Source organism: Lepidochelys olivacea, assembly GCF_965140295.1.
Source record: "Lepidochelys olivacea isolate rLepOli2 genome assembly, chromosome: 10".
Lineage (NCBI taxonomy): Eukaryota > Metazoa > Chordata > Testudines > Cheloniidae > Lepidochelys > Lepidochelys olivacea.
In genome coordinates, this window is record NC_140420.1 from 9952624 (window position 1) to 10240981 (window position 288358).

At 47.1% G+C, this 288358-nt stretch overlaps 5 protein-coding genes across 12 annotated transcripts in view; 3 read left to right on the plus strand and 2 right to left on the minus strand.

Annotated features, from left to right (window-relative positions):
* The first annotated feature begins 5508 nt into the window (after nt 1–5508).
* MMD2 (monocyte to macrophage differentiation associated 2) lies at nt 5509–56717 on the plus strand. Of its 3 annotated transcripts, none has more exons than XM_084641100.1 (7): nt 5509–6126; nt 38879–38960; nt 44069–44229; nt 46623–46697; nt 47906–48007; nt 50651–50720; nt 51168–56717. In XM_084641100.1, the coding sequence occupies exons 1-7, from the start codon at nt 6080–6082 to the stop codon at nt 51369–51371; spliced, it is 741 nt and encodes a 246-aa protein (XP_084497226.1). In that variant the 5' UTR covers nt 5509–6079; the 3' UTR covers nt 51372–56717. The 3 variants fall into 3 exon arrangements, 2 of the variants coding, with proteins under 2 accessions (XP_084497226.1, XP_084497227.1); XM_084641101.1 differs by lacking the exon at nt 5509–6126 and adding an exon at nt 7741–7896; XR_014713300.1 differs by lacking the exons at nt 38879–38960; nt 44069–44229; nt 46623–46697; ... (1 more) ...; nt 50651–50720; nt 51168–56717 and adding an exon at nt 32813–33398.
* An 8019-nt stretch (nt 56718–64736) lies between these two features.
* On the plus strand, nt 64737–136997 carry RADIL (Rap associating with DIL domain). 3 transcript variants are annotated; one of them, XM_084642255.1, is made up of 17 exons: nt 64737–64868; nt 70586–70697; nt 75386–75595; nt 77999–78604; nt 94645–94961; nt 97416–98093; nt 99820–99857; nt 103906–104066; nt 112512–112624; nt 114898–115135; nt 120174–120334; nt 121433–121574; nt 122931–123121; nt 126955–127378; nt 129933–130072; nt 131743–131882; nt 133229–136997. In XM_084642255.1, exons 4-17 carry the CDS (start codon nt 78055–78057, stop codon nt 133335–133337), a joined length of 3402 nt encoding a protein of 1133 aa, XP_084498381.1. In that variant the 5' UTR covers nt 64737–64868; nt 70586–70697; nt 75386–75595; nt 77999–78054; the 3' UTR covers nt 133338–136997. The 3 variants fall into 3 exon arrangements, with proteins under 3 accessions (XP_084498381.1, XP_084498380.1, XP_084498382.1); XM_084642254.1 differs by lacking the exon at nt 75386–75595; XM_084642256.1 differs by lacking the exons at nt 70586–70697; nt 75386–75595 and having other exon boundaries at nt 64761–64868.
* Nucleotides 136998–137686: 689 nt separating this feature from the next.
* Nucleotides 137687–157062, minus strand: AP5Z1 (adaptor related protein complex 5 subunit zeta 1). 4 transcript variants are annotated; one of them, XM_084642262.1, is made up of 17 exons: nt 156852–157062; nt 154140–154277; nt 153081–153267; nt 150346–150490; nt 148881–148993; nt 148117–148285; nt 146597–146737; nt 145908–145945; nt 145683–145824; nt 144983–145161; nt 142613–142755; nt 141057–141206; nt 140587–140698; nt 139947–140044; nt 139253–139385; nt 138858–139072; nt 137687–138151 (listed from the first exon to the last, which is right to left on the minus strand). In XM_084642262.1, exons 1-17 carry the CDS (start codon nt 156920–156922, stop codon nt 137881–137883), a joined length of 2445 nt encoding a protein of 814 aa, XP_084498388.1. In that variant the 5' UTR covers nt 156923–157062; the 3' UTR covers nt 137687–137880. The 4 variants fall into 4 exon arrangements, with proteins under 4 accessions (XP_084498388.1, XP_084498387.1, XP_084498389.1 ...); XM_084642261.1 differs by having other exon boundaries at nt 145662–145824; XM_084642263.1 differs by lacking the exon at nt 156852–157062 and adding an exon at nt 156071–156273 and having other exon boundaries at nt 145662–145824.
* A 744-nt stretch (nt 157063–157806) lies between these two features.
* On the minus strand, nt 157807–235797 carry FOXK1 (forkhead box K1). Its single transcript, XM_084642265.1, has 9 exons — nt 235394–235797; nt 196793–196990; nt 182955–183111; nt 181768–181914; nt 179649–179842; nt 177885–178051; nt 176976–177251; nt 173917–174141; nt 157807–169941 (listed from the first exon to the last, which is right to left on the minus strand). The coding sequence occupies exons 1-9, from the start codon at nt 235780–235782 to the stop codon at nt 169724–169726; spliced, it is 1971 nt and encodes a 656-aa protein (XP_084498391.1). The 5' UTR covers nt 235783–235797; the 3' UTR covers nt 157807–169723.
* A 48524-nt stretch (nt 235798–284321) lies between these two features.
* LOC311527117 (cytochrome P450 3A9-like) overlaps nt 284322–288358 on the plus strand; it is a 16823-nt gene continuing 12786 nt past the window's right edge. The window contains exons 1-2 of the mRNA XM_084640760.1: nt 284322–284470; nt 287923–288016. Coding sequence (XP_084496886.1) covers nt 284400–284470; nt 287923–288016 — 165 coding nt within the window. The 5' untranslated portion in view covers nt 284322–284399. The remainder of the gene's footprint in view (nt 284471–287922; nt 288017–288358) is intronic.

Sequence of the window (288358 nt, forward strand, 5' to 3'; positions counted from 1 at the left end):
TGTACGGAGCTCAGTGGTTTGAGCATTGGCCTGCTAAACCCAGGGTTGTGAGTTCAATCCTTGAGGGGGCCATTTAGGGATCTGGGGCAAAAATTGGGGATTGGTCCTGCTTTGAGCGGGGGGTTGGACTAGATGACCTCCTGAGGTCCCTTCCAACCCTGATATTCTATGATTCTGTATGTGTGATTGATTTGAAAGTTTATATACAGCAGGTGTCTTTGCAGTTCTGCTTTATACCACAGGAGGTCACTCAGTCATAGCAGATTGGACAGCAAGTGAGAAGGCGGGTGAGGTAATATCTTTTATTGGACCGACTTCTGTTGGCGAGAGAGAGACGCTTTCAAGCAAGTTTCAGAGTAGCAGCTGTGTTAGTCTGTATTCGCAAAAAGAACAGGAGTCCTTGTGGCACCTTAGAGACTAACAAAATAGTCTCTAAGGTGCCACAAGGACTCCTTTTCTTTTTTCAAGCGAGTGGCAGTCTGCAACATGCGGTGCTTTGAATCCTCACACTTAATGATTCGCGGTGTTCAAACGCATGATCAGATCGCTGCGGGGTGTAGGCAGGCATATGCTATGTATGCCAGATAGTATAATAATTTCTCAAGGTCAGAGTTACTCATGACAACTGACAGATTTTTTTCTAGCTGGGCTTCTGTTAACATTACTACAGATCTGTGTCTAACTGTGTATGCATTGTTATTATCATTATTTAGTGTATGTGTTACACTGGCACCCAGGGGCTCCAGTCATGGCTGGAACTCTGTTGTGCTGGGTGCTGTACAAACATAAAATAAAAGGCAGTACCTGCCCCATCTAAATATAGTTACCGGTGGTCCTATTGTGAGTAATGGCATGCCTGCCTGGGGAATTATGGGTATGCTACAGGTGAGATAATGGCCATGGATGGTCAGTGAGGACACAGATTTCAATTTACTAGCAATCCCCCTAACTACACGCAAGAATTACAGCCTAGACGAGTCAGGCACAAGCTTTTTCAATTCTCAAATTTAAAAAAAAGTCTGGTGGAGCAGGCTGGAAAAATCACAATTGAAAACAAAGAGTGAGATTTACACTTCAGTGATAGTTGTCAGGAAAGCAAATGTCCAGGACCACACATTTTCAGGTGCACCAATACTAGGGCCAGAAATAGCCACAGACATGCAGATGACCCAGGACCATAAACACTCAAGAGCGCAGATGCACAGGACCACAAATAGCTTGTTTTCAGGTTCATCAATGCCCAAGATCACAGATACCCATCTCCCCCTTTGCACTGGCAGAGTGGCTGAGAGCAGTGGAGATGGATTTGCTCACATTCCATAGCTGGTCACAATTTAGGACTAAGGAGCCAGGGGGATGGGATGGGGTTCAGGGGACTGTTCCTCACTGTAGCTCACATTCCCTCTCGTGGTCCAAGTTTGTTAGCATTCCGAACACTTCTGGACATGCACCTTTTTTCCAAACCTGTGATGGATGGTTCTAAACTGCAGCACAGTCTCTTCCTCCTTGCTTTGCTGATTTATAAATTGATGGTGATTCTCTGCAACATCCAGAAGCCAGCAGTTATTGAAATTAGATGCCATCATGATAGGCACACGTTCGAAACAAGGAAAGGTTAAAAAAACTGGACATGTTCTTCTTGAGAGAAGATGAATGAGAGGGGGAAGATAGTCTTCAAATATGTTAAGGGCTCTTAGAAAGAGGATGGGGATCAATTGTACCCCATGTCTACTGAAGGTAGGACAAGAAGTAATGGGCTTAATCTGCAACAAGGAAGATTCAGGTTAGATGTTAGGGAACACTTTTTAACTCTAAAGGTAGTTTAGTTCTGGAAGAGGCTTCCAAGAGAGGTGGTGGAATCCCTGTCCCTGGAGGTTTTTATCAACAGGCTGGACAAATACCTGTCAGGGATGGTCTAGATTCAGTCAATCCTGCCTCAGCACAGGGGGCTGGACTGGAGAACTTCTCAAGGTCCCTTTCAGCCCTACATTTCTTTGATTAGATGATTCTATGAAATAAAAGAGAGAGACCACCTTGTTCCTTCCGCTTGTGTGTTATACCCCTTCCCCCACCCTGTATCTGTCTTGTCTGCTTCTAATCTAAACAGGGCATGGACCTTCTCTTTGTTCTATACCTGTAGAGGGCTAGCACAATGAGGCCTGGTCCAGGACTAGGGCTCTTAGGCACTACGGTAATACAAATAATAATAGATGTAACTAAATAAACACCTAGGGGCACAATTCTCCTGTCCTGGGATATTAGTAACTTTCCATAACTTTTAGTGGAAGTTACTCATATCTCAGGGGAAGTGAGACCCAGGCTCTAGAGCACAAATACTCTGGGGAAGGTATCTGAACATGGGGCGGGGGAAGGTGGGTCCATGTGGGCTGGTCTGCCCAGCTCATTTGATTGCTTGGCTGGGATGTGGGGGAATTTCTCCATTTCCAGCCCTTGAGATGATATTCAGTTCAATGCAATTATCTATCCACCAAGAGTCAGATGAAGCTGTAGCTCTGGAGTTATTCTGCAACATGATTTGTGAGATTTTAGTTGCTATAACAACTGAATTAATGCCTCAAAAATAGGAACTTATTTTTCCTTCAATTTGCCTTTTGCCCTCAGAACCCAGTCTATTTTGGTCCTGACAGTTCATTTCAGGTGTCCCTTGCCAATGAATTCTGCAGCCCTACATGCTGCTCCACATGGGGATGGGCTCCCACAGGGACTGCACTTTCAGTTCATTAAGCATTACTTGTCGACTTTTTTCCTTCTCCAAAAATGCCTGTATTATGTCTAATGAAAGGTAAAGGAGCAAATAGACATCACTACAGAGCCCTGGCAAACGCTTCTCCACAGTCATGAAGGCTGGAGAAGCAATTTGAAATAAATCTCTAAGTGTGAGCAGCAGGTGTCTAGGAGCAGTTCTCAGAAATTATCTGAATGCGAGTGTCAGTTTTGGATCTGGGGCCTGGGTCCTGTGGTGCTGACTGCTCATGGTAGGAGAAGTAGATCAGAGAGATGCTATGGCTTTACTCCTTTTCCTTGCCCTCTGACCTGTTTCATCTAAGGGCAAGCTGTAATAAATTTGTCCACTCCATCCCCTTTGGGCTGTGCAGGATACGGCTCCAAATGTAACAAACTGATAACATTTGAGGTATACCCAGGAGTGCTTTGGGCACTATATCAGAGAGTCCTCAGGAAGCCACGCCACTGAGTCAAATTTTAAAAAGTCCCAAACAAGCAAAGAAATGTTGTGCAGAATCACCTGTGTATCCCTTTGCTTTCTTTTTCTTGATCACTGGCTGTTGCCCATTGGTTCATGCTGCCCCAATCCTTGACCAATAGGGAAATACATTCTGGTACAGAAATGAACTCCCCCATGGAAACTGTCCTTCTCACATAACTGGATTCTCAAGAAACCTGGCTCTCCTGGCTACACTTCCTGACTGATTGCAGCCAAGGTTCCTGTTGTGATTCAAACAACTGAGATGAGTTTGAATTTTAGTTGGAGGGAGCGAGGTGGCACGGGGAGTCATTGGAAGCCAAGGTTTAAATCTTCCTGATGTCAACAGTTAAATCAATTTGAAAGTCTTAGCATAGGACTTAGCACTTAACCTAGTACTGCATCACAAAATCACATAGGATTATCATTAGCAGACTTCTAAGAGAAGTTTAGGAATAGAATATCAGGGAATGCTGCACATCAGGACTAAAGCTATGTCTCTACATGGAAGGTAGGGGTGCAATTCCCAGCTTGCATAGACTCGTGCTAGTTCCTATCAAGGTGGTGCGCTAAAATTTGTAGTATAACCACAGAAGCACGGGCTAACTACCCTGAGTATGTACCCACACAGTCCATGCTAGGAGGCTGTACCACTTTAATGATACCATTTTCAAACCAATGTCGTTACAGCAATGCAAAAGCTGTGTGTGGACAAGTCCTTCTATCATTTTAAAACTGGTCATATCCATTTAGATGCTACCTCTACATTTTCAGATGCAAGCTAAACCGATATAAGCCAGGTTTCAATCAGTTTAAGAATGTCCATGCACAAAGCTGCACTGGTTTAACTAGACTGGTTTAAAATCACACCTTATGCTAAGCTTCCTTTTTTTGGCCAAATATTACAAGATGGCCTGGTCTACACACAGAATTGCACCACTTTAACTAAAACTGCTCTACAGATGGATTCAGTTAAACTACTTACATCAAGTTTACATGCAACTGGTTTATATCAACTTGCATTCATACGTAAGAGCAGGGAGCTGGTGCCAAATTCTGCTTTGGGGACATCCGTGTACATGGGGGAACGCCACTGGAGGCAATGGAGTTAGACAGGTATAAAATAGGTACAAGAGGAGAATCTAACCCATTAACTGTTTTCCTGGAACTTCCCTCTGGCATCGGAGCAAAACCAGATCATGTTTCTCCTGACTGGGAGGGTGAGCGCCTTTAAGACCCTGTGCGCCTGCAAAAAGGACCTCTTTTGTTGAATGAAAACACACAGGGCTACTCCCCCTCTAACTCTGCTCAGCCTGGCTCCTTCTGTTTGTGGCATTTTTCAGCATCTAAGTTTTTTAGGGGACGGGGGAAGGTAAGAGACATAGATAAGGAGAGGGCTGTTGGAACCCCATGGAACCTTTAGGGAGGAGGCTGCCCTATGTCAGAACAAACTTCCTTCTTTTTTCCCCTGTAACTGTGCAGGAAGGGAGCAGAGCGAGTGGCGTGCATTTGTGTGGAAGGCAAATCTCCAGTGCATTCAGCGCAAGCACATCCATTAATGCACATTATGTGGACTAGTTAGGGGGGAGGGGCAGAGATCCAGAGTGGGGGCAGGCACAGAGGGAAGGGAGAGGCCTTGCATGAAAGGCAAAGAAAGGGAGAGTGATGGAGGCAGAGGGAGAGGGACAGGAGCTGGGCTTCCCAGCTCCCCGGCAGCACCATTCTGTGCAGAGCCCTGCGTAGCTAACTGTTGCACTGCTTCATCCCCCTGCTCCCACGTGCTGTTTAAAAAAGGTGCATTTAGATTGAAAGGGGAGAAACATCCCTCCACCCCTCAAGGAGAGCAGCACCCCCTAGAAGTGCAGCTCCAGATGTCTCCAGTGCCTCCTGGTGCCCTCCAGGATGCCAGGGCGGAAAGGCACCATCTCACCAGCATCCCAGCTTGAGACAGCTTGGTCCTGGGGGAAGCATGAGCCCTGTGCAGAAAAGAGTCACCTCGCCAAAACACCTGCAAAGGCGAGGAAGGCCATGCCCTCGCTGGGAGCAAGCGAAGCCGATGAAGGGCTCTAGGTCTGGGGAAGCACTGAGTGATTCTGCCCATCAACAGCTGCTCACACCCACTTTCCCCCCCGCACTCTGTCTGTCTCTGTCCATCTGTCTGCAGCTCCACCCTTGGCATGCTTTAATTACATTTTAAATTCAAATCTGCAGCTATTTGATCCGCTGGGTGTATTTATAGCTCCGCTCAAGCTGGCTGTGTGGATAAGGCAGGTTGGGCAGGTTGCTGTGACATGTGGGGCAGGATGGGATTGCTCACTCGCTTTCCTTCTTTTCCTCCTCCTCATCGGATTATTTTGCAGCAGGACCCACGTACCCTCCCTCCGTCCCTCACACACACACACACTGGCGCTCTCTTAGGTTGCTTTTGTTTTTATTGTATTATTCTCTTGCGCAACAGGGGGCGGGAGAAACTAAGGGTGGCCTTGATTTTTCTCTTTAGCATTTTAAACACACACAGAGTGTTTGGGTGGGGGAGAGAGAGAGAGAGAGAGAGAGAGAGCTGATCCTTGGTCCTGTGAGTTGCTACCTCTACATGCCTGAGCTAGCAGACAAAGCAAGCACGGATGAAGTTGGTACGGTTACCCCGGGGCATGCCATTTCCTCCTTGGGTCAGAGGAATCACAGAGACTCCCCTGCCCCCTGTCCGCTACTGAGCTGAAAATCTGCCTCTGGGATTTAACCTGCTGCTCCTGAATTTCCTCCGCTCCTGCCTGTCTCACTCTGCTTCTTCCTCTCACCTTCCCCCGCTCTTCAACACCCCCTGGACCAGAGCTGGATTCTGATGGAACTGCCAAGATGTTCATGTCCAGAATCCTGGATTTTCAGAAGACAAGATATGCCAGGTAAAGCCAAGTGGTTGTGTTCTAATTCCTGTAGCTGAACCATTTTGCATTGTGTTTTGAAACCCTCCAGGATCCCTCCCAACCTCTGCCCTTCCCTATAGGAAGCAGGGAGTGAATTCCAGGGTGGTACTTGCAGGACAGAGTGAATTAAGCTGACAGTGGGCCTTGAAAGATGCGGCGCTCCTCAGAGCATAGGGCACCTGCAGGGCTGACACCCTTCCTTTGTTTTCCTGGTATAACAAAAATCCTTTGCACTTTCATAGCACCTCTGCAGACCTGAATGAATTCAGGCTCACAACATCCCAGGGAGGTAAGTATTACTAATCCCATTTCATTAATGGAAAAACTCAGGTAAATGTGGCCCCTGATTTTGGGGTGTTTCAATATTTGGGTGTTCTTCTTGGAACACTTTGACCCAGGGTCATCCTTTGGAGTTGTGGGTGCTCAGCACCAAGGAGCAATCAGCTCCCCACAAGTGGTGGTAACTTGTTTTAATGGCTCAGGTGTGTTGGGATACATTACAGTGGCACCTGTTTAAGAGGATACCTGATGAATGGACAGTCCTGGTCAAGGGATGCATATTCTGTGCATCCAACCACAATACAATGAAACTCAGGGCATCACGCATGTTCAAGAAAGATGAATTCAGACTGGACTAGGTGCAGAGAAGGGGTACTAGGATGTTCAGGAGACTAGAGAGCCTATCTTTCAAGAGGAGACAAAGAATTTGGCTTGTTGAGCCTTGCAAAACGAAGGCTTGTTCTCTCAGAATACATTCAGGAGGAAAACACCAGGCAGGGAGAAAAGCTATTTAAGTTAAAGGACAATGTTGGCATAAGAACAAATGGGTACAAACTGGCCACGAATACACCAAGATTGGAAATGAGCAGGTTTCTAACCATCAGAGTGAGATCCTTGTACAGCCTTCCACTAGGAGTGGTGAGAGCAAGGAACCTAACTACTTTTAAGGTGGAGCAGGATATTTTTTTGAACAGGACAATATGATGGGGATGCCTGTGCTAGCAGCGGATGGGACGCAGTGACTCAGGAGATCCCTTCCAGGCCCATGTCCTACATTCCTATGTAAACTGCAACAGAAAATTATTGTCATGCATCTTAGACAGAGGAAATGCAATGTACACCTGAATTGTGCATTCTAGGCCTGAAGGTAGGCTTAGTGAGTCAAATGGAAAGTATAATACTTTATACAGTATCATCTGTAGCCAGACATAACGTAATGTTGCAGTGAAAAGGCTCTATGAAACGGTGTTTGAAAACAGAATTTCTGTAGTGAATTCAGTGCTGGGGAAAGGCGTGAAACAGATGGTAGCCCATTAAGCTGAATGCTTTATGCACAGGACAGGGACACTACAGGCAAGAGCAGCACAAGGTGCCCTGCACACAGCTCCTTAGTCTGTGTGTCTTAGCCCTGACCTGGACGAAGCACCTGAGAGTACAGTTCAGTCTCTGTATCTCTTCAGTCCTTAGCCTCTCTCCCAGCTGCTAATGCCAATTCCTGTGGTGGGGGTGGTTTCTGTGAGGTGGAGAAAAAGCTGCTGAGTTGACAAATTCCAAATGGTTATCAGATTTCTATTGAAAAGCGGCTTTCCTAGTCCGTTTGTCTTAGGAACCGAGTTTGAAGCGGATATACACAAATCCTGAACGAAGACTCTCTTCTCATCCTTCAGATGCCTATTTAAATACCATGTGTTCCCACTGACGGCCCTTCTGCAATTGTACTGTTCTCCCTATTTACGTGTGGGAAAATGGGTGAGTTACAGGGCGATTGTGGGTAATGCTTTGTAACCTTGTCCAGTACAGATCCTATTTTAATAACCAAGAGAATACAGAAGGTTTTTTTTACAAAGTGCAATAGGAAAGTGATCAGATCAATTAATTGATGTAAATTTTCTGGACACAGAACCAAAGTAATATTTCGGAAGCCACTGGAGCAAGCCCTCTTTAGAAAGTCCCTCTGTCCAGTTAGAGAAACTGATCTGCTAGATGTAACTGAATGCATTTTTTGTGCAACAAGTGTTGCATGTTGAATAGGTTGCTAAGAGCCCATTGTTAGGACTGGAATAGTGGGGGATGTGAGAAGAATGCGGCTTGCTCACTGAAAATAGGTGCAAGGCTCCTCTCTGTCTTCTCTTTGTCTTCTCTGGGAAACAGAGACTGGATTTAGGAGCTGAGGAATCAGCCCAAATGAGCAGCATTGTACTTTTTTGCATGTTAAGATGAAGCTTCTCCCACATATAACCTAAGGACCGAGCGTTTGTTTTTCAAAGTCTTTTAGCTGAAGTCTTTTGATAGTTCTTCATGGAGCACAAATGATTAAAATATATCACAGTGACTAGCTGAGTACTAGAACTGGGCAGTGCCGTGCTGAGCAGGAGACCTGAGTTTGATTGCCCGGCTTGGCAAGATCTGGAAGGGCTGGGGACCAAAAAAGGAAAGCCTTGTACTTCAGAGATTTCAGGGTAGTGACCGCGCTCAGTATATATTGACTGGTGTTGAAAGGGATTTCTTCAGCCATCGCTCCTTGGCTGGGAGTTGGAATCTGAGTTGGGGGATTTATGGAGAAGGGGGTTTAAAGTGCAAAAAGGGCCAAATTATACCTCACCACCATGTGTATCTCAGTGGGAGGAGAGTGACCTCATGGAGTTTCCTTGAATTTCCCCCACAGGGTGATCATGGAGGAAGCAAGAGATGCAGCTTCCCAGTCCCAGGAAAGGGAACTGCTCCTTCCTCAGAGGGCCAGCCCCTCTGCAGCTCCTTTCTCCCCCTCCCCCGCCTTGCAGCATGGCTCCGGTTGGTGCTATTCTGCCCTAGGACTGGCTACCCACGTGTGCAGACATGGAGGCTGAGTTACTAGTGCTTCAAGCAGCTACCCATTGTTCATGGGAGAAAGATGCCATGGAGAGCATCTGCTCCCTTGTACATCTTGTTCCTTCTGCTGCATGGTTTGGGGGATGGGAAGCGCATGCTAAGGAATCCGGATCCACTGGGTTCTGCTGCCTTGTCCTTGTATAAGCAACGGGCAGGATGGGACCCAAAGAGTGACTGGTGGGGATCCTTTGAACACCCTTGCTCTGCCAGACCCACACATTATAAAGGAGATCATATCTTCCCACACACATGTAGTTCATAAGCTTCAGCTGCCATATCAAGATAACAGGGGAAATGCCATGTTTTCCTTTTCCACCATCAACAGGTATACACAGTTTCAGGCTGTGCACCAGAGAGGAGCATTATGAAACAGAGAGGGAAGTTTCCCAAGAACCTGAGAGTGAAGCCATCAGGGAGATGCACTTGCTGTGCATTTGAATTGGAAGTAGAATCTCCATCTACAGCTTAGCAGAGATGAAGCCCAAGGAGGAATGGAGTCAGATGTCCATGACCTAGAAAGTGACACCAGGCTGGTTCCCTTTGTTGGGCCCTTGGACTTCTTCCCCATAATCTTTTCTGCACCAGGCATGACAGGTGTGGTGCCAGGCTTCTCCGGCAGCTTTCCCTGTTCACCAGCCAAATGCCTTGGCTGTAAGCAGCCAGAGCCTGACACCTTGTGTGATTAGATGGGAGCTGGGTTTGAAGCATGGTTAAGATAAACCATGCGCAGCTGGATGGGAAGCATCTTGTAGTGGCACATGGAAGCTCAGCACAGGGAATTACCCTTAACGGCCAGATTCTGCCACCCGTAAAGGATTGGAAAACAAGTCTTATAGTGAAAAACTCGAGCAGCTCAATCTGTTTGGCTTAACAAAGAGAGGTTAAGGGGTGACCTGGTCACAGTCTATAAGTATCTACACGGAGAACAGAAATTTGATAATGGGCTCTTCAATCTAGCAGACAAAGATCCAATGGCTGGAAGCTAAAGCTGGATACATTTAGACTAGAAATAAGGTGCCATTTTTTTTAACCGTGAGGGTAATTAACAGTTGGAACAGTTTAGCAAGGGGTATGGTGGATTTTCCATCACTGGTCGTTTTAAACTCCAGATTACATTTTTTTTTTTAAAAGATATGCTTTAGTTCAAACTGGAATTAATTCCGGGAAGTCTGATAGCCTCTGTTGATGATCACAGTGGTCCCTTCAGACTTGATAATCTATTAATCTTATTCCATATGCAAACCCATTGATTGCAAAAGGACCATTCCTGAAGTAAGACACCACTTACTCAGCACAAGTAACGGGGGCAGAATTGGGTACTATGGTAGGGAGAAGAAGCCAAGAGTACCAGTCACAAGGTCTGTGCCAGGACCAGTACACATGGGAGTGATGGGCAACTCAGTGGCATATCTGACTCAGGAAGGTGGGCATGTATTTTAGAAATAGGTGCAGATATAGCCTGGCCTCTCAGAAAGGCATCAGATGCATCTTGATACAACTTGGAGGAGGGTGGGAAACTTTCACTCTTGTGGAGTTGATTGGCCCCGGAAAATAGCATAAATTCTTGATCTCATAAGAAGAATTTGGAACGGATTCTTTTTTGGTTTCTTTTTTTTTTTTCTGATTCAAGAGAACCAAGGAAGGAAGAGATTAATGTCAACTGGTCATCAATAAGTGCCCTGGAAAAATAGCCAATTGAAAGAACTTAAGCAATGAGAATTATATGAAAGAAAGCGATCAATGTGGGTGTGTTTTATGAACTGTCGGATAAGGCAGGAGAATGTTCCCTGCTCGGGGGCCAAGAATGTTGCCCAAGATTCATCCAGGGTTGGCTCACTTCTAAATGTTAAATGACTTCAGAAAGAGAGGGAGAAAGAAATTGAAGAAAGTATGTATCAGCAGTGAAGAAGAAACTGAATTTGATTCCATTCCATGAGCAAGAAAGCCCTTTATTCTCTGGTAGTGTATTCAGCTAGATCATTTGTATAAACAGGCCCCTTAGATAGTGTCTTCTGCTTTATTCAAATTTTCCACAAGAGCTTCCCTTTGGCACTAGCATGTCAGGCCCCCGGACAATCTGACTAGAGGGCTCCCAAGGAAGGCTGAGTACTGTAGATTGAAAATGGCTCTCACAATATAATGGAAAACCAGCTTCAGTTTGAGACACTGCTCGTGGCCCTGTGTGTGTGAAAGAGAAAGAGAGAGAGAGGGAATGGGGGCCGCAAAAGCATCTCAACTGTAAAAACTTCCCCTCTGTCATTTGTAACTTGGTGCTGCTCTGTAGTGCGTAACATCCGTCTTTGAGAACAATCAGCTTCTGCACAAGGGGCCTAATTCAGCCATGACGTAAATGTCAGTGTCAGTTACACCTTAGGTGAAAGCAGATCAGATTCCAACTGCTTTATCTTACCACCTCCACTGAGCTGCTTTTTTCTGCTACGACCCCAGTCTGACACCTCGACATATCAATTACACTTGTTTTGCACACCTGCTGAATGGCAAATAAGTGCAAGTTACACTTCTTTGCCACTGGCACTTGTTTCCCCAACTCACTTACACTCAATGTGTAATTTACCCCTCCAGCCACATCACTTCTGCACTTGACCCAGAGGCTCCCATGGATATTGCACCTACTTCTTACACTGAGTTTGAGTGAGGTCCAAAGCCTTTGTTATTATTTATGAATGTTGTTGCCGATTTTCAGTAAAATATGGATTCTTTTTACATAGCTGGGCCAAGGACAAGTCCTGGCTCCCCTCCCTTTGGGCACACAAAAGCACTTTCTTTCCTTTGATAATCAAGAAACAGAATGTAAAGGAAACACGATAAAAAGCAACTTGAGTGCGGACTCTTTCAACAGATCTAGAGCACGGGTACGTAGGGGGAAGTGCATGCTGCGGATGGGCAGAATCATAGTAATTACCTGACACAGGTTCAAGATTTAATTTATTCAGGTAAAAGGCCCCAGATTTTATTCCGTTTGTCTGTTCTTGCCCTGGGCAGGTAAGCACAGAATAACAATGAAAACAAAAGATGCAATGAAAGATGCCAATTAAATTTCCCAACAAGGAAACTATATTTGGAAGCAGGGGTGCTGGAACAATATGTATAGTGGGAGTGCTGAGAGCCGTTGAACCAAACTGTAAACCCTCTATATAATGGAAACCACTTCAAGCCAGGGGGTGCGGCAGCACCCCTAGTTCCAGCACCAATGTTTGGAGATGAATCCTTTATATATTTAAGGGCCAAAATCTGCCCCCAGATATCCACTGATCCATTGACTTCACTAGGAATTGTGTAAAATGTATCCAAGCACGGAACTTGAACGTAGTTGGAATCTGCTTCCTAGCCAGTAAATGCACAGATCCAAGTACAGTGCACAATGACAAAGAGGTACAGAGATGGGTCAGAGACGTACATGGATTCCATACAATAGGACGAAAAGAGAAAGGATGGTTCAGGCAGCACATGGGTAAATTTCTCCTTTAGATTGCTTTGTTCAAATCCAGCCCAGCTTGGTGATGACTGAAAGTCCTTATCATCCAGTGAAATGAGTTTCATGGGTTTCTGGCTCATTCCTGCTGGGTAGGTGCACACATCACAAACATCACCGTTGTAATTGTCATCATGTAACATCAGGATGGGATGTGGAGAATGAGTTATCCTCAGCTCTCCAGAAGTAATCCCTCTAGGTCAGTGGTGAGGTACCTTGGGAGCTCTCTTTGGGTATCTTGCATTACCACTGCCCAAGTGTAATGGAGGCCCTCAACCTTAGAGCACCCCCTGGAGGCCCAGTGCAGCACCACCATTGTGTCTCAGCCAGTTTCTCTGAGGGAGGATTTTAGTAAGTCCATGGAGGCTTGTCTATTGAACAGCACTCCAGCAGGGGTCTAGTTTTATTCAATCTGAAAAGCCAGAGCCTCACACACATGGAACTGCTCCCCAGCATCTCTAGCTGAAGGAAGGCGGGGGGGCTGAGTCAACCCTTATCATGTCCAAGTGAGGCCTTCATGACCCGGAACCCTTTTCTAGAATCAAGGGCCTCTTGTCATTAACTGGGGGAGGGTCTTTCCTCCAGGGTCCAGGTCCCCATGGAGGTCAAACCTCAGGACAGAATATAATTCCTCTTTTTCCAGGACTTCTGCTGTTGCCTGGTGAAGTATTTCATGGGAGCCAGGTTTCTCTGAGATGCAGCATTCATCGTCCCTTCCTTTCAGAAACTCTCCCACCAGGAGCATTCTTTCTTTGTTTCCTTTGCCTGTGGGCCCCGCTCACCAGATTCCCCTGAGAAGCCTTCTCCGTATGTTCTGGGGACTGTTCCTCTTCCCAGCAGCCTCTGTTTCTCTAGTGTAGGCCTCCCTGTGCAAAGCTTCCATTTATCTTGCCTAGGTGCGTCTCTGCCTAATTACCTGCCTCCCAGCAGCTCAAAGAGTGAGCACATTGAGTGTAAGTGAGTAGGTAAAACTGAGCTGCCTCATTCCTCCTTGTGGAGCCAGTCAGAGGTAGGCTGGGTCCCTGGCCCGCTCAGAGGGCCAGCTATTCTCAGGCTCGATGGTATGTCTGATCTAGGAAAAATAGAGGCTATCAGTTCCCAGCATATCTATACCACACCTTTCACCAACACTAAAAGAAGAGACCCAAAACCCCCATAATTAGCACAGTAAGACCAGAAATGATGCGGAAATGAAGTATGAGGTTAAGCGAGATCCAAAACATGGAGAGAACAGTGCTGCTTGTCCTACATTTGGAGTACCTTTCTTTGTCGATCCGTGGTGGAACAACTGCTCTGCAATCAGTCATTCATTTTGCTTGAACTGCAGGGGGTCTGGAAAGTTTTGCCCCAGGCTGCCTAGCAAATAAATCTTGATATGTCTGAGTATGTGAGGTTGGCTTACACCTGCTCAGACATGCCCTCCGAGGGACCACAGGTGCCTTGCACAGTTGTTTTCTTTTTTCCCCCTTAACCCATGTTGGACAAAACTATGGCAGTGAAATGCTTTAAAAATTGATGTGGTCCATCGCACCGAGTACAGAGCTGCTCAAAAGATTAATGACATCACAGATAAGTGCTTATTTGAGCCAGGCTTGTGTCCCCGCCTTCCCTTCCCAGGGCGAGATTCTGCCTCTATGTGGACCCTAAGCAATCCCACTGAAATCAATGGGGCTACTTGCAGAGTAAGGTGCTGTAAGAGGCTGGGCTGTTCCTTTAAGGACATGCGACCAGGGAGCCAAACAGCCCTGTTGCATTAGCAGATCCAGGTGGGAAAGGATCAGATGATCCCTACAAAGGGCTCAGAGTGAGAGGGCTCAGCTGGAGGAAAGCTGCAGGAGGGATGATGGCTCCTGGAACTGGTCCTGGAGCAGAGAGCGATATAGAGTGCAAGGCCTCTGGGCCCCTGCAGCCTGGGTTGGGGACAGGGGTAGCTTTGTTTTGTGTTATTTTGTGAGCTTTCCTTTGAATTAATAAACCATGTCCCCAGGGAAGGCCTCAAAGAGACTTGGATGTGGCATTAGCTCATCCTGGGCTGCGGAGACAGGCTGGCACCCAGCAGCCTCTAGGCAGTAGTTTGTGTGAGTGGCAGAAGTGTGAAATGGCCCATAGCAACAAACCCCTGATGAAAGCAGAGAGCAGTCTGGTCTCACTGAGTAAGCAGCTCTAGCAGAGTTCATTTGTGCCTCAATTTTGGCGCAAGAGCAAACAAAGTATCATCTTAATATACAATGCATCCTCTCTGGGGAGTATGTCCTGTCCTGGCAGGGGGATGGACTCAAGCCTCCAACAGGTCCCTTCTGTCTCTAGCAGCAGTCTTGGCCCCATTGGTGCTGTACAGTCCCCATGTAACTACCCTGCACTGACTGATAAAATGCACAAGAAATTACAAAACTGTTGACCAATGGGGGATGTCCATGAGTGCACAAGACAGAACTTTCCCAGGAGTCACTAGACTATGAAACTGAGCCCTGAAAGAGAGAAGAATGCACGCAGGCCTCACTGCTCTTACAGCTAAATGTAAAACTTGTTTTCCTGACTTGGCATGTACCCATGGTACAACACTTTCAATAATTTCAACACACACACACAAGGAAACAAACTAAAATCCATGAACTAAATACTTCTACAGACAGGAAAGAGAGAAAGGGTGTTATTTTTGTTTGGAATTTTGCAAGGTGTTCAGCTACAACAGTAAAAGGGGTGTCATACAAGGACCTAGATGGCTAGATAACAAGGCGATCAGAGTCTGAGTGACCACAGGGAACGTGATACAACAAACAAATGGTGCAACTCAGAGTTTGTGTTTCACCAGAGCGAAGTGGAACTTGAAGCTTAAAATTTTCACGTTCTGTTCAAAATCTAGACCCTGCTATTTCTGAATGTGACACAATGTGAGTCCCCCTGATAAAGAAATTGGCATACTCCTCATCAGTTTGCAGAAGTTAATTAGCAGAGATAGGCCAGAACCACACCTCAGATCCAAGCATCCAAATGTCAGGAAAGCTTGGATCCAGATCTACATCCAGCTCCAAAATTCGCTGCTCAGGATCATCTCTGGAAATTAAAGGATTTTATGCTTGGACTGACAGAAAGGATCAGATGGAGAAATGAGATTTAAATAATTATCTTCATTCTTGACTGGCTACACGGCACTGCCCATCTTTAATAAAGAATGTTAGCTGAGAAAACGTAATATTAGAGATGGTCAAACGGTTACCAACAACATGCATTAAAAGCACAGCTAGTGAGTAGTTTGCAAACCAGTCGCGATCTTCAAATGTTTTTGTTGTTCATAAATATTCACTGAATAATCTGGATAGCTTATTATTATTTATATTGCAGTAGCATCTAGAAACCCCAGCTGAGATCAGGGCCCCATTGCCCAAGAAGCTATGCATATGTATAAGGAGAGGCAGTCTCTACTCAAAAAACTTATTATTTGTACTAGAGAGTAGAAGTGACTTGCCCAAGGTTGGATGGTATATCAGCAGCAGCGCTGGGACTAGAACCAAGGTTACCTGACTGCTAGGCCAAGGCCTTACGACCACACTGCTTCCCACAAAGTGTTTGTCTCAACTATACACCAAAGCAGCCTGGAGCATCTGACAGCTCAAGAGAATGGCATGTACTTATTCAGGGGCTTTGAAATAGGTGCCGTGCCCGGGGATGCTTTGCAGAGTTTTGTGGATCCGTTAACAGCCTGGACCGAGAGTGTTAAACAGGGCAAGATGTCTGTTATACCCTTTATTGAGGTGATGGGCCAGATTCTCTGGTCCAGAAGGGCTGTGCTCTCTGGATAAACATAACAGTGAGTAGCAGCGGCGTATTAACGCCTAGGCCGACAAGGCCTAGGCCTAGGATGGCAAATTTGCAGGGGTGGCAAATTTATAATAGCAGCCAGAGGCTGCTTCCCCCGGCGCTGATTCGCGCCCTCTGCCCCCGGCCCCGCCCCAACTCCACCCCTTCCCTGCCCCCTCCGTGCCCCTATTGATCCCCTTCCCCAAATCCCCACCCCGGCCCTGCCTCCTCTCCTGAGCGTGCCGCGTTACCCCCTCTTCCCCCCTCCTTCGCGAAGCTGTTTCGCGCACAAGCACTGGGAGGGAGCGGGGAAAAGCAGGACCCGGCGGCGCGCTCAGGGGAGGAGGCGGAGCAGAGGTGGGCTGGGGTGGGGGGCAATTATTTCAGGGCCTAGGGGCGGCAAAATCTTCAGTCCACCACTGGTGAGTAGAGGTATGTTCGGACCATCTTTGTAGTCCCTATATCCTGTGGCTAGCTCAGACTAGTCCCTGATATGAGAGCAGTGCAAAGACTGTTTTAACTTATTGCCAGTACCCCAGGACTCCAAGGAGTCAATCCAGCAGCCATTGTTGGTGTACAGGGGTGCTCCAGCCATATCCTGTCATGTCCTTCATGCCAGAAACTCCATTAGGCTGGCACTTTGCCATGTAGGGATTCTCTTCGCATTAGCGTAGCCAGCTCAGAGGGCTGCCAGAGAGGCACATACTAAACAGAGTAATGGTCAGTATTTCTCACAGAAATAATATGACCTTCATTTCTAGTATCCGGGCACATAGTATTGTATCTGCTCCCTGACTGGTTGGCCGAAATATTTTAAACACGCAAATATCAACTAATACATGTTGGGGGCATTCTTGCTAAAATTTGCAAAACACTTGGGATTTGCAAGCATTTTTGCAAATCAGCCCCCGTTTGTCAGAAAGCCCACAAACAGCGACGGAAATGAGCAGCAATTTAATCTCCAAACATGTTCAGTCATCCATGGCTTTAAAAAATGATTTGCTATTATCCCAGTATCAGGAACGGCCATGTAAGAGTTTGAGTTACCACAGAAATAAATGTGATAAAATGTGCTGGAAAAAATATATATCTACAGATATGGCGGGGATCTTCAAAGGCACGTTACTTGGCAGATAGGTATTAGCTCTTGTACTTTAGAGGGTGTAGGCGCCGACTCCGTGTGTGATCCGGGGCTGGAGCACCCACGGGGAAAAATTAGTGGGTGCTCAGCACCCACCGGCACCAGTCAAAAGCGTGTCTCTCTCACCAACAGAAGCTGGTCCAATAAAAGGTATTACCACACCCACCCTTTTTCTGTAATGTGAATAGCCTCCCTCCAAAACTGGCAGAGGTGCTCGGAGGAGGGGGCAGAGAGGAGCAAGCAGTGGGCAGGCAGGGGAAAGGGCAGAGAGGGGGTGGGGCCTCAGGAGGGGGCAGAGTGGATTTGGGGCCTCGGGCGGGCACCCACCGGCAAAACCCACTCACTAAATCCCAGCCTTCTATATATGGATTTGGATGTGTGTACATTGTATGCGTAGGATTGCCAACTTTCTAGTCGCACAAAACCGAACACCCTACCCCCGCTCCTTCCCTGAAGGGGCTCCCCCCCCACGCTCACTATATTCCCCCTCCCTTGGTGGCTTGCTCTACCCCACCCTCACTTACTTTTACTGGGCTGGGGCAGAGGGCTGGGGTGCGGGAGGGGGTGAGGCCTCTTACTAGGAGTGCGAGCTCCAGGGTGGGGCTAGAAATGGGGGGTTCACGGTGTGGGAGGGGGCTCCAGGCTGGGGTAGGGACTTGGGGTGTGGAAGGGGGTGAGGGCTCCTGCTAGGGGTGGGGCTGGGAATGAGGGATTTGGGGCGCAGGAGGGGGCTCCAAGCTGGGGGGTGGGGCCAAGGGATTTGGAGTGCAGGAGGGGGCTGCTGGTTGAGGCAGGGGGTTGGGGTGTGGGAGGGGGTGAGGGCTCTGGGCTGCAGGTGCTGGCTCTGGGGTGGGGCTGGGTATGAGGGGTTCAGGGTGTGTGTGGGGGCTCTGAGCTGGGGCATTTGGTTGGGGTGCAGGGTGGGTGAGGGCTCTGGGCTGGGGCTGGGATGAGGGGTTTGGGGTGAAAGAGGGGGCTCCAGGTTTGGGAGGGGCTCAGGGCTGGGGCAGGGGGTTGGGGCTCGGGGTTGGGCTGCGGGCTTACCTCGGGTGATTCCCGGTGACGGTGCAGCGGGGGTGGGGGGCGCTAAGGCAGGCTGCCTGCATCCCCCACATCCGAGGCTGGGAGCAGGGCTGTGTCTCCGAGGGGGGGGGGACACGGACAGGGGTAAGGGGGCCGAGGCCACAGCTGGGGGTGGGCGTGGGGTGAGGAGCGGTGCCCCGGGTAGGGGCCGGTAGCCAGGATCCCACGTGTGGGGCCAAGAGCAGAGCCCCAGCGGTGGGGCCAGCAGCCGTGGTCCCAGGAACAGATCCCCGGGAGCGAAGGCATGGTTGCAGGGTTGGGGCAAGAGCAGGGCCCCAGGGTCAGTGGCCAGGACCCGAGCCCCACTCCCCCCAGGTGAGGTGAGGGGTTGGGGAGCTGAGGGCCGGGAGCAGGGCATAGGTGGGGGAAGCACTCCCTGCACCCCTAATTCCCACACCTATTCTGGCACCGTGCTGTGTCCCCCCTGGAAGCAGCCAACAACCAGCAGGTCTGGGTCCTAGGCAGGGTGGGGGGCAGGGGGAGAAGGCTCCACGTGCCCCTCTCACCCGCAGAGTTGGGCCCCTCCCCCCCGCTCCCATTGGCCAGGAATTGGGAATGGGGAGCCAGTGCTCAGGGTGGGGGCAACGTGTGGAGCCCCATGGCCCCCCTACCTAGGACCCAGACCTGCTGGCCACTTTTGGGGCGCAGTGTGGCGCCAGCCAGGACAGGTAGGAACTAGCCTGCCTTAGCGCTGCAGCACTGCCGACCGGACTTTTAATGGTTGATCGGAGCCACCAGGATCCCTTTTCGACCGGGTGTTCTGGTCAAAACTCGGACACCTGGTCACCCTATGTATGTGATGCGTGTATATGTGTGTATGTATTGTTGCTCCCTGGGCCTGAGCAGTTAGCCGTTACTCAGGGCCTTGCAGGGTTGTTTCTGTTAGGGAGAAAAATCAGTAATGTGGGTCAGGTGTAGTCTTGGTTTATGATTTTGTTTATTTACAAAGAATGTACACAAAGTCCTATTTCCCTGCACACAGTCAAAACAAACAACAGCAGGCAGCTTCCTTACTCAGAAATCCCCTTGGGTGCCACTTCAGCAAGCTCTGTGCCCAAGAAGTTCTGTCTCTCTGCTTCCTTTCCTGGTCACACTCATGCCACTCCTCCTGGCTTTCTCTCTGACAGACATCACCTAAAACGAATCACTCCATTTAGTCTGAGTCACCATACGGCCTAGTCCTCGGGCAGTAGACCCCTGCTGTTTTTATTCTTGAACTGCGTCTGTTGAGCCTGAAAGAGTGTTTGTCTTTGGACCCAAGACTCACCATCCTGTTTCTTTGCATCTTTTTGCATTGATATACATTGTGTGTGTTATTGTGCTATTGTTGGAATCCCACTGTGCTAGGCTGTGTATAAACACATGAAAATACACGGCCCCAGCCCTGAAACATATGCCATCTAGGAAGACAGGTGATCTAGATAACGAGCCTTTTGTGTTTCCATTTTTCGGACTCACTCTGCTCCCTCCAGAATGTTGCCAGTCCCTTTTGTTACATTAAAACAGCACAGAGAGAGAATGCTTTGTTCTCTCACCCGCATCTTCCCAACACACACCCACTCTGCTCTTGTCCAGGATGCTTCCATCTGAAATGCATGCTGCAATCAGTCCAAAAGCTGAAAGTGGCAAGTTGGTAGCAGGTTGAATTCCACCGAGGAGAAACGGATTGTAAAACCAAGAGCAGATTTAGAGTCTTTTTTCCTCCCAGCATGGAGGGCAAAGGAGGACAGAAGTTGTATTTAAAGTGTAGGACACACAAGGCTGAACTTTCCGAACCTGAATTACCATATGTGCACGTAGGAGCTGGGAAAGGAGCCCACAGATGCAGAGAAGCGGGCGCTGAGTACAACACGTACAGATATGAAGGCATGTGTGGGTGTTTTTGCAGATGGCAGTACTAGATGGGGTTAGGATTATAGTTTCCATTTGTAAGTTTCAGTGGGAAAGCTTTCCCTGCAGCCTGGTAAGAAGGCAAACCAGGTATTTTAGAATTTTTATAGTACAGTCATTTGGTTTGGGCAAAACATGTTATTGTTACTGCAGAGCTTGGGATTTTGTTGCTGGGACTCCCACGTGTTGGCACAGGACCCATGGTCTTGATCATTGCTTAGGCGAGAGCTGGGGAAGAAGGGGTTGACTTGCTGTAAACAGGGGAGACTGGAAGGTCAGGAGGGGCAGACACGTAGGGTTGCCAACATATTTAAAAAATAAGGGACTGTTTTCTTAGCACCCCTGCCCCATCCTCCTCCCAATATTATCATCATCATCATCATCATCATTCTTATTAATAATAATACTAAACAGTACTCACCTACCCTACATACCCAGGGTGTTTCTTGCTGCTTTTTGCAGCACTCAGCAACTCCAAATCTTGTTGTACAGAGATGAAACAATAAGGGACGTCCCTTGTAATAAGGCCAGAGAGGGACTTCCTGGCACTGGTGATATCATCTGTCAGAGGCCATTGCTTTTCTATCTCTTGCTTCGTAATGAGACGCTGTCACTGAGCTGATCAGGGCTGGATTTATTTGCCAATTCCATGATGATTTCTGGAGTGAGTGTGATGGATGATTGTCAGAGAAGAGGCTAAAGAATAATCCTCTTTAGTGGTTTGGAAGAACCGACAGGGCTGCTGGGTGTTGGCCGGGGGAGGGGCAGTCAGTACCAGTTTGCTCTGTCTGAAAGATCAAGGAATGAAATTAAAGATGGGCCAAAATTGGAGAATCTGGATGTTCCCCACAAGTTTAAAGTGGTTGCCTTTGGGGTCCTTGCCAAACGGCAGCTCACCTGCTGCCCACTCATGTGATTTTTCCAAACCTCTCTTCCCCACCATGTTGTGGTGTTCAGTAATCACTCCCAGCCGAGGAGTCAGACAGAGGCTTGTTACTTTCAGTGTCTGAGTTCGAACTGATCACTGTTGCTTAACATGAGCCTCTGTGTAACATAACAACCGGTTGCAACTAGCTTTCGCCAGAGCCTTTTAAGGGTACAGTTCCCCACATACATGACAGATACCACAAAAATACATGGAGCAGCAATTCTCCTCCTACCCAGGCCCACAGCTGAGCACCTACACCAAAGTCATTGCTAGTGTGAAGGGCAGCAACGCCATTTAAATCACTGGAGTTACACCAGGGCTCAGATTGGCCCCAAAAGCATCATGCATTCATACAGAGAGACACCAGACACATTCAAAAGCCAGCATCCCAATACACAGAGGCACTGGTCAGCACTCGTGCATATGGGCAGATGGAGAGTACACCTGCTGACACCCATCTCTCCTTTTAGAGAGTGCTGGTGTTTTCTCACAGCCACCCCTGAGCTCAGTCTGGGGCTTGTCTACGCGACAGGTGCACTAGTTAGCAGGTTCACCCCCACCCCCCACCCCCCGCATGTAGTAGGGGCAGTACTTGACTATGTTCCCCCGCACAGGGCTAGAGCCTTGGACAGCACAAAGTTTTATCAAGGGCACCGTTAGGTCCTGTCCAAACTACAGAATGGTTGTAAATAGGTCAGGGGCCTGCTGTGCTGTAAGCAGATCCCCTGGCTTCATCTATTTGTAATGTAAATATGGCCTGGGACCATGCCCTCATCCCCCTGGGCTGGCTGAGTGTCTAAGCACTGCAATTATTCCTGTTTTAGCAAAGAGCTGAGAATTCCCAAGGGGTGGGTTTCCCCAACAACTCCTTCCATTTGACAGATGTTTGCATATCCACATCGTGTTTTTTCCAGTAGACTCCCCTATTTCAGTCTCCAGCAAGTGGTTACCTGTAGCTTTGTGTCATGGTGACTTTTTTTGATGTGAGAGCTACAAGGAATGTGGCCTACGGCGTAACCTATGGAAAGTGTGGGGGGGAGGGATGGCTCCAGGAGTCGTACTCGTCCTGCTACTGTTAACACCTGGCATGCAAGGGGTTAAGTGCTTGAGACAGGGAATTGGTAACTTGAGGGAAGGAGCTTCATCTTTGTATGTGATGGGCTTTCAGAGACCCATCATAAGGCCATTAGCTGAGGCCTGTCCATCAGGTTGGTGGTGTGGGATGTTCTTAGCACCTAGATCTCCATTCAGCCTGGGTGGGCACACTGTTTAACAAGACAGGCCTAAAAGTAGCTGCTAGTATGGGCCTATTTACCACATTTACCTATCATAGGTTAGGGGCTATGTAATTATATACCCCATGTATTCATTGGGAATGGAGACAAGGGATGTCTTGGTGCAACCTCTTTGACTTATTATTAATTACTAAACAGACATAGAGAGCACTGTATATGTCCATGGAACTTTAGGGAACAATGCAATGATCGGTCCCTGCTTCTAAGATGTGACAATCATGCTGATACTTTCCAGGGTTTTTGATTACCACTGGTGCAGCTTAATGCCTGACCACAAGGGGTCAGGATTTCTCAACAAGAAGCATTTGTCCTCCTGGCAAGTGCCCTGGTCTCATCTCTTGCCAAGAGATTTTTCTAGCCACCTGCAGCCTGGAAAACTGTGTGCGAGGGAGGTTTTATGAGCGCTTTGCGGGGGAGTGGCGGGGGGGGGTGGAGACTTGTTAACTCTCACATGGCTTCCCCACAGGTGTATAATGTGCACATCCCAAGCTTTATATCACACTAATCACCTCTTAGTAGAAATAATACCTAGCTGTCATATAACACTTTTCATCAGTAGACCTCAAAGCACGTTACAAAGAAGGTCAGCATCATTACCCTCCTTTTTATTTGGGGAAACGGAGGTACAGAAATGTGAAGTGACTTGGCCACGGTCACCCAGCAGGTCAGTGCAGAGCAGTCCCCTGAGTCCCTGTCCAGTGCTCTAGCCACTGAATCACACTCCCTCCCACTGTTTGCTCTTGCTCCTCCTCATGTGTATTTAAATGGAGGTTTTGTCAGCATAAATCTGAGAAGGACACACTATATGCAATTGGGGAAGCCACGTCTGAGTGGTGCAGCTCCTCCCACACAAGTGCATATAAACCTTTACCCCACATGCCATGATGTGTTCTATCTATGCCTCAGGGAGTGTGTGAAATCTCAGTGCTTCAGATCCATGAGCCTCAGATCATCCACCTGAGTCTTCAAGCTCCCAGATGCTCTCACACCCCACCTATCATCTAAAATCTGGTTTTAACCTGTTTTCCTCTCTACCCTGCACAAAGCGAGAGCTAGAAAGCAGCTCACAGGTCTGTATGATGCTCAGAGCATCCTCATTCTTGGATGACAGGGAGTAAAAACACACACACAGAGAGAGAGAGAGGGGATGAATATGGGAAACCAGCTCTGGATTTTCCTTTGATTCTGAGGGACAAGAGTTTCTTTGTGCTGGAGTCAAGAGTTGTGGGCATGGGATTTTTTGTAGCTTGCTCTCTGGGAAATGGGGCCAGGATCAGACAGGCCTGAAGGAGGGAAATGGGAAACCCTTTGGCAGCAGTTAACAACCTGTGCATATTAATTCTGGCAAAGGCTGCCATCCTCCCATTTAGGACTGACAGCTCCACAAAGCTCAGCTAACTGTCTGCCAGAAGCAGCCACTGGAGAGAAAAAGGGGCTGGAAGCCCTCTTGTTCAGTTGCCGATGGCTCTCGTCTGTAATGGGGTGCAGCACAGGAGGAAACAGATTCTTCATGGTGACCCTGCTAACTCCCTCGCCTGGGGCAATGAGTGCATTTCACACTGAGCTTCTTCCAGATCAGAGAATCATAGAATATCAGGGTTGGAAGGGACCTCAGGAGGTCATCTAGTCCAACCCCCTGCTCAAAGCAGTACCAATCCCCAATTTTTGCCCCAGATCCCTAAATGGCCCCCTCAAGGATTTAACTCACAACTCTGGGATTAGCAGGCCAATGTTCAAACCACTGAGCTATCCCTCCCCCCAAAAATGGGGCCTTTGAGCTCTTAGCACGTCTTGAGTAGCAAGGGGTGACCGCTGTCCCCAGGTGGGCTTGAAACACCATCCTTTCGGTTAGCAGCCGAATGCGCTGACCCATTGCGCCACAGAGACATGCTCCTGCTGGAGCCTGTGTGCAGGAAATTGTACTTACTTCTTCCTTGCAGGAACAGAAGCTACCGCAGGGAATAGTGTGGGAGCCCATCCCACGACTCCCCTCCCAGCCTTTCTCAGCAGTAGTCACTGGATGGGATAGTGTAGGAGCAGGTTTGATGGGGGAGCTCAGTTACTCCAGTCCCAGCTTCCCTTAGCTGCTGTGGGGCATCTTGAGGTAACTTTCTATTTTGCCTTCTTACAATTTCTCTGTCTAGTTCCTTTATGGGATGCCATCTAACAAGGTATGACTGGCAGATTGTTAGAAGCTGGCATCAGCACTGCTGTTTGGAGTGATCTGTGAGGGGAAGAGGGCTGAGTCACTGAGATGGAGGTGTATCCATCTCCTCATTCTACAGTCTTAGGGCAGAACGCATCCCCTCCCAAACACTCCATCTCCCCTAGAACAAATAACAGCAGTTCCTCCAATCTTCTCCCAAAGTTGGCCTCCATCATGGCAGCACGGGTGAGTAGCTGGCCTATTTCCTCACATGTGCAGCACCTAAAGGTGTCTAGTCTTTCCCTTTCTCTCATCTCCATTAGGTTGGGTGTCATGCTGTCCGATAAGTATATTATCTAGTGTTTTATTGAATGTTTTAAAGGGGTATTATCAGATTGTTCAAGCCCTTAAATGTATCTTTCATTCCTTTGTCTCCATCCAGGGATGGATGGAATCATGTGTCTATACTACAATAGGATGTAAAATTGCTACTGTATTTGGATTTTGTGTTTTTTAAATAGTGAAGTATTTTTTAAAAAATCCTCACATATTATAATTTGGGATGTGACCACTTGCATGAGGTCTAACATGGTCACCAGGTATGTCAGCACACTGCATTGCTAATGCTGCAGTTTGGGGTTTGTCTAGACATAGAAATTAATCCAGAATAAGGTAGCGTGTGATTTTTTTTAAAAGCAGATTAACTATTCCTGATTAACTCCATGTGTGGATGCTCTTGTTCTGGAATAAGAGTGCCTTGTTCCCATTTAATTTAATCCATTAAATTAATTTGGAATAAGGCACTCTTATTCCAGAATAAGAGCATGTATGCATGGAGCTAATCAGGAACAGCTATTCCAGAATAACTGCCTGTGTAGACAAGTCACTAGACTTGGCAGGGCTCATGTGAAGTGTCACTAGCCCAGAGCCAACGGAATAGGGAAAGTTAATCTGGGGACTTCAGTAGGTAGATACTGTCTCTTTAAACACCATGAAAATTGGTCAGTTATTTAATAATGTAAATATATTTTCTATTTCCCTGTGTGTTTGTGCAAGCTATTGTGACGAGTTGGACCCCTCGTTCAGGGTGCCTCTGGATGTGCTGGGGTCCCACTGAGCCCGCCTGTCCCACCAGGTTGGGTTTCCCTTACTCTGTGCTGCTGTGACAGGCTCTCAAGCCCTTTTCCAGCACACACACAAGTAGGGACACACCCAGCTGTAGAATCACACAGAGTCTGCGATCAGCTCTGTGTGGGAGGACTCAGCTAGGGGAATGGCCAGCACTTCTGTGCACGCACCCTCTGGAGTGTAAATCCAAAATTATATTGTCTTGCGTTGTATAGAAATCTATATAGTGCAAGCTCATGAAAGTCGCCCCTCTCCCTCAATGTGGAGGAAGATATGGACAGCTTAAGTGTAATTAGAATCTCCGGTGCCCTCTCCTAACGGGGCTGTCTGAAGACAGGTATTTCATCCAGACAGCAGCTCAGGTGTAAGGCTCTGATGGCTGTCCTTCCACTGGAATGGGCAGTGCTCCAACAGGGCAGCCCTGCAACAAATGTACTCTAGGAAATAGTAGAGGGAGGGTGTAGCGTGAAGCTCACAGAGATGATGGTAGAAATCCTGCTGGAGGCTCATTCAGCTCGTCAGACTCGAGGCAAGCTGTTGTGGGTGAGGCAGGGAGATAGGGTGGAATCAGTCTTAGATGATGGATTTTGGCCCATTTGGCAGCAGGGTCCATGAGGGAAAGCCTGGAGCAGGGAGAGCATTGAGACTGTAAGCTCTTCGGGGCAGGGATTGTCTCTCTGTTGTGTGCAGCGGCTAGTGCAGTACAGTCATGGTCTGTGATTGAGTTGCTAGGCACTACTGCAATGCAATGAATAATGATGGGATCAAAGGCAAGAGCCGGGAGATGGAGGAGACAGGATGCCGGGTGGCCATTGTTTCATTTTGTTTTCACCAGGGGGGCTAGACTGGAGGATAAAGCATGTGAATGTCTGCAGGCCCCGGCAATGGAAAGCCCAAGGGGGGAGGCTGCAGTGAGGCAGAGTATCAGCAACCTCCCCAGTTGCAGGACTCCAGGGCAGACCAAAACGTGGCTGGTGCTGACTAGGGTCCACCTGTGGTTATTGTGGCTGGGAGAAGCACCCAGCTATTACAGCCTCTCAACGTCCTCGAACAGCTGGGCTCCCATTTTGCCCCTGGTAGAAATTAAAGCTGTTCCCCCACAGGGAGTCATTCCACCACTCGCCCTCCTCTGGAGCACAGCAGGCCCAGCCATCGCAGGGGTGTGTGCATTGTCAGCAAGTGCCAAAGGCGTTGTGCACTTTGCAGGATCAAGCTCGCAGTACAAAGAGGAGCTGAGTCGGAGGATAGGGTTTGTGAGCAGTATGGAGCCTGAGGAGGACAAAGTACAGTCAGAACAGCCTATTCTCATTTGAACAGGCACATTTAGGTGCTGCATGCTCTGATCATCTAGACATCACTAATTGCACCTGGTTAGAAGGTGCTTTGCTTTGTCTGATCAATGCAACCAGCCCAGCTGCTGCTAGGAAGTCTGTTCAGAATGCCCCATGGAGCATGCACTGGAAGGCACTTGGGGAGTGGCTACTTGATTTGCTGCTGCAGAGCCCAGGAGACATCCTCTCTGTTCCTTGGGGCTTCTGGTAATGAAGCTGTAGGCATTGGTTTACATGGGGTCTGTAAGGAGAGAGAGGGACCATGACAACCCAGGAGAGAGAGGGACCATGACAGCGCATGGTTACTTTGAAACTGCAGTGAAACCAAAGCCGCCTTGGATTAGAGCGATGAATCCCCAGGGGTTGAAAGCTCAGGCTGTGGGCACTCCAATGTGTGTCAACATGTAGGCAAAGCAAACGGGAAATCAGTTACATGATCCAAACTCCAGCTTTGCAGCTCGCTAACTTTAAGCTGCAAAGAAACTCACTAGGGGGTCAGACTTTCAAAGGCACAATTTTGTGCCTGCTCAGCTCCCAAAGAGCTTTGAAAATCTGTCTGTCTCCACAATTCTCCTTTGAACACAACCTTGCAAAAGGGCTGTGGAAATACCAGCCCAGGCACAAAATCTATTGCCTCTCCTGTCCCAGGATGCTAATGGGGGGGTCTTATTTATATTGTAGGTTTGCCTGAGGCATTACAGACAAGTCATTGGCACAAAGCATTCAGTCTACAACATTCAAATTTAAAGGTACCACAGCGAGGGATGACAGTGAACAAAGGGAGTGAGAGGGGATGAGTGTGGCAAAATCTAATCGTACTCAAAAAAGGTTATCCCAGACAAATGAATATGTAGAATTTTATAAGGCTACATAAGCCCCCAATCAAATACAGGCCTACAAGATGGAGCACTCAGTGGTCAGATTCTTCTCTCAGTTACATTGGTATATGAGTCCAGAACAACTTGACTGACATTAATGGAGTTACTTTCCATTCCCATTGGTGGCCCTGAGAGCAGTGACAGGCAGTTTGACCAACTGGGAAGTTAGGTACCTGTGTTGTATTCTTTGTGGAGTTTTTGGACAGGTCTTAGTCAATAAATCTAAATCCCCATAGGGCCGTGGGCCTCTCCAGCCACATCAGCTGCTGCCCAGCTGCTATTGTTTTTTACTTATCAAATACTTTTGTGTTAAATTGGTGCTGGTGAAAGTGCTGGACTGGGAGCCCTAGAGACTGAATTCCTTGGCATGTCCACAGAACAAAGCACAGCACAGACAGCTCCATGACAACCTTCCCATCCCTGATTAAAGAAGCCACCTCTAGGCATGAGCAGACTTCCTCCAGCCCCGGCCTGTCCTGTGGCTATCAACAAGGGAGGTGGTTGGTGTTGCCTGTTCAAGTGGAATTGGACTGAGACTATCAGCTCAGCATCTAAAATCAACCTGAACACTTGGGCTAACAGCCCTGCATTTCTACATGAGGGGCTGGAGTGTGTTCAGCAGAGGCTCCATGCTTGGTCTGACTGAGCCCAAGGCTCCTGACTGCTTTGGAAGAGGTGGGTCGAGTTAGGAGGGGCTTCTTTTTAATTGGGGAGCCACGTTCCTCACCACTGCTTTGTAGGCTGGTTTGTAGATCTGGTTTTGCACAGACAGTGGCAAAAGGTGAGTTCTACATTTAAAATGAAAATAATTAAACTCCTTGGTCTCCCCCTCTATCCTCCCCCCGAAACTGCGCTCATCGGAGCGTGAGGACCATCAGTCACTACTGACGGGGAAAAATGATCTGAAATCTCTCTGCCTTCACATCAGAGCATGATGCTCACTTCAGCTATGTCTACACTTAACACAATACAGCAGCAAAGGTGCAGCGTGTCAGTGTAGACATGCACTACAGTGGTGGGAGGGATTCTGTCCCATTGCTGTGGTTAATCCACCTCCCCAGGAGGTGATAGCTAGGTTAATGGAAGAATTCTTCCGAGGACCTAGCACTGTCTACACCGGGGGTTAGGTTGGCATAGCATGTGATGGATTTTTCACACCCCTGAGAGACACAGCTATGCCAATGTAGGTTTTCAGTGTAGACCAGCCCCAGAGACCCCGCAGACCCAACCGCCTCTTGACAGGTGCATTACCTACGCCGATGGGAGAACCCCTTCTCTTGGTGTCGATAATGTCTATGCTGATGTGCTACAGAGGCGCAACTGAAGCGCTGCTGCTGAGCTGCTGTAGTGGTTTAAGTGTAGACAAACCCAAAGGGAGGAGGAAACAAAGACTTTGTCTACACTAGCACTTTTGTTGGCAAAACTTGTCAGTTGGGGTGTGGAAAAAAAACACACCCCGATCCACACAAGTTTCACTGACAGAAGTGCCGGTGTGGACAGCGGTATGTTGGCGGGAGATGCTCTCTCGCCGACATAGCTACCGATGCTCGTTGGGGCTGGTTTAATTATGCCAGCAGGAGAGCTCTCTCCCGCCTGCACAGAGCCGCTACATAGGAGACCTTAGCTGTGTCGCTGTAAGGAGCATAGTGTAGACACAGTCAAAGATGTGAAGGCAAGAAGGAAAAGAGAGAGAGAGAGAAGTAGAAGAGATGAAAGAGGGAAATAAATACATAAAACCACAGCCCTGGCTACCTCAGGGGAGGAAGGCGGCAAAATTAAGCCATTGGCCTATTGTGAAGTTACATCTGATCTCTTGGGAGCCACTCAGATAATACAGTGAGGGATGCTTTTATCAGAACCTAGATAGACTGATCAGAGCTGAATTTCCAACAAATCCCAGCTCCCACTCCCAGGCCCTTGAGCCATCCGGTCCCCTGGCCTAGCTCCACTGTGTGTGTGTGTGTGAGGATATCCTTACATGCTGGTATTCAGTTCTGCCATTCCTGGACATTTACTTCCCTGCCCAAGTTCAAAAGGCGCACTCCCCCGTCCCAAGGGCCTGTGGGAATCGGCGTGACACATGCCCCTGAGGTCAGCCTCGCTTTTATTATTAATAATAATAACGATCATCAGAGTCAGCATGGGCGAGAGACAAAGTGAGGTTTTGTTTTTTAAAAAAAATCTCCTCGTGCGTGTTTCCAAGGAAACTGTGACATCACCGAAGAACCCTGAATGTCTGGGCCATGCAGAAAGAAAGAAAGAAAGAAAGAAAGAAAGAAAGAAAGAAAGAAAGAAAGAAAGAAAGAAAGAAAGAAAGAAAGAAAAGCACCCAGATGGGGTTTCAGTGAGGCTCTGGACAGTTACCTAGCAACTGTACAGTAAAATAATGTCCTGTTGTTGGAGAGAGATTGTTACAGGATGTTGGGAAGGAATGCGAACAAAATCCGGGCTCAGGCAGGGAATTAACAGAGCCAAAGCTCTCTTTGTTTGCTGGGGCCTGGCTCGGGGGGGTTATTAAAGCCTATTAGTGAGACTAATAAACAGGGCCAGGGAAGTTGAGTAGTAAATGCACCCATGTGTGTCCCACAAGAGTAGCCCTGACTGAACAGAATAGGCCTAAGTCTCAGTGACAGGTTAGATCCAGGTTGGTCAGTTCAGCATTGGTTTATTTTTATACAAACCAGGTCTAACCATGGCAGTGAGCCAGCTGTGTTAGACCCTGGGATTTCTTGCCTGGGTGTGAAGGGTGTCGTCTTCCTCTGGGTTTGTTCAGCACCTAGGAACTAGAATCGTAGAATTATAGGGTTAGAAAAGACCGCTAGGGTCATCTAGTCTAACCCCCTGCCAAGAAGCGGGGGGCCTTTCAGTCCTACCATTGGGCAAATAGAGAATAATAACTGGACATGGGCCTGCACTGGGTGATGCAGAACTGAGCCATTCCAGGAGGCAAGCTCCCAGGCAAGCCAGGGGAACATGCCAGCTGCTACACCCCTTAGGCAGGTGCAGCATGCTCTCCTCTCTATGGCTGGCCCACTCTGCCAGGCAGTGGAGGGGGAAAGCATAGGCCATGGCTCCAGCTTCTTCCCACCCGAGAACACCTACAGGAGCACTGCTGGGGTCCTGCTATTGTACTCAAGTGAACGTGCAAGTGAGCACTTCGTGTGGCTGTGTGTTCCTATAGTGACTGGCCCCAGCAAAGATAAATCCTGCTACTAAAGCCTGGTCTATAGTACACGGTTATTTCGGAATTAGCTGAGTTACTTCGAAATAAAACTGATTCCATCCACATGACCAAACCAGTTTTTTCGATTTAAAGGGCTCTTTAATCCAATTTCTGTACTCCACCTTGGCAAATGAAGTAGCACTAAAATCGAGATCACAGTTCCGGGTTACAGGTACTGTGGATGCAATTCGACATTATTGGCATCCGGGAGCTATCCCAGAATGCTCCCTTATGACCACTCTGGACAACACTCTCAACTCCGATGCACTAGCCAGGTAGGCAGTAAAAGCCCCGGGAACTTTTGAATTTCCTGTTTGGTCACCATCAGCACAGGTGACCATCAGCACAGTCCACCATCACAGGCGACCATGCAGAGTCCACCATCACAAGAGACCACGCAGTCCCGGATTCGCAGACGAGCTCCAGCATGGTCTGAACGGGAGGTACTGGATCTCATCGCATGTTGGGGAGACGAATCTGTTATGGTAGAACTATGTTCCAAAAAAAGAAATGCAAATACATACGCTAAAGTCTCCAGGGCCATGACGGAAAGAGGCTACTCCAGGGACACAGAGCAGTGTCGTACAAAAATCAAGGAGCTCAGGCAAGCGTACCAAAAAGCCAGGGAGGCAAACGGGCGCTCTGGGTCACAGCCCCATACATGCCGCTTTTATCGTGAGCTGCATGCAATTATGGGGGGGTGATGCCACCACTACCCCACTACAGTCCATGAACACCTGCAAGGGGGGAGTAGAACGGAGCGAGGAGGATGAGTTTTTGGAGGACAAAGAGGAGGAGGAGGAGGAGGAGGACAGTGCACAGGTGGCAAGTGGGGAATCCGTTTCCCCCCCTAGCCAGGAACTATTCTTAACGCTGGAGCCAATAGCCTTCCCCCACTCCCAAGGCAGGCTCCTGGACCATGACCCTGGAGAAGGCACTTCTGGTGAGTGAGAGCTTGATTGGAGCCACACGGTAGGGGGTGGGGGGAAACCCAGCCGCGCAGGGCTGTTCGCGTTTAGTTTAAAGGGCTCATCCCTGCTCAGAATCTCATCGGAGCCACATGGTGTGGGGCGGGGGGAGAGGAGGGTGTTGTGTGAAGTGATCATCCCAGAGAGCCCACAGGCCCTCCTTTTATATGGCAAACCCACCAGGCATTGCTTGCTATGGGAAAGGGGGCCCAGCAGTTTGAAAGCATTGAAATGAATGTGGAAGAAGCAGAACCCCACCTGCCCCTAGGGCTTACCATGGCTGCCTGCAAGCTGAATTCTGTTGCCCAGCCGCATGTGGTGGCTTACTCACACCAAAGTGGCAGGCACTTCAGTATAAGAGGCAAAATGCGACCTTGTACAGAAAGAACATGTGCTGTGTACTATGAATTGCCTGTTTCACTGAGAAAGAGTGTCCCCTTTGTTCTCTAAAATGTATCTTTTAAAATACTACCCTCCCTTTTTCTCCTCCCTCAGGTGCAAATGTTTCAACGTGGCCCCTATCTACTCAGTCCCAGAGGCTGGTCCAGATTAAAAGGCAGAAAAAATGAACTCGGGATGACATGTTCGCCAAGCTCATGCAGTGCTCCCACACTGAATGCGTTGAGGCAAACAATTGCGGAGTCGCATAAAGCATTACATGAATATGAAGAGAGGAGGGACGCGTGCGATGAGAGCATGCAGGATGCTATGGTCAAGCTCATGGGGGAGCAAACTGACATGCTCCGCTGTATGGTGAATCTAATGCAGGAAAGGGAGCAAGACCACAGACTGCTGCTGCAGCCCCTGTATAACCACCCTCCTTCCTCCCAAAGTTCCATATCCTCTTCACCCAGATGCCCAAGGACATGGGCGGGAGGCTACGGGGACCCACACAGTCAACTCCAAAGGATTGCACAAGCAGCAGAAAGCTGGCATATCCGAAATTTTGATTTGGTTTCTGGACTTGTCCTTCCCTCCTCTTCCACCCCGCTAACCCAATACCTGCTCCCCCCACCATGTCTAGCTTTTTATTTCTCTCAATGTTTTGTGCAACAAATAATAAAGAATGGTTTTTAAACAATTGTGACTTTATTTCCTTTCATATATATAGGAGGCAGGTAACTTTAAGAGAAACAAACACAACTGTCACACCGTACCCTGGCCAGTCATGAAACTGGCTTTCAAAGCTTCTCTGATGGGCAGTGCGCCCTTCTGCGCTCTTCTAATTGCCCTGTTGTCTGACTGCAAAATTGGCAGCCAGGTGAGTTGCCTTAACCTCCCACCCTGCCATAAATGTCTCCCCCTTACTCTCACAGATATTGTGGAGCACACAACAAGCAGCAATTACAATTGGAATATTGGTTGTGCTGAGATCTAACCAAGTCAGTAAACTGCACCAGCGCGCTTTCAAATGTCCAAAAGCACACTCTGCCACCATTCTGCACTTGCTCACCCTATAGTTGAACTGCTCCTTACTACTGTCCAGGGTGCCTGCCTACGGCTTCATAAGCCATGGCATTAAGGAGTAAGCTGGGTCCCTGAGGATAACTATAGGCATTTCAACATTCCCAACAGTAATTTTCTGGTCTGGGAAGTAAGTCCCTTCCTGCAGCTGTTCAAACAGACCAGAGTTCCTGAAGATGCGAGCGTCATGCACCTTTCCCGTCCATCCCATGTTGATGTCGGTGAAACGTCCCTTGTGATCCACCAGTGCTTTCAGCACCATGGAAAAGTACCCCTTGCGGTTTATGTTCTGGCCGCCCACGTGTTCCAGGGCCAAGATAGAGATACACGTTCCATCTGTCGCCCCGCCGCAGTTAGGGAACCCCAGCGCATTAAAGCCATCCACAATGGTCTGCACATTTCCCAAAGTCACTACCCTTGATAGCAGCTGGTCAATGATTGTGTTGGCTACTTGCAGCACAGCAGCTCCCACAGTAGATTTGCCCACTCCAAACTGATTCCTGACTGACCGGTAGCTGTCGAGCGTTGCAAGCTTCCACAGGGCTATGGCCACTCGCTTCTCAACAGTGAGGGCTGCTCTCATTTTGGTGTCTTTGCGCTTCAGGGCAGGGGACAGAAAGTCACAAAGTTCCATGAAAGTGGCCCTACGCATACGAAAGTTTTGCAGCCACTGGGAATCATCCCATACCTGCAACACTATGCAGTCCCACCAGTCTGTGCTTGTTTCCCGGGCCCAGAATCAGCATTCCACGGCATGAACCTGGCCCAACACCACCATGATCTCCCAATTGCCACATGCCGTGTTTCTAGGAAGTCTGTGTCCATGTCCTCATCAGTATAGTAATCACGCTGCTGTCACTTCCTTGCCCGGTTTTGCAAGTACTGTACATACTACTGGATAATGTGCGAGGTATTTACAATGGTCAAAACTGCAGTGGAGTTCTGAGCGGGCTCCATGGCTATGATGCCTGCACAGGTCATCCTGGAAAAAGGGCATGAAACATAGGAGAGCAGAGTGGCAGTGGAAGAGGTGCTGTTTGGTTCACGATAGCCAAAAAAAGGCAGGAAATGGCTGTCTTCTGTAGCTTTCATGGAGGCGGGAGCCCTGGACAGACAACATGGAGAAGCTCGGAAGCGCAGCAGTAGTGGGAGAGCAGAGTTGGCGGTGGAAGCTGTGCTGCTCGGTTCACGATGGCCGAGCAGAGTTGGCAGCGGAAGCGTTCGATGAGGAAGAGAAAGAGTAGATACTAGAGATTACATAGGAAGACGAGAGGAAATGCGAGGTGGATTCATAGTAGCAGGAGAGCAGCGGTGCACCGTCTGCTGAAAGCAGTATGGCGTCTGCACACCAAGAGGGCGTGAAGTGATTGTCTGCCCTAGCTTTCATGAAGGGAGGAGCAACTGATGACACATACCAGAAACACTCGCGAGAATGTTTTTGCCCCATCATGCCCTGGGAGCTTAACCCAGAATTCCAATGGGTGGCGGGGACTGCAGGAACTGTGGGATAGCTACCCACAGTGCACCGCTCCGATATTCGATGCTAGCCTCGGTACTGTGGACCCACTCAGCCAAATTCACGCGCTTTAGTGGGGACACAGAAGACTGAATGTATAAAATTGCTTCCGAAAATTCAAATAGAATAATTTTGAAATAATTTCATACTGTAGACGTACCCTAAATGTCAGATTCCTTTGGCTCAAGTGGCATGGGCGGTTTTGAATGCTGAAGGTTCAGCTCCTGCTGATGACCATGATATCCCTACCATGTTACATCTCGGTGCTGTAAGATCCTAACGGATGCTGCCATGCAATGGAGCCATGCCTCAGTGCTGGAGGGTCTTTGCTGCTATGTTTCAGCACAGCATCCATGAGAGTCAGATCCCTGTGCATAGGATCCTGGGGAATGACACTGCCCTAGCAGAATACAAGGAACTCCCATTGGCTTCAGTAGGGCTTACTTGTACACAGCTAGGGAAGAATAGGTACCTTGGACGCTGTTCTGTAGGTCTCTGTGTGCTGACGTGTAATATACCAGAAATAACGTGGTCATGTCTCTTTGCTGGAGATTCCCAGATACACTGATCTGATATTGTAGAGATAATACAATTGTGTCTCACTGTCTAATAAGTGTTGCTGCAAAGGACAAACAGCTGTTTCTTCCTCAAAGAGCTCTTAAAACAGTGCTGTATTTGCAAGGGAAGAGTAGCCAGCTAGCTCGCCTAAACCCGACAGGATACTTTGCTCTAGATGTGCTTAGCGGGTCAAATTCCACACACAGTTTCACCTGTGCAGTCCCCATTGACCACGTGGGCAGTGACACAGGTATAACAGCACACGTTGACCCTTCTACATCTGGTTTTATGTGGACTATGGTCATTCTTAATAGGGCATTGCCCTGACATGGTGTAACATCCCAGGGTCATGCCATGGATGAAGGACACAACTGTAACACTAAAGCTGCATTTTAGACACCATTAGCAATTGAATACTTATTCTGAAGATGACAGTAACACCAAGTGCTCCACTCCTTAGCTCAATCCCTTTGATTAGGGCATATGGCCTTGATTATCCCATGCCCAAGTATGAACCCTACACTTTGTCCAACCTTCATTATCTTGGATATGTTTTTCACTATGGAGACACATCTAGTTTGTCTACTCTTGTACGTTGAAGTTCAGCATGATACACCTAGCAACTGACAAGCCCCGATGCTATTTCTTTATCGGGGTTTAGATCTGGTGAGGTAAATTGCTGTGTTTCTTCAACCATCGAGAGCAATTGGATACTTCAGATTAAGAGAGAGCAAATCAAAACTAAAGTGTCTGTGAGAGCATGGTTTGTGTTGTTCCTCTGCAGCACTTTGCACTGAGATGGGCTGCTTGTATCTTCAGGTGGGGGAATCCTTAGAAACATACAGAGGTAGAGCGCGGAAAACGAAGGCATATTAGTGCAATATCCCATCTAAATGAATAGAGAGGAATGCAAAGTGTGACATTTTCCCTCTTATTCAGGTATACACACACAGACATGCACCACAACACAAAATCAGAGGCACACAGCTGTGAAATGATGGTGTGAGGGCAAGCTAGGCCTTGGGACTCTTCCTCTCTTGGCCAAACATGGAGGAGGTCCAATGATGATTGGTTTCCCTCACCCCTTCTTTTGGCTGCCATCATTATGCCCCCCCAGCTGTCCTTTGTTTTCCAACCACATACCATAAAAGGGGTGTGCCACCCCCTGGAACAGGAAGCACTGGGAGCGGGCAGTGCAGTGGCTTCCCCATCTGCCTTTAGAGGAAAGGCGTCATGTAAAGTCTGACAACTCAAGGCAGAGTGTCAGTGGTGAGGCCAAATTTGCTTCTCCCACAGGTTCACCACCCTCCAGCACCGCCGGCATCAATGGAACTGCACTGGAATCGCTGAGAGAAGAATATGGCACATGCTGTTTAACTTTAGAGAGGCAGAATGGCCTATGTGTAGCACATGGGACTCAGGGGATCAGAGCTTAGTCTCTGTGGTTGATTTGCTGAGAGTCGTCTACCAAGTAACATCACTTCTCAGTGCCTCAGTTTCTCCAAGTGTAAAATGAAAATCATAACACCAAGCCTGCCTCATTGGAGTGCTGTCAGGCTTAACTGTTCCATGGTTACTTTTTAAGTGCTTTAGATCCTTGGATGGAAGGTGCTATAGACAGGAAAAGGACTGTTATTCCCTCTCACCAGTTCAGCTCCTCCTCCTCCTGCCAGTTTTCCCTATCACCATCTGTGCGTCAGTCCTTCCCCTCCCCTGAGCCGTGGTGAAAGTGCTGGGCAAAGCAGTGGTTTTGAGAAGTGGATCTATATCCTTGCTGTTAGGACCCTGTAACTCTATTTTTTGTGCCTGGCTGAGAGCACCCTGTGCCTACAGCGGAAAGCTGTGCAGTTCCAAGCGTGGCCTGTGAAAGGAGCTAGCACACAGAAATAGGCCCTGGCCCAGCGAATCCAAGTGGGCCTCGAAGATCCAGAACGCTGTCTTTCTTACGTGTGCAAGCAGTTTTCTCTCTCTCTTCCCCTGGCCTCCTCATTCCAACCCTGAGCTCAGACAGTTGGCAGTATTGCCCACATGTCCCCGTGGAGCCTTCCTTCCTAACAGAGCTGGGTGATGCCTCCTAAAATAACAAGTGCATCTTCTCAGTGGGTTGTGTGCGAATATTTGAGCTGTGCTCAGTTTCCCTAGGTGGCAAGATATCACTAGGGTAGGGGAAAGACAGCAGCTGTCACGGGGCCAGAGGCATTTTAGGGGACACCTCTTCTGATCTTCCCTCTTTAGGAACATTAGCACGTGCCATTTCTCTACATCTCAGTGTCAGCATCCCCTGGAGTGGCCCCTTGCTGGCTGAGTTTGAGTCTTGCATAGCAGCAGCCTGTTGGCCCAGGATCCTGCCATACGTGGCATCTCGTGGGCACATGTAGCTGTGGGAAGTGAGTGCAGCTCAGAGGTGGTCATCCAGCATAGGGAAAGTGTCTACCCAAGAAACTGCTTGCTTGACACACTAAAGAGTCCTAAACCAGCCATGGGAGGGAGTGCGCACTGCATCAGAGACCAAAACTCAGGGGAGATCTTGTAACTCTTGCTTCCCTGGCCAGTGGGGGCTGTTGGAAAGTGACCGCACAGGGTGAAAGGGTGCATGATGAATAGAAAGGTGAGTGCAGCAGTGTGTGTGAGCAGAGAAGGTGCAGCCATCAGCCCCGTCAGACACTGCTGGGACCAGACCAGTAGGCAACACTGAGTTTAGTTAGCCTGGCAGATGTACTTAGGGGCCACTGTGGGGTCAGAGGGTGGAGGAACATACACATCAGCTGCTCCCAGTGAGCTCTAGGCCTGTCCATGAATGCCGCTCTGCAGAACCCGTCACAAAGCTTCGGCGAAGCTAGAAGTGGAGCACCAACGCTTCCACCCCATGCTCCCAGAGCTGGGATTGGGTTGCCTGGAGGGCACCACACTCACCAGAACCCAATCCCAAGTGTAACTGATCCGACGTGATCAATACATGTATTGTGGCCCTGCCCCAGGACTCCGCCCTCTGACCCTGCTTCTTTCCCGGTTTCTCGTTCAAGGTTTATGAATCACAGGGTCCCGTCCAACCGGAGGTACCAGCCAACGGAGTATGAGCACGCAGCAAACTGTGCCACGCATGCCGTGAGTCGCCTTTGCGTTGCCTTGAGGGGTGGGGAGGCACGTCTGGCGGGAAGGCAGAGGTGTATGGCTCTCAGCTCCCGTTGTGTTCCCAGAATGGAAGGCAAAGCTGGGGCTTGCTCCACTCCCTGTTCCCTTACAAGTGGGTTCAGGAGCCATCACAGGTTGAATGTAAATTACATTTAGGGTTGCACCTTCTGACTGGCGCTCAAGGGCTGGGATGTGCTCAGCTACATCTGGAGCCTGCACACCCAGTCACTGCACGTGCACATGGCCAGGAGCTTGTTTGCAGGAGCTCGCCACGTCTCCTTTGGTCTCTGGTGGCTTTTAAGTAAGAGTCAGGGCTCATTGTAAGTGACTCTTACCTGACACAGATAATCTTGGGTGGCAGTTTGGGTGAAAGTGATCATGAAATGATCAATTTCCCCATTCTAAGGAGAAGAAGGAGCGAGAGCAGCAGCCTGAGGACAATGAAAGCAGACTTTAAAAAAATCAGACTTTAAGGCTGAGGTGTTTAATGCCTATTTTACTTCAGTTTTCACCAAAAAGGTTAATGGTGACCAGATACTCAATACAATTAATATTAACCAGGGGGAAGGAACTCAGGCCAATATAGGGAAAGAACAGGTTAAAGAATATTTAGATACGTTAGATGTATTCAAGTCGGCAGGGCCAGATTAAATTCCTCCTAAAAACTAAGGAACTAGCTGATGCAATCTCAGAATCATCAGCAATTATCTTCGAGAACTGATGGAGGATGGGTGAGCTCCCAGAGGGCTAGGGAAGGGGAAACATAGTATCTGTCTTTAAAAGGGGGAACAAAGAGGAACCTGGGAATCACAGAGCAGTCAGGATACTAGAACAAATGACTAAACAATCAATTTGTAAGCCCTTAGAGGATACTACGATTATAAGGAATAGCCAGCATAAATTTGTCAAGGATAAATCATGGCAAACCAACCTATTTTCCTTCTTTGACAGGGTTACTGGCCTAGTGGCTGTGGGAAACAGTAGACATGCTATATCTTGATTTTTGGTAAGGGTTTTGACACACGACAATCTCATAAGCAAACGAGGGAAATGCAATCTAGATGAATTTACTATAAGGTGGGTGGACAACTGGTTGAAAGACCACATTCAAAGAGTAGTTATCAATAAGGCTACAATTTAATCATGGGTATTTTTAGTAAAAATCATGGACAGGTCACGGACAAGAAACAAAAAATCACGGCCAATGACCTGTCCATGATTTATACCATAAATACCCCTGATTGAATCTTAGGGTGGAGATGCTGTGGGGGGGGGATCCTGCGGCATCAGTGGCAGGGGGGAAGCCCCGGGGGGCCAGCAGCTGCTTCGGCAGCCACCATAGGTTGAACCCTGGGGAACCAGTGGCTGCTCCAGCCACCACCAGAGCGGAGCCCTAAGGCCAGCCACTGCTCTGGCCCCCCCCAAGACCACTGATCAGGTGGTCCCTGGAGCGAGCCGCATTAGCCATTGCTCCGGCAGTCCCTGGAACCAGCTACCGGGGCCAGCAGAGCAGCAGCCGGTGCAGTTGCCTGCAGGGCTGCTCAAGCGGCTGGCTGCGGAGCTGTCCCCAGGGCTGCCTGAGCAGCTATCTCCGGGGCCAGCTGCTTGGGCAGCCCAGGGTTTAGCCACACTGGCTGCTGCAGAAGTCATGGAGGTCACAGCAAGTCACGGAATCTGTGACCTCTGTGACAAACACGGAGCCCTAGTTATCAATGGTTTGCTGTTGAACTTAAAGGGTGTATATAGGGGGGCCCTCAGGGGTCAGTCTAGGTCTGGTTCTCTTCAATATCTTCATTAATGACTTGGATAATGGAACAGAGAGCGTGCTTATAAAATTTGCAAGTGGCACCAAGCTAGGAGGGATAGCAAGCACTTTGGAAGACAAGATTAGAATTCAAAAGGACCTTGACAAATTGGAAAATTGGTCTGAATTCAATAAGATGAAATTCAATTAAGATTAGTGCAAAGTACCACACTTAGGAAGGAAAACTCACATTCACAGCCACAAAATGGGCAATAACTGGTTGCCAGATGGTAGATGGCTACATGGTAGTATGCTGCGGGGTTACAGTGGGTCACAAATTGAATATGAGTCAACATGGTGAGGCAGTTGCAAAAAAGGCTAATATCATTCTGGGGCATATGAACAGAAGCGTTGTACGTAAGACACAGGAGGAAACTGTCCTGCTCTGCTTGGCCTTGGTGAGGCCTCAGCTGGAGTACTGTGACCAGTTCTAGGCACCACACTTTAGGAAAGATGTGGACAAATTGGAGAGAGTCCAGAGGAGAGCAACAAAACCGATAAAAGGTTTAAAATCCTGACCTATTAGGAAAAGTAAAAAAAACAAAACAGGGCATTTAGTCTTGAGAAAAGAAGATTGAGGGGGGACCTGATAACGGTCAAATATGTTAAGGGCTGTTAGAAAGAGGACTGTGATCAGTTGTTTTCCTTGTCTACTGAAGAAGCAATGGGCTTAATCTGCAGGAAGGGAGATTTAGGTTAGATATTTGGAAAAACTTTCTAATCCTAAGGGTAGTTAAACTCTGGAATAGGCTTCCAAGGGAGGTTGTGGAATCCCCATTGTTGGAAGTTTTTAAGAGCAGGTTGGACATACACCTGTCAGGTATGGTCTAGATTTACTTGGTCCTTCCTCAGCGCAGGGATCTGGACTTGATGACTTCTTGAGGTCCCTTCCAGCCCTATGCTTCTAGGATTCTAAGATCTTGCAAGCAGTTTGAATGAGAGGACAGCAAGTAGGAGCTGTGGCTGCAGTGCTGACATCATGGGGATCTGAGACACTTTTATAACAGGGCTTTATACATCCCTGCATCCAGTGATCAAAGTAGATTGGAACAGGATGGGGAGCTCTAATCCCGCCAGCCAAGGAGGAGGGGAAGCTGTGGGGCAAACCCACTCTCCTGACCACCCCCTTGCTCTGACCCCTGCCTGCATCAAGGTGGGTTTTTATTTTTCTCCCCCACCCATTTTGCTTCATGTGGTGAAGTTATTTGGTTAGACAACCAAAGTGTTTTGCTAAGAACTGCTCACGCTGGACACCCCTACGGTCTCCGTGAAAATGGAACATTCCTTTTTCACAGCAGGAGATGGCCGTTGTGGCAAGATAAGAGGGCCTGGCATTGTTGGGGAATGGAAGGATCTGATTGGCTGAGAGTGAGGTAAGTAAGGCAATAACATGTGGCAGGGCGTGGCATGTAGCATGAGGCTATCTCACCTCCGGTGCATGGGGAGGCATGAGGCCTCGCGTCCCCAGCACCGGAGGGATGGGGTGTGACCTGATAAGCCACAGCCGGGAGGCTGAGTGTCTTTATTTTTCTACGCCTGGAAGTCTGTTTTTAAGCCACGCCTGCTTTATGGGCCCAATCCCACAGCCCCGAGTCAAGACAATCTCCAACTGGCTGCGGGAGAATTCTGGAGGTGCTAGGATCAGGCAGGGCTGGACTCAATTGCAGCATCTGATATGAGGAAGGTTTTTCGTCCTCGTGAAGAAGCCCTTCCCTTTTGGGAATGCTTCCCCACGACTTTGAAAACCCATTGCCTTTCGGAGATTAGAGCCTGACCCAAAGTCAGTTGAAGCCAATGGGAAGATTGGATTGGATCAGGGCCTTTGGATCAGGGCCTTTAATAAGGTGTAGAAAAGGGCCTACAGATGGCAGGTGGCATCAGAATAAGAAACCTAAAGACACCTGTTCCAGGTACACCTATGCACCTATTCTCTGGGGCTCTCTCAGGAGTTAAATGAAGGAGACAGAGCCTTGCTCTGGGCAGTTTCCATTCGAATGGCTGGCTTTGTGTTGTGTCTTACAGACGGTGCATTCGGTAGCAACTATCAGATGCTAAATATCAGGAAGAACTCCTTGAGATTGAGCTCTGTGGAGTCATCTCTCCAAGAGAAGTGGTGGGAGCTCCACTGCATGGGATTGTTAAAACTATACTGGGCGCAGTACCAGGCAATGTAAGGAACTGCCCTCCTTTGATGGGGAGATAGGGTGGGTGACCCGAGAAGCTTTCTCCAAATTTGAGTTCTGTGATTGAGTAGCAGAGTCAGGAGCTGAATCCATCCCTGCAACTTCTGGTCTTTAGCTGCTAGGCCATTCTCTGTCCCCTGGAGCAGTATGTGAACAGCTTAGGGAAGCTTTGGGCCCTAGGCAGGTATATCAATTGGTCTTGTTTTTCTGAAGCGTTGTGAGAAACCCTTTCTTAGTCAGCAGTTAGGCTCATGGATACCATCCAAGTGACTAAGCTATGGAGGACCAAACGGTGTGGTTATCATGTGACAACGCCATAGCTAGGAGCCAATCAGATTGCTTCATTTTTCCAACACCCCTTTTGAAAGCCCTAGACGACACCTTAGAAGCTCATGCATTTTGTATGGCCGTAGGTGACCTGGTGGTTGTGCTGTTCCTCACAGGGGCACTCGCTGAGGTATAGATTGTTCAGCAGTTTTGACTAAGCAAATTCTGTTATTTATCCCCCTTCCCAGATCCCCGGGGTAAATTGGGCAGGAAGCCTCTTTTCTTAGGTTTACAACAGGATCCTCTTCTTCCTGCTTGGTGGGAATGAGGAAAATGAAAAATAAAAGGAATGAAGGGAAATCTGTGATCTCGAAGCACGTCAGAGTAGAAAGAAGGGGCAGCGGGACCGGGCTGCCTCTGACATGTAATGCCCTAAGCCCCTTCTGCCCCCCCACTGGAAGGGGCTGTCTCTGATCTCTACCCCTCTGTGCCTCCTCTGTCCCGTATGGGGAGGGGGCTTCTTGCACAACTCTAACCTCAACAGTTTCCTGAACCCCACCCTTGGAGGGGGCTCTGCTCACAGTCTTCTCTGGCAGGGGTGTTGGGGACTGATCGTGGCAAGTGGGGTCTGAAATCATGTAAATAATACAGAGCAGTGCCTGTCCCAGCCTCTGTCCCTCAGCTGGGCTGGAAAGATTCATCCATAGATGAGGAACCATCTGAAAGGAAATCAGCGATAATAGTTATTCCATTGAATAGTTATTCTATAAAGGCCTTCTCTAAATGAATGAGCCAGAGACAGCCAATGGAGTTCTTCTCCCTTCCAGTTCTGGATCATCCCCAGCATCCTTGGCAGCTCCATCCTCTGCGTCCTCTCAGATGACCATTGGGAGACCATCTCAGCATGGATCTATGGGTTTGGCTTGTCTGGCCTCTTCACTGTCTCCACCATCTTTCACACCATCTCCTGGAAGAAGAGACACCTCAGGTAGCAAAGCCATTTGTCACTACAGGCCCTGTTCTCTGGGGGCAAATAGAGAAGGGTTGTGAAGGCAGAGATAGAAACAGCCAGTTGACTAGAACCACCATGGGCAGGACAAAGAGCTAAAAATGACACACACACCCTCAGTATTTTTCTCATCACTTTGTGTGGGCTTCTACTTCCCCATTAATCGCACCAGCACCTGTGCGCTCTCTCCTTCCCACACTCTCTTACTGAAGACACAGTCATTAGGGCTAGTTGAAAATGAGGTGTTAGTACCGTTATACAAGGCACTGGTGAGACCTCACCTGGAATACTGTGTGCAGTTCTGGTCTCCCATGTTTAAGAAGGATGAATTCAAACTGGAACAGATATAGAGAGGGGCTACTAGGATGATCTGAGGAATGAAAAACCTGTCTTATGAAAGGAGACTCAAGGAGCTTGGCTTGTTTAGCCTAACCAAAAGAAGGTTGAGGGGAGATATGATTGCTCTCTATAAATATATCAGAGGGATAAATACTGGAGAGGGAGAGGAATTATTTAAGCTCAGTACCAATGTGGACACAAGAACAAATGGATATAAACTGACCATCGGGAAGTTTAGACTTGAGATTAGATGAAGGTTTCTAACCATCAGAGGAGTGAAGTTCTGGAATAGCCTTCCAAGGGAAGCAGTGGGAGCAAAAGACCTATCTGGCTTCAAGATTAAACTTGATAAGTTTATGGAGGAGATGGTATGATGGGATAATATGATTTTGGCAATTAATTGATCTTTAACTATTCATGGTAAATAAGCCCAATGGCCTGTGGTGGGATGTTAGATGGGGTGGGATCTGAGTTACTACAGAGAATTCTTTCCTGGGTATCTGGCTGGTGAATCTTATCCACATGCTCAGGGTTCAGCTGATTGCCATATTTGGGGTCGGGAAGGAATTTTCCTCCAGGGCAGATTGGAAGAGGCCCTGGGGTTTTTTTGCCTTCCTCTGTAGCATGGGGCACAGGTCACTTGCTGGAGGATTCTCTGCACCTTGAAGTCTTTAAACCATGATTTGAAGACTTCAATAGCTCAGACACAGGTGAGAGGTTTATTGCAGGAGCTGGTGGGTGAGATTCTGTGGCCTGCATTGTGCAGGAGGTCAGACTAGATGATCATAATGGTCCCTTCTGACCTTAATATTTATGAATCTATGATCCTGTCAAACTGTTTATTGGCTCTGCTACCCCCTAGCTAGTATGGGTGCAAGCCACTGCCTTCTGCTGGACAATTGGGAAATTGGGTTTTCAACTAAATGAAATAGTTCACAAAAAGTGTCTTCTTTCTGTGGAAAATTTTGTTTTTTCATTGAAAAATCTGATGCCCCAAAACCGAAATATTTTGGCCAAAAATCAAAACATTTGAATTCAGAAATGCTGCTATGGTGCCTCATGAGAGCTGCAGATCTGTTGCCTGATGTCCCCATTCTCCTCTATGGGCTAAGCTCCCATGATGCACTGTGACTAGCAGTTCCCATGATGTACTGTCTCTCTCTCCAAGAGGAGACATCATGGTGCATCATGGGAGATGTAGTCTGACTGGGGAACCTGACCTGTAGAGAAGGATGAGAGCAAGAGGTAACCAAATTACAATCCCCATGTCGCATCTCAGCAGAATTTCTACATAAAAATATTTTGATTTTCAGACAAAATATTTCTATATTTGAATTTTTACTGAAAAAAATCACAATTTTCCACATTAAAAAAATCTTCCAAATCTTCCATATTCATTGTATGCTGGGGAAGGGATTAGACACTGAGATGATTCACGAACCTCTGGAGACCTAAGTTCTAGCCCAGTTTAGGACATCAGTTATAATAAATCCTTAGCTATTTGAGAGTTCTGTTTGCCACTGTTCTACACCATGTGGCCTCTCAGAAATAGCCCGATGTCAGATCCTCATCTTCCACAGGCCCCTACTTCTCAAGAACTGTTAGTGGTTAGCCACCTGGGGCCTCTGACACACAGCTGAGCAGTTCTGATTCTTTCCAGTAGAGGGCAGTGGCTCTCACACAGTAGCTACTTGATAGCAGAGTCAATTCAACCTGATCCCCTATGACCACTTAAAATATCCAGAGAACTGAGCTTGACTGGCAATCTCTGGTGACAGGAGACTCCTGCTAGCAGCAGAACAGGGGTACTGCAGGTCAGCATCAAGGTGCAGAGGGGCAGAAGAAGCTTTGCACAGCACCATATCTAGTGCCCGTCAGTGCTATCAAGTCTTTAAGAATCATTATATTCATCTCACTGATCAATACGTTGCATCTTAGCATTTATTTAGTTTCCCAAGTAAATCCATTTGCTCCCCACTGGCCGGGTCCGCATGCTGTAACTCCCTGCGTGTGTTTGTCTGTCCCCTCTCCAGAACAGTGGAGCACTGCCTGCACATGTTTGACCGGATGGTGATCTACTTCTTCATAGCAGCATCATATGCCCCCTGGTGAGTTCACTGTGTGATAGCTGGCTGGTCTCTATTGGGGTGGAAGAGAAGGAATCCAGAAAATAGTATCACACTTTACATCTAGATTAAACATTTTAAAAAACCATAAAAATCCATCTTGAAACAAAAGTCCCACTCCTGCATTTTAGCCCTGGCTACACTCTGTCCGAAGTCCATGGCTGTACGTGCTCAGTGCCTCTAAAAACCAGGCCACTGATTTAGGTGCCCAGGTTTGGACTGAGGGAGCTATATGGACACCCAGGTTTGAAAAGTCTAGCCCCTTTGCCTTGCCTGAGGCTGGACAGCAAGCATTTGGCCCAGCACTCGGGAATTCCTGGTGTCTCGGCATTGCCAACCCAAGAATCGTGAGTCAGGACCTGGAGAATCCTGAGATTTTAAAAAATAATAAATGTGAGGCCTTTTTATGGGTCTTTTGAGCCTTTAGGGTTCGTGGTTTTCAAGGTTTGTCCACAACCAGAGCGCCAGAAAGTTACTTATTTTTTAAATGAAAGCCGAGATTCTCACATAATCACGTGGCATCAGGAGCTGGGGCATTAAGAAGAACACAAAATGTTATAGATTCAGGAATAAAACCACAAGAGTTGGCAACAATGCTGGTCCCATGCGCTGTCTATTAGACCACGCTTTCCTAGGTCACAGCACTCTCCACCCACGGCTCACACAGTACCCATCAACCTTAGACTCACTCAGAACTCTGCCGCAGAAAGTCTGGGTACATTTGCTTCACACACTCACCTCTGGCACAAGAGGCGGGCCATCACAGTCTGATTTTACCCAGAATAAGGTGAGGAAAGCTGTTCCTTCAGCAGCACTAGTGATTATTCCGAAACAGGATATCATATTTATCCTTAAATAGTCTTTATTTGTAAGACAGGCTGGCAGAGCTCTGGCTTTGCTGGGTCTCTGCTGCCTTCTAGAATTTTAGAAATAGAAGAATGAGAGAGAGCTTCCTCACAGCAGTGCTGGGGTACCACCAATGTGAACTTCCTGTATGTTTCAATTTCCTTTCTTTTTTGGAGGCTTTCTCTCCTCCCAGCACCCCTGCATCCAACAGTGACTGCCTCTCAGCATAGATTTCAAACCTTCTGCTTCCCCTTGTGGCTCTGGGTTGGTTTCTCATGGCCAGCTGCTGTTCTCTGCGTCCTGATGGCTCTTTCACCTTTCGGTCTCTATGGGGTTTTTTTCAGGTTGAACCTACGGGAGTTGGGTCCCTGGGCCTCCCACATGCGCTGGATCATCTGGATCATGGCATCCGTCGGAACCATCTATGTTTTCTTCTTCCATGAGCGGTGAGCTTGTCTAGCCTCTGCCAGTCTGTCTGTCTGTCTGTTGTTCAAGAAGGCTGCACAGCCTCCCCTTCCTCCCCCTGCCCTGTTTTCAATGTGAGTGGGCAGCAAGGAGGGGGCAAGTATGCCCTAAAGCAGTCCCCTGAGCATTCCCTGAGCCACGGCCCCTCCCCACATTCCCCCTCGGGTGGTGAGTGTCTGCACCACCGGGCGCTCAGGCCAGTCACCAGATGCCATGGTTTGGCTTTCAATCAGCCATGGAACTTGATCAAGATGTGTGCTGCAGTTACACAATTCTTCCACTGGGTGGCAGCAGACAGCAAAAAGTGGCATGCTCCTTCCAAGCTCACAGCCGGAGGGAGTTCTTAGTAGAGCCAGGGCCCTTTTCTGTACCTGCAGAGCACCACACATAACCCTAGGCAGAGCGTCAGTGCCCTGGCCAGGCCCCCCAGCACGGTCAGCACAAATCGCCAGGAAGGGAACTGCTCTATTACACTTAGAATATTCCTGAGCCGTTGCATTGCTACGGGGCCTCCCTCCACCCATCCTGATGCACTCTGTAAACCAGTCGTTCTCAAACTTATTTGACCGGGCCCCCCTTGTTTGTGTCTGTAGTTATGTACGCCCTCCCCCCGGCACACACACAAATCCATAGACCGCCACCCAGCTCTGAAGGCAGAGCGGAGAGCAGTGGCTGCCTGCTGGGTGCCCAGCTCTGAAGGCTGCACCATGCCCGCAGCAGTGCAGAAGTAAGGGAGGTGATGTGAAAATGCATCCGATGAAGTGAGCTGTAGCTCACGAAAGCTTATGCTCAAATAAATTGGTTAGTCTCTAAGGTGCCACAAGTACTCCTTTTCTTTTTGCGGATACAGACTAACACGGCTGCTACTCTGAAACATGTGAAAAGTGATATTTGTCAATATCACTTATCACAGCAGACTTAGTGCCCCATTGCCACCCCAGGGCTGACAGCCGGAGCCCTGCCGCCTCCAGTGACAGTTTGGGGTGCGGGGGAGAAGGAGAGCCTGAGCCTGGGCCACCTACTGCTGAGGAATTGAGGCAGGGGAGAGGAGAGCCCAGGTGGCAGGGCTCCAGCTGTCAGCCCTGGGGTGATGGGGCTCTGGCTGTCCTCTTTATCTCTGCCTGCTGGGTATGCACGGCCCTTCTGCATGACCCCCAGCCACCCAGGGCTGACAGCCAGAGCTCTTAAAAAAACCCAACACCACACAGCTCATGCCGCCATTGACACATTCCTGAGCCTCCCTTGGGCAGCCTGCCCCATAGTTTGAGAACTGCTGCTATAAACCCACATGATCTTAGCCTGACAACCCTGTGTGAGGTAGATCTTCAACACCATGGTGCTGGAGGCTATGGAATGTCCTAAACCAGATACATCTGCATTTTGGATAGTGGTTTTGCAGAAAAGGTGACTGTGGCCCAGAAGAGTTAAGTAACCTGGTTCAGGTCATACAGGGAGTCAGTGGTAGGGACTGATTTAGCATCCGGGCTTCCTGGCTCCCAGACTTGTGTTTTAATTACAAGATCATTCTTCTTCCCTGTCACAGACAGAGCTCAGGCACTGGGCTCCTGGAGGCAGGGCTGGGCAATGCACAGCCTTCCCCTGAAATAACCGTTATCCAGCTAACCCCCCGGACCATTACCCAGTACCTGCCTGGCAAAAATGTACCCCATGGAATGTACTTTGCATATTCAACATTTTTATGATACATATGGTAAGATACAAGGCACTGATTCTTCACCCAACTTTAATGGGACTTGGCAGGAGTGCAGGGGTTTGCTCACACGGGATCAGTTCAGGCTCGGGGCCCTGCTTCGTGCGTTCTTTGGGGCAGGGACTGGGCCTTCTTCTGTGTTGTTCAGCTAGCACATAGTAGGCTGCACCATAACACAAAACCGGTGTATCTGAGCCCATAGAAATACATAGAAGCTGTCAGGATACTCCCACAAGTACGTACTCTGCACGCAGACAGACATCAACCCGGACACATTGGACTTGCTCAGACAGACGCACCTCTAACAATGGTCCCATGCATCCGCTTGGTTATCTGGGAGCTCTGAGGGGAAAAGCCCCTCCTTGGGGGACAAACAGTGAGCAACAGGTAATGGGGGCTCAGTCTCATTTAACCTGCCCTACCATCGTGACAGGGGCCTGGGATCCTCAAGCTCTCGGATCCAATTCCAACACTGCCTAGAAGGCGGTTCCAACAAGGGGAGAGGGAGGAACAGTACAGATGAGTGGGAAAGGGGAATACAGGACTGGTGAGGGGAAAAGGCGACGTGGGAAAATGCCAGTTCACCTTCACTAGAATGCTTACAGGGAGACATGCAGGGAACCCAGGCTTGTGAGCACGTTCCTTAGGGATTACCTCTCCAGATCCTGACCAGTTGTCCCCTCACCTGGCCTCCCCTGAGATCTGTCCTGGGTCTTGCTTGTCTGTTTGGATGGCCGGCGCTGTGGGGCGGGCTCTGGGTCTGTAAAACGCAGCGGACGTGTGCGGGGCGATAGAAATGATTCATTGCACTCCGGCCTCCTCCCCGGAGCAGGGAAGCTGGGGTTTTAAAGCATTCGATTAAGTGATTCCCTCGGTGCCCTGCTGCCACTGAGTCTGTCTTTCTCCGTCACAGGTACAAGTTGGTGGAGCTGGTGTGCTATGTTGTCATGGGAGTCTTCCCTGCCCTGGTGATCCTTTCGATGGTAAGTGACTTGGCCCAGGGCTCAATGCACTGCTCCCTGTCCTCTGAAGAGCCTGGGCCACAGCTGGAAGGATTTGTCTAGTGTGACTCCCTGCCGTTAAATGGTTGCTGTTTTACTGTACGTGGCGCCCACTTCTCAAACTTGCATGGTTCCATCAGGGCATTTGGACTCTCAAAGTGGCCCTTGGAACTAGGCTCCCTAATCTGGGCTCTGAGCTTAGGCTCCTTTTGGGTGGAACGGTCCCTTATAAAGGTGAAATACTGGGCCGAATCCCTGCTGGCTGAGGTGGGAGCGACACGCCAGTGGGTCTGTTTGCCCTCGCACTCCAATTCACTCCAGTTGCTGCCGCTGTTCCGTCTCAGCTGTGCCCGAAGGGGAGGGCACTGCAGTAGGGTCAGTGTGGCATCCCCACCGCTGACCCTCATCCCTCCTTGTGTTTGCGAACAGCCAAACCGAGATGGCCTCTTGGAGCTGGTGGCTGGTGGGCTTTTTTACTGCCTGGGCACGGTGTTCTTCAAGAGCGACGGGCGCATCCCCTTTGCCCATGCCATCTGGCACCTCTTCGTGGCAACCGGAGCGGGCATCCACTACTATGCCATTTGGCGGTACCTGTACTGGCCCGAAGTGCTGAAGGCAAAGACGTCCAGATAGGAGCCCCAAGGACATGGGACACGCCAATCGGCACTTGGGGGAAGATTTCCCAAGGAGCTTGGCTCTGTTTCCTGCCGGAAAGCCATTCCCAGGGCTTGGTCCCCTGATGGGAGGGAGTCTCTGGTGTCCGTATCCAGCCAGTCTCACGCAGACGGAAGAGCCCGAAAGGTTTATTTTAAACTGATTTTAACCTTGTATAGTGTTTGGTTGTTAGGCAAACGTTTCATAACAAAATGAACAGTTAATGGTGTTGTTGGCGGAGCGGACTGGCCCGACCGGGGCAATGGTCTTTGTGCTAAGGTTTTGTTCTCATGGTCCCAAACAACCTCGAAACCTGCAAAACCCTCGTCTGGATGAGAGCCCCAAACCAGCAGGTGCCCAGCCTCTGTACTTCTGGCTGCTGGACCCTCTGGCTGCTTTCAAGGGGAGAGGCTACCCTTAGATAGAAGCCGTTAGCTCCAGGAGGGACACTGGAGGCTGGTGACGCATGAAGGTGGACAGGAGGAATGGACACTTAACACCAGTGAACAGCACCAGGATTAGAGCATAACATACCGGGTTTGTTTCCCACTCTAACGAGCCTCCACTAGCAGATAGTTAAGGGGACAACTTCTTAAACAAGGCTCCTTGATTCTGCCCAGAAAGGAGAGCAGGCAGGAGATGTCAGACCTCACAAGAGTCAACCATGCCTGTCGTCTGATGGGGCTCTTTTTGAAGGTTTTTCCCCCTTAACAGGCTAGCTCCCTGATTCCTCTGCCCCCACTGTACAACTAATTTCGGGGAAAGCAGGCTCTTGTAGCAGCAGATGAGCAAGGTGAACCTGAGCTTGGTTTAACCAGGGGCAGTTAAGATCCCTGGCCCACAGCGTTCTGAAGGCAGAGAGTGGGGTTGGAAAAGAGGTTCTGGGTTTGGCCAGTCTGTAGCTGCAGGATAAAATCTTAGTGTGGGGTCTGATTGGGATCCCAAGTGTGGAGGTGGGACGCGAAGGGAGTTGGGGAGCCTGTCTCATCTTAGGATGAGTTACTACTGATAGGACCAAGTTCAACTCTGGCCCGGGGACCGACAGGCACTGGGGCTGAATTCCCTTTTTTAATACAGTTGCCAGTGTCGCAATCTGCCAGAGAAGGAGCAGAGCTGGCCATTCCTAGGTTTCTGTAGGGAGAGTTGTTTCCATTGATGTTTTAAATCTCGTCTCTGTAGAGTGGGGAGGTTTCACACCCTGTATCCCTGTGCACAGCTCTTTAGCTGTATCCAGAGGAAACCGCTCCCATTCTAGGGCTTTCATCACGCTTGTTTCCATGCAGAGATTTCGGTGCGTACGTCTATGCAGCACAAAGAGACCCATGCCAACAAGTCTCAGAGCCTGGGTCGACTGACTTGGGCTCACGCTGCGGGGCTAAACATAGCAGTGTGGACATTTAAGTGCGGGCTGGAGCCTGGGCTCTGAGACTCTCCTGCCTTGCGGGGTTTCAGAGCCCAGGCCTAGCTCAAGCATCTACACTGCTGTTCTTAGCCCTGCATCCCCAGCCCCCATCGGTTGACTCTGGCTCTGAGACTTGCTGCTGTGGGTTTTTTTGCTGTGTAGATGTACCCTTAGCGGATTCCAGCAGGACCCTCCGCTCCTTCTGTATCTTTAAGAAAGGCTCTGTATATGCCAAGGTGTCTATTCTTCTCTGCTCTCCTCCTGCTGCTGGGTGAGGATCCTTTCTATCGCCAAAGACCCTCTAGTTACTAAGGGGGTGTCAACATTTGCATGGTAGGCATGCCAGGACAGTGGGCTAAGCACCAGCAGTTTCTGTTTACTTCTACTAGGGTTGCAGGTGCTCAGCGCTTTGGAAAATCTGTGTTGTCCAAGGCTTTGGTATGCAGCAAATAGGGGTCTGGTGAAGGGGTAACCTGGGGGCAGGGGTCTTGAGGAATCAGTTCAGTGGAAACCCCAAATTCCAAGGGTGTCTCTTGGCTGGGGTAGGGATTTGGCCTCCATGCCCTGGGATTGAGTTTTTCCCCTAGTTCCCAGGCCTTAGTTACAGCAGGGAGATAGGAGGGAGTTTCACTAACAGAGCCAGGGCAGGCCTGGAACCCTGCACTTTCTCCCCAGGATTTGAGGTTTCTTTTAAGTGTTTAATCAGATCACTGAAAATTCCTGGCAGCCCCTGTCCCCAAATGCTGCTGAATGCTAATGTCTTAGTTTACGTAACAAAACAAACAAGCCATCGCCCCTGCTAGCTCAGAGTGACCCCCCCCCCCGGCTATGGAAGCCTCAGAGTGACCCCCCCACACCCCGGTTATGGAGATGGCTATTCCAGCAGCACATCTGCCCTCACCAGCGCTCTGCAATCCAAAGACCAGCTGAACTGATAAGCTTCCAGTTGGAGCCATCTCTTTTATCTGCTGGGTTTTCTGCAGGTGCAATACCTCAACTGGCCACACAGGGATGAGGGGGCAGCACTGAGTTGGGGCCCCAGGGCTTGAAACGGACACTGTCCAGGTTTGCTCGCAAAGGATGCGATCCATAAAAGCACTTTGTGATTGGAGGGCCCAGGGTCCACAAAGCCTTACATGTGACTGAAACTTGAATCCATTCCAGGACTCCCAGAGTCCCCGAGCACTAGAAAACCTTGCGCCGAGGCCAGTATTAAGCGTACAACTCTGTACATTCCTTATAGATGGGCGTTCAGACATTTCATACATGATGCACTGTGCTTGCCTCCCTGCCTTCAGCCCCAGCCGTGGTTCAAAAGCAAGATCCGCATTCAAAGCATTTGCCACTTGTGTGCCTTTGCCCGGCAGAGGGAAAAGGGTGAATCTGGATCGACCCCTCCATCTGGCTGGATCACGATTCACTCGATATCAGTTTTTTGCAAACTAGAAATGTCAACCTGCTAGAATAATCTAGAAAATGTGGATCAGGATTCAGGGGTTTTGTGCGTCCTCCATGTGCTGCATGCAGTCAGTAGGCTTACCCGGGGTTAGCTCCGTTCTCTTGATGGTTGTCAGCAGCCTAGATTTGTAGTTACTCTTAGGCAAACCTTTATCGCTCCAATACCCATGTGTGATGGACTCTTCCATTTAGCATGCAGTGGGTGTGTTGAGAGGGGAGATGGATCATGATGATGCTATCATTTTGGGTAGATTTATTGAATAGGGTTATACTAAAGAAGTTCCATGTCGGGGAACTCTGTTGCATTGTATGTCTAGAGCTCCACTCATTGCAATATCTTGGTGCTGGCCCCTTATAAAACACGCTCACAGTAGTGGGAATGGATGGCAGGGAGAGGGGTGGTCGGGAGGCATTTGTCAGCCAGGAATGAGGGGCCTACTGGGGCTAAGGATCTCCCTCAGGGAGAATGTTGATACTCTGCAGATGATCAGATGCCTTTGTATCTGCGCTGGGTTCAGATGAGCTTGCCAGATTCTTTACCCAGTTCTTTGAACCACCCTGAATGTGCAGAACGTACATTCTGTTTCCTTTCTCTCTGGTCAGTGTCTGCAGATTGCTGCCCTTTGTTCCATGTCCCAGCAGGATTCTGACCCCAAGTCATTAACCTGACTTTCAGCGGGTACAAAAGAATGATCATCAATGGGAGATATCAGAGCTTTTACGGTTCAAATGCCCTCAATCACTGTTATTCCCAGCAACTGTGTAGTGAGTTTTTGAGTGAACTGCCATCAACTTGGATTGGATTTTTTAATACAGGATCATTAGGAATTGAAAGCTGTTTTATTCCTGTATTCTATCTTCCTGAACTGTTATGGGTGAGTGAGATTATGGCCTTGATCTATACATGCAATATAAGGTAACTGAACATGTAAATATCTGACTGCAATTCCACCCTCATTATGGGACAGGTGAGTGGGTGGGCCTCTGCTTTATAAAATGGACATGATCTGTTTCCTTGATCTGTTGTTGGGAAGCTCTGGAGTGGAAATAATCTCTCAATCTAGAAAGAAAGGGTCAGGGTGAAAGTCATGCTCTGATTTTTAATTATTAATATTGAAGTTGGCATTGAGCTGGTGCTGCCTACAGATCTCAGACCCTCATTCCACAGCTCCCTACCTGCTGGCCTCACAGCTGAATTTCCAGAACCCCTAGCCCAGAGTCTGGAACCTGGGGCAGAGATTTCCATCTCTGGTCATTAACTCCTTGGGCAACTCTTTGCTGGTCCCTTCGGAAGAGAGACAGTGAGCCAAATTAATCGCTAATGCATCTCCATTGACTTGAGATACATACACCAGGGATGGGCTTGGCCCAGTGGCTCTATAACAGAGTTGAACATGATAGGCCTCTGATGTGAAGTGCACAGCCTTAGCCTCTGGGTTCAACCCTGCAGAGAGAGCACTCTGGATCTCTGTGGGTAAGTCTTCAGCGCGGCTGGGAGAGGCACCCTCTGCCCAGGTAGACTGACTTGTGCTAGCTCTGTTGACACTAAACATATCCGGGTGGAAGTTGCAGCACACTCAGTGGCTTGGGCTAGCCACCTGACTCTAAGCCTGCCTGACTCCTGAGCTGCAAGCATATTTTTAGCATGCGAGCTAGAACAGAGCTAGTGTGAGTCTGTCTACTCGGGCTGGGAAGCTCGCTCCTAGCTGCAGTGTAGACGTACCCTGTGGGTCTTGAGCTTGCAGATCAGTGACACTGATAACAGCTAAAACCTTCCTTCTCCAACCTAAAGGAGCAGCAGATCTCCTTCCTCAGTTCACCTGAGCTGCCAGCAGCTCAGAGTCCAACCCAGATCCCCATGAGCCGTCTCTGTCAGGCCTTTGCTGGAGACAGGCCTCCAATTGGGTCTGCTTGACTCAAGTGCCTCTGCATCCAAGCTGATCCTACTGCCAGTGCCAGGGTATTTTTCTCCACAGGAGATAAATTTGACACATTCAGAACAGAGGCACTGTTGTCTTGTAGTTACCAAAGGGACTGGGAGTCAGGACTCCTGGGGTCTACACACATCTCTGTCACTGACACACAGTATGACCTTGAGCAAGTCACTTAATCTCTTTATGCCTCAGTTTGTCCATCTGTAAAACTAGGATGATATTTACCTGATATGCAGGGTTGTTGGAAAGCACTGTGAGATCCTTGGATGCAGGCAATATAGACGTGCACTGTATGATTGTGTTATGGAAGAAGCATTGCAACTCAGCAAAGCTCAGAAAAATCAAATGTGACCCCTCTTCCAAAGGACGATGCAATCCTTATTGTTGCTGTGGGCCAAACTGGCGTGGAGAATTTGTATGCACACCCAGTAGAGGGTGCAAAACTGTCTTAAGCGCACAGTCACCCTATTTGCAAGTGCCAATTTGCATTTGCACAAGAAGGGGACCAACATGTGGCCTTGTGTATTAACACATCACTCTTTCCCCATAAGGGATATTGCCTGAAAGAATGCCTCCCTTTTTAGCCCTACCCCCAAATTCATAGGCAGACCCGGAAAGCTTCTGAACTGACTGATTTCCCTGCTAATCCCCCGGGTTAATTGGAACTGCAGCATCATTTGTTTGACAAGATTTGGGATGTTTTGTAGGAGTGCAGCCACTGTTCCCCATCTCACGCACTTTCAAGGACCTGATGCTGTGGGTGCTGAGTGCCCTCAACGCTCATTGACCTGACTGGGAGCTGAGGATTGGGCCCTAATGGACAAGCCGGGCTGTGTATTGTCATTCCCCAAAGAGAGGTTTAGAAAGTGCCTGGTTAAATTTGCCCCTCTTGAAATGCTGGCTAGAGTCTCACTTGTAAGTTTCTCGTTCAAGAGGTTTATGCTTTGATAAGGAAAATACGCAAGTGGCATTGCTGGATAAACATGTCCCGACCAGGAGCTACCCTGCCTGTATTCACACGTCCATTGGTTAGGGCACCAATGCTCTCTTTCCCACGTTGCTTGTGTGAGTGCATACATATTTGTGCGTGTGGCTTTCCTCGGTCTTGTACCGCCTCTTAGCTAAGCTGCCTGGACTCTGCAGGTGCAGAAGCTCTATCCTATCGCATGTCTAGAGGGGAAAAGCCCTGTGTTCCTAGATGTCCAAGCAAGGCCTATGTGGCTGCCCAAGTCCCTCTCCTCTTCCGGGTAGGGGAGTCACAAAGCAATCAGGCTGGGTGGAGTTGGAGTCAGGCAGATGCAGGGGAGGCAGTGAGCGTGTGACTCCCCCAGTGCAGAGGTGAGTCCGGGGGGCTGGAACAATCTGTGTCGCGGGGGTGCTGAGAGCCATTGAACCAAACTGTAAAACCTGTATGTGATGGAAACCACTTCAAGCCGGGGCGGGTGGCAGCACCACCACTAATTCCAGCACCTGTGGGTGGCTCCTGCTGCAGCCCACTGTCGGCCACCGGGGAGAGCTGAAGTTCTGCCACACTGAGGTTGGACTGGGAATGCAAGGGACAGGGGATGTTATTAGGGGAGGGAATCGGGTAACACTTACAGTATCTTAGGAGCCACAGACAGATTCCAACAACCCAAGAAACCTGAGCGAATCCAAGTGCCCTACCCACTGGGGGAAAGAGACCGCTCCAAGGAAACAATGAGCCAAAGTCGGCTCCCAGTCGCACTGGTTTAATTCCATTGACATCAACAGGGCTGCACTGGGGTTAAGAGAGCGGAATTTGACCCCTTACCGTCAAGCAGCTATTCCACTGCCAAACTCCCAAGTGTTTAGGAACTGAAGGAAACCTCAGGCAGAGAAATTGGTTCCACCGGGCATCGCCCCCAGGGAGCTGGAGAGGCAGCTGGGTGGGCTGTTGGTCACGGGACCATCTCACTGGAGAAAGGGGATGTTTCCAGTGGTTAAGAGGTGGGAGGTGTAGCTCGAGTTACTATCCCCTCTGCCTGAACTCTCCATAGCAGCTCTCTGTGGCAATGTAAAAGTGCCCCCCCCTTTTCCAAAACAGATCTAAATGTCAAATAGCCTCAGTAGAAGAGAGGGGCCCAGTCCAGAGCCCGAGACCCAGACTTTGGGGGGTGGGGGGTGGTTGAAATGCCCTGGGTTGAGTCCATCTCATCTCAGAAGGGTGTTCGAAATAGGAATCTGTATGGCTGTTTCCTCTCTGCGCCTTTCTGTGCCCCTTCCCCTGCTTCCATGGTTCTTACCCTGTGGCTGCTCTTAATCCTTACCAGCTGGTAAGGAAAATAAACCCATGTATGAACAGCTGGCTGTTTGGGGCCATTTTCTGGTTATGATAGAAGGAGGTGTGGCCTGAACACAGAACTGGGAGGCAGGACTTCCTGGGTTCTATCCCCACCTCTGCCACTGACTTGCTGGTTGACCTAGGGCAAGTCACTTAAACATTCTGTGCCTCAATGTCCCTATCTGTCAGATGGGGATAATGATACTGACCTACCTCACGGGGCTGATGAACTGATGTTTGTAAAGCACTTTGAGATTGCCCAGTGCTGCACAAGTACTATGTTCTTGCTCCTGAGGGAGACCCACTTCACCTTGAACCAGATGGCTGCTTAACAGAGTTAGATCTGAGTCTCTGGGTCACATCAGAATGAGAGCAGCTCCAGCCTACAGCTTTATTCCTACTTCACTTTCATTAACTCATTGTCACAGGGACAGGGTTCCATAGGACAGAGGTGTATGGTAGAGAACCCCAGAGCTGATTTCCTCTGCTGGGCAAATGTCTTGTCATAACAAAGGCCACAAAGTGACCAATGAGGCACCAAAATTTGCAACTGCCATAGAAGAAGCAGTAAAATAAACAAAGGAAAAGATGACCACGGCTGGGAGCAGAAATTGAGAAATGGTTCTGCTCCTTTAGTACCTGCTGTCTTTATTTTTGCACTTCTGGTCTTAATCGTCACACTGCCTATAACAAGTGTGCTCAGAAATCCAAGGTCCAAACAGGTGCGGCAGCAATTCCTCCTGCCTAGCCCCCCACCTCCTATGCAAAACACTCCACTTTATCTCCTGGTCCTGGTGGGGATTCATCCCTATAGGAGGTGGGTGGGTGGGTGGGTGGGTAGAACTACCCACCTGGCTTTGCTTTCTTCTCACAGCTCTCCACAGATGCCCTCTTGTCCAGAACCATATCTCCCTCCATCCCACACAGGCCTGGTCTCCTAGCACTTTGGTTATTGTAAGTTAACGACACCAGGAATGCTGAATCATGTGACCGAAGGCACAGAAAATTAGGATATAGAAACTCATCACATGCTGTTTACAGATTCCTGCACTATCAAATTTCATTTCTTCCACGTTGTATCCCAGATCTTGGGCTGCACCACATTGAGAGGTTTGGTTGCAATACACCAGACCAGACACCGTCTCTGCCACCCCTTTACATTTTGGAGAGGACTTCCCCACAAAGCAAACCCTTGTGGGTTAGAGTGGCTTAGAGACAACAAACTATTTGATTTGGAGGGAGTCTTCCTAGCCACCCCTTATGCCCATCTTCACTACCACTTTAGCCAGAGCTCCTGCTTAAAGCCAAATCAAGGGGGAGATTTTCAAAGGCAGAAATTAGAGTTGTTTGCCCAGTTCCCATGGCTTGTCAATGGCAGGTGAAAGCCTAACTCCCATTGTGCCTCTGAATATCTGCCCCAGCTTCAGATCTCATTCACACAGTCCAGGATTTGCCGAGCAGAAGTCTTCATTAAAGTCAACTTCCAGATCTTCTTGTGCTTTATAAATCCTTTCTATTGTATAACCAGGGATTACCTGATTGTCATAACCTTTGATACTAACTTTTAATGACTTGTAACATTTCGGATGTCTGTGAATGAGACTTGTAGAGTGATTTTTTTTAGTGTCTTGTATTTTATGCCATCCACTCTTGTGAATGAGTATTTTATATTTAACACAGTATTTAATAAAAAATATAATGATAATGCTAGAGAACATTTCTTGTGGAGTAGGATTTAAATAAAGACTCAAGATACCTCATTTGTGCCTGCTTTTTCTCCAGGGTGTTTGTTAAGTCCAAATGAGTTTTCTTGGAGGATCTTAAACAAACCAACAACAAAACCACACCCACCGATCTGATTTCCTACTCTCCCAAAATAGGATCACTGAGAAATGAGGAGAGGAGAATTGACAAGCCAAGATGTAGCATAATCACCAGTCCAATGCGACATTGTTGTTTGTCCAGCATTAAGTCGTATTCTTTTTCGGTACACGACTGATTATAGAATATAGTCCAAAGCAAATAAAGACTAGCCAGAGTGATAGGCAGTGGAAGACACTGAAGAGCTGATCCTGCGATGAGCTGCACGTGGAGAACTCAGTGACAATGAGGCTCCATTTGCTGTGAATGGAACAAGAGTGCCAAAAGGTCTCAGTGCATACATGGTATTTCCACGCGTAGTGAATGATGGCTTAGAGCAAAGCAGGGCAATGGGTGGTGGGTTGGGAAATGGTTTCACTGTAAGAGGGTCTGATGGGGGCGGAGATGCTATCTGGTCTCTGGGAAACAAGGGGTTAATTTAATGTCAGCTTTTAGCATGAGAGAAGGACTATAAATTGCTGGGGGCGGGGGAGATTCTGGTGAGAAGAAGAATGCTGCTGGAGAGCTTGGGCTCCCCACCAAGGTTATGGGCCTGGACTGATCTCCAAGAGGGGACATTTCCCTGGAAGAACAGAATTTGATGGTTGTTTCTGTCTTTTTTGCTGACTCGTTCCAGTGGTTTACAGAGACATCCACCTACAACGTCTCAGCTTGCAGCTTTTCCCCGAGAAGCTCTGGATGGAGGATTTTCAGGCTGTTGGGTGAATCCAGGAGAGGTTCCCCTTAAGAAAAGAAAGAAAGCCCCACAGTGGCTTCATTTCCAAACACCTTGTTGCCACCTCTGGCCTGTTATTTTTAGTCTTCCTCCTTTCACTTGTGTCAAATGTAGTGGGTGGAACTCAGCAGAGGCTGGTGACATGATGAAAGCAGGAAACCAAGTGTGATCTGTAAAGGGAGCCTCAGAGCCAGTAATGATCAGACGGTACGGGATTCAACACAGGAGACACAAGATCTTAGTGACTTCAGTGGGAGCAGGATTCGGCTCCTAGTTTCTAACTGCACCTACAACGTCTCTTTGTGAGTCAATACACAGATCAGCAGCATGCTATGAATGGATTCTGATGACGAGCTGCTGGGACCTATGTACCAATTACACTCCTCAGCCATTCTGGCTTCTCACTTCCCCAGCTTTGCATACTTGCTACCTGAAAATGATATCAGCTTGCATGAGAGGCCAGAGTCTGACGGAAGTCAGTTACACTGGTGTAACTCCTCAGTGATTCCTTTGACTCGCATCATTCTGGATTTACACCAGAGTAACTGAGATCGAAATCTGACTCCAGCTCAGAAATTCATTCGGAGTTCTTCTGACGCACGCAGATTGGCTTCCCCCTGCTGGAGTGCTAGGGCCATGCAGTTTGATCTGTTAACTGCATCCCTCATCTCTCTTGCAGCGACGTTGGGACATGTGTGGCTGTTTGTGTTGAGAGGTGTGTGGGCATTCTAGTGGTATGAGTGATGAGGATGCGCTGTAATAACTGAGCATATTTCCTTACCAGCTTTAGTTATAAACTGGCCCAGTACCCCTCTGTATGGTCACCAGTCTGTGCAAGTGGACCCAATTGCTGGGTCCCATATCATTCTGAGTCTGCTGGATCCAGGTCGTTTCATCACTGTTTCTAGCTCTGGAATGCTAGGCAGACACCTGGGCCCAGTCCTCTCCTCTTGCATCCTTCCTTGGGACACTGGACACGAACTTCCTAGACCCCCAAATCAGTGTCTGAGACCTTCTGAGTCCTCCCAGTCTCACACACTCCCTCAGAGCTCTGCCCAGGGTGTGGACACTCATTTAATTCCTTAAGAGAAACCCTGGCAAGCAAGCAAAGAACACAGGCTTAGTGAAGGAATTTCTTAACCACAGTGACTTTGCCATTAAAAGCACTCAGGTTGCAGATAATTGAAAATAACCAAAGTCCTGAGAGACCATCTCCCTCCTGCTGAGCTCACCCCTTCAGTGAGAGTGTAGTTTGTCAGAACTTCAGGCGGGGCAAAGTCTTTCCTGTACTGCCTTCTTATGTGTGCCAGTGGTCAGGACTCCTTGCAAAGAGCCATGTGTTCACACTCCCAGTCCAGCCAGTCATGTTTGTTCCTCTCCCTTGCAAGCTCCTGTGTAGAGCAGCCTTTGTTCCATGGAGATGAACCGTTAATTGATGGCCCTAGATTGCAGTCTTGATGGCTCTCGGCAGTGGTCATAAGAATGGCCATACTGGGTCAGGCCAATGGTCCATCTAGTCCAGGATCCTGTCTTCTGACAGTGGCCAATGCCAGGTGCTTCAGAGGGAATGAACAGAACAGGGCAATTTTGAGTGATCCCTCCTTTTGCCCAGTCCCAGCTTCTGGCAGTTGGAGGATGAGGGACATCTGGAGCATGGGCTTGTGTCCTGCCAATCCTGGCTAATAGCTGTTGATGGACCTATCCTCCATGAACTTATCTCATTCTTTTTTTCAACTCAGTTATACTTTTAGCCTTCACAACACCCACAGCAACAAGTTCCACAGATTGGCAGTGTGTTGTGTGAAGAAGTACTTCCTTATGTTTGTTTTAAACCAGCTGCCTATTCATTTAATCAGGTGATGCCTAGTTCTTGTGATATATGAAAGGGTAAAATAAGAATTCCCTATTCATTTTCTCCATACCTTTTTGCACTTCTAGTCTTCAGCATCACACTGCCTATAACAAGTGTGCTTAGAAATCCAAGCTCCAAACAGGTGTGTCAGTACATCCTCAGGGGGCCTGGATCAACGTTCATATCGCACTCCCCATCAGCACCTGGCCCAAGCCGGGGAAGCTAATGATCCAGCCAGTGGACCAAATTTGGTGATGAATCCTGGTCACGTGCCACCTGAGGCACATTGTGCATATGCTAAGAAGTACTTCCTCCTATCCACTTTATCTCCTTGTCCTGGTGGGGATTCATCCCAAAAGGAGATGGGTGGGTGGGGAGATCTACCCACCCGGCTTTGCTCACTTCTCACAGCTGTCCACAGATGCCCTCATTTCCAGAACCATATCTCCCTCCATCCCACACAAGTCTGGTCTCCTCACACTTTGGTTATTGTAAATTAAGGACACCAGGAATGCTGAATCATGGGACCGAAGGCACAGAAAATTAGGATACAGAAACTAATCTCATGACGTTTACAGATTCCTGCATTATCATATTTCATTTCTTCCACATTGTATTCCAGATCTTGGGCCGCAGCGCACTGGGTGGTTTGGTTGCAATATACCAGAAGCGACACAGTCTCTGCCACCCCTTTACATTTTTGGGGGGACTTCCCCACAAAGGAAACCCTTGTGGGTTAGAGTGGCTTAGAGACAGAAAACTATTTGATTTGGAGGGAGTCTTTCTAGCCCCCTCCCCTTATGCCCATCTTCACTACCACTTTAGCCAGAGCTCCTGCTTAAAGCCAAATCAAGGGGGAGATTTTCAAAGGCAGAAATGAGTCATTTAGTTAAGAATAGGTTATTGATTTAGTGATTAACTTACCTTAACAAAGAATCTGAAAAAGGCCACTTTTATACCAAACTGAGAGTATCCAAACTGAGCTTGCACTAGTTCAATGAAATCCATTTAACCTAATCAGTTCAACTAAACCAGTACAATATAGACAAGGCCTTATTTCCCTCCCACCCCTTGTCTATCTTTGTCTATTTAGATTGTGAACTTTATGGGGCAGGGACTATCTCTTGCTATGTGAGGTGTTTGCTCAAGGGGGCCTGATCTTAGTTAGAGCCTATAGGCATGACCACAATACAAAGGGGAAGGGAAGTGGCAGCTGCCAGGCCATTTAGATGGCCATTGCTGAGGACAATAATGTTTATGTTTTGTACAGCTCCAAGCACGTTTTCAGCCCCAGGAAATAACAATTCACAATAATATTTCCTCTCTTGTGGTGTCTGCCACCCCAGGATCACAGAGCTCTTGATAATAAGTGGTATAGTGTAAACTCTTTGGGCAGGGCCACCTTTTTGTCATGTGTTTGCAAGACAACTAATGGCCAATACTTGAGCCCTGATCCAAATGCACAGTATCTCTCACAACAACCCAGGAAGCAGGTGAGAGACGCAGGAGGGATCAGTTACCCACCACTGACGTGCATCCACCTCTGGCGGGGAAGGCAGCAGCTGTACAGGAGACCCGCAGGCTCGGGCTAGGAGGCTGCTCGGTGCCTGTTTTGCACCTTCGCCGCGTGGGTCTGACAGAGGGGCCGGTTCGATACCCGGGCCATGCCTAGGGCTGGGCCGGTGCCCCCGGGACCCGCCGAGCTCGCCCCGCGGCCCCCCGGCCCGTGGCGCTGAGGATCCCGAAGGTGGCGCCCTGGAGCCGCGGAGCCGCCTCCTCTCCACGGCCATCTCCGCCCCGGCTGGCGGGACGTGAGCGCTCCGGGCTCGGCGGGGCTCGGCCAGCGCCGGCTCCTGCCCTCTACAGCCGGGCTGGCCGGGGCGGGGAGCCGCGGCAGCGAAGAGGCGCCCGACGAGACCCCGGCCAGGGACGGTGAGTAACGACTTGGGGGGCGCGGAGCCTGCAGAGTGCCCCGGGCAAGGGCAGGGGCCAGCCCGGGGCAGGGGCAAGGGCGAGCCTGGGGCAGGGGAGAGCCTGGGGCAGGCTGAGCTGGGGGGGACCCACTCAAGTGGCTTCAAGTTGAGGAGCCAGAGACCGAAAAAGGGGGGCGAGGGAGACAGAAGACCCCCCCCCCGGGGGGGATGGCAGCAGGGCTCCCCTAGGGCTGGGGGCAAGCAGCCAGCGAGAGGCAGACAGACAGACAGACATGCGGGCACACACACGCTTGCGGGGCAGCCTGGCACACGGACCCTGGAGAGGCTGACAGGCATCGAGAGAGACGCAAACACCCGCTGGGCGAGACACCGACAAGCAGCCAGAGCGAGCCAAGGAGACACGCAGGCACTGGGATGGGCAGCCGGACCGACAGACACAATGTGAAAGAAAGGAGCAGCCCACTGGCTTGCAGCGATCCGCCCTTCCTGAGAAGGGTCCCAGCAAACCCCCACATAGCCGGCACCGCGAAGGCAGGGAGGCTGGCCCCAGAACTCTGCTAGCCCTGGGATATTTGTTTTCCTTCCCTTAGAAAGTGAAGCCAGAGAGCCAGAGTTGAGGCTTGTCTGGTTGCCATTGGAGACCAAACCTGCCCTGCTGCCTTGCAAATAACACCAGCCTGTAAAGAAGCAAACCTGATGGTTTGGTGGGGGAATCCTGCTGCTTTTCTACTCCCCCGCCAAACAACCCATTTCACCCACTTTCAGGGTCTCGCCCATCCCAGAATGTCTGGCTTTAGCAGGAAAATGTTTGCAATACAATTGCCCCCCCCCAGCAATTTCTGTCGGAGTTTAAGTAACTTCAGTAAATCATGAAGAAAATGCAGGGGAGTTAGTCAGTTGCTCTGGGATTGCCTACTTCCAGCGCTGTGCAGGATCAGTTCATAATTTTTCCAGTGATAATTAAGAACTCCTCATTAGACAGTCCACTGAGCGTGAAAGCGAGCAGAAAGCAAACACACACACTTTAAAATCCAGTTCTTGCATACAGTACACAGGGTTGTCATTTGTACATGGGCATTACTGCAGGGACAGTACGTATATGGGCCTGAGCAAAACTCCTTTTTAAAAGATTCATATTAAGACCCCTGTTGACTTCAGCCGGAGTAGAACATGCTCTGCAATTTGTAGGATCAGGCCCCCGATTTTTATCATCTGTTCAAGTAGTGCCCTGGCTGTAGGTAGCAGTTGACAAACTTGTGGTAAGATGTGGGCAAGGAACCATCATTTTGTTCTGTGGTTTTACAGCGCCTAGCACAGTGAGGCAGTTGCCCATGCCTCAGATGCCTAGGTGCTGCTGAAATATAAATTAATAATAGTAGTAATAATTAATAATGCTTTGAGGAGTTTAATGCCCAATCCAACTTTGGCTGAAGTCGGTGGCAAGACTCCTGTTCACTTCACTGGGAGTTGGATCAGGCCCTAAATATGACAGATGCAAAACAATTGATTAACTATCAGTCTCTAAATGACAGACTTGATAGTAACACCCTGGAGAGAGGAGGGGGCTGCTTTCCTCACTACAGAGGCATTTCCAGAGGTGTCCCTGCAGTCCCTGTGCACTGAATCTGAACTCTTCCAGTTAGGAACTGGCAGCTGAGTCTCAAACCTGTGAGTCTTCCTGTTTTCTCTTCAAGTCTTTATTGCCATACTAAATGTTCCCTTATTCTGAATAAGCAAAAGAATTTTCCATCTGACATCTGATTGGAGAAACAACCAACTAGTCCAACCTTTCTTATTTGACTCAGCTTACCCACTTGCCACCATAGGCTCAAAATCTCTCACCCTATCGGAAGTTAATCACAGAGTCAGTTTGAGTGATGATTTTTATTTTCTTCAATTTCACTCCCATCCCTATTATACAGGCTGAAGGTGAGGCCAGGGGACACCTCACCAAAGCAAATGGTCTGCCTAAGCTCACTTTACATTGGGCTTGGATCTGTAGAGGGTCAGGATTTAATAGTCAAGGGATGTAAGTCTAAATCTCTGGGTCCACAATCTTCTCATTTCCTTTGCCTTTGGAGTTATAATTTGTTCCACATTGTAGTGTTGGAGCCAGCCCTCAATCCGCCCACAGTGTCTGTGCTGCTCTCTGCCTGAGGCTGCGACTCTGGTTTCCATTTAAGAAAGGAAATTCTGCAAATAGGGACCTGAGATAAATAGCCTCACTGGTTGTATTTCTTGGACAGTTAAATCTGAAATAAACAGCACACATGCATGTGCAATAGGCCAGCACAGCCACCTTCGCATTGTTGTGTGTAACCTGCATGCTCTGGGATAAACACGGGGGAAATTCAAGAAGGCTGGAAGAGTGCTAATATTGTGCCAATATTCAAAAAGGGCAAGCGATATGACCCAGGTAACTGTAGGCTGATCAGTTGGACATCAGACCCAGGCAAAATAATGGAAAAGCTGATACGGGTTCAGTTGATAAAGAATTAAATGATAGGAATATAATTAATGCCAGTCAACATTGTTTCATGGAAGATAGATCTTGTCAAATAAACCTTCATTCTTTGAGGAGATGACAAGTTTGGTTGATAAAGATAACTGCATAGATATAATATACGTACATTTTTGTAAGGCATTTGACTTAGTACTGCACAACATACTGAGAAACAAATTAGCACTCTATAGCGTCAATAAAGCACACATTAAATGGATTAAGAACTGGCTAACTGACAGCTTTTGAAAAGTAGTTGTCAGGAGGGGATCATCATTGTATTTCTAGAGGGGTTTTGCAGCCCCTTCAGTACAGTACTAGGCTTGATGCTAGCCAGTACTTGCATCAGTGATCTGGAAATAAATATAAAATCACGGCTTATAAAATTTGCAACTAAGACAAAGATTGGCAAAGAGAAATGACCAGGCAGGTAGGCAGGCCTACAGAACAATCTGGATTGCTTGGTAAACTGGGCCCATTCAAGTAAAGTATGTTTTAATATAGCCAAATGCAGAGTTATACATGTAGGAACAAGGAAGGCAGGCAATACCTCCAGAATGGGAGACTGTAGTCTGGAAGGCAGTGACTCTGAAAAGGGTTTAGGGGTCTGTAGACAGGCAACTGAGGGTGAACTCTCTGTGATGCTGTGGCACAAATGGTTAATGCGATCCTTGGATGTATAAATGGGAGTAGTGAGTAGAAGTCAGGAGTGGGTTTTAACTCTGTACACAGCCTTGGTGAGACCAGTACTGGAATACTGTGTACAGTTCTGGTGTTGCGTTTTAAAAAGGGTGTTGAAAAATTGGAGCGAATGCAGGGGAAAAAACCACAAAAATGATTCGGAAGCTGAAGAAAATGCTTTACGGTGAGAGACTGGAAGAGCTCAATCTGGTCATTTTGTCAAAAAGAAGATTGAAAGATGACTTGATTGCAGTGTACGTGTACCTTCTTGGGAAGAAAATACGGGATACGAAAGAGTTCTTTATTCAAATAGAAGAAGGCATAACAAGAAAAGGTTCATAACAAGAACCAATGACTGAAGCTGAAGCTAGACAAATTCAAAGAGGAAATAAGGCACACATTTTTAGCAGTGGGGGATGATAAGCCATTGGAATAAGTTACCAAGGGAAGTCAGGGATTCCCATCTCTGATGTCTTCAGATTACGAATGGCTGCATTTCTGGAAGATGGACTTTACCCAAACATGAGTTACTGGGCTGTGTACAGGGGTAACTGGGTCAAATCTAATAGCCTGTGAGATACAGGAGGTCAGACCCGATGATTTAGTGGCCCCTTCTGGCCTTAAACTCTGTGAACCTATGACAAAGATTATTTCTCGGCACTGACTACCTCTTTCTAAGGCCAGGTCTCCACTACAGACTTATAGCGGTATAACTACGTCGTTCAGGGGTGTGAAAAACCCACACCCCTGAGTGACGTACTTATACTGACCTAACCCCCAGTGTAGACAGGGCTTCTCCTGTCACCACAGCTATTGCCTCTCGTGGAGGTGGACTGACTACGCTGACGGGAAGAGCTCTCCCATCGGCGTAGAAGCTTAAGTGCTACAGCGGCGCAGCTGCACCACTGATGTACCGGTTTCAGTGTAGACCCGCCCTAAGACACATTGACCAGGTCAGAAGCTGCTGCTTCAACAGGGGTCTCTTTTCAGTTCTGTTTTTCAGTTTGTCATGTTTTAACAAGTATGGGAAAGCAGAGGGCTGGCTATGAATGCCTGGGCTGCCCTCCTTCATATAGAAAGACACGGCAAAATAGAACAAGCCGAGGACGAAAATCTTTGAGTGGGTTAAAAATATGTAGCGCTCCCCAGGGGGAATTCCAGGGGCGACTTGCTTTTCTCTGGGCAGGGTAGCACCTTTGATGGACTATTGGGCGGATCTGTTAGCGAGACCCACTAGCATATTTGACTCTCTCTACCTGTTGAGCCTGGCATGTTTTTTTACAGGCTAAAAGGGGAAGAGCTGAAGGAAATGTGTTCCTTCCTGACCCTGCACTCTCTGGAAGTCTTTTCCCAACTTTGTCCCCTTATGATCTTGGAGTAGTGCTGCTGGGATTTTGAATGAGCTGCTAGCCCTGGTGTAGCGGTCTGTGATCCCAAGAGGTGATAGCATCCCTTGTAATTCATCTAAGAATGTGTCCACAGACCTGTTTCTCTCCAGTATTGCTCAGGCTCCTGTCATCACAGTATCTAAGCAATAGCCACCAACTAAAGATAGCAGTGAGCCTGCGGAAAGAGGGCTCTGTGCTCGCTGTCTCCCCTCATTCCCTTTTTCTCACCTTCCCTTCCTTCCTCTCCTATAATGCTTCCTTCTTGCCTTGCCTTTCTCTCCCCCTTCCTCACCCTCTGTGCCTTTGGGGTAGACTCTGCTAACTGGACAAGGCTTTGTTAGAGAAGTCAGTCTTACATTTAGACTTGAACGTGATCGGGCTCTGTCTCAATCTAACTTACCCTGCTAAGGAGATCACACTGCTGAGAAAGGCCTTGGTATCAGACTCTCAGCCAATCCAGCTGCAGCACCCTTGTCGAGTGTAGTTGTCCCGGTGGGTCATGGCTGGACAAGCAAGTGTACAGCCATATCAGTCGCCAGCTCACCATCTACCTGTCAGCTCATGGGCCACCTTCATCTGCAGGTTTAGCCCATGGAGACTACAGGCCCCAGCATGCCATGCTCTGGCTACTTGGATCAAGATGGAGAAGAGTAGCTGGATACTAAATATGAGGGCACCTGTGAGTAGTACTGTAGAGAGGTACTTTAGCCCCTGCGCCAAAGATGAAAGAACAGCTCCACCGGGGGTGCTATTATATCCACAAGCCGCTGATATATTTCAGGTTTCAGAGTAGCAGCCGTGTTAGTCTGTATTCGCAAAAAGAAAAGGAGTACATTGGCACCTTAGAGACTAACCAATTTATTTGAGCATGAGCTTTCGTGAGCTACAGCTCACTTCATCGGATTCAGGAGCTGTAGCTCACGAAAGCTTATGCTTAAATAAATTTGTTAGTCTCTAAGGTGCCACTAGTCCTCCTTTTCTTTTTGATATATTTCGGTAGAGCAGTCCTGTGTCTCTTATATACACATAAGCCATCACATCACACTACCGCTGGAGGACTAGAGGATATAATTGAATGGCTCTTGCAGATGTTTGTAACTGGGGTGAAAGCAAAATGATGTTCTCTATTTTCCTGTCCTGTTTCAGAAGTGGGAGGAACAAGTTTCTGTGAAAATGAATAATGCAGGGGAAGCTGCAGGGTTTGCTATGAAGAGGAGAATAAGTGACTGAAAGAAAGCGATGTGAAAAGAATGGTAAGGTAAGTAAAGGTCTTTAAATAGGCACCAGGAGACACTTAGCTGGAACATTTGGGACAGGCTGCTAATGTTTAAAGTTACTGAGTGCTGATACAATGGGGGAGTAGGGATGCCACTCCGCCATAGGAAACTGTTCTTATGACTGCGTTTGGTACTAACAAAAACGAGGAGTCCTTGTGGCACCTTAGAGACTAACAAATTTATTTGGGCATAAGCTTTCGTGGGCTAGAACCCACTTCATTGGATGCCTGAAGTGAAAATACAGGAACAGATATAAATACATAACGGGAGCTGCCCAGCTGATTTTGGGATATTGCAATTATACCCCAACAAGCCTAAGTGACTATTAGATTTTGTGGTGTTTTATTTACAACACCATTGACCTGCTAATGATACATTGCTGTGCAGTGCTCAGATGGGAGGACATGTGTTGACCACATGAACATCAAATTAATTTGTTATGATCATTACCAAAACAGTTCAGAATAAATAATGGCATCATGGCAAGATGAATAGCCATCGTTGGTGTGGCTGGCCTGTGTGTTCCATGACATGCAAAGAGATGCCTAGATAGTTGATACAGATTCCTCTGAGAGGAAAAAACAAACCTCTGGCTGATTCCTTTATAGTTTTCAACAGTAAATGCCCCCCCAAAAATCTTGCTTTCTACTTTTGCATATGGCAAACGTTTGAAATGTCTGGAGCTGCCTACCTCTGCTGCAAGTTTTTTGTCCTCAAACAGTGCATGTTTTATAATAGCATAACAGTGGAACTGTACTGTAAGCACCAAGGAGATTTTGGGGATTTAGGTGCATGAGGTATTTAGGTGCACAAGTCCTAGTGACCCTCCATAAGGCTTGTGTGCCTAAATTGTTTAGGTGGTTTTGAACATTCTCCCCCCCACCCCCCCAATGACTCGGTAGACCTGGAGTTACTTTGTCACAGGTAATATGAGCTGAGGTGATCTTAGCTGAAACCTAGCCCCAGTGTTTGTTCTACTCCAAAGCTTATGCTGTAATAAATTGGTTAGTCTCTAAGGTGCCACAAGTACTCCTGTTCTTTTTACGGATACAGACTGACACGGCTGCTACTCTGAAACCTACTCCTCTCTGTTTAGTTTCTTATAAGATGCCCATGAGCATAGAGGTCTGGAAAGAGCATGTTTCATTATCACTCTATGTTGTCCCTTAGGCTCTGGGATGGACACAAGACCATATCTTATTTTGTATTTTGCAAAAAGCCATGATTTCTGGAGGGGCTGAACACCCGTCACTCCATTTAAAGTCAGTAAGTTCTCTGAGTTTTCGGCACATTGCAAACTGGAGCCTTTCCTGAACTACACACACAACAGTGAAATGACCATGCTTGGAGCCTCTTTGTATGGATGAAACACATTTTGCTCTGAAGTTTTGGGCCTCTGGAACTAGAGAAGCTGAGTTTGCGTAGGGCGTTCTACAGAAAGAACACAAAAGTTGCTGCGTTCTAAACAATGTAGTTAACATTCAGATGGGCACTTTAAAAAGTACAGCTGGTTTTAGCTGCCCACGTTTGGGGCTTGAAGGAATTGGTTTCTGCAGCTGGAAGTGTCACAAAGTTGTATAGGTGCTGAAGGGAGTTTTGCACTGATGAGATTAGCTGGGAAAATATTCAGCTATCTGGATGCTCTAAATGATTCTTACATAAAAGTTATTTTCTCTCTCACTCGCTCATCTGTCAGTGGAGTCTTTCGGGCAGACTCCTAGGGCTGGTCTACACTAGAAAGTTAGGTCTATCTAGCTACGTCGCTCAGGGGTGTGAAAAATTCACACCCATCAGAGATAGAATCATAGAATATCAGGGTTGGAAGGGACCTCAGGAGGTCATCTAGTCCAACCCCTGCTCAAAAGCAGGACCAATCCCCAATTAAATCATTCCAGCCAGGGCTTTGTTGATTTAATTAAGATGTAGTTAAGCTGACCTAAGCCCCAGTGTTGACACCATTAGGTCGACGGAAGAATTCTTCTGTCGATTATGTACTGCCTCTCAGGGAGGTGGATTTACTACAGCGACAGAAGAGGGTCTACACTGTGTGCGCTACAGTGCTAGAGTGGTGCAGCTACGCCGAGCTGCATCAATTTTTCTTCTGTCCTTTTCCAGAATCCCTTTGCCATGGTCCAGCAATCTATTGCTAGTGAGGGCTGATTGGACCTTCCTAGGTAGAGTTGGGCAAGGAACAATTTTCCCATCCCGCAAGGGTTTTTGACGTTTAAAGATTTTTTCTGTCCCATAACGGAATGAAAAGCAAAGTTTTGTGAACCAATAATAATAATAATAAAATTGCAGTTTGGTCAGTCAAAATGTTTTGTTTTGATTTTGACCATTTAAAAAACATGTTTAACCTTTTCGGTATAAATTGAAATTTCAAAATGAAAAGTCATTTCAAGTAGATACATTGAAACTTTTTTATAATGCCCAAATGGGATGTTTTGACAGTTTTGAAACTTTCTTCAAATAATGTTCAAACTGGGAGATTTATCGTAACCAGCCCCTTTCCTGCAAATGGTTTCAATGAATCAACACTTCCCAATGAGAACAAATTTTGTTGGAAAATTACGGACCCTCTCTGATCCTAAGGGCTTGTGAAAGTTGGTCCTCAATCAGCCAGGTAGGGTCACTTTTGAATGACCCAAGACTTACTCTCCTCGTGGCTTGAGCCCATAGCTACAGCAATGCTCCTGAGAAATGTTATTTTAGTGAATGCCAAACTTGGGTTTTAAATCAGAGCTGACGGTCACGTTCTAAATCGAGGGAAGAAGAACGGTCTTGTGGATTATTATTATTTAACATTTCTATGGCACTACATGACAATTCATGAGTTCTGGGTTCTAATCCCATCTCTGCCACAAACTTCCTGTGCCTCAGTTTTCCCATTTGTGAGATGGAGGAAAATAGTATTTCCCTACCTCAAAGGGATATAGGAAGAATAAATTCATTAATATTTGACAGGTTTCAGAGTAGCAGCTGTGTTAGTCTGTTACCCGCAAAAAAGAAAAGGAGGACTTGTGGCACCTTAGAGACTAACAGATTTATTTGAGCATAAGCTTTTGTGAGCTACAGCTCACTTCATCGGATGCATTCAGTGGAAAATACAGTATGCATCCGATGAAGTGAGCTGTAGCTCACGAAAGCTCATGCTCAAATAAAATTGTTAGTCTCTAAGGTGTCACAAGTACTCCTATTAATACTTGAGGCGCTTAGATGTTATGATGAGCCTCATAGATAAATCAATACAAATCATAAAATACAGCAAACCGAGCCCCAGAGATTATATGTATATTTTTCAAGCCAAATACTGCATCCGTTTTAACTGACAAGGCACTGCAGTTCAACTCCCGGGGCCGGCCCGGGCTAGCTGACTGGGCTCGGGCTGCGGGGCTGTTAAATTGCAGTGTAGGTGTTCAGGCGCGGGCTGTAGGGTCCCGGAGCCCGGGCTCCAGCCTGAGCCTGAATGTCTGCACCACAGGGTTACAGCCCCGCACCCCGAACCCCAGAAGTCTGAGTCAGCTGACACAGGCCGGCCCTGGGTGTTTAACTGCAGCCTTGACATACCCTGACTGTCTCTCTGTCCTATTTCCTCATCTGTTAAATGCGGATGATAAAACTTCCTTTCCCCAACCCTCTCTCTGCCTTGTGTATGTAGACTGTAAACTCTGGGGCAGGCGCTGTCCTTTTCTCTATATCTGTACAGTGCCTAGCACGATGGGGCCTGATTTGGGGGCTGCTGTAATCATGCATTTAGGCCACAAATCCATCTGGGTTCACACCAGACCTGGAGCTGAGTGTGCGTTTGTGTGTGTGTGTGTAGTGGGGGATTCACCCCTTTCTAATGCTCTGCTGCCTTCATTCCTATGGAGAACTCTTCCTCCCTGCAATGGACCAATCCCATCGCTCAGTGCTTTGGGACTGACTCACTTTTTTTGTTTGACCACCTGTCAGGTTTTGCCATTATTAATTGCCTGCCTGAGGGAGAGACCTTTCAGGGAGCCTGTTGCTCTTGGCTGCTGCTGCTACTCCAGCAGGGAAAGTCACCTCTCTGCCTTGGAGCAGGAGGGGAAAGGGAAAGTGTTTTTTCCCCTTTCTGTTTCTTGCTTTGTTTCTTTCTGAGCCAAATCACTGCAAAGGTAAATGCTATTACAGATTCAGGGGAGACTGTCGGACTCAGGATTGGAAATAAGATATTACCCCGGAGCGGAAGGCATGGTCCTGTGCTCATAGCTGCAGACTGGAAGTCACCAGTTCTGTGTTAGAGCCACTGACCTTGCACAAATCATGTAATCTTTCTGTGCCTCAATTGCCTCATCCGCTTCACCCCAGGAAGGGATGGGGAGGGGCCAAGTCACCTGTGAGTTAATGGGGAAAGCGGTCTGCCTCTCTGCCTCCTTTTGCCCTGGGTGCCCAGATGGCTCTTATAAGGGGCAGTGATGTGATGTGAGCAGTATGTGGAAGGTGATAAGGGAGGACAGGGCATGAGAAGGAGCATCAGTAAGGCTGTTTGGGAGCAGGGGAAGGGGGTCACACTGCGGCTAGAGCTGGGTGGGATATGTGTATGTGTGCAGACTGAATGGGAGAAGTCAGAGAGATTATACCTTGGAGAAGTTCCCACTGCTCACAAAAAACAATAAGATCAGAAGGTGACCTCTTCCATTAGCAGCAGGGGCGCTTTCCCATCCTGGGCTGGAAGGTGGTTTGGAGTCTGTCCAGTGCCGATGGACAATCTTTCTGATAACGTGCGCGCTCTTCTTGGATACTGTGAAGACCTGACAGAAATAGCATCATCTACGGCAGGCGAAGTGGCCCTGTAGATCGGGCACATGTCTCAGTCTCATTCCTACTCTGCTGCTGATTTACTATATGAAATTAGGTAAGTCCCCTGGCCTCTCTTTGCCTCTATTACAACAGTGGTTCTCAACCAGGGGTACACATACTTCTGGGGGTACGTGGAGGTCTTCCAGGGGGTGCACCAACTCATCTAGATATTGCCCTAGTTTTACAACAGGCTCCATTAAAAGCACTAGCGAAGTCAGTACAGACTAAAATTTCATACGGACAACAGCTTGTTTAAACTGCTCTATGTACTGTACACTGAAATGTAAGTACAATATTTATATTCCAGTTGATTTATTTTATAATTATATGGTAAAAATGCAATTTTTTAGCAATTTTTCAGTAATAATGAGCTGTGACACTTCTGTATTTTTATGTCTGGTTTTGTAAGCAAGTAGTTTTTAAGTGAGGTGAAACTTGGCGTACGCAGGACAAACCAGACTCCTGAAAGGGGTACAGTGGTCTGGAAAGGTTGAGAGCCACTATAGTACAGTATTAATAAAAGAGGAATAATGCGGCCTCTCCATCTTTGTAAAGTGCTCTGAGATCTGTGGAGGAGATGTGTTCTGTATAGGTGCTAACTGTGGTTGATGATGATGATTGATGTCTGCCTCCGAGGGAGGGTTACGAGATCCTTGAATGGAAAGCGCTCCAAGAGTGCAAAGTAGTAGTGATAATATAACATAGCAGTGCTAATTGTCTATATAGAACCTTTTGTCTGTAGGCTGCCATTTCACGCCCAGCCCAGGATACTAGTAACAACCTCGCTTAGTCGCTATCTGATGTCTGCTCAGTGTCTGCAGCAAAATGAGCTTCATGGCCTCATGCCTCAAGTGGCCACATTAAAGCCATATGGCCATCACAGCTGGCCCTGCTTGACGATGTTGTTGACAGCCTCAGCAGAGGCCAGGGACTGAATGGGGGATGTAGACTTAGGTGGTACCTCTCTCTTAGGTTTGATGCACAGTAGTAGGGTGGAGGAAGCTTGCCCTGGTACTGTCTGTGCTGTACCTGTTTTGGGATAAAGAGAAGCCTGTGGTTTCCAGGGTTGTCAGCCCGGCACCTTTCTCCAGCAGTAATGTCACACGCTGTTATCGCAGAGTGTAGGTCAAGTAGGAGGAGTGCGGAGACAAATAAAACTCCAAGTTCTGCCCTGTGTCCAGTGGAACAAATGCTCCTTCCATGCTTGCCCTTGATACAATCGCTCTTGGCATCATCAAGCTATTTAGCTACAAAGTGTTGTTGGGACTTTTATTGAAATCTCTTAAACCTAGGAAAGCATGTGTCCAGCAGTAACTCACATACTCACAGTTGCAATTGTGTGTCCATTCACGCATCAGGATTGTCACACTGTGCCTTGGTAGGAATGATCATGTTATAAATCAGCTGTTGGTTTAAAGTTGATAATTTATATAACAATATGTACCCAGATTTTTAAAGAATCGTCTATGTGAATGGGTGAGATGTTCTTGGAGGGGAAAAATTCACATCACAGGCCTACCAGAGACTGATCCTAATTTGTCCACCTACTGTAGGGTGATTCATAAAGTTAGAATCAGCACCTTAGGATATTTCTAGCTGTGCTTAGCCTTGGTGTAGATGCATAAGATGCTTTTCTCTTGCCAGATGTCTCTTGCCAGATCTCACTCGAGTCCTAATGTGAGAATGTGATTTTAAAATATAAATCTTTTATTTAAAAGTAGAGCTGCAAAATCTAAACTGAAATGTAGGGAAGCCCAGAAAATCTGTGCCAAATTCCCCCACTAACTGGCTATGACAGGCATTCAGCATAGAAATTTTCCTGTGAGGTGTCACCCAGTCTGCCACACATCACATTACCCCTTAAATATTACCCAGATACACATCTCGCAATGATTATGAGTATCGATAAATTAAAAGTTTTCACACATGCTACCCTTCATGGATAAATACCATGAAAGTGGTGTATTATGTGTAGTGAGTTTGTCAGGACTAAAGCAGGAGTTGGTTGTGAAGAACAGTAAACCCTTTGCCAATTGGCACCAATGAGCTTCTGTGTCACAATCTCCCCTTGTGTTCTAAGTGTAACGCAACTGCTGGGCTCTGCTTTTCTCTCGCCCTGAGAACATCTGCAGGGAAGCATGCGCTTGGCTAGCCAGGAGAGACATCCATTGGTCTATAAACCAAGGATGCTTGGTATAGCTCCAGATCAAATTCCTAGGGAAAATTCATCTCGGGTAATTCCACTGATTTCAGGGGTGAGGGATAAATTTGGCTCCTGCTGTCCTGTGTCACACGTGTAAACTCACAGCATCAGTCCTGCACTCTTCTTGCCATTCCAGAGATGACCGCATGTCCCCTCTGGGCCACAGTCCAGGCACGGGATCTTGGAGTCACTTCTGCTCCAGTTTGTTTGAAGGTTTCTGCTCATATGCTTGCTATTATCTCTGTTTCCCCTCAGCTGCAGAGTGAACAGAAACAAAAAAGGCAAATCAGCATTTTAAAGCCCTGTGTCCCATGACGACCTCACCCGCTATGTTCTATGGATCTTCGTCCGCCATGTCCTCACCTTCCAAAAACAAGCTTAAGCGTCCGAGCCGGATATTCTCTCAGGTCTTGTACCGGACGCTGAGCTACAAGGACCGTAGCTCGGTGTTGGCTTTCCCCCTTGCAAGCAGCGATGACCCAGCTGAACTTTCCACTCAGGTTTCAGCCCCTGGGGTCCTGAAGATATTTGGGGGCAACATCTGTGCGGGCACCAACTACAAGAGTGTCCTCGCCACGGGGAGCTCAAGTGCGCGGGAGCTGGTGAAGGAGGCATTGGAGCGCTATGGGCTGAGCAAGGTGGACGCTGGCCACTATGTGCTGTGTGATGTCATTGGGATGTTCAGCGGCTCTGAGAAGCAGTGGCAAACGGAAGGGTTGCGAGTCCTCGGTGATAATGAGAAGCCCCTTCTGATTCAGGACCTATGGAAGCCCAAGGAAGGGTTCTCCCGGCGTCTGGAGCTACGGAAGAGATCTGAGGTGGAGGAGCTGGCCGCGAGGGACGTAGACACGATCACGGCAGGTAAGAGCTGCATATAGGTGCTTAACTGAGCAAGGGCCATGGGGCGAGCTCTCGGCTCTTAATGTGGAGGAGTTGCCCCTGCCTTGTGCCAGACTAGTGATGGCGATATAGCCTGTAGTGGGCACTGAATCTCATGTTTTAGACAGCGAGTGCAGATCCTTAGCTGATATAAACAGGCCTAGCTCTGTTATCCTCAGCTGGTGTAAATGGGCGTGGCGGCATTAACATTAATCCATTTTATTACTTCCCACCCCCCTTTTTCTTCACATCAGTGGAGCTATGACAATTTACAGCAGCTGAGGATCTGGCCCTGGGAGCATTGTAGATCTTTCCTGAGCTGGCGATAGTTTATATTTATTGTAATGTGATATTGTGTCTCTGCCCAGAAACAGTCGCAATCTGGTGCACTCTGGGCTTTGTCAAAGGGCCTTACAGAGGTCCCAGTTCAGGTGCCCATCCCCGTGGGGGCCCAGAAGGCCTGATAGGTAGAGGAATCAGTAAATTTCCACTGTCCAAGAGGGCAGGCTATCAGTTTTAGGGATTCCGCTCCTTCCTGGGGACCCAGAGCTGTGTTCCGCAAGCTTCCTCTGCAATACCATGCAAGGGGAGTGCTGATGGGGGGACATGACCAGTGGATCCATGACTAAGGGGAATCAGTGTAGGGCGTAGGCACAGCTGCCATAGAGCCAGCTGTAGCCTGGAGGCTACAGTAACAGCCATAGGAGCAAGGGGGACCCTGTCCTATGCTGAGGATTCTCTTAGGCTTGGCATAGGGCCTAGGATTTGACCCAGAGGAACTGAACTCATTAGCATATTAGGAAAAACTTTCTAACTTTAAGGATAGTTAAACACTGGAACAGGTATTGTGGAAGGCTGTAGAATCCGCGTTTTGGAGGTATTAAGAAAAGGTTAGACAAACTCCTGTCAGGGATGGTCGAGGTATACTTAATCTTGCCTCGGCATGGGGGCCTGAACTCTTGAGATCCCTTCCAGCCCTATGTCTCTATGATTCTATGGCAATGCTGAATCTTAATGCTGAATCTCGCCTTTAATTGTATGTCAGCATTTTAGACTGTGCTTGTTTTCTGTCCCTCCGATCATAGTTAAATTAAATTATGATGCCATTTGGGAGCCTGCAGACTGTTTTGCTATTGGCTGAGTTCCCTGCCTCCCCTCTCCTCCATTCCCAAATAGGCTTTATGTTTATCAAGGGAAAAGCCTGAACCTGCAAGTTGAGCACTTACCTGATTTCATTACAGTTCCAGCAGGACTTATCCAATGGCGGGAGATCCTTAGCAAATTTTAGGAGCAATCAAATGAAATAAAGAGATAATGAGAGAAAACCAATGTGGGCCAAAACATACTCTGCATTATTGCCTATGGGTGGAAAGTGTAGATTAATTGTGAATCAGTGGGTCTGTAAAAGACCCAAGTGCAATGTAATGAAGCTCTGCTTTCCCTTACTGAATTAACACCCGCTGCTGGGGGATTAAAATCAAACTCGTCCTGTAATACATTGGATCACTGGAGTGTCCGAGCACCTGACCTCAGGTCATCAGAGATTGCTCTGACTAGGAGATACAGGATGGACTCTAATGCTTGGTTGGTATCTTCTCTGTCTGCAGTTCTCACAGCTCTTTTGCAGAGGAGATATGATATAGCTTCCTGTTAGTGTCACAGTTACCCCAGCAGGATATTATGTTATGGGGAGAGGTGCTAAGGAGAGGGTTAATGGTGAGTCCAAACACAGTCCTATTAGCCTGGGGTTCAGTGTACACGTATGCAAGCTGACTGAACTGAGTGAGGTGGCAGAGATGTAATTGGAAGCAGAACTGGGCATAGTATGTGCTGGTAGCTCTTCATTGTACCTATAGGAATCCACAATAGTTTGGTCTGGGTACAGAAGCACGGTTGGATGGACTTCCAGGCTTGGTGTTCTGTGAGGTTTCTATCCAAGCCCATTTTTGTTTTTAAAAAATGAAGAGGTGGCTATCAGAAGAGAGTGGCAGTTATATCAGACTATTGTGAAGAATTCTGTTAGGCAGGTGGCAAAGTCCATCCCTCTTCACAGGAGGCGAGAGATGATATCCTCACCACCAAGCATTCCTGCTCAGGTACCGTGGAGATGCTACAAGTACCTAGCTATATTTCCACCCTTTAATCGTAGCCGTGGGATACTACGGATGATAGCAAAATCTATAACCCAGTGGTTCTCAGCCTATTTACCATTGTGGGCTGCATATGCAGCTTTCTATGTGTTACGTGGGCCGCATCCACACAATATATATACTACCTGTATGGCCCTGAGGATATCACATAGGCTGCAGCTATGTGCTGATGGGGCCATAAGCAGCTTGTGGGCTGCAGGTTGAGAACGGCTGCTCTAACCGCTAAGGGAGAAGGAATTAACAGCCTGCTGCATCCACTGCTTAAGGGAATTGGGACGCTTTCCATTGGTTTTAATTGAAGTTGGATCGGGCCCAAACTGAACGAGTAAAGGAAATTCAGAGGGAAGCAGGCAGCTGTTTGCTTCACCGTGAGGTGCAAGTGTTTCAGGACTCATTGCTCGGCTTCTGTATAGTCCTGGGAAGGCTCCCATGTTTCAGGAAACCCATAAGTGTTGGGTGGTGCTATAAATTCAGCCCTTTCCTACCAGCAGTATCCGCCATTGCAGGAGTCCATTCTCTCTGAATAGGTAGAGGCCAGTCTTTCCGGAACATTGGGATAATGTTTCTTTGGCAGTCTTTAAGCAAGTCTTAATCCATTTTATCTCCCCTTTTAAAAGTAAACAGGATAACTGAGCTGGGAAACCAAGCACACACAAGCGAGGATACATGGCTGCCAGTGTGTCCTTGGGATGCAGCTCATTTACCATGTGCCTGTCTGCAAAGTCAAACCATATGGATGGGAGGTTTGGGGTGTCTTGTGTAACAACGATGTGAGGCATGTCTTGCAACTGGGTTCACATGGGCGGACTCCTCAGCAGATTTCGTTCTCTCCCTTCCCCATCTCCCCTAGGCTCCTCATCTGTCCCCACCCCCCAGGCTCCTTGTCCCAATCTACTCTTTCCACCCCACCCGGCTTTTGTCCTCTCTGCATTTAGGGCAGGCATCTTCCTCCTCTATGCTGCCTCAGAGCCAGCAGGAGGAACATTTAGAGCAGGGGTCTCAAACTCAAATGACCACGAGGGCCACATGAGGACTAGTACATTGACCCGAGGGCCGCATCACTGACACCCACCCTGCCGCCCTGGCCCCGCCCCCCCTCCACCCCTTCCATGAGGCCCTGCCCCTGCCCGCCTCTTCCCACCCTTCCCTGCCCCCATTCCAACCCCTTCCCCAAAATCTCCACCCCAACTCCGCCCCCTTCCTGCCCTCAGGGGGTGCAGGAGGGATGTGGGGTGTAGCGGGGGCACAGGGCAGGGAGTTGAGCTGCAGGAGGTGTGCAGGGAGCTCAGGGCAGGGAGTTGGGGTGTGGGGTGCAGGAGGGGTGAGGGGTGCAGCAGGGGGTCAGGGTGTGGCAGGGGGTTGGGCCGCAGGAGGGGTTCAGGGTGTGGCAGGGGGCTCAGGGCAGGGGGTTGGGGTGCAGGAGCGGTGCGGGGTGCAGCAAGGGGCTCAGGACAGGGGGTTAGGCTGCAGGAGGGGATCGGGGGCGGGCTCCGGCCCAGCACGCACCGGGGGCAGGGCAGGCTCCCTGCCTGCCTGCCCTGCCCCCGCACCACTCCAGGAAGCAGCCGGAACCTGGGGGAGAGGGGGCACAGGGGTCTGTGTGTTGCCCTTGCTTCCAAGCACTGCCCCCCACAGCTCCCATTGGCTGGGAACGGGCACCGCGGCCAACGGGAGCTTCGGGGGTGGTACCTGGAAGAGTGGCCAGGGAACACATAGACCCCTGTGGCCCCCCTCCCCCAGGTTCTGGACGGTTCCCGGAGAGACAGGGAGCCTGCCCTGTCCCCGGTGTGCGCCAGGCTGGAGCCGCTCTAGGTAAACACTGGCGGAGGGGCTGCGGGGAGCTGGCGGGCCGCAGAAAATAACCCCGTGGGCCGTGTTTTTGAGACCCCTGATCTAGCACATAGAAGAGACGGTTTCCCTGCTTTCAGTTTTGGTGCCTGGCACCACAGATGAGGCTAGGCAGCAATTGCAGGGAAAGACCTGCTCAATCCCTGAAGCCCTGGGTTTGAGCGTGCTTACTGCAGGCAGCATCTTCAGAGAATGTAGTCGCCAAACTCTGACAAGTCTCTACTGAGCACATGGAAACAGTGGTTTTTTCAAAGGCTTATAACTTGACCAAATTTGGGTGGATTATCACAGGAATAGCAAAGGGCAAATCCGTGACACCAAGGCAGTGCCCTTGCCAAATGTCAAGCCCATGCTGCAAAGCAGGAAGGTGTTAGAGCTTTTCAGTGAAACAGCTGGATGAATGATTTTAACACAGGCAAAACAATTTTTCCTTAATCTCATTCTCAGAAATGGCTGAACCATTTTTGCTGAAGCTTTCCAAAAAAGTTCAGTCTGAGGTAGACACCCAGCATAGACCATTTCAGCTCAACTGATTAGAGCTTGGCAAAGTTATAAACAATGGAAAATGGGGGCTTATGATGGCAAGTGTGCAGACATCTGAAACGGTAGATGGCGCTGCCAGCTCCACCTGTAACCATAAGTAATCATCTATTTTAAAAAAAAAAAAGCCTAATAAGTCTCACATAGATGCAGTCAATGCAATTGGCAGTCTAGTTGAACTGAACAGAATTGATATGGTTTTCTTTCCAAGGTGGGCTGGTCAACTATGAAAATTGTTTGATGGTAAAACTGAGATCTTCCTTCCTCTGTTCCTGCTTGGGAACTTCAAGCCAACTGAAGTGATATCTGTACATTGAAAGAATAATGGGTTTATTTCCAGCCTTGCAAATATTATCAACTCAGAGAACTTCTTGCCAACTGGAAATCAGTAAGGGATGCCACGGCTAGGCAGACAGTGTGCTTGCATGCTTTACAACTCCAGAAACAAAACAGTGCCATGGTTCATGAACTATCTGCATTGCCTGAAGGAGCTCACAGCTTTGCTGAGGAAAACGTGAGTGAAACTGTGTCTAGATTGCACCTTAGCTTAATTATTTTTTTAAGTCACCATCAGTTCTTCACCACCAATGGTTTGTTAAAATTGCAACCCTGCAATTCCAATCCAGGTTAAATCCCTCAGGTCATTGTCACGAGTCTGAAGGCAGCTTGGTTTGTTTCATTTTCATTGCTCCAGCCTCCAGGTTCTTCTCTTTCCTGAATTCAGGGTTAATTCTCCTCTGAGCTTCCTTCAGAGCAGAGGCAGGGCTGGGACTAGTTAAATCTTTCCCAGGAGGCTGGTATTTAGGAACAATGTCACATGAAGAGCCCAGTGCTAAATTAAAAACAATACTTATCCGAATATGTCCTGTGGTCGGTGTTGGAGTGGCATGGACAGCCTGGCTTTCATCAAGGGCAGAGACAGGAGAGTAGGAGCAGTTAAAACAGACAGGGACGTATTTTTTTACCACATGGCTTCTGGTACCTGAGGTGTCTCAAGGCGCTATAGAAGGCACCATTTTGAGGGCTAACGTGATAATTATAATGCCCAGCCCGATAGGTCGTCTGTTAGAATCTGCTTTTGCTTTATTGCCAAAGGGATCATTGGTCAAAATGCCTGAGTTCTTCCTTCCAGGCCCCGTATAAGGGAGCCCAGGCAAAAGTTGCTCTGCTTTGCTTTGTGAATGAAATCTCCCAGGTCTGTGTCCCAAGCTCAAGGCCGAGCTGTTTGCTGCTGTGTTTTCCCCATTGCCATGCCTCTTCCATGGCTACCAGTTTCTTCTTTTCCCAGAGTCCCTGGTTGCGGCTGCTCTGTGTGAGGGGGCTAGGGAGTGCTGGAGCTTGTTCCACGTCTCCTCAGGAGGCGGTGTTTGGAAGTAATGCCATGCAGAGAGAGGGGTGTGCCCAGTGTTCCCAGCGTGGAGCTAAAGGCAGACACTATTAATGTACAGTCTGTGGGGGTGGCAGGGAGTTACGGGGAGGTTGTTTGTAATGTTGCTTGGCTTATGTGAAAGATGCAAGAGAGAGTGAGAGAGAGCATGGGAACTAATGGCAAGCCATTCACAAGGCGGAAGGCGACGGGCTCATCTTCCTGCGGCTTTGGAGACCTGGGCTCAAGGCTGGAAGATCCAGGAGTAGCATTTAGCTGCTGTTTTATTTGCTCATGTGCCCTTGCCAGCCTTTGCAAAACAGCATTGAAGTCTTGGAGGAAACTCTTCCTCCTCCTCGGCATCAGGAATTGTGCTGTGACGAGATGTCTTGGTAGTAGGGGCTAGAATTTAAAGCCAAGATGCTAGAGGGGAAATAGAATGCTAGAACAAAGAGGTGTTTTTTTTTCTTGACCTACCACCTGGACTGGCCCTAATTCTCTGAGTCGCTAGAGGTCTCCCATGGCGTCAGACGAATGGACTAATGATACAGCAGTTGGCGGCTGTGTCTGACAGGGGACTTCCGCTGAGGTCCATCTCATTGATTTCCTCCCACTCGTGATCTATAATGGTCATCCTTTCACAAGCTGAAAATGCAGTGGAGCCAACTAAATAGCTGAAATGTAGTGATGAGTGTCTTGACTCCATGAGATCTGCTGTAAAATGGCACACTTTGCTGATTATCCTGCAGGCAGGCCCTGTTTAACTGGCCAAAGCAGACCTCTTGATTTGTGTTCACAGTTGTTTTTTTGTCTCTCTACTCTCCCTCCAAGTGTCCCTAACCCACAACTGCCATATGGCTCCATCTCAGACACCTGCAATCTGGGACACTCCTGAGAAGGATCTGGAAGACGGGGCTGGGTTAGGAAATCTGGGTAGGATGGGAGTTTTGGTTCCACTTGTCCTCCTCCTTTCAAGTCGCCAAGCATTGGCCAGGAGTGGTGGATGAACTCATTTAACCCTGCTGCTGAAATAGGGCCAAATTCTTTGTTGGTGTAAGTTGGCACAGGTCCAGTGAAGTCCAGGGCACCGCACCACACCATACCAATTTATGCCAGCAGAGAATTTGTCCCATAACATGAGGCCTACTGGGAAGTGAGCAAGCTTCGTCTGTAACACATGCAGTCCTCTCCCATTCAGAAAACAAGGAACTCCAGCATGGGATCCGAGTGCAACTTTCCTGCTTGCTAGTAACACAGGCTGTCTAGCTTCCTGAGCTATCCTTCTCAGTTCCTAATACCGCATCATGCTCCAGATGCGCTAAACTGCATCTGGAGATCTAGCAAGAGCCAGGCAGCAGTAGCAGCCCCACTCCTATCCCTTCACTGCCCATGCTCGTTCGGCTCCTCTACCAGTCCTGTGCATGACATTTCACGTTTGCACGAGAAAGGATTCGATAAGCTTGTGTTTTCCTTGGTGACTCACTTATTTTGCTCTAAACATACACGAGGGAGGCAGGAACCTGGGACAACATTTGTAGTTGTGACTTTTTTTTTTAAGTGCTTCTACATCCTTGATGGGCCAAGATGCTCCTCCCATTCCACCTGCTTGTGACTGCCTCCTTCCCAAAAGTCATGTCCACTGTCCTCCTTGCTACCTGCTGTCTGGGCACTGTCCCTAACTGAGCACACTTTTCTCCACATGCCCATAAGAGGCTGGAACCAGAAATCCCTTGTGTATTACTTTGCATTTATCAGCATTGAATTTCAGCTGCCATTTTGTTGCCCAGTCACCCAGTTTTGTGAGATCCCTTTGTAACTTTTTACCGTCTCTTTTGGACTTAATGATCTTGAGTAGTTTTGTATCATCTGCACATTTTGCCACCTCACTGTTTACCCCTTTTTCCAGATCATTTATGAATATATTGAACAGCACTGGTCCCAGTACAGACCCCTGGGGACACCACTATTAGCCTCCATTCTGAAAACGGCTAAGACACTAGGATGTCCCATATTCATTATTTTAATGGGAAGATTTGCAGGACACCATGGTGGGAGAGCTGTGGTGCTGGAAGCAGGCTTTGACCTCTGGCTGGAGGCATTTAGCATGTAAAAAAAGAATGTGTTGTGATGTTAGCGTGCTGCATGAATACCCCCTGCTGATTCATCTCTGACATTAGATTTGGAGTATCTGCTTGTGTTAGCCGTCCTTTGCCCAAGGATGAAAACCACATCACGCTGTCTTCTCTCCCGGAGAGAACAGGCTTACGGAGCGGAAGAGAAAGCTTGGGTCCCAGAATGAAGTTGTAAGGAATCATCTGTAGTTCAGGGACATGCAGCAAAGCAGACCCATGCTGAGATGCCTTCAAGGTGTATAGGTGATGATCAATAAATAGTTGGGCTGGTCTTTAAAGGATGGGAGGATGGGTTTGTGTGGACAACACATCTGCTGCCTTTGGTCACACACTGCCATGTCACTATGTATACAGACACAAGTGTGCCCACCACACACTCCTTCCAAGGGCAGCTGGAAACTCCCCCCTGCTGAGCTGTTAGTGTGTAGAATAGGCTCTGGTCTGTGACCTAGCAGATAGCTTAAGAGTTTTATCTGTTCGGTTATCCATTATCCTAATTAGTTTATTAGCTGCTTCCCACTGTGGTGGGGGGGAGTTGTTCACCCTTCAAGCCACTAATTAGTGCCCAGGTTGTAAAGCTCTGTTTTACAACTGGGATAATGTCTTATTTTGACTTTAGCCCTCAAGTCTCCTGTCTTCTATCACTCCTTCTTTGCTAGAGACCAGCCCTAAAGGCAGCTGACTTAGCGCCTGGGAGCTGACTAACTGAGAAGGATTTAGGGAACACCAACCTAGATGCACGCAGGAACGGGGCATAGTGAGAACTGGAAACAACCGGTGGGAAATTGATTCACATTGCCATGCTTGTCTGTTTACACGTATTTGCCTTCTTGCCAACCAGCTCCATTTTCAAACCTTTCCTGAGGGTTTGCCTACCACTGACCTTACTTACTTGCACACACCTTGGGAGATTTAGGGATAAGCCTATTATATTTAAAGGGATGTTGTCAAGTCATTTTTAGGCTCAAGCTTTGATTTACCATAACATGCTATTACTGAGGAAGAATTCCCTCCGGATTCTAAATTTCTACTATGTTTTTTTAAACCCCACATTAACCCATCATTGCTGCACCCGCCGAAAACATCACTGAGTGCCCCTTGCTGTCTCGGCTGGCTGACAGACTCTGCTTCCACAACGGTTGACCTATGTGACAACAAAGTTGACTACGCTCAGCGGTGTGCGCAGGAATTTAAAAAAATCACCTGCTTTTGGAGGGGCACATTCTGTAGCCCCGAGGCCAGAGGAGCTCTGTGACCCAACCGCAGCCCCGGGGCCGGAGGAGCTCGCTCTCCTTGCCACAGCCCTGGGACCGCAGGAGTTCTGTGCCCTTGCTGATTATTGAGGGGGGGAAGCCCCTGCTTGCCCCCCCCCCCCGTACAACCTGCCTACTAAGCTAATTTGGAAACAACACCGTTATTCCAGAATAAGCATGTCCAAGTGTGAAGTGATTTCAGAATAGCTGCCCCTGAATAACTGCTTGTGCAGAAGCCCTTAAAAATAATAGAATTAAATGTCAGCTCAATCCCCTGATGGCCAACAAAGCTGAACCCCTTACAAAACGGAGCAGGTAACTCCCCACCGATCTACCCTCCATCAACCCTACTCTCTGCAGCAGCCCACTCACTGCCACACAGGGTGCCTGGAAGGCCAATACACTTGGGCAAAGCTTGATTCAAAGCTGAAGGCACTACTGCCAGCCCCTTGTCTCTCTCACATCAAGGCGAATCCAGCTGAGTGTCTCTGCTGACTGCAGCTGTTTGGCCAGAAGAGTGAGGTGGTCTCCCAGGCAGCAAGGCTCCAGGCCAGTTAGGGCTTTGTAGGTCAAGATTAACTTTAAAATTCAGTTTGGAAAGCTATAGGCAGCCGGTACCTATCATGGAGCACAGGTGTCATGCGCTACCATTGGCAAGCGCAACATAATAAGCGGATGCCACATTCTGCACCAGCTTCAGCTTCTGGATTGATATGAAGTATAGACCCACAGAGAGCGTATTGCAGAAATCTAGTCTTGAGGTGACAAAGGCACAGAGTAAGGGCCGCCGCCAAGTGAAATAGTCTCTGTCTCCTGGCCTGGTACAGATCGTTCAAAAGCATTCGGGGAAGCTGCTGCTATGTGGTCGCTTAACACCGCTGGGGATCCAGCGTCGCTCCCACGTGGCGCAGAATACCCCCAGGAGGAACCATAGTTAGGTCAATGTAATTCCCAGGGTAGATGTGGCTATGTCGATGAAAGAATTCTGTCAATGTAGTTACCATTTCTTGGAGAGATGGCTTAACTACAGCGATGGAAAAACCCCTGCCATCAATGTAGAGAGCATCTACGCTACAGCGGCATAGTTGCACCACTGTAGCACAGACATAGCCTCAGGAGGGGCCAACCACCCTCAACTCCAGTTGAAGTCAGTGGGAGCTGCAAGGACTCAGCACACTTGAAAATCGGGACCTGTGTGTGCCAGTTTCCCAGCCTATAAAAGGGGATGATGCTTGTGTACTGTACCAGAGTGTTTTGAGAGAGAATAAACCAGTGCAATATTGCCAGCTCCAGACTTTCAAAACTCCTGAGTTGGGCTCCAAAAAGCCCATGAGATTTAAAACAAAATTGTAATAAATGTTGGGTTTGTTTTCTTTGCTTCTGGTTTCGGAGCCACTAAGGCACACTCGGGTTATGTTTTCAAGCCTCTCTCTGCAACCAGGAGGGCTAGAAACTCACTTTTTAAGGAAAGTGAAGATTCTCAGGAAATCACTTGATTTCCTAGGAGCTGGGGCTTTAAATAAACCCTTAGCTGTCACAATAGCATTGCAAGTGTTGGCCGTATTGAGTGTCTGTTCAGTGCTCTGGAGATGAAAAGTGCTGCAGAAGGTTCAATGAGATCGTTAGTCCAGGTCATGATTCTTTGCACTGTCCAAAAGCCCTGATGCACACATTGGATGTCCGGGTCCCTTACAAACCCCCTAGCTCCTGAGAATCTGTGTTTTTGTGTGGTATATAAAAGCAAACTGCCAGGAGCTCCTCTGAGCCTGATGCCCTTGAGATGCCTGTCATACCAAGGGAGTGGGGGAACAGTACCAGAGGATTAGAAAAATAACCCAGTTATAGAAGGACTTTGTTACATTTGTTACGTTCAGGAAAAGAGCTGTGTTTATCTTTCCCTCTGTGGCTCGGGAGTTTAGAACAGAGCCTATGACAGAGGCTCTATCTAGAGTAAAAAGCAGCTTTTTCCTAGTTGATTTTGTAACACAAAGTAAACACAGAAGCTTCCTTTCCTCTAGATAAGAAAACTCTGAACATTCATGTCTCTGGTTGTGTGTGTGTGTGTGTGTGTGTGTGTAATCATTCAGGCAGACAGATGGTAATCTCCCCCAGGCCCCCTTTCTACAGCCTGACCCCAAAAGAGCAGCCCTTGGTAGACAGAAAAGGGGCAGTTCATTTTCTCCACAGCCAAGCCCTCCAGCTTGTATCCCTGGGGAGAAGAGAAAGCCAGACTGAGGGCTGGCTCCTGCACTGCCCGGGTGCTGAGCGTTGCATGTAAAGAACAAGGTGAAAAGTGCTGCTCAGGATAGGGCGCGCAGGGGAAACACAAATCCGACACAAATGAGAGTACTGCTGCCAATCCAATCCTGGCCAATAGCAGGGATAAGGCCTAAGATGGGGAGTGCAGAACTGGTTATCTCATGTGCGGCACAGGATGCCCTGAAGGAACTAATGCAGGAAAGGAATCTGGGGCTTAATTTATTGTTGGAGGTGTAATGTCTCCCATTCTGCTCGTGGGCTAGAAAATCTTTATTGTTGCCTCACAGTGGGCTAAGAGTTGGGACTCCAGATGGCAAGACAATATCTCTCCACCACATTTCTGTACCCATGCCAGGAGAGGACTCCCACGCTGGTTCATGCCTCAGGGAGCTGCAATCAAGTATTTTGTATGTTTTGTTTGTTGATTCTCTCCATTTGTCTAGGGAGCTGGACTTTCTAGGTGAGGATGTCCTGGCACTAGGGAAGATGGGTTCTAGTCCAGGCTCCGTCACGAGCTTCCTTGGGTAAACACGTCATCTCTTTGTGCCTGTACTTCCTCCTCTGTAAATGAGGATAATACTTACTGTTCAGGGGAGTCCTGTTTATAAAGTGCTTTGGGATCCTCATAGGGAAGGTACCATAGGAATTCAGAGTATTTTCTGTATCATAAGGCATTACATTGACGGGTGACGCCCCTGCCCTCTGCTGGATAGAATATTGCTCTTACTCACGTGTGATAATGTCGTCTTGTGCCTGCAACCTACACAGTATAAAAATCGCGAATACTGCTACACAGGATTATATGTTTCATAGGTTCTCAATAGCTCCTTGTTCTACCCTCTTAGAAACTGGAAAATAGCATTCCTTTCTCAGCTGTTTCTCTTTTTGAACTGCCCCCCCCTTCCCCCTTCTTATATGCTTCCTTTTTTGTGCAGCAGTCTTTGAGTCCTGGGTGATGCCAGCAGAGCTCTGAGACTAGTTTGTTAGTGAAGTGTCTGCTGTAGATCCACAAAAGCATGAAATATTGTTTTTTGTGCAGTCCTAAGGCAAAGGCATCCACGGTTTGCCCAGCTGAGCGGCTGCATCGGCCAGTTGCCAGAAACCCAAGTGCAGATTGCAGTTGGTATAGACTCTTAGACTTTAAGGTTAGAAGGGACCGTCATGATCATCTAGTCTGACCACCTGCACATTGCAGGCCACAGAACCTCACCCACCCATTCCTATAATAGACCCGTAACCTCTGGCTGAGTTACTAACATCCTCAAATCATGGTTCAAAGACTTCAGGTTAGAGACTCCACCATTTACACTAGTTTAAACCTGTAAGTGACCCGTGCCCCATTCTGTAGAGGAAGATGAAAAACCTCCAGGATCTTTACCAATCTGATCCAGGGGAAAATTCCTTCCTAACCCCAAATATGGAGATCAGTTAGACCTGTGGTCCCCAAATCAGGGGGATACAGAGAAACATTCAGGGCATAGCAGGCCTGGGCCAGCCCTCATGGGGGGTGTGGAGGGAGCCCCGCTCTGCCCCCAGCTGCAGTACTGGCTCCCAATTCCAGCCCCGGCCTCAGCCCCTGGCCGTGGCTCCGTTCCTGGTCCTGGCCCCAGACTTGCCTCCAGCCATGACTCCAGCCTTGGCCCCCTTACCCCTGTCGACGTTTCCCCTCCTCCCCCCCAAGCCATGGTCCCGGCTCCTGAGGGGGCACAGGCAGGGGGGGAACCCTGAAAAGTTTGGGGACCACTGAATTATACCCTGAGCATGTGAGCAAGATCCACTAGCCAGACATCTGGGAAAGAATTCTCTGTTGTAACTCAGATCCCTCCTTGTCTAGTGTCCCATCACCTGCCATTGGAGATATTTGCTGCTAGCAGTCACTGACGGGCCACATGCCATTGTAGGCAGTCTCATCACATACCGCCCCCGCCATAAACTAATCAAGATCAGTCTTGAAGCTAGTTAGGTATTTTGCCCCCCACTGCTCCCCTGGGAAGGCTGGTCCAGAACGTCACTCCTCTGATGGTTAGAAACCTTCACCGAATTTCGAGCCTAAACTTGTTGATGGCCAGTTTATAGCCATTTGTTCTTGTGTCCACACTGATGCTTAATTTAAACTTAACTCCTCTTCCTCCCTGGTATTTATCCCTCTGATGTATTTATAGAGAGCAATCCTATTTCCCTTCAGCTTTCTTTTGGTTAGGCTGAACAAGCCAAGCTCCTTGAGTCTCCTCTTATAAAGTAGGTTTTCCACTCCTTGGAGCCTCCTGTTAGCTCTTCTCTGCACCTGTTCCAGTACGGAAGCACAGCCCGTGGAGGCCACGTCCTAACATGTGCTGCCCCGTCTTGCTCTGAGATGGCAGCGGGCCATGTTTCAGAACTCTCTCAGCTGTGTGGCCATCCCCTGTCCTAATCCTAAGGCATGTAAACAGTAGGGCTGATTTCTCCCCCCGTCCTCATCTACTTCATTTTCCCAGCAAAGGAGCGATAGTCTCAAAACAAACAAACAAAAAATGTACTTCAGAACCCAGAGTCGGTTCCTCACCAAATAAGGAAGGTGGCATTTTGGGTCTAACCTCGAGAGTGTCCCTTTAAGCAGCCGACTGCTGAGCTCGCCTCTCCAGTTCAGAGTGCTGCTCCGTTCTGAACAGAGGGATATGGTTGGTGCCTCTCCGAGTGAGCTGGAGTTTGACTGAGTTCCTGCTGGGGAGAGCCTGTATTCTGCAGATGTCTGGTGCGTGGTCCAACAGCCCCTAGAAAACTGCAGGAGGAATCCAGAAGATGGGGATTCTTGCTTTGTTTTAACAACTCTGCTGTTGCTTTAAATTAAATTATGCTGTTGCATTAATCCTGAAACAGAATTTTGTAGACCCTTTCATTCTGCTCCTACGTTAATCAACAAACGAGCGTGCAGCCGACCTTTCTGCTCCTGGGAACCCCAGATGAAAGGTCTGAGGATTCCAGACAGCATTCACAGCTTCTCCTGTTTTTCTTTTCCAGAACTTGTGCCCAATCAGTGATGTTTCCAGCATAGAGAGGGACTCTGGCATGCTGGCTTGTTTCTGCCGTGGGGAATCCAGTCGGGCTGAGCAGGATGGGTTTGGGTTTGGCCGTTTGGGCCTATTTATACACTAGCTCTTGTCCCCATTTGTCTTCCTGACAGCTCTCCTGAATTGATGCTTGTGAGAACTTAATTACAGCTCTGCTCTGCAGCAGGCAGGCAGGCAGGCTTTTCACTGCAGTCTGCAGGTCCTGGCAATCAGCGCTCACACCCCACTCACAGCCAGGTGCACTTAGCCAATGGTGCAGGGAGCAGGACCCTCAGTGGACCCTGCCTGCTGGCTGCATGGTAAGGAATGAAGCCCCCGGGTTGTCACTCTGCATTCTGGCCTTCGTTTGTTTTCGATCAGTGTATTTTCCACCTTGTGTGGCTCGGGCCAGCTGGTAAAAAGATGCTGCAGATTTGAGATGGATCCTGGCTGCTCCCAAGTAAGGTGGGGAGGATATTTCAAGAGACCATTTTGTGGAGGGAATGGGAGGGCTGTGGGGTGGGGCTGGGAAGTTACTCTCATTGATTAGCAGGGTGAAGTTGGCTCCGAACTTGTTTGTATTTGCTTCCAAGATCTAGTGTCTAGCCCTTAAAAGCTGCCAGTTCTATGGGTCCAGCTGCTCAGGAAAGAGTGGGGATTAGTGGTGGGGGTTGGGCTCGTTTGTTTTGGAGGGATACCGTCCCTTTCCCTTTCCCCTCCTGGTTCCTGAACGTTGTGGTGAGTTTCCAGGGGCTTTAAACAACATTTTGCTAATCCTCTGCAGGTCAAAGCTGTGAGAAGATGCTGGAGTTTTCATCTCCAGACAGAATATGACTCAGGGTCCTTTCTTAAGAACTCCTCTGCTGTTCAGTCTCGCAAGCGATGCAGCTATTTATGATGATTTAAATATGCTGGCCCGCTGGCTTGGAGATGGCAAATGACATAGTCCAGCTGCAGCCCCAGATTCTAGGGGACTGTAGGATTTTCAGTGCCCTGTGATCCTGGGGCAGGTGACAGCGGGTTCTGGGCAGAGTCTGACCAGGGGAGTACAGGCAGGATGTAAAGGCAGTTTGTGTGATGTCTGGGAACATGTCTTTGCTACGCTAGGGTTCTCTTATGGCTCCATCTATGGTAGCAGCTGACTAGAAGGCATGTGTTTGGGCAGTGATGAAGGAGTGTCCGGAGATAAAATGGTGGCCCAAGGATTAATAGAATGAGAGATCTCCATGGCCCTTATTTGGCAGGGTGAAGCCAGGCCTAGGGAGTGAAAGCCGTGTTCAGAGAGCCCACACTTTGGTATCTGGGGCATGGCTGGCTTAGTTGCTGGCTGAATGTTGGTCCCAGGGCCAACACTCACTTTTGTTATTCCCCAAGCGGGACTGACAGAGGGCAGAAAGACAGGGCAGCTCTTTGCATGCCCCAGCACTGAACACTGCTCTCGTCCTTAGGCATTAATGCCCAGGCTCGGAAGCTGCAGAGGAACCGTGCGAAGGGCACCATGACCCTGCTGACGGGATGCAAGCGACACTCCACGCCACCAACCCTCCGACGCAGCGTGAGTGAGACCAGCCTCAGTCATGTGGGCTCTCTGGAGGAGGAGCAGCTCAAGAGACATTACTCCACGCTGCCCGAGACCATCCGCGGCCTGGAGAGCTCGAGAGATGGGCAGCAGGCCCCCACGGCAGAGCGGAATGGCAGCAGTGTGCGGTACTCCCTCTACCAGTCCCCTCACCTCCTACTCCTGCAGGGCTACAGTTACCAGCATGTAAGCACCCAGCCTTGACGGTCTGTGCAGTCCCTCTACAGCCCATGCCATCAGCTCCTGACAGTCCCGGCAGGTGCCCTAGGTCCCGTGGGGAGGTGTGGGTTTTCAGACACTGAGATGCTATATTGCGTGGCATTTGCTACTCTCCTGGAGTCCAGAGACATGCTCGGAGAGAGGGCTGCTACATCCCCTGCCTCAAGGGAAGGGGGATCCTGGCACAGAGATGCTGAGGGAAAGAACTAGCTTCTGCTAGTAACCCCGAGAGCCACTCCGGCTGACTGCAGTTGTGGCTTGCCCCTGCCAGGGGTTTTGAGAAAGAGTAGAGTTTTCTCAAATAATATTTAAGCAGATGTCTTGTCTCTTGACTTTGCTGCAAGGGCTCCTGCTTGTTTGGAGCATTGTCCTTGGCTCCTCTTAAAGTTGCGACTCTTTGGAGCCCTGGCGAAACCTGCGATTTAGAGCAGACATGGACAGGCGTGAGAGTCAGCTGCTCAGGTCAGCCAAGTCCAGCTTGCATCAGAGCCCAGGAATAAGGGTGGAGTGGGCACAGGCAGCCTGACATTAAGGTCTACCCAGAATATACAGGGTTTGCCCTTTGGGAATGTCCCATAAAGCACTATGGTGAATGCAGTGCAAAGCTGCTGCATTGTATAGTGTGCCATAGGGCAGCATAATAAATACCATTGGGGCTTGGCAAAGGCACTCGCCAGGGGCGATCAGGGAACTTTCCTTGCAGAATTTAAGATTTCATGATTTAAAAAAAAAAAGCCTTCATGCGTGTGACAAAAACCTTCCTACTGTTGGCCCACGCAGGGCTGTCTGCCTGAGTCTGCAGCCAGGCAGCCTGCAATGACTGGTAGCTCCAAGCTGCCTCCATTCGTTTCCATAGGGTGTTACCTCTGAAGCTGCTTTGTCACCGTCTGTGCCAATTTAACACCCCTCAAAGGTGATACGTAGATGGGTCATGTGGGCAATTTCAACCACTCCCCAAACCCAGCATGCACTTTGAGTACTGGCAGTGAGTAGGACTCGTCTCCAGCTACTGACCTACTAGCTGGTTTGTCAAGGGTTGAATGCCAGAGTTTGCTAAGATTTTGTGTTCTGTTCTGTGGTAACACAGATCTTATAGTCCTTGCCAGCTGTTATTGTGCTACCTCTGCTTACTGTAGGGTGCACTGCCATCCTCTAGAACAACTGTTGTTATCCCCATTTTACAGATCAGGAAATTGAGGCACTAAGCAGTTAAGTGAGCTGCCCCATGTTGACCAGCAAGTCAGTGGAAAAGTCAGGAACAGAGCCTTGGTGTTCTGGTTCCTTATCCCCAGTTTTAACCACTAGATCCCACTGCCAGTGCAAGAGAGAATGGGTCCTGCTCTGTCCTCACACATGGAAGTCAGTGACAGATGCAGTTGTGTAACTGAGGGCAGACGCAGGTCCTATGTGATTTCGTTTTTGCTGCTGCCCCTTTTGTAGTCAGAGAAGGGAATTGAGAGTGGAAGGTGGGAAAGAAAAAAGGGCTACAGAGAGCAGATGAAACCCACTGATCTTGACCTTGGAGAGAGTGACACTCCATTTATGTCTGAGTTCCAGAATGTCCCAGTTCCAGTTATGGGGTGACGCAGAGCAGTGATTAGTGATACATGAACTCATTTGAGTTAATGTGAGAGCGTGCTGAGGGCCAGAGCCACCCTGAGGGTTGACCAGCTGTATCTGCAGGGTTGATGTGTATGACTGCATGCTCTGGTAGTCACGCAGAGGTGGTAAGAGGCAATGAAGTGAATGTCCCTTACTGTTCGCGAACGAGCAGATGACACCAGATATAGTGGGGCAGTGCAGCATGTCTCCATCTGTTTGTTCCCTTTGCAATGCATCCTGGGAAAGATAGTTCGCTCATTCTGCATCCATCTACCCAAAAGGCGCTGTTAATCTTTGATGTCAATTATTGGCACTCATTATGCTGGAGTAGCTAGCCAATGTCAGAGGAATTATATAACCTTCCTCCCCAGCTGTAGTTAAGTGGGATGGAAGCAGGTTGCGCAGTTACTTGTGTAATGGTACCAAATGTATTAGCCGGTTCATGTATTGAGGCGACAGTCACAGAAGAGTTACATAGCAATTGCCGTGTAAATTGAGCCATTGCATGCTAATTGCTCCACGTCCTGTCTCTGGTAGCACACCTCTTCTGCTGCATGAGTCACTGCTACGCCAACTCCAGGTATAATTTGGGGAAAGCACTGCAGTGTTTGGAATAAAAAATAGTCCTGCAGTGCAAAGATGTGTGTTGTGGGCACCCAGGGAACTGCAGGAGGCCACCGGCACGGCTGAGTCAAGACACCAGAGTGAGCGGAGAGAGAAAGCTATTTTAATGGCTTTACCGCCTGTCAGATCAAGTCACTTGCGCAGCTGCTCATGGCTCGTGCCTGCTTCGCTACCTGTTTTTATGCTTGCATCTAGGATAGCTTGGTTTACCTGCTGAACCGCGAGCAGCACACGGTGGGCCAGAGGACTCAGTCCAGCAAGCCCAGCATCAGCCTCTTCGCCCCGGACATCCTGCCCCTTCACTGCACCATCAGGAGGCTCAGGCTGTCGAGCCGCTCCCAACACCATTCGGAGGAGAAGCTGATCCTTGAGCTCATCCCGGGGGCCAGTGTGTCCATCAACTTCTCCGAAGTGGTAAGGACGATCGTGCTGCACCACGGAGACCTCCTGTCCCTGGGGCTTTACTACCTGCTTCTCTACAAGGACCCCACGAGGGCCCAGCCGCTGCCTGCACAGACACTGATGAGGCTGAGATCTATGCATCGAGCCTCGGACCCCGAGGCACCCATGACCTGTAAGATGTGTGGCAGCCAGCTCAAGGAGAGGGGCCCCTCCTCCAAGAAGCACGGGCCCTCCCCCGCCGCAGGCCAAAGATCAGCCAGGAAGAGGCTGCAGCTGGAGTTTGAGCGAGCTGCCGAGGACGTGCTGGTGAGACGGATCGTGACCTTGATCGAGCCTGGGGGTGACGATCACAAGTTGACACCGGCTTTCCTGTTGTGCCTCTGCATCCAGCACTCCGCCACCAGCTTCGAGCCGGGCGACTTCAGCCAGCTGCTGCTCAAGTCCGCCAAGATGATTCAGAGGACAGTGTGGGTCAGTCTGTGAGCTTTCCCTCGGGGAGTCAGGGGACGGGGTAGTGCTGGGGATGCAGCAGGTGCTGTAGGGTCTCCGAATAACACCTCCTGTGAACTCGAAGCCTAGGGTGGGGCACTCAAACTTTGCCCAGCCAAGGGCCACACTGGTGGCTCCGGGGGCCCAAGGGCTGTGCTTAGCAAATCACCACCGTCCTTCCCTGTCACCCAGTTGGGCAGCCCACAGACACTAAGTCCCCGCTTGTGAGGCTCCGTCTGGATGTCTGCCCAGGCTGCACTTCTGGATTAAAGAGGGTGGCCGCAGCCACGCTGTAGATCCCCATGTAATTCGTAGAGGCTTGCAGGCCTTGAACTATCTTGCGAGGGTCTGTTGATCAGGAGCCCACCCTGTCCATCAATCCGAGGTCTTGTCCACTCCACTGCCACAGCGGTTTCAGAGATCCCAGGGGCTTGGGCTGAAGGGGCTGCTTGGTGTTGATTGCTGTGGTCAGAAGGTGCAAGGATAGGCCAAACTCCTATTAAATGTTTGATGTTCAACCCCTCTTGGGTTAGCTCTAATAACAGGATGAGGGGTAGCCCCTAGCCTTCCCCAGTACTGCCGCTCCTTTCGTAGCCAATGGCCTTGAAGCACAAACTGGAGGCTGAGTGGAAGGGCATTAGACCACTGCTGCTGTATGGGAGAGGTCTGGTTTTAGAGGTCGCTGCAGGCCAGAGTCATTGTTAGCTGTATGCCTGGTCACTGGACAGGAATGCTAGCTACCGTACGTACATCACGACCCTCCATGCTGCTGCCTAACTGCCAGGGAGTGTGAGTGGAGGAAATGCACTTGCTGTAACTGAGTGGAATCAGGGTCTGTACGTTTCCTCCCTGGTAGAGACCACCTCGTTCTCCTGCAGCGCGCGATGCCATTCTGGCCTCCTTTCCACCAGCCGTTGTTTCTCAGCGTTGCTCCCCAGATACGGCTGCAGGCAGCCGCCAGTGTTTCAAGCCGTGCAGCCCAGCCCTGAGCGGGTTTAGGAAAACACGGTGATTAGAATGGCAGGAGCCTGACTAATACTGGTTCAGCTGCCTCTGTGGTGGCAATGTTGGGAACTTCGGGGGGAAGGATTCATGCAGATCAAAGTTTAGTGCTCTGCAGCAAATCAGAACTGAAATAACAGTCATTCCGGGGGGCACAGTGAGACAGACACAGGAATCCCAGTGGGCAACGGACCCTGAAATAAGCACCCGCATATTGTACCATATAAGGATATAGCTGCGTAATTATATTCTAGGCAATTGCATAGTTCCAGTCTCCCTTGTTCCTTCCCGCCCCATTCCTTTTTGTGCACTTGCAAAATATATTGTAATTATATTAGCAAATGGAGTGTGCTTGTCGCCATAGCACCTGTGCGTCATTTCCTTTTGTTTAACTGTCTGTGCAGAACAGCTGCAGTTGCTAGAAGGTGCGTTAGATACAGAACAAGCCTCCAATAGGCATTTTAAATATAGTTTTTGGCACAAGAGAAAAAAAAATCGCTTAACCAAAGTTTTGCTCTGCCTTCCAATAAAGTGCAGAATAGCCAGCCCACTCAGTGTTCCTGACAAAACTATCCCAAGCTCCTGATGCAGATAGTACTGTTCCCCCTGGGTGTTTATGTGTGTGTGTGTGTGTGTGCATCCCTGTCTCTCTCTGCATTATGGTTTTCTCATATTCGCTTATGTTCCCCCCCCCCCATTATCCTAGGAGAAAACGAAAGAACTGGCTGAGAAGCAGTCCCAGCAGTAAGTATCACCCGTCTTTACTCTCTCTGCCTCCCTCCTGCCCCACTCCTGCTTCCTCTTATGAATAGAGAAAGAGCTGCACCTACGGGGAGAGAAATTGCCTGTGGAGTGACCAAGAGGGAAGTTCTGTAAAGAGCATTAGGCCAAGGCAGCATTGTTAATATACAGGCCCTGATTCAGCAAGGTGCCTCTGCTAATGTCTAATTTAGGTGGGGGCTTCTTGCTTGGTTCACCACCAGATGGGCGACATTTTTTTACACACAACTTTTTTTTGGCGAAAAATGTAAACTCAGCGACACAGGAACATTTTGTGAAGTCGTGTCCGTTCTGGCGAATTGTTCGTTTAGAAAAACAAACAAAGAATTTGAGAAAATGCAAACGTTTTATATATTTTTTTATTTGCAATGACTTGCTGTTTCAAAACTTCACACAGCTCGACTCACTACCTTGCTGAAGCAAGGACATAAAGCTTTTAGCACCCCTGCTGTCCGTGCCCTTTATATGGAAGGCACTGCTGTACTATGGCCAGGAGACAGCTAGCAGAGGTGCCTGCTGGCCTCACTGTATCCTCGCCCCTGGAAAAACCCAAATGCACTAGTAAAGAGCAATGAAAGGCCACTTTTTAAAAGCAGCTTTAGCCCAGCTTCTGATTTTGCAGTTGCATTTTTCCACCAGCAGTTAGTTGCAGCTGCAGATGCTGGCAGTCAGACATGCAGTTAGAGCACATCTGCACTTGGAGCTGGGGCTGTGATTCCCAGCTCAAGGAGACATACCCGTACTAGCTCTCATCGAGTTAGCATGCTAAAAATAGAGCGTAGCCATAGCAGCATCAGCGGCAGGAGGGGCTAGCTGCCCAGAGTGCGTGCCCATCGGAAATGCTAGGCGTGTACTTGGGGCAGCTCATCCCTTGAGCTACCGAGGCTATGCTCTGTTTTTAGCACGCCAGCTTGATCAGAGCTAGCACCAGTATGTCTCCTCTAGCTTGGAGTCTTACCCACAGCTCAAAGTGCAGACATGCCCTTAGATAGTGGAGTGCTAGCATTTGAGCCAGCAGAACTGGAGGCCATTGAAAAAAATTTAGGCCCTTGAAGCACAGCTGGTGGGTGAATAGAGACTTTCCTTTCATTGTTTTACTGAAACACCTTGGGGTTCTGCTATGTTTAACACACAGTGACAGTCCCCCAAAGAGCTTAAATAGACCAGCTCTCTGTACCCATTTCCCCTCCTACCCTTGAAGTGACTTCACCCAAGGTCACTTACCAGGTCAATGGCAGAACTGGGAATTGAGCTGCAGTTTCCTGAGTCCCAGTCCTAGTCCTCGCCCCTAGCCACTGGGTCATGCTGCACGTTAGCCCCTGTGACACACTTTTATACCGGGACCCTGCACATGCACACCCTGAAGTGATGTGATTCCTTGACAGTCAGGGGTTACATGCATGTGGACTGCAGGTGGATGTACATCCCACAGCGCTGAATGGGTTAATGGCCTCACTCCTTCCTGTGTTTATGCTGGATCCAACCCCAGTACGTCCCCCAGAGGCCTGGTGTTGGCCTACTTTTCCTTACACTATTTTCCGAACATCTGAAGAGAGAAGTTAGTAAATGAATACTTCAGGACACTTGACTGCAGTGTTGCGTTTCCCCTCTTGTGTGAAGTTGTGCTGCTGTGTGTTTAACTCTTGCACGCTTGCAGTCTCGCCGTTCGTGCCAGCTATCGCCAGCAGCTGGGAAGCCCAGCCACATGCTCTTCAAACTCAGGTTGATATTATTTGATTTCTTCAGATTAAATGCGAGCTCTTCAAAAGTGGCTATTCCTTTGGGTGCCCCTCTTGAGGCACTCTGAGGGAACCTGATTTTCAGAGGTGAGTACTCTGCACTTTCTGAAAATCCAGACCCTTTTCAGGTGTCTCACAGGTCGGCGTCCCAAAAACGGCAGTCCCAAGACACTAGTCTCTATAGAAGACCTTGGCCCTGTGTATGTCTCAGACCCAGCGGAGGTGAGATTTGGGGAGCGTCATTTTAAAATTAGCCATAACAGATGTGAGCAGGATCCTTGGGCAGAGCTACCTCCTGCAAAGGGTAATAGCCGCATAGAGTATGGGCAGGGAAAGGGGATTACAGCAGGGGATATACAAGTTCAAGAGACTCTTCGGCTCTGCGTTTGCGGCTCCTTTTGTAGTCAGTGGCAGCGATGTGTGTGCGTCCAATGGCACTGAGCTTGATCCTGCCACATTCTGTGTATGGAAAGCCCGCTGATCCCCTGAGATAACCATGAGCTCCAGGGTGATAGACACACTTCACAGGGTTCTGAGGGTACCATACCCAAGAGTGAAGCTGTAAAATCCAGGGGTTTACTACAGGGCAGCCAGATGACTTGGTGCTAAGGAATTTCATGGGGGTATGGTAAATCACAGTGTGGTAAAGATAAACCTATCCATCTGTTACAGCCATGTAGTTCAGCTTCTTCAGTTTGGGTCTGTGTACAAGTGTTGGTTCATTATTGTGTTGTGCGAGCAATCCTATAAATGTGATTAGCAATGAAGCATTTTTGCCCAAAGTCCCTATTTTTTACTGGCTTAAAACATTCCTCAGAAAAATATCTTTTGAGGCTGAAATTCTTCATAGTTGTTCTAAAGTGAGCTTGTTTTATAAAGTTATCGGAAATCCCATCCAACCATTTTTGACATATAGCATGAAAAGTGTTTTGCTAGTTAAGAAATTTTCCAGATGCTTTAAAAAAATTTTTTTTATAGGCCTTTGGTTAACTCAAGAGGGTTGCTGCTCTCTGTACGGTACTCGGCCTCTGGACTGAGAGCCAGTCACCAGCACTAAATTCACAGGCAAAATCTCGGATGGTTGAAAACAGTCTCCTTAGCATTTGCAGTGCTATATAAAGGGCCTGATCCTGAGAGGAGCTGAGCGCTTTCAGCTCCCATTGACTCAGCGCCTTTCATATCAGGCCAAAGTGTTAAAATAAACATTTGATCCAAAATTTGCCCTTGTCAAGAGCATTTTTTGCAGAAAGTCTTTTTCAGTTTCAATGCTGCTTTAGTGAACTTGGGCTCTCCAGATTGGGGGTTGAGGGCTGCTGTTAATAGGGCAGGGCTCTGGGAAAGACTTTCAAGCGTGCTTTGTAGAAGCCTAATGTGAGACACCTTAAAAGGGGCTTGGTTTTCAGAGAACAGGTGCTTACCACTTTCTGAAAATCACGTGTCTCAAGTTGGGCACCTGACATTCCCCCGTCCCTTCCGAGAATCTTGCCAAGTCTTGACAACCCTGTTGAAGTGCAGTCTGCTCCAGGTTTTATTTTGACCCGTCACTTTTCTCCTGATTTGTTTTTGTTTTCCCCAAACTCCTGTATCCCACTGGTGGCTGCCACTGCATCCTACCGCGTGACCAGGGGAGAAGGAATCATGTGACCTCCTTTAGTGTTGTTGTTCATTCCTAAGAGCCTGGGAAACACTCGGCACCTTCAGCTCCAATTGAGGTTGCTCAGCATTTCTCAGGAGGTGCTCAGCACCTGGCTGTAAATCAGCAGGTAGGAGGTTCTCAGGACGGTTAGCAAATCACCGAGATCCAGCAGTTGGTCCCTGGGGAGCTGGGCTGTGGCGTTTCCACTGACCAGGGAACAGGAATCCCATTGCTGATTTGCAGCACAGGTCCCTCTTGTAGCAGCAGCATAGTTTCACAGCACATCGTAACCCCCAGGGGAAGCCAGCGGCTGGGTTTGGTTTGGGTTTGCTTTTCAAGACCATAATTCTTGTGCTGGCAATAGTCTGTGACTGTGCTCACTCTGAAACTTCTGAGTGTGCTGAGAGAAGTGTGTCCATGCAGGCACAGGAGAGTCTAAAATACTGGAGGGTTGTCTGTGCTGCTGGTGTATCCATTTTTCATTCCCACTGGGACGATCCTGCATCGCCAGCCTCTGAGAGGGGCGCAAGCCTTTCCCGTAGCCAGGGGCTTCGTGCACACAGAGAGACTGCAACTGCAACCAGCTTTGTCCTGACTGGAGTCTGAAACTCTCCTCTTGCCTTCTCTGTCTCACCAGTCAGGATCCTGGATCCCTGTCCCGCTTCACCATCACAGACCTGGTCCCGGACCTGCAGCACATTCTCTTCTGGATGTCCAACTCCATCGAGCTCCTGTACTTTATCCAGCAGAAATCCCCCATCTACATCCAGAGCCTGGAGGAGGAGCTGGATGTCAAGGGTAGGACTCATGCTTCTGTATACTGATATGCCTCCTCAGTACAAAACTTCCCCTGCCGTATGCCTGCTGTGTGACACGTCAGGCAAAGGGGGCGCTGTAGCATCTAGCTGGTTTGTTGGTGTTTTCCTCCATTGCTGCTCCAGCAAGGTACTTCCATCCTGACTTCAGAGACCACCATGTTGCCTCTGTCTCCCAGATATGCCCTTCGAGAGTCTTGGGGTTTGTGGAAAGTAAGGGAACTTCACCCACAGGCCTCATGACCCCACCAGCTCTCTGGGACCTCTCCTGAGCAGGTTCTTGAATGATAAACTGTGGCGCCTTTAGTGGCATGTCCACTGGAGATTGAGCCAAGGCAGCCATAGCATGTGGAAGCTTGAATGTCCTGCTGGGCTCTGCTCCCTCTGCTTCCCATTGCTCAATCCTGAGAGCAGAATTGCTCACCTGTGGAATTACAGGTGCAAAGAAGGCTGGACTGAAAGTCAGTCTCAAACTCAGAGCTTTTGTGTGACTCAAGAGTCCCTTCTAAACAGACAGTGAAAAGGAGGTGGTTCTTCGAGTGCTTGTTCGTGTCCATTCCAGTCAGGTGTGTGCGTGGGCATGTGCACGGCAGCTGGAAGATTTTCCCCCTAGTAGCATCTGTCGTGTCGGCCTGGGTGCCCCCTGGAGTTGCACCTTCAGGGCGCTCGATATAGAGCCCTGCCGACCCACCACCCCTGCAGTTCCTTCTTACCGCCGGTGACGGTTAGCGGGAACGTCCCATAGGTCTTGCCTTGGCAGTGTCCACTGTATCTAGTAGTTTACCTCTTAGTAGTAGAGTTAGTATTAGTAGTTAGTTAGTGTTAAGCAAATGCCTTTCCCAACTGGCTCGAAAACAAAGTCCCCACATTGTATAGAGTCAAAACTGACTTCCTTCCTGGGATTTTGGTTTATTAATAAGATAATAAAGCTCAGATCAAACTTTCCCCCAGGCTTAGCTGCTCCCAGGGTTCCTCCCTCAGGACTGCTCAGCTCACGCCCTAGATCCTTTCTCACCAGAGGACTACTCCCATCTCCCTTATATCTTCATGGGGTACCAAGCCACCTGCCTTTGAGGCCAGGGAACTCACTTGGCCCTACTGGGTTTCAGCCACCTTGTCAGAAGGGGCTTGTGCAATGATGAGCTCTTGCACGTAGCCTTTTGAAGCCATGAATGGTTATGATTTTGGGGCCTGGATCCCATTGCAACCAAGGGGTCACTGTGACTTCTGTCACGAAGAATGGACTGATGTCTGTGTGTTGATACCCGAGGTAACAAGATCCTTTCCCTGACCCCTTAGTCCTGGCCACTGAGATAAGAGGAAAGGGATGCAACATCGGTAAGGAGGCTCTGGGAGTATTCTGCAGGCCGCCCAGTCCTCCAGGCTGCCATCCCTTGCTCTGCATTTTGCAGCCTCACCTCTCACTCCACCCTGTGAATTGAATCCATTAGATCGCAGACCAGACTGGCTACCTGGTTAGCAGTGTTACTCAGTATTACCGCTGCCTCTAGAAGCACCATTAGCTTAGGCTAAGCTAAGTCCTCCAGCCCTGTGAACACTTGAGCGGGAAATAATCCCCCTTATCAAATGAGTGATGACAGCTTGGAGCCTTAGGGAGTCTAATATGGTGAGGGGATTAGCCAGGCTTCACTCTCAGCATGGCCTCGTTTGGTTTTCTCATTCCCCTCAGAGGGAGAGGGAGCAAAGGACTCAAGAGCCAAACCAGCTGAGTGCTGGATGCTCTCCATGTCCTATGCTATCTTGGTTCCCATGCTGATACAAGATGTAAAGACCAACGTGTGGGTGGGAGGGTGGGACAACGGGTGCATTCTTAATCAGTGAGAGCTCTAAAAAATGTGCTTGTAGGCTAAAAATACTGCAGCCCTCACAAAGTGCAGGGCGCACGTGAGCAGCTGCTGGGAAAGTCAGATGAAAAACCCTGGGAGTTGGGGTTCACTTCATCCATTGCAGGGCTCAGCACGATGTCGAAGGAAGATCCTGAAACTAATTTGGTCTTTTATCTTTTCTGTGAATCTTTCTCTGGGTTTTCTTGCGGCCTGGCGGCTTCCCCACCATCATCTGAATATGCCCACCCCTGCAGTTCCTCACTGTTTGGATAAGGGCTTCCCAGTTGTCCCAAATTATTTTCTCTACATTTCTCACCATTGTAGAGTCTGTGTTGATTTAAAGGGAGATTTGTCAAAAGCACTCAGTGTTGGCCCAACTCTACTCCCGCTGCTGTCAATGGCAAACCTCCCACAGACTGCAGTGGGAGAGAGGTAGGCCAGTGGCTCTCAACTTTTCCAAACTACTGTCCCCCTGTCAGGAGTCTGATTTGTCTTGTGTACCCCCAAGTTTCACTTCATTTAAAGACTACTTGCTTAGAAAATCAGACATAAGAACACAGAAGTGTCACAGCATGCTCGTACGGAACAATTGCTGGCGTTCTCATTTTTACCATACAGTTATAAAATAAATCAGTTGGAATATAAATATTGTACTTATACTTCAGTGTACAATATACAGAGCACTATAAACAAGTCATTGTCTGTATGCAATTTAGTTTGCACTGAGTTCGCTAGTGCTTTTTATGTAGCCTGTTGTAAAACTAGGCAAATATCTAGAGGAGTTGATGGACCCCCTGGAAGACCTCTGAGTGTCCCCAGGGGTACCTGTACCCTGGTCGAGAACCACTGAGCTAGGCTAACGCAGAGTGATTTAAAAATCCTGCCCTTGCTCTCCTTCCTCATTAATTATTGGCCCCATTTTGTCTCTAATGCCCCCCCCACCAACACACACGCAGAACACAGAGCATGGGCACAGACACTGTCCCCCCAGGGAAATTTGTAAGAGTCTCTCTTTCCATTTTTGCAGCCCTTATTGGCAGTCAGCCATTCCTAACGGTCTCTCTTTTCTTCTTTGATCACCATTCCACTTTCCCATCACAGTACAGTTTATGTCATTTTGTAACCTTCTCTTTGTACAACGCTTTATGAAGCCTCACTGGAACTGCAGTCTTTTTCTTCTTAATTGGGGTGTTGTTTAGGGTGACCTAGCTGCTTTCTGCATTGCTGGGTTTCAATACTTCCTTTGACTGGGCCTTATTCGCTGTGGTGAGATGGTGGCTTCACTGAAGTCAATGGCAAAACTCCCATTGACTTCAGTGGGGCCAGGATTTCACCCTATTTTCATTTCTCACAATGTGCATTCCTGATCCCTAGTCATGCCCTTGCACAGCTGCATTCTGTGAATCCTGTCCTTACTATTCTGAATTCAAGAAGCTTCCTTATTATTCTCACAGACTTGATCAGTTTCTCCCTGTTGGTAAAAAGCAGATTTAGGATGGCTTCTCTTCTAGTTGGAATCTCTACTTATTGGGTCATAAGGTTGCCTTTACATCACTAAGGGAAATCTTTGATTGTTCCTGGATCCAACACTGGCAAGGATTGTTGGGCAGGCTTTACACTGGTTAAGAAAAGGCAGAGCGAGCACTTCAGGCAGAAAAAGACTGACTCATTCTGAAATCGAAGATGAGGGATAACCGTATGAATGCACAGAAGTGTCCCTGCACAAATGCCGGGGTAGGGCTGGCTGAAAACTGGGAATGCTTTTCACAAAACATCTTGCAAAAAATTTGTCCCTGTTTTTCTGACTAAAGAAAATTTGAAATTCAATTTTTTTCTGCCAGTTCTATCCAGGAACATGGGAAACAACCAAGCACTAGAAGTATTACTAAGTGGTGTCAGTTATGGTGTAGCTGGCAAAACCCACACCCCACAGGATGGGTCTCATAACTGGAGTATTACTATGGATAAGTACAGTCTACAGAGATGAGAGAGATGGATGATGCTCAGCTTGCAGGGGACTACTGATAGAGAGAGGTGAAATATATTTACAGTGCCAGCAAGCTTACAAGGAATGAAAAGTCAAGGAAGATGACGGTGGGCATTTGCTGCTGATCACTAGGACTGGAGGAGAGTGAGAGAAAAACCTCCTGGACCAAATCTCCAGTACTCAGAACCCTAGGTCATTGTGCTTAGTTGGATGATGATTACCCAGATACATGCTGGGTAACATGCCTGGAGAAATTGGCCATGGGCAAATCCAAGCAGGCTCTCCTTGCAGCAGCTAATCTAATGTTCTGTGAATCTCAGTCCTTCTGTTCTATAGCACCAGCCCCTCCCTCTGCTGCTCTCTAGTGTCGGATCTTCTCCTTTCTTTGCTGACATTTAGTAGCTGAAGGGTCTCTGAGATGAACACCTGTCTGCGTTCCTCTCTCATATCCCTGGAGGGATTCTGGGACATTTGTCTTCCCTGGCTGGTAGCATTTGCTCCCTCCTGGGCTGTAATCGGTGGGAACAGCTAGATTTGGGTTGCTGTCCAGAGAGAGAATTCTTTAAATAGGTCTGTTCCCTTAGTGGGAATGGTCTCTGGGAAAGTGAAGTCCATGGCATGTGCAAGAGTGACGACAGCAAGCATGCAAGTGAAGGGGCATTCTGGGTTTGTGGGGTGAGTGACATTTGCTTTAAACTCCAGGACCTTATATGGGGGAGAGATTTACCCCCTGCCCATTCCAGGCCTTACTTCAGCAAAGCACTTAAGTGAGTGCTGAAGTCCAGCCCTGTTCAGCAAAGCACTTAGGCACAGGCTTGACTTTCAGCACTCTTAAGCCCCATTGACCTCAATGGAACTTATGCCTGAGGCTAAATTTAAGCAGGTGTTTAAGTGAATTGAGCTGGATGGCTGAGTTGGGGCCATCCTGATTCCATGGGCTGATGCTCAGCTGGGAGGGTGGTGGGGCTCAGGTGCGGGAGGCAGCAGCGTAGTGTCATATAAATACATCTTGTGCCGGGCAGGTTTTGGTGAATCAGGAGGGGTAGAAATAACATAAACAAGAGGGTGAGGGAAAGGTTAAAATCAGTAGTTTGGCCTCTTGACATCCCTCAGGAAATATCTGTGGGAAGATTTTTAAAAATAAAAAAATTGTATCCTGAGAATAAGCGAAATATTTTTGATTTTCAAAGTCTAGCCGATACATTGGAGCGCACTGAACCCACAGCTGGCGAACAAAAAGGAGAGGTTTTTTCCTGCACCTTTTCCCTTCCCATTCATTGCTCTCTGTCTGTCTAGACCAGGGGCCATGACCACTCCCCTCTCTTTCCCAGATTGCTCAATGGGGGGAGAGTTTTGTGAGAGATGGGGGGATTCCAGGTATGCATAAGGATGAGAAACCCTGTGCTGGCCTCTATCATTCTACATGTGAGGGTGTTTTTCCTGGCACATGTTTTTAATACCCTTGTTGAATTTAGGAATTGCTTTTCCACTCAGGTGATATGAAATAGTCTGAGAAAAGCGCTGTATCCCTGGGAAATGCAGGTGTTTAGACCTTGCTGTATGAGGAATTCTGTCCTATAATTAGAGCAGATTGAATAGTTTAAAAAAACAAAACAAAACCCAACAACCCTGATTTGGGTATATTTTTGTGACTAAAAGCCCCATGTTCAGTTTGTAGCTTTGTGGGGACATATCAGCCACATGTATCTGGATGACCTGGAATTCATGAAGCCGTGTGCCAATCCAAGAAGCTTCATGAATCGCAGCACTAATTAATATTTGCCTGACAACTTTTGTCAGAAATGTGTTGCTTCTTTTTTGTTACTTTCCTGATCCCATGTGATTTAGATGACCGGTCAGGCAATACAAATAATGGATACAGAGTAGTCAAAGCGAACTGTTTGTGAACCAGCCCATAGGCTGAAAAATATTTGTTGGAACTGTTTGGTGAATACTTACAAATAGATTCACAGAAATCAGCACCAGGGCCCAACTGGATCGCTAACCGAACCTGGGGCTGGCTTCCTATTGAATACTATTCCTCAAAAACTTTAGACAACAGCTGAGCAACTTGAGGGCAACTTGGGTGACAATCGCTTAGGACCCGATGTGTTACTGGGGGCTTCCGTAAACAGATCACACCGTACTGAGTACTTTCAGGACCTTACGGAATCCATAGTCTACACATGGGTCTCAGGAAGAGCTATCCCTTGTGTCTCCATACCCCTCTCTGCAGTCACCCCCACCTCCCGGCATGTGATCAGAAATATTCATAACGTGGACTGACTATGTTTGTCTGTGCTTCTTATTTTCTGGTTTGAAATCCCTAGCACCTTGGCTTTCAATTTAAATTGCCTGAAACAGATGAGCACCAAGGTTTTCTTCTGCATAGCCCATGTTATTTTTCATGTCAGATTTGAAAATCTTATTATGGCCGTGTTTTTAAATGATTACATTGGCTTTTCACTTCAGAAACTTGGGTTCACATCAACCTCAGGTCAAAAGTGAAATGAGTTAGAGTGGTCTCAGCCTGCTCTGGAGTGGGTATTTGCCAGCCTTTATAGAGTTCAGTGTGAGTAGCGGTCTCTGTTCCAAATAGATCAGGATTAGAATATCAGACTGGGACTAAGGTTTCTTGGCACAGCAGTGAGGGGTCCTGCTATTGGAATAGCGAGTGGGGCTGTAGACCAGGATTCAGGTGCGTTAAGCAGCGCTGTATGTGGAAGTTTACAATGCTCCTGCCTTCATTACACATGGGTTGATTCAGTCCTATTAGCCCTGCACTTTCCTGAGCCTTAAAAATTCACCAACTTACCTCCCTGAACTGCCCCAAAAGTGTGTGTGGCTGAAAAGTCCTTCACTAACCATCTGCAAATGGGACTTGGGGAGTGGTCAGGTGGATGATGTCATGGAATTTCCCTCTTTCTGATTCCACATCAGAGGAACGGGGTGGGGCTAGTTTGGCAAAGCTATCGAGACCTTCTCTTCTGTTCCAAAGGCAAAGTTTTCTGACAAGCTGCGTTTGGAAAGCACTTCATCCAGCTGCACAAATATTCAGCATATGGGGCTGGCGGGGCTGCAAATCTGGACTGAAATCGAAGCATTGCTAGATGAAAAATGTTAGTCTGTAGGGGAAATATTAACCCCGTCCCCGCAACTGCTCAGCGCCCAGAAATACAACGTATATGTGTTTAACAGCCACTGCTGTGGCAACCCCATGTTTATTAGAGCTGGATTTCTGTACACACTCCCTGCTCACAAGGCACCGAGGAAAGTGAGATGCAGTTTCAAGTCTTTAAGAGAGAGCCAGAAAAAGGCACCAGCAGAAGACAGGGTTGGAGTTTTTGACTCCTGACGTGGCATCCTGTAATGGCTTCCCAGCCACTGTGGAAAGGGAAGGCACCAGTATTGAATTTGTATTGTCCCCAGTGCCGTATCCTTTGGAGATTGACTAAGGGGCAGGCGGATCCTGGCAAAGATGATACAATGAGAGAAGAAAAGGGAGAACCAGCTAAGTTCTCCTGTATTGGAGTGAATTCAGGGGGTTGCAGTCACGGCCCTGGAGACTGCTGCCATACATTCATCCTCCGGATAAATAGGAGGGGTTCAGCTGGGCAATGGCAGTGCAGGCTTCCCCTCTCAGTGTGTCTGCTCTGCTCTCTGCTAGGGAACAGGAGCTCTGTCTTGTGCATTCATCCTCAGGCCTTTCGGTGTGACTGCCGGCACTGGTGACAGTATCAGTGTGCTTTTTGTGACGTGGGTATCTGTCCTCCAAAATGAGAGCACCATATTCACCAATGGCCTCAAATGGGAATGGCTTCTCTTTCTGAACCTCTGTCTTAAAGGAGCCGTCTTGAGCTGTCCAGCTTCTTAAAGTCAAGCCAGATAAATGCGCCTTCAGCTTTAATTTCACGAGTGCAATGGGGACATCAAGTGGCCAGGTAAAGTAGTGCAAGTTGTGCATACTTGTGAATGTCCCGAGGATGCACCTGCTCCCTGATTTCTTTCCATTGTAGAGTGACTGTAAGAAATAACTTAAGCATCAGTTCTCCTCCATGCCAGCCCCTCTCCTGCTCTTTGAAATAGTCCTCACTGTTGGGAGCCTTTGCAAGACAGCAGCGTAAATTATGCCTCCCAGTAGGGAGCTATTGCTGCTACAACATTGTTAATCAAGAGTTCTGTATCTTTTATAGCGCTTTCCACCCAGGATCCTAATGCATTTTACCAATATTGCTAAAGTAGGGGTCATGTCCTTCCTGTGAGATCAGAGAGGATAACTGTCTCCCTTTTATAGACCGAGGGGCTGAGGCACAAAGAAGCTGTGATTTGCTCAAGGGCACACGGGTCAGTGGAAGAGCTAGAAATCAAATCCAAAACTTCTGGCTCCCAATCCCACGCTGTAATCATTAGCCATGCTTTCTTTGCAGTAACAAACCCATGACAGTTCGGTGTGTGTCAGTAGACTTTGCATAACGAAATACAGCATCACAAGTTGACCCTCAGAGAGACCATTCTTCTACTAAACTAACAGACGCGGTAGCCCGGTTTGGAGCCCTTTGCTCTGACGCATTGCATTGCTGTCTTTGTCCTTTAGGTTCTAAGGAGTCTCTGTTCTCTTCAACCATCACAGCCAGTGAGGAAGCCATGACAGTCCTAGAGGAAGTGATCATGTATACCTTTCAGCAGTGCGTATACTATATCTCCAAGGTATGTGCACCCCCAACGCCTCCCCCTCTCTCCTGCAAATGCACAGCCTAATCCAGAGAGCTGCCAAGGGAGAAGAGGAGCCTTGTGCTGATAGTGTCTCACGGGAAATCAAAGGGGGATGATGGGGGAGAAGTCTCCCATCTGAGCACCCGTGCCTGAAATCGCGCCCCCCGCCCCATCGTGTCCCAGGACAGCAGGTTCTTCTTTGTGATGAGTTCTAACAGATATACTCATTCCTGCAAGCCTCCTCGGTGTTAAAAAACGCTGGTCTTTAGGATGCAGTACAAGGCACCCGGGGAGTTGACTTTCCCTAACTTTCCTTAGTCACTGAAGAGTGAACCTGAAGGTCAGAAACGATTTTTTGAGGGGTCAGAAATGATCAAACAGGTTGATTTTTTTTAAACGATGTAGATATTTTTGGATGGCCCTTCATTTGCACAAGTTATTTAGCTGTTGTTTTTTCTACTACAGCAGCGCCTAGAGTGCTCAGCCAGGATCAAGGGCCCATTGGGCAAGGCATAGGACAAACATGTAGTAAGAGAGAGACCTTGCCCCAAAGAACTTGCAGTCTAAATAGGTAAGACAGACAGAGAGCAGTAGACTGGGATTCAGGGGCTGGGGTGAAATTTCCAGCTCAGCCATAGGCTTGTGTTAGACGAGTCATTTGATGTACCCTGTAAAAAGAGGAGGATATGTTCCTAGCTCTCAGGTGGGGTGTGAGGATAAAATCCATTAAGGATTACGAGCTGCTCAGATGCTGTTTACTAATATGAGCCCCCCATTACCCTACACAGTATGTGAGCGCCTCATGATCTCTGAAAGATGCTACGCTGTATCAGAATCTAGATAGCAAACAGGGTGAGTTTTAGTATAATCACCCTGGCAGGTGATTGGCAGTGGGGGAGAGCTGCATGTCGGGTACCTTGAACTGATCACAGTGAATTTCTGGCAGGTGTCAGCCTGAGAGGTCCCTGAAGAATTAACAGTAACACTGTGTCCTAGGGAGGCATTTGCTCATTACAGTGTCTCCATTAGTGAATGGCTTAGCTACCACAAGTACTCCTTTTCTTTTTGCGAATACAGACTAACACGGCTGTTACTCTGAAAACTAAGTCACTTTCACTTTCTCCCTCACTCCTCCTTGTAACTTTTGGATTCATTTTCCTTTGGGCTCAAGTGTCCCAATGAAGGTCACAGCCCGAGGAGAGTGTGAAATTACGATGGAACATTTCTCTGCATGGCTAGCAACTTGGAAACAGGGGACTAGGACACAGGAAGCCAGGAGGAAACGGGTGGCCCACAGATCAGTAGAAAGAGTTGTTGGGATAGCGAGTCCAGCCCTCCTCAGCTCGTTTGTGATTTACTATACAGTAATAGCCCTGGGTATAATGAATTGATTCATGTACATGATGGAAATATTCCTTTTGGACTCTCTCTGTTAGGCCCCTGGAGTGAAACGTTATTGCAAGTGCTCATTATGGAGCGCTGAACAGTGTGTGCAGTGTGGGCTCAGAGAAAGGCTGCTTGTGTCTGCAGGGTGGGGACTTGTTTCCATTGAAAGAGAAGTTAAACTTGACCGATGATGCTGCCTTTCCACCAGCTCCCCCTGCCAGGTCTGGTGATTACAGACTTGGCCTCTCACTGGGAAATGGACTATTTTTCTTCTTGATTCTATTTGTAGCTCTTTTTTCCCTTCTGTGGAAAGATTGTTCCACTGGTCCAGCAGCCTCTCCCTCTCTCTGATTGGTTGATGCTTATCCTGTCTCATTTGCGTACCTAACAAAACTCTGATTGGACCCTGCTTTTCAACCTTCCTCATTTGCACAAAGGAAAGAGTCTCTAATTGGAGACCACTTTTGTCATCTGCCTTTTTTCCATAGCATGTGTATTAGATCTTCAGTTACCATGCGGGTGCATAGTACTGGTGCATTCCTATCACTTAAGATCTACAGTAGTTTGTTTCTCACATTCCGTTTGTTCCCCAAAACAGACTGAGACCAACTGACCACCATGTATGGTGTTAAGTTATTGCTTAGGGACAGGGCTGAGCAAGCTTGCAGGTCACAAGGGGTTAGTCCGTGAGGGGGCAAGAAATATGCCCTTCCTTGTTTGAGAACAGCAGGGCTTGAGCTGGTTATGGGATCATGGAAACAAGAGATTCGGAGGACCTGTTTAGGGTCTAACCATCTGGCCAATGCAGAATTGCTTCCCACAGTAAACCTTCAGCGCTTTGAATCCTGGACTTGTGTATTTCTTGTCTCCTCCCTGTCCAGTCTCTGTATGTATCTCTACCTGCCCTCCTGGAGTGTAACCCCTTCCAGAGTGAGGGCCAGGAAGGTTGGCGGGCATCATCCCAGTTGCCTGAAGAAATACGTAGAGTTGTGTTGATCTACCAGGCTACGCTGGACCTGCTCCACCAGTATGAAGTGCACCCTGAAATAGCCTCCCAGATGTTTGCCTACCTCTTCTTCTTCTCCAACACTCTGCTCTTCAACCAGCTCATGGACAAAGGTGAGTGACCTCGGGACCAGGGAGTGAGACATTTGTGGGAGGGGCAGGCATTCCCAAAGACTGGCCTTGTCTGCTTTGAAGCCCTTTTTCTGTTTATTCATTAATTAAAGGAACAGACTTAAAATGCCCCAGTATTGCAGCCAGCCAGACTATGAGATGAGGATCGGTGAAATATGGGGAGAGATTTTACAGCATCTCTTGGGTTGTTTTAGGATGTGAGGGGCTTGGACACACCTGGAATTCTGCATTCGGCAAAGGAGCCTTGCTGCCCTGTTACCTAAACTCGTGTTAGGTATTGAGCCTGTGCATAAGTCATCAGTATGGCCCCACGGCCAGGGAGAGACCCCCAGACTGGGACTGACAGCAAAGCGGGCAACATGTTTCCTACAGGGGATAAGGATGCTTTAGAACTTGACTTAAGCTACTGAGTCCTTTGTTTAACTGGTGTCACCAGAGAGGTGGTTAGGAATAAGGTTCACTTTCAATCATTCAGAGCCCCGCTTCAGCGCTAAGACTGGGGTAGGGGTGTGAGAGAGAGTGGGGGGGGCCTCAGGACTCTGCCAGGCTTGTAGCAATGAAACCTGGGGGTGGGGTGGGGCTCAGCTACACCCACAAATGAGGATAAACCAAACTAGAGTCCAGCCACTGAGGTCTTCGAGACTTCACTTCCTTGACTCTGATGAACTCCCTAGATCGCAGCCTGTGCGCGCTGCTCTCTAGGTGTATAGTTGGCTCAGATAACAGCTTAACTCGGGTTTTGGCTTCTGCTCCCTTGGCTTGATTCAGCCTTTATGTTTGCTGTCTTGCCCGAGTCTGCGGCCTTTATCGATAACGCTCCATTAACCCCTTATTAATGCCTTGGATGTTCACTGTGATACCATTGTTCATGGGGATGTGTTCAGCCTTCGTTAGCTCTCCCCCCAAATTAACATCCCCCCCCCATCTCTTGCGCTGGGGTTGCAATAAGGTCTGCCATTTTGATGCCGAGCAGAGGCTGTTAGTGGAGTTTGTTCCCTGGCACTGCCTGATTGCTGTGTGTAATAAAACATTGCATCCTGCTTCTTAATTGAGGCGAAAATCTGCTCATTAATTAATCCTAATTACTGCAGGATTCCAGTTGAACTACAGAGCATGCGATACCTATATACACTCCAGCAGCACCTCCTTACTGCCAGGTGCATTACAGCTACTACCATATGAGTTAATAGGAGTTGGATTTTTAAAGAATTTTAACCTAATTTTGCCACTCAGCCCTGTCAGACCTCTGTCCCTCTTTCTGCCCAGCTCCGCCCCACGTACAAACCGAGTCTCTACTGCGAGCAGCAGGTTCTGCCAGCGCTGCTCCCTCTGCCATGTCTGATGGTCCACTAAGCAAGAACAAAAAGGGGAAGGGAAACTGTGCTCCAGTGTGGGCGTTCCTGTTAGCTGTCCGTCCCTTTGCCTGCCAGCGGGTACATTGCTGAGCCACAGCCACGTCGGCCTCTGGATTTAGAGCTTTGTCATTGTTGTTGTTTCAGATCTAGAATAACTTTAGAAGGTGCCAGGCTGTCAGTTTGGGAGATTGGACTCCTCCATTTGGCCCTGATTCACCAAAGCACTTAAGCACATGCTTAACTTTAAGCATGCCAGTGTTCCTATACCTGTTCTGTGAAACACATACCTAAGTCCCATTGAACTCCATGCAATCAACTCATCTTGCAAGGTTTAACCCACCTTCTAAGACTTTTTTGCCAATTTGAATGGTGGGGATTTCCTGAGAGCTGCTGTTCTCATAGACTCTTGGATGCATCAGCACTGCAGACAGAAAACCGTCCCCCATCCAGTATTGGATTGGACCTGCAACCAAACCCACGCCGACTGCAAGCTGCTTGGGGCAGTGCCTAGGATGGCAAGTAACGCCTGGTCTAAGATTGCGGCTCCAGGTGCCACCACAACACAGATAATAGTGTCAAGCCTCTCTGAGCTGGGCCAAGGCAAGGGAGCTCCATAGCCACCCAAATATAACAACAATATAAAATTACCATGGCACACATCAAATGGATTAAAAACTGGCTAACTGATAGGTCTCAAAACATAATGGTAAACAGGGAATCATCATCAAGTGAGTGTGTTTCCAGCAGGGTCCTGCAGGGATCAGTTCTTGGCCCTGCACTATTTAAAATTTTTATCAATTGCCTGGAAGAAATCATAAATCACTGATGAGATTTATAGATGACACAAAAATTGAGGGAGTGGTCTCCGATACAGAGTGATCTGGATTGCTTGGTAAACTGGGCATAAATGTAAATGTCTACATCTAGGAACGAAGAATGTTGGTCATACTTACAGGAAGCAGTGACTGAAACAGATTAGGGGGCCGTAGGGGATAATCAGCTGAACAGGAGCTCCCACTTTGACACTGTGGCCAAAAGGCTAATGTTGACCCTGGGATGCATAAACAGGGAAATCCTGAGTAGAAGTAGAGAAGTTATTTTATGTCTGTATTTAGCAGACATAAGGAGCGTGACTGCTACTAGAATACTGTGTCCAGTTCTGGTGCCCACAATTCAAGAAGGATGTTGATAAATTGAAGAGGGGTCAAAGAAAAGCCTCTAGAATGATTAATGGATTAGAAAATCTGCCTTATAGCGATAGATTCAAAGCACTCAATCTGTTTATCTTAGCAAAGAGAAGGTTAAGAGGGGACTTGATCACAAATCTGCCCGGGGAACAAATATTTAAGAACAGGCTCTTCAGTCTAGCAGAGAAAGGTCTAACATGATCCAGTGGCTAGAAGATGAAGCTAGACAAATTCTGACTAGAAATAATGTGCAAATTTTTGAGAGTGAGGGTAACTAACCACTGGAACAATTTACTAAGGCTCGATTTTAAAATCAAGATTGGATGTTTTTCTAACAGATCTGATCTAGGAATTATTTTAGGGACGTTCCCTGGCCTGTGTCATGCAGGAGGTCAGGCTAGATGAGCACAGTAGTCCCTTCTGGCCTTGGAATTTCTGAATCTCACCCATTAGTGAGGCCGGCCTGGCACAGCATGTGGGTCCTGCGCGAGGCGGTTTGCTGCAGGAAGGACACAGAACCTCGACAGAGATAGAACATCGAATGGTGAGCCCCAAGCCTGAGATTTGTCTGCCAGAGTTATGTTTTCCATGCATCCTTCGGCATCGCTGGAAGAGCAGTTAGTTTTGTGTCCATGCAGCGGGGTTGCAGTATAGGGCACACAGTCCAGTGGGGTGATGGAATTAGGACCTTGATGAGGCTAAATTAGCCGTAGGTCCAACAAACTAGAGCCTTCTGCTATAGCATGGCTTCCCTCTGGTTTAATCAGCATGGGCCCCATCCTGCTCCCAGTGAAGTCCATGGCAAAGTGCCTATGGACCTTCTGGTACAGGATCAGGCCCAACACCTACAGCAGAGTTGGGCTCTACACCTAGATCAAACTTCCTCCCAGCCTGCAGGGCTCAAATCTGGTGTCGGGGTGGAGGTGTGAGGTGAGGGTCAGATTCTGGATCACAGTTCGGGGTGTGGGGGAGGGGGCTCAGTAGTTCCTAGTGTGGAAGGTGGTGGGCTCTGAAGCAGCCCAGCCCTATTGGATTACAGCCTCCTGCCGCTGTAGTTCCTTCCTTTTAACCGGAGCACCAGCTCCCTTCCCCCCCACCCCCTGCCTCCCCATTTCCATGGGCCCACAGGCTGAGTCTTGGCTCACTGCCTATCAAGGACAGCATAAGCTTTCAAATGTTTGTCTCTGGAGTTGATTTCCTGCAGGTGGGAGCTGATTAGAGCAGATTAGAGTGTGAAATCCTGCTGTCCCCTGGGACAGCCGGCTCCTTGCCTGGGCCACGCGCTGCCTCTTGTGTTCTCAGAGCTGGGCTTGGCCTTAGGGCCCCACATCATCCCAGGGGGGAAGGGAAGTGCTGGGTCACCCCCATGCAGGATCATGGGGGGAAGGCGGAAGAACCCGGCCTTCCTCAGAAACTGGATCTGAGCACTGACGTGCATCTCTCTCAATAAAACCCCAGGATCAGCAGCTGCCATTTCTGCTGCCCCAGTTCTATGGCCTGGCTTTACCTGGGTGCAGCTAAGGAGAGTCTGGAGAGATTAGGTATCTGGCGGACAGCAAGCTCAGGTCAGTCAATATCTGATGGATGACGCAGAGACTTCCCCTGTGCCCACACTGCATGGGGAGAAGAGGACAAGGGCGGTGTGGAGGGCTGCCTGCCTTGCACAATCCAAGCGGGTGAATCGGTTTCTGGATGCGGGTGGAGGTGGAGTCCTCGTGGACAATACAGGAGCTCTGCGATAGCCTCCTGGGGGAGGCAGGGGCTGCAGATTAGGAGAAGTTAGTTTACATGATAGCTTGAAAAAAAGGTTTCTTCCCTTCCCCACAGCACCAGGTTTTGCTCGTAGGAGACTCCTGCAACTCGACATTTATCTGTATCCATCTGAAATGTGCTTCATGCTGCTAGCACGTGTCCTGCGGCAGGATGCCCAGCTGCTTCAGAAACGTTACACACAGCACAACTGAAAGGCAGCTATCTCTGGGGAGAAGTCTGGCAGCTAACCTCCAAATAGCACCCTGTACAACGCTATGGGGGCACCAGGGCATTCTGGCTAAGGCACTCACGAAGGATGCCCTGGGGTCTCTTGTGTCCACACAGAGCAGACGAATCTCACTGCTCTTGGCCACCGTTCTGCTGTGTCCAGCAAGTGCTGGCGTCTGTCAGAGCAGGGCGAGTATGTGCAGCTAGGCGAAGGACCCAATATGCAGGCTCTGGCCGGAGGGGGCTGCTTTCTGCCAGCCAAGTGACTGGGTTGTCTGACTTCTCCTTGGCTGAGCCTGTTGGTGGGCTGGACAGAGCAATCTTTGACCCTGACAGCCGATTGCCTTCGTGCCGTGTCTGCGCCAGGGAGTAGGGTCGGCATGTGTCTTCTGAACCTGTAGCTGTCTGTATTGCAGCAGGGCCGGGCTCCTACTGCAAGTCAGGTTAAAGCAGCGCCGCGTGTGGCTGTTCATTCTCTCTTCCCCACCCTGTCCAAAGGCTGCTTCCACTGGTCGAAAGGAGTGAAGATCCGCGCCGGCCTGCGGCTCCTCCTGGAGTGGATGCGGGGCATGGGCTTCGGGCACCTGGCCGAGCAGTTCTTCAGCAAGCTTTCCAGCGTGGCTCACCTGCTGGCCATGCCGAGCACCCAGCTGGCGCAGGTGAGATGTGCGTGGGCTTCTTGGCCCAGGGTATCGATGGCCTTTGGGACCCAGATCCTCAAAGGCCTGTAGACACCTAGCTCCCATTGAATCCAATCAGATCCCTGGGAGAGTCTGGGCCTGTGAGTGGCAGGAGAGCTCCTGTGAGCATCATGGGGATTGTTTGGGAGGGCCAGTTATTAGATGGGGCTCCCTGAGCCTGCGCTCCCCACGCTAACTGGGGGGTCATCTCCCCAAGGCAGGGGGCCACAAGCACAACAGTCCCTTTCATATGCAGCTTCCCTCTCTTTTCCCATTAGAAGCATCATGGGACATCAAAGCAGAGGGGGTGGGGGAATCAATGCCCTTTCCCCGACACTGGGCCAAGATGGGAGCTCCCTGAGATAGGTGTGGAAGGCAGGGTTCCCTCCAGAATTTGCACTGGATCTGACGTGCCAGTGTCAAGACACGCGAAATCTCAGAGACTCGGGTGCGTTTTGTGTGCTGGGTGAATTTGATCCTTCCCGCGGAATGTGATGTCACTCTCGCGCTAGGCCAGGCTTTCAAACGCTGCCTCCCGAACCGTGCCTCTGGGCGGCACCTTTGCAAGCGCCAAGCAGGGCATGGCTCAGTTGCCCCAGAGCATGCCCATGCAGGACTGGGACAGCCGGCTTGGAATATGGCGACGAAGGGGCTGATTTGCGGGAATGTATTTGCCCAAAAATTGCCGGGTAGTTTCCCAGGAAATGGGACGCCTTGTTTCAAAGCCAAACCTTGGGGACCACATCCTCTCAACCAACATCTGCACCCATTTTGGTAGGAAGCAGCAGCATGAGGCATTGGTAGCATGAGGTAGGATTTCAGGCTTTCTGTGTCTTACATCCCGTCCTTGGCTTCAGTAGGCAGCTCCCGTATTGGAAGTAGCAGTGAAGCAAATACACAGCTGAGCATTAGTGGTGCCCTGCCACTCCTGGGCTCTCTAGACCCCTTAGCATGCTGCTCACTTGCTGACGAGCCGAGCTAAGCTCATTCCCCATTGATAAGCCTGCTTCGCTCCCTGCTGTCTGCCCTGTGCACCGTCCTGAGGCTGTCGCCTCAGCTCTCTCTGTCTTTGCTCAGATGACCTGGCCGTTGCTGAGAGCCGAGTTCCCCGCCCTGAGCCCTGCTCAGCTCCATCACATCCTGACTCAGTCCCAGGCAGCGTCTGAGGTGCGGTGTGTCGCGGCCTGGCAGGAGGACAGCCCTGCAGCCTTCAAGACAGGTGAGCGCATAGCACTGGTGCGTCTGCGTTGTACTGGGGGTGGTGTGATCTGTGCCCTCGGTAGAGCTTCTGTTGTGGTTGTCCTGTATCTCCCACACTGCTGCAGGGCAGTGAAACCTGCACTAGGCTGCGTCCCAAGAGGTACTTTCCTCAGACCTGCCAGTACAGGTTGGTTATCCCAAGTTTTGCTGGTCCCTCGAGTGTTTTCATGGGGCTTGTAACCTCCTGTGCTTTGCAGGGGTTCCTGCATCACCGTGGACAGCCACAAAGAACTACAGTCCTGTAGCCTGAGGGTCTACTTGAACTGCCCTGAGGCAAAGGGAGCTCGGGCTGAAGGCTGAGCCTGGTATGGTAGGGACTAGAGCACATGGCCTCCACGTGCTGCTCTACCTAGACAGGCAGCATGAGCTGGGGCTGCACTGTCAGTCTGAACGTGGAGTGTCCTGACTCTGGTTTGAGCCACTCCGATGCAGGGGCACGCGGCGGGGCAGGGGGTAACAATGTGGTGGAATCACAGTCTTCCCCGACAGATCCAGGGGACACGTGACTCCCCCGGTGGGTGAACGTTGGCTGTACCCCGAGCTATCAATGCCATTATCTATGGTGTTGATATCCCCCCTTACCATAGAGCTGAGCACCTCGCAGTCTTTAACATGTTGGCAGTACTTACCCTCATTGAACAGACAAGGTGCAGAGTGAGATTGACTCATCCAGGGCAAATGGTGGAGCAGGGCACTGGACCCAGCTCTCTGAAGTCTCAGGCTGGCACCCTAACCACTAGACCATCCTTCCTCCACTAGCATGTACCCAGACATATCGGGCTGTGACATGGGAGGGGCTGAAGTGCTAAAGACTCAGCACTTCCCCCTGCCCCAGGGCTCAGCAGCATGATCTTGGCTACCGGAGAAAAGAGAGATCAGGACACTGTGAAGTGGGTGGAAATGGATCAAGGAGTGCAAGAGATTGGATTACGGCTCTTCTAGCAACAGCTACGGGACATAGGGGGAACGGGCCCCAGAGCGGCGGATCTGGAAGCTACAGAGCCCTTTTCTAAATGACACAGGGAGGAGGAGATAAAGGTTCTGAACAACCCATTCGAGAGTTTGGAACAAGCAAGGGGCACAACCCAGGGGAGCTAAGCAGAGCGAAGGCGTTAGCTAGTGCCCCCTGCCCCTTTCTCACTGGCACATGGAGGCCAGTTGTGTAGGGTTGTGACCTAGAGGATGCTGGGATTGGTTCCCATGCAGATACTTGGCTTGCAGGACCTGGGGAAGAGCAATGGCCCCGCAATCTGGGAGCAGGGCTGGGGCTCAGGTGGGTCACACACCAACACCTGCTTCCCCCTGTGTTTTGCAGACGAAGTGCTAGAGTCCTTTGATAACCACCCGCCCATCGTCCTGCCAAGTGGAGGATTTAAGGTGGACTTGGAGGTGGAGACGCTGGACGATAACATGTACCGGCATCTCCTGTACATCCGTCACTTCCTGTGGAGTCTGCGGAGCAAGAGCCCCCACGCCGGTGACTTGCTGGAGTTGGAGCCCGTGAAGGTAGCAATCGCTGACCCAGGGAGAGTGTTGTCCCTGCTAGCCCTCTCTTAGGGACATCATAGATCCCCGGCCATCCTGCACAGATCTCCCATGATCTCACCTTCACCTCTGAGTCCCATGCTCTACCTGCCAGGCCATACTGCCCCCCGCCGCTCCCTCGGCTTCGATCCGCGCCGCCCCCCCAACCCCCGCCGCTCCCTCAGCTTCGATCTGCGCCGCCCCCCCGCCGCTCCCTCGGCTTCGATCCGCGCCGTCCCCCCCAACCCCCGCCGCTCCCTTGGCTTCGATCCGCGCCACCCCCCCGCCGCTCCCTCGGCTTCGATCCGCGCCGCTCCCCCGCCGCTCCCTCGGCTTCGATCCGCGTCGCCCCCCAACCCCCACCGCTCCCTCGGCTTCGTTCCGCGTCGCCCCCCAACCCCCGCCGCTCCCTCGGCTTCGATCCGCGCCGCCCCCCAACCCCCGCCGCTCCCTCGGCTTCGATCCGAGCCGCCCCCCCGCCGCTCCCTCGGCTTCGATCCGCGCCGTCCCCCCCAACCCCAGCCGCTCCCTCGGCTTCGATCCGCGCCGCCCCCCCGCCGCTCCCTCGGCTTCGATCCGCGCCGTCCCCCCCAACCCCCGCCGCTCCCTCGGCTTCGATCCGCGCCGCCCCCCCGCCGCTCCCTCGGCTTCGATCCGCGCCGCCCCCCCAACCCCCGCCGCTCCCTCGGCTTCGATCCGCGCCGCCCCCCCAACCCCCGCCGCTCCCTCGGCTTCGATCCGCGCCGCCCCCCCGCCGCTCCCTCGGCTTCGATCCGTGCCGCCCCCCCAACCCCCGCCGCTCCCTCGGCTTCGATCCGCGCCGCCCCCCCAACCCCCGCCGCTCCCTCGGCTTCGATCCGCGCCGCCCCCCCGCCGCTCCCTCGGCTTCGATCCGCGCCGCCCCCCCAACCCCCGCCGCTCCCTCGGCTTCGATCCATGCCACCCCCCCCGCTGCTCCCTCGGCTTCGATCCATGCCGCCCCCCCAACCCCCGCCGCTCCCTCGGCTTCGATCCATGCCGCCCCCCCCCGCCACTCTCTCGACTTCGATCCTATTAGCCAGGAGTTACTGACTCACACTTTCCATATTCTAAGCCCCATCACGTCTTGCTGTAGCTGAGCCCAGAAAACATGAGCCTGCTCTCTCTCCAGGTTTCCTGGGCAGTGGCTGACATTGCCACATTGGCCTCTGCCACTCCCTGGGGCTCGTTAGTCCAATCCATTGATCTTAGCCTTTTTGGGGGGGGGGGGGCAAGTGGCACAGTCTTCATATGAGGGAAGAGTTAGAGGGAAGTGCTGGTACCCAGGAGCTTTAGGCAAGATGCACCCACTAGGGGGAGGGACAATGAAGCCAGAAGATAGCACAGCCGATCAGCCAGGTGGATCTTTCTGTGCGTCTCTCCTTTCCTGCAGCATGTGAATGTGACACATTGGAATGGAGGTTTCGTCCATCCCCCACCGCTGGGAATTGGATGGTGTGGTGCCGTCTTTAATGACTAGAGCCGTGGTTCTTCCCGGGGGTGGGGGGCCGAGAGCAGGTTTCAGGGGGTCCACCAAGCAGGGCCAGAATTAGACTCCCTGGGGCCCCTGGGAGACAGCAGAAGCCTGACTGCCAGGGGCTGAAGCCAAAGCCTGAGCAATGTAGCTTTGGGGTGGGCCCCTGTGGCGTGGGGGCTGCAGGCAACTGCCCGGCTTGCTACCCCGTAATGCTGGCCCTGGCGGGGTTATGCAGAAAAGCAGTTATTGTGGCACAGGTGGACTGTGGAGTTTTTATTGCATGCTGGGGGGGGCGGGAGGGGGCTTAGAACAAAAATGGTTGAGAAGCCCTGGGCTAGAGCATGGGTCATCCAACACTGGCCTTTTCTCAGTGACCGGGAACAGTGCAGAGCTCTGGGTCCCTGCGGCGGAGTAGCAATGGGTTTGTGTCTGCCGCAGTTCTTCCTGGGTATTTATCCTAAGCTCCCCCTGGCCTCCGCTTTGAGAGGGAAGCGCACGCTGACTGTATGAGAGTAAAGGAGCCCTCTGCTGCCCTGCTGCATTATTTGCCGGGTGGCTGTTGGGACCAAGAGCCAGACCAGGAAGAGCGGAAGGGAGGGAGCCTGAGTTTGTGCGTGGCTGGGATAGTCTAACCCCGGCCCCATTTCCGTAGGCCCGTGCTGGCCCTGGGAGTGTGCCAGCCAGACCAGTGCGATCGCCCCGACTCCATGGGCTGTGCGCGCCTTTGGCTTTGCACCAGCCCTGGGAGTTTACTGGGGCTGTCTTGTGGGACGCAGGGGCTGGGAAGCCCTAGCGAGCTGATATCTCAAACCAGAGGAACCTGCACGCTGCTGTGCGGGATTAGTGCTGCTAATCCCCTTGCCTGGAGGGGGGCAAGGAGGTGTGGAGAAAGGACACGCTTGTTTTCACAATCTTGTTAGCAAGGAGGGGGAGGGAGGTGCCAGTTTGCAATGCAGCCTTTCCCTGTCTGTGCCCTTCCTGTCTCACCGCCCCCCATCCCCCTTGTCTCACTCCCTTTCTCTGTGCCCAAAGGGCTGCAGGTCTGGGTAGAAGTGGGGAGTACGTGGTGGCTCTGGGCTCCGGGGAATGTCCTTCCCGCTCCAAGGGGTGTAAGCAGCCTGGCCCGCTCTCACGTCCACACGCAGGCATTTGTGGGGTTACTGTTAATTAGCAAATGTGTGTAAAGTGCCGTCAGGGCTCAGTGTCCCTGCCACCCCTCCCCTGTGGAACTCCTCGGGAGGGAGCAGTTCTCGGGTGGGGAGTGACAGGAAATCCCCCTGCCTCCACCCCTGCAGCCAGCACGCGCAGTCCCAGGCCCTGCGAGCACAGCCGACTCCTGGCCGTTGTCCTCGTCCTCACGGGGTGCAGCTCCCTGCTGCAGCAAGAGGAGGATACCTCAGATCATCCCCTGCTCCCAGCCGGCCCCAGTGGGTGCCTAAAGGGCTCTGCGTTTGGAGCATTTCCTTGACTTTCTTGGCGGCTGCCCCAGCGTGAAGTCCTGGGTTGGCCGGGGAGGTCCTTGGAAACCAGCCAGCAAGAGACTGGCCATCCCGCCGTTGCAGAACCTTGGAACGATTGGGGGTACCAAAGAAGGGAGAGGCGCACTGCCATGCCAGCGCCACCTAGCTGAGGGGGAGTGTAGGCAACATGAACACTGTGGGCAGGCCATCGTTACAGCACACTAATGCCCTAAGGGGAACCCTTTCCGGGGTCAGAGTGCCACTTTCCAGTTTAGCGCCGACTGCTCAGGCAGGTGTCCGCCCAGGGAGTTATACCAATGTAACTACAGCGTTAGAATTGTGCTGGTAAGTTGCTCCATGTAGACAAGCCCTAACTAATTTCTAATCGCTAAAGCTTTGGGACCCACTGATGTACCGAGAAGAATCCAGGTGTAAACCTGCACCTGTCTGTGCAGCTGCTGGGGCAGTGGACCACACTGAGCTGGGGCTCCTGCATGACAGTGCGCCCACAGAAAGGCTGGCTTTACCTGTGGGTGGGACGCGCTGTGGTCAGGACACGAGACGGGGACTTGGAAACTCTGGGGTCTCTGCCCAGCTCTAACGTTGCTTCCTCCTGTGACCCTGGCCAAGTCATTTCCCCTCTCTGGGCTCTGCTTCCCCCTGCTGACCAATGGGGCTAACAGCACTGCCCCAGCCCCCAGGAGGGGTCACACTGCTGCACTTTTGCCCCATGTTCAAGCTCTTAGGCAGAAGTGACTAAGTCACCTCCCTGCCCCCAGTGGAGGTCAGATACCAAAGTGAGGGGCAACCTAGATAGCTAGAGGGCCAGGCTAACGCTCCGTATTTTTCTCCTTTTAAAGAAAGACGTTCCCACCAGCCAAAATGCCCCCGAGGTGCCCGAGAACACACTCACCTTGCCAGCCCTGGGGAATTCCTTTGGCCAGTCGGATTACAGACACCCAGGTAGCTGTGTGGAGGCAGAGGCTGCTGGGAGCCCTCCGCTCCCCACAGACATGAGCCGATCCCCCCGAGACTATTACACCAGTGAGCCACAGCGCCAAGAAAAACTCAAGCATCTGCAACTGCCCTGCAGCCTGGGGAAAAACCACCTCTCCAAGGCCAGCGTGTTGCCAGTGGATCCCTCCTGCTTACTGACCCCTCCCAATACGCCTCTGAACTTTGACCCTGGATGCCCAGAATCCCCTCAGAGCACCAGCTGTGGGAAAGTCATCCAGGACCCCAGGAAGGATGGACTCAATGGCACCAAAGCCACCACCCCTGAAGGTACCGAGAACCTTTCCTGCCCTCAGATCCTCAGCGCTCACATGTTAGGCTCTGTCTTGCATTGCCAGTTTCCCTAGGAACTGCTTCCTGTAGGGACCACAACAAGTCTGGTTCCCCAGGAAACAGACTGGGGGTCAGACAAGCATGGCAGCCAGGAGAATAGAGCATAATCCAGCACCACTGGGCCTCCGCGGCCTGGCCTCTTTGCTTCTTGCCACAGGGGAAGGCTTCGTGGCCTAACCATCAGCAAGGCAACGATTTAAAAACATACAAACATACAAATGTTTAGTCAATTTCACAGCAGAGGTATGTGGAAAAAAACCCCCACAGTCAGGGAGGGGTCCCAGCCCGGGGGTGGGAGGGGTTGGAGAGCGAGCTCACCCCACACCAGCAGGGGTGGGTCCGGCTCCCTGCTTCAGTCATTGAAACCCTGTGTGCTAGGCGGCACCACCCATCAGATTTGGCTCATCCGCCCCTCTGTCTCCATCTATGGTGGGGCGGACGGCCAAAAGCAGAATTGTAGTGCGACCACATGAGTTGCAATGGCTGGAATGGGGCCCAGAGGAGCCGCAGCTGCAGGGCTCACGGACTGCATGAAAATTCACGATTACCGCGAGCAGCGTGACCTCTGCGCCGCACTCTAGCCTGAACCATCAGGTGAGCAATACCTGCATGCCCCGGCCCCAGCTGAGGTCAGCTTAACCTTTATCGTCCCAAGCTAGATACACCGAGCTCCGTCCCAAAGGCCTGGCTGCTCTGGGGGGGCTCTGAAGAGCCTTGGATGCTTTCTGTAAGAGCAGGCTCCCTTGGTCAAAGCGCCCCGCTCCCTTCCTTCCTGCCCTTTGCTATTAGCCAGTGAGCTGCCGCCCTGCAGCCCACCAGTGAGTGCCGTGTGTGCACAGACTGTGAAGTGCCTTTGGGTTCAGAAGATTTTGTAAAAGAAAGAAGATTTTATGACCTTGCTCCCAGAAGCAAGCAGAGGCCTTGTGCATCCATTTCAGACCTTTGTAGGGACACAGTGGGTGCTTGGCATCTAAATCCCACTGCCCCTCCTGAAGAAGCAGCAGGTAATTGGTTTGCATGTGTGAACCAGTGTCCAGTAGATGGAACTGAACAGAGGCAGGAAGGGATTTGCAAGACACCTGGGCATCAGGGGGGCACTCCTGAAACAGCAGCTAGTTGAAAATCCCACATTTTGCACATATTGGCAGCTGCGTTTCTCGTGGCCAATGGCAGGGTGATTATGCCCATGTGTTTATTTTTAAAACCAGTCCCTCTCCCGCCAGCTGTGAGCCAGGAGAGGAAAGGAAAGGCCAGCAAATAGAAGCCAGATGTCAGTATGACTGTGTGCTGTAGACAAAGCACCAAGCAGAGCTGGGTGGATTTCATTAGCTGAGCCCCAGGAGCAGCCTGTATCCATGTGAGAAGGCAACACTCCAGGAGTGTTTTATAAGGTCATTATAGTGGCCAGGAGGGGAAGCCAGACTCTCCTGGCTGACTGGGCTCCTCCGTATTCATGAATGCAGCGTGGAGTCATGGCCAGCTTGAGCCTTCATTGGCGTCATGTACCAAGCCGTAGCCAAAGCCAAAAAATTTCCAGTTCTGCAAAACCCAACCTGCTGGAGGAATTGAACGGCCTTTGCTTGTTCTCGTGCCACCATTTATTCTGAGAACTCTCCAGCCGCTGAGAAAAACTTACCCATTAACTCCCGAAACCCTGCAGAGCCGTTTAGGGCCAGATTTTCAGAGGTAGCAACCCAACGTGTCATTTTGTGCCCTCAGGATTTGTGCATCCCAGTTTCTGTATGTGCAGACATTCAGCCGGGGCCGGGCAAGCAGGCTTTGCATGTGCACAAGCCAAGGACCAAAACCTTATCCAAGAATCAGTGTGAGGGCAACACTTGGCTACAGTTGGAGAGACCCGTTTGAGCTTTTCCGGCCAACAGGCTCTGGAGCTCTCCAGACAGGCCCGGGGGAAGAGGGCAGAGCTCTTTTGCCAGCCATCCTGCCGCTCCCAGGCTCATCCATGTTAGTTCCCAATGTCTGACGTTCTAGACTGACGTTTAATGGATCCTGCAGCCACCAGGCTCTCCTCTCTAGGCCGAGCCCCTTGTCTAGAAGCACGTTCTGCCATTTTCGTTGTCTGCCCCAAGCTGTCAGGGCTAGTGCTAGCCCATTGCAGGCCCTAATCAGGAATATTTTTGTCCCCTCTTCCCCCCAACACATACTAATAACTAATACAAGACCCCCTTGAGTTGCTCCAGGCCCTAAGCAATTGCTTGGTCTGCTTATGCCGAGCGCCGGCTCTGCCTGCATGAAGTGCCGTTGCATTGGCACTTTGGCCAAGCCAAAATGAAGTGAGCCCGCCCTCCCCGCCAGATGTGCTGCTGGCAAGCACAGGGGCACTCCAGGGAGCCTGGCTGATACGCTGCTTATTTCAGCGGTGATTGCCGGCGGGGCAAGAAAGGAGGAGCTCTGTGCAGAGAGGAGCAGGCTGGGTTGGGTGAATACTGGAGGAATATTTGTCTGACCCTTTGCATCTCTTTGGCCCCAGGGTGTTCTCCGATGCCCTACGACTATCCCACGCCAGCTTCCTCCAGTCGCAGCTCCGCCACGGATGATTTCTGCTACGTCTTTGTGGTGGAATTGGAAAAAGGGCCCATCGGGTTGGGGATGGGGCTGATTGATGGCTTGGTGAGTACATCCTGCTCTGCCTCACAGAATATTTAGAACTGGGCTCGTGCTGCAGGGAATGTATTATATGAAGATGAAAAGTGATCTGTAAAGCTAATGCCGCATGTATGCCCTATAGCTTCCTTTCCTGTGAAATCTGACCAAGTGGTTGCTTGGATTAATCTCTGGGGTGAATGCAAGTGCCGTGATTTCTTAGGTTATTCTGATGGATCCTAATAAATCCCTGTAAGGAATCAGATCTCAGACACCTGTTAGCTCAGACCCAGCTGTAATGCTTATATCAAAGCTGCCCCAAGGCCTGTGGAGAATAGATGAAATTAAATATGCCCAACGCTATTGCTAGAGTCCTTTGCGGAAGAAGGATGCAAGACTAAGGAAGGCCTTTCCTACCCCGTCACAAGTGATAGGTGAATGTCAAAAAAAAATCTGGCCAGATGCTGGCCAGGTGGAGGACCCCCTCCCAAGAGCTCATTGCTGAGTAGGAATGAAATGGTTTGTCCTGCCCTGCATTCACAGCACATGCTCAGAATAGCCAATGCTGAGTGCAAGCAGAAAAGTCACAGGAACGTCCCTGCTCTCCTGCGCTAGGGGTTGCAATCTGGTTTAGCGCAATGGGTCACTGTAACTGGGGCCTTTCTGAGCAGTGCATTAGTCAGTAGAAAAATAAGGCCTTACCCGTAGTCCTAACTGTATTTCATGTGCACTCAGTGAGGGAGCTTTGTCCTGCCAGAGGGCAGCCTGGCTTGTTGATTATGCTCCTCCCAGAATTAAAATGAACAAGGGAAGTGTGGCCAGCAGTCTCCTCTGTCCACCTGGAGGTACAAACAGCGCGGAGGGCTGCCCTTCTTTCCGCGTGGATTAGAGCGCTTCCGTAGCCCAGGGCTGCAAACACCCAGCTACTGGACCCCCAGGAGGTCCACAGGCAGCAGTAGCTGCCAGGCCCTCAGAATTTCAGCCAGCTGCTTTTCCTCCTAGCTCTGCAGCAGCCTTGGCCTGTTGGTACTGCAGAATTCTTGGAGCAGGTCATGCGACTCCCACTGAGCGGACAAAGGAACTAGGGCACGTGTTTGGCATCTTCTCAGGCTGTAGGAATGCAGAAGCTGGGGGAAGTCACTGATCCTAGGTCTTCCTTTGTAGGTGGTGGGGACAGACTGCAAAATCCATTTCATGCACACACACCTCGTGTTCCCTTGCAAAGTCATCTGCACTTGGAAAATGTTCTGCAAGTGCCTCGCCCTTGCTCACATAGATTCAGCTCCGCCGACATGAGCAACCTTGGGCCCGGGCTGCTATAGGTGATTGAAAAAGCAACCCAAACCCACCCCACACTGTGTGGTACCATTTTCAGAAATGCCAAAGTCCCATTTTCAAAAGCGACAGACACGCGGGAGCTTACTAAAGGTCCGGGGCCCTTAGCTGCCCCAAAGCAACTTAAAAAGGGGACTGTGGTGTGGAAGTTGTTCAGTGGCTCTTGACAATTGCACCCGGTGCCTTGTAAGCCTGCTCCAAGCAGGAGTTCTAAATGCCTGCAGCAGCTAGTAACCCAGTGGACACAGAGGCTCCCAACACGGCCGGCCCAGAGCTGTAGAGTGCGAGAAGCTGTGTAGCCCTTTGTCTTGTGCAGAACCTGTCTCACCACTGCCTTCGTACTGACCGTTATTTGTTGACAGCACACCCCTTTGAACTCTCCCGGCATCTACATCAGGACCCTCATCCAGGGCAGTCCTGCAGCCTCAGAGGGCAGACTCTCCATAGGCGACCGCATCCTGGCTGTTAACGGCACCAGTCTGATTGGAGCAGACTACCAGAGGTAAAATAAAAAAGGAAGAAGCCGGGGTGTGGGAGGCATTAAAGGCTGTGATGTATGTTGCAAAAGAGCAGGCATGGCCCTACCGGCGTCTTGGCCCAGTACTCAACAGCGCAGGAGAAAGTCATTGCTAGACCCTTCTCTAGCAGCTGCAGGCATTTTAAACTCCTGCTCAGAGCAGTCTCCGAGGTCCTCTTGCTCCTGGTGATGCCTGGGCTAGTAGCCATGTGCTTAGTACACAGAAGGGAGTGTTCTGTACCACAGGGAACGCAGGAGAGCCACCATGTGGCTAGCAAAGTGGCACCAACAACGAAAGTTTGTGAGAGAGCCAGGGAGCCAGGAGTTTCAAATAGCAACTGCTGGCAAAAAGCATGTGTCTGGTGAAAAGATCAGTGCTCTCCTGCCAGAGTGGGCAGGTATTTCCCTGCCCTGGAGTCCACCTGCTAGAGCAGTACACACTCCATCCCTGTCCACCACCATGCCAGGTAGTATGACCCTTTCAAGATAATCCCTCAAGTGGCGTTTCTTTGAACTGTAGCCCAGGTCTATTCAGTTGGAAGGAGCAGCACTGGCCTGGCCCTTAGAAAGCCCTGGCTCCAGGGAATGTTACTTTGACTAGAACAGCTCTGCGCATTGCAGGAAATGCTTGTTTCTTATAAGTGATGTTGCTCTGTGCGGTCTGCGACCCTCATGGGATTAAAAACAATTCCAGAGGAGAAATAACCTCTGCTGGTAGCACTGACCATGCAGATGGTGTGTGCATCTCTGTCAGTGATCCAGCTGTCAGGGGAGAAGAATGGCATCTTGTAAGGGGAGCAAGGAGCAGCCTAGTGTTGAGTATCACCCTGAGGGCAAGCACCTGGCTGTAGCCCAGCTCCAAACTCACTTAATGCTTCCAGGGGACAAGTAAATTAAAGCTTCAGCCCCTCCTGACTTTCTTTGATGTAAACAAAGAGCTGGACAGCAAGTGTAAGGGGGAGATAGGACAGAACCTGATTGCTAGGGAGCTGGAGGAGGTTAGTGCAGGGGGGAGATGAGTAACTGTAAACCCCCACCCAACAAGTAAACATCAACAGCAACTACCCAGAGGAATGCAGTGAAGCAGCTGCAACCAAAAAGCCTGGCTCTTGGGACCTTGTCTCTAAAGCCTGCCTAGCACTTGTTGTGCCAAGGGCGAGAGGGGGATGGAGCAGGGGGAGAGCCTCCAACAGGACTGCCAGCCCAACCCGTGCTCCGCAAGAGCTGACTAGAGGGATCCTCAGTGTGTCACACCAGCCAGCCGCTGCTCTGGGTAGTGAGCCTGGGGCCATGGCATTAACCTCCCTGTTCCTGTTGTGTGGTCTCTCCAGTGCAGTGGAGCTTATCCGGTCTGGAGGGAAGAAGCTGCGGTTTCTGGTTGCCAAGTCTGACATGGAAATAGCCAAGAAAATCAGCTCCAGCTCACCATCGTCCTCGTAACGCTCACGTTGCAAGGGCCTGGCCGTAGCCCCCTACAAACGAAGCTGCCGTCAAGGCCAACTACACGAAAGCTGGTGGGATGGGCAGAGACTGTCCGTGGAACACGGAGGATCCAGTGTGAAATTGCACCATTCCAGGACTAAAGAACTGTTCTCAATTTGCTTTTCAGGCTGTTGGGTATCTCTGTTCTGCTCTGCCAGGGTCAAGGGAGGACACTGCTGAGCGAGTGAGGGAGGGGGGCTTTACAATCCAAACGCCCCTCCGCTCACAGGTGTATCGCATGGGCTCATTTTACAGAGTCGTCCTTCCCCCTGCCAGCCTGAGCATGGGGTTTCCATAGCCCCCTACTTTGCAGAGGACAGATCCCATTCCAGGCAACGTTCTCTTCGGCTCAACCGAGCTTAGGAACAAGCTATTCCATTCCTCTGCACCCAGAGGGCGAGGCAGGGCTGGTGCCTGACTGGCAGTGGGGGCCCTAGCGGCTGCTGTTGCAATTGAGTTACCTAGCACTGAGACCTGGGAGATTTTGAGCACCTAGTGCTTAACATAACAATTACAGTTAACGTAGGCCAGAACTGCCAGGGAACATTTATTACAAACCCCAAACAGCTGCTTTGCTGGAACAAACTCAGGTTCCTGGGCTGTGAAAGGTGGCAGCAAAATGTCACCCTCTGGCCCTTCAAGCTGGATTCCTGAGGTTCATAGAATATCAGGGTTGGAAGGGACCTCAGGAGGTCATCTAGTCCAACCCACTGCTCAAAGCAGGACCAATCCCCAATTAAATCATCCCAGCCAGGGCTCTGTCAAGCCTGACCTTAAAAACTTCTAAGGAAGGAGATTCCACCACCTCCCTAGGCAATGCATTCCAGTGTTTCACCACCCTCCTAGTGAAAAAGTTTTTCCTAATATCCAATCTAAACCTCCCCCACTGCAACTTGAGACCATTACTCCTTGTCCTGTCCTCTTCTACCATTGAGAACAGTCTAGAACCATCCTCTCTGGAACCACCTCTCAGGTAGTTGAAAGCAGCTATCAAATCCCCCCTCATTCTTCTCTTCTGCAGATTAAACAATCCCCGTTCCCTCAGCCTCTCCTCATAAGTCATGTGTTCCAGACCCCTAATCATTTTTGTTGCCCTTTGCTGGACTCTCTCCAATTTATCCACATCCTTCTTGTGGTGTGGGGCCCAAAACTGGACACAGTACTCCAGATGAGGCCTCACCAATGCCGAATAGAGGGGGACGATCACGTCCCTCGATCTGCTCGCTATGCCCCTGCTTATACAAGGTTGGGGGTGCCTGAAGTACTAATAAATAACAGAACAACTGGGGTGCAGGAAATGACTTTTACAGGGACAGGCTTTAGCAGCATAAGCTGATGCAATGGGCTGTCATGGTGGAACGGATGCGAGCGTTACATTCACTTCCTCCAGGGCCTGGCAGTCAGTTCACCCTGCCCTAGTGTTGTGCCTTGCTGTTGGAAGGCTAGGACCACCCCCTCTGGGCCCTGCGCTGGAAAGGTCCTTCTCCTTTCCTCATCACCCCGGCGTGGGCTGCTCCCCGGCTCTAGCATGGGCCCTGCTGCACAGGGGAATCTAGTTTTAAACCTTCTCTAAAGCTGGCCCTTCAACAGCTTCCAGTGACGTTGGCCTGGGGAGAGGCTGTCACCCTGTGAAGCCCACACTTGAAAGCAAAGCCCCCAGCCAAGGTGAACTAATATGACCTCTTGCTTTGGTAAAGTACTCACAGGGGAACAACCTGCGCTGACAGTTTCACAAAATGGAGACATGGCTGCAACCCAGGCAGAGTGGCTGCTGTTACGTGTTCTTGTTGGCTGCATGGGTGATGCCTTATCCGCCGCAGGGGCAAGCCCAGGCTCTTAGAAGGACACAGCTGGGGCAGTAATCTTTTTTACTGGACCAACTACCATTGGTGAGAGAGAAAGAGACAAGTTTTTGAGCTACACAGAGCTCTGCTTGAGGTCTGGGAGGGGCACTGCTAACTCCAAGATTGAACAGACAGTTTAGCATAAGTATTTGCCTCATATTCTAACCATTCAAGGTGAAGGGGCCTGTTAACACCCCTGTAGTCATATAGGACCAAAAAAAGGGGGTGGGAGGGGGGTTATGGAATAAGCCATAAATCCTGAGCAGGCAGCCTGCAGCTCATTAGTAAGTGAAGAAGTCAAACCTCCCCCACATAGATCTAGGGGCATACTTTTGAAGGCACAGCTACTTTTGCAGCCGGACTTGACTAAGTGCAAATGGCAGCAGTTAGATGGCTAGTAGCCAGGTTGCAGGCCCCAGCAGGTATGTAGCTCTGTGGGTAGTTGAGTGTGGATACCAAATCAGGGGTAGTTTTAAAAAGTGTAGCCACTGCTGAAACATACAGGCAGAGCTGGGGAGTTGCTCCATGGACCTGAGTCTGTCTCTCATGCACCATCCCATCTTCTGCATACCTCAGCTGCTCAGCAGTGCCTGCTACGGCCATGCTGATGATAAACAATGCCTGGCCTTGAAACAGACATTCCCCCTTTTTGGGAAGTCAGTCACAGCTTTAACAGCTTATTCCCAAGAGTGCACACACATCACTCGGCTCTCTCCTGCCAACAGGGTGCCTGCTCTACCAAGGGGGGAACTGTTTTAAGTGTAAGTATATTCTTCTGGGCTAGTGCAGATGAGCTGTGTGTGGGGTTTAGCAAGCGCAGAGGGAGAACCCCCCCCCCCCTCTTACTCCTGCACTTTGAAGTCAGTGGAAAAACCTCAGACTAATCACTGTAAGGTGGAAGTGCAGCATTAGCCCACCCACCACACCGCAGGGTTCTGTGCAGCCTCACGGACAAGGCACCTAAACCCACATTGCAAGCTCTCCAGGCTGACAGAAATAACCATTCAAGGCTAGTGCCTGGCTTCTGTGCTGTGGCATTCTCTTGCACAGCAGCGACTGGAGATACCCTTTAATTGTAACAGAAGCAGGTAACCACACAAAGGCAGCTCAAGGCTCTGGCTGCCTTATTAACAGTCAAAAGAACAGTGAACATTAGCTTGACCTTCCTCCATTGAGCCCTGGGATCCCCCCACCCATCCACTCCATACCCCTGCCAGCTGAGGGCTTCAGAGACAGGCACAAGAATGGCCCTTCAGCCTCCAGGAGATCATGGTATATCCCCCCTACAGCCACACTTGTCCCAGCCCAGGGAGCAAGAGCCTGAGTTTGCAGCATGACAAAGCAGGGCCAGCTACGGCTTGATTCAGCAGTATCAAAGCAAGCCAAACATACTGCTCTCCAGCTTTGCAGCTCCCCCCCCAACCCATAAGGAGAATAGCATAATTCACCCCACAGGAGAAGTGACCAGCCTCCATAACTGGATGGGAAGCACCAAGCAATCAGCCCCCAATTGTCTTTCACTAATATTATAGTTAGCGCTAAATATTCCTATTGCCTGAGTGCAAAGTCAGAGGGCACATGCTCTCTGCCAGCAGCAGAAAGGGGCATGACCACTCCCCTCTCTTGTTAATACTGTACATCTCTACAATGTATATAGTTCTAGTGCAGACATGGAACAAAGACCAGGGCCCACCTGGGACAGGGCTGCTATGTTCAAGGAGTTGTTCGCGGTGTGAAAAATAAACTGGATACAATAAAACCTCCCTAAGCTCCATTCTGGTGGCAGTGGTTTGGAGCCTGTTTGGGCCTTGCCAGGTTCAACTGAACTTTAGAACAAAAAGGGAGCAGGGGCAGGCCCTCGCTTACCTAAATCATTTCCACAGGTTGCCTACACTTCCCGCCATTTCCTGGCTACAGGACTTGGCTTCCTGCTCTAAGCACCTGTTACAGGCAGAGAGAGCAGAGCTGGTGGGGGAAAAGCAGGAGGAGTCACAATGCAGTCAGAGCAACGGAGAAGGAAAAGGCGACAAGTAACAGCTGATTGGTAGGACAGGGCAAAGTGCCCCTCAAGGGACTTGCTTTGGAGATGGCCCCCTGGATTTTCAGAACCTTCCAGCCCAGAGCTCCTTTGGCTGCTGCCATGAGCTGCGAAGGGAAGCAGGCTAGGCCCTCAGGCAGGCTGGGCCTTTGGCTAAGCTTTCTTGGAAAACCCCAATTCACATACACTAGCCAGCGCCCTTCCCCTGTAGCACCAGGTTGTCTGTTTGGGGTGCGTGCTGCTTCTGCCTCATGGGGGTGATGTCACTGGTCTCCCCGGGCGGGCCAGGACCCGAGTCCCATTGCAGGAACACCGAGGGGAGTCAGTGGAAACACTTCCTGCTGCAGGGGCCGAGGGCAGAACAGCCACCCATGAGAAGAAACAAACAAACCACATGGTCAGGCTCGAAGACAGAAACCGTCAGCTCTGGTTATTCCTCTTTTCCGCCATTTATTGCCCATTTCCAGGAAGGTGCAGCTTGGAGCAGAGCCTCATCCCTCCTCCTTCCCCATATTCCGTTAAGCGAGTCAGTAGCAGCAGGTTAGTCAAAATACAGCACAGAGCCAGCCAGGTCTCGTCAGTCAGAGCTATGCAGTGGACACTCAGAAATGCCATCACCTCACCCTGGCACGAAGCCAGTCCCCCTTTCTAAAAGCCGGCTAGCCGTCTTCATGGCGAGAGGCAGGGACACGTTAGTGTCTCGGTGAAACCGTGGGCTGGCAACCTCTGCTGATGGCGTCAGCACAAACTGAGCCACACTGGGCATTTTCAACAGGTTCATCAGCTCAGCAGCCCGGGTCAGGATCTCCTCACTGTCTTCCTCACTGTACACCGAGGCCATGGCAGGGCTCTGAACAAACGCTCTCATCTTGGACAGGAACAGGGTCATCCTGCAAGAGGGAAGGACACAGCCTTGAGCCAGCAGGAGCTTCAAGAGAACAGCTCTAGACTCATAAAGCTCCTGCCTCAAAACCACCACTCTTAAATCACTTCCTAGATAGAGCCTAGAGGTGAAAGCACCCTCCAGCCCGAACCACATCCCCTCCATCACCAACACCTGCCGGGTAAAGCTGTGAGCTTCCTCAATGGTAACACTACCCCCTCACTCCCTTCAGTGCCTCCTGCTGGGAGTGGCTGGGATTACACACTGCCGACAGTACACAATAGAGTATCATAGAATATCAGGATTGGAAGGGACCTCAGGAGGTCATCTAGTCCAACCCCCTGCTCAAAGCAGGACAAATCCCCAATTTTTGCCCCATATCCCTAAATGGCCCCCTCAAGGATTGAACTCACAACCCTGGGTTTAGCAGGCCAATGCTCAAACCACTGAGCTATCCCTCCCCCCCGAGCTATCCCCCCCCCCCCCCCCCCAAGTCTCTCTAAACACTATCCAGAAACATGCACAAACTGGTTGCCTGGCTGCAATTTGGGCTCCTCCAAATATACTTTTCTATTGCTTTCACAGTTTGTCTTGTTTCAATTCCCGGGTTTTTCATTAAAGCTATTTAGCCAACAGGAATACAGCAACAAACATTTGCTTGGTAACCTGGCTGAACTGCACACTCAACCCTGACCTGCTGCCCGGTTTCACACCTGGGGATCAAATCTTGGCTGCGCGATGCCAGTTTGGTCAGCGTTGTCATGAGAACCGTGATGACACGGGGTGAGTACATGGGGATGCTGGCCGAGGGCCGGAGTTGCGTGATTTCAAACAGCATGGCCTCCAGGGCTTCAAAGAACTTGTTGATCTGCTCCACGGTGCACCTTTTGTCGTATGACACAGACATGTACTCTCCAATAGCCCAGACCTGCAGCAAGACAGGCAGAGAAGTATACAGACCTCTTGGAGAACAGTCTAAGGAAGTGACAGATGAGATTAGTTTGCACCAGAGGAGAGAAGACAAGAGGAAGTTTGTGAAGAGAGTCCTCTGGTAGCCTGCAGAGAGGGCCACAGGTAGGGTATCAGAGGCAGGCAGGCTCCACCTTACCACGTAGGTGAAGATATCCTCTTTGTTCCGGATGTTGCTGACAGTTCCTGAAAACTCCAGAAGCTCCTTGGACAGTTCCACTACCAGGGAGGGGTGCAGCTTACACAGAAGCACCAGCTGAGAGCTCAGCACTCTGCCAGGAAGAAGGGAGAGGGCAATAGCTCAGGAACCAACTGCCTGGCACCCACACAGATCAGAGCAGACTGCTCATCAGATTAGGCAACCCCAATGGCCCACTAGTAAGGGAGGATCCTGCCCCCTGACAGGAGTCTGCACAGTGACTACCAGTGAGTGCCCATGTGTGAATGGCAAACAAGTGCCTCAGTGCGGGACAGTGGTTGCAGATGTGCTGCGATCAGGGTGTGCATGACACCAAAGCCCTGACCGCAGTGCCCAGTGGCTCCAGTCCCTGCAGCTGTTTGTCCAGAGGGCTCAGCCCCAATACTCTGGTGTCCATGTGCCTGTGACCCACACGGTTTTCTCGACCAAAGAGAGGGAGCTGTTGATTTCACTCCAAGCGTGCCAACCGCAGGGCACCATGTCGCTGTGCCCTCCGAAGACAGGCCATGCAGCAATTGTGGCAAGGCTGGTCCCTGGCTACCCTTGGAAAGCCAGACCAGGGCAGTGTGCTGTGTAATCCTCCTCCTGGCAATTCTATCCATTCTCTCCCCTTCCCAGAGGTGCCCATACTCACCTATGGACATCAGCCTTAAACGCCGGGATCTCGTAGAGCTGCTCACTCCTCTCCAGCAGCACCAACACCAGCTGGTTTATCAGGGGGCCGTCTGCAAACTGGAGATGGAGAAGCATTTCCTTCAGCACCACCACAGCCTCCAGCCAAACCCAGAGGGGATTCGTGGAGGAGCCTGGCAGCCTGATCTGAGTGACACAGGGTGCTGGGCAGAAGCCTTGCACTTGTCCTCCTGCTGCCCACACTTGGAGAGGCCTCACTGGTCAGCAGCTGCTGCTGGTAGCAGCCTGGCAAGGATTTCAAATAATGCTGAGCTACTGCAGTAAGGGCCCTTTTCCACGAAAAGGGCCTGCCCAGCCACCGCCTGTTCCTAGAGGTTCACTCCCTAAAGAAACACCCCCCACAATCCCAGGAATTTCCTTTATAGATTCATACACCCACTCAGGGTCCTGGGAATTTTCACCCCCCATTAAGGCCCAGAGCAAAGGGAAGAGGGCACTGTCCCGGAGTGAGCCAGAACCCAAGCCAGAGGGAGTTTAACCCTTTGGTTCCCATGGATATTCTTCCCATGACAAAGGGAACATCAGAGACAGCGACACACAGGATGGGAACTCCCCAGTTACCTGTCTGCAGGGAGCCCTACCTCTGCCACCACACCGAAGTAGAGCCGCAGTAAGACAGGGATGGTGTCTGCACACTGCACAACCCGTGGACAGTTGGCCATGGACCCCAGCAGCTGGCGAAGAGGAGCCAACCTGTTGACAACAGACCCCAATATCACCATCAAAGCAGCTTCCCTGAAGAATCCCGGCTTCCCAGCCCCGCCCTTTTTCTCCCTAAGTCGTTCTGCTTTTGAACACCTTGCAAAACTGAAGAGGAGAGGGAGACGTATGCCACATTCTAGCTGTGACTGTACTCAGGAGCCAGTACACAGGAGCCAGCCTGGGAGCAGACACACGAGTCTTGCACAGCAACCCCAGCTCTTCCTCTGCACAGAACCCTGCCTGCAGTGCTGTTTCCTCCTCCTGGACCCCACAGTCCTCAGGCAGCTGTGGGATGGGGAGTCACAGCATCCCCATGCAGCTGAACCCGACACTGGCGGCAGCCTCGTACCGCTCAGGGGGGTCTCTGGGGGTGGTCTCAATGCGGAGGAGATACTGAAAGGTGCTTCTGTAGAGCGGGTGGCGGAAGGCCTCCAGGCAGCTGGCTGGCTTTGCAGCAGGATCCCAGGTGGCTCTCTCAGAGATGGGAGCAGAGGCAGATCTAGTAACGGACACACACAACACAAACTGAAGTAATGGGAACACAGCAGCAAATTGGCTAGGTCGCAGTTAGAGGAATGTCAAGGCTGAAGGGCCCCCAATAGCTGATCAACCCCCCAGAAAGTTCAGGTTTCTTTCAAATAGTTTCCAACAGTGAAATGGTTCTCGGGCCTTCAGAACAAGAACAGCAACAGGGTTAAAAAGCAGGAATCTGCGTATAAGAAATGCTGGGTAACAGATGGGAGCTCAGGCAGACTGCACCCTTCCTCAGGAGCTAGGCATGAGGCTACTCTCCCAGCACTCTCTCCAGTTGGCTCAGCAGCATGCCCTGGCAAAGTCCAAAAGGGCGACTCCAGGCCCAGCAAACCCAGTACTCCATAATGACCAAAGTCCCCTCTGCCAGCGGACCGCTCCAGTGCGAGTCTCCGTGCTAAGCCTTCCCGGAAGTGCTTCTATACTCCGTGGATCCCCAGGGCATGTGTGGGGTAGCGAGCCCCAGCTCCCTCTCTGCAGAAGCCAGTCACGCTCGTCTTCCCTTCCACTCTGACATGACCCTCCCAGGAGAGAATCTGAACTTCATGTCTGCCCGAGAAGCTAACAAGGGCAACAGGGCAGGACATAAGCAGGCCTGGCAGAATTTTTATTTTCTAATCATTGAAATGGATAATATCAATGTTTAGTTTTAAGGTTTTTTTGTTTTTATTTTTTATCCATTCAAATTTTCACAGTTGCAGGAAATTATCAGGGTGGGTGTCAGATAATAATTACTGAATGACGTGTTGGAGACTCAAAAAGTTAACGCTTTATAACTGTCAAAACACAAAATATACACAGTAAATATCCTTAAATCAAACTCTAATCAAGCGGCATTTTTCTGACCTTGCCTATATGTAAATTTTGATCGTCATCGATGGAAATATTTTTTTCACCAGTTTGTATGTATGATGAAATCAACATTTACCAATAAAAATTGAATCCTTCCGAGCCTAAATGTAAGACTGGCTAACCGAGACCACCAATTCTGGCATCCTCTCTCTGCCAGTTGCCAATACCATGTGCTCCAGAGGGATGGGCATCTACCAATTGCTCAGAGGTGGACATGGGGGAAGGGAGGGAAATTCCTTCCTGACCCCTAACAACAGTCAGCCTACTGCTCAGAAGCATGAGACCTGACTGTCCCTATCTTTGCACATGCAGCAGAACTACAAACATTATTGGTCAGGTGCTTTCACAGCCCCATATAAATCCAGCTACGGTAGCTGCTGCTCTGAACTGATGCGGTCCTGGGTGTTCTTTGGGTGTGGGGCAGGCATTTCAAGCAGTTAGTTCTGGGTCAAAGAGTGGGTCAGGACACAGTCCAATGTCAACACCCTGCTAAAAAGTGAGAGGAGGGGAAGGTGATATCACCTCAGCTGGATGTCCAGAGCAGCCGCCAAACATGGCAGGTCAAGCAGCAAGTGAAAGATCTCGATGGCTGTGTCAGCACCAAGCAGAGGTGGCAGAAGGTCCATGAACTCAGAAATCAAGGCTGGGCTATTCCATGCTAGGAGCTGCAGGGAAAAACAGGCAGAGACTTTCACAAGTAGCTAGCAGTAGGTCTGCTTCTCTTCCCCCCTAACTGGGCTGGATTCTCCCACCTCAGAGAAGGCAAAAGCATGTTACAGGGGCAAAGGGAGAGGAACAAAATGCACAGAAATGTGGAGTGCCAGGGCAGTTCAGCTCTGAGACCCCACAGCCAGAGTGAAACATTTAGAAGCGGATGATCCAAGTCTCTCACAAACCAACACAGCAAGTTTTACCGCATGGAGAATTTGCTTCTAAAGGCGCTCAGGCTGGCCCAGCACAGAACTGGATTGACCTCACAGCCTCCACAAAGGGGGTTTGCAAGGATGCGACAGGAGCTCCCAGCGGCCACCTGCACTGGGGTGGATCTCAGAACTAGCAATTTTGAGTCCCTAAGCCTTAATGCAGGAGAATTAACCCCCACCCCAACCAGGCCCTGCTGCCCAGGGTGTTGTCAGACTCCAGTGAAGAAATTAAAGGGTGCTGTGGACAAACTAGGAAATGCTCCATCCCACAAGACAGTCATTTCCCTGGGATAGAGCCCATTGACACCCTTTCTGCTACAGTTTGGTTGCCAAGTCCTTACTCCCTTGCCCACCCCCAACTGCTGTATTACACACCCAGACGCCTCTGGATCACAGATGCTACTCACAGCCTTTCATGCCCTGATGAACCATGTAAACATATCCAGAACTAATCCCCCACCACAAACATATTTTAAACTCCGCTTGTGAGTCCTTCCACACCTCAGCCTGTCAGTGATACATGTATGGCAATGGGCCCCAAACTGTGAGGCATGCCCTCCCCATGGGTGCGTGGAGAAATGTTCGGGATAGCACACAGAGGGGCCCGGCCAGCCCCCATAGGGGGCAGGGCAGGAGCATCACCCAGCCACAGCTCCGCTCCGGCCCCGGCCCAGCTCTGGCCAAGCTGCAGCTCCACTCCATACTCCTGGGGGAGTTCTGTGCCAAAAAATTAAAAATTCTGCACACAAATATTTTAAAATTCAGCAAAATTCTGCATGTTTTATTTGTTAAAATAATTAATATAATCATGTTAGTTTCAATTATTTTGGTAATTTATTTAAACCATAGTACAATGGATAGAGAATGGCAGTGGGAAGCACTGGAGGAAATCCCCAACCCCCCTTTGTCTAATAGTAATGTAGCTAGTATTGACCCTTCACTTCTAGTTATTAGTCAACAAATATATGCAGCCATATGCTCAGTGTTACATCATAGGCAACTGAAGAGCAAGTGAGGGCTGGGGACTCAAACTCACAATGTATATTGGCTACTGACCATCTCCAGAAAGGTCAGTAGCAAACAGTTCATAGAGCACATTTTGATAGGAAATTTTTTCAGTCCAAAAATTTAGACCAGTTCTAAGCACTAAAGCACCATAAGCATTTTAATAAGGTCATACTGTTCTTTATAATAAGGCTCCTTTACACCACTCTGGCAACAAAAAGGAGCCTTACAATTTTTTACACATGTTTTATAATCTTGAGGGGAATTCACTAAGAACAATGGGAACAATTCATTAAGCAGGAAACCTGCTACATGCTGCTTTGCTTGAGGGACAGAGCCTGCCCCACACTTACCTCATCAGAAACATCCCAAAGCCCTGGCCCTCCATGCCGAGCATGTCGCAATAGTGAGCAAGAGGGAGAGTGTCTCTCTCAGGCATGACTGCCCTGCCCCACCCCGGTGGTGATTTACATCTCTACCAGCTACTCTGAGCGCCCAAATTAACCTGCCTACACTGCTCTTGCAGCTTCCCAGTCAGAAGTAATTTTTCTGCGGGGAAAAAAAGAAATCTGCGGGGGCCATGAATTCTGCGCATACACAGTGAGGCAGAATTCCCCCAGGAGTCACTCCACCCCCAGATCAGCTCTTGCCCCAGCCCCACTCCACCCCAGCCACAGCTCCACTCCACCCCACCCCACCCCACCCCACCCCCTGTTTCGCCCCCAGGCCAGCTCCACCTCTAAAAGTCCCGGCTCCTCCCCCATCCCAAGCTCCTCTGCTGAGCCAACTGTGCAGCCATAGAGAGGGGGCGCAGTCAGATTCCATTACTGGTAAGGGGGAGTGCAACAGGAAAAGTTTGGGCACCACTGTTGTACAGCCACCCCCTTGAGCATTAGGGGCTTTCATTCCAAGGACACATGAAGTGCGTGAAGAGCAGTGCTTGACCCAGCCCCAGCCCCCATACCTTGAAAAGGTTTGGGAAGCTCCGTCTGAAGATGCTGATGTTCTCTGTGAAGAACTGGATGTTGTCCCTGCAGAACTGGATAAACTCAAAGGCCACCATTGGGCTGTGGAAGAGCTGAGCAGGAATCCTGGTGAACAAGTGCTTGTAAACTGCCTCCGAATCCACCGCTGCTGTCTCACCTGGGAAGGAAGGCCCACTCAGGAACTCAGCCCACCCAGCAGCCACCCTTCAAGGGCTGGAGATTTTACAGAGTGGCTTTTGTAACATCAAGACCAAGAGCAATAGGAGAGGGCGGCAGTGCAACTCCTGGATCTCCAGCACTGGGCTGCCCAGCTAAGAGCATATTCAAAGCCATACAAGCAGCACCTGCTGCTGGGGAGGCAGAGAGAAAGAAAGCAGGTTCAGCACTGCTGAGACAGTACAGTGTTAGATACACTAGCCTAGCACATGGTCAAAGCTAGAATAGTAGTAGGAAGCCATGGAGAGGAAGAGTATTTCAGTGCCTAGTGATCCAATCCTGCCACTCAAACAGAGGCCTGAGTGAGCACACCGGTACCGCAGAGACTCCCAAAGCTTATGGAGGCTGGGGGAAGAGGGCACGACAGAAGCAACATCCCAACCCCCAGAAATCCCTGTGAGCAGCTCTAGAGAGGAGAGCATGTGTGCACTGTCAGCTTACTGTGGTTCAGGAAGAACTGACCAATGGGCAGCAGTGCCCTGGCATAAGCAAGGTCCCCACTGATTCTGCCATGCAAGATCTTCAGGCAGGAGAGCGTCCGGTACACATAGTTGGAGTCCTGCCTGCAGATAATATCCATGATAGTGACAGCCTCAATGAGACACTGCACAAGAAAGTACAGCAAGATCAGAACTGTGCAAACAACTCCACCACCACAACCCTCCCCCCTGCCTCTTTTGTACTTACGGCTTTTTGCAGGTCCCCATCTGGTTTCTTCAGGGCCCCTAACAGATAAACAAATCACACTCAGTCCCCTAGTCCACGCTGGGCAATACTGCTGGTATTGGCATGGTCTCTACTGGGAATGGCTGAATGCTGTCAAGTCCACTATTAGATCAGTGGAAGCTCTCCCTTCAGCCTTTACCGATGTGATGAACTGAGCCCTCTCAGTGCATCCTTACTGAGCACACAGCAGCCCTCTACAAGACAGCCCAGAATTAAGGATGGAGGGGAAGAGCCATGGACCCTCCTAACTCACGTAGTTCTGAGCAGTTACAGTCAAGAGAATCCACACCCCAGTGTCTACAGTTTCCAAAACCCACATCAACAGCAGGAGGTAGAACACAGAGTCTGGCACTAGAATCAGGTGATGTTTGAGAGCTAGCAAGCAACTTCTCCCATCCCCAGCTAATCCCTCTAGGGAGACTCAGCTCAGACCCCTTCGTCCGCTTCCCCAGACACTAGGGAGTCAGTTAGTGACTCAAAGCCAGAGCAGAGCCATGGTCGAGCAGGTGGCTTGAATAGATTCTTGGGCCTAGTCTCAGAACAATGGGGAGACTGTGCCCTCGACCCAGCAGGAGACTGATCGAGATGATTGTTAAGAATGACACTGAGGGACTCCGACAAGAGTCCTACATATTCAGACCACAACTCACGCCGGTTGCTTTGCTCAATAAGACGCTGGCAGTATTCAAAAGCCTTCTCTCTTAGACGCTCCTTTGGGGGAAGCAGGCGACTGGAGGTGGAGGTAGCAGAAACCATGGACATAATAGACCCATCTACCTCTGATTTGTCATCTGCAGAGAAGAGATCATCGCAGATCACACTGCATGGTACTGTTAGAGAGTTTCACGTATGAACGAGGCTCTACAAACTGCCCAGCTCACTACGGGGGAAGAGAAGGTACAATGGAATACACCCCTGTATTCACACACTATGGTAATCATCTTTGTATAAAGCATGCCTGTAAGCGATCGTCTGAAAACTCATAATTTGCTGGTCAGTATTGTCCTGGGAAAATATGCCTGGCAACATTGTTTGTGAAGTTATCAGACTCCCCTGAATGATGTTATCAGCACATATTCTGAACCCCACTGCCCTGCCCAGCCAGAAGTCAGGTCTGTCCTACGCAAAGGAAGGAATACGTGCTTTCCTTAATTTACATTTAAACAGTAAGCAGAGTCAGCAAGCAGAGAGGAAAAACAAAGGAAGTTTAAACAGGGGCATTTCGGACTTTTATGCCTCATTACTGGTACTCACTTAAAATCTCTCTCTTTGTAGTTGTTAAGCTTGTTTTACTGTTTTATCTAATCCAGTGAGTTCAAACTGAAGTGTCAGGATAACTCCATTTGGGGTGACAAGTTATATGCATATTACTCCCTTAAAGGAATAATGGACTTAACATATTTGTACTGCCCAGGAGAGGGCTGGGCAGTAGAGGATATACACTTCTGGGAAAAGATCTGGGACTGGGAGTGTGTTGGGGTCACCCTGCAGCATAACCAAAGGTGGTCAGAGCCAAGGTCTGGCTGGTTGACTGCAGCGCACACACACTCTGACACAGCTGGGAGTGTTACATGCTGGAGGCTGTTTGGGAGCAGTCCAGGCTGGAGGCTACAGCAGCAAGGTATTGTAAAGGACACCCAAGGTTGCAGGGCAGGGGTGACACAGCTACTCATTGGTCTGGATTGTATCCTGGTATGTCACAGAGGGAAAGTCGTATCTGATTCCAGTCCAAGGGGTACATTCTGTTGGAGTGTGGGAATATTACAACAGCACCTAAGGGGATGCTATCTCCCCGCCTGCCCTTCATTTCTTTTTCTGTGAAGCCTGGAGGGATTTTTCCAGAAACCTGAGGGCCCACGTAAATGGTTCATTCTGGTATGTCAGACCATGGTCATTCAGCAGGCTCACTGTGACATTTCCTTCACAACAGTCGTAGCCTTGGCATCCCCTGCTATTGAATTCATGGACCTCCATGCACTGCCAATGCCCCTCAATTCCAACCCACAACCCTCTGTTGAACCAACTCAGGCAGCAACTGGGGAGCTAGTGCCAAACATACTGAGCCAAATGGTGGTTTCATGGTGAAGCCACCAGATGCCCTTTCAGGACTAGATCAGGAAACATCTCCCACTTGGGATGTAATACACCACCCAACCCACCAAGCCAGTACCTGAATTAGGTCTGTTTGCCTCCTCGCTCCCATAGAGCAGCAGCCACTTGCGCAGCATGGAAAAGGCCTGCATGTTGAGCCACTGGTCCTCTGTGTAATATTGACCAACTGAGAGCACTGTGAAGAAGTCTGTGGCGACTGCACCATCCACCTCTGTGATAGGGCCAGGCTGGGAGGTAGAAGATAAACTGGGTGAAGTGGTGGGACTTCCTGAGGTAGAGATTGTTGGGGAGAGGGGAAGTGGAGTTCACCAAACACATGAATTGAGTCATTGAACATGTTTGTATGTTTACATGTATGTAGAAGTTACTTACATACATACATATAGACATACAGAAAGCCTCCATAACAACCAGAGGCCCAGGCTGGGAAGGTGCAGGTCTTTTTCCATGGGAGGGGCCCTCAAAATCCTTTTATTTCCCATCTCCCTCAAAAGTCACCTTCAGCAACCTTCCATTTCAAGATAAATGGCCCTCAACACATATCAGTGTGGTCACCAAAATCTGCAAGATGCTCTCTTCCACCTCTGCCTGGAGCTAAACCTTCCGTCTCTGTACTCCCATTAGCCTAGGAGTTTGAAATCCAAACTCTGATCCCCAAGGTGCCTGACTGCTGCACCCACTAGTTGTCCACCTGGCTAAGAACAGCAGCATTTCTAGACCACCTTTCCTAAAAATGATCTGTGCTCAGGAGCTTTAAAGGGTGGGGCGGTGACATGACATGGTCCAGGTCCTTTGTGAGAGTCTCTGGAATTCATCACTCACCTGCCTTGCCCTGGGATTGGAGAAGAAGCCTCCAGAGGGCAGTGCAACTCCTTGCTGAACACTTGCATATCTCAGCCAGTCCACCATCCTTTTATTGACCAGATTGGTCTGATCTACAGATGGAAAGCAATGCAGGTAAGGTTTAGACTCATCACAGCAAGGGGCCTCTGCAGCACACTAGTCACTAAAAACTGCTCCCAAACTGGTACACTTTAAACCTAGCCCAAGGCTGCCAGCAGAACTATAGTCCAACTCTTAGCAACTCTCAGAGCAAAGGGATTCCCTCAGTCAAACTCTGTAGGTGATTTTCATGCCCCCCCCCAGTTCTTCTACTTTTACACTTGCTCAGAGACCAGTATCTTTTGTATTCCATTCACAACTCCGTATACCATTCCCACCCCCGGCCTTTCCCCCCCACTCCTGTTCAATGCTATATTTAATCTCATCAATGTTCTGCACAGTTCTTCAGACTGAAGTCAGAAAGTGAGCAGACACCTGGGATTTGTAATATAGATCAGCCCAATGGTACATCTATTCCCAAGTCTGGTCTCCAACAGCAGCTATCGGATGGATAGTATCAGAAGATGAAATGTAGTGGACAATAATGGAATAACCTGTCTGTGGGGGATGCTTTTTCCCCTAATCAGGGAGTTGTGATTAATCTGAGCCCTATAGCATGAAAATGTATATCCCCTATACAGTTTTATCCTACTGAATGTAGCAGAAGCCCGGGGAAGTGGTGCTGAATCCTAGGCAAAGGCAAATATTCCATTCCAGCATCCTCCTTCAAGCCTCCCCGCCTCTGTCCAAGGAGTGCGAATCTCTGAGCAAACTCCTGAACCTCGTCTCAGCACAGTGCAGCATCTCCTTTTCATAAGAGTATTTCTGCACCTTTTTCCATCGGGTCCCCCCATGACCGGAGTGCTCTCCCAAAGCCTATTCATTGGGCCATCACCTCCCCCTGAAATTTCACCACCCCCACCTTTCAAATTCTCTGCCACTCCAAATCTCACTTCTGGCAAGAAACCTATGAAAAGTGAACTGGCTGTTCTTCTGTACTCACTAAATAGAGACACACAAACTGTGGAGCCATGTAAGCTTTTCCGCCCCCACCCCAAGCTCCTCAGGGTACATATTTATATCGCAATCACACTCAGACGCCCCAGTGCTAGGCACATACATATAGCAAGGATCTCTCTGCCCTAAGGAGTCAATGTCTTTCTTTCCTGTGAGGTGCCTAGCACACTCGAGGGCATCAAACAAATAAGGTACCTCTCCTCAATGGATCAGAGTTTCACTTTCCCTGGGATATAGGTGCCATTTATAATGGCAATTTGCAAGCATCCCAAGTCATACTCTTGGTCTAAGCCTTCAAAGACCCTTCTTTATCACTATGCTGTATGACAGATCTGTTCCATCTCTGTGGGACCCTTTGGCATTCTCTCTAGGACCCTCCTGCATTTACCTTCAGTTAGGTTTGCTGGCGATAGACTGATGATCTTGGAGAGTAGAGGAAGAAAGTGCCGTGAACTCTGACCCTCAGGCAGTCGCCCTTCCAGGACTTTTACAACACGCTGCCCCACTGCTGACACCTGAGCCTTTTTATTTCCCTTAAAATGAAGCAAAGATTAAAAGAAGCTGACCATTTACAACTGAGCTTTTAATGATCTCAGCCTTACAAATGCTTACATGAAGACATCTCTGCTCTGGTGCTGAGTGCATCTATTTTACCATAGTCCACAGATCTCTTCTACAAGCTGAAGCCACAGTTCCCAATGGAGAAAACATTGGATGAAGCAACAAGTTTGGGGACAGCCACAACTGAAAGTTGAATTTATTTGTCAAAAGTGGCTCTAGCGGACTCCCCCCAAATACAATGCTACATTCATCCAGCGTGGATGGAGAGGCAAACAACTCCATATAATCCCTAGTGGTGAATTTGCCAATATGATTGTTAAACGCAAGGCTTGTGGCTTTGAGTCAGATTGATGAAACGTGTTCCAACATGTCTAGTTAGCCGGTACCTATAAGGAGAATAAAACACTCTCTGTTTGGAAGTGGTTGCTGTGGCTCTGTTTGGAAGTGGTTGCTGTGGTTTAAGATACATAATTAGACTGAATTGTCAGGGGAGATGGGTCTCTCACAAAGATTACCCCTCCTTTGGGATGACAGGCAGATACCAAACCTTTTGAGAGGCTGCCCTAGTGGTATCAAATGGTTCTCTTCCTCCTCCAAAGCCATCATGCCAGCAGAAAGTAAAACCCATTCAACTATTCAGAGTCTCTGACAGTCTCCCCAGCTGTCTGCCTCATCCTCTTGATCTGAAGGATGTAAATCAACATCAACCTGTGGCATCCACTAGTTACCAGATGTGTGCCCTACTCAGGAAAAAGTAAACGATTCGGTGGTGAGCTACACAACCTTCTGGAGGTGAGGGAGCTGCACTGGGGAACCCTCCCCCCCTCCCCATACAGATGGACCAAAGAAACACATTAACGAGGAGGCTTATGATTTAGGGATACCTACAGTAAAGAAAAAGGGTAAGAGGACATGCCATTCCTCCTGGGTTACAAAGCTGTGACACAAAAGGAACTGAAGGAACCATGTCATCATGCTGCTGACATGCAGCTCCAGGAGCCCTGCCTGCTTTCTAGTGAGAAGCATAAATGAATCAATGGCAGATCTCCAGCTTTTAACAAGTTTACATGCCACTTAGAGGATCTGCCCCTCACCTGTTAGAAATGTCCAATGTCTAAAATCACATCTGCCAGTCTACTCTCCCAACAAACAGAAGAGCAAGAGGCAGAGAAGCCAAGGAAGAAAGTTGCTGCAGCTGCCTCTTTTGGAGGCAACAGTAAGGCTACAAGCTCTGGAAAGCTGTAAGTCTCAGGCAAAGTACATGGGACTGACAGCTGCAACGACAGGTAGGCAAATGGAATGAGTGACTCACTTCCACCTCATTTCCTTGCAGTTAGAGGAAGACAAGACGCTGACAGCCAAGAACCAATGAGAGGAGGGCCCTTTTGTAGGGGCTCTGCTGAATAGTTCCCGCTTTCATTACATCAAGTGGGACATTGCTCATTAGTGTCACCTGCTGTAATGAGTTGCAGTAGCAGCATTAAATCTGCCAAATTAATGCCTCAGCAACATCAAAACAGAGCAAAAACCATATCATGGTTCTGTTTCTAATTCAAGGGTAAATACACAGATGAAAGGCGAAAGGTTTTAGATTTTGGAATTATTACATTTTAACTATGCAACTGCTTTCTGGTGAAGAAGGGGTGCTTTATAAATAAGTTACTTTCCCTAGTAAAGGTACGTTAGAGCCTTAAAGACAACCCGAACCGGATTACAGGTGAAAACAACCCTCCCCTCCCCCTTGGACTTGGGTCATCTCTGACCACGGCCACCTGCCCGTGGGGTTAGCCTGGTAGCAGTGGCGTGCCTTGTTACTGCAAGCCACCAAAACCTTGCTGCGCTCTGTGCACGCTGCAGAATGAGCGGGCCAAGGAGTTGCAGCACCTCTCACTCTGCAGCGCACAGAGCGCAGCAAGGTGGGGATGGCCAGCAGGAGCATGTCATGCAACTGCTACTGACCACCCCTCACCACCATGGGCAGAAGAGACGGATGGCTTGGGGAGCCACCAACAAGCCAAGTCCCAAGGATGATGCAGTGGCAGCACCTACACAGGCTGCAGGGGAAGTGTAGGTTCAGGTTAGTTCAATTCTGACAACAACTCAACACTCTAAGGTTGCGCTGGGATCAGCTGTGCTTGGATCAGGCTTTAAAATTAGGCCAAGCAGATCTCTACATGTTATGAAAAACCAGCACCACAAAGAGGTGAGAAGCCACAATAAATTCACTTTTCAATCCTTTCCTCTGTAGGCATGAGCAGCAATAGATTGAACTCTATTACAGGAGCTTGCACTGAAAGGTTCCTTCCCACTCCGCGGGTCACAGAGCCCAGTGCTCTCATCCCCTCATGCTACACACACCTTGATTTTAAATAGCTCATTATCAAATCTTGAATACAGAGAAAACTTTGCCATTTGATTTCAAACAAAGCATAAACTGTTCTTAAGTTACATGAAGTTCCTTCTGTTCTTATTTAAACACAAGTAAGTAAATTTTACTCCCCTTGAGTTAAGTGAAGGGGTGATGAAGTCTAGACAAGATTCCTGACAGCACAGTCCACCTACCTGAGCCAAGAGGATGGAGGACACTAGACTCAAGAGCTTTGCATCCTGGATTTCATCGCAGGATAGGATCAGATAATTGCTGGGTGACATCTCTCTCAAAATGGCAGCACACAGAGCCTGAACCTGCTCAGGACACTTGGGCATACACAGCACTGTCTGCAACAGCTCTACAAATTTGCCATCCAACCTACAAAAAAAAAAAAAAATTAAAAAAAAAATCAACCAACAAAAACCAGTCATTCAGGCATCACTGAAAGAAAACAAGAGGATAGAAATATAAGTAAACATTCTTATCTGAAAGTCTTGATATGGTGTCGTCTTTGAGGCTGGTCCTAAGTAATCTCATATTACTCAACTTCTTCAGTCTGAACATCTCTGAATTTCACTCCTTTAATAAGGCCTGATCCAAATCTTAATGAAGTCAGAGGGATTTTTTCCCCACTTACTTTAAGAGGAGCTGGACAGGGTCCCTAGTTTGCAAGGGGACAGAGAGCGGACTGGATTTCAACATCTGAAACTAGCACAGTGTTTTCAGCAAAGGGAAATTTTTGCAGTCACCCAGCCTTTATTTCTGTTCTGTCAAGAACAGAATGCGTTGCAACTCCTGTGTACAGGAGAAACACAAGCTTCAATTTCAACATTTTATATTCTAAGAGAATCACAGCTGCTGGGATTAGTACACTGAATAGCAAGCTAAGAAAATATTTTCTGTTATAGAAACAGAAGACAAAAATTAAAACACACACACACACACACACAGATTCCACATTCACAAGATTTACTGTTCATGATTAAGGTGCAGAAATATAGATGTTATATAATAATAGAGAGTAATCGATTTAAAAGAGCATAGCACTCACCCCTGGGAACAGTGACATATTGGTAGATACATTAAAATACAAAAAATCTATTAACTATTTTTGGTCACTGCAAATGCAATCCAAAAAGGAAGTAGGGCAGATCTGTAGTAGTACTGATCTACAGAATGCTGAAACAGATTCTTGACAATACCCTGTTACAGCAACTACATAACAAGGTTTAACATGTCCTCTCACTCACTTCCGGCCATATTTTGTGGCTGAAACAATCAGGAAAAGTCTCTGTAAACAGTCAATGGTATCATTTCCCAAGTCATGATTCTGGAGAAGGCTTGTGATTCGGGAACTAAATCTCTGCAGTTCTTCATCCTGGATCTCCCTAGTGAAGAAGGGCAACACAGGAATTAGGAAACCCTAAACCAGTAAAATTTCATGGTCTGAAACATACAGAAACGAAAACAGGAGAAAGGGAGTGCTGAGGCAATACCTTCCCCTACACAGAAGTCCACATTCTACTGCTCTGTTAACCTCAAAGACAAAATACTGGTATCAAACCTATTTCTGTTATTTGAACTGTCTGAAATGTTTGTTCCTTTAAAACCATTTCCCCTTTATTTTTGTGCTATGCAGTTTCTATTTGCTTTCCAAGTTCAAGAAGCCAATTTCTAAGCCTTTTCTCAAATGGCAAGTGTCTTTAAAGAAAGGAAATAAATAGCTACTACCGCTTCAAAGCTATGGCTGCTAAACTGGCAATTTAAGTGGGAAAAAGCTTTAATATCTTCTCAAAACAAGCCATTCATCCCTTCGTTTGCCAGCATGAAAACAAAGCCAAAGCTTGGGAGACCCAAGGATGTCTGCAACTCTCCTCTGAACACATCATCCTGCTGGTATCCCAGCAGTCCTCTGAAAGCGCAGTATTTTAGTTGCATCCTTGGGAGCAAGGTTTCAGGAGGGCTTCTGAGAAGGCTGAACCTGGAATTGTTTCCAGTTACCGTTCAGCTGCACCCGCTCCCATTGCCTATGGTCAGCAATGGGGAAGTGGAGACCAGTTCCAAGAGACAGCCACCTGTCTGAAATGTCTTCTTCTAGCAGCGATAGATTGGACAAGTCACTTCACAGCCCTGCCTCAGCCTTCCTGCCTAGGACATGGGGAGAATACCACTCCCCTGCCCACTGGGTCTGCAGAGGTCAGTGTCTGAGGAGCCCTCGCTGTGGGAGCACAAAGCGCAGGGAACACCCACAGCTTCGGGAACTGCGTTGCTGAATTCACCAACCGAGACACAACCCCGCCTGCCTGCCCACCCACAGCGATCACTGCCCTGAGCAGAGCCAGGCACCTATCCAGGGACAAGCAACCCCTCTCACGCGGGGCACGCAACCCAGGCGTCCGGCTGCCCCTCTCCCCACGCGGGGCTCGCAACCCCGGGAACCCAGGCGTCCGGCTGCCCCTCTCCCCACGCGGGGCACGCAACCCCGGGAACCCAGGCGTCCGGCTGCCCCTCTCCCCACGCGGGGCACGCAACCCCGGGAACCCAGGCGTCCGGCTGCCCCTCTCCCCACGCGGGGCACGCAACCCCGGGAACCCAGGCGTCCGGCTGCCCCTCTCCCCACGCGGGGCACGCAACCCCGGGAACCCAGGCGTCCGGCTGCCCCTCTCCCCACGCGGGGCTCGCAACCCCGGGAACCCAGGCGTCCGGCTGCCCCTCTCCCCACGCGGGGCACGCAACCCCGGGAACCCAGGCGTCCGGCTGCCCCTCTCTCCACGCGGGGCTCGCAACCCAAGGAACCCAGGTGTCCTGGTGCCTCTCTCCCCGTGCGGCGAACGCAACCCGAGGAACCCAGGCGTCCGGCTGCCCCTCTCCCCACGCGGGGCACGCAACCCCGGGAACCCAGGCGTCCGGCTGCCCCTCTCCCCAAGCGGGGCACGCAACCCCGGGAACCCAGGCGTCCGGCTGCCCCTCTCCCCACGCGGGGCACGCAACCCCGGGAACCCAGGCGTCCGGCTGCCCCTCTCCCCACGCGGGGCACGCAACCCCGGGAACCCAGGCGTCCGGCTGCCCCTCTCCCCACGCGGGGCACGCAACCCCGGGAACCCAGGCGTCCGGCTGACTTGAGCCTCTTCCCCAGCCACCAGCCCCACACGGGGCCGCGTCTCTGGCTCCCCCGCCCCACCTGGCCTGCCTCAGGAAGTTTTCCGCCCCCGGCGTGAACATCCCGCCGCCGCGCCGAAGCTAGGCAAGGGGCACCACCCCGCTCCAGGGCAGCGGAGGAAAGAACCACTCCGGCCCCGCTCCCTCCCGGGCCGCTTCCGGCAGGCGCGTCCGTGCCAGAGGGGGCTCGTGGGGAACGCGGCTGCCCCAGCACGAACAGTTCCGGGAGCAGCCGCCGCTCGGCCATTCCCCCCCCCCGGTGGTGATCGTCGCGCTCTGATGGATCATTCCGCACAGGCTGCGCAACATCCCAGTATCCTTCCGCCGCGCGGAGGGCAGGCGAGGTAAGAGAAGTAGCCCCCCAATTATTGGGGGGGGGGGAGGGGACGGATTGACGTGGCTGAAGGCTCAGTCCAAGGGTCATGGCGAGCGGGGCCCCCTCTCAGGGGCGTGCACAGGCCGCGCAGTAGCGCCTCCTGAGGTGGCCAGGCGCCCCAGGATGAACAGGGGCCCCTCCCTTGGGGCCCAGCCCCCACTTAACCCCTACAGCCCCCCCCCCAGGCCCTGGCAGAGGTTAACACTGCTAAGGGGAAGGGGTTACCCAGCTTTTCCATGGTGAGCTTTAATTAAAAGAATAATGGTTAACGCCCAGCCCCCGTAGTGCCCCCGCCCTTGGTGGACCAGCCTGGGGCCCGTGGGCAGAGGCATCACTTACGCACCAGCGGGCCTGCCACCGCAGGCCGCCCCTCTCTCCACGCGGGGCACGCAACCCAAGGAACCCAGGTGTCCACCGAAGCACTTACCGAGACCCTTCGCCCAAGGCAGAGTTGGGAAGAACCAGTAGCTGCAGGATCTTAAAATGGCGGCCGCCCATGGAGGTGGTAGAGGCGTAGCAGGTGAGCAGCCACGCTGGGGGGGGGAAGGAGGTACAGCTGAAGAGAATTGACCTCCTCACAACTCTCAACTTTTAGCCGTTCAGGCCGCCACTGCGTTCACAGTCAAAGCCAAAGCACGGTGTCGAGGCACTCTCCACCGCGTAGAGGACCAAGGCAGGTTCTCACAAAGACCGTCACAGCCCTGGGCCTGAGCAAGCCGTAGAAGTGTGTCTGTGGATGAGAGATTTTACATTTTCATTTTTGGAAAACGTGACACTGGCAGAAGCTCTTCGCCTTCCCTGGGACCCCATTGAAAATAACGTCTTTTGAAAAGGCTACGATACAAATAGCTACCCAGCAGGCTGTCTTCATAGATTCCAAAAAGTTAAGAGACATTAACATTTCCTTCCTAGAAACGTCCTTTCTGACTGCTAAAAAGCCTGTCGCTTTTATAGCAGCACTTACTATCATGAGTCTTTCAGCGGGAAGGGATATTACCCTGCAAAGTCTGCTGGTTCTTTTTCCTTTGGGAGTTGAATGCCTCGAGCCACTCATTGGTATAAAGTTCCATAAAGAGCTTAATCAATAACAGTTTCCATTAGCCATCTATGTGCCAGCTCATGCTGCTCTTGGAACCAGAAATTTCCATTGCTGTAGCTATCGAAGTCATCGTAGAGCATAAATCAGACACACAGAAAACAGAGGGCCTAAAGACAAAAGGTTCAGCTTTTCCCAAATGTAATATAGTGGGGAGCTTGTCCAATATATTTTAAAAATAGGTGTCCAATGCTGTATTTAAAAAAGATGATGCTAAAGGAAGTGTCCAGATCTAACTCTCTACAGACTTTGTCTGCTAAGTATTTTTTGCTGATCTGGGCAGGATTTCTAACACATGAAAAAGCCAGCCAGACTATGGTTACTAGGCAGGGAGAATCCATCTTTAGGTCCACTGAGGTCTTCATGGCATTCACATTAAATTCTGAAACTCAAAGCCAGTGACCTGGTTAACCAAAATGAGCAATTAGAGTAGGGATGGTGCAGTTGACATAAGGTGTCAAAGGGAAGAACAGGGCATAAGAACAATCTAGCCTTAAAAATGGGAGGACTTGGAAATGTTTTCAGCCCACGTATAACTTCTAAGCTTCACAATATGCTGTCTCATCATTTACAGCAGCAGTTGAAATGGTTTAGCACAGAATTGATGAAGATCCCGATGGATAAGTGAAAACTTGATCCTGAGTCTACAGCCAGTTTGAGGGATGATGGGCTAATCCTGATTATCCATCCTGATGCAGAAAAGAGACAGGTTATTTATTACCAACAATATGTTAGTGAGCTACTGTTTCCCAAAAGTACCTTCCAAATACCAGAGCTGAATTGATAGCTAGGATTTTTCTGAACCCTGAAGATGTACAAACATATACCTAATGTTCTGCACACAATTCAAGGGTGCGGATGGAGAGAGAGAAATATTTAGGTTCTGTCATCCCCAAATGCACACTGCCTGTTTATAGCCATGCATGAGACAGAGTGCCCAGAAGACAGGCGCAGAAAATAGCACCAGCAGCACAGAGCAACAGAGCCCTCTGGGATATCCTACAGCAGGGAGAGCTGGAAGGAAGGCAGGCCCAGTCAACCTCTCTGGTTCCATAGACATGGTTAGGTTATTCTGCCCACACTGAAAAATAACTGTTCCAAAGAAGACAAAACGTGCCAGCCTAGGCCTCTGCTAGCAGTGAAACACTTATCTGCCACAGTTACTAACTGTACATTAATCATGTAGAGACAGATCCTGTTTAGAGTCAGCCACACCACAATTGATTACAAACTGGGTCTAAAAGCAAGCAGTTTATACCAAGAAAATGGTGAAATCCACACCACAGGCTGCTGAGGAAATCTTCTAACTCATCACAGTGCTATGCAGGCAGTAAGAGCGTATCCTTTAGCCACTCAAAAGGAGTAAGCAATTTCAGGGCACCTTCTCTTTAATATATAATTTTATTTCTGGTTATAGAAACAAATGCTAAGAGGAGAAGCAATACTCCTCAACCACATACATCAATTTAAGATAATAGATAACAGAACAGGTAAAATAAATGAAAAAATAGTAGAAATTTAAAACTTTGTTATAGCTTTAAAATATTAATGTTTTGATACATTAGAAATCACATTCAGATCTCAAATTACTTTTAAAAAAGTATGGCTCCTTATAAAAAATACCGGATCCCATTTGACATAAAAACGCAGGTCCCGTCCTTGGATGTTGCATTCCCCTACCACTTTTCTGAGTTTTCCCATACTCTGTAGTTGCAGACTAAGTGTTTCACTTTCAACATAACCAGGAGAGAAGCTGAAATTCACATCCAATGCTCTAGACCTAGCTTTTCCACTTTAGAGATACAACCTGCTTTTAAAAACACTGATTAATAAACAGTCATGAAAAATACTTTCTATATCAAAAAGTACTCTATAAAGAGTTATGGCAGGAGATGTCTTGTCTGGCCAGGACTAGAAGCCAAAATGCAAACATACTTGAGAGAATAGTATGGGTGGAATGTAGCTAAGTGCCAAACTGCAATGCAGAGGGTGCAAGGCTCTCCTCTACATACCTATGTATAAAGGGACAGGATCAAGGTTCTGTCCATATCAACCCATTGAGATATTCTGGGGCCTACTTTCCGTTACACATATCACTCACCCCCCTAAAAAACAAGCAGGAATAAACTCACACAGTCTTGGTTAGAGATTTAACAGTTTTCTATTAGATCTTCAAAATTTGAACAGATTTTACTTCCTTCTTACTGGTTATTTGGTGTTTCTTATAGTTACTGTTGAGATTAAAGATCTGGTTTTCTGCATGTGTAATGCAATTTCCTGATCCTTCTGAAACAGCTCTTAACACCACTCTGGAAACTGCAGATATTAGTTAGCCATCCTCTCTTAAGCTTGCATTTCCTGGCAGTCTGGAGAACTCCAGTATCTTCAGGATAAAGAGCACTCTACATCAGGAATCAAAAAGTAGTACAGCTTTGCCATTCTGTAGTGTTTTCAAGTACGCTTTTACATTTTTTCCTGCTCTTATTTTTCGTAAGAAGGAGTCTCTTCAAAACTACTACTACCCTGGTTCCGTGACTGCAGGAACGTTTGGGGGAAATCAACAGAAAAAGGGTGCTCAAGTTTACGCTAACGCCTTCACTGTTGGACCCAGTTGTGTATGTCAGCAGCCTGTCCGCTTCAAAAGTGTAGCACTTCAGTCAGTGTAACATGGGATGTTTTACACCAGACATTTAGCAGTGAGTCAGAGATGGGGAAGGGGATTTGCATTTTTCTACTTCAGTGTTTTTTAACCTGGGGTCTGCAAACCATGTCTCAGATTTCCAAAGGGGTCCACACCGCCGTTCAAAATTTTTTAGGGGTCCGCAAATGAAAAAGGGTTGTAAACCACTGTTCTACTTGATCTAAATCCTTTTCTGCCAGCCAATCCGCTAGAAAGTATCCTGACACTGCATCTGGTTTTTAATGATGGTTCTGCTTTTGACAGTTTTCAGTGAAGCCAAATGGAATGCAAGAAGTCACATGACTTATCCTAGGTCATATGAGTAAGCAGTTGAAGCCCACATTAAACCCAGGATGCTGACTCCCAGGGGCCTTTGCTGTAGCCTTTAGGCCATGTCTGGAGAGGATATGAAGCAAGAGCCATAATATACAGAGGGTCACATTTGGATTTCACAGTGGCTTTTCTCCCTTGGGAAAAAAGAAAAGTTGTGGTTTCTTTCAGTGTTCACAGCACCATGGCTACTCCCTTTTGAACAGCCTTCAGCCCAAATGACCCTCCCAAGAAAATCAACCACCAGATCCTGATACCAGCAGAAACCTAGGAGAAGCTTGTATTCTGGGTCCTCACAGAAATGCAACGAAATATATTACTTCAGAGAGAGACGCACAGAAGCAGCTTCTTTCTGGCTCCCTAATGCAATGAGTAACCTTGAAAAGGCCAAAAAAAGTCAAAATACATCCTAAGGCAAGTTCAATAACCTCAGCAGAATTATGCTAGGAATGAATTTGACACACTCAGGAGAGAGAAAAGAGGAATTCTAGTTGCATGCATATGTTTATTAGATACATTTTATCTAGGAGACCCTAACGCTCAGGCCAGTGGGAGGTAGGAGCATCATCAAGAATGAGACAGGTTGCACAACCCCCAAATACCATAGCAGACAGCCACAAAGCAGCACTCAAGCTTGTCAAGAGCATGTTTCCTTCTTGACTGCAGGTTTTGTGCAGAGAATCAAATGCGGATGTTTGGGGAGTGGGAATCAAAGAGAAAGAAGAGATGGTAGAAAAAATATGCCACACATCACACTGACTGATTAGCCTAGTATCCTAAGTCATTGTCTTTTGGGAGGTAATATTCTATACTACACAAGATACTAAAGTGACCAGATGGGGGGGAACTTCCATTCCCCCCCAGAATTCTTGGGGGATCCCAATTCTAAACCTTTTGGTAATTCAAAGCAGTTGGAAAAACTGAACATGATGCAGATAAACCTCACCCTTCTGCCAGCCTAATTAATTTCCAATTTATGGGGAGGTGTTTCCATTATGTACAGGGCAGGATGAGAATCTGTAAGGATCTTGGGGCCTGGTTTTCTCAAACCATGGCTGGGAGACGGCTTGAATCACTTTCATTCTCTAATTCTTATTAGTGCCATTTCGGGACTTCCCTACCAATAGAACAGCTTGTGCTGCTGCTACAGAGTTTCTCAGTATTGTGCCTGAAGTAAGACTCATCCCAGAGGGAGAGCAGAGTCCTAAACTGGCCCTCGTGCCCCACAAGAGGAATGAATCAGTGGGCTCAAGCTACACCTCTGCAGGCCGCTCCCCACTCTGTACTAAAATAGGGATATTCTCCTAGAATTAGTGTCTTCAGTTGGAATTTACTAATATATCTATGTAAAGTACCATTAACAGAATATTAACCCTTAACAGAAGGGAACAGTCATGGACCATTTACACACACAAAATTTATACTTACATAGATCTAAATTAATACTCTGAAAACAGATTTTAAAAGGGTTGTTTCTTAGATGTCATTCTCCTTGTGATGTGCCACTTTGGAAGCTGGGGAGTTGATTCAGCACAATTGGCCTCTTAGGCTCTAGCTCATGAGCTATAATGGTGCATAAAGTCTATAGTTCCATAGCTGTAAGGAAACATCCAGCCATTCATTCTGAAAGGTCTCATACAGTGCAGTTAAAATGAAATAGCATCCATAAAGAGGATTTGTATTTGTCATCTTTTTAACTTAGATAAATATTCAAATCTTTTTAAAAAATTTAAATTAAAAACGGTGCTCCTGCCCAAGTCTATTCACCCCACAGCAGATGTTTACAGCCACATTACAACACCCTGAAAAAACAGAATTTTAATGGAAAAACATCATCATGGCTAGATGTTTGCCCCTACTAGTGGTGCCAGATGCATATGATGTAACACACACACAGGTATGTATTATCCTGAATATAACCCACCTACTGAAGAGAATGACTTTTGACCTAACCAGATACAGTCACTAGACAGCTATGTATAAAGGGGGAACTCTTCCCTGTAAAGTCACAGCTACATTTTGGTCAGCATGAGGCTATGCAAATAGTTTAAGATCTTGTATGTACAAGGAAGTGTGCTTCTCATCCCTAGTAGCTCAGGAAATCTCACACTAGACAATCTTGTAAACAGATTTCCTACAGCACAACCCTCTTCAGCTGGTTCCCCTGCATTTTACACCGTACAGCAGTAGTGTATGCTAGAGATATAGCAGCTTTAAAACAATTTTTTTTTTTAAACTCAGAAACAAAAAAAAGTCACACAACTGGTATTGGGCCCAAACAGTCTTACCACACGCAGACCTTTAAACCATGACATATAAATGAGCATTTAGGTCAGAGGGTCACTGAAATTGAAGGAAACAACAACTGTAGAAGAAAAAACGGGAGGGCGGGGGGGAGGGAATGGGAGATGGCTCACAGCCTGGATGCCAACAAAGAAAGATTGCTGCTGCATGTTCACTAACATTCACAAAGCAAAAGATCAGTATGCTGCATTATAATGGCAAATCTACAAAGCTGGTCACATCTCTTTTACAGACTGGTTCTTAATGCCCAACTCCAGTTTACTAGCAGCAGGATTAAGAAACCCAAGATAATTCAATTAAATAAAAAAGGCTCGTAGTATAAAAAAAATCTAATGTAAAGCTACACATAGAACTGAAGCCACAGTTTGATTAAACAAGCCAAGGCATGGCTTAAGCATTTCTAAAGCTGGCCACGGTCCCCAGCGCTGCTTCCTGCTCATCAAGCCAGAACACCTCAACAGAGAGGGACGAGGGAGAGTCCATCTGCACAACTGGCATTGTCAGAACCTTTACAATTCCCTATGCTGCAACTCACAACTATCCAGCGTAGTTTGTTGCTTGGGTCACTGCATATCAGACAAAGATGTGGACAATCCCCACCTGAGGATTTAATTATTCAGAGGGCTAGGTTTAAAGGAGGAGCTTCTGGTCACAAAGAAAAATACGCAGAAGTTAAAAACCGATCTATTCATAATTTAATTCCTTTCACTGCATCTGCCATCCAACTTTCATGCACATACCTATGGCAGAAAGTTCTTTTCTTCCCTTTTCCTCGCATTCGAATATTCAGGTACATGCTACAGTACATCAAAGGTGCTAAGGGTCTCCCCGGGGAAAAAACTCCAGTGAACTCAGAGGTGACGCTGTAGCTCCAGCCTGAACATCTCCAATTGACCTAGTGAACAATGTTCCACACCCTACATGCCAGTTAAGGTCAGCAGCTCTCACTTCGGTAGATTTAAGTCCCCAACCTTAAATGATTTTTTAAATAATTAAATGGGTTGTGGAAGCGGACTCTGAATAGCAGTTGTGTCTCTAGGTCATTCCATACATACACTGAGGAGTCAGGCATCTAATTGTGGTTCATACAAAATCAAATTAACAGTGGCTACTCATATTCAGTAGTTTATTAGCTAATATTAATAAACTCAGCCATTTACATCGTTGTTGATAACAAGTATCAAGAATTATCATGAGGACCAACAGCCAGTACATTTTCAAATAAAAATGGAAGCTGTTTACAGCATGGGCTATAGAAGCAAAGAAAAGGATCCTGCATTTCCTGCCTATTTCTTCACCTCTGTAAAATTTAACTCCATTCTGTGTTTCTTGCTTTACAGAAAAGCTGCAACTGGCAGCAAATTTCTAAAAGACAAAAGATTGAAACATGGCAGGATTTTATAATGAGCTGGTCAACATGACTCCTCCAAGTCCCCCTCAGAGCCTGCAGATCCCAAATGTGTTATCCTATTGTCTTCTCCCAGCCTTGTGTTGGGCAGCGTTCAATGTAAGTGCTCTGTCTTCACCAAAGGCTAAACATGCTGCCCCCTACAGCTCACCCAGTCTCTCCTGGCCCAGAAAAATGGGACTGAGCTAGAGCTATGAACTTTGCTCCCACCCCAAAATTGACATATTTCAAAAATATACTTTTACAAAGCCAAGATCCAGAGACCTGAATTTAAAATAATTCCAGTGGAATAAAACTAAGAACAATCCCCTGCAGTGTTTGCAACCCAGGCATCACACTAGTAGTGCATGAGTGAAAGGAGCTATAAACTGCCTATAAATCAAAGTAAAACTGATTCATCTCTCATCATTGTCCAAGCTCCGAAAAATGCAAAAAGGAAACAGTGAAAAGTCAATAGATTTAGTTTTGTTTTGTTTTTTTTCAGTTTTAGATTATCCCAAGGTATGGGTTATAGCAGGTAAAGAAACTTTAAAAAATACCATATGGTACAACCTCCATTAGCCAAATATTGTGAGGGATGCTCAATAATTTTAGATAACTGAAGTTTTGGGGAAAATAAGGGGTTTTTCAATACAATTAATAGATGAAGAGGGATATGACCCTGTTCTGGACAATTGGGAGCTTCAGATAATCAAACTTAAATGTCCCTTTAGTTGAAGACCTTACTCCTTATCCCGGCTGTTTCCATAGTCATTTATAATACCCAAGAGAGAAAGCCTGTGGACTTAATACTAATGCCCCGTGTACAACATGTGGTGTGGCTTAACTAGCAACTGGAAGAAACAAGAAAAAACGGGCTGAAATGTAAACAGACTTCTTAAAATTTCAGAAAAAATTCATTTAATTTTTTTTAATGTTGCAACCTTACACAAAAATTAGTAGCTCCCATTTTCAAATAGAAAGGGGAGTTTAAAAGGCAGATACAGGTTTTTGTATGATTCCTGGGAATTCTTTGGAGATAACATTTTCTTGGTTTCAAGTCAATCACTAAAACATATTCAATATTATTCTGCAAAGGTAACCCAAGTATGGGAGGTCACATTCAAGTACGCCAGAATGTAGGAGCACCTTCACATAGACAGACTGGTGGGGACAGTGAAATGGCCACTTGTAATTCAAATGACCTTGGAGTTGCACTGAATTCCATCTCCAAAGATGCTTGCCCAAGCCAAGGGACAGCACAGTAATCACAGTCTCAAAAGCAACAGAGATTTGGTGTGAAAATGTAGGAGAATTCATAGGACTAGGCCCGGGTCTGACAGTCACCAGCAATAAACCGCCTAAAAAGGGGACGTTGTTGAAAGAAAAGAGAGAGCATCTGCTGGTTTCAATACGGCATCAGTTGGAGTGCACAGGGGAAATATTCTCCAATGAAATCACTTTCAACTAGAAAAGAAGGGTCAACAAGCCAAACTCAGACATGGATTCAGTCTGTCTGATCACCAAACATTTCCAGCCCAAGTTCTGCATTCCAATAACCAAGAAACACCACAACCCATTTCCTCCATATTGGTTATACCCAATCAGCTGAGTGTGGACTATGATTAGCAACAGGAAGGGAAAAAGACAGCAAGAGAGGATCACCACTACAAGAATTTAGGTTATCAATGCATATTTCATTTAGAAATTATAGCTGTGAAGTTGCAAGCATGGAATGGTGCATAACTTTTATCCCCACTAACTGAACAGCAGAGAGAGTCATTATTTCCATCGCATCCCTATTTTTGTTATGGATTTCTTAAGTTTGTTTACAAACTGGATTTTAATAGATGGCTATTTAGATGGCCACGTTTTATTTTAATAAAGCTGGATATTTTCCTAAGCTTAGATTTTTAGTGTGTGTAAACAGGACAAATTTATCTTACTCATGCATTTAAGTTTCCCTTTTATTTACTTACTTTTAAGGGTTGAAAAAGCATGTAATGGGGAAGAAAACTTGCTTCTGGCTTTGCAACAATCCGCCTTGGTAGGGATGGTTTAGATAACATATTAGATTGTTTCAATCTCCAATATCTATAATTTGCCCTTTTTAAGAGGAAATGCTGCAGAGGAATTTTCATTAGTAACTGCAATTTTTTAGCTGAGCAGCTTTCTAGAACTGGCAGCATGCTAGAGAACCACTCAGGAGGCCTGAAAGTAGGTATAAATACTCTTTATCAGCTGCTACAAATAAGGAAGGAGAACACTTTTCCATAGGCTCTACAGGATTTGGGGTAAGAAGTGCTATTTTTCCTAGTGTGCATCCAACACTAGCCAAGTGCCAACTAAAAGGCTGGCCAAGAAGGGTTAATTCATAAGTGGCACAGCTGCTTCTTAGAATGGATGGTGAATACGCCAGACTGATGTGGGATGAGGCAGAAAACACTACTTGGATAAAGATTCTGGGGTTTTGCAAGTGGACCAGGGAACATGTAACTGGTGATAAGTACATTCAATTATCTTCAACTAGCAACGTGGCCAGTAAGTGTTCTGAGCCACAAAGGAGAGTCTAGGAAATGTTACACTGCCCTGAATGCTGGCAAATATGTACACTTTAAAATCTGTACATTTTAAAAGGCATGTCTATAACCCAGCAACTGATCTGTGGAAACACTCACCTGTTGTAAGTCTACAAGTCTCCATTGATTTAATGGATCTACGTGATTTACAGCAACTTATGGTATGGTCCTATTTATGGACATTTTCAGGAAGAAGCAACCATCTCAGCCCAAACAATGTTTTTCATTTGTCACTCATCCAGCATTTGCTCACCTGACCTGTTACAAGACTTAAAAAGCCTTCCTTAAACAAAGGATTCCCAGCCTTATAGTTCTTTCTGGGGGGGTTTGCCGAAATTCAAAGTACCATTCCCCTGAAGTTACTGACTGGCTGTAGGGGCACAAACAAACTGTGCTGCACTCTCATCATTGTGCCCTATTTCTGAGTCTGTGCTAATAGTCTTCTCTTGGAATCCTGGCTTTGAGCAAACCGTTACATCAGCTGATTACTGTCAAAACCCCACACTTAGCCACCTACAGAAAGCAGAATAGGTGCAAAGTTGCTGAATGGCTGACTGCAACTGTTAGGCAAATTACAATAGCTGCCACCAGATTTCAGAAATCAATTAAATGAACTAAAATCCAGAGAATCTGTACACTCACTGTTACCAATGTACAGATAAATTCGAATGGTCAAGCTATAGATGCATCACTGTCTTCAATGCTGTCTGTTCCTCTAATAGTGTAACCCTAAACCATGTCCCCCAGGAATTTTCTCCTCTTTTGGAAACTGCAAGAAATTTGTTTTTGTGAGGCAAAACCAAACTTGCTCAGCTTTCATTTAGAAAGTGGATCTCAGTCAGAGGGAATGGGACTTGGCAAAGAGAAAGGAAACCTAGAAGAGAAGTAGTGGTCACTGTTTGCAATTAGCCATTACTACTACATTTGCCACCTCCTTAAGATGCTAGAAGAAATTAATCAGCTCTGCTTTACTCCTTAACACCTGTGATCTGCCAGGTGTATAGGATATGAATGGTCTCATTTGCTGTATCTTGGGGAGATCCGTCCCATTAAAAGTTCCACACTGAGCTTGCTGCTCACTGCACTGTGCTCCATAACAGTGCTGTCAGTTTGAATTTAACAGCAAGATGACAACACTGCACTACATCAGTGGAAGCACAAAGGACAGACAGATCCCTAGAAAGAAGACATGCTCCAGCATTGCTAGCTTACTTTTCCCATTTCCAAAGCTATCAGGATTTTTAAGTTAAGAAATGTCTTTGGTGTTTACACAGAAGATAGCAGAAGGGGTTGTACTGTAAAAACTAACAACTGATTAACTGGAGGCTGAAAAGAGGGTGATCCTGTTTCCTCAACCACAATTCATGCCATGCAGAGCATCCAGTTCCCCAACTGCTTCAAGTGTCTCAGAAATCTGTAGGGATACTGGGTCTGCACTGATCTTTTTACTACATTCTGAAAAGAACATGATTTATCCAACTCCTAAATTAAAACAAATATATATTTAAAAGGAAATTATCTTGACTCCTGGCCAGTCCTAACAAATGCAACTGACTCCTGGTCCTTTGTCTAACTATATCATTGGGAGGCCTGGGTTGGGGAGCAAAGGAAAACCTCAAAATCCTGTTTTAAAAACAGCAGTTGACAGTTTTCATGTAGAAAGAAGAGGCCTCCGTTTTCTTGGTTTGCATTAGTTTATGAGATTCATTCTCAATACTGTCTATAATCCCCATTGCCCCTCACCCCTGGAATTTAACCTCACTGTCTCAGCTTCACACCATGGGACACCTGCTGAAATCCATTTCCAGCAATGCCAGCTCCAAGTTTGAAGCTGGTGCTGGGCTGTTGACCTTAGGCCATCTGGTCTTCAGGCCAGAGGGTCGTACTGCCAGAAAGGACTGAGATAACCACTTTGATGCAGAAGGCTAACCATTTGCCCCTTGGGTTCACAGAAAAGATGACGGTAGTTTCATTCTAGAATGTTATGAATAAACCATGTTGCCCCAGAAGCAGGGGGACATATGAACAACTAGAAAACCAAATGTACACAGAACCTTTCAAAGGTGCCATTTCTCACATGTTCAGTCACTATGATATTTTTCCGTGAATTCAGAAGCAGATGATGAATAACTGTGAGAAATCAGTGTGAGGACAACCCACCCCTTTTTGTTTTTTTCTCTTTTCTTTAAAAGAAATAGATTAATGCTGCTCCTCCGTCTTCTCACTTTCCCTCACAGGGAATAGACAGAAACCACATTTTGAAGATCCATCTGGTTGAGCCCTGTAGCTCACCCTCCCAAATCCCAATATAAACAAACATGGGTATAATGATGTTTCACGGTGTGGGTTTGTTAAAAAAAAAATCTGCCTTTTCCCCCCAGTTTGGTATCATGTTACTTTAATGCTGTTCCTACGAGAAGCTGCACCCATCCTTCTAAATCTTCTTGGGTGGCCCTTTTCAATGGTCATATGTTTTGAAGCTTTGAGAGGCAGAATAGCAAGGCATCAGAGATGATCAGCCTTCCTCCCAGAGAGCAGATGTGTCTGTGATACATTCCTTTAGATGCTGAATTGTAACTCCCATCCCAAAGGGAAGGAGATTTAAAAAAAAAAAAAATCCCAGCAGTCATACAATCAGTTGTCTGTATTTTTTTTTTAAATCTAAAAAGAGGGAAAATATTCCATAAGTAAAGGCAGAACTGAGTTCCAGGTACAGGTAGTTGGGAGGATTTTTTTCATTCTTTTTGGCACCTCGAGATTCTAAGAGCTGTTGTTGACCTGCCCTTTAAAATGTAAATTTTAAAAAGAGCTTGTAATTCTCTAAATTTTGAACTGTTGTTACAGTTGTAGTTTTTCTTTTCTTTGAAAACTGCTTTCGAGGCTCATGCCACTGCCCCACCTACATTCCTACTATCGTCATTCGTCATTCACTGGTTGCCTGTCCTTGAGGCGCTGTTGATGTGATTACTCCAGTTTGAGCCTGGACTGCTCCGCTGGATTCTTCCATCCGGGGTTTTTTGACATCTGGCTCACCCGAGGGTGCTGCAGGGTCTTCAGTCGCTGTCTCACATATCCGGCTGACCACAACAGGAGTGGATGAGCTAGCCTGGGCTGCAAGGAGCTGTAGCGGATTTGTGAGAGCTGCGGAGTGGGAGAGAAAAAAGTGTTAATTCAGCCAAAAATTTAAACAACATTTGCAGGTCTAAAAAAGACAGAAGTAAATCACACTGGAGAGCAATCATACTGGAGATATGCAACTGTCACCTTCAGATGTGCTTTACAAACTCAGAAAAAGTTAGTTAAACGCCTATGTGAATTTAAGAACATTAATCCTTGCTCTTCCCTAGCACCTTCCATTGAAAGTTCTCAAAATGCTTCACACATCAATTCATAAATAAACCCGAACCCAGTGAGCTAAGGAATTGTCTCCAGCTGGGAAAGCTCCTACTCTTGTGTTTTAACCCCTAGCCCATGACTGAAAAATTCTGCATCCCTGGACTATGAGACTGAAGCTCAACTTACTGCATGGAGCACCACAATCAAAAGCTTCTCCCAAGTTGCCATACCAGCATGCCTTAAACCTGACCTGTATGGACCACTGCTAGGGGCATGAGGGTAGTTTAGTCTCCATTTTACAGGTGAGAAACTAAGGCAAAAAGGTTAAATGACTTACCTCAGGCCACAGAGGGAGTCCCTGTCAGAGCTGAGATTAGAACCCAGGAGTTCCTGGCTTCCAGTCCCATTCTCCAAGAACTAGGCTGAACTCTCACAATAGTAAAGAACTGGGAAATAAGGTAACCCTACTTTCAGCTTACAGAGTTTCAAGAGGTCTGTTACTGAGTAGAAATTTCTACAGTTTAAAGTCACAGCAAGACAGAATATGCTTATACCTTAGCAAAATCGTAAAATAGCTTCACATTGATAAAGATGGCCAAACTGTGAGGTACATCAACATGGTAAGAGCTAGCAATACAGGAGTGTCCACTACTAGAGGCACAAAAAAGGAGCACAGGGATAAGTAGTAATGGAAGCAGAACAAAGTCCTTCAGAGTCCAGCAAACTACACCAGGCAATTGTGAAGGATGCCATGCACCAGTAAGGTCAACAGGATGAGAAAAAGAGAAGACCGTCAGGGTTGGATGAGAGAAAACCACTGACCACTATTCAGAAAAGCCATAGTGGAATTCTAGGAGGAGAAAACCCCAGGGTGGGAAACATGTTAAAACCCAGTCAGCCTAAGGGAAGAAACTATGTTTTTCAGCTGTGCATAGTGAACTGCGTCGGAAAGATACAAGCTCTGCATCCTCTGCAGAGAGACTCTAGCACCATTTCAACAGGAAAGCTATGGTGTCACCGGAAAGATTCTAATCACATCTGATTACAAAAAAGAGTAAGACAAATTTCAGTGATTTCAGAGCACCTTAAACATAAATGAAGAATAATTAGCAATCAAATGTCCTACTCTACATCAGTCTCATGCTACTGCAGGATAATACCAGCTCCACTTATTTTTAATCTCTATTCTTATTTAACAGGTTTATACATTGAGGAAACTACAGCTACTCATTACTGGTTTCCATGACTGGACAAGGTAAAACTAGGTAGAACTCTGGTGGGAAAGGTTAAAAAAAATGGTGGTAACCCATCATCCAGCAGTGGACTAAACCAAAGAAATTACTCGTAGGACAATCCAAAAGATGCTATAAGAAAGCCAGCATAAATCCCGACGAAGTCTTCCATTCTGACTGCCCGTAAGAGTCAGAGTGGGGGTGCTGGGACTCTGATTTCATAAGAAGGGAAGGCAAAACTCAAAGTGCTAGGGTTCTGCCACCACCAGTCATTACCCTTAAAGTGACAATACCTAATGTCCCAAGGAAGCACAAGAATAACCTCCCAAGGGAAACCAGACTGGACTAATCACTAGAAAATATCCTATATGGAACAATCCTGCATTGATGTAGAAGATCCAGTAGGCCCTCTCCATTTCTACAAGACGAAACCATGCACCATAGTACTGGTTCTTTCCCCAAGACTTTGATGAGTGAGAAGAGACTGGGGGTGAGACAGTGAGGTATGGAGAAAAGGATTTTCTGAGAACAGAGTTGAGGGTTTAGTGGTGTCAGAAGAGCACTAGGGAAGATTTATTATGTAATATTGAGGGCAAGGGTTGACTAGCAAGTGTCACGGATCCACAAGAGGAACCCTTCAGTGTGCCAGACCTCCAACGGATCCTACTCTTTCTTCACAGTAGGCCACACAGCCTCACTGTCTCCAAGACAGCCTCTGGGCTCCTGCACTCCTGCTTCACACCATGAGCTCTGCCCAGTGAGTACAACTAACACAGCCCCCAATCAGAGACTTTTACACTCTTTGTAGGCTAATGCACCTCAGCATGTATTTGCAGTGACACCAGGCAGTTTCTCTAAAACAGAGTAGGGCTTATTAGCGAACTGGAAAAAAGCATTGCAAGTCCCTAGGTTAGCCTAGAGAAAAAGGTTAAGACATAGTCCATCTGGCCAAGCCAGTGCTATCCACCAGCCACGCTGCTCTGGATTCCATTTCAGGGTCTCTGTCCCTTTGTCAGTCCCAGGTGAGAGCTGTCTGGCCTCTTCCAAAAAACAACTCTTATCCCCCTCCTGTCACTTCTCAGGCAGAGCCATGCGGAGTTCACATACCCCACCTGCTGGAGCTGCCTGCTGTCAAATGTTGATTGTTCAGTTGCGGGGGTTTCTCATTGTCTCTGGACCCTCCTTGAGCTGGGACGGTTTCAATCAGTTTTTTAAACAGCCCATTTACTCCACCAAGAACCCAGATGTCTCTCACACCACTCCGGTCTCCTGTTCTGCCCCAAGAGCAGACCTAACCCTTTAGCCTCCACTGGGCAGCAATGCCAAGTGCAGAATTCATAAAAACCATTACATAAAATTTCTACTTTTTCACAGCAAGAAAAGTCAAAGTAAGAGAAAATGGGCTCAAGGAAGGCCACATTTATTTTTGAAAAGATGCTAACCCTAGATGGAACAGAGACTGGAGGGAGGTGGGGAAGGGATAGACAGATGCATTGTCAAGGACAAAAAAAAGGGACTGGACTCTGCAGAGGCGATGTTGGAGAAATGGTCTGAAGCAAATGGGATGAAATTCAATAAGGACAAATGCAAAGTACTCCACTTAGGAAGGAACAATCAGTTGCACACACATAAAATAGAAAATGACTGCCTAGAAAGGAATAGTGCGGAAAGGGATGTGCGGGTCATAGTGGATCACATGCTAAATGAGTCAACAGTGTAACACTGTTGCAAAAAAAGCGAACATCATTCTGGGATGTATTAGCAGGAGTGTTGTAAGCAAGACACGAGAAGTAATTCTTCTGCTCTGTTCCACACTGATATGGCCTCAACTGGAGTACGGTGTCCAGTTCTGGGCACCACATTTCAAGAAATATGTGGACAAATTGGAGAAAGTCCAGAGAAGAGCAACAAAAATTATTCAAGGTCAAGAAAACACGACCTATGAGGGAAGATTGAAATAACTGGGTTTGTTTAGTCTGGAGAAGAGAAGACTGAGTGGCAGACATGATAACAGTTTTCAAGTATATAAAGGTCATTACAAGGAGGAGGGAGAAAAACCGTTCTCCTTAACCTCTGAGGATAAGACAAGAAACAATGGGCTTAAATTGCAGCAAGGGCAGTTTAGGTTGGACATTAGGAAAAACTTCCTATCAGGGTAGTTAAGCACGGGAATAAATTGGCTAGGGAGGTTGTAGAATCTCTATCATTGAAGATTCTTAAGAGCAGGTTAGATAAACACCTGTCAGGGATGGTCTAGCTAATACTTAGACCTGTCTTGAGTGTCTGGGGCTGGTCTAGAAGGCCTCTATGTTGTTTGAGATGGCAGAGCTTTTTCCCCGCAAGGACTTAGAGCACGAAGGTTGGGGGAGAAAAACTGTTATTTAGTGGTGCAAAATGTTGCACAATACACATCTTGCACACACATTTCAAATTGGATGTATGGGAGAACTTGTATGTCAGGATCTATGTGTAGAAGAACTCTAGAGTTTGCAGTGCATATGAAACTACATCAGGTGATGGAGCACACAGCCATAAAGGAAAGCCATACCATAAGCACTGCCGGTGATGCTGTTGGTGGGGATGGCATGCTTCCCATTTTGTGTCACTGCCCGAACAGGGAGTTGGTGTTGTCCAATGGTCACTGGAGTTGCCTGCTGAAGGATGGTAACAGTTTGCCCTGGGACACCTTGAGCCATCTGACTGGCAACTGTTTGGATGACTCGACTGGCAGTGGGTATTGTGGCAAACGCAATTGTTGGTTTCTCATCCAGGCCTGTTTGGACATTAAACAGAAAGGAGAATCATTCACCTTGAGCGGTCTTCATTTTCATTAATATGCTAACAATAATGCATACCCCAAGATTAGACAAAATGAAAATACCCAAGCACATACAGCCAAAGTATCCAGATACCACCAAATAATTTGCCTTTGATGAATCCCACAAATCAGTATCTCTTGGGGATGGGAAGCATCACTTCTCAGGTCAATGCAGCTTAGTCTCAGAGTAACACATTTGGGCTCCAAAACAAGAAGGGGTTGAGGACATGGCTGACTGGTGTTGGCCTGATCCCGGGAGATGTGAAGTACCCAGAAATCTTTATGAAGGATCAGGTTCTCCAGGGAACACTTTCTGTGGGCCGATTGACACAATGGGATCCGCACTGAGAAGAACATTGCAACCAGTGATATAAGAATGGGGAAGGATTACTACCTATGAGGAACAAATGGTTATTCTGAAGCATTTCAAAACATCCAGCCATGATTTTTCAGTAACTCCACAAGTTTTCTTACTGTACCTAACACAAAAATATCTATGCAACTATTTACCAATGTCAGGAATAGACTTCCTCTAAGGCACAAGCAGGCCAACTAAGAAACAAGGTTATAAAAATGTCATCCTGAGGCATAAAAAGGTTCTCCCCATCGTTCTTTTCCTTATCTGCATGTTACTACTTTGGCATGAATAATAGTCAGTGGAAACTAGACTACGAGAGTTCCCTGCCTGTACACCAACCACCCTGAGCCTCAGCTACACAACAGGGAAGGAACCATAACAGTATCAAACAGCCCCAGTGTTTGTGAAGTTAGGGACATGCCTACACTTGGGTGAGATCACAGGGGAGTGGAGAGGAAACAGACCCCTTCAATTTTCACCTGCCTTTGTGCACAACAACTTTCAACTAGCTATGAAGGATAGGGGAAGGAACCAGCAGAAAGGGGGCAGTGCCTGGACTGATGCTGCTGTTTTAGTGCGGCAGTGTTTAAAACCTTCCTCCTCATTCCTCCAGGTTAACTGATCTGCTCAACAGGCAGGGAGCAGCTACCAGAACTCTTGCCTCAAGGAGCAACCCTGTCCCTTTGTTGGCCAGCCAAAGGCTGCAACTGAGATTTCTCTCTGCAACTGACTCAGCTCATTGCCTGACCTCTCCAGCCAACTCTGAGATGAGGAGAAAAGGAGTGATGTCTGCCCAGGCAGGCAGGAAGTGAGGAAGCTGATCCAGCAGGAGGACCCCAATGTCCCCCTTCTCTTCCCCATCTTAACATCAGAGAAACAAGGGAGATATGGAAGAATAGGAGAGGAGAGCTCAGGCAGGGTGTCAGGCTGGTAGAAGGGTGTAAAGAGGAGTGGTCGGGGAAGTAGGGAAGAGACAGATTAGGAGAGACAAGAGAGCCAGCGAGGAGAAGGCAGACAGTAGGAAAGGCAAAGGGGAGGGAAAAGGAGATAGCAGAGAGGATGAAGAGTGGAGCTGGGGAAGGCAGAGGCTGGGGGGGGAGGGGGGTTGGAGAGGATCTAGCAATGGCAGAGGATCAGAGAGACAGAAGCCTGCTCTACACTAAAAAGTTACATCTTTTTAGTAGTTACATCTCTCAGGAGTGTGAAAAATCCATACCCACAGTGACACAGTTAAGCTGACCTAACCCTCGGTGTACAGTGTGGTAGGTTGACAGAAGAATTCTTCTGACCTAGCTACCACCTCTTGGAGAGGTGGATTGCCTATGCCAACCTGAGAACCTCTCCTGTCGGCGCAGGCAGCATCTACACTGAAGTGCTGAGGCTGTGCTACTGTACCACTACAAGTGTAGGCAAGCCCACAGATTGCTGCTGGGAAGCCTGGAGAACCACAGAGGGGATCTATTCAAAAACTTCAGGGAAGTTTGAAGGTGGTCAAAAGCAAGCCAACACCAAAGCAAATGCTGAGTGTCCCATATTACTATTGGGGAGGGTCTTTTGTCTTGCCCTGCCCTCCCCTCCTCATCCCAGCTTGTAAGCAAAAAAATCACTCTTCTGCACAAACACCCAACGAAACTCACTGTTCTTATTGTGCTTGTACATTAACTGTACATTTGTACAATAACATCATGCAATTATGAGAAGAGCTGCAGAAAAGGACATACTGCCCAAGTGAAAGCAGACAGAGAATGATCCTTTTATAGAACATTAGGTATTTTCAGGGTTTAGCTCACTAAGACCACTGAGGCCAGAGTTGGCCAGTTTAGAAAGATATAAAGTGATCCTTATAATAATTGGCTTTTGCAGAGTCTTCTAATCACAAACACTATATGCACTTCTACAAAACTCATTTCCAGAGGCTTACACCTTTCCTCCTTTGGAATATATTTTACATATCCACAGAAAAAGGACACAGTCTCAATTACCATCAATGTCACCTTGAAACAAACAGCTTCAGCCTTCTCTGTGCTGGCTTTCAAAACAGAAAAGAATACCTTGGGATGATGGGAGTTTTGTTTTGGGATAGCAATGCCTTTTGGTAATTTTCCCAATTGATCAGAATGGGCCACAGTCCACAAGCATATTGTAGGTGGGCACCAGAACTAGAATAAATATTCACAGCCATATATTCAGCTTTGGTCACCAGTAAAATTCTAGCTAGATTTTTACTAACTAAAGGCCACACAGAGCTCAATTCTGCTTACCGCTAGGCAGACCTAGTGTGAAAGCTCTTACCCAATTTAAATTGTATCTTATGACTGACCTCTTTTGTCAAGGGCTAAACACCCAGGGCGTGAAATAGGTGTGCAGAAAAACCCTACAAGTCCAGACAAATCTTCCTTTGTCAAGTAGGGAGGGAAATGAAACAGACTACCTCGATGATCACCAGCCAAATCCAGCACTGTTCCTGCTGCTTCGTGAGCACCGCCGCCTGGGCCCGGATTTGTCAGTATGTATCCGTTAGCAGAGCTTGAGGAGGAGGTTACAACCCTGACCATTGTAACAGTGGGTGCTTGCTGCACTACATGGATTGCATGACCAGAAGGCTGCTGAGAAGTCACTATTGGCATGTAAGCTACCGGCTTTGCCACTAAAGTGGATGGCCGGGGAGGAACAGCCATGATCACCGGCTGGGCACTGACAGGTGATCCTGAAACGGAAGAGATATGCATGTTAGAACACTCATTTACTCAGACTCATTTACTGAGACATTTCTAATAATGCATAATGCTGAGCGGTGCAGTATTTGGAAAAGAATTCAAGTTATTCAGACAACAGTCAATCTTGTACTTCCTAATTTTTGAGCGGCTGGCTTTGCAATCTCAACAACATTCTGAGTATAGTTTTTGTATGCAGTGTGTGTACACACAGTGCAGGATTTTAAATGAGTTGCACAATCATGGGGTTCATACAGACCTATCACCACCCAGCAGTTTCACTTTCCCAGCATATGAGTGAAAAACTCCACCCCTGCTCAGTGCTTTTTAAATTATCAGGTCACATGGAACTCTGGGTGGAGACAGCAGCCCCAAAGAGCAACCGACCTAAATGGCTGAAGAGGAGAGAGGACAGATCCAGATCCAAATCCCCATTCAGATTGACTCCCTCAACTCCCCATCCCATCACCATGAAACTGAAGCGAATAAGAAAGAGACAGTCTAAAGCTATATACCCTTTCCCAGCCTCCAGTGGTTAAGTATGGAGAGATGAGGCTTTTATTTGAAATATATAACACCCTCCCACCACAATAAACACCATCTCCTGCAAAATAGGGGCTACATACCAGGCGCACTTTGTGAATATCGATACTCTGGAACAGAGGCTAACTTTGACGCAAAATCATGTTCATGTGGAATGGGTGAGCCCTCCCTGGACAGGCACTCTGGAGTCTGTAGGCCACTAGAGTGAGGAGACAGCAGGCCGGGATGAGTAGGAGAGGCAGGGGCACTCCTGAAACACAAACCAGTGCAAACAGAGTCAAAAGAATACATGCTGGCCAACAAAGCTGTAGCAGAGAACAAAAGGCGTCTCCAAAATCTACTGCCTCAGCAGAAGAGCTTCTATTCTTCCACAGCACTAAGAAACCATTCTTGTGCTGTTTCTACCGTCCTACTCCCTCCAATGAAGCCAATAGCATGGCATCTTTCAAGCAATGCCACTCTTAGTAGGGAGAAATCTGAATCTAAATGGGCTACTCAAATGGATTTTTTTTTTTTAATAGGTTTTAGTTGGTTGGCTTTGTTTTTCCAATCCTGTTTTTGACAGTCCCTTTGATTAGTACGTGCTACAATTTAAACAAAACATGAAACATTTAATGAGAGAGTTTTTCTATTCCTCTGTTAGATGGGGGATGACGCCAAGGCTCCTCTCCCACTATTCCTGTCCTGAGAGAGGCAAAAACAGTGAAACTCCACTAAGTGCTGCCAATTCACGAAGTACACTGAAGAACTGTATTTTTTGCTAATTTTAAGTAACAGGAATTGCAGGCTTTATTTGCAATTATAGCAGATACAAAGTTTTCATGCAAATGTGATCTTCAAGTTGTCAGTATTACAAAGGTCGGGAATTCCCAAAAGTACAAGCACCATTTAAGAGAGTCACTGTTCATAAACCCAAGGGAACAGCTGAAAGCACTCCATTTCCCCTCTGACCAGGGAAAGTAACCAGCCTTAAATGAGAACACTTTGACACTCTGGATTGAGTCATTAGAAAAGTCTAAAAGTACAAAGAACACTGAACTTCAAGCAGTTACCTCCGCAACATTCCCAAACCCAGCTAGCTAAAGTGACAAAGAGTTCTGAAGTCACTCCTAGAATCCCCCTTGTCAGTACATTAGACCAGCAGCCTAGCATAAATATTTTAGCAGAGAGGATTATGGATTTCTAATTCCTGGGTCTTTTAAGTTATTTCTAATACTATACTCACTGGGTGTGGTGTTTAGTTATAGAATCTCACTGAATAAATTAACTAGATATCATTGAACTGTGAGGGATCCTGACTTTATTTGCATTCATTTTAACAAAAAAACATCATCTATAAAACAGAACTGTATTCACTATGGGACTCACATTTTCATTAACATTCAAACAAACAATATCCTTCTCTCATACACGCCCTATCGTGGATGTCACCTTTTTATTATTAATTTTCCCTTAGCTTCACGCACATTTAGACAAAATTTGGTCCCTGTGAGAGCAAAGGGTAACACTGCACGAGCTAGGATCAATTAGTCCAAACAGCTAAGCTTCTCCTCCACACCCATACCATTGGCTGAGGCAGTTTCATTTAGTCCCATACTACATCCCTTCTACTCCATTGCTGACAATCATGTCAAATGATGTGATGTTATCTGAAAGAGACTAGTTTAAATACCACATGATTTCTCCTACGACCTAATCCACATGTGGACCCAACTCTTCAGAAATGAACGGCAGGGCTTTGCACAGTAAGCCACTTACTCCTGTGAGAATAAGTTCTGCATTACTATGAAATGACACCAAAACAGTTAGAGAGATTTGGAACAAAATAAAAAGGGACCCGAACTTACCTGGAGGAGAGGGGTCCAAAAGGGGTTCGAAAACAAGACACCCCTCTCTGTCTCCGTTTTCGGAATGCCTGTTCGACTAGCTTGGCTTCTGAGGCAGGGTCGATTCGCCAAAAGGAGCCCTTTCCAGGCTCCTCCTGGGAGCGTGGAACTTTGATAAAGTAACGGTTCAAGGAAAGGTTGTGCCGAATGGAGTTCTGAAGGAAGCAGAGGAATGAGTTGATTACTATGCAATGTGGAAACACCAAAGACAGACAAACTAGGCTTCACAGACCAGAAAAGTAACATCCATCCCCTTCAGAATCTCTGCCACAAACAGTAACAAGCTACCCAGCTACCAAGACTCACAAGGGGAATGGAAGTGATAAGAAAAAAATATGGCTAAATAAGTTACAAATACAGATAGCTTCCATTAACTATGGAGAAAGATAGGTTTGCCTGGCACTGTACTGTTAGCTGCCCCTTCGAAACAACTCCTAGAACCAGTGAGGGCAGTAGCTCTTCCACTGCAAGATATGGAAGTAGGGGCTTTGGAAAAGCATAAACAAAAGAGATATGTATTGTAAAACATTTAGAACACATTTCAAAGACGGCTTTTTTGTCTTCAAGTGGAAAACTGCCAGGTTGGGCTGCACCGCCTACCAGCAAATTGATCACATGTGCGAACATGAACCACTAGAGGCCACCACACACCACAATAATCATAAAGCAGGCCAGTGATTTTTTTTTTTAAGACTGACTAGATATTGGGAGGGACACATTAGCTGTCTGGCACGGACCTAGCACTGTAGGGTGCTGTAGATATTACCCATCTATATAAACAACAACTGAATTCCCAGGGAACAGTCCTATCACTGACTAGGTTTAGCACCGCTATGTTGCAGGACAGGCACAGTGAGCCCACAACTGCATAAAATCATTTCTAATTCCTCTTCCTCCCGGCCCCATTTTTGTGCTTCTCTAGCAGCTTTCAAAGAGCAACAGATGTGCTTTACAGAGCCTTACAACACTGCTGGTAGGGAAGGAAGGGACATATAGAGACCACTTCACCCACCACTGAAATGCAGCCATCTCTGCAGTATAATGCAGCAGCTGGTTAACAATGCACAGCAACACTGTGGAGCAGGATAAGGTGGGAAGTGAAGAATTCCATAACCAGTTGGTAGTGCAGAGGAAAACTGGGCAGGCAGAATGTACTTATTCAGATTGTACTGCCAAGTGCGACCAGCCATGCTGCTCCAGCCAGCATGTGGAATCAACAGCTGCCCGTGATTCTCCAGTGCACCAGTGTTGTGTGCCTGGAAGTGACAACACCCAGTTCAGAGACGTGGCACTGGGAAAGGGTGAGTGTGGCTGAAGCCTTGGCTACTGACACATTAAAAGCAACACTCAAGCAGCTGAATACCCAAGTCTGGCACAGCATTGTCAGCTATGGACAAATTGTACAGAGAAGCTGGTGAGATTTCTCAATAGTATGCTAAATGCAGAGACGTGCAACACAAGGGGCCAGCTTGTGGTTTTCAGACCCTTAGCGGTCCATGATGGTATTTATACTAGAGCGACCATACTCTGGAAAAGGAAAGCAATAGTCGTGGAGGGCATGAGGGTTACTGTGATTAAAAGCAGGAAGAGAACAGAGTTGTAGACAGCCATGCTGAAGTGGAACAATCGCAAATGGAGAGGTCTGTGGAGCATCCTCTTCTAAATAACTGGACATCGTCAAGATTTTTCAGGGGTCAAGGAAAATTTGGAGAGAGAACAGGGGAGATGAGACTGATGAAGTGGCTGCTGGTAGCAAGGGCATGGAAGGAAATGAAAATGGGGATGACAGTCATGTCAAAGATGTCTCTAGAGATGCAGGCATGGTGAGTGACAAGAGTGGCAAGGATGGGCATTAGAAAACCAGAGGCCCCTGAGCCATGTGAATTGTTTCTGTAGAATAGCCTTTACAAACACTGCCCACAAACAAAAAGTTTAAGTGATGTTATTAAACTGATTATTCCCTAAATTGACTGGAACAGCTTCCCACTACCCCAGTGCCCTGATCCCTCACCAAATGTGTTTCTTTTTAGGATAAGCACTTTAATAGGAATTTCAAAATTTGTAGGTGTCAAGAACTCACCTGCCAGCCTTTGTCAGCAGTCCTGTAATATGGATAATGCTTGGTGATATGGGCGTAGATCCCACTTAGTGTTAATTGCCTGTCTTGGGCTGAAGATATGGCCTGCACAATTAACTGAGCATATGAATATGGTGGTTTGGACTCATCCTAAAAGAGAGGACACAACAGAGGAAGCTTAATTTCAGAATAAGGATTCTTATGCTGGAGTTTATGCACAAGCCAGATACTGGATGCCTTCTAGATATAGCAAAACTTTCTACCAAACAATATTTTCTGTTGGGAAAAAAAGTTCCAAAGGTTTGTTACGTTTTTAAAATTTTCCATCCATTCCTGCTTCTAGGTACTAGCACCAAGCATGACTTGGTCCTGCTCCATCGTCTCCAGGAGGGACCCCTCCCTTCTAGAAATTGAAGAAATGCACTAGCAAGGTTTATTTTATTTCCAGTTCCTCACATTGCTCCATCAGTGCATCTGCACCAAGAACAGCCACCCTGGCTTAGGGGAGAATTCAATCTTCATAGCTATCCAGTATCGTGCTCCCTTGCTAGATCCCAACTCTGGCATTACCAAGAGAGAACCTACATCTTCAGCTTGGGTATAAGGTCACTTCATCAAGACTGAATTCCTTCCTTATGACTTACTTTTTGTTTGTTATGTTTTTAAAGCTAATCCTCTCTACACTGCTCTCCTCACCTCTTGTCCCTGAACTGCAGGCCTGTGTATTCTGCCTGAGTTAAACAGCAAGCTCTTCAAGGCAGGGACCCTGTCTTTTTTCCCTCAGTGTATTTTACAAAGTGTTACGTACATCTGTGGAGCTGTTAATTGAAGAAGAAAAATAAGACTCCTTGGTTTTAATACTTTTCAAATATATAGCTTCTTCGGGGCACATCTGCATGTCAGGCTTCATGGTCCATCAGAAAAGAAAGATTCCTGTAACTTGACCTTTTAAGTGAATGCAGAAAATAAATGTGGGCAGCTAACCTAGCGCAGATATCCATGAGCCAGTGACTGACACAGAGGGGGACGACCCAGTGACCCTCAGGGGCGTTAAGTATCCCAATGGAAATACGTAACTCACAACACATATGTACAATGGATAAATTATCTTTAGACTTGTTTAACTACAGTATACTGCCAGGTCTGAAAGCCTCCCAAAGCATTGCTGGGCAGATAATGTTTCTCTGAACCTTTGGGCTGTCCCCGCCAGATGCGTCTGCCTGCTGCTCTGATGCCGCTTTTGCTGCATACTCTGCTGCCAGCTGCAGGTCCGAGGTAATGTTCTGAACAAAGCGATATCCTGAGGATCCAGCACCACGTGGACTGGCCGGGCAGGAGTTGGGAACACTGGAGGGGGTAGAGATGAGAGAGAGAGATCCATCTCCAGTTATTTATTAACTGCAACAAGCGTACACACAGCTCCTACCATCCAAGGATCTCTAGGCAATTGGCAAACAATTAAGAATCTGCCTCTCTGAGAAGTAGGTAGGTAGGTACTGAACTTATTTCTCCACATGGGTTAACCCAAAACTTAGAGAGGTTGAATGACTGGTGATGAAATAAGTAAGTCCTGACTTGACTCCTAGAAGTTCTGACTTCCTGTCACCTGCTGTAGTCACTAGACAACACACAATGTCAACGCATGAAGCAGGATCACCCCTCTGTGAAGCCAGCATGGGACTCCACTGAAAACCAAATATTGTATCAGAGTTTGGCTTTCTGGAGTAAATAAGTTATACAAGTAATTAAAAGCCTTACTCTTCTGTCATAAATCTGGCCAATACTATTCTCTAAGATATAGATGTTGATCGCTCAACTTCTCTACTTAAAAAGGCTACTTATACTTTTGCAATATCACACTTAGATGCATGCACTGGGTGCAGCATCACTGGGCTTCAGAGGGCTGTTCAACAACACAAAGGTTAATGTTAAGTAGCTAAAACCACAGCTATCTCTAAGAGCCACCTATCTCCTTAACCTACCAGCATACAAACCCTACTGACAACCAGTGGGAGTTGCAGATACAGGTAGAGCGTCCTTCATATCAATTTTCAGGTTTCAGAGTAATAGCCGTGTTAGTCTGTATTCGCAAAAAGAAAAGGAGTACTTGTGGCACCTTAGAGACTAACCAATTTATTTGAGCATAAGCTTTCGTGAGCTACAGCTCACTTCATCGGATGCATACTGTGGAAAGTTTAGAAGATATTATATACACACAAAGCATGAAAAAAATACCTCCTCCCACCCCACTCTCCTGCTGGTAATAGCTTATCTAAAGTGATCACTCTCCTTACAATGTGTATGATAATCAAGTTGGGCCATTTCCAGAACAAATCCAGGACAAGAACAAGAATGTCGGGTGGGGGGAGAGACAAGGGGAAATAGGCTACCTTGTATAATGACTAAGCCACTCCCAGTCTCCATTCAAGCCCAAGTTAACTGCATCCAATTTGCAAATGAATTCCAATTCAGCAGTCTCCCGCCGGAGTCTGGATCTGAAGTTCCCCTGTTGCAAAATAGCGACTTTCATGTCTGCAATCGCGTGACCAGAGACACAGAAGTGCTCTCCGACCGGTCCACGAATGCCATAATTCTTGACATCTGATTTGTGTCCATTTACTCTTCTACGTAGAGACTGTCCAGTCTGACCAATGCACATGGCAGAGGGGCACCGCCGGCACACATCACATTGGCGGACGTGCAGGTGAACGAGCCTCCGACAGTGCGGCCGATGCCATCAGGCCCCGCGATGGCGCCCCCTGAACAGACATGTGGGCACAGTTGGCAACGGGCCTTGTCGCAAGGACAGGCCCCTGGGCCAGTGGCCCTGCCGTGTGGTATGTGGTTGCTGGTGAGCACCCGTTTCAGGTTCGGGGGCTGTCCGCAGACAAGGACTGGCCCGCCCCCCAAGACCTGCGAGAGTGCTGGGCCATCCCCCAGGACAGGCCACAGATCCCCAATAATGCACCAGAGGGGTTCCAGCCGGGGGCCGAAGGTGACGGCCAGCGGCGCCCTGCCATTCTCTCCGCTAGGCCTGCCCTGTAGTAGGCGACCCCCGGCAGATTGGTTAGGGGAAAGAAAAATAATTAAGAGTTCTAGGACTGCCACAAGATGGCACTTTAGGAACAGTTATGAAATAGGGAAAGCCACACCAAGACTGGTATAAAGCTACAAATAAACAACGAAGGTGGGTTTAATGTGCAGCACCACTCAGACAGACACATAAGTACATACGGCAGGATGAGAATTAATTAGCAAGACTAGTCGGGGGGGGAGTCACACATCCTTGATTTGTGGGAACAAGACTGCTTGACAGGTGAAATGGGGAGTCTGAAGAATCATTCATGTGTTGTCCCTTCTCTCCAGGGCTGAGCAGCACAGTGAAATGGACCACAGTCCAATCACAGGATTACCTACTTCTTTCCCATTAAAGTACAGTCACGATGAACGATAAGAAAGAGAAATGGTATTTAAATGTTTACATATGGAGATAGAAGAAATTTTTTTATTGTAACTGCATTAGAGGAGGATGGGAAAAGATTTCTAGTCCCCTGCAGTGGGCTTAGGTAATGCTGTCACAAATGATTCTCTCAGCAAAATGGCTACCAGCAGCAGTAAGTTTAAGTGCCAATTATAAAAAACAATTTTCAAATGCAGTCTCAGTGTAAACTGAGAACTGCTGCTTCCTAAAAATGGCCGTGTTGCTAAGCTCAGCATTGGGATGGTTTATTTTAACAATGGATTACAGAAAGTTTCCTTGGGATAGGAAGACACACAGAGAGAGAACAGGCTCACAGCATCTCAAAGTTTTCGACAGTATGAGATAACTCAAGGGTGATCTCTCCTGTCACATCCACTGTAAATCCTACGCTCAACAGGAACGTTACCATTCAGAAGTTCAGGCTGAAGCTTTTAGGAGCAAGGAGTTTTTGGTGGAGGACCCATGGTTATGAAACTCCCGACTCCGGAGACCAGGATGAGTTCTTGTCTCACCTCTGAGTGCAATTTAAGATGCAGCTCTTTGCTCATGCCTTCCCCCAATAAAGGAGGCTACCAAATAGCCCTTTAATAGCTTCTTCCTGGAATGACCCACTAAAAGAAGACTTCATTCAGGGAGACAAGAACACCATTCATTCCCAGGCAGTAGTGCTTCTTTTCACTGTTGCATTTGGTGACTAGATTGTGGCAATATGCAGACTAGAGAGAGATTAAGGATTAAGAGCTGTGCTGACGTTGCTAACCATTTGTGATCACACCATATCAGTATGCCACAAACAAAACTATTAAAAACCAAGTCGCAGAAGAAGTGGAGAGGCCAGAGCTCCTCCAATAAATCTGTGCACTTTAAAAAGGGTGCATCTTTTCTGTGCTTTTAATAAGACGTGGTGTAATTTCAAGGCTTGTACAGCGAATGCTCATGCCATTCGGACAGGGAACGAATTGATTCTTGAAGGTAAGCAGAGAAAACGTGGCTCCACCTGTTCAGGTTTGGGCTTCTACCAGATACATTTAAACTCATGACCATCTTTATAAAAGCCGTCAAGAAACAAATCTGCAGCTTCCACGGCATTTTGATTCTCACAGAAATAATTTTTTTTAAAAGACTAGCAATACCTGGCCCCTGAATTCAGAGAGAATATCTTGTCATCTCAACATTATACTAAACTGGGCTGTGCTTTCAAACCCACTTCAGAATAAAAAGTTATTAACTCTAAGGAAACTAGCCAGCCCTACTGTGGATGTCATAGGAAATTATCCAGTACTCCAAATGAAATGGGGGTAACCTTGGGGGGGGGGGGGGTCATGGTGCTTGGAAACTTGGGAATAGTGACTTCCCGCAACCTGCCTCTACCACGATGGGAACCCTTTCCTCCGGACATAAACTTGCCACTTCTCAACAGCTCCTTTAGGCCAAGGAAGGACAGTCACATTCAGAGCTGTGGGTGGGAGAATCAGGAGAATGCAACTGAAGCTCAGAGCTGCTCTTTGCAGGAAGGCAAGGCCAGAGGCACTATCAGGTAAAGCAAGCTCTCAGCTTACTTTTGGGGAGTTCATGTAGTGATGATGGAGATGAAGGGGCTGAGAACCACTTTGAGAAAACAAGAAATTTACAACCAACGAAGGAGGCGGAACTCGCGTTGCAAAGAAGGTAGGAAGGAAAGAGGGGGAGGGGGAGAGAGAAGGTTTTGGGTATGTCTATGCAGCAAAACAGCACCAGCTGACCAGGCTCTGAGACTCTCTACTACTGCCCCCTCCCCCCACATAGACCTACCCAGCATGGGCACATGTCCTAAGGGTTAAGTCAAAATGTAGAGTTCAGTATAGTTTAAAGCAAACACAATGCAGTGACTTGTCAATTTCCCAGAGTTCCTGGAATTCTCCTTGATATCCCCCAACAGCAACTGGCTAGGGGAAGTGTGCAGTTGCTCACACCCTTAAAAAAAAAAAAAGTTTCAGAGATAAATAAAGGTTATTTCCCCAAACATATAGCTGTTCGTATTATAAGACTGATGCAAAAAAAAAAAAAAGAAAGAAAAAAACCACCACCAAAAAAACCCCCCAAAGCCATGTGGTCTAGGATAATATTGTGCAGGATATAAATATTTTGTTAAGCAAATACTACAAAAGACACTGGATCTATTTTAATACTACCGTAATTTTTACTGATAAAACTATAGATAATAGAACTTGGCACACTTTAACCTGTCTCAGTTCTACATTAGGCCATTGCTACTGAAGATAATTTGGAATACACCTCTTGGGTAGCAGAATAAATTTTGTAACTTTCATTTCAAACCACTTCAGAAATTGATATGCGAGCTACAGACATGCATCATTCAAAAATACCAGTGAAATGCAGAATTTCTAACAATTTAGGAAAGGAAGTAAATGGTATATCCAATTGAAACTGCATGGAAGATTTAAGTATATCAGTTACGTAGACCCAAGCTGAAATTTGGCCAGGATACCAGGTGTTAATGCCCCCACTCTTACACAAACCACAAGTGACCCTTTAATAACCGTAAGTTCTCAGGATCTCAGTTTTACATCATTATCACAGACCATACCTCCAGTAACTTAGTTTCCTTTATACCAGGTTGAGACACTGTAGAATTGTCAGACCACCACCTACTGAATCACGAACCCCACTTCCTTGCACCAGATCTTCTATTCAAGTTCTACTAAGCCCAATCTTACTTTACTTGTAAGATCAGATGAGATGACATCCTGATGTGGTGTGAGTGTAGGTCACACTAATCCCTGTAATGGCCAGAATACCTTTTAAGTGTAGGACTCATTTCAGGCTGCAGTGAGTGTAAAATCTAAAAGTCAACATTTTTACTTCCCTGGGATTCACTAGTAGCATTATTTAAATCATGTCTATAGAAGCCTACGCATTTAAGATTTCTAGCATCCAATAAAATAAAACTTATCAGCTGTTCTACAATATGCATTTCTATATACTTTTCATCCATGGATACTAAAGTGCTGAGCAAATTTTATATCTGTCATATATAAATAATACATAAATGTGTTTGGCACTTTAATATCTATGGATGGAAAGTCTATATCTAAATTAAGCATCACAACCCCCCCTTAAATATTAGCCCCATTTTACAGTTAGGGAAACTGAAGCACGGAAAAGATACATTTATTGGAAAGCTGGGAATAGAACGCATTCCTGACTCCCAGTGCCATATATTTCCCAAAAGTATGGGCAGTTTATTTAGCCATTGTCGTCTAGCCAAGCGATGGTATCTTCAGAGGCGAGATGCAGTTCTTCTAAGCCACTGCTGAACCTAGTCAGCAGGCATTCATCGACAACGTGTGTCATCATCTGCGTTGTGCCAAAGCTGCACAAAGGGCTGTCACAAAGGCCCCAGCGATACTGGTTGGCTGCACAGAGACCTTGCCCAGTCCGGAACCTGTTCAACAGGGACCAGTGACGACGGGGCAAGTCAAAACCAGGCGGGCAAATTGTGGGGTCGGTGATGAGGGACTAGTTGGGGATTATAATAGATATCCATTCCTCTCGCCAGAGTGTTTCCGCCCTAATGTCCTGGCATGGCGGATGAGACCATAATGGGCAACGTGACCGCAAATGTGCAGCTGGTGGTTTAAAAAGGTCATTGTGCAGCGGCAGGCTTGAGTTGGCGCATACTTTCTCCAGTAACTTGCCAGTGGCAACCTCTCGTCTGATATGAGGAGGAGCAATATTGCTCAGAACTGGAAGCCATGGGAGTGGAGTTGGATGCAGGGTACCGGAGATGACATGCATGGTGGCATGTAACTGCGTATCCACCAGTTTGGTGTGTGATGATCGACTCCAAACTGGTGCGCAGTACTCCGCCATCGAATACAAGATGGCAAGAGCTGACGTCCACAAAGTTGGAGCATGAGCACCCCATGACGAACCTGCCAGTTTGCTAAGAAGATTGTTGCACATCTAACTTTAGCTGCTGTCTTCTTCAGGTGGACATGGTAACAGCATGCGGTCTAAGGTCACACCTAGATAGATCGGTTCTACTTCATGCTTCATCTGCTGACCATTCGGATAAACATTTAGTTCTCAGGCTGCACTGGCGTGAAGAAGATGGAACAAACTGGAGACTGTTTTTATGATGCTTGGCTGGAAGCGCTAAGTCTTACAGTAGTCAGCTAACTTTATCATGTCCCGGTTTAAGGTGGTATCAAACTTGTGAAACATCTGGGCCTGGGTACTGCAACAGATGTCTGCGTAAATGAACTTTCATGACTCCACTGTTGGCAGGTCATCGATGTAAAGGTTGAACAGGGTTGGAGACAGCACAGAGCCCTGGGGTAACCCATTGCTTTGTCATCTCCAAGCACCTGTCTTCTCCCCCATATGGACTCTGAACTGCCTATCGCAGAGGAACAGTTCAGCAATGCCTGTGACCCAAGTTACGGGCAGTGAGAGAACAAAGGCATGCTGGTGCTTAATGCCATTCCTTTCTATGGAGAAAGCTTCTGAAGCTTGAGCCCTCCAACTATTTGAGTCAGGTACTCACTGGATAAAGCACTTGTTTGTCTTCCCTGGGAGCAAAGCAAAATATCATCTTGGGCTCCTAAATGACTGTTTGCTAGACTTGGCACCTGCACTGCTAAGGGAGAGGGGAAAAACTGTTTGAAATAAGGTGAACCAAACATGAACATATACATGTGTGCAGTGTTTGTGAAAGGAACCTGACAGACATTTCAGAGAATGAAATCCACAGAGCAGATACAGCAAAGACAGCAATGGAGCAATCTTCTCCCATGCTATGCTGGCAATCTGCCTTGCTACTGTCTCTCTCTAAAAGTATGTCTACACTTAAAACACTAAAAGAAAAGGAGTACTTGTGGCACCTTAGAGACTAACCAATTTATTTGAGCATAAGCTTTCGTGAGCTACAGCTCACTTCATCGGATGCATACCGTGGAAGTATGCAGTATGCATCCGATGAAGTGAGCTGTAGCTCACGAAAGCTTATGCTCAGATAAATTGGTTAGTCTCTAAGGTGCCACTTAAAACACTATAGCAGCACAGCTGCGCTACTGCAGCACTTCAGTGTAGACTACCTATGTCGATAGGAGGGGCTTTCCCATCTGTGCAGGTACTCCACCTCCCAGAGAGGCAGTAGCTAGGTCGATGGAAAAATTCTTCCAGCAACCTAGCACTGTCTACACCAGAGGTTAGGTCAGTATAGCAACGTCTCTCAGGCGTGTGGACTTCTCATACCCTGAGAGACGTAGCTATACTTATGTAAGTTTCTAGTGTAGACCTGCCCTAAGTCTATGTCTACACTGCAGCTGGGCTGTGACTTGCAACTTGTGTAGACATATCCACACAAGCTTTAATTTAGCTAGCTTGTGAAAAACAGCAGTGAGGACAAGATGGAGTTGGCTGCACAAGTGAATATGTATAGGGAGGAGGAGGTGGGCTGCCAAAGCCTGCACCGCCACATCCTCACAACCATTTTTCACAAGCTAGCTAGACTAAAGTTAGAGTGGGTATGTCTACACAAGCTGCGAATCACAGCCCAGTTGCAGAGTACACATAGCCTAAGAGAGGCAGTTCATGTCCATTCAGTACAAATGGAGAATTCTCATTTAAGGCCAACTGCCAAGCTTTCCCTTTCTCCTTCTCCCCAAAACAGATATGGCAACTTGTTTTCTTTGGATATGCAACTTCATTTTCTGCAATTAAAAGTCACAGACACTATAATGTTCCATTCTGTGAGCCTCCATGAGAGGCACCAAACAATGTAGGAACCTTTTCACAAGAGATAAGCAAGCACTGGGTCAAAGTACAGTGCTTTGGCTTGCAAAATAACTGAGAACCAACAGTTTCCATGCTACACCAGTCAGATATAAGGGGCAAGGAATCCTCCATCAACTTCTCCCTCCCGAGCCTCACACAGCCTAACCCTGAAACTATAACTCAAAGAAAGACAGGTCCTTGCATGCTGCATATTTTAGACAAGCTTCAGAAATGTAATCATAAATGGTGAGGCTGCCAAACCAAACTGGATTTTGAAGCGAGGGACGTGTCTCAGAACAGGTCTGCCTGGTTAAATATCGAAGAAAAACAAATCAAAACAAGCCACAACCAGGGAAAGTTAAACTACCCACAAATACTCAATCTCTTAGTACGTCCCCTGCTCCAGTGGCTCCCCTTCTAAAAGGAAGTGAGATCACTCTGCCCTTGGAATTAATGAAGTCTTTATTCCAGCGCTGATCAGGAGAGACAGAAGGAAGAGGAAGTGCCTGTGTTGCTAGTGACACCTCTGCAGCTTCTTCTCTCGCACATGGCCTCCATCTGAAACAAACCATGCACAAGAATTCCCAAGCCTGGTGAACCTTGCCAATATGATTTGTGCGTGTCTGGTTATTTGGCTTGCAGCTTGAACACCTGCTATTTTTAATCATCCCTCCTACAATTCTGGGGAATCACCAAGTCACCATGCTGAATATTCTGTTCCCACAGAATACTGAATAACCAAGACAACACAGGAAGTCCACAAAATATCCATCTCAGAGTACTTCACTGACTGCAAACTGTTAACAGTTCTGGAGCAATGGAAAACTCACAGGAGATTCTGGAATATGTGGTATATGAATAGGTATAATGACTAGAACAGGATGAATAACTGGACAATTGAACTTGATGTTACCTTAGCTTTCCCCACCATGCACTTACAGGAATAAAACTTTAATTTGGATTAAATCCCAAGTGACCTGAAATAGATCAATTGTAGGGCTGATCTATATTCTGTCCAAGGCAACCAGGCTCTTACTAAGGTTGAGTTGGAAGAAAGGTACATCAAGCACTTTTCATACATGTAATACAACATTGCACATAATACTACTTGCATTCCTACAGCACTTCATGTTTGAACCACCATACACAATTTAATCTACAAAACACTTTTAGGAGGTAGCCATTACCCACATTTCACACATGGGGGGAAAAAAACTGAGGCGGAGATTTAAGTGATTTGTCCAAGGCCACAAAGCAAGTCAGTGGCTGGGCCAAGATTAGAACTTAGTTCCTGAGTTCTACCCTCATCTTCATTCCATTACTAGAGCACACTGTCTCCCAACAGCACTGATCATTAACATTGCATTGTGAAAATATAAAAACGAGACTAGAATAAAAGCATCTGTACTGCCCATAATACTTTAGTATTTGCACAGTACACTTCATAATATGCAAGTCTCTGAAGATCTAGCAATTCAATTCATTCACGTTCCCCACTTTACTAGCCACATCCAATATTATTAAAAATGAATACATTTTTAAAATCCTATCTTTCATTATTTATGCCTGGTGTGGCCAAACTTACTGATCCTCTGAGCCACATTCGACAATCTTCAGAAGTTCGAGAGCTGGGGCAAGCCTGTCAGGGCTTGGGGCTTCAGCCCTGCAGGAGGTGCTTGCCGAGGCTCGGAGCTTCAGCCTTGCAGGGTGGTGGGTCTCAGAGCTTCAGCCCCACAGGAGGTGCCTGCCAGGGTTCGAGGCTTCAGCCCTGCTCCTGCTGAAGCCCTGAGCCCTGGCAGGTGCCTTCCACAGGGCAGAAGCCCCGAGCTCCCTTCACCAGTAGGCGGAAAATGGGGAGGTGTGGGGGGCAGCGTTCCCTCTAATTTTTCCAACGCATGTGCAGAATGAATTTTGTTATGTGAACCAATATGGAGGTAATGTGACATCACTTCATATTGGTGCACATACAAAATTCATGTGGCGGGGGTGGGGCCTAGAGGTTCAGAGTGTGGGCTCTGTGGTGGGGCTGGGGGATGAGGGACTGAGGGCTAGGGGTGCAGGCTGTCCCGGGGCTATGACAGGGAGAGAGGACTCCCCCCAGCAGCACCTGGGCTGGGGGGACGAGGTGCTTCTCCCCGTCACGGGGAAGCTCTGGGGCTAGGGCTGCGGGATAGGTGTCTCTTCCCCATCCACGGCAGATCCAGGCCTTGACTGGGGCCAAGGTAGGGGCACCTCTTGCCAGTTTGCGGCAGGTTCGGGCCTGGGCTGGGGCAGCGGCACCTCTCCCCATGGCGGCAGGTCCGATGCTGGGGGAGAGGCATCTCTCCCCACCGCAGCACTGAGCGCCTGCGTGGCACATAATAGGCTGCTGTGTGGGCGGGCAGCTTAGAGGAAACTTAGAGGGGGGGCTCCAGGAGCTGCACTTTAACTGTAGAAGAGCCACATGCAGCTCATGGGCCGCTGTTTGGCCACCCCTGACTTATGCCATTAACTCACTCAATTTGGACAATGAGAACAGACTATTCTGTTTTCCTTCCTGCTGGCAGTCATCTTACAGTTACATTTTTGGGTCCTCAGGCAATAACACAGCATATCCTTGTCTACACACAAACTTGCCACACGGTATGGACAATCATATTCTGGTATAAAGCGTGGCTTTTTTTGGGTTTAGCTTAAGATGATTGGGACCAGGTTTAAGTTAAACTTAAATAAGCCGCTCTTCTATCAAAATAAGTGTGCATACAGGGTTTTTCACTAGTTTAACAAATACTGGTTTAAATTTACAGCTCCACACCAGACCTCAGCTCTAAGGCTTGTCTACACTACTAAATCCAGTCTGAAGATCTGGTTACATGATCCTGAAAATGTGTTCATGGTGGATGAGAGTAATCTATGACATAACCAGGTCTTCTAATTCAATCGGATTTTGCAGAATACTCAAGGAATTCAAGGGTTACAATAAGGTGTGTGGTATTACAAGATGAGGTCTGTAATGGAGCACCAGAGCTTGAAAGCCCTGCATCAAAGGTAGTCCCATAACTCCTGAGTTTATTGTGTATTTCACAAACTGAATTTAGCCTAAAAGCACATGGTCTCATCCACAGAGAAGTTATTCAGTGCCCTGAATCAACAGAAAAGGATTTTTTCTGCCTGACTCTGAGTGCCATGCTCTTATGGACAGGCTGTTTTATCAGCTTCCTATTGACAGAGACCTATCTGGGTTTCTTTTCTATCTTGGCACCAGCAAGCCAGAGCACAGCAGTGATTTTTAAAGGGATTCTGAACTCAAACAGGAGGAAATAGCACCAGGGTCGGTCTCTCAGACTCTCATGGAGTCTGCTGCCAGGCAATACATTTTCCCTTGCAGCCATACGACTTCAAAACAGGATTCAACCACATTAGAGAGGGTAGCTCCTGGAGACAAAGTACCCCTGACTCAGCAAAGAGTGGAATCATTTCCTCCTAGAAGCGAAAAGGAGGTCTCATGCTGCAGAGCTGCTGAGATTGGCAGATTTGATTTTGTTTAAATAACGCTCATTCCCTCTCTAGGTGGTGCACTTCTCGGAGAGAAAATAAATAGGCTGGAAAAAAAAATCAGAGGCCTGTAACAGAGAACCTGCAGAGAAGCAAGCTAAAATGTAAACAAAGGCAGCGAGAGACAGCGATGAGGTCAGGAGGGCAGGGCGGGGATTGTTTGTTTTGAGCAGTGCCTGTGTGTTTATTCCTACTGGTACAGTACCACAAACCCACACAGAAAGTGTGGGAAGAATGGAGGGGGAGGGGCAGGGGCCACTTTCCAAAAAGGAAACAAACCCGACCTAGGATCTACCAACTACAACGATTTTCCATAGACCAATCAGAAAAGGGCAAGCCAAACTCACACCAAATTTGGAAAGTTAATACTGGAAAGGGAGGAGGGAGGGAGGGGAGCTGAGCTAAGCTAATGAAAACCTCCTCCCAACACACGGAGCAAATAAACAGTGCGGGATGGGGGGTGGGCTCAAGCTCTGAGTTCTCTCCAGGCCTCAAAAATATATTCTTCGAAAGGGGACAAAGGCGTTGCTGCAGCTAACAACACAACACAGGGAGACAGAGGCCTGGGAGAAGGCCACACTGAGATTCGCATTCTGGAGATCCAGTTTATCTGCTCAGCGAAGAACATTCACTCTCTCAAGGAAAAAAACGCAGATCTCATTCACTTCCTGAAACACAAAAGACAGGATATGAGGGTGGAGAGAAGGAGGGGGTGAGGAGTAGAACAGGGATGTTTACAAACATGTCAGCTCCTCCCCAACAAGAGGAACACAAAACGAAAGGCATTTGGGCAAGCAAAACCTCAGAAGTCTTTTGAGGTTTTTGAAGACACTGCTGCATTTGCTTCTGCTAAGGCAAACGGATGCAAACATCAATCATCTTTGGTGAATCATCTCTGCTAGGGGCCGAGCAAAATTCAGCACTACTATTTTCACTCTCTCCCTACGCCAAAATAATAAATAATAATAATAATAATAAAAAAATTTAGTGGAATCATGTATCAGTTGCAGACATATACCAGAGTCAAAGGTGCACCCTCTGTTAGGAATGTAAGCCACACTGCATTGCCTGACACACAAAATGACAATGGAAAACTAAGTACCATATGTTGGCAACAAAATTACCCTCCTCCAACTCCCTGCTGCAACTAGCTTCATTTAAGAGAGGCTGAATATAAACTAAAAATGCTGCTTGAACAGAGGATTCAAATCACACCCACCACCAGCTCCCTCCTTGAGTATTTATACTAAATAGCAATGCAACTTAGCAAAGAGGAAAAAGCTTACTCAAACAAGCAATACGCTTCCAATCCCAGGCAAAGCCAAACACTGCCTTCATGACATCCAAGTCATTCAAGTTTTAATATACTAACTGCGTTAGCACTAACAAGTAGGAGATCCATTGTGCATTACCACATTTTACAAATCGGTGAATAAGAAGAAAGAAGCCATGGCTATTACATCAAACATACTTTGGTTGTTTTGACAACTATAGTATCTTCTATTGTACCCGTAAATGTATTGTACTATACTTTGGGCAAGTAAAGAAGCTTAGCATTACGAGATCTCACTTTGGCTCTTCACTATCAACTCCTGGCTGAGAAGCAAGAAAATAATTATTTGATATTCTGATTAGCAAAGCTTCTGAACCTTTATTAATAATCTACATAATAGAAAATACACATTTATTAACTCTCAAATCTCTGAAGTCTATCAGTGGGCCAAGTTGTCTGACCAATATCGTTCCCTACCCTTACTGACCGGCTACCTTTACCCTAGCTTGAGGGAACCCATTGGCTTCAGTTTAAAAAAAAAAATCTAAAAATATAACTTATGGAAATGGAAAGAAAATGTATAACAAATAATGCAACATAGCAGGCAAACACATTTATGCACATCTAGGGAGCACTCAATGGAACAGATCATCCCTAGACCATCAAAGAGGTTTCACTCTATGTCCTTTTCTCATTCTTTAATTTTAGTTCTACGCATTTATTATACTAATGATTTGAGATCTTAAATCTCTATCCCTCACCCCCAGGACTTTTCAATTAATCTTTAAATGGCTTCCATGATCTGGAATATCACACAGTCAAGTTATTTTTAATGGGGCATTCATTGTATTGGGTAACCAATGCTAGGTTGGTGCTTGGAGAATGTGGATGGAATCTCTGGCAATGACATGGAGGGAAGACCAGCACCTTCTCTGCATTCCATATCACAGGCACCTTACCTGATAGTGCCAGTGGGGGAGGGCAGGGGGCTGACCAAGCTCCGGAGATCCGGCTCCGGAATGTGTATCTTCAGAGGCGATATCTGAGGATAAAGCGGCCGAAGGGGAGGTGATGAAGCTTCCTCCTTCACTTCCTCTTTATGGTATAAAGATGTGAATTGGATCTTTATGACTGTGCTAGGGAATCGGAAAGTACACCTGCAAAAGGGAGGGGGAGGGGTGGAGAGAGAGAGAGAGGATCAATGTACTGAGCATAAACCAACTGGATGGAACATGCAAGTCCATGCAGAGAGGTACTCATTAATCTGTGTAGCACTAATGAATTAATACAGTAAGAGTTTAGACCTCTCTACAGCACTTTTCCTCCCAGAATCCTAAACCACACTTTTAACATTCATGAAGCCTACAGCACCCTGTGAGGATAAGTATTATTATGCCCATTTTATACATACATTAACTGAGGTTTTGAAAAGTTAAGTGACTTTGCCTTAGGCCAAGCAGTGAACCAATACGAACGGCCATCCTGGGTCAGACCAAAGGTCCACCTCGGCCAGCATCCTGTCTTCCAACAGTGGCCAATGCCAGGTGCCCCAGAGAGAATGAACAGAACAGGTAATCATCAAGTGATCCATCCCCTGTCACCCATTCCCAGTTTCTGGCAAACAAAGGCTAGGGGCACCATCCCTGCCCACCCTGGCTAATAGCCATTGATGGACCGATCCTCCATGTTATTATCTAGTTCTTTTTTGAACCCTGTTATAGTTTGCCCTTCACAACATCCTCTGGCAAAGGTTCCACAGGTTGAATGTGCATTGTGGGAAGAAATGCCTTTTTTTTTAAAAAAAAAAAACAACCTGCTGCCTACTAATTTCATTTGGTGGCCCCTAGTTCTTGTGTTACAGGAAGTAGTAAATAACACCTCCTTATTTACTTTGTTGGGTGTAGTTTCTTAGAATAACAATTTTCATCGGATTACCAATAGGGATGTAAAACATTAACCAGTAAGCATGAGTCTTACTGGTTAACCTGCCTGAACTATTAACCCCCAGCCTCGGCCAGCCCTGCGCCGCCCAGCCTCGCCTGGATTGGCCCCAGCCGCGCCGGTGGGATTGGCCCAGCCGCTTAATCAATTAACTGTTTAAAAAAAATTTTTTTTTAATCATTTAAACTGTTAACTTTTTAAATGGTATTTACATCCCTAGTTACCAAAAATACCTAATCACAATCAATACAAAATAGAAGAGCCATAAGGACCAAAGACTGAGCAGTAAGCATTTAAAGCCTTTACAGTGTAATCTGGACAACTGTTCTATGCAGCATGAAAATTACAGAAAGTCAGTAACATCTCTCTGTTCATACCACAGCACGTTAGGCAAAATTTACCCAATAAACCGCATGAGGCAGTGTTAATGGGTTATCACTGATCAAACTGGTTTCTGATCAATAACAGAAGAGCTTATTTAATGACAGATACTAACCCATACAGTCCAAAGGGAAGTGACTAATGCAGCCAGAACAGCACTCAGAAAGCCACCAAGACCTTGGTAGCATTCTTTCATTTTATCTAGCACACATTTTTGTCACAAACCTCAGTACAGCCCTAGAGAAGCACTGGGAATTCTGTAGGAAGTAAAATTTCTGGCATCTTCCATGTTTAAATGGAACTTTTTAATTTAGTGTTTTCAGGCTGTAAAAGTTAGTGAGATGCACATTTCACTTTACCGCACTTATAATTAGGCAATAACGTATAATCAATACAAGCAGTCCATGGAGCACTGCATGACCATTTTTGCTTGTACCAGCATCAGGGAGGCAGGAGAGAAAGACAGGGTAGCAGGCTTCAGAGTGGAAAAAGTCAGCAGAATATAATTATGCGGAGGTCTTGTCTACCGTGAGAAAATGAGAGAATCTCCCATAATTTCTCTACCAGCGGTTTGATGCAGCTTCACATGTGCTAGCAATGCCAGGAACATGAGAGTAGATTGGGCACCAGCATTGTAACGTTGGTGTTATTAAACCCTGCAGAATTAGAGGATATGGTGGTAAGAACACTTGTGAGTGATTTACACTAGTGTTTCTACTATTGCTAGTGCTGATGGCAGGAGAACAATTTGCTACTAGACACAAGATGTAAGATTTATCTCAGTTTCTTAATGAAGACACAGCTCACTTCTCCCCAGGGTGCTTTTAAGGAATCAGCAATGAGTAGTGCAGAGTTAGCTTTCAGAGACGTGAAGCTCCTGCTCCTCCCCATTTCATCTCCCAAGTGAGTTTGCTCAGTATTCAGGAGCTTGGAAGCACAATGGCTCTGCTGAACATGGCAGGAGCTTGTGTTGTATTGAATTCACTTCAGAGGCCCTGCCACCTGCACTCAGCAATGCATTAAATAGAAAATTAGCCCCTGCAATACAACTCAGCCATGTTTATTTAACCTTTCAAGACATGCTCCCCTGCAGTTTTGCTGAGAGAGAGACCAATTTGACACAACAGACTTATTTCAACGATCTTTATTTCAGTGTTATGGAATTCTCTATGATAATACCAGATGCCCAGTCTGTCCCCGCATTTGTGTCAGCCTGGACTGAAGAAATATATGGTTACTAAAGCTTTCAGTGGTTCCAAGCTGTTGCTGATCTTAATAGGTTTAATTGTACACAGCCCGATGACATTATTGTGCAGGACAGGTATATATGAACAGCAGGGGTATATGCTAGACCTTCTGCTTCAGCCTCATCCCAATGGGCATCTGTGTGCCAGTACGACTTAATCCACTCCATTGTCTCACCTCATTTCTACAGGAATGGTCCTTAGAATAAGGAACTTCACTCACCCCGCTCAGCTTCTCCACTATTCAACACCGCTACTCTATCAGTAGTGTGTATATTTTAGCCACTCTTAGCTCCTTGAGAGGGACCCCATGCCCTTCTTGTTTCCTTTTTACCATACTTCTTTGATTTGCCTTATATTTTTTAGGCTTTCTAGATAACTCTGCTTCTATTGCTGTTGTATATTAATGCTGCAGCTCCCCATCACAAATAAATATGAGTTAGAGTATGATCTATCCCACTATAAAGGTATGTTTAGATGAAGACCATTTAACATTGCTTTGGCTCTGAAGCCCTACCTGCAACAATCTGATTCAGTCACATGTCTTAGCCACACCCTCAAACTGGAAGGGAGGGGTGGAAACAGGAGAGCTGGGCCTACAGCATGAGTTAAAGATCAATCCATTTGCTGCTGTGATTTCATGTTAAGAACTGCAGGCTTCCCTCTCCTCTGGAGCAGGACCCTGAGAACTACAACCAGTTTCAGCATAGTCTCCCTAGCTAGCACAGAGATGGATATTTTGTCAGAAAACTGTTACCAAAAAATCTGATAAGGTAGGTTTGCTTAATGCACTTTGACTTTTTTATATCTTTCCACAGCTGCACCTCAACCTAGGGTGACCAGGTGTCCCGATTTTATAGAGACAGTCCCAATTTTTGGGTCTCTCTTATACAAGCTCTATTACCTCTCACCCCGTCCCAATTTTTCACACTTGCTGTTTGGTCACCCTATCTCTCCACCAGTAGTAGACATGGCAGGAACTTGCTAGCCAAGATATGGTAATTAAATTGTGTCAAGTCCTATCCTCTAAATCTGATTTAAAAGCTGGTAGCTACTTTATGCTACAGAATACCATTACAGCTGCATCTTGCTACACACCTATACATGGTTACAATTTTCTTCTAATGTAGCCAGGGCCTAAGGAATCAATGCCACCAGGAAGCATGCACCCCAGATTCCCATCAACCTCCACTGAGTTTGAGGTGAGTATCCTATAGTAGGATCAGGCCCTAAAGGAGAACATTGTGCCTAGAATTGCTGTTAAGGTTTGGTTCTGTTTGAGACTGCTAATATTGGCTAGTCTACCTGTATTACTGATTATTCACACTGTTTGCATACTGTTGTGAAGCACTAGCTCAAACATTCACTAATTATTATGGACCTGTGCTGGTGAGAAACCAGCTGGACAGCAAGCCTGTCAAATGTATGGGGTCGTCTTAAGTTTTCACCAGCAAAAGCTCTGTGTTTCCAATGATGTTGCGACTGAGTGCAGCTTTCCCCTGCCCCAACTAAACTTTCGAACGTTCTCTTAGCTACTTTTCTTCCCTATCCCTGACACCAAAAAAGTTCACCCTAAATCTACACTGAAGTTTAGGATATGACATGGATTTATTTGAGAAGAAGGCAGAGAATGAGAGGTGGTGCCTGGGTTTAAGCTTTTGCAAAGGAAGAGATAGGAGGGAAGAACACTCAGCACTAAATCAGGACTCTATGTTTATTTCTTTAAAAAAAACACCAAAAACAAATCTGTTAAAAAGCTTCAAATAAGTTACAGTATTTGATTCATACCGCACGTCTCTTCAAGGACTCCTACCAGCCAATATTCTCTAATGTTTCCATCAAAAGAGACCACTTTGTGAAAGCACAGATTTAGACATAATATAACAGTGGCCTCCTTTAGATGCCTTTGGGAATTCCCAGTTGATATAGTTGCAGACCACATTTGTGCTCTGTAAAGCACTAAATTTTACTCAACTCTTGCCACTGGAGGTAGTTATGTCCAGTAATAACTGGCCATATAACTATCTGCCAGCTAGTGGCAGACTGTTGCAACACACACCATAATTTACACCTTAATTTCCTGCAGGAGAGGGGTTCGTATGCCTTGCAATGACCAACAGTTGGTTCTTCTGTGTTTTTAGTTTTTTTTGTTTGTTTTTAAAAGCTGGTTCTCTCCATCCCATTGCACCTCCAAAAAGTGCATAAAAGCAAGTTGAAAAAAACTGACTTCACTGCCTGCATAAATTCCAGAGTGGTTGCTATGCCCCTGCTGCACAAGGCAACAGATAGGCTACAATGGTTGCATCCTGGAGATGGTTGCTGCCCCTGATTGCAGAGGTGTGGGTGCTGCTGGTATCACCACTGTGACAGACCCAGACCAGTGGGGTACAGGAGTCTGGTAGAAGGCAAATACACCGGCCACTGGATGAACAGTTTTCTGTTCCCTGAGTGACCAGAGCAGGGGCTGCACTAGAACCATAAAGAACCTGCTAGAACCAATTAAGACAGGCAAGCTAATTAAGACACCTGGAGCCAATTAAGAACATACTAGAATCAATTATGGCAGGCAGACTAATCAGGACACCTGGTTTAAAAAGGACTTCCCATCAGTTAGGGGAGGGTGTGCAAGGAGCAGGGAGTGAGAAGGCGTGCTGCTGGAGGAATGAGGAATACAAGCGTGATCAGGCTTCAGGAGAAAGATCCTGGGGTGAGGATAAAGAAGGAGTTGGCAGGAGGCCATGGAGAAGTAGCCCAGGGAGTTGCAGCTGTCATGCAGCTGTTACAAGAGACACAGTAGACAGTTGCAATCCACAGGGCCCTAGGCTGGAACCCGGAGTAGAGGGCGGGCCCAGGTTCCCACCATCCCTCTCAACTCCCTATTTGAGAACAAGAGGAGGTGACCTGGACCTAGTGAGTCCCACCAGAGGGGAAGGTCCCTGGCCTAACCCCTGACCCTCTAGGTGGGTCAGCAGAGACTGCGGGGATTGTTCTCCTCCCTTTCCCCATGCCGGTCAGTGATGACGTTAGCTGAGTGAACGGCAGGTTTGAGCCACTAGCAAAAGTGGCCAAACTGAGAGCTGCCGTGAATCTCTGAGGAAAGCAAATCCGCCAATAAGCGCGGGATCCACCAAGGCAGAGGAGGAACTTTGTCACACCACATAGAAAAGACAAGGCTTTTCAATAACTTCCTAGCCATTTCTCCTCACCCTGGACAACACAGAATACATCAAGGCAATGTTCATGTGGTGAACCAACGATAGTGACCACAAGCATTTCATCTACGTAAGATCTGCAAATAAAATGCTAGGAAATACTAGACTTTACATAAAACACACACACACACCCCTGCCAAAGCAGACTGTAGGGGAAATTGTTTGAAAGTAAAGAAACCACAATGAAAGGTCTTTACCACTACATGATTCTATATTGAACTGAGACACATTAGACAACACACTTACATAGGCTAGAAAGAGGATATTACAGCCTTGGTTTCTTTCTTAAAGCACACTGTGTGGCATTCAAGACCCAACAGCTCCTGTTAAGCTCTGATGCGTAATGGAAAAGGGAAGATACATTAGAGATTAAAAGGGCCAGGAAATAACATTTGAAAGTAAAGATTAATAGAACTATTAATAATTCAAGTTAAACCACCACAAAAAGCCAGATGACAAAATGGAGACACTGACTGTGAAGGACTCTAGATTTAAAAAAACAGTGTTACAGTTTGTCAGATAGTAGGCACTGAAGGAAAAATACAAAACAGGAACAAAAATTTAAGGTAAACCGTAGGTAGGTCTAGTATACATTACTCGTCACCAGCAAGTCAGTACCACCTGTGCTTATCCTCCTTATCTTGTCATAGCATGTGATCCCATTGTACTCAGAAGGTCCAGAAACTGCAGGGATGGCTCCTGCCTTCTCTGGTGTCCCTCTCTCCAGCAGCATGGCTTCTGCAGGAGCTGCACTGCCATTGCCTACATCCACCCGTTAGTTTGCGCACTAACAGCATCTGCATTTCAGAGTGGCACTATAATGGGGTTGGGGATGAACTGTATTTTATGCAATGCTTCATTATAAATATACTTTGGGGAATGGGCTCGCAAAAAAAATAGTAATAATGGCATTTCTAGGGTTCACTTAGAATGGCAGGTAAGGGAATGAAGATCATGCCTGCTTTTTTAAATGGTGAGAATTTTAGTGCTTGCAAATAGTGCTGTGCTGATAGCCCTGAAGACTGAAATCTTCCCTTTATTCAAGTAAAATGAGCAATTCAGGCAGCAGCCATTCAATCTTCCTCTAACCACCCCACCAATGAGATTTAGCTCTGTGTTGAAGGACCACCTCTTAGGATGAAGGGGTGAACAGTCTCTAGAACTGATCAATTCCTCAGTTTATATTAGCACAGCCAGAGTGCCAATCACAGCAACAACTGTGATAACAGAGCCACTGTCATAACTAGTTGCAAGGGTTTTATTACAAGCCTTCTTAGAGTCATTAAAAAAAAAAACCACCCTTAACTCTGCCTCCATAACTGTGTCTAACCTCAGTCCAAGGACCACAATCTTTTTACCCCTACCAATCTATATAATCAGATTCCAAGAATGCGTCTGTATGTTAATCTATAGCCTAAAATATCTGTTGAGTCATTGTGAAGTGATGGAAGCAACTCTTTGTTGAAGAGCTCTTTGTTCAGAATATCACCAGGTTGAATCATCACTGGGTTTTGCAGTCTCTTACCATCCAGTTTTTAAATTCTGGGACTTTGACTTTACAAGTTGCACCCATAGAACAACACAGGCTTTCAGCTATAGTTAGAACGTAAACTCCGGGCATAGGGACATTGTTTTATTTCTATATCTAAGGACTTGTCTTTACTACTGGAAAATCAACACTGCTGGAATCGATGCAGCAGGGGTCGATTTAGCAGGTCTAGTGAAGACCCGCTAAATTGACAGCAGAGCGCTCTCCAGTTGACCCCAGTACTCCACCTCCCCTGCTGTATCTGTTTCCCATGTGTTTTTTTATATTGGATGTTTCTTCAGGGCAGGGACAGTGTCATCCTCTGGATTTGGAAAGTACTTAACAAAATTGTGGAAGCAGCCAAAATGCATTAACACCCAGAGGCAAAGGCTCAAGACTTTTACCACTACTTCCACTCTCACTCACCTTCCCTAACTCTTCATGTCCAGATTTAAACAGAAACCCTAACTATTCTTCTGAAAGCATAATGAAGTAAACACTCATTCCATGGGTAAGTCAGTGACAGATAGGAAATGGAATCATAACTTCAGTGGTGTCACCCTCTGTGATGCGGAAGAGGGGGCAAAATAAATTGCTTCTCTACCATCCCCTGGCTCCCAGCTCCAGGCCCTCCAGTTGCTGGAAATGTTGAGGTTGGTATAATTTGAAAGCCCTTTCTCCTGTGGACACAATGCTATCAAACATGACAAACCTAGAACAATTATGTAGATATATTTCTAAGACTGTTTAAAAAAAATCAACCTTCTTAATTATACTTTAACACAGGAATGCATTGCTTAGATTAAAAAAAATAAAAATAAAAAGACATTGACCTTTGGTAATCCCAGGGACGTTAGCTTTGACATGCAGGACTGAAAACATTATATTCATCAAAGTCATCGTCTCGGTCTAGGGCACCACTGCTAGAAACATTGATCCTTGTCTGCATCACACTACCATTTCTCTGTACAAGGCAGGTTACTGACCAAACATTTGCAAGTTGGCAAGCATCTGGTCTTTGCACATGAGCATTTGATTAGCTGAAGAATTGATTTGGGAGTGTATAGTATTTCACATATAACTGGTGTGATCAGTCCATCCTCCAAGAGCTATCCATGTCCAACAGGGGAGGGTAGTTCTGGAAGCACTTGATTATTTGCCCTCTTGATAGCAGGCATAAATGCACCCTTTGTCTGTGGCAATTCCTGTTGTCTACTTCCACCAGTGTAGCCCTCCAAGCCTTGTAATGTTGATCTTCAAATGGTAAACTCAGCATTATGAACCACTCCAGGGCATTTATGACCTGTCTTCCAGGGCTGTGAGATGCAAATTCCAATTAGCAGTCCTGACAGATCGAATAAAGAGCAGCAAAGACTCAATCATCTTCACGTATCACCACACCACCCTGAAAGTTGGGTTTTATCAATCATTTAACTTCACTGAACTGCTTGATCCGTTCTGAGATATTGCAGCTCTCCATCATGCACGATAAGTCGCTGAGAGCAGAATGTGGATTGGATGCATGGAACTCGTCTCTCAAGTCCTGTACCCTTTGGGAAATGGCTTCAAACACATTCATATGTTTTTCAAAGGAGACACGCAAGTAACATTTTTGAAGAGCAATGAGAGTTCAGGTGTGTGCGTCTCTAGTGCATCGCAATTTTTTCCATGAAAGAATCTGGTTCACAGTATTGTTGCTCTACAAAATCCCCCAGATCTCAGAAACATCAGTACCATCAACAAAGGAGTCAATTGCATGTATCGATGTGAAAAATGTGTGCAGTTCACCAGGATGTAGATTCCACGATCCACAAAGATCATCAGCGGACATTATTAGCTGCTGAAGAGGCCTATAAAGCCCATGTCTAGTGTCAGAATATATTTTGAATCCATTCCACAGGTGTATTTGTTCATGCATTCCAGTTACATAAGGAATGTTAATGGAACTGAGCGATCAGTGGGGCTAACAGGTATGAATGGCAGGATACATACACATGTCATTCAGTCTGGCATCTCATGTAGTGCCATGTTAAGTTGTATCTTTCTCCTGAAATGGTGTGGTATGGTATATCCTGGATGGCCGGATTATTTGAGGATATGTCTTCTCCCCCTTCTGCTGAAGCCGTACTTGATTTTTTGCCTCTGGAGTGCATCCCACTTTTGCACAGTAAACAAGAGAGGTCAAGGTTAGTCAGTGTAGAAAGCTCTACAATTGTTGATTTAACTGCGGCGCCTGTGAAAACTAGACTTCTTGGCTTCACAAATTTTTGTACCTTGATAGGAATGTAAGTTAGTCATGAAGTCAAGAAGCTTCTTTGAAGAATGGCTCTTTGCTGGTTCAGACAGCACTTGAAGCTGGAATTAGTCCCCATTAATATGCTTTTGATAGCAGACCATAACAGTAGCACGAAGGGTACCTGTTAGCATCTGCTGTATTTTCAAGGAAGTCTAAGTTACTGGCAGCACAAAAAAGAAATCCAGCTGTGACTAGGTCTAGGGAAATGTACATCCCTTCATTCACTTCAGCTGCAAACAAAGTTCTTCACTGCATGGAAGTCTTCAGACAGAGTACTCTGTTGTAGTCAATGGAGAAGCCAATGCTGTGCAGAAGATGCACAAGAAATTTGTTACAGGGTTTATAATGAACCATTAAAGCAACAGCCACTTGTAGCGGTAGATTACTCATACACCACAACAGTGCAGCATGTGTTGGCAACCTTTCTTTCACTCAAGCACTCATACAAGAGGCTTTGCAATGAAATGGCAGCTTTGTGCTCCATTTGCTTATTGTCAGACTTGCTGGTGCTAAAGTCACTGTGACCACCAGATGCACCACTTTAAGCAGTAGTACAGGTCACGCAGTATTATTCTTTCAGGTTTGGCATCAGCTATGGATCCCTGAAACTCTCAGAAAAAAATGCTTCCTGTAAAAATGTAGCAGCTGCAAACAGTCTTCATATTACTGTTGACATTAATACTTTCTTCCACTTTTGACAGTGCCATGTCTTTTGCAGCTTTTAGGGATATGCCCTGTGATTAATTTCTGTGGATAGGACTGCTAAAAACTACACATCCATATCCCACAGTTCATCTTCAAAAAGTGCTTTAAGAGCCTTTCTGCTAAGCATTTGTTCCTCTTCAATCCCGTTCAAACCACATATTTCTCTGTACTTAGACTCTGCATCAGCCATCACTTTCCCATCCATTAGAGCTTATGCAAGACAATTTATGAATTTTCGCCAAGTCACTCAGTTTGCAGCAGTAAAATTAGTATTTGTTTCTGTTGCCTTTACCTTTTGACACAACACTTGTATACGTTCTTGGTATAGCACTCAATGTGATGTGATACGCAATGTCATTTGCGTATGCATCTTTTGGATCAATGCATGTACTTTACTTCCATGCAACAGTTCTCACTAACAGTGACTGCTTCAAACAGTTTCTCACGTGTCTCATGTTAAAACTGTGCTTAACGGACACTTTGGGGCTTCTGGATTATCCCAGTAAAAGGTGTTCTCAAAATGCATGCCATGGGACCTAATGTAAGGCATGTCTTGCCTACAGCTGGCACGTGTCCCAGCATCTTCACCTTTTTCCTGATGCCCGATGCACTTCTTCAACCTTGCCAAATTCAGTTTATGGGTGCACTTCTTATAGCATGTAAGGTGCCACCAAGCATTGCATTTAACTAGGTCCTCTGCCATGGTATTCACCAAAGATTCAGCTCCTGGTCTGTACTTCATCTCCCTCCTGATGCCTAAAAATCATCAAGACCAAAGTAAAAACAAGAATTTCAAAATAAATTATTTTGAGATTGTAATTAATTATGTTATGTAATTATGTGCATACTGTTTGCAAAGGGATTCCAGTAATTCCTGGCTAGATGCTGACATCTTAACCAGTGCCTCATTACATCTTTTTTGGCATAATAAACTAAACTAATAATCAATACCAGTGAACCACTCTTTTGCCAATGATGAAAAAACAATTTGAAGCACTCCTTCCATTTATATTAATCTGTAATATTAAAAAAGTTAATCAGGTATCATGTTCTGAGCATTAACTGATAATCAGTACTGTCAGTCTAGAAAAACAATTTAATTTTTGTGACAACTGCATGTTTGACATGCCTGTCTTAAGTATAATTATAAAAAGTTGATTTTTAAGTATTTTCTCAAACATATATCTACGTTATTGTTCTAGGTTGTCATGGTTGGTACCATTCATGGGAGAAAGGGCTTTTGAATGATACCCAACTCAACCCACTTCTAACAAAACTGTATTATCAACAATTCCACCAACCAGGGGACCTGGAGATTGGGGGTAAGGGGGTCAGGAGGATGGTGGTGTGGCAGCAAGTGACTCCTGCCATGCCACAGAGGGTGACAACATTGAAATTATGATCCTATAGATTTTTAGAAATCTAATGACCTCTCCCTTACCTTTCTATTATTAACTTACCCCGGGAATTACACATGCTCCCAGTCTAAGGAGTTACTACCAGTCCTCCATACTCAGCACTAGAGAAACAGCCACAAGATGCTGGTCAGAAAATAAGTTTGTTTTGCAGACTAAAATATTTTTATCAAACAAATGTAGAACCACAGAAATCTAATCATGTTATACACTTGTTTGATAAAAAGATTTTGATCTTAAAAACAAATTTATTTTTTGACCAGCATCTTGTGGCTGTTTCTCTGGTGCTGAGTATGGAGGAGTGGAGTATCTTCATATTAGGGAGTCATGATAACAGAGGAAGAGTCAGCACTACCAAGTACTGGCCTTTCTGGAAAATCGTCACTGCTCTCAGCTAAAGCATGGACTAAGACAGTTTAGTCCAGGAGGTAAAGGCAGGGAAATCTAACAACAACATGGGCAGTTCTCCCACCCACTGGAAGCAAACAGATTTCCCATCGCCAAATGGCCATCAGTGTGATACATCAGCCCATGCTGTTGGAGAACTAGAGAGCCTGCACCTCAGAAAACATGCAAGACAAAGGAACATATCTGAAAACTGTACCATCCCACCCTGCTGGTACCAGCAGGCACTGGTGTGTCCATAGTCTTAATGCCAGACTATATAGCAGGGGTTCTCAAACTGGGGGTCAGGACTTCTGAGGGGTCGCGAGGTCATTACATGGGGGATTGCGAGCTGTCAGCCTCCAGCATTTATAATGCTGTTAAATATATAAAAAAGTGTTTTTAATTTATGGTAGGGGGGGGTATCACACTCAGAGGCTTGCTATATGAAAGGGGTCACCACTGCTATATGAGGACAAACTCCAGCTGCCTGCAAAAAGCTTGATGAAACCAGCAACCATTTTTGTCATTCAGAAGAAGTAGGGAATGCGCCACTTGGAACCATTAGCCAATATAACCAATGAAGATTTAGTATCAGAACCTGCAGAGACTACCAATGAATAAAAATAAAAAAGACTATATTAAATATAACCATCGCTATGCTAATAAAAACTTAATTGAGAGATTTTTGCTACAGAAATTATGACTGAACTTCTATGGAACACAAGTCCTGCTAACTAGCATTACAATTAAGAGGATTTTATCAATCACTTGCCTTGTGTGCTTCCCATGAAGTGAGCTGTCTCACTTAACATTTCAGTTTCCGAGAGACATTTACCTCCCCTAGAGCGGACTTAAAATTACAACTATACATGTTTTTATTACGGTGCTTCTTACTAGAAATGGCTCTGATAGATGTTATTTCTCTTGCCTTCCCAAGCCAGGAACTCAAGTAACTAAGCTTCGTAATACTAAATGTGCCTTGACTACACTAGCTGCATAAATCTACCCCATAACCAGTGCCCTTGCACTATTGTCTACAATGCCTCCTATTGAGTGTCTAGGTCTGGACTAGCTGAACACTCCCGGAATTTGCTGGGCACTTCTTTCACAGCCAGCTTTCCATACTATTGATTGAACAAGCTGCAATTTCACGATTAGCTTAAGAATTTCCACCCATCCTCATCTTGGAGGGGTAACTGGGTAAAACTTTCTGGCCTTTGTTATACAGGAGGTCAGACTAGATCTAATGGTCCCTTCTAGCCTTAAAACCTACTAATTATTTTCCAAACAGCACTATTCCATTTCAGATCCAAACTAAAACTCTGTCCCATCATCGAAACACCCTCTCCCCTTTCTGCATATGTGTAACATGAAGTGCAAGCCATTCATTGTGGAAAAAGGGCCTTTTCTAACCTGGTTATCATGTCACCTACGTAGACATCCGAGGGCATGAAATATCAAAGCCTCTAGAAATAGAGAAAATGTAAGATTACTAAATTTTTTTAATTAACGCCAATTATGCCAAACCTGAATTTACACACAAAAAAGGAACGAAGGAGAAGAATGAAAATGGTTTCTTCATTCCAACAAGTGTTTCCCAATTGTCCTGTACCTATGGTAATCCTGCCATAGCAACCAGCAGTTTGTGTTTAGAAGGAGCATATATAGTAGGTTTTCTGTAGTCTCAACGGGGATGTGCAACCCCTATATGCTGCAACACAAGTGTTTTTTAATGTGCTTCAAGTTCCCAAAGTTTATTCAGTGATAGTCCGCGAGGAAAAGATGCAAATTAAGTGGGATCAACAGATACAAGACATCTCCAGCTTCAGAAAGGCAAATTAAAACAAGTGCCATTTCTCATTTTCACATGCAACTTTTTACTAACATTTTTCATTGCAGTTACATAAATTAAAAGTTATTTACCACATGTAATTCATCTATGTACAATTCTGTCAAGGTTCCTTCCCCACTCTGAACGCTAGGGTACAGATGTGGGGACCTGCATGAAAACCTCCTAAGCTTAGGTCAAAAAGTTCCCCAAGGTACAAAATATTCCACCCTTTGTCCTTGGATTGGCCGCTACCACCACCAAACAAATACTGGTTACTGGGGAAGAGCTGTTTGGAAACGTCTTTCCCACCAAATACTTCACAAAACCTTGCACCCCACTTCCTGGACAAAGTTTGGTAAAAAGCCCCACCAATTTGCCTAGGTGACTACAGACCCAGACCCTTGGATCTTAAGAACAATGAACAATCCTCCCAACACTTGCACCCCCCCTTTCCTGGGAAATGTTGGATAAAAAGCTTCACCAATTTGCATAGGTGACCACAGACCCAAACCCTTGGATCTGAGAACAATGAAAAAGCATTCAGTTTTCTTACAAGAAGACTTAATAGAAATAGGAGTAAATAGAAGTAAAGAAATCCCCTCTGTAAAATCAGGATAATAGATACCTTACAGGGTAATTAGATTCAAAACATAGAGAATCCCTCTAGGCAAAACCTTAAGTTACAAAAAAGATACACAGACAGAAATAGTTATTCTATTCAGCACAATTCTTTTCTCAGCCATTTAAAGAAATCATAATCTAACACATACCTAGCTAGATTACTTACTAAAAGTTCTAAGACTCCATTCCTGGTCTATCCCCGGCAGAAACAGCATATAGACAGACTGAGACCCTTTGTTTCTCTCCCTCCTCCCAGCTTTTGAAAGTATCTTGTCTCCTCATTGGTCATTTTAGTCAGGTGCCAGCGAGCTTACCTTTAGCTTCTTAACCCTTTACAGGCGAGAGGAGCTTTCCCCTGGCTAGGAGGGATTTCAAAGGGGTTTACCCTTCCCTAACAGATACAAGACATCTCTAGCTTCAGAAAGGCAAATTAAAACAAGTGCCATTTCTCATTTTCACACGCAACTTTTTACTAACATTTTTCATTGCAGTTACATAAATTAAAAGTTATTTACCACATGTAATTCATCTACGTACAGTTCGAAGAGAACACACACAGGTTGCCTGGGGATCTGCCTAGCACTGCATGTTACTGTGTATTAGTGGTGTTTGCAACACAGCAAGACAGGATTTTACACAGGCGGAGAATGTGCGCTAGTGCAACTGTGTCTATTTAAAACAAAAATTACCTGCATTATCAGGCAAAACACTAAGTATACACAAAGGTGTCTCTTAAAAGCACCAATAAGTTAGTTCTAATGAACCTTTTCTATTCAGCCCTGTGGCACACTTGCCATTTCATCCAAGCTCACAAATGTATAAACTAACACACCTTTCTACACACAGGCACATTTTTAAACAGGTATTTTGATCAAACTCCCATTTAGTGGGAAATGTGGTCTAGGACAGTTGTTCTCAAACTGTGGGCCGGGACCCCCATTTTAATGGGGTTGCCAGGGCTGGCTTAGACTTCCTGGGTCCAAAGCCCCACTGTCTGGGGCCAAAGCCTGAGGGCTTAAGCCTGGGGCAGTGGGGCTGAGATTACAGGCCCCCTGCCTGGGGCTGAAGCCCTTGGGGTTCGGCTTTGCCCCCTCCCTCACCTCCCCAAGGGTGCCAGGGATCGGGTGGGCTCAGGCTTCAGTCCCTGCTCCTAGAATCGTATAGCAATTTTTGTTATCAGAAGGGTGTCATGGTGCAAAGAAGTTTGAGAACCCCTGGTCTAGGGTTTACAGCAGGAGACGGGTGGTCTAGACTTCAGGGTTCTAGTGCCCATCCTGACACCACGTGTACACATACACACAAATGCCTCTTTCTTCTCCTGACATATTTACTATGTCCCAACACATGTGTGACACCACACATTAGTGTTTGGGATATCACTCTTCACTAATTCAGTAGACATCACAAAAGGAGTCAGCAAGACAGATTAGAACACAGCAAACAGTCTATGTACATACTATCTTGGTATAATCAGCACATCTGAGAAAAGAAATACTAAAAAAAAAACCCCTAACATCACAGAACAGCAAAATGCTACTTTGGCAATATATATTCTTTAAAAGTTTGAGAGAGCCTGGTGAGGGCTCTTTGAACACTTCAGCATTGAAAAGGAGAAATCATAGCTTCGAAGAAAAGTTTATACTTAAATGATGCTGTTGCAATTTAAATCAGCTATTCCATTCTCTATACATATATCTTGACTAGGTTATCGTGTTGGCTGCCTATAAGACAAATTTTAATTACAATCAACAACACACACATCAATTGATAAATCCACACAAAAATAAAATATATGACAGCGACATTGCTCCTATCAAGAAAAAAAATACTGGTTAATGTCTCAAATAAGAGGATGCTAGACTGTTTATTTCTCTCTACTAAATTCTCCTAGATGGAATCAAGTGTTGTGACTAATTCTGCCTTTCAATACCTTTTGATGGTTTCTTCAGTGCTGTTTTGGGTTTTGCCATTCCCAAATGCCTAGGGATGTCAGATTCATTTCTATTCTGCCATTTGAATCTTCACTTTACCAGTCTTATTTACTATGCTATATTGCTCAAAACTGAGAAGAGCAAAAACCTAGTGCAGTCATCCTTTCCTAAATAAAAGCCACAGTTCATGAAAATATCGAATTTCTCCAAAGTATCTCAAGTGCATTTCATAGAAGGGAGAGAGAGAACTTCCACAGATTGAACCTAGCAATTGGTTTAACACCAACAATGAAACTGGCAGACAGGAGATTCCCCTGTGGTCCAGACTCAGGTGCGCAGTGTAACTTTTTAGATGGCTCAGCTCAATCAGTTTCCAAGGCACCAAGGTTTTACTTTGTAAATTAATGAGATACAAGCAACTCAGCTCAACGCAATACTTGAAAACCTACTGAAAAAGCTCCCCTAGAGAAACACTGTTTTCCAACTGTGTTCCCAGATCCAAGAATGAGAGAGTGTTTGCAGCTCTGGGAATCCACCCACATTAGTTTTGACACCTGTGAGCCAGCTGGCCAGTATTTTATCTTAATTTGCATCATTGTCTACAAGCAGTTGAAGGGAACATACCACACATATCCTGCATTGTGCAGGAGGTCAGACTAGATGATCATAATGGTCCCTTCTGACCTAAATATCTATGAATCTACATCAAAATCACAATCATTTATGCGCCTTCATAAACGCCTAAAATTCTAGACCAGGGTAGTAAACAGGTAGACCACAGGTCTAATCTGAATCACCAGATGCTTTTGAATGGACCCCAAAAATCTTTTTATTTACTTATTATCATTACTGTTACTATTTTCTCTGAAGTCTGGATCTTGGTTATATACCTTGGCCAAGAAATTTGGACCTTGACAAAAAATAAATTGACTACCCCTGTTCTAGATCCAGTTAAGACAAACTTACTCATAGATTAAACAACTGCATCCTACAAGTAAGGAAAAGTGTAAAACATTTGCTGAATGTAACACAGCCATGTGGTCTGACAGATGTTTCCAGATGGAATGAAACCATGGAAGATGATCCCCAAGACCAATGCACAGTGTATTCACAGCTCTCAAAGAACTCTATCAGGAGACTAGTGGTTAAAACCACTGAGACACAACCCTTGTACTTTGGCCAATGACTCAATTAAAGTCCATTATACCACCCTATAAAACATGCATGCCAATAAAACTTGCCGGTTACTCAGTGCCCATTCATCAGCAGCAGGAAACAAAAAGGGAGTGCTGTAATTGTGCCTCACTAAGTCTTATATTTCAAAACACTGTAGTCAGTTTCCAAATATTCCATTCATTCCAAATCAGAAGTGCTGAACACAGGGCTCATTGCTATCAGAGGATAGGTTTTTTCCCCGTGGTGAATATTCAGTGCTGCTGTTCCTTTAAAGCAGGGGTCTCAAACTCAAATGACCACGAGGGCCACATGAGGACGAGTACATTGGCCCGAGTGCCACATCACTAGTACATTGGCCCCGACCACTGCCCCAGCCTCGCCCCCATTCCACCCCTTCCCCAACCCTGCCCCACCCCTTCCCCGAAATCCCCATCCCAACTCCGCCGCCTCCCTACCCCCAGGGGGAGCAGGAAGGGTGCAGGATGTGGCAGGGGGTCCTGCGCAGGGGGTCGGGGTGCAGGAGGGATGTGGGGTGCAGCAGGGGGTCCGGGTGCAGGAGGAGCACGGCAGGGGACTCAGGGCAGGGGGTCCGGGTGCAGGAGGGGTGTGGGGTGCAACAAGGGGTTCGGCTGCAGGGGGCGGGCTCTGGCCCAGCACGCACTGGGGGCAAGGCAGGCTCCCCACCTGCCTGTCCTGCCCCCGCGCCACTCTGCTCCGGGAAGCAGCCGGAACCTGGGGGGGGGCGGCGGCAGCAGCACAGGGGTCTGTGCATTGCGCTGGCCACGCCTCCAGGCACCGCCCCCCCGCAGCTCCCATTGGCTGGGAACAGGGAACCGCAGCCAATGGGAGCTTCGGGGGAAGGTACCTAGAGGCACAGCCAGGGCAACACACAGACTCCTGTGCCCCTGCTCCTGGCCACTTCCCGGAGCAGCGTGGGGGCAGGCAGGCAGGTGGGGAGCCTGCCCTGCCCCTGGTGTGCGCCGGGCCGGGCCGCTCTAAGTAAACGCTGGGGAAGCCACGGGGAGCTGGCGGGCCACAGAAAATAACCCCGCGGGCGGCGTGTTTGAGACCCCTGCTTTAAAGGGATTCAACCACTGTGGTCCAGCAGGATGAAGAGGAGAATATTGTGAGGGTACAGAGTCAAACACTAGAAAATCTAATGTAATTAGACACATAATACAAGGCCCTAGATAGACAAACCTAACAGGTCTTTGTCTCTTATTGGAGTCCTCCCAATCCCTCACAGTTAAGAAAAGCAAGTGGGCCTTGCAGCATGCTCTGAAGGTCAATAAACTAGGACTATTTCGGACCCAGTCAGTGTGAGCTCCAAAGCTGAGAATGCCATAGCAACTGGTCCTTCTATACGAGTGCAGCCCCAGCTCAGCACGCCTGCTGATCTCAGCTGTGGGATATAAGGGAGAGAGGAGGCCAAGTAGCTCCAGGAAGTTAGCAGTGATTAGCCCCTTCCCACCATATTTTTCCAGTAGAATTCTGTTTGAGGCTCCACAGTTGTCATGTAGATATGAGCACAATTTAAATAAACATTAAGTCTCTGGTCAGCTGGAAACAAACAGAGTAGAGAGGTGACCCTCCTAGTCCGTCCCAACCCTGCTCTGTGTCAATAAATCTTAACCTGGCTGTTTGAGCAGCGTTTAATCATAAATGGATTTAAACAAGCTCAGGAATATAAACAGGGGTGAATACCACTCACTGCAAGTGGGGGAGAGAGTCTACACTGAAATAAGAGGTCAGCTAACTTGGACTCATGGGGGCTCTGACCGTGGAGCTAAAAATGCCTGTGTAGACATGTGGGCTCAGGACCCTCCCAAATCACAGGCCCCAGAGCTCAGGCTCTAGCTTGAGCCCAAACATCTACACAGCGATTTTACAGCCCCAGAAGTCTGAGTCAGCTGACCTGGGCCACCCATGGGTGTTCAATTACTGTGTAGATGTACCCAAAGAGCCTGATACTGAGAGGTGCTCAGGACCTGTTGCAGAACTGGGTCCTAAGCAACGAACAGAGTAAAGAAGTGGAAAACCCGTTAGGGATAATGTATGAGCATCTGATGTTCATTTAAAAGTCATACACAGACTAGAAGAGTTCAAAATTACAATCAGAAACATGCAGTGGTGTTGTAGCCACATCTGTCCCAGGATATTAAAGAGACAAGGTGAGTGAGGTAATATCTTTTACTGGACCAACTTCTTTTGGTGAGAGAGCCGCTTTCAAGGTCTTTGTAAGCTTGAAAGCTTGTCTCTCTCACCAACAGAAGTTGGACCACTACCATACCCACCTCATGTCTCTAATCAGAAACATGGCATTCAGGAGCCAGAAACAAAACAACTATGTACGCTATTTAATATATTTATTTTTTATAAGAATTCGAAATTGTTTAGAACACCCACTCAGATGTATGGAAATAAACTATTCTCCTGATTTGGTCCCACTGCCAGTAGGGATACAGTGGTGTTTATTCCTTCCTCTGTTGCTAATCACGCTACAATTAACCTGTCTCTTTTTTTTTTTTTTTTTTTTTTTAAAAAAAGGAGTACTCGTGGCACCTTAGAGACGAACAAATTTATTTGAGCGTAAGCTTTCGTGAGCTACAGCTCACTGAATGTGTAAGATGAAGTGAGCTGTAACTCACGAAAGCTTATGCTCAAATAAATTTGCTCGTCTCTAAGGTGCCACGAGTACTCCTTTTCTTTTTGCGGATACAGACTAACATGGCTGCTACTCTGAAACCTGTCTTTTTTTGCTTACTTTCTGCATTAGAATCAATGGAGCAAGCACAGCAATAGTAAGAATGGCTGTTTGTTACCCATTACAAGGGGAGCTCAGCTTACATAAATGGTGAATGTACATTCAGGGGACATTTTGCAAGAATTTAAATATGTAAACTTGTGGGCTGGACTGGATGCTTGTTTGGACTGAGCAAGGGAGCCTCTAAGACACACATTGAAATACAGCTCAGGTTAATTTTGATTGAAAGAGGTTCAGTGATAACAGCTATTCAGTGTTTTATGGGAAATAAATTGGTGGTCTCCAGGCTCCTCCTATTAGACCGACCGATATACACAGCACAGGAAACACCATAAGAACTGGCACTCATGCTGGGAGTGAGGGTAGCAGCAGAGAGGTCATGGTCTGAGTGGGTGTCTTCCCTCAGGCTAAGTGGAGGTACACTGACAGGACCATGGAGCCAAATATTGAACCTGTTCTGGAGACACAGAACTTCACTTTGTAGGGCTGTGAATGTGGCACCTTTGACCAAAAAAAAAAAAAAAATATAGACAGACTTTTACTGTTTACTGTTTAAAACTGATTACTGTATTTCAGAAACCTCAAACGTGCATGTAAAGTTGCCTGGTAACATCCCTTTAAATGAAGCTAACAGTACAGAACAAGCAAAACAGAAGTTCAACAAAGGCAACATCAAAGAGAGAAAAAATTCCTATTACTTACATGCCCCCTTACAATAAGCACCAACATGATTAATAATGGATTCGGTATATTACTGAAGAGGGTTACCACAGCAGCAAACAAGGTTTCCTTCTTTCTCAACTCCCTCCTTTGCTGGCCTGACAAAGTGACTACCAATATACAGGTGAGTTGCATCATACACGCATTTAACTTACACAAATTCAACTATATGTGCTCGGCACAAAAAAAAAAACAAGATACCTGTAAATAGCGTGGGGGATTCCGCCCACCATTCCACTCAATAAAAGCGTATGCCCCGGAGTGAGCGTGAGATGGGAGACGTGAATCTGCTGTTCCCTCAGTCGGTCTCAGTTCCCGCGTGCCTCTCATCGTGTGAGCATCTCGCCAGGCTGAGTGTGATTCTAGTGTTTAAAGATACGTATTTTTTGTACAACATGGCCCCTAAACACAAGCCAACTACTTCATCTGGTGCTCACCCGAAGAAACAGCGATCTGTTCCAACGCTGGAGGAAAAACTGGCTGTGTTGGACTTTTTGAGAGACGGTATGTCGGTCTCCAACGTGGCACATAAATATGGCCGCAACGAATCCAGCATCCATGCCATCAAGATTCGAGAGAGAGAAATTCATCAAGCCATGGCTCCAATAACTGCTAAGGTGACGAGCCAGGTGCGTGATAAGACTTTAGTGAAGACTGAAAAGGCATTAAACTTATGGCTGGAAGACATGAACCGTGAATGTGTGCCTATCGATGGCAACACGTTGCAAGAAAAGGCTCTTAGCCTCTACGCGCTGTTCAAACCTCCCGCCAAAGAGGGAGAGCCTTCTGATGAGAAGGAATTCAAAGCCAGCCAAGGTTGGCTTAACAGTTTTAGGAATTGCTTCAACCTCAAAAATGTGCAGACTACCGGTGAAGCTGCATCTGCCAATGAAGAGGCAGCAAAAGCCTACCCTGAACAATTAAAGAAAATCATAGAAGAAAAGGGCTATCATACCCAACCGCACTTATATTTCAAAATCAGAAAGACAAGCCTCTTGCTTCAAAGCAGCTAAAGACCATGTGACTGTGTTGTTTTGACTATACGCGATTTTCGCCTTACGTGCTGACCTTAGAACCTAACCCCCGCGTAAGATGCGACTCCACTGTACAATGAAGCACTACCTATCTGAAACAAAGGAGGGCAAAATGGAATAATTTTTTTAACGAACATACCATACAGATCTTTCCTTCCCCTGCACCTCTACTCCATCAGATGATGGCAAATTGTCTATTAGGTCACATAAGCTACGTTACCAAGAAGGAAGCCTGTCACTGTCAGAGAGCTGCAAAAGAGACATCAGAGAGACAACTGTCCAGATTTGGCCACCCTGCAATACAAACTAATGCCAGCTTCAAGATCACCAAACAGGACTTGAGTTTCATTTGAATCAAGACCCTCTGGTGGAGAAAAGGCAATTCAACAGTTCACAGGGCAAAGCTCAGTAATTTCTCCTCTTATCTATTTCCTGATTTTCATCAACCATCTTGAAGTGCATTAAACTACTTCATGTTCTTATCTAAATCTGTACTCCATAAACAATCAAATGGCAAAGTCGCTATGAAATCTTCTGGAAACACAACAGTCCTGTGATCTTGCTTTTCTGCACAATTTCACTATGATGCTCATTTAACATACAAATTCTCATAGGGAAAGATCACATTCAAAAGGCTTGAACCTTCACTCTCAGAGGTCAATAGCAATGTTACCATTGACTTCAATGGGTACAGGATTGGGCTCATTGTTTGAGCGCTCTTTCAAGTGCCCAGCTCAAGCTCACAAAACTGTTAGGTTTCCATTGGCCTATGATGGAGAGTCTGCCTCTACCCTTTAAAAAGCAGTTCACAACATGCAAAGTGACGGAGGTCAGTTAAATAGCAAATACCAGTTCTGCAATCTAGAATATTTAACTACTTAATATTCCTGGAGACATGTACCCCTGATTTTTTCTACAAGATCCTGCTGACAACACAAGGCTAAATCAGATTGCAAATCTACCACAGCAGGTAATTGCTAAAGAGGACTCTGAAGGGGATGAACATCACTTACATCTCTCTCAAGTTCCCCCAGCAGTCGTGAGGTTCGTTTCAAGAACTATTATGACCAGCTTTAAAATTAGATTTAAGTAACCAGAAGTAATTGCTGCTCAGAGTCATAATTTAAAGTGTTAATATTATTGGTTAGTTTACTACAGACCGTTTTAGTAGGAACAGCCAGCTAACGTGCTTCTCCTTCAATCATAAACCACCATCCACACCTACTTCAGGGCAAGAAAAGCCCTAGCTGCACACACCCACAAAGAACCTCCTCGTGACAATTTCTACAAATGCAGTTATATTTAATAAGAAATTATACATTACACTGAAAATTAAAAATTTAGAGACAGTAGAAAATTAAATTGATTGTAAAACTTAAACTCCAAAGAGTACTAATTATCCATGTCCATATTTAACATAATACAACATTCTGAAACTGTTACAGAATTTCCAGTCTGCCATAAAACCTAGCCCCTTCCTTTTACTGAAGAAAACTGGTCAAACTCGCCATGGACACATGGGGCCTTCAATGAATTCTTCGATGAACTTCTCTTGACAATGTCATCCCATTACTACAAATATCCCACTCCTCAGGTATTTTTATACCTTGGAGGAGGAGAAGAATTACCCATCTGAAGAGAGAAAAGGATGACCTGTGGCATCTTAAGAGACTAACAAATTTATTTGAGCATAAGCTTTCGTGAGCTACAACTCACTTCATCGGATGCATACAATGAAGAGACCAATTCATAAAATACCTTAACACAATTTCCATAGGAGAGGCACTGTTTTAGCATCTTTGTTGAATACACTAAATTAGTTTAATTGTCATGCAAATTATATTTGTTATGCCATCAACTTTCTCCTAATGGGCCATTCATCACTAGTTTTCTTTGAAGCCAGCTGATCTTTAAGGCCCCTCAATCCATCTCAAAATGTCTTAAATTTTCAAAACTGAGGAACTACTTACATTAGCATAGGCTGTGTGAATTTCACAGATTGCTTTGCTTTCCACAACATTTCTACTTCCCACATACATCTACCACAAGAAACTTAAGCAGGGGATGTTACTAACCTTTAAATTAAATCACTCTTGCTAAGAGGATTCTAACACAATGCACCACCATTATACATTTTCCTCTGAGCCTGGTTCAGTTCAATGGGACTTGGAGCGAACTTATGTACTATTTATGTACATTATAAAAAACCTATCCAGATGGATTTAGACTTTATGAAACGCTCATTCAAGTCCATTCTGCTCCCTGTGAAGACATTTCATAATCCATTCAATACCCAGCAGATGAAGCTAGGATTACTGTTTAAAGAGGTGATCTGAGGCTATCTTTAAAATATAATTTAAACCCTCTGATTGCTGGCATTTTCCAGACTCCAAGCCACATAAATGCTTAGGGCAATACATGGTGTATAATACACATGAATGCCCGTAGCATCCAGAGTGAAGATGAACTTCAAAACAAAGCTTGGGAAGAGGGCCCAGAAATTCTGAGCTGGTTAGTCTCAACTCACATACCCATTAAAGAGGCTAATTCCACGCTCACGGTATTCTGCAAGGGAAGAGCTCACTGGATCAACTTCTGAAAAGCTGTATAGCAGGATAGGGTTCAGATGTCAAAGAACAAAATAAAACTATCCCCAGATAATAGCCAGTAAGCGAGAAAGAGGTTTAATACATTTAAACTCATCCAGTTTTTATTACTGTGCTGAGGGCTTTTTTCACTGAAAATAGTTTACCAAGGCAGAACAACACTGCCTTTTCCAAAATGGCAGCATGCACTCACTACCTTTAAACCATGAAACTGAGATAATTTACCCAACTATTGATGTATTCTCTTCCTCCTGCCCTTGCCCCTCCAATCTACTACAGTACATGGAAACAGAAGAAACTTTCCTCTGAGTTTTAATACTTGTATTTAATTTGGAAGCGTTAGAAGAACTTCACAGTTAATATCTCAGCTCCCTAAGGAAAAAGACACTAAGTTCTTCCTCTCGAGCTTTTTTTTTTTTTTAAATTAATTCATTCTTAGTCCATGTCTGCACCAGGGGTGCTACAGCAGGATAGCTATGCTACTGTTGCATCATAGAGTAGATACTTCCTACAGGGATGGAAGAGGTTTTCCCCGTCAACGTAGGCAATCCACCTCCCCAAGTGGGTAGTTAGGTTTACAGAAGGATTCTTCCATCAAACTAGCTGCATTTACACCAACGCTTAGTTTGGCATAACTATGTTGGTCAGAATATTAAGTGTAGACCAGACCTTGCTTGCAACACTTCCTGCTTTGTGCTCCAGAAGCACAAAGCACATCAAAAGGAACAAGGGACCGCTTGGAGAAAGAGCATTTATCCTCTTGCAGAGAAGAGCCCTTCACAGAGATTTTGGCTTATCACACAACAAGAAAAGGAGTACTTGTGGCACCTTAGAGACTAACCAATTTATTAGAGCATAAGCTTTCGTGAGCTACAGCTCACTTCATCAGATGCATATCGTGGAAACTGCAGCAGACTTTATATATACACAGAGAATATGAACCAATACCTCCTCCCACCCCACTGTCCTGCTGGTAATAGCTTATCTAAAGTGATCATCAGGTGGGCCATTTCCAGCACAAATCCAGGTTTTCTCACCCTCCACCCCCCCACACAAATTCACTCTCCTGCTGGTGATAGCCCATCCAAAGTGACAACTCTTTACACAATGTGCATGACAATCAAGTTGGGCTATTTCCTTGGATGAGCTATTACCAGCTGGAGAGTGAGTTTGTGTGTGTATGGGGGTGGGGGGGATGTGAGAAAACCTGGATTTGTGCAGGAAATAGCCCAACTTGATTGTCATGCACATTGTGTAAAGAGTTGTCACTTTGGATGGGCTATCACCAGCAGGAGAGTGAATTTGTGTGGGGGGGTGGAGGGTGAGAAAACCTGGATTTGTGCTGGAAATGGCCCACCTGATGATCACTTTAGATAAGCTATTACCAGCAGGACAGTGGGGTGGGAGGAGGTATTGGTTCATATTCTCTGTGTATATATAAAGTCTGCTGCAGTTTCCACGATATGCATCTGATGAAGTGAGCTGTAGCTCACGAAAGCTTATGCTCTAATAAATTGGTTAGTCTCTAAGGTGCCACAAGTACTCCTTTTCTTTTTGCGAATACAGACTAACACGGCTGTTACTCTGAAACCACACAACAAGAGGGTATCTGGTTCATTTAGCCACAAAACAGAACAATCTAGAGTACATTCAGATAATTTTAAACAGATCAAGTCTAGATCTAAACTACTTGAGGGTAGCCATTTATAATAGGCAGTTTATGAGTGCCTCGTTTACACCTCATGGAGTACAGAGATAGTTGGAAATAGGTTTCTATCTTAAGGTTATGTCTACACTTGCAGAGTTTTTGCACTGTCAGTTTCAACAGTGATAGTGAACCGGTGAAAGAAAGCGCTGATTTGTGTACTCACTAACTTCCACAGACATCAGAGAGTGTTTACATTTGCAGCACTTCCTCCCATGAGAGCAGCACTCAGAGGGCAGCTATCCCACAGTGCAGCTCTCTCCATTTTGACAACTGGTGTTGTGGGAAGGGGCGGGGGGGAGGGGGTGATCGCAGGGCATCCTGGGTCCCTGCACAGCCTCCTCTTCCCAAACACTGATCAGCTCCTGTAGCTCAGCATTGCTCCAAGCAGGGGATCATTTGATCCGTTACCTGACCAGATAAGTGAGCACTTGCCAAGAAAACAATAAGGGGAGTTTCAAAGTTCCCGGGACTTTACACAGGGAGGAGTGTATGCCTGATTACCTGGTGTCAGAGCAGCAGAGCTGCTGGCCAGAGTGGTCACCTAGGCAATGTGGGATATCTTCCTGAGGCTAAAAGCTCTGTAAATAGGAAGAATGTGTCTTCGCTTGCACATCACCACAAAAGCATCACCGGTAAGAGCTGTACGCCTCTCGTGGAGGTGGTTTTCTTTTTGTGGTGAAACTTCTGAGTTTCACCGCAAAAAGTCACTGGCAAGTGTAGACGCTCCCACGGTTTTTGTGCAAAAAAGGGACTTTTCCCCACTTTAAATGGCAAATGTAGACATGCCCTAAACACTGGATGGGAATATCCTTTTCCCATCTTAGGCTATGTCTACACTACACAGCTTTTAGCGACATAACTGTGTTCCTACAGCCGTGCCGCTAAAAGTCACACAGTGTAGCCGCTGTTTGTCAGATCTCCTGCCAACGAAAAACTTTCATCCCAACGAGCGACATTTGTGTTATCAGCAGGACAGCACTCCTGCCAAAAACGCACTGTTCACACTGGCGCTTATTGTCACCAAAACTTTTTGTCTTTCAGGGAGGGCTTTTTCAAACAACTCTGAAAGATAAAAGTTTTGTCATTCATTTGCCAGTGTAGACACAGCCTAAGTAACACTGTTATACCTGAACAGGCAGAAAAGGGCATCAGCTCTGGCCCCGATATTCCATTACTACACAATAACTAAGGCTATGTCTACACTGGCAATTGAGTGACAAAACTTATCTTTCACAGGTGCTGCACTGCCGTCCTCAAAAGACAAAAAGTTTTGCCGTGGCAAGTGCTAGTGTAAACAGTGCATTGTCGGCAGGAGTGCTCTCCTGTCGAGAACGCAAACCCTGCTCGTTTGGGGGGGGGGGGGGAGTATTTTTCGGCAAAAGTGCCAACAAACAGAGTTTACACCGCTCGACTTTTAGCGACACGCTGTGTCGCTAAAAGCCATGTAGTGTAGACAAAGCCTAATATGTTCCAGGCTCTAACCTCGCTTGATGATCTTTGTTTAATTATTTCCACACCGATCATGGCTTGCCTCATTATATAGGGATCAGGGGGAGGAGGAGGAAGGGGAAATGGTACAAGCAAGAATGCTATGGATGCACAGCCGAATAGACAAGAGAGAAGCAAAGGACTGCCAAATTATCGAACTTGACAGTGGCATCAAAACGTCCACCTACATGAAGTGGGCTGGAGGTCAATCCAAGGCAGTGGATCTCTGTCACAAGGAAATTTTAATCAATATGCAAGTGGTAGTTTGCACAACACTTCCACAGTGATGGCCTATTCTCAGAGGTTTGGACTAGGTCTTGAAATGAGTGGATATGAGGAACACACAAATTCACAAGACTACAGAAGAATCTATGTGGCTGTTCATTTTTTGGTTTGGTTTTAAAATCAGAAATGCCTATCTGCCAGGTTGACACCTGGGATCAGTTTCTATTCCTGGTCTCTTCCTCCTCCCAAACAGCCAGGGGCTTTGCGCACTGAAGAATCCATATTTCTTATGCCCTGAAGAGAGGAAAGTTCCTTAGGTTGCTCAACAGCAATCCTTGTAACAAGTGCACAAACTGACTCTGCAAGGACTCCAGTCCTGCTTAGCCAGAAGTTTGGTGACTACAGCATGTAGCCTTGAGGGAGACAGAAGATTAAAACGGCTTGTGTGAAGAATTCCTAGCTCTGTTAAAGGTAATGTGCAGAAGGGAAAAACTGGGCTTGTTTTTTTGTGCCTCTTTCTTTGTTTTGTTTTTGGGGAGGGAGGTGGTGTGCTTCTTAATTATATGTGAAGGCAGCCTGAAAGGTTTTTGTCTCCTTCCAAACTAAAAAGCAGATTGGGGTGGGAGGTCTCTGCTTGTTTGTTTACATTAAAAATTCAGGTCTTATCTACTCTGCAAGACTCTATGGCCACTGGAATCAAGATATCACTACAGGCTGAGAGCAACTGGGAGGGGACAGAAATTTTAGTCAAATTGTTCTTGTTTGATTTTGTTAACACCTATGTCAGTGGTTCCCAAACTTGTTCCGCCGCTCCTGCAGGGAAAGCCCCTGGCGGGCCAGGCCGGTTTGTTTACCTGCCGCGTCCGCAGGTTTGGCCGATCGCGCCTTCCAGTGGCCACGTTTCGCCGCTCCAGGCCAATGGGAACCGCTGGAGGCTGCCAACAGCTCCCACTGGCCTAGAGCGGCAAACCGCGGCCACTGGAAGGCGCAATTGGCCAAATCTGCGGACGTGGCAGGTAAACAAACCGGCCTGGCCCGCCAGGGGCTTTCCCTACACGAGCGGCGGAACCAGTTTGGGAACCACTGACCTATGGAATTCCTAAATGCAATGGACACTTGGGAGCAAAGAAGTTTGATAAAGATTCAACATCCCAACTGTCTCAGTTAAGATAGGAGAGCTCACAATGCACCTCTCCAAGAGAGCCAAAAAAGTCTTCTAACAAAACCAGAGAAGAACAGACCTACATACATGATTTTTCCTAACGTAAAACTTCACACTCTCTTTATACATCATAAATGAGCCCAAAAAAAGGAAGGAGAGCAAACACTCCATTGTTTAAAAATCCCGTGCAGGTACACAGAGGACACTTTCCACGGAAGAAAAAATCCATTACACTACAACAATTAAAAGGATTATCCAAAAACAACACTCTTTTTAAAAGTTCTTTTAAAATAACTAAGACAAGATGTTTGACATTTTTCAGTCACAAAATCTTAAATTATAGTAGTTGCATACTTAAGTCTAGGCTTCTACTATAATGCTATCAGCATGTTTGAAATTGTACTGATGATAAAATGCACCAAGACATGAGGAAAGAAACAGTAGTGTTACAAAGGGCAAGGCACACAAGGCAGTGAAGCAGCTACAGGGTATTAGGCTGTTAAGGTTTTTAAATGCTGTTGTCAAATAAAATAAATATTTCATACAAATTAATTCCCATTCAAAAGGAATGCACTAATACACCTCACTGAACTGTTCTAAAGTCAATTTAACAGAATGATTTGCAACGGCATTCATGGACAACAGTGAATGGACATTAATTAAAGTCATATCTGCACTATGAAACAAGCAATTTACATGAACATATCTAAAAGAGAAAAATACTAGATGGACTTGCTTTTATATAAGCAATGTTAGTTTGCCACATTTGAAATTGCTTCTTGCTATTTCAGTTGGTTTAAGAAATATAAATATTGAAATGAACACATGATTGAAGATAATACATGTTATTGTGTTGTCAAACAGAAGATGAAACATTAATCCAATGGACTACTAAAAGTTGCCTTTTTGTGGCCAACATGGATTAGATACACCAGTTTTTTCCTTCAGCTTTTTCACTCTGCAGGTCTGTTCACAAGACAAAAATCTTCTAATCCAATCTGCTTTCCCATTCCTCCAATCCCCAAGTACTTGGCTCTCAGTATGTTTATTCTATGTTGCAGACCACCAGAGGTTCCACAGACCACATTCATCCCAGAACTGAAGTCGTCCTGGGTTATAAATCCACAGCATGGTTAGTTCCTGTGCTAGACAAGGGAATATCCTAACCATGGGTCTGCAGTCCTAATGAGCTCCACAGGACACAGCTAGGAGATTGGGCACGGTACCACCAAAAAAAAAGAAGTCACATACAATTGGTTAAAAGTATTGTTGCGTGTCAAATGTCCTTTTAATAGGGAGTACTATAGAAAACGTTTGGCAAGTTCTGTCCCAAAGGATGACAGACAGAAAGCATGATTTAGGTATACAAAGTATTTAAGAGGGAAATAAATTCACTTGTGATGTTCTAAAGCGTGTGTTTTCAACCACATCTGCCACATTTCCACTTGGTCTGGAAAGGGAAAACTGGCTTACCTGCACCACGTTTATGCAACTGTAAACCTAAAGCAGGGTCTGTTATGCCTTTCCTGTTACAGTGCCCCTTGGCTCTGAACACAGAACACCCAGACATTGCCTCAGATGTTTATTGGAGGTAGAAGGTGCTCAGAAAATAAATTAGCGCACACGTCAGAAGGCTTGATGTGGAGCCAAGCACTTGAAGAGATCCACCCCAGAACAAAGTCAGCTGGAGGTAACTGTCAAATTTCAAGCAATGCTAGGGTCTTTATGTTGCTTACTTTCCCCTAAAATGTAAGAATACAAACTCCCCTGAATACACACTGCTTAGCACACTTTTCAAGTTCCACAGTCTTCAACAGCTGTGGCAACCTGTCCTTTATGCTAGACACTAGTTGCTACATATAGGTCAGTCATATCATGCAGCTGCATGGCGAAAGCAGTAACATTAAGCAGTTTCCTGTTCTTTGCCAGCAGAGTTCCCCATAAAACTACTGTGCCAACCGCCACAAAAGGGAATTTGGCATTTCTCTGGACAGCTTACCAAACAGTTATTTGAGGGTATTTTCCACTGCATGCATCCAATGAAGTGGGTTTTAGCCCACGAAAGCTTATGCTCAAATAAATGTGTTAGTCTCTGCGGTGCCACAAGTCCTCCTCGTTCTTTTTATTTGAGGGTAGTTACTCAGGGCTTGCCTGCGCCGCTGAAGCGCTTCAGTGAAGACTGTACCTACGCCGACAGGAGGGTTTCTCTCATCAGCTTAAATACTCCACCTCCCCAAGAGGCGGTAGCTATGTCAACAGGAGAAGCCCTCCCGTTGAAACTGTGCTGTCTATACTGGGAGTTAGGCTGGTATAACTGCATGGCGTAGCAGTGTGAAAAATCCACAGTACTGAGCAATATAGTTATACCGACATAAGTTACTAGCGTAGACATGGTGTGGGGAACATTTTTACTAGCAGGGGCCACTGACCCACAGGGGAAAAAAAAATCAGTTGCAGGCCACACACAGCCCTGAGGGGGGTCACAGAGGCTCGGGGTTTCCCCTGCAGTGGGGCGAGCTGGCGCTCGTGGCTCCAGCCCTGTGGGGAGGGGGAGAGTGAGGGGGGGAGAGAACAGGAGGCGGGTAATGGAGCCTCGGGGTTTCCGCTAGGACTCAGGGCTGGGGCAGGGGGTTGGGGTGCAACCTTCGGGAGGGAGTTTGGGTGCGGGAGGGAGTTCAGAGCTGTGGCAGGGGGTTCGGGCTCCAGCAGGGCAGCGCTTATCTCAGGTGGCTCCTGGTCGGTGGTGAAGAGGGGCTAAGGGAGGCTCCCTGCCAGCTGGGGCTCCACGCTCCTCCCAGAAGCAGCCACCATGTCCAGCCCCTAGGTGGAGGGATCAGGGGCCTCTGCGCAGTGCGTGCTGCCTGCACTCGCAGGTACCATGCCTGCAACTCCCACTGGCCACGGTTTCCGGCAAATGGGAGCTGCACAGCCAGCGCGCGGAGCTTCCCTGATCGCCCCTGCTCCTATGGGCCACAGGGACAAGCCGGTTGTTTCCAGGAGCTGCGTGGAGCCAACTGGACTTCTGGCGAGCCAGTGCTTGCAGCTCCAGCCCCACACGGGGGCACCGAGGCTTGGGGTTTCTGGCCTGCTGCGTAGAAACTTGCCGCAGGTCGGATTAAATGAAGCAGTGGGCAGCAGGTCCCCCACTCTTGGTGTGGGCCAAACCTAAGAATAAGGGTGGGTTATTTCAATTTAATTAACTCTCTCCAGCTAAACTGAAATAAGCCTGATTTAAACAGAAGTGAGTGTCCCACACAGCCTTTTGTGCAGGTTTATCAGCTTAAATTCAGCCCTTAAATTACACCAGTATGACACTCTTCTGTAGACAGCCCCTCCATATCCGAGTCACAAAGTATCAACTTTTTTAATGGTAGAAAAATCCCAAAACAATTTGTACAGTATCTTAGCCAAAAAGCTTACTGGGTACCAATGAACTGTATATCGAAAGGTCAAGTTATCTGATATTACAGACTCTTCAAGAAACTGTTCCAAAACAGACTTTGGAATCAAACATAAAAGTGTGAAAAACACTGTACACCATCAAGTAGTCCGATGACACTCAGATGATAGAGTTTTTTCTAACAAATCTTAAATGGAAATTTAACTATAAACAATGAAACAAGGGGGATGCATTACTACAGATCAAAATCTTTCTTCCTAAAAATATGCATTATATATTGGCTTCAGGTGTTCTGTTTTAACCGATAAACAGAAATAAAACCCTCCTGGTGCGCGAAAAAGAAAAGAAAGAAAAATTTGTATTTATCAAATACAGCAGAACGTCAGTGTTACAAACACCAGAGTTATGAACTGACCAGTCAACCACACACCTCATTTGGAACCGGAAATATGCAATCAGGCAGCAGCAGAGAGACACACACACACGCAAATACAGTAGGTTACTGTGTTAAACTACTAAAAAAATAAAGGGAAAGCAGCATTTTTCTTCTGCATAGTAAAGTTTCAAAGCTGTATTAAGTCAATGTTCAGTTGTAAGCTTTGGAAAGAACAACCATAATGTTTTGTTCAAAGTTACAAACAACCTCCATTCCTGAGGTGTTTGTAACTCTAAGGTTCTACTGTAAATACCAGCAATGGTTATTTGTCTCGAAGGGCTTGTTTACAAGGAGGAGTAATGCAGATTACAGGATGCGATTGCTCAAGCACACTAACATGTTCCACATTAATCAGTCCATGTAGACCCTGCTAGTGTGCACTAAAGGTTCCCTAGTATGCTTTAATATAGTGCTCTTTGAAACAGTACTACATTAAAGTGTAGTAGGAAAAATTACAAAGAAATCACTCATTACAGTATTTACAGAAGCGCTAATTATGCAATAGTTAAGAAATAGAACTTCATAGGAAAAGAGTGATCAGAATCGAAGATATACCTACAGCATTTCAGAAACAACTCTAGCTTTGCCATCGTGGTTATGTGGTCAAAGCATTTCCTTGGTATGCGTACATATACCTCACAATTCCCTCTGAGCTATAACACTGTACACACTCCTACAACATGATGGCATCATTCTAACCACAAGAATGGAGCTTGAGTGGTTTATGAGGTCATTAAAACCCTGAAATACGTGCATATCAGTTTTCCTACGTTGTGCCGATTTTTACATTAGTCACATACTTGAATCCTACGGGCTAGCACTTATAAATTGCCTTGTGTTCCCCCCACACCCTTTATACAACAACATTTATAAACAGAGAATGCTGGGAATAAAATCTTGTTCTTTTATGGATCATTAAACTAGCCTTTAATGCTTTAAACCCCAATCCCACAATTACTTATGCATATGTTTAGCTTTAGGCACTAGGAGTTGTCCCACTGAAGTGAACACGACTACTCACAGTGCATAATGTTAAGCAAGGTGCATAAGTCTTTGCAAGATGAGGGTCTTAATGAAGCCTAAAGCTTTAGATAGGCATTTAATAAACTGGACAAAAATATATTGAACAGGAAAACCCCAATATTATAAACAGAACAGCAGATTCTTGGCAACATGCAGTCCAATGTTTACATTTTCAATTTATAGCAGGGTTGATAAAAATGATTAAAAATTAAAAGCCAGTTTTACTTAAATTCATCTTATCGTTTAATTGGGTTTTTATTTATATGTTGTATTTCTTTACTGTCTTTCCATTTTATAGTCTTAAGTCACTAAAGTGGATGGTTTTGTACTAGTTTCTTTAGCTTCCTAATTGTTAAGAAAATTTCAGCTAACAGATGTTTTTCTGAGAAGCCCCTCCCTGAAAATGCTCATCTGTGATGAAAAACACAAGTCCAAGGCTTCATTAATGTCCTTATCCCAAGAACACCACAAACTCAAAACACAAAAATGATAAACAAATAGCCTATACAATATTTGCAACCATCACCAACTTCCAATAGACTCAATTCACACAAGTTAAGAAAGCTCAAGTGCTTTGACCAGACTACACTCCTCCATCAGCATTTGCAGTTTTGGTCAACGGGTCTTGCGAACCTAAGTGACTTCAGTGACTTTAAAAATCCCACTCGTAGGAGCTTAACTTTAGGCATCTGGTTTTGAAAATGTTAGCCTGTGTGCATAAAAAACGGTCACAATACATTCTCAGGGAACTGGAAGTCTAAATAAATTTTCATTCTTAAAACTGAAACAATTTTGTTTTGAAGCTACAAAGATTTTATGACACAAAGAAAAAGGGTTGGCATAAAAATAGAATAGCCCTTGACACTGCTAACGCTTATGCATATGCTTGATTTTAAGCACATGAGTAGTCCCACTAAAGTCAAAATATGTACCTGCTTGTTTGCCTTAATTTTCAATATTTTGTTTTCTGCCTATAGCAGTTTTTAATACCCTTTAAATAGTGGCTATGTTAAACAACAGCCTTTATATTCTAGTTCATTATAAATTTTAACCTACAGATGCAACACACACAACTTTTCAAATTAGTTTTGCACAGTGTCAACCTGATTTAAACTTTTTAAAAAAAAAAAAAAAATCAAGTGTTCTCATTGTTTCATCCTACTTTATTGAAAGCCAATTGCCACAGTTTAGAATACTAATAACGATCTCTGGATTGGTTCTCTCCTGTTAATCAGCTGGTTAAAGACCTTCAGTTTTACCTCAGGCCCTCAGGTCTTCCACCTAGCTTGGTTGGTTCCAGAGGATCACTAACCTCTAGGAAATGCCCTCCTTGTTGGCCATTATTGCTTAATAATATTTCATAGCTGTGTCATCACATCTGTAAAATATAACCTTCCATAACGACACAGCTGTGAAATACAGTACTGCAGCCTAGAATATGCACATGATGTAGGATGACAATCCAGTAAGTGCCTTTAAATTCCACAAGTTTGAAAGATACCGTTTCCAGAGATATTCCCCATCTTCAAAATGGACGATTCTGACGGAAACTGTAGAGTTTTTCCATAATACTTTAAGCGAGCCCACTGTAAGCTCAGGAGAGAGTTTCTAACAAGACAAGGTATTTGGTATAATCTCATTTTTCCAGGAAACTTCTGAAGTGCAATGACGACAAAAGGTGAATTTAAATCAGGGAGTTCTTAAAAATGTTTCCACAGTGTGGATGACTTTTGAACACAGCGATTGTCTCCTGGACACCTCCCTCCCGTTTATGATTGTATAGACAATCTCCCTCCCCTAACATCCCTGTAACAACAGCAATTAAATACTCTTTAAACATATGCAATTTATTTTTATCAGTCTTTTACTGTGTTTCAGTCAGGTGGAAATAAGGTAATGAAGTCAGCACCATATGACTAGCCAGCAATCTGAAGACCTCCACAAGTACCCCTTGAACCACCATAGGTGAACTCTAATTTAAATCATTTGACGGAACTTCCATTAGATCATAACGCTTAATACAATGTTTAGATTCTTCTGCCACATTTACACAGCATAGTACTGCCAGACCTGATAATGACATTCACATCAAATAATATTTCAGGATAAAATGTAGAGCAAGTTCTCAATATAAAATATTTTAAATTATCTCCATTTTTTATTGCTGACTATATTATTTAGACAGCAATAGATGTGCATGGTTCTTTACAGACACTGGGCCCAGGACCTAAAATTCTTTCTGTCAAGAGCACGGAGAGAAGAGTGGACAGAAGATCAGTGCATACCAAGATTCAGGCAAGTTGTTTGTTTATTTTTTGTTTTACATCTGAGTTAAAAACCCCTGATTGCCTAGAGGACATAGGGAAGATGGAAGTTGTTTACCTGGAATGAACAAGAGGGCAAATTCCTTCAGAAAAGTGTTTTGCCATCAATCTACTTTACAGCTTGGAAAGGAGGGGCATGAAGTTCATTTACATGGATCATAAACAGTGGCCCAGAAGAGAGGGTGTCTTACTGTGCAAGGCTCCTAATTGTACAGAAAAAAGTAAACAAACTCCTCCCCTACAAGTGATGAAGGGAGAGTGGGGGGAAATCACCTTTTCCACTCTGCGAGTCCCGAGCAAGTAGAGGGAAAAGAAACAGTGAATTCTCTGCTTGAGAGTATTGTTGGGCACAATACTTATGAATAACTACATGAAGAAACACAATGACAGGGAGGAGATGAAGCTCACACAAATGAATCCAGAACCAAGAGGGAGCAATGCAACAGAAATGCCCCAGGCTTTAGGGGGCTTGTTTTACAAAGAAAGATTAATTAAACAGTCAGTCAAAGGACATCTCCTTAGAAAATGAAACATATTTCAAAACCAAAACGCCTCAGAGAGCAAGCGGCTGGGAAGTTATAACTAAATTACTAAATACAAAAAGAAACAGCCAACAGAGGAAGTGAGTAATTAAAAAACTCTCTTCCGAGCAGAAGGCTGGTGAAAGAGGGATAACCCTTAGGGACCCTGCTGCTAGAGGTGAATGCTACTAAGGCCAAAAACTGCCAAATAAATCAGATGCCCATATAAACATGGTGAAATTAAGTGGAGAATAATAAATAAAATATTAATAATTTCTTGCATTTATACAGTGCTTTTTAGTCTCAGATTACATGTATTGTGTGTACAGTACAGCTTTATAGAGATATACACAGAGAGATTACGTCACCCACCACTAATATGCTGTCACCTTGGGGCAGAACGTGGTACCTGTTTAATAGTGCTCAGCCACAAAACACAACGTTTTCAGAGCAGAAAGTGGGGTGAAAAATCATTGTCTCCTCCCAACCATTCCACCTGAGTAAGCCCTGTAGCTTCCCTCTGCCACTGCCTGTTGCCTCCTCCATTTCCCAGAGGTGATAAAGCGACATGCTGCTGTTCCCCTAGAGTCTGAGAAAATAACTCCCCAACTAGCCTGTCCCCTCCCAATGGGTAAAACACTCCCCATTTCCTTTCACCTCCCCAGAGTTCTCCCGGGAAATGAAACACAGCTGCTCCTAAGAAAACTATCTGCCTCACTTCCCTTAGAGTGTTTGGGTCACACAGCCTCCCATCCAGCCTCCCGCCGGGGGTGGCAACCTCCAGCAAGACACCCCTAAGGGAGAACACCGCCTCCCAGAACAGCATGCGCTCTCTCTCTTTCTCTCAGAAAAAAACAACCCCCCTTTCCTTTTCCCCCACCCTGAGACATGACTCTTCTCTCTTGCGACAGGGGGGTGGGCAATGCCCTGCGTTCCCCCTCCATCCGGGTGGAAGTGACCAACACCCCTCCACTCTTCCCAGGGGGTCAGGGCACCCCATTACCTTTCCTTCCCCTACTTCTTGCCCTCCAACAGGGATACCCCACACACCCCTCCTTCCCATGGGGGTGGCGATGCCCCTTCTCCTGAGGGGAGGGCGCTCCCATGGGTGTGAAGGTGCCACCTTTCCCGGGCCTCCCCAGAGTGGGATGCCTCTGCCTGATCCCAGGAGAGTGGGGTGTCCCCTTTGCCCACGTCTCCCTGCAGGGGGGGGGGAAGGGTGATGAGGGTGCCCCCTCTCCTCAGAGGAGGGTGCCTCCTCCCTGCCCTATGGGAAGGGGGTGTCCCCTTTGCTCACGCCCCCCCAGGATAGGGGGGTCCCCCTTTTACTCCAAGGGGTGGGGAGCGCGGCCCCCGTTGCCCCCCCCCGGGACGGGGGCCGCCCCCCCCCTTGGCCCACGCCCCCTCAGGGCCGCCCCCCCCCTTGGCCCACGCCCCCTCAGGGCCGCCCCCCCCCTTGGCCCACGCCTGCCCGCGCTCACTGCGGGGGGAGCTGCAGGGCCGGGCCGCCCCGCCGCTGGAAGGCCCCGTCCACGAAGACGCCGTTCTTGCCGAGGCAGCGCAGGTAGAAGTGCGGCTCCTGGAAGCTGAGCTGCAGGTGGCGCCGGGAGATGAAGCTCGAGTGCCCCATGTTCACGTCCACCGAGCCCTGCGAGGAGTTGCGGCCTATGGTGACGGCCGCCTGCCGCATGAGGAACTCGAACTCGCGGCCCTGCAGGCGGGCCAGGGCCGGGCCCGGCGGGGCGGCGGCGGCGGCGGCGGGGCCCGGCAGCGCCGGCCCGGGAGGGGGCGCCGCGGCCGGGCTGCAGGGCGCCGAGCGCAGCGCCAGCAGGGCCCGGGCCCCGCTACTGTCCTCCCCGACTTCAGCCATGTTCCCAGGCAGGGAGCGAGCCAGCGTGCCGGCCTCCGGGGCGGAGCCGGCGGGGGAGGGAAGCGGGGCGGAGCCGGCGGGGGAGCAGCCCGGACCCGCCGCGTCTCTCTTCCCCGCCGAGCGACCGGCCCCGCGCGGCCCACCGCGGGGGGCGGGGGGCGGCTGCGTGCGCGCGCGCGCGCGCGCAACGACGGCGCCCAGGCCGGTGTCCCCGAGCCGCCAGGGGCACGTGCGTGGGAGCGTGTGGGTGCTGTGGGCCACGTGCCGCTGCGCCGCGCAAGCCTGGGTGTACACAAGGTGCGTGTGCGCGCGCGCGCGCGCGCATTCCCAGGCGATCTGGCCACTGCATGCCTGTGTGTGTACAAGTGTATGGCAGCAATCGTGCGCGTGGATGCGCGGGGTGCCTTTGTTGTGGGTGCGTAACTGTGCCTATGTGCCCCCCGTCCTTTGTGTTTGCGGGCAGCCGTGCAGCGTTGGGCACGTGTGTGCTTCTGCTTCCGTCGTCACATCTGGGTGTAAGTGTCTAGGCAGCTGCCGTCTGAATGGGTGCACGCCGCCACACGTGTGTGTAACTATGCACGCGAGTATGTGGGTGCAGTTGTGACTCGGCACGCAAATGTGCAGTTGTTTGCAGGCTTGTGTATGCCTTGGATTGTCTGCGTGTATTCGTGTATCTGTGCAGACGTGTGTGTATGCATGTGCAATTGTTAAACAGCAATTGTGAATGAGTAATTGTACATACATATGTGTAACTTTAATTGCATGTGCACGTGTGTAAAACGTTGCACATGTAACCTTGTGTGGTCCATGTGTGAAAGTCTATGCCTGTATGTCTGATTGTGGAACTTTACATATGGAAAAAGTACTTTTTAGGCCAGATTTTCAAAAAAGTTAGCATACAAATGAAGGCAAAAGGTGTAAATACTTTGTGCACGTAATTATAACGGTTGCAGTGCATATGCATTGCAAACAGTAATTAGGTGTAATTTGCATGTGCAATTACCCAATTTATGTATTGTGTATGCAGATTAGATCTGTATTTTCTTTTCTGAAAATCTGACCGTTTGTGTGTATACTGTGCAGATGATGTCTTTTTGTACTGAATAAACTCATGCTTCAACATGTCATCCAAAGAATGTGTAATAACATCTCATCATCTCGCATTGTCCTGCTTAGTCCTGCCATTAGTCCTCTGGAGGTCCCTTCCAGTCCTACAACTCTATGACTATAACTTTATTCAAGTAAATTGGAGGAATTTTTTCCAATATATCTGTGTGACTGAGGAATCTAAGGGCCATTTTCAAAAGTGACATAAGAACCTAAGTCTCAAGCACCATCTATGTGCTTTTGAAATTTGTACCCTTAACCTTTCTTTAGCTCAGTTCCCTATCTGTAAAATGGGGATAATAATACTTCTTTTCCCCCACACTTTGTCTGCCTTGTCTGTTTAGATTATGAATGCTGTTGGGCAGGGACTGTCTCACACTATGTTTGGACAGGGCCTGCCACAATGAGTCCCAATCTCGTTTGGGGGCTCTAGGCACAATCATAATATATATAGGGCAGTCAGCTTTTTAGGTTCATTTACATCCCAATGAAACATGATGTTTTGCAGCATCATCATGCCATTAAATCATAATACCATCACATCAAGAAATTGTTGATTGAAATATCATCACGTTGCATCTAAAGGCGAAACCCAGTGATGATTCAACCTGGCGATATTCTGAACAAAAAGAGCTCCCAGCCAAGGTTGTAGCTGTCTTCACCACTTCAGACTGACTCAACTGACATTGTAGGCTTCAGAGTGACAATCCTGTAATCTTGTTATATAGATAAACTAAGGTGTAAATTTAAACAGCTACAATTATACTCGCATAAATCCACATGCGGACAGTCTTCTAGTATAAGAGGTCCTTTTTTCAGTTTAGTTTTGTCACTTTGAAAGTGGTTTATACTAATCTGAAAAAAAAGATACTCATTCCAGAATAAGAGCCACACAGGGAGTTATACTAATATAACTATATCTGTTTAATCATACTGGTATAACTGGTAAAACTTTCCCATGTAGACAAGCTGTCAAACACCATGTCATGACGATGACCCATAGACCCTGATAGCAATTTCTAGACCTAAGAACTGCTTGTGGTATTAAAAAAATAAAAATCAGAATGGTCTTGGAAACCTTGAGAGCCCTAATTCCTAAGGGTTTAACAAATCTGGTAAAATAATCTACAAACTAAATATGGTAGAAATAATGTCACCCATTTGTGTGGAGAATGTAGCAGCTGTTTAATAGCACCAGTACACAACAGGGAATAGGAGGTGAAGAAGAAATCCCATAACCGGTTGAGAGTGAATTTCAGGTACAAAGAATGTAATTATCTGAGTTGGAATTTTGCCAGGACAGCAAGCAAACTCCTATTCTTGTAAAATGTTCCATGGGATCTTATAATGACTACAGAACAGTCAAGACGTCCGTTGTACATCTCATCTGAGACACCACCTTCAGCAGCACAGTACTTCCTATCACTATGTAGTTGGTTCAGTACCAACTGAAAGAATAAAAGAAAGAAAAAAAAATACCACCTGTTGAATCATCATCACCACTTCCTACACTACAGAGCTGTTTCTTGGTAGTCTCCTAACCAAACCTAACCCTGTTTATGTGATGCAATAGAACCACAGCTCAATGTAATACAGCTACAGGCCATATGTAATCAGAAAATGTCACATTCTTTCTACTATGCAGGATGTATACCTCTCTTTTCTCCATCACAGGGAGTCTACCCATTTTAAAAACCCAATTAAGTACAGCCCACTTATAACCCCAGAGTCACCTTGTCATTGAATTAGGGTTCTGCTAATCTTTTGTGACACTGCCATCCTATCACAGGAAATAAGTTAATGCACAAACATTAGTGCTGCCAGCCTTGCCCACCTGAGTAGCAAAACACCAGGGGCCAGATTCTTCTTTTCAGATGATCTAAACTCAGTGCAGGAATTAAGGGAGTGGGCAAAGGTGGCTTTAAACCACTGTTGTGCTCCTCCAGTTCTAAAGGCACATCTTAGAGTAGCCCTAAGGTTGTTCTAACCTACACCAACTGTCCCCTGTAGCCATTGGCAGCCTGGGGATTGCTGAAGTGTAAGGACTCTTGCCACAACCTCAACCCTGGGAAGAGAAATAAGGGATGGTGTAGATCCAACTGCAACCACTCTGTTTCCCTGGGCTGGAGAATCCCCAGCTGCTCTGTTAGGGCAGGGCAGCCTTCTGGCATCCTGCACTGTAGTGGCACAAATGAGCTGGAGTGGAGTCTGAGAATTTGGCTGCAGGGGCCTAATTCTGTTCTCACACTGGTTTTACCCCAGTGTAACTCCATTAACTTCAATTGAGTGATTTCTGATTTACATCTTTGTACATGAGATCAGTGTCAGGCCCCAAAGCCTCTCAAGAACAAGCACCAAGTTGGGCTACCCTGATGACAGACTTTTGAATAGATATTTTTCATTATTCATAACAGGTTAAAAAAATTACTACCAAAATGTCATGAATGTGTCCAGCCAGTAGTTTAGACACAGCACACTATGCTGCCACATCTGAGATCCTAGTCTAGGGTTCTAGCTTACTTTTTCCATCCTGAAGCACCAGGGATGGGAGTGCTGGATGAGCCTAGCACGAAGGGGTTGATCCTGCAAGCTGCTAAGTATTGATGTAAGAACTCCAGAGAGACAAAGCACTAGTGCTGATCACTCAGCTTTTGCTTAGCATCAGCTGTGAGCAAACTTCTACATCCAGTCTAACATGAGAAATGGTGAATGGAGTGGGAGGTGCGCACATGTGGAAGAGGCAGGGTATTGGCATAGTCTATATCTATCCAGTGAATACAGAGGACATGCGTAGTGGCTAATTTTAGGATGTTCAGGTATTCCGGGGTGCAATTATATATTTATTCAGTGAGAATGGCAAGAGTAGGAGGAGCACTCACACAAAATGTGTTCAAGAAGGTAAATGAAAACATTCCTTCTAGTATTCCTTCTAGCCAGCTGCTCAACGCCTGATGGTGACGCTGGGCACAGTGTTCTTACCAGCCCATCTGCCTGTAGCACCCACTCACCTTGCTGGGTAGTGAGTAAATAGAGCATTGTGCTCAGCCGCCCTTCTGGCCTCAGTACCGCCACCGCTCTCTCAGAACCCACATCTTCACCGCCACTGGATCCAACCATAAGCCTTTGGGAGGAAGGAGTGCTTAGGGCTTGTCCATATTAGAAAAGTTGTCCTGGTTTGACTAAACCTATTTAAAATCAATCTAGTTACACCAGCGCAAACCCCAACTACAGATGCACTTAAACCGGGTTAAGCCTCACTTACATAGGTTTAGTTTAATTCAGTGGAGCTGGATTGACTTTAAAGTGATGTAGTTACCTCAGTGCAACTTTTCTAATACAGACCAGGCCTTAGTGCTGCTTTGTAGTGACATTTCTGGCCACTTTGAAACAGATACTTGATGGGCTCCGCAGGGACTGTCAACATGACAGGATGACTGAGTGGGAAAGGAGCAAAGGTTAAAACAACCTGGACGGGAGGCTGGAATAGAACCATACTTTGCTGGGTTTAGAGCGTGGTGCATGGCGCATCTTTCTGCTCAGGTATTTGACAACATATCATCACTGATATAGTTGGGTGGGGTGGAATATTGCAGGGGGTGCCTGTTTTGTGCTATCTATGGCGGACAATTGAATGTAATGTGTTGATATGTTTACTTAGCATCATGCACCCAGATACCACCACACTGGATAAATAAAAATCTGTTTTGAACAGTGATAAAGAGAACATTTCTGCATTTATCTCGTGTATGGTGTTTGCTTAAAAAACAAACTAACCTCCATTTCCGCCAGATAAGTAGCACAGACCTGGTTAAATCTGCATTTCTAAGCTCTTTGCCAAGTTGTTTCTTGCCATTCTGGTGTATGGGACTGAATACATATTTATCAAGTCCCAATTCAGCAAAAAATTATGACTGGCTTCAACACTGCAGGAAACCTGCTCAATCCGCAAACCAAAGCAGAATTGAAAAGCAGCCTTGACAGAGAGGAAAGATGTGAACTGCATGCTAGGTGTGGGTTGCTTGATGTATTTACCCACTAGCTAGACAACACACTGATGCTAACGATGACAACTATCCTAATGAGCACAGCCTTGACCTAGTGACGCGCTTGAGTAGAAGAGTGAAAGAAAGCAATTACTAAGTGTAAGAGATTCTGCTGTCTCCATGCTAGATCAGTCCCACTGCTCTCCTGAGCACACAGGGCCATTCAGATGTGTTTAGGTGATACAGCTCAACTGTAGATCATTAGGGACTCAGCTGAGACTGCAAGACTCACACTAACATGGCTACAACAACACTGCCTGCCACTCAAACACACAGATACAATATAAAAGAAAATCCTTTGACTGGTTCAGTGCTGCCCCTTTAAACATACAGCAGACTATCTTTCTCGTTTTCTCTTCCATCCCCAGGTTGTTTTCAAACACACACTTTTGCTTTTTGCCCAGATGCACTTGAACCAGACGTAAGAAATGAACACCCTGCCGTGCGTTGCTGAAGCTACTTTCCTAATTGACCTGCTCTCCAAAGTAGCCTCATTACTTGTTCCAGAAGGATGATCTTTAATTCCAGGTTTTCTCATGCATCTGTGAAGTTACACAACCCTAAAATAAAGGCAAAGATTTTGATGATATAATCATCTGTTGGTACTTTATTGTGTATGGATTGCTTGGTAAAAAAACAACATGCAAGTACTAAAGGCAACCAACCAATTTATTGTTGCAATTTATGTTTTGAATCACCTACAACTCTATTAGTATATTAAATACACAATGCATTATCCAAGCATCCCCAAGAATTTCTGCCAATGCACTCAGTCCTACTGAATTCCTTGATATTCTTTGCAAATGCACCTCAGTCCTGATTTGCAGCAGCCCATACTATTCCAGTTGTGGGCTCTTTCCTGAGTGAAGAATGTGACTGTGCCAAACTGTGTGCCCACTGTATGATGTGGACAAATGCCCTCTACAAAGTAGATTGAGAACACAAGGCCTAGCACAATGGGGCCCTGTACCCTAATTTCGGGTCTCTAGGCACTACAAGAATAAAAATAATAAATCATAACAACACCAAAACTATTTCACTTGTGACCTAAAATAGGTGTGAACCCAATAGTAGATGTGACGAGGCTATATTATGAAAGGAGTGAAATTTAATACACTGACTTTTACCACCACTTTTAAATGGTAGAGGTTAAAAAATGTTTGATGTTGCTCAAACAGCAGATACTGATTCAAGAACTGTAGGTGGGAGCACCAGGGTTCCCAAAGTCTGCAAGAAATGCCAAAAATTTGTTCTAGTAGCTATGTAATCCTCCTCCTGCCATGCTAAAATGAATACTCAGTAGCAGAGTTAAAGAAAGGAATGTAGACAATTTCTGGTGTAAGATGCCAGAAAGATGCAACGTCACCAGTCCCCTGAGATGGGGTTAATTCTTCACAGACTTGCTCAGAACCTTTAAGAAAAAGACCATTTAAAATGTAGCAGTGTCCTCCTGCAAGGGGCTGTTCCTTTCCTACAAGGTGCCAAGCATTTGCGACACTTTGTAAAGCTAACAGCAATATTTCCTCTTCCAACTCCTCTCTCAGAACTTCACCCCTCCAGAAAGCCTACTCTTTCCATAGCAATTTATTTTACAAATGTGCTGCTGTGAGCTTGTTTACTATAAAATCTGGCATGCTGAAAATGTTCCTATCACAGTTTGTTTAGGTTTCATGGCCTGTGTGTGTGTGGTAATCACACTTACCAAGAATATATTATCACAGTAGGTTCTCTGAAACCGAAAAAAAGACTTGGAAGAATCCAATGCTCAAACCTTGCCACTCCTTAAGATATTATGTGATCTGTTGTTTGCATTTTCATTTCAGATACCCTGGCCACTTACTAGAACCTGTGCCAGACTGATGAATTGCACACCCCATGATGGATAGTCTTGGACAAGCCTATTTATTATAAAAATAATTATATAAAAGCAACAGCACTTCAAGAAGTGTGTTTATAATAATTCATAGCATTTATAGAGCCACTTTCATCTGAAAACTACTGAATCAACTTTCTTCAAACTTGGCTTGAAACTTAGATCTCAGTGAGATATATACAGCAAGCCCAGTTTGAAGTTTTTGGTTTCAGTCATTCTTAAATTATAAGAGCACATTTCTGAGCAGAGCATACAGAGAAACAACATGTTATTTACAACACAGAGCTGGAAAATAGATGAATCAATCTAACACAAATAATTGAAATAACATTATCCCTTGGGCTGAGATCACACTTGGAAAATCTCAGCCAAAAAGGAATATGTTTCAAGGCTATTAGGAACAACTGGAAAAGGCAGTTAGACTTGAAATTAAAACTCAACCCAACTATGGCATACACTGCCCATCTGCTACTGTAAACTTGCTCTGTGCATTGTTTGGATGGTTGGGGGCAGCTGATCTTAAGCCTCTTGTCTTACAACACCCCCCAAGGAGTTAGAGAATCCAGTAAAATTACACACTTTGTTATGTGATATTTACAAAACACTTGAAGTGAAAACACAGCCTGATTGTTCACTGCCTTGCACCTTGAGTTGTAATTTATACCTGTGTAAAGGGAGTGTAAAACACTACCCAAATCAGAATGGTAGTGTTTTCTGACGATGGTACTCTCATTTTTTCGGGTGTAAATGAAACACAAAGTTTCTAATCAGACCCATAATCCAAGCCAGGATAATGTAAGCAGAAATAATATTTCATTAGTGTATCATCTTTTGGACATTAGCTTCTGACTAGCAGCCTCAAGCCTCTCAGAATCTGGAGGTCCTTAATGGACAGCCTACATGTGGTATGCATGCAAGTGCTATTTTAGCAAACTCCCACTCCAGAAAAATTGCTTTTAACAAACAAAAGCACCCCCACAGGTGACATCTTACCCGTAAGGATCTCAACTGTCCATCACTGCGGACATAGCGCTGACTTCCCCTCTACCCGGGGAGTGCTCGACATCCCCCTCCGCCTCAGGCCCCGCCCCCACTCCACCCCTTCCCCCAAGGCTGCATCCCTGCCCCGCCTTGCCTCTTCCTTCCCCCACGAGCATTCCCCATCCCCACTCCTCCTCCTCCCTCCTAGCCCCTCCTGCACACCATGGAACAGCTGATCCGCAGCAGGTGGGAGGTGCTGGGAGGGAAGGGGAGAAGTTGATCAGTGGGGCTGCCGGTGAGGGGAAGGCACTGGGGGGGGGGGATGGAGCTAGCTGCCGGTGGGTGCTAAGCAGCTGCTAATTTTTTTCCATGGACCTGGAACACCCACCGAGTCAGCGCCCATGACTGCAGACGAACAGGAACTTCCCATTCTTCTTATGGTCAAAAGTACAAGTGTTTGGGAGCAGAAAGGAAAGCTGCCTGCCCATTCTTTTCACTTTCCCCTCCTTACGGGTCTTACTTCCATAGCAACCCTTATGCTATGTCAGTGCAAAGTATTTCTCCAGAGCAGTGGCTCTCAACCTTTCCAGACTACTATACTCCTTTCAGGAGTCTGATTTGTCTTGTGTACCCCCAAGTTACCCCTCACTTAAAAACTACTTGCTTTCAAAATCAGACACAAAAGAAGTGTCACAGCACACTATTACTTACAAATTGCTGACTTTCTCTTTTTTTTTACAATAGAATTACAAAAAAATCAATTGGAATATGAATGTTGTACTTACATTTCAGTGTATAGTATATAGAGCCGTATAAACAAGTCATTGTCTGTATTAAATTTTAGTTAGTACTGACTTCGCTAGTGCTTTTTATGTAGCCTTTGTAAAACTAGGCCAATATCTAGATGAGCTGATGTACCCCCTGGAAGACCTCTGCGTAGCCCCAGGCATAGGTGCCAACTCCATGGGTGCCCCTGGGCTGGAGCGCCCACAGAAAAAAATTATTGGGTGCTTAGCACCCAGTGGCAGCCAGCTCCCCTCCTCCTCACTAGCGCCTCCCGCCTGCCAGTGGCCCCACTGATCAACTCCTCCCCCTCCTTTCCAGCGCCTACCGCCTGCTGCAATCAGCAGTTTCGCCGCATGCAGGAGGCTCTGGGAGGAAGGGGGAGGAGTGGGGACGGGGCACGCTCAGGGGAGGGGTCGGAACTGGGCAGGAAGAGGCAGGGCGGGGTGGGGACTTGGGAGAAGGGCTGGGGTGGGGCAGGGCCTGTGGCAGAGCAGGGTGTTGAATACCCAGGCCCAGAGGAAGTCAGCACCTATGCCCCCAGGGGTACATATACCCCTGGTTGAGAGTCACTACTCTAGAGCATGCTCATATTCCTTGCTCATCTTTTATAAGCGCTTGCTTCAAAATCAGAGCCAATGACTGTAAGTCTGGTAGGAAATGCTCCACATCCCACTGTCAACATGTCTATGATAAGCAAGACGCTTTACAAAGATAAAAAGTCAACACTGGGCCAGGCCCTACTCCCATTGACTTCAGTGGTGCAAGATCTGGCCCATTCTCAGCAGCTACACTATGTGTGTACTTAGCCTAATGAATGTGCATTGCTGGAGCCATATGAAAATGTTTTGCCCATGACCACAGGGTAAGTTAGTTGTGCAGGCCGTACAACCAGGTAGGCTTGCAGGGCTGCAGAGGGTGGGTGTCGGGGGACTCACACCGAAAGCAGAAGAATCCGCCACTAACTGGCCGTGAAGGAAGATCATGAACAAGTGCTATTTCTTATCTCCCCTCCTCTGCTGCTTCCACTCAGCTGTCATGTTGAGAGAAGCCTCTGTTGAGCACTGGGTCAACATGCCTTAGTGCTGGCTTACAACGGTCCCTTCAGATGAAACAAATTTAAAAACTTTATTAAAAGTTTATTAAAGCGAATGTTAAAATTATAGAATACATAGGTCAAGAAAAGAATGGCTGTACTCCTATCTACTATTTGATTTTATACACAGCCCATCCCCTCCAGCTCAGGGATCCCACAAGTCTGTATTTTGTATACTGTACATTGAGGGCCTGGTTATGACCCAGAGGAAGGATCTGGTGGGTGTTACCCATGTTATCCATCTCCCCTGCCCCACATGGTTGGGGAGGCGGTGGCAGCAGCAGCAGCATCCTCCTGGCCTGAACCTCGTGAAGAGCCCTCAGAAAGGGCACAGATCCAGGCTGGAAAGGGGGTATGGCTGGAGCATCTCTAGACCTCAGCTGCTGGGTGTCGTTAAGTCAGAGGAGGTCTGAGGCTGCTGTAACCTGTGCCATAGGCTCAACTGGCCCCCCGTCACGGGTGGCGGGTATTTTAGGCCAGTGGGGCTGAGCTTGCCCAGAACAGTCCTGTGTGGCCCCGGCCACGCTCCGCCCCGAGGCTTCCTCCAGCTTCCCACAGGCGTTCTTCCCCTGTGGCCAGGCTGGGACTAGGGAGAACCGGCCTGTGGCCCAGGACTTTGGGTTGCCTTTGGGGGCCACGCTGTCTGCCTGGCACTCTGGCCTGGGGGCCATGCGGCTTGGCCAGCGCTCTGGGGTTGGGGGCACTCTGGTGCCCTGAGGCTGGGGTGGGAAGGCCCGGTGGCCGTGTGGGGGCGGGCCTCTGAGCTCCGGTGGGGGAGGGGCCTCGGTCAGAAGGGGCAAGGCGGGGGCTAGCCTCCAAGAGCCAGCGGTTCACATGCCACTCATGCCCCCAGTTTGTTCTTGAATTGGGGAGCAGCAAAGGCAGCATTAAAAATTTTGTTCCAAAGGGGCCCAGGCATCCTGAGAATCCCTTGGAATCTCTAGATTCTGGGGGGAAGAACCTCTTGAGTATTCTAGCAAGATGTGGACTTTGTTCCATAAGGGAGAGACTCCTGTTTCCTACTGGTTCTCCTCCTTAGGGCATTTTCATGGGAGGGGCAAGTCAAAACATTTCTTTTACTTACAGTACTAACAAGTCCTCTCACTTCAGTCCTAGTTTAATGGTTGATCCATTTTCTCTTTCCATTCTGCTTTCTCTTTCCATCCCTGCCCAACTATTTTGGTTTGTTAGAGAAGTTAATGCAGTAGGAACATTTGCTATAACTGCTGGGAAACAGTATTGGACTTGTAATGATTTATAATCACTTTAAAGGCACACTGTCCACTTAAAAGTCACATATAGGAAACACATTTACCTACATTACTAATAAGCCCTTACAGTATTAAAAGTGAAAGGATTTTAAAAACCCAATTTACTTGTCCCTCACCTTGAACAACAAAAAATCAATGACCTCTGTTTCACTTTTGTTTATAGTCATTTTCACTTTCAGGATCCTTTGCACTACAGTGGCTGGTTTTCAGACAGGTCAGGTGAATGCTTATTTGCTCCCAAACAACTGATGACATTGGAATTTTTAAAAAGCGAGGGAAACTTTTCTATTGGTTGTTCTAATCAATACTTGTATTTATAAAACTTAAATGTTTGCTCAGCAGCTGTCCTCACTGAGACAGACATTGTATAATAAGAGTTTAACAAATAGGCTGAATCTAATACGATTCTAATGATTAGATTAATCTAAATCTAATAAGATATATTAACAGTAGGCTTTCTTACTTAAGAATCCTGGGCAAAATTAGGTTTTCAATAAAAAAAAACTAGGGTAAAGATCTTTTTCACATTTAAAACAAAGATTTGTTCTTAGAAAAGTTTGTATTAACAAAACTAAACAAAGATCAGGAACTCCACATCCTTCCCACGCTGTTAATCCAATCCCATGAACAGGTTCTGCATTCACATAGGGATGGAGAGGGATATGAGTATTTTAATGCATTTATTCTTTGTATATATCAGGCTGAAAAGTAATAAGGTAGTGGACCATAACATGATTTTGTAGGTTAATGGTTTTCAAGAATCCCAAAAAATCCCAGCAGTTTCAGATGCATTTACTGGCTGAGCAAAGCGAGGTCCTAAACTCAACTTGATGGCATTTTTCTGCTTGTCTGTAATACCATAACCTTTGAATGCTGCATATGATCAATTCCAAAACTTCAGGGCATACTTTAGGCATCAATGGCCAGATTCCTATTTATTTTGGTGAAAACCAGAAAACTGGAAAGGGGAAACAGGGGCCACATGGAACCCTTTGCATCTGGTTTGCAGACCCTGCAGCTTTAAGCACCTCTGTAATTGTCTACAGGTTTCAGAGTGGTAGCCGTGTTAGTCTGTATCAGCAAAAAGAATGAGGAGTACTAGTGGCACCTTAGACACTAAAAAATGTATTTGAGCATAAGCTTTCGTGGGCTAAAACCCACTTCATCGGATGCATGCAGTGGAAAATCTTCCTACTGTATTTTCCACTGCATGCATCCGATGAAGTGGGTTTTAGCCCACGAAAGCTTATGCTCAAATAAATGTGTTAGTCTCTAAGGTGCCACTAGTACTCCTCATTCTTTCTGTAATTGTCTAGAGACCAAAAAACTGGTGGTTGGCAGCCATTAACACCTTTCAGCACAACAACAGCCCCCTGCTCACCCCCCCTCCCGCGCAATCTTAGCTCTGTTTATACTCATACAGTTGAAAATGCTGGCACCCTGAACAAGTTATCTGCCAGAGAGAAAGCAAAGAAAGAAGAATGGTGGGTGCATACAGATGCCCTGGCATGGGGGGGGGGTGAATGGGAGACACTGACATAGCAGGGTATGGGGGGCACATAGAACTCTCAGTATGGTATGGAAGGAGCAGGACATTGGGGACACCTCATCCCCTGCTATGTGGTGGAGCATGGAATGGGAGGGACACAGACCTCCTGCCAAGGTGAAGAAGTGGGGAATGGGAGCCATGGCGGGAAAGAAGAGGGGAATGAAGGGGCACAAAGAGCCCCTAGCATGGCAGGGGAAGAATGGGGGACCCAGGTATGGGGGAAAGCGGACACAAGGAAATTACACAGCCCCTGACATGTTGGGGGGAAGGAGTTGCAGAAAGTCCTTGAAATAGAGGGGAAAGGGAAGGTGGCTTGTGGGGGGGAATGGAGGGAGGCAAGGAGTCCCTGGGGTGTGCAGTGAGCTGGGCCTGGAGGAGCTACAAAGCATGTGACCCTCTAGTTTACAGTAGCTTCCAAAATACGTGTCATGCACACCAAAAAATAAGATACAGAGAAAAAAACCTGTGCCAGCTAGATCGACGTGCAGAACTTGTCTTAAATTACCTCTCCAAGGAGAGACACAAATCAGCCACTTAACGGCAGTGAAGTGAGTGAATTATAATAAAGGTTTAGCAGCACTGGACTCATCATTCAAGGGGGGCCTTTTAAGACAGAAGGCACCAAATCAGCCTGATCCCTTGTACAGGTTTTACTTTCTCTCTAGCTACCTATCGGCTTGATCCTGAGAGGTGCTGAACACACTGTCCCCAACCAACGCCAATGCACTTACGCATGTCCTTAACTTTAAGAATGCGAGCACTCCTACTCACGACAGTTGGACTAAGTAAGCAGCTGCTTAAGTGCTTTGCTCAACTGGGGACTGAGTACTCAGCACCTCCCCGGATCAAACCCTTAAAGCTGACCTATTGGCCACACATCAAACAAGCTGCTCCCATAAAGAACACAACAGGGAAGATGCTGGGCAGGTTTAGAAGCACTGCTAAGTTTGACTACAGGTCAGACATCTCTGCCAAGTTTTCCATTTTATGCAAAGTATATACTGAGCTATTTTGCATATTTGAAACAGATTTGCATATGAACACCAGCCTGAAGTGAGCAAATCTTTCCCGAAATAGTGGCCTGGGCAAGCCATGGAGCTGCTCAGAGCTGGCCAGCTGTGGCTGGGAAAGGTGGGAGGGAGTCTGGGAGCAAGTAGGGTTAAACGAGTGGGTAGGTACTGGAGGGTATCTGGAGAGTGTAGATCGATGGGTGCTGGACAGTGCTTGAGAGACTGCGGGGGAAGGTGATGAGAGGGGAGTGGAATTGCTGATGGGTGTTTGAGGGTCCTGGGTTACAGGGTGCTGGGTGTCTGGGGATGGAGGGATGGGTGAAGAGGTGGAGGTGTCCTGAGGAAAATGAGGCTGTTGGGGATGGGGGTGTGAATCTCATGGCTGAAGAGCTGTCTGGGGAAACTGGCAGCTAGAGGGCAATTTGTGGGTGGGACTGAGGGCTGGGTGTCTCAGGTATGCTGGCTGGGGAGGGCTGGCTAGGGTATGTTGGGGGCTGGGGAGGGCTGTTTGGGGTGGGGGGCCAGGTGGGTTGTCAATAGTCCCGTATTAATAGGGGCGTCCCTTATTTAATTAGAAAATTGCCTATCCCGTACAAAATCAGTACGGGACACCTTTTATCCCGTATTTCAACATATTCAAATACCTTCATCATGCAAAGCCAGTTTTATCATGACCTTACCTTCCAGTGCTATAAAGTTTGTAAAATTAGACAATGTAGTAATACAAAATCGGTCCCATGATTTACTGAATGCATTTACCTATGGCACAGAGGTTCCCAAACTATGGGGTATGGCTCCCTCAGGGCTGTGTGACAAGGTTATTCAGGGGGCATGAAGACCTGAGGGGGCCAGGCTGAAAGGCTGGAGTCAGGTGGGGGCTCTAGCCAACAGGGGACGCGGATGGGACTCTGCGCACGTGGTCTCCGCTGCCAGGACCAGGCTCCCTGCCCGCCTCGCTCTCCCACTGCTGCACAGCCACCAACCATCTGTTATGCTCCTCTGCTGGGAATGTTGGCAGAGAGTCTCTGCCCACATAGGTGCTGGAATGAAGGGTGCGGGTGGCCTGGAGGTACCTCCTGGCTTGAAGTGGTTTCCATTATATACACAGGGTTTACAGTTTGGTTCAATGGCTCTCAGCATCCCCGTGCTACAAATTGTACCAGTCCCCCTGCTCTGCCAGCAGGGAGGCTACGCCCTGGGAGTACTAGACAGAGCCCTTTCCTGACCCACACAGCCCCAGGGCACCCAGCCCCAGGGCGCACCCAGCCCCAGGGTCCACACAGCCCCGTCCACTGGCCCAGCCAGCCGGAGTCTGCGTGGGGAAAGCAGACGGGCCGTGTCTGGGGCTGGAGTCAGCAGGGGGCCAGTACTCCCGGGGCCATCTTTCCGTTCCCCTCCGGCCCCCCACCCTGTCCCAGTCCTTTCCTGCCTGACTGCTGCAGGGAGCAAAAGGTTTCCTCCACTGCCACCTGGTTAGTCCCATCCACTCCCTGTGGTACTGGGCACCCACCCCTGGCCCTGTGGGCAGGGGGCACTCCTCCCCCATAGGGGGGCTAAGAAAACAGCCCCCTATTTTTGAAATACAATGTATGGGCTAGAAGAGCTGGGGCGGGGAGGGCTGGGGGGGGAGTGTGGGGGTTGGGGGGGCTGTCTGGGGAGGGGGACTAGGGAGCAGGACTCGCTGGCTGGGGGAGGGGGCAGCCCAGCGGAGGGAGGGTCGCGCAAAGGCCTCACGGCCGCTTCGCTTCCCTGCAAGCCAGGCGCCGCGGCGGCCTCTGGTGGCCAAAGGCTGCCATTGCAACCCCGTTCCCTGCAGCCCGGCTGAGTGCGGGCGGGGGGCTGCCCAAGGCCAAGGCGGGCCATGACCCTTGGCCGTCTGGGGTCAGCCCGTCTGGCTGGTCACCCACCAGCTGCCGCGCCACTTCCACCTCCTTGCACCTGGCCCCAGAGGAAAGGGCCCGGTCAAGACGGGGACGCAGAGCGTCTGCCCCCTTTCGGTCCTTAGGTAACCACTGCTGCCCTCTGGGAGCTCCGGCAGGTGCAGTCCCCTTCTCCTGGCAGGCGTCTCTGGGGCTGGTACCACCGCTGCCCCATGGCTGGGTCGGGAGGCACGATTATACCGCCCTCTGCAGCTCCAGACGTCGCGCGGCTTCACCCTGGGCCACAGCCTTCCCGTGGAAGGGGCTGGAGGGCCCCTGGAAATCCCAGCGACGCCCAGCCCCGATAACTGCCCATGCAGCCGATGGCCTGTAGCCCGGCCCTGCCTGTGTTTGAACGCCCCTGGGTTGCGGACGCAGAGATGAGATCCTCAAAGTGGGCTTCTCCCCGCCAGGCCAATTATCGTGTCAGGCTTTCAGAGGTTAAATACTTTTTCGTGTGAATGTAGAGTTCAGTCCTGCACTCTGCCCTGATGTAGCAAAGCGCTGAAGCATGTGTTTCGTGTTAGGCCACTGACATCAAAGGAATTACCAGGGGTTTAAGTGCTGGACCCGGTCAGGAGCGCTCAGCACCTTGCAGGACCAAGCCCTCAGAAGTGAAGAAAGCTGCTGGCTTGCCAGAGCTGGGCTTTGCAGGTGCAGCTTCCCCCGTGCAGCTCACCCAGCCCTCTGAAGGGACAAGGCTGTTCAGCCTTTGTACCCTATTCAACTTTTCGCCTTTCCACGGAGACTGACACAAAAGAAGCCATCTGGTGCTGTATTCTGTGATGTGGACACGTGTTCACTGGTACTTGACTGAAACCTCTACGCTTATTTGCATAGGCCACTAAACAAGCATGAGATGATAACTTTTGGCTACTACCAACCTAAACTGAATTTGAAGTGGTGACTTAGTGTCTGTTCCTTGTTACTGTGTCCCATTTACCAAAGGAACAGTTTTGCTCCTGATTGCTTTTTTTCTTGGGTGTTTATTTTAAAATATTTAACTTACAAACACAGGGCCTGTAGCAACTATGGTCAAGAGACTTGGGGTAGTTTTTTTTTAAATTGTTTGCTTTTGAGCTTCAGTGTATTAGCAAATATTTGCTGGTGCTGCTTTTGCTGGTTTGGGACTTAGGAATAGGGACTTTCTCTAGCATTGTGCTAGCTCCCTGGAATCCAATTTAAGTCCTTGTTGTTAAGTGTCCATCATGATTATTTTATTATATTTCTTGTCATACAACTGATTGTAATGAATTGCTATGATATGATCTCAGGCCCCCTCCGTGCTTCCCCTGCAGCTTGTGACAGAAATTCAGTATTAGGAAAATGAACCACTGAAATAAAGTCTCACAAAATATGTTATAAAAAGGATTGCTAGGCAACCAGAAAGAATGCCGGAAACTGAAAGGAGCCTAAGTGTGCATATCAAGCCTGGGTCAGAGTGTCAGATGGACAAGCAGGGTGGGGGGGATTCTTGTTTCTTAGTTCTAGGTACACTTAGATTTTCATTTTCTTTTGGAAGAAATAATTATTATGGAAAAATACCTACATATGTGGTAGTTGATGTGACTGCCTCTAATCCCGGACTGATCAGCTACTGATCAAATGCAATTGGCTGGATCTTCTCAATAGAAGGCAAAGTGAAATGAGGTTTTCACCTCCACCAAATTATCCTTATTTTAACTGTTTACATTTTTCAGGGGTAAGGGCCATCTCCCTGGGTCACTCTTGTAAGAATAAGTGGTATGCTTGAAAGTAACATGCGTCACCTTAGCCTCCATTTCCTCACCCCAACCTTTTTTGTATGTTACAACTGTTACTTTAGATAAAGCAGACTCAGTAAAGAAGGCAAAACAGATAAAAACTACACTATTTATTTGCAGAGTCTAACACGAGTAATTGGCTGTTTGCAAATATATATACAAATATAAAAGGAAAATTGAAGGAGGCTTGAGAGAACAACAGCAGAGGAATTACTGTAGATGTAAACAGGAAATGTTTATAGCTAACATCATTAGCTAAAATCATAAACTAGGTTTTGCTTTTACCCCTGTCTCCAGCTCAAGATTTGGAGATGCTATTCCTTTGTAGCTTTAGTAGTCAAGCCAGCCTGCAGACTAACCCACTATTTACACCCTGGTTGGCACAACTAAGCCTTCAAGAGGAAGCACTCAGACCCTTAGCCCACTCCTCAGACAAGGCTGGGACTTTGATTTCACTCCAGGCAAAGCTTCCACCCAAATTGCTTACATGACTTCCTTTTACACCCTCAGGAAAACCCCTAGAACCTTCAACTTTTGGTGACTAGTATTTGACCCACATGACGGTCTCTGGCACGTTCCCATTAACTTCTCGAGTGCATTAAGACAAACATGTACATAGTGAAACCGTTGAGTACTGGGGTCTCCCAAAAAGGTACTTAGACTATTCATCTTCACTAATCAGTTAGGCCTAAATCCACAAATGTATTCAGGCTCCTAACTTCCACTGATATCACTAGAAGTTAAGAGTCTATACCTTTGAGCATCTGGACCTTAGTCCCCAGGAAATGGCTCGTGCTAGTTATTGGTAAAAAAACCTGTGTCTGTTGTGCTTTCCTCTGGGTATGTGATACCATTTTTGCATGCGTCACACGACGCATTTGGCTGGGCCAGGTACTGCTACAGCATGACTGCCTGGCACTCTAGTCACTAAGGTTATACAATTTGTTTCCCAGTGTTTCATTTAGCACTTCATTTTCTATTCAAACAGCTAACAGCCAGCCTGACCAAGAATCACATTGTTCAGAGTTTGACCTGCTTCAACGGCGCTATATGGACTGAAGGTTATGAACGGCTCTTTTTCAACCTCTGGTGCTCCTCGCCTCCAGAAATCAGTTGGCATTCGCATGGCCTATATGAGTAATTAACCCACTCTCTTCCCATCCCAATGTAGACCCCAAGCTGTCACACCTTTCTTCACATTAGTAGCCCTTAATCATACAAGTAGTTCCACTGAGACCAATGGGGCTACTGACATGAGTGAAAATTACTTGTAGGAGCAAGGGCTTGCAGATTTGGGCCCTTACTTTGGAGATGAGGGTATTTTACTAGAACAAAATGCCCAGCAGATTTAGCCACTCTATAAACAACAAATGCATTCAGACAGGTGTAGTGTCACCAGGGAGAGTGGAGAGGCATTTATTTAACTTATGCTGTTTTAGGATCAGTGCTAGGATCAGGCTCACTGAAAGGTCTTCAGCCCTGCCAGCTGCTCTTCACTGGAACTGTTAACATTGAAAATAGAGGAAGGAGCTTCAGAATGATGGATAAGGATCAAGCCTGAGATTTCCATGGTGTTGGCGTTCTTGTCCTTTGTTCCCATAAAGAAGTAATTGAGGACAGGTATGCTGGCTACATAGCAACATGGTGCCCCTTTTATCTCTCATATCTCTTCTAGCCTACTTGAGTTCCTGAAATCAAACAGTCTGAGATTTATTTGTCCACTAATGTCTGTAAAGTGGATGTTCTGTTTATTGTGTCCCTCGGTATCCTTAGGAGCATGCTAAGCATGTCAGTCTCAAACAGTAACGCTAAAGCGTCTGGTACAATGTTGGTGCCATACAAGTAATACATTTTTGGGGCTCTATCTCATTGGATCTTCTTCAAATATGTGTTCAGTAGCACTGGGACTTTCTCCTTCCTCACCAGAATGCTAATGCATTGGAGTGATGTGCTCATTTAATTGCAAAAACTAAGAATTATGGCCCAGATTATGTGCTGCCACTTTGCACCAAACCACTGGTACAAAGTGGCCCTAAAGTCAACATTACTGGCCACAGGAGGATCGTCCCGTGGATTAGAACTGGCTTGGTCTTCCTAAGACACTGACCCTTCTGCTACCTGGGATTCCCTCAAGGTAATTGCTGGCTGCTATATCAGCTCCTTGAGAAGGAGCAGTTGATTATCTCCCAAATCAGTCCTCTTCCCCCACTCTGCTATCTAGGTTATATAGTGGGTTGCCAAGTGTCCGGTTTTCAACCAGAACACCCGGTCGAAAAGTGACCCTTCCCAGCCTGATGAAAATGAGCTAGTGAGTGAGGGTGGAGGAGAGCAAGCGATGGAGGGAGCGGGGATGGAATGAGTGGTGCAGAGCCTCGGAGGAGGGGCAGGACAAGGGTGTTCAGTTTTGTACGATTAGAAAGTTGTCAACCCTTAAACTGGGCTCACCAAAGGATGACACTCTCTCAGATGCATTAGCAAAGCCCCATCCTGAGATAGGCTTGCCACCTTTCTAGTTGCTGGTAACTGGGCCCTGAGGCCATGCCTCTTTCCCAAAGACCCCGCCCCTTTCCCGCCTTTTCCCCCAAGTCCCCACCCCCCATAGCTCGCTCCTCTCCCCTGTCGCTGGTCGGATTGTCTCCACCTCCCTCCCTCTCCCCAGCTGGACTCCCTCTGCTACAGGGTTGGGACAGGAGCTGCTGCAGCCTGACAAGAAGCCTGCGTGAATGTAGGAGGTGGCCCCGGCTGAGCAGGGGCTACTGCAGGATAATGACCTGGCACCTCTCCCCCACTCTATGGTAACTGGCCTTTTGGTGTCCAGTCAGTACATCTGACCGGACACTGCCAGGTTCTCTTTTCGACTGTACTTTCTGGTCAAAAACTGGGCACCTGGCAACCCTATCACGAGATCATGTACTAAATAAACTGGACCACAGTGTAGCCACATACAGTTATTATACCAACAAAAGTTGAAGGTAGAACTGTGAGAGATACAGGCCCCAAAGCTCTTAAGAAATAATCATTACAGAGTCAGAGCAGTGACGCTGGTGTTAACACTAAGGCAGCAGTGAGAATTGAATTGACTATTTTGGGATCCTTACAACTTAAAAAGAAAAAACCCAAATAAATAAATAAACAAAAATCCCCAATGTGCTGCAATTTCTCATGCTTGTTCTCAGGCTAAAGGTGAATTTTTTGTGTGAGAGAAGTTTGAAGAAAACCCATTCAGCTGTTTCTGAGTTATCAGAGCATGAAAGTAACATCTGGTTTTAAAAAAAAATATTCACATTTTTTCCCCCTCTTTGCTCATCAGAGTCAAAAAATGGCTTTTGGTTTATAGCATCTAACGTGACATATACACAGCCCTGCCTGGAGAATGCAGGCAATGGTTTTACTGATTTACTGAGGAAGAACTAAGGTTACAAATTTCAGAGTAACAGCCGTGTTAGTCTGTATTCGCAAAAAGAAAAGGAGTACTTGTGGCACCTTAGAGACTAACCAATTTATTTGAGCATGAGCTTTCGAAGCTCATGCTCAAATAAATTGGTTAGTCTCTAAGGAAAGCTCATGCTCAAATAAATTGGTTAGTCTCTAAGGTGCCACAAGTACTCCTTTTCTTTTTAAGGTTACAAAGTAAAATTAGGGATGCCTAAACTCATGCACAAGAGCATAGATAGTATTTGCAGCACATTCCTTCCTGCTGGAAGCACTCACCAACCAGCAAAGGCTGAATATGGCCATGGGTGTGAACAGGGGGGAAAGCACCAAGAGCACTTCCCCTCAACTGCAATCAAGGACTGCTCCTGGCTAGCAGCACCAAGCATCCCAATGAGGTTGGGAGGGTGAGGATGTTGGAGAGGAGACGGAAGAGCTGACTTGTCACAGAGAAGGCACTCCCTAAAGAGCTGATGCAGCTGCCATGCTCCCCACAGCATGCTTGGGAGTTCTGGGCACATCCTGGAGTACCCACAGAAACAGTGCATCTCCACATCACCACCCCCTATCCAGGTCTATGACTTAATGCCACAAGTGAGTTCCAAGCATTTTTGAGTCCAACAAAAACTGAATCGTGGTGGTAAAGCAACAGTTGGTGAATCCACACTTCCATCCATAAAAAGAAAAGGAGGACTTGTGGCACCTTAGAGACTAACCAATTTATTTGAGCATAAGCTTTCGTGAGCTACAGCTGTAGCTCACAAAAGCTTATGCTCAAATAAATTGGTTAGTAGCTCACAAAAGCTTATGCTCAAATAAATTGGTTAGTCTCTAAGGTGCCACAAGTCCTCCTTTTCTTTTTGCGAATACAGACTAACACGGCTGTTACTCTGAAACTTCCATCCATAACATTCAGGAATCTTTAGGAAGCACAAATGAATTTGCTGGCTGCAGTTAGTTTGTTGATTTCACTCTGTCTTTTGCACTCTTTCACCAATGTAGTTCTTTAGTCCTTGATCATTTTACTGTGCTCAGCAGTGTACCATAGATGGCAGCACAGGATGAAAATTGCAGAACCATTCGCCTTGTAATAACAGTTATTTTAGTCAGATCGATCTGAAACTTTCTCTCACATTTTTTACCTTGACTTTTAACAATAACAAAAGTGGAACCACTGGCGCTTATAGCAACCATATCATCTCAACTCTGCTAAAATCTCTGAGAAATCTCTCACCACAATTAACTATTTATATTAAGAAAATAAATGGAAGACGTAAATCCACGGATAAGTTTGGGGGTTTATAAAGGGACCAAGTAGCTGATTTATCTATATATTTCTTGTAACACGAGTATGTATATTAATACATTTTAACTTGTACTGGGGGTTCTACAGACGTAAACGAGGGCATGGATTTCCCCGCACCATCCCTACCAACACCACGGCTACCCACAACGATCCCAAAGCCTTTACAGACTTGAACATTAACAACAACCCGGAACTGTCTTTTTGTTCAGTGGTTGTCCAGCTCCTAGGCGCTACAGTAGTCCTAGTAATAATAATAATAGAATAATTTAACCAAACACTGGAAACCAGTTGCTTCTGGAGTAAAACATTTAATCTACGTCACAGTAATAGCAACACTGCCCAGCAGCTTGGGGCCGAACATGAAAAATACCATAACCAACTGAAATGAGGCACTTGTGAAAATCCCATTAGGTGCCTATTTGCAATGTAGGCCGCTAAATACCTTAAATCTAGCCCTGGGTTCACTATTCAATACATTTAAAAAAAAAAAACAGGGACAGAAAACAGCACAAAGGCAGAGAAAGGAAAATTTATTTTGTCATCATTAAGATGAAAAAAGATGCTGCAAAATCCTATAGCGACCTGGGTGGGGGAAACTGCATACAATAAGTGCCATTAAAATGCACTACTAATCCAATGGTACTTGAAAGGTGTCCTTGCTGCCACACATCTTATAAACACAGCTTGTAGAATGGGACTAGTCTGGAACCCAGTGCCAGCAGACTTTTCTTTTTGCTTCACCTTGAACAAACTGTCCAATTAACAGCTCCCTCTCCACCTCCCGTGCACCAGAGCTGGATGGATGAACCAGGGTAGTCATCTTTGACAAGAAGACATGCAGCGCCTCTCTTTTACAGGGTTTTAATATGATCTTACACATCAAGAGGATTCGAACGACAAGAATGAATGGCATTAGTCAGCCTCCTGCCTTGATGTTCTGATGAATTAATGCCCTGGCATATCCATCACTCTATTCTGCTGTCAAAAGAACTCCCAATTCTGGAAGATGAGTGTGTTTTTCTTCTACAGTGTTTTAAAAAAAAACCCCTAGCATCTGTTCTCAAGCCCTACTGCTAGATAGATGTAACTTTGAAATAAAGCACAACCAAATATGCAGAACTTATGGTACAGCTCTAAATACATGACAAACAGGACAGAACACAAAACGGCCCTTACATCATCTGCATCAGGGTGAATTCCATCCTGCATGCACATACAGATTAAGCTAAATGCACAGTAACTTTGTACGGGACTGAAGCAAGGCTCCGTCCTTGTAAGGTGTATAGCCCTTGTGTCACTCCCTGTGCACCTTCCTACCATGGCATTATGGAATCATCATAATGAAAATGGCCTGGGCTGACAAGAATGAACCGTTACAAGAAGCTACACATGTGTACCAAAGTATGTTTACATTGCAATCAGGGGTGTGACTGTATCTTGGGGAGACATACCCATGCTAGCTGTAATCTAGCTAGCCCGGCTAGAAATAGCAGCTAAACTGTGGCAATATGGACTTTGGCATTGGCTAGGAACATGACTATGTACCGGAGGTTCTTGGAAGGTTTGTATAGCTGTAGGATTTGTGCTGGTGAGGCTTTGCTGCTATCTTCGCTAGGTAGATCAAAGCTAGAGTGGGTATGTCTATCCAAGCGGCAATTGTACCTTTGAATACAATATAGATGTACCCTAAGGCTGTAGGAAAATATTGTATGGTTTGAGAAATAGAATGGGATCACGTATAGAATGATCGTGAGGTACATTTGCAGAAGGAGGTAGCACTCAGTCACACAGGCAGCCTTAATTTTGCATCCTCTGACTTTAAGTAACATGCTCTTACTCTTAACGTAAATGTCAATAATGCATTATATTCTCATGGTGCCCTTTTTCCAAGGCTCCCAAAGAGCTTTTATGGAAGTGGGGAGATTTGTGGCTGAGGAAAGCATGAAATCATGAGCAACACCATGGGCTTGCAGTGTAAAGAGCAGGAGATAAGCACAAGGTAAAAGTGGTGAGCGGGACAAAGCGTGCAGAGGAGCCTGAGCCTTCATTAATAGGAACAATGCTGCACAGCTTCCAAGCTACTCCTGCCTAGTAGCAGGAGTGAGGCAGAAGAGAGAACATGTAGCTACACACCTTATGAGCATGGTGAGGGTCACATTTAAGCCTATATCTGCCAGACACAGCCTGTCCCTGCTCTGTGCCTTTTTCACCCTGCACATTTTTGAGTAAGGGTACGAGGAGCTGACTCAAAACCTCTTGAAGCAAACAGAAAGATTTCAATGGGCTTTGGATCAGGCATTAAGTGCACAAGGGACTTGTGACTAGCTGTTGCTCACAGTACAGTATCATGCCTAGCATCTACGTTAACTTGTACCCATGTTTGGACTTCACTCATACTTTCGCTGGAGCATGACTGCTTTGTGTGTGTGATTGGGCACCTCACAAGGACTTGCAGCATCAAGCATAAATTGGCCTGTGAGAAGAATGCTGGGGCGCCCTGAGTATAAGACTTAGGGATGCATTTTCAAAGCACTGACTTTCACTGTGATTAGCACAACTAAAGCCCTATGCACCAGTTTGAAAATTCAGGGGTTAATGTCTCCCAGGAATAGAGAACAGTCAGTACCTTCCCAAAGCAACTAATTTTCTAGGAAATGGCACCCTCGCTCAAACTAATTACAAGGCACTGCTCCTATTATTATGGAGCAAAATTACTAGGGTCTGGAAGGAGCACAGCAAAAATCTGTGGAGCAGCAAACTTCAAATGAGGTGGAAATAATGTCTTCTGTGTGCATGAGGCCTGGGTTTGCTAATTCAACATTTCTGAGGCCAGTAAGCTGTAGTAAGAAAGGGGAGACATTACCAGCAGGAATGAAGTTGAGGTCTGAAAGTGCCCTACCTGACATAATAAGGGCACAGTCAGGAGGCAAGCTGGAGAAATAGTCTCACCTCATTTCATGGGGAAAGACATAGCCAGAAGCATGTTTTAAGAAGGGATTTGAATGTGGAGCGAGAGGGATCCTAGCAAGCAAGGGAAATAAATCCCAAGCATAGGGGGTGGCATCATAGGAGGTGGGAAAAGACAAGCAGAGAGGAAGTGTGCTACAGGCAATGAGAAGGGAAGCAGGAGGAAAAGCTAAGCAAAGGTGTAGGCTGGAGCAGAGCTATGAAGCACTTTGATAGTGAAGAGCTTGGCTTTGATGAAGAAGGGGATGAGAAGCCAGTGAAGGGATTTAAAGAGGGGAATCTCATGCCCAAAGCTGAGTATTAAAGCCCTATAACCAGCACTATGCACTGCGTGTTAAAAGTTGTCTTCACAAAGGCCCAGGAGGGATGAAAGGAAAGCTTGAGATAAGTCCACCCCCTACTAAGAACTAGAAGTAGGGATGAGGGGGAAAACTGCCTCAGCCAGGGACATGAGGGACACACCTTTCCCATCTAACACCCTTTTGAAGAGACCCTCAGACAGGTATATCGTTTCTTTGATACATTGGTTAGAATGTTATTAATTTACCTGGACAAATTCAATTACTGGGTAATTACTCAGATTATTCATTCATGTGTCCGGGTTGCAGGATCAGCCTATTAATCTGTATTACTATTCATGATACTGCTGAGATACAAGGAGGACATTAGCACAATACTACAGAATTATTATATGGTATATTACAAAAGTACTGCTGCAGACTCATTACACTCAACCTGCTTCTATCCCCACCAGGTAAGAAACTGGCTTCTCTGTAAGAGGCATCTCAGCTTGGGGTAAGTCAAACCTTAGTCAAACACTTAACAGCTGATCACTCAGTGCTCTCTGGTCTTGGCTACACTGAGGACTTACGTGAATTCTCCTACCATTGTTCCAGCCTCAGTGCAATTCCAGTGGTGCTAGCAATGGTGAGACCACTAGATAGACCAGCCACTTGTGTTCCAACCACCTTATCATCTAAGCCTCCTCTGAGCCTAACCTGTGGTGTTCAGTGATCTGTTTGTGTTTAAGGTGCTTGTATGAGCTCGGCGCTATTCCACGTCCAATTCCAAATGCTGTGTATAGCCAGCGCTCCATCCAGCCCTTCTGTCTGGCAAGTTCAGTCCTCAAAGGCACAGCCCCCAATACCACATAAGTCACATCTACTCCATGGGGCTCTCTGTCACCCTCTAGTGGTGGTTGGGCCACATATAGAGAATGATGATCCTGCTACAGACAGGACTAATGGAGCTGGGTCTTTTAGCTCTGATAGTAAAGTCTCATGCTTCAAGAGGTCCCAGATCTAATCCCCACTGCTGATGGCTCACCCAATGGTGTTGCATTACATGGGGATAGCCTAATCGTGAGCCTTAGTGCACAGAGAGAGAAACATACTGATGGGTGTCAAAAAGTCTGGATGCCGGCAGCTGCAATCTAGTGAGTTTTACTCTCCGCGAACATCCTTTGCTGTTGTCATGCCTCACGTGGTGGTGCTATTTTGCACTAAGGCAGTGAGGACTGTAATGCAATAGGGGGAGAGGAGCTTAGCTATCTTGCTTCTGTGGTTTCTTATCCATTAGTTTCCTTTTATTGTCTATTGCCTCAATAAAAATCCAGGAAAACTAGTTCATAGTGCGAAGAATCTGTATTACAGTATAATATAACATGTTATTGGCTCTAACTCTTAGATCCAGTATCAACAATCTTGGGTCTTGTGATGCTGCATGTTTATCGTTCTGTGATCTCACACTGTGACAGGGAAATTTCAGCGAATCCTATGCTCAGCCCTAACCTGCTGCGTCCTACTCCAAGCTAAAACAGCGTTAGCTTCAATTTACATGACCTGGCCACTGATTGCAGCTTAGCAGGGTATTCTACTACCACTAAGCATCTTGTTTTCATGTGAAGAGCTGTTTTGGCTACATTCCTTAGCCATCTTTTGCTAACATCCTGGTCTATGTGTAAAACTTTTTATCGATCATATCATAGCAGCACTGCTTCCCTACACACTCCCCACAGGTCCTGACTTCACAGAGGGCTTCGATATGTGGAGAACGAAAGGTTCTGTAGAAAACTAATTTCCACAGCTTCCTATTATTGCGAACTCAGGTATCACCATATCTTGCGCCTCAGGGAACAGAGCCTGGGCTAGTGACGAGAGCAGGGGGCTGGGAGTCCAGATTTTTATGTCATTCCCCAAGTGTGATTGAGGCTGATTTTACCCCAAAATGCTAATTGGCCAGAAAGTCTATAGAAATATTAGAGAATCCAGGACTGGCAGCAAAAAGCAGAAAGCTGAATTATTTGAAAAGGAGTACTTGTGGCACCTTAGAGACTAACCAATTTATTTGAGCATGAGCTTTCGTGCTCAAATAAATTGGTTAGTCTCTAAGGTGCCACAAGTACTCCTTTTCTTTTTGCGAATACAGACTAACACGGCTGTTACTCTGAAACCTGAATTATTTGAAGAATGCAAGAGGCTTTGCTATTAATTATTATTATTATTTAAAATTTGTACTTCAGTAGCATCTAGGAGGCCCAGCCGTGGACCAAGAGCCTATTGTGCTAGGCTCTGTACAAATGCAGATATAGCAGCACCTTTCCTGATCACCTGGAAGCGCTGCCCAAACCACAAATCTTGTCCAAGCACAGACTCAGAACCACTCTGATGGAAAAGTCCCATCACATGAAATAAGGATTAAACCAATAGGCTTCTAGAGAAATGTTGGGGACACTGGGGCATGGCCACTAGGTAACTCGAGGGGATGGAAGACCACGAGTGTCGATAAAGCCCACTCACACTAGGCCCAGGTGTCCTTGGCCCCCCTCCTGCCTGGAGGCACTCGCAGCAGCTTTGCGTACTAGGCCTAAGTGTCCTTGGCCCCCCCGCCTGGAGGCACACACAGCAGTTATGCTGAGAATCTGCAACAGTATGTTGCAGAGTCAGACTGCCTGAAACTAAGCAAGGCCAAACAGGGGAGATATGGAAGAACAATGCTGAATAAAGCAGCTTTATGTATAGTTTAACAAATGATACAGAGAATCAGGGAACTAGCTGGGAACTGGATTGGCTGGCTATATGGATACTTGGGGCAGCTTGCTATTGGATAAGTATGCTGAGAAAAAGGATGTATAAAAGCCTGTGTAACTTCCTGCTCTGGGTGCAGGATTTGAGATTTTATTCTCCCTGTACCTTTTTGCAGCTGCAAATAAACTTTTCTGCTTCTCCACCCCGTTGTAATTATTGGGTGTAGCACACCGGGTAACGAACCACTCAAGCTGTTGTTCAGCCTCTTGGCACTGGGTGCCGGCAACAGAAATATATTGGGGTTTCATAGAATTCACTCTTAAACACCTCTGGAATGTAACAGAGAGTAAGGCCCTTTCCCCAGTGACTGTCACTCCTTTCTCACTGTCACCTTCCTTAAAGCGAGCAAGCTCAAACACAGAGATGTCTTTCACACAAGCCTTTCAAGATTCTGGGGGGATAGGTTAAGAGAGGCCACTATGGCGGATCATCAGTCTTCGTTCAGGAAGTCAGGAATTCCAGTCAAAACCAGCTGTGACCCAGAGCTGTGCTGGATTCATTGCGATAAGAAAGAGCAGAGTCTGTTTTGAACTATGTTATCCTTTGTGACGGTGCGTTTATCGCTGTCAACTCCACTGACCTCCCTGCTTCAGATGGTAATTTATGCCAATTTTAAAGGGACACTGACATGTTAAAATCATGGGCCTGATTCCCAACCTGGACTGGGATTGAGCTGGTGCAACCAGGACTGTGGGAATATAGTGGCCCTAAAGCTGCCAGAAGGAAGGAGCAGCAGCAGAAGCTGTGCATGAAACCCACAGCAACATGGGGCCCTGGACATATGGTTTGACTTCTATATCTGGGGAGGGGCAGAGGGGCAGCTCCAGCTAGGCCAACGGGGCTCCACGTGAGGGTCAAATTCTGTGCCTGCCTGAGGCTTGTCATTTGGGAGGGCATCTCCCCACCCTATGTCCCTCCAAACTATGCCCCTGGCCCTGGAGCCAGTTGGGCAGCCCACAGACTGGCCAGTCCTGGTCTGGTAAGAGATGCACCAATTCACCACATCCCCCTGAGAGCTTTTGTGAGGAGGGCTTTGGCAGAGCCCTGACTGTACAACAAAAGCTGCCTTACCCTGTCCAAACCCCCAGGAGGTCCAGGGTAGCAGCGGAGTGAAGAATTTGAGTTTCTGTGCAAAGTCCACCTAGACTTTGCATGCGATGGGTAAAGGACAGCATCATCTGCCCCTAAAAGAGGTATAAATTACTCCACTCATCTCAAATACATGTTTACTCTGAAGTCTAATGATGTCAATTCAAATGTCAACATTGCTAATTATTTGGGGCCTTACTACCAGGGACTCCCATGGATCCCTAGGGGAGGTGGGAAGCTTCATGGAAAAGATGATACTATAATCATTACCATCTCAGTTCTCAAGGCCAAGAGGGGAATTATGTGCATCCTTCATGGCCCATCTACTTCTCCCCTGGGGCCCACTCTGCCTCTGCTCCTTCCTCTGTGTGGACCCAAGGAGTACCATTATGTTGGCAGAGGAACGGCATTGCTGAAGCAGCTGAACTGCCCTTGTGGACAGGAGTGGGTGGGATGATCTAGGCCAAAGTGTTTGGTCTGGCTGGCTTCCTGTTTTGAAAGGCACTGATCCACATTCAGGTGACTGCCTTTTAAAAAAATTCACAGAAGTTTAACTTTTTTTTTTTTTTTTTGGAGGGAAACAGGGAACCAGACCTTTAAAAGGAGGCTGGAAAAGTGGGGTTTGTTGGTAATTTTTCAGACTCTCTTTTTTCTTACTGCCTAAGATCATCTCTTGCAAATTTGAAAGAGAAGTCAGTTTTCTCACCAGTCTTTACCCTTCCCCATCTGACTCACACAGCTTTATTTGTAGGGCTGTGATAATGAGAACTCTACTACTGTTAATTTAAAAAAAATCATTTGGTTTTGAAACAATATAGCTATTACTTGGACTTTGAAACGAGATAAGAAGAGAATCATATTCTCTACCTCTGTAGCCCTTTAATTCATCCAGGCAACACACACCAACAATCGTCCCAGATCCTGAAAGGGGTTGCGTTCCTCTTAGATGGTGTGAGCATCCTCATTTCCCATTGAGGTCAATGAAGCGTGGAGGTCCCTCAGCACTTTGCAGCATTGTTTGGTTCTAACACAGCTGTTTTATAATATGAATTGATTTGCTCCTGCTCCAAGCTTCTTGCTTGGCTTACAGGACTGCAGCCCTGTGCAGTGGTATGGAGTGAACTATGAAGCTCTAAATATTGGATCCAAAAAGTTTTATTTGATTAAAATAGAGAACTCTCTCTCTCCTCTGCTTGCTGTTACCTTAAAATGGAGCTGAACAGTTACAAGCAAATGTAAGAATAGTTAGTTCCCCAACCTGAGACTTCCCAGCGTGGAAAATTACAGGGTTAGTGGGTTCAGCTTTTCCAGAGACCTGATTAATGAAAAAATCTCTCATACTAAAAGTGCACTTCACTGTGCAATGATATTATATATCTCCGACAGAGCGAGGGTGATTGAAACACGTCATTGCGCCTTTGCAATATACTCTAATGGACAGAATCCGCTCCCATTTAAATAACTGGGAAAACTCTCAGGGCTGATTCTTGATTGGCCTGTGGCCATTTGCTCAAGGTAGGCAAGAGTAAGGCCTCCATCACTACCCCAGGACTGGGGTCCTCTAGGCCCACCTGCTGACCCAGCTCCACTGCTCAGCTCTGTGCAACCTTCACGGGAGCCCCAGGGTGGATGCGAGATGGAGGTAGCAGTGGGGTGTTAGGTGCAAGGAAATGGGGACATGACTGGAGCAGCTTGATGCCTCAATGACTCTGCTTCTCCAGAAAGCGTTATAGGGCCTTTCAAAGAGAGGCATAACTTAGGAGAGTCTCAGGGCTTCCCTGCTTCCCCAGACCAGAGAAGGGGCAAACAATTTCCTCACTGTCACTGCACAGCAGTGCAGGGATGAATCTGCATTTCAGACTGCAATGTGTGGTGCTACAAGACAGCATATCTACGCCTTGCTGATTATTTGTTATAGCTTCGTCTTCTTATATATCTTATATATATATCTGTCAAAATTATACATATATATATACAGATATTAATAATATTGATTTTTATTGGAAGGTTTTTATTATCAATTTACATTTTCACAGTTGCACGAAATTATGTGGGGAGTGTCAGAAAATGGGCAGGTCAGATAATGGTTAAAATGTAAATTGTCAATATCACATGTCAAAATATACCAAGTAAGTATCTCAAATCAAACTCCAATATGTTCTCAAGCAGCATTTTTCTTATTTTGGCTCTCTGTAAATTTAGATGATCATCAATGGAAATATTTTTGTTGGTTTGTGTGTATGGTGAAATCAATGTTTATTGAAATTTACCGATAAAAAACAAACCCTTCCAAGCCTACCTATATACTATTAGGGGAATTCATCCCTGCATGGATGTTAGGACTGATGCTGGGACAGTGGGAAAGCAGCACTCGGGGTGGGGCAGTGGGTTGTCTAGATTTGAGCCCCATGCCTGGCTGACAGCTACACTGTCAGTGCCGGCGTAGGAGGTATGGCGCCAGCTGTCAGCCCTGCTGGGGACTGACAGTCAGCAGGCAATGTAAGTAATGCTGTGTCTACATGGACGCTGTGTCACCCTAATTACATCAACATAAGCACTACGCCTCTCATGGAGGTGGAGTTATGATGTCGGTGTAGTGGGCCACCTACTTCAGTGGAAGCAGCACTGTGGTGTAAACACTGACATAATTAGGTTGACATAAGCTGCCTACGTCCACCTAACTCTGTAGTGTAGACTAAGCCTGTTTCTTCTCTCACTTCACTGAAGTACATGGAGTTAAACTGGTGTAAATGAGATAGGATGCAGGTTCCTTGGCTATGATGGGGTGTAAGTCAGAGCAGAATTTAGCCTTGTATGTCTCCCTAGAGTCATACATTGAGTCTCTGTGGACAGCTTCCCATTTCCTGTTCTCTATGGAATCTCTCAGGTGGAATTCAGATTTTTTTTTTTCAGAGAGGCACAACGGGGCCACCGATTCATTTCTGTATCAACTTTGGGCTGCTGCTCCTGACATGCAGTGCTGGGATTTCCAGAGGCAGCAATTCTGCTGGACAACCAAGAGTTTCATATTATTCCACTCTAGTGGATTCAACAGCACATGGCTCCTTTGGGACCCACATCATTCTGGAGTTAGATTGCTGCTTCCAATTAGCCCAGAAGCCCTAACCCACATCAAATTCCCTTTCTATTGCATCTTCAGAAGTGAAGTTTAGTTAGATAACTAAAGCATACCTTTCACGCTGCCAAGTCCCAAATATGTGTTGCAATGTGTTCAAAATAAGGGTCACCAAAAATTTCATTCAGGAAACTAAAAATGATGTAGGATTAATTCCTTCAGTGCAAATAACTCTTTCTATAACCTCAGTTACGTGATTTTGCATTTCTGATGGAAACAACTTTGCACCCTAAAAGAGAGGGGACCCCAAATTTGTGTGGAACGTAAATAACTCTAGGACTCCGTCGCTCAAAATGTGGGACCGTTGGGAAGTATGAACTACTGAGACAGCAAGAATGCCTGAAAGTTAAGTCCCTCCTCTGGGCCTTCCAGTGTGTCTTGTCTTCGCTGTATTTATGCTTCTGACTGTAAGCCGTCCAGAGCATCATTAGTTTTATGTCCCATCATAAGAGTTTAACAGATAATGTTATATTTCACTGTTTATCATGAGAAAGAATAAAATGATGAATTCCAAAAAGAAAAGCACAGAAAATAATTGATATTGAAGAAATGAAATGCCCCATCATGTCAAGCTTCTTCTGTCATTATTTATCACTGTTGCTCTTCAGTTCAGGTCTTTGTCCTAGATTATAAAGGTCTTTGTCATACATTTTAGCCCCAGGAAGCTGAGAGGTAGCAGACAGGGCAGAGGATTGCTGCTGGGGCAGTAGATACAGTCCAGTGAGAGACAGGAAGATATAAGCATCCATTCTCCTAACAGCGTCCAAATTTGAAATGGAACTCAGCATTAATAAATTCATTGATCAGTTGGGAAACAGTAGATAACAGGAAACAACCCACTCTGGAGTTTGACTGCATAGGGAAAGGATAAAATGGACCTTTGACTCAGGGTATGAGAACTACTAAGCTCAAAATGTTTTTTAAAGGCTTCTGAAAATGGGTAAATCAATTTAAAGGTGAATTTGGAGTTGCCTGAGGCAACTGATGATAGCCGTGCAAAATCTGAAACCATTTGTAATGAATGAGCTCAGAACTCCACAATTAGAGCCTGATTCAAAATCCTCATTCAAGTATCCGGCTGCATTGATGTCAGTAAAAAGAAAAGGAGGACTTGTGGCACCTTAGAGACTAACCAATTTATTAGAGCATAAGCTTTCGTGAGCTACAGCTCACTTCCTCAGATGCATATCGTGGAAACTGCAGCAGGCTTTATATATACACAGAGAATATGAAACAATACCTATTCCCACCCCACTGTCCTGCTGGTAATAGCTTATCTAAAGTGATTTCCAGCACAAATCCAGGTTTTCTCACCCTCCACCCCCCCACACAAATTCACTCTCCTGCTGGTGATAGCCCATCCAAAGTGACAACTCTTTACACAATGTGCATGACAATCAAGCTGGGCTATTTCCTGCATAAATCCAGGTTCTCACATCCCCCCCACCCCCATACACACACAAACTCACTCTCCTGCTGGTAATAGCTCATCCAAACTGACCACTCTTCAAGTTAAAATCCAAGTTAAACCAGAACATCTGGGGGGGGGGGGGTAGGAAAAAACAAGAGGAAATCAGTGGGACTCATCATGGGAGTGAGGATTACAGGATCAGGCCCTTAAACGGCAAAGAACAGTTCTGAAGCCCCTTTACCTGCTTTGCTTCCTCCTCCGGCCCCAAAAGCCTGACCCTGCTGGGCCCACAGGCACAAGTGTCAACCTGGGGGACTAATTCTGCTTTAAAGCTTCTATTTCTGTTCTTGCCATTTATACCTGTCTTGTCAGATTTGCACCTGAACTCACCTCAGAGGCATCAATACCAACTAATATATAGTTCCAGCCTCAGGCAGCAAAGACTCCACAGCTCTCTGGTGAGAACACAGGGAGCAATTTTCTAAAGTACACGTCTCATTAAATTAAAAGAACAGCAATAAAAGTCTTTCAACCTGGGAGCAGCACAGGAGTTCTTACCACAGAGATAAACTCTTCAGACAGCCCAAAAGATCTGTGGACTTTATTCCTTTGGGAGGAAGAAGTAACTGGGAACTTCCTCAGAGCCACAGTCAAATGTTCTCTGTTGCTGAGAGTGCTGTAGCCTGGACAGGGCTGCTTGTTCTACCAGGGAACCAAGCTGAAAGGTGGGCATAGTGGGGGGAGTATTGGAGGGACATAGATCTAGAAACAGTCCTGAAATGCCCAAATCTAGGGATCCCATAAACAATGCTACTGTTTTGGAGCTGTATGATTTTTCATTTCTTATAATGTGTCGAGTAGACATTTCCATCTTTTCTGACATCTCTATTTTTGGAATTCTTTGGCATGTTCAGCCAATAGCTATTTTATCTTTTCCCCCTTACCCCATATGATTTTGTAATACTGTTGACCATTCTGGTTACCAATTAAATATTAAAAAAATAAATAGGCTGCTTAGGCAAATCAGGCTGCAAGGAATGTGCTTACTGATAGAAATGAGATCAGATCAGTCCTTTTGATGTCCAACAGGACACAGTAACTACATAAACTTTGGAGGTTCAAATAAATAAACTCCAGAGACCTCATGAACTGAATCCATGAGGTTAAATGAGTTGCAGTCACTTGTTCAGGTACTCACAAACTCCCTTGAACTTTCAGACTCATCCATAAACTGCAATCACCAAGACACAGCCTTCTTCCTACAATATAGCCATCTTACTATAAATATATGCTATAGAAGGGACTATTATAGGCTATTTGAATTACAATCCACATAGACTGAATCACCTGAACTCCCATAAACTAAACTTATGCAAGGCTAGAGTCCCAAATGAAATTGAATACAAAGAGAGGATCAATTTAAAACTACACAGAACTGTACACACTGAAGCAGCGCTATTTAAAGAAAAGATCAGCCAGGATGTATTAATGTGTGATGGAAAATGCCTTGAAATAACCCTGTACACATTACCTATACATGGGGGCAGTCCTAGGTAGCTGACCAGGAAGGAGTTGGAGGCAGGGAATAAACACATGCACCTACCTAGTCTGTTGTGATGGTGACACACAATACAAAACCTGTACTACTGAGCATAGCAGTTACTACCATACTCAGTCCCACTGACTTCAGTGAGATGATGCTTGGCTGTAGGTGGTTTGCAAGGTTGGGCCCCAAAAGTATATAAGGATGATATACAACTCCAGTGGTGTATTAAGCCATATAGAATCACACATTGCTGGAGAGGGTACAGCATACATGGATCTTCCTTATATATGTGGAGGATATTGTAATGTACTAGCCTTGTGCACACGAGTGAGTGATGTTATCCATTAGTGGCAGGACCACACAGAAGCTATGAGACCTATCCCTGCAACTAGCCAGGTTGTAGAGAGCAGTGTTTCTGAAGTGGCAGGACCACCAGGGTTCTCAGCTTGGCTTTCTTCATGTGCGTGCATATGTTATAAGTAATTATTTTTGTTCTGTAACACACGAATTTGTTAAAAAATGACCACTGATTGCAAAATTCTCCATAACTAAGCCATTGCTATGAGCTAAATTGAACAAAATGGCATAGAATACACCTCTGAACATTCACTTTAAAAACAAACCATACATGCCTTTTCCACTGAGTGGTAAAGAAACATTCCATTAGCTGCTGTTAGTTTTGGTGCGTGTGTGTGCGTGTGTTTATTTATTTCCCCAAGCAATCCACTAGAGAGTGACATGATTACAATCCCTTATGCAGGTCTGATTTCATCCAGCAGAGGGCAGTGGTGACTCACAGCCATTACATTACAAAAGGCACAAAGGAACTAAAAATATTGGCAAAACTAGACATAAAAGTGATCTGTGACCTAAAATCCCACCTATTACTGGTATTACCAGACTTTTTACTTATTTGTTATTATTATAAAGACTTAAAATCACACAACTCTTACAACCTAGTAGAACTTTGACCGTGATTGAATGGAAATTTAACCTTTCCCCTATGGTTATAGTATGGTGAGCCATACTGTGGGAAACTGGAATTAGGGTAGAGAAAATGAATAATAATAATGCATAGTCATTTGTGCCCAGATCCTAGAAGATATTGGTTTATTCATACTCTGGGCAAAATATACATCCCTTTGCATATGAAATTGGGCAATCCCATGCCTAACTATCTGATTTGAACAACTACGGTTGGCACCAACCACCATTTTGGATGATTCAAGAGCACCCACTGTAACAGATTTTAACATACACAAGAAGAGGTTTGCTTTGTGTAATGACAACAAAGCATTTTCATAACCTCTTCCACAGCGGAAATTGTGGCCCTGTACACCCAAAAGCAATAGCCATCCGAATAATAGTCTAGCCCTCCTGGCTGGCACTCTCCCTCCATCTGGGAAGGATGATGACACTGCCTGGAAACAATGATTGTAAAATGAAGATCTCGGAATTGGGAAATACTGCTGAGACTTGATCTGGACATGGTGGTGAATGAGGACAAATGCAGGGATGGATTTTAAGCAGCAGGCCACAACTATATTAAACTTATAGTCCCCAGAAGGGAGGGACACTGCCTGTCCTGTCACACCTATTCTCACATATAATGCATTTTAAGTGGTTCCAGCACAGAGGTTTCAGGGCTCCGATCACATAATATATTACTAGGGCCCTACCAAATTCACAGCCATGAAAAACGCGTCACTGACCATCAAATCTGGTCTCCTCCCATGAAATCTGGTCTTTTGTGCGCTTTCACAATATACTATACAGATTTCACAGGGGAGACCAGCATTTCTCAAATTGGGGGTGTTGACCCAAAAGAGAGTTGCGGGGGCTGGGTCACAAGGTTATTTTAGGGGGGTCACGGTATTGTCACCCTTACTTCTGGGCTTCCTTCAGAGCTGGGTGGCTGGAGAGCAGCAGCTGATGGCCAGGTGCCCAGCTCTAAAGGCAGCACCCCGCCAGCAGCAACGCAGAATTAAGGGTGGCAATACCATGCCATGCCACTCTTACATCTGCGCTGCTGCCTGCAGAGCTGGGCAGCCAGAGAGTGGCGGCTGCTGACTGAGAGCCCAGCTCTGCAGGAAGCAGCACAGAAATAAGCGTGGCAACACCACACCAGCCCATCCTTACTTCTGCGCTGCTGCTGGTGGCGGCTCTGCCTGCAGAACTGGGCACCCGGGCAACAGCCGCCGCTCTCCAGCGGCTCAGCTCTAAAGGCAGGGCCGCCATCAGCAGCAGTGCAGAAGTAAGGGTAGCACTTCCACACCCCCTCCCCCCCCCGGCCACTATAACTTTGCAACCCCGCCCCCTCAACACACACACAATTCCTTTTTGGGTCAGGATCCCTACAATTACAACTCCATGAAATTTCAGATTGAAATAGCTGAAATCATGAAATTTACTATTTGTAAAATCCTATGACTGTGAAATTGACCAAAATGTACTGCAAATTTGGTAGGGCCCTACCCATAACTCAGGGTAGCCTACTACTGGGACACAGCTTGCTTATCTGAGTCCTACCACCACTACCTCGGTCCACGAAGGCCACAAGGTCTCCGCCTATCTCATGGGCACAAGGCCCATCAGCAAAATCCCAGGTCTTTTACTTCCAGGAACTTTTCCTTTTATTCTTTTAACCACACTGGAAACTGGCCACTGGGGTGCCAGTGATCAGTTTTGTTGCACCTCCACCCACACTGCATAGTATCAGAAGTCCCGCCTGCCTGATCCAGTCCCTCACAGTCCAGATATTGGCTGCTGCTTTTGACAGAGGTATTTCATTGTCCCTGAAAAACTCAGGCTGGTTATAATGGATGACCCTATGCTGTACCACAGAACCACCAGTCTCCACGAATATCCTGGGAACCTCACAGTTCACACTTTTCCACGCCTTGTTCACATAATCTGGTTCTGTGGCTGCCAAGAAAACCTGCCTTGTGAGCATTTTTTACTAGACAAACCTAACATATGACCACAGTTGCTTAATCAACCTAACATCCCTGTTGGTGATCTCAACTATTTTTCATTTGTGCAGGATATTTCCTGTTGCTCATTTCTGAGAGAGAGCCCTTGTATTTTATTGCATCATACATTAAGTGTTCAGATGCAGAGATAGCAGAAGACAAATTCTTTCTTTTACTTACTCTCAGTTAATTCTATTAGGCTAAATTGGGAGACTCTGAAACACTCATTTGTACTGGATTGGGCAGCAAAATGTGCTCCTGACAATTACTGAATTATCCAGAGAATGGTATGGTTTAAAGAATGAGAAAGAATATAATTACATATTTTAAGGAGATGAAAAAAAGTTGATAAGCTTCAGAGTTATGACTTTAACTGGCAAAACATCTGACAAATGTCCTACTTTCTACATAGCTCCAAAGCTCAGGATGTGACCCTTAGTGTCCAGGGGAATTCATTACATTTTGCTGCATATGCAGGGAGGATTTAAAACCCAAGGAAGTATGCCTGAATGGAAGTATTGACGTTAACTACAGCTAGGAGGTCATATATTATCATTAAAGACCCTCAGATATACAGCAACTTGACTTCCCTTTGTGTCCAGAAGCAGTATATTTTTATCACTTAAACCAAAATTTAGTCTTCATTTTGAAATATTTTACCATGGCTCACCAAAACTTTGCGGAGGCCAGGGGAAAATCAATTGTTCCTCCTCCCAACCATCAGCATTTGCCTATGCAGCATCTGAACCCCATATTATGGCTTGACTGGAGAGAACCAATTAAGTCGAGGAAGATAGAGGAGCATATGGAAGCAATTTAACACATATACAAATTAGCATATAAAAAGTTAATTGGGAATTGGGATGCTTTCAGGACAGTTTAATGTGTTATTTTTCTTTTCTGAAAGACGCTATCACATTAGCTTGAGCAGCTTAAAGATATTAGTAGTGGGAAGGCAGCTCAATTCTCACCAGAATTTGTTGTAAAGTATGGCTTTTAAAAGCACTTCAGAATTGGGCTTGGACAGGATACAAACCTGCTTGGAAATGTCTGTTAAGAGAAGTTTCAGAGTAGCAGCCGTGTTAGTCTGTATTCGCAAAAAGAAAAGGAGGACTTGTGGCACCTTAGAGACTAACCAATTTATTAGAGCATAAGCTTTCGTGAGCTACAGCTCACTTCCTCAGATGCATATCGTGGAAACTGCAGCAGGCTTTATATATACACAGAGAATATGAAACAATACCTATTCCCACCCCACTGTCCTGCTGGTAATAGCTTATCTAAAGTGATTTCCAGCACAAATCCAGGTTTTCTCACCCTCCACCCCCCCACACAAATTCACTCTCCTGCTGGTGATAGCCCATCCAAAGTGACAACTCTTTACACAATGTGCATGACAATCAAGCTGGGCTATTTCCTGCATAAATCCAGGTTCTCACATCCCCCCCACCCCCATACACACACAAACTCACTCTCCTGCTGGTAATAGCTCATCCAAACTGACCACTCTTCAAGTTAAAATCCAAGTTAAACCAGAACATCTGGGGGGGGGGGGGTAGGAAAAAACAAGAGGAAACGGGCTACCTTGCATAATGACTTAGCCACTCCAAGTCTCTATTTAAGCCTAAATTAATAGTATCCAATTTGCAAATGAATTCCTTTTCTTTTTGCGAATACAGACTAACACGGCTGCTACTCTGAAACCTGTCATTATGCAAGGCACTGCATTTAGCCGTATGGAGTGGAAATCTATCAACTGCATGAAAAAACTTGTACAGATACAGACAGACATCATCTTCCTTTCCAAATGCAAACAGATGGACATCGTACCAAAAGGACTGAAGGTAAAAAATCCATTACAATCTACATACCACACAGACTATGCTGACAGCTTGTGCCACACGCTCTCAAAGAAACTGCGGAATCACCTGATCAACATCCTCTACAGCAAACAGGGAAAGATTAAGAATGAGCTCTCAAAAATGGATACTCTCATAAAAAACCAACCTTCCACACAAACTTCCTCGTGGCTGGATTTTACTAAAACTAGACAAGCCATTTACAACGCACACTTTGCTTCTCTACAAAAGAAAAAGGACACTAAACTTTCTAAACTACTACATGCTACAAGGGGCCACAGCAATGGTTCCCTCAACCCACCTAGCAATATTGTTAACCTATCCAACTATACTCTCAGCCCAGCAGAAGCAGCTGTTCTATCTCGGGGCCTCTCCTTCTGCCCCTCCACCCCCACGAACATGATACAGTTCTGTGGTGACCTAGAATCCTATTTTCGACGTCTCCGACTCAAGGAATATTTCCAAAATACCTCTGAACAGCATACTAATCCACAGAGGTCTCCCTACCAACACTACAGAAAGAGGGATTCTAGGTGGACTCCTCCTGAAGGTCGAAACAGCAGACTGGACTTCTACATAGAGTGCTTCCGCCGACGTGCACGGGCTGAAATTGTGGAAAAGCAGCATCACTTGCCCCATAACCTCAGCCATGCGGAACGCAATGCCATCCACAGCCTCAGAAACAACTCTGACATCATAATCAAAAAGGCTGACAAAGGAGGTGCTGTTGTCGTCATGAATAGGTCGGAATATGAACAAGAGGCTGCTCGGCAGCTCTCCAACACGAGTTTCTACAAGCCATTACCCTCTGATCCCACTGAGAGTTACCAAAAGCAACTACAGCATTTGCTCAAGAAACTTCCTGAAAAAGCACAAGATCAAATCCGCACAGACACACCCCTGGAACCCCGACCTGGGATATTCTATCTACTACCCAAGATCCATAAACCTGGAAATCCTGGGCGCCCCATCATCTCAGGCATTGGCACCCTGACAGCAGGATTGTCTGGCTATGTAGACTCCCTCCTCAGGCCCTATGCTACCAGCACTCCCAGCTACCTTCGAGACACCACTGACTTCCTGAGGAAACTACAATCCATCGGTGATCTTCCTGATAACACCATCCTGGCCACTATGGATGTAGAAGCCCTCTACACCAACATTCCACACAAAGATGGACTACAAGCCGTCAAGAACACTATCCCCGATAATGTCACGGCTAACCTGGTGGCTGAACTTTGTGACTTTGTCCTTACCCATAACTACTTCACATTTGGGGACAATGTATACCTTCAGATCAGCGGCACTGCTATGGGTACCCGCATGGCCCCACAGTATGCCAACATTTTTATGGCTGATTTAGAACAACGCTTCCTCAGCTCTCGTCCCCTAAAGCCCCTACTCTACTTGCGCTATATTGATGACATCTTCATCATCTGGACCCATGGAAAAGAAGCCCTTGAGGAATTCCACCATGATTTCAACAATTTCCATCCCACCACCAACCTCAGCCTGGTCCAGTCCACACAAGAGATCCACTTCCTGGACACTACAGTGCTAATAAACAATGGTCACATAAACACCACCCTATACCGGAAACCTACTGACCGCTATTCCTACCTGCATGCCTCCAGCTTTCACCCTGACCACACCACACGATCCATCGTCTACAGCCAAGCTCTGCGATACAACCGCATTTGCTCCAACCCCTCAGACAGAGACAAACACCTACAAGATCTCTGTCAAGCTTTCTTACAACTACAATACCCACCTGCAGAAGTAAAGAAACAGATTGATAGAGCCAGAAGAGTTCCCAGAAGTTACCTACTACAGGACAGGCCTAACAAAGAAAATAACAGAACGCCACTAGCCGTCACCTTCAGCCCCCAACTAAAACCCCTCCAACGCATTATTAAGGATCTACAACCTATCCTAAAGGATGACCCAACACTCTCACAAATCTTGGGAGACAGGCCAGTCCTTGCCTACAGACAGCCCCGCAACCTGAAGCAAATACTCACCAACAACCACATACCACACAACAGAACCACTAACCCAGGAACTTATCCTTGCAACAAAGCCCGTTGCCAACTGTGCCCACATATCTATTCAGGGGACACCATCACAGGGCCTAATAACATCAGCCACGCTATCAGAGGCTCATTCACCTGCACATCCACCAATGTGATATATGCCATCATGTGCCAGCAATGCCCCTCTGCCATGTACATTGGTCAAACTGGACAGTCTCTACGTAAAAGAATAAATGGACACAAATCAGATGTCAAGAATTGTAACATTCATAAACCAGTCGGAGAACACTTCAATCTCTCTGGTCACGCGATCACAGACATGAAGGTCGCTATCTTAAAACAAAAAAACTTCAAATCCAGACTCCAGCGAGAAACTGCTGAATTGGAATTCATTTGCAAATTGGATACTATTAATTTAGGCTTAAATAGAGACTTGGAGTGGCTAAGTCATTATGCAAGGTAGCCCGTTTCCTCTTGTTTTTTCCTACCCCCCCCCCCCCAGATGTTCTGGTTTAACTTGGATTTTAACTTGAAGAGTGGTCAGTTTGGATGAGCTATTACCAGCAGGAGAGTGAGTTTGTGTGTGTATGGGGGTGGGGGGGATGTGAGAACCTGGATTTATGCAGGAAATAGCCCAGCTTGATTGTCATGCACATTGTGTAAAGAGTTGTCACTTTGGATGGGCTATCACCAGCAGGAGAGTGAATTTGTGTGGGGGGGTGGAGGGTGAGAAAACCTGGATTTGTGCTGGAAATCACTTTAGATAAGCTATTACCAGCAGGACAGTGGGGTGGGAATAGGTATTGTTTCATATTCTCTGTGTATATATAAAGCCTGCTGCAGTTTCCACGATATGCATCTGAGGAAGTGAGCTGTAGCTCACGAAAGCTTATGCTCTAATAAATTGGTTAGTCTCTAAGGTGCCACAAGTCCTCCTTTTCTTGTTAAGAGAAGGTTTCAGAGTAGCAGCCGTGTTAGTCTGTATCCGCAAAAAGAAAAGGAGCACTTGTGGCACCTTAGAGACTAACAAATTTATTTCAGAATAAGCTTTCATGAGCTACAGTGAGCTGTAGCTCACGAAAGCTTATGTTCAAATAAATTTCTTAGTCTCTAAGGTGCCACAAGTGCTCCTCTTCTTGTTAAGAGAGGGGTGTGTCAAAATGATCAATGGTGCGGAAAGTGCCAGGATAACGACCGACCGACCGACCTGCAGTGGCTGAACAGAATGAAAGGGCAGTCTGTGGGGATGAGGGGAGAAATGGGAAACTCAGAAGCAGTGAGAATTTCAGTTTGGTCTCTCATTTTCTGAACATAAATCACTGAGTTTCTGCACTGTAAACACTGGAGTCCAGTGTCTGAAAACAAGAAATCCCAGAGCGTCCCTCTCATGGGAGAACTCTACACCTCAGGGAACAAAATGGTGACTCTCAGTCCTCCACTAACCTGAGGCAAGTGTCTTATCATGAATGCACAAAGAAGCCCAGGATCACTGTCCCTCTGCCAATGAAATAAGGCAAAAGGGACCAGATTGTCTGGCCAGTATTAGGCTGGGGGAAGGGGCAGAGTGTACTTTCCTTGTAGTTCTCCTCCCACCCTGACACACACACACTTTCCATGGTAAGCAGTCATATTTTCACAACACTTACTCTCCCAGTCTCTGCCTTTGTTGTGCCCCATCTGTGTGGTTGGGGAACTTTGACTGGGCAGGAAGGCCAGGACAGTTGTTTCATCGGCGTGCACACATGTGCTGCAGAAAAACCAGGAGGGAGCTAACATGGCCTGACATTACAATAACTCTCCCATATCCCCTTCTACATTGAGGGGCCCCCTTTAAGGGGGTTTCCAAGAGGCAGCAGCAATGGGGGAGGTAAGCCCTGACAGTGAGGCTCCAAAGGAAGCTCAATGCCAGGGAACTGAACCAGGAGTTGGGACACAAAGCCTGTGAATGATGGGCCCTGGAGTCAAGTGAATCCCAGGGAGCCCCTACTCATGGAGTTCTCTGCTACACAGATGTCCTCCCCAGTGCATTTCTACAGTAGGGGTGATCTGCCCTAAGACTGGACGTGAGAAAAGTTGTTATCTTTTGCTGTTCTCTTATACGCCCCATCTCCTTTTACTGTTTGCATAAGATAGGACTGTGTGTTTAACTACTCAGCTTCTTAAGTTATCGTGACTAAAGGATATATCTGTAAAAGTTAAAGGGACTCTGACCTTTCCTTTGGACTCACTTTATCATATCTTAAGAACAATGTAAGCCCCCATGGAAAGGCTACAATTCTATAGTAATTAAGGCTGGTCAAATTTTTTCAATCAAAAAATTTTCCCACTGAAAAATGGTGTTTTATCGAAAATAATTTTTTTCTGCCCAGAAAATATCACTTGCCTTTTTTTTTCAATGAGGAAATTTTGAAACAAAACATTTTCTGTTTCATAGTAAATCAAAAGTTTTGCTTTATTTCAGTTTTGGAAAACTGAAAATTATAAATTTTCAAAATGTTTTTTCCCTTCTCCTTCCTTTTCGCTTTCTTACTGAATGCAACAGAAAGAATGATGTCCAGGGCTTTATGAGTTCTCTTTTTAACTTGTCCCACACTGCAAGTTTCAAAATTTCTACAACTCTGGAAATGAAAGAGCGGACAAAGAAAAAACAAAACATGGTAATTTTGCCACTCTAACATTTCAGAAGTTGAGGAAGTTTTGAGGCGTTACAGAGTAGAAAAAGGAAAAAGTGTGGGAGTGTGGAGAAAAAAGTTTAAACATTATTCATTTCATTGCACTCAGTGGCAAAGCAGAAAAAAAAGAACAGGATTGTAAGAGAGGGAAAATGAAAATTTGCAAACCAGAAAATTTGAAATTCCAAAATTTCTGAAATTTTGAGATTTCAAAATTCAAAATGTTTTTTGAAAAATAGTTGATGAAAATTTTAGAAAACAAAACAAAAATTGTTCTGCCCCAAACCCTGCAAAATGGAAACAAATTGAAACTTCAAATTTTCCCACACAATGGATTTTTTCCATTTTTTGAACATCTCTAATATTACTGTTTTCCCTAAATGCAGTGAAAAAAACTCAAATTGTATCTTTGGGTTGTTTATTCATTAGCATTTCTATAACATCCTTCAAATTCTTTCTAAGCATTAATAAAACTTCACAACACTCTTGTGTAGATAAAAATGATTATCCCCTTTTTAAGTTCTGTCCATACAGCAGTGGTTTACCATGCTTATAGGTGGGAGTTGTAGTTGTACTATAGCTTATAGTGAGTTGGCTAAAATCACAGATTGTGTCCACACAGCACACTTAATAATCAATGTATCCTATCCACCCATACTAGCTGCATAGTCTGATACCTGGTTCAGTTTCTGTAATGGGTTAGGTACTTGGTAGTTTTGTTTTGTTGACTGGCACCCTCTAACCATCCAGCTGTAACAGATCAATCTCGTCTCCCTCCACCCATAACTCTATCCTGTTAGACATTCCACAATGCACTTTCCCCTGTGATGAGAATGCCACTCTGCGTGCCTGACCTGTGGCATCCCTATCTCCCATGTAAAATCAGAGACCGTCAACTTCCCTGGCTACATTGCCCAGTAGCTGCCAGGGGTTTAAAATGCCTGTGACTTGATTTGCTGGAAAGAGCTCTCACACCATTGCCTGAATAGCTGAACTTTGCAAACCGCAGAACAAAGGAATCTACTTCTCTACCATTCAGAAGCTGAGATAATATGCCTAGGGAGACCAGGCCTTGCTCACTCTCTGGAATCAGGAGAACATCCAGGCTGATCCACATTGAGTCAAATGCAGTAGGCTGTTGACAGGCACACAAAGAGAAAAGCACCCCTCACAATTTTGTGTGTGTGTAAAGTTATGTCCCTAAGTGGATGAATCAGGGAACTGGAGGTGGGTGACTGAATCACTCATCTCTAGGTCACTGACTTTCATCTGGCCCAGACCAGTATGATCAGAAGTTACTATCTATCAGCTGTTTCAAGGCCAGTTTGAAACAAGTCAATAGACACAGTCCAGTTGGTCTTGTGCCCCCAGTGCATAACCAGTACTCGGGGTTGGCACCGTCAATCTTGTTGGTGGTCCCAGCAGTGAGACGAAGACCCCAACGAGCATGGAGTCTGAACTGCTCTTACCCCTACAAGATGGTCGGGTCTGAGTGGGGAGTGGGGACTGAGGGAGTGGTAAAGCTAACAGCACTTTTGTTCTGTGGATAAACAACATCTCTTGCTTTCTGATATGGCAACTCTGGCACCTTTAGTCAGCACTAAATTCACTGCAAGGAAATGACAAATTTTGCAAGGGGAGAAACAGAGGAAAATAATTATTGTTATAGAATCCTAGCTGATAGGCTTGGAAAAGGCCTCTTAGAGATCAAGCAGTGTAACCTGCATCAAGGAACCAACATCAACTTGCCACAAGCTTATCTAACCTTGTCAAAAACTTGTCTACCCATGTCACTCTTTTAAGGAGATTGCTGTTATTAGACACTAATCTGTGATTGATTGGTATCTGGAGGTTAGAGCAGAGGCTGGGAGAAGGTGAGGAGAAATACAGATTCTCTTGAGATAAGGTCAGACCCTGCCACTCATGCTGCTCTCTGATGTTATCCAGACATCAATCTACACATCAGCAACCACAGCAATGTCCTTGGAGACACCCAGGCATTTAATGCTCCTAATACTTACAAGTTAGACTGCAGTGGAATTCAGTAAGGGACCTTTTAAAGACAACATGTCAATATTAAGGAAGTGTGTTCACTTTAAAGTCTTATTCTTAGTACAGCCCTAAATAATAACATAGGACCCACCTACCTGAAGGACACATCCTGCTGCCCTACCTATTGTTCTGACAACTAACTGCATTAGAACTGCCCACCTTAATAATCTTCTTACACCATGTGCCTGTGTCTCTGGAAAGCTATTCCCATTCCATAAGCACCCGAATATATTTGTGCCATCCTTCAGGGAAATACTTACAACATGTCTGTTTTTAGTTTTGGTTTCATGGTTTTTGTGTTGGGTTGTTATGAGGAGAGGGCTGTTTGCTGGTTCCTGGGTACAGGTGAGACTTTTGGAAGTTATGGTACCCTTACACAATCTCTGCTCACAGGTCCCAGAATAACAGGATGTTTCTGCTAAAATGATCAGTGACCAAAGAGTGTAGACTATTCTAAAATGTGGACTTTAAAATTGTTAGCCCCCTACTGAGATAAATGGGCCAGTTCAGATTTCTCTTAGAGCTTCTGTCTGAGATGATCTACAGATGAAAGCAGACAGTATTGTATTGGGTTGTGGTAGATACATTTTCTTCAGAACTGTTAGGACTAGAAACATAATTGTTTAAAAACAAAAGCTTAAATTCTACAGAAGCTGATTGTGCCACTAAAGAAGGGATGCTACCATATACTGCACAATATCCATTCTTACTCCTTCTCAATACAACTCTCATGCCTTCACTTGGGATCATTCTGTGACACTGCACTCCATATTCTTCACAGTGATATTATGATGATATGATTATAGCATAATTATGATGCATTTTATACAAGATAAGTCATGTGAGGTGTCACTGGAAAAGTTATAATTTTCTGAATATGATTATCCTCTTTGTATGCACATATCACTTTTGTATCTGAAGTTATAAATATTGACTATGTATCTGTATTTCAAATATAGTTACACCTGGGTGATGCCCACTAGGCAAGATGCTTTCAGTCTAGACAGTGGATGGGGAAGGGCCTATTCAGGTAATGGGTCATTAGGAAAAACAATAGGCCTTAGGAGAAGCTTATCCCCCACCTGGTGAGCCCTCTTGAGAATGCTACAAGCATTCTCCTAAGGCCCATTTCCGGTGGGTCAGAGGGCTCAGTGGTACCCCAGTTCCAGGTGGCAGCCCCAGGGAGAACCCGTCACACTCTCTATATAGGTATGTTGTCTTTTTATTGTCACTTTGACATTATTTATTTCTGTTTAGGAGCCCATTGGGTGGTTACTCATTAAAACTAAATATTACACAGGAGGAACTTCATCAAGAGAAAACTGGAATAGCTGACTGTGTGTATATTAAAGAACTTGTACTAAGGATCTTTGTATTCCTAGAGATTACATTATATCTTTTGTCATGAGCTATTAAAGGTAACATTACCTGTCTAGATTAGCATTTTCACTATCTTTGGCATTCACTCCACCCTTTTGATTACATAAAGGACCAACTCAAGTTTCATTTGGTCACTAAGCCACGTGATTAGAGACAAACAGATAAAAAGTTGCGACACTGTTCTTTCCCTAGTCCCAAGACTGACCAGAGCAGAGAGAGGGAAAAAAACAGCAACTGAGAAGTTAGACAGAGAACAAGAAACTGAGAGGTACAGAGCTAAAATGAACCTTCTCCCTAGCTTTTCCATTGAGACCTGGGCTCTCCTGATTGCACTGCTATTTCTCCTGATACTGTAAGTATAATTCTACACCTTGCTTTTCTACTTATGCTGTTTTCAAATTCTTGAAGGAGCGCCACTGTTAATTTAAATGTTACTGGTCTTTTCACAGAATCATATAAGCGTAGGGCTGGAAGGGACCTCAAGAGGTCATCTAGTTCAGTCCCCTGCACTCAAGACAGGACTAAGTAATAACTAGACCATTCCTGACAGGTGTTTGTCTAATCTGCTCTTGAAAACCTCTAATGCAGTGGCCCCCAAACTTTTGAGAGTTATGCCCTGTCTGCGCCCTCCCCAGAGCCAGGAGCAGTGCTGCAGCTCCGGGGAAGTGGGGGGAAGGGATGTGGCCAGGGGTAAGAGGGCCAAGGTTGGGGGCTGCAGCTGGGGGTGGGTCTGGGTCCGTGTCTGGGGCCAGGGCCAGAGACGGGGCCAGGGGCTGAGGCTGGGTGTGGGAGCAGAGCTGCAGCTGGGCCGCAGTGGGGGCTGGCAGTCAGGCTCACGCCCGGGGCTGTCAACAGCTCCACTCCTGCTCCCACCCTCAGCCTTGGCCCCGGGCCGAGAATGGAGCCAGGGCCAAGGGCCGAGGCTGGGGTGGGGCCGGGAGCGGAGCCGTGCCGAGGCTGGGGACAGGGTCAGGCGCGGGGCTGGGAGCTAGCACCACAACTGGGGGCGGGAGTGGAGCAGAGCTGGGGATGGGGCAGAGCTGAATGGCGTTCCCTCCCCACCTCCCATGGGGGCTGGCCCAATCTGCCGCATCCCCGAACGTGCCTCCACACCCTGCTAGGGCAGGGTGCGGAGTCATGTGCTGCCCTCCCCCCAGGGGGCTGCAGGGGCACATTGGCCCCTTCCGGGAGTGGTGTGGAGCCGAGGTAGGCAGGGAGCCTGCCTTAGCGGCAGCCACGCCACACCACCAACCGGGAGCCGCCAGCAGTAAGTGCTGCCCAGCGGGAGGCCGCACCCCCAGCCCTGAGCCCTCTCCTGGAGCCAGCACCCTAAACCCTCTCCTGTACCCCAAGCCCCAGCCCTGAACCCCCTCCCAGAGCCAGCACCCAAAACCAGCCCTGAGCCCCCTCCCGGAGCCAGTACCCCATACCCCCTCCTGCACCCCAAGCCCCAGCCCTGTCCCCCTCCCAGAGCCAGCACCCTGTACCCCCTCCTGCACCCCCTCAACACTCTTCCCCAGCCCGGAGCCCCCTCCTGCACCCAAACTCCCTCCCAGAGCTTGCACCCCTCACACGCTCCTGCACCCCAACTCCCTGTCCCAGACTCAGCCCAGAGCCCCCTCCCACACTGCAAATCCCTTGGCTCCAGCCCAGAGCACACACCCCCTCCTGAACCCCAACCCTTTACCCCAGCCTGGTGAAAGTGAGTGAGGGTGGGGGAGAGCGAGTGGCGGAGAGAGGAGATGGAGTGAGTGGGGTGGGGCTTTGGGGAAGGGGCGGGGCCTTGGGGAAGGGATAGGGTAGATCCTGGGTTGCCCTTAAATTCAAAAAGTGATCTTGGGTGTAAAAGGGCTGGAGACCATTGATCTAGGCTATATTTCCCTAGTTTGTTTATGAGGAGGTCATGCGGAACAATATCAAAAGCCTTACTAAAGTCAAGATATACCCCAATCTACTGCTTCCCCCCATCCACAAAGGTTGTTACCCTGTCAAAAAAGCTATTAGGTTGAAATATTAGGATATGGAATGTTTGAAAACAAAAATTCTATATCCAGAGGATCCCCAGCCCCTGAAATTCTGCATGGCCTCTCTGGTTAGTATATTTCAAGACATCTGGACAAATGGATGGTTCACCCATCCTTAACTCAAGGAGGAGAGATTTGGCATATTCTCATGAATTGTTAGGATCTGGTTACTAAAACAAATTAACACCAAACCCTTGGGATTATTAATTATTTATTTAGCAGTAGCTGCCAGAGGGCCCGGCTAGGTTTGGGGCCCATTGTGTTAGGTGCGACGCAAACATGTAGTAAGAGATGGTCCTTGATGATCTTACAGTCTAAAGGTTGCCCTACAGAGAGGATATGCAGTAAATGGCACGAGCTCATGCTATTATACACACACGCTCTGCAAGATCAGTGGAAAGACAACGCAAGAAAACAGCATCCATGAGAGCAATTTGGAGGGTGGGAGTGGACAGCAAGCCAGTGACATACCCTGAAAAAAAGGCCCACATTTCCTTTCTTACAGGCCTGTGCTAAGCCCACTAGGCAATGCTAAACCCCAGAGATCGCTGTAGTACAGTGGTGAGCAAGTATTCCCTGTAGATACAGGTAAACTTGGACCAGATTCATCCAAACTGGCAAATGCTCGGCAAGAGTTCCCCACATGCAAATTGAGGATAGTGATGTTTCCTTTTTCCTCACTCTTTGTCAGTCTTGGCTGTCTGGACTGTAAGCTCTTGGGGACAAAGACTGTCAGACAGTGTGTTTGTAGAGCACCTATCACAACGGGACTGATCTCAGCGGGGGTTTCTAGGCATGACCATCATACAAATACAAAGTAGTAATAATAAAGAGAGGTGTAAGTTACAGCTCCCTACCCCAGTATGGCTCCTGGTGTCCCAGGGAGGAGTCACCTGGAAGAAAGGCAGGCTGTATGGCAGCTGGTGTTCTGGGCCAAACAAAACCTTTGATACGGTTTCCTTGACAAAAACTGGAGCAATAACGTTCATTTAGTGACAAAGCTCTTGCTTGGGAAGCTGGTAACCTCCATCTGAACACAAATACAGTATTTGAAAAGCACTTTCAACACAGCCAAAGACAAGCTTCAAAATGCTGCAGCCCAGATCTCATAGAGAAGCAGAGAGCCCTGAGGTAGGAGTAATAAATTTACAACACCAAAAAAGGGTGCTTCAGAGGAGAGAAATCTGCAAAGCTGTCAACAAAATTCAAACAGAAACCCAACAGACTAGGCTCCCCAATACACCACTGCGCTAGCATCAGGCTAAGCACAAGGAGAACAATACATGAAACTCAAGAACAGCCTTCACAAAAGCCCTGCTCAGGACTTAACTTCCAGCTCCAGTTTGATTTCTCTGCAAAAACTAAAAATCAAACAAACAAAAAACGTAAGCTTTGTTCTCATTTCATCATTACTTTGTGGCTCCTCTCCATGAGCTGGCAATGAGCCTAGAGAGGCTTCTCTTTTGTATTTTGCCAATGGATCAAAACCCCCATTTTTACTGGAGCACCTATTCCTTTATGTGAGGCTTTCTTTTACCTCAGGGCTATCTCTCTGAAGATTTGTGGTGCAGCTGTGAGGTTTATCACTAGCTATGCTTATTAAATAGCTTTACGAAGCACAAATTTTTTGGACCACACTTTCCAGCTTCCAGAGTGGGTGCTTCATTCCTGAGTAAATGCAACAGCTTCACTTCCCCTGGATAGGCTTTGAGATCTTTCAGCCCCAACATCACTGCAATTATTGTCCTGAAGCCTTCAGATTCTTCTGTTATTTTTGCAGATATGGGATCTGGCCATTTGGTTTTTTCAAGAAATTGGGTATCCCTGGGCCAAAGCCATTGCCTTTCTTTGGAACTGCCTTGGAGTATCGTAAAGTGAGTGTTTGAAGGCTTCTCCTGGCTCCAGAAATATATGTCCGTCATCATACAATAGCTAGATTTGTACACTGCATTGATGAGTTCTCCTGTGTGCTAAGCTCTGCCCTTATGCACAGGGTGTGTAGGACCCAATGCAGGATAACATTTCTGTAATGCAGATTATAATGTGAAGGGCATGGTGAGCCCCGGGGTGACTGCCTAAACCAGGTGAACACATGTAGGTGGCTGGTTTGCTGTCACTATTTATTGAATTCCTTGCAAACAGTTTACTTAGAAAGAAAAGGAGTACTCGTGGCACCTTAGAGACTAACCAATTTATTTGAGCATAAGCTTTCGTGA

What these genes read in the sequence shown, in the direction of transcription:
- FOXK1 (XM_084642265.1), bottom strand. Translation starts at nt 235,782, where the DNA reads ATGGCTGAAGTCGGGGAGGACAGTAGCGGGGCCCGGGCCCTGCTGGCG. An exon ending in TCCCCCACTGGCACTATCAG is followed by an intron (nt 183,112 to 196,792) that starts GTAAGGTGCCTG and finishes TACCCCCTCCAG; the next exon opens with TGTTCCCAACTCCTGCCCGG. An exon ending in CTGGCGGGGACAGCCCAAAG is followed by an intron (nt 181,915 to 182,954) that starts GTTCAGAGAAAC and finishes CCTCTCTTTTAG; the next exon opens with GATGAGTCCAAACCACCATA.
- AP5Z1 (XM_084642261.1), bottom strand. Translation starts at nt 156,922, where the DNA reads ATGGGCGGCCGCCATTTTAAGATCCTGCAGCTACTGGTTCTTCCCAAC. An exon ending in GCCTTGGGCGAAGGGTCTCG is followed by an intron (nt 154,278 to 156,851) that starts GTAAGTGCTTCG and finishes CTTCTTCACTAG; the next exon opens with GGAGATCCAGGATGAAGAAC. An exon ending in GCCAGCAAACCTAACTGAAG is followed by an intron (nt 148,994 to 150,345) that starts GTAAATGCAGGA and finishes TTCCATCTGTAG; the next exon opens with ATCAGACCAATCTGGTCAAT.
- RADIL (XM_084642255.1), top strand. Translation starts at nt 78,055, where the DNA reads ATGACGACCTCACCCGCTATGTTCTATGGATCTTCGTCCGCCATGTCC. An exon ending in AGGGCTACAGTTACCAGCAT is followed by an intron (nt 94,962 to 97,415) that starts GTAAGCACCCAG and finishes GCTTGCATCTAG; the next exon opens with GATAGCTTGGTTTACCTGCT. An exon ending in ATTGGAGCAGACTACCAGAG is followed by an intron (nt 131,883 to 133,228) that starts GTAAAATAAAAA and finishes TGGTCTCTCCAG; the next exon opens with TGCAGTGGAGCTTATCCGGT.
- MMD2 (XM_084641100.1), top strand. Translation starts at nt 6,080, where the DNA reads ATGTTCATGTCCAGAATCCTGGATTTTCAGAAGACAAGATATGCCAG. An exon ending in GCAGCATCATATGCCCCCTG is followed by an intron (nt 46,698 to 47,905) that starts GTGAGTTCACTG and finishes GGTTTTTTTCAG; the next exon opens with GTTGAACCTACGGGAGTTGG. An exon ending in GTTTTCTTCTTCCATGAGCG is followed by an intron (nt 48,008 to 50,650) that starts GTGAGCTTGTCT and finishes TCTCCGTCACAG; the next exon opens with GTACAAGTTGGTGGAGCTGG.